The 260,935-nt window shown below is 42.4% G+C and overlaps 4 protein-coding genes across 13 annotated transcripts; 2 read left to right on the top strand and 2 right to left on the bottom strand.

Moving 5' to 3' along the window:
- Nucleotides 1–27,647: 27,647 nt before the first annotated feature.
- On the bottom strand, nt 27,648–36,844 carry KCNK18 (potassium two pore domain channel subfamily K member 18; the record flags this gene model as incomplete). The annotated part of the gene is made up of 3 exons (XM_081912528.1): nt 27,648–28,459; nt 35,425–35,568; nt 36,625–36,844. The coding sequence occupies 3 exons, from the start codon at nt 36,842–36,844 to the stop codon at nt 27,648–27,650; spliced, it is 1,176 nt and encodes a 391-aa protein (XP_081768654.1).
- A 46,230-nt stretch (nt 36,845–83,074) lies between these two features.
- VAX1 (ventral anterior homeobox 1) lies at nt 83,075–92,177 on the top strand. Its single transcript, XM_081912015.1, has 3 exons — nt 83,075–83,360; nt 85,357–85,544; nt 89,791–92,177. The coding sequence occupies exons 1-3, from the start codon at nt 83,120–83,122 to the stop codon at nt 90,307–90,309; spliced, it is 948 nt and encodes a 315-aa protein (XP_081768141.1). The 5' UTR covers nt 83,075–83,119; the 3' UTR covers nt 90,310–92,177.
- A 47,537-nt stretch (nt 92,178–139,714) lies between these two features.
- Nucleotides 139,715–207,011, top strand: SHTN1 (shootin 1). 4 transcript variants are annotated; one of them, XM_081912731.1, is made up of 17 exons: nt 139,715–139,820; nt 145,746–145,798; nt 152,026–152,086; nt 160,681–160,775; nt 168,959–169,127; nt 170,100–170,197; nt 172,776–172,857; nt 174,352–174,446; nt 178,290–178,436; nt 182,029–182,182; nt 185,055–185,163; nt 190,043–190,125; nt 191,350–191,456; nt 192,317–192,370; nt 194,519–194,639; nt 195,313–195,484; nt 204,412–207,011. In XM_081912731.1, the coding sequence occupies exons 1-17, from the start codon at nt 139,763–139,765 to the stop codon at nt 204,614–204,616; spliced, it is 1,863 nt and encodes a 620-aa protein (XP_081768857.1). In that variant the 5' UTR covers nt 139,715–139,762; the 3' UTR covers nt 204,617–207,011. The 4 variants fall into 4 exon arrangements, with proteins under 4 accessions (XP_081768857.1, XP_081768860.1, XP_081768858.1 ...); XM_081912734.1 differs by lacking the exon at nt 139,715–139,820 and adding an exon at nt 140,098–140,189; XM_081912732.1 differs by lacking the exon at nt 139,715–139,820 and adding an exon at nt 140,251–140,382.
- Nucleotides 207,012–208,406: 1,395 nt separating this feature from the next.
- On the bottom strand, nt 208,407–237,281 carry ENO4 (enolase 4). Of its 7 annotated transcripts, none has more exons than XM_081912736.1 (14): nt 236,715–237,274; nt 234,856–234,984; nt 230,716–230,906; nt 229,657–229,799; nt 225,866–226,035; nt 225,106–225,237; nt 221,504–221,569; nt 220,661–220,717; nt 217,824–217,991; nt 217,420–217,545; nt 214,448–214,637; nt 213,606–213,673; nt 212,479–212,596; nt 208,407–210,827 (listed from the first exon to the last, which is right to left on the bottom strand). In XM_081912736.1, exons 1-14 carry the CDS (start codon nt 236,895–236,897, stop codon nt 210,715–210,717), a joined length of 1,854 nt encoding a protein of 617 aa, XP_081768862.1. In that variant the 5' UTR covers nt 236,898–237,274; the 3' UTR covers nt 208,407–210,714. The 7 variants fall into 7 exon arrangements, 6 of the variants coding, with proteins under 6 accessions (XP_081768862.1, XP_081768863.1, XP_081768864.1 ...); XM_081912737.1 differs by lacking the exon at nt 236,715–237,274 and adding an exon at nt 236,397–236,597; XM_081912738.1 differs by lacking the exon at nt 236,715–237,274 and adding an exon at nt 236,458–236,597.
- Nucleotides 237,282–260,935: the final 23,654 nt, after the last annotated feature.

Genomic DNA, 260,935 nt, shown 5'->3' with positions numbered 1-260,935 from the left:
GCGAGGCGAGGGATAAATACTAGGGGCGCGATGTGTAAAGAACTCACTCAGCCAGCTGGGTTTTTCTGGCGTCTCCAGCTGGGACTCATTGAACAAGATACTGACACTCCTCGCCTCCTCCACGCTGCTGCTAATAGCAGATGCACCTTCCTTTGTTATAGACAAATGTGTAAATATTTAGAAACGGCATGGGTCCTTTGGCAGCTTTGTTAAACCACAGGGACCTTTAAAATAGCATAAGTTTTTAAACAACAACAACAGCAACAACAACAAATTAAACTCCTATGTTTCCCTGATGGCATTCTTTGTGGCTGGGGATGGGCGGGGTATAAATAATAAAATATAATAAAATATTATTATTATTATTATTATGCCTTTATAAGGGATCAACCAGAATTATAATGAATATATATGCAGTCATTGAATCATAGAGCTAGAAGGGAATCCAAGGGTCATCTAGTCCAACTCCCGAATCTCAACACACAGTCTCCAATCCAAACTGAAACCATACCAGACCCTGCTTAGCTTTGCAAATGTGCTAGCCAGTTTATTTCTGCACCATTATATATATTCACTTACCCAAGGACTCTTGCAGGGTACTGGTGGCAGCCAAATCCTACATATAATTCCTTGGAAGTAAAATAATAATGAAAAAACACTGATTTTACTCCCAACAAAATATATTTAGGAACAGTTTTCAGATGGCAGTGAGGAAAGGAGAATCTCATGGTTATGCTTCCCCCTCCAAACAAATAATTGAATTCTAATTTCTAAAAGAAGTCAACATTTGACTAATCTCTTTCAGCAGGTTCTACAGCTGATTTGATAATTTGTCCACCACATAAGTAAGGTAGCACAAGGAAGGGGGCAGGTCCGGCAAGACTCAAAGCCGATGCTCTCAGGCCATTGGTAGACATTGTTCACTATTCTTTGCTTGAACATAATCACTATCATTGGCATACCTATGATAATAATTATGATCAGAGCTTTTCTGATCAAGCTGGAACTTGCTGGAACTCAATTTCAGCACCTCTCAGGTGGGCACCGTTGCCATGATGATAAGAGAACAAGGGAGGAGTTCTGGCACCTCTTTTTACAGAAAAATAGCATGGATTATGATCACTGTGTTGGAACCAGACTAAGGCCTGGGCCCACTTTTCTGAGTGTAAATCCCATTGATGTCAGTAAATTAGCTGAATTTAGGTCCCATTGGAATCCAGGCAAGTTAGCCATGGAGTCTTACTGATTTCAGTAGGAACTTCACCTAACTTAGCCGGGATTCCACCTAATGTGTTTCTATGACCATACTAGTGAACATACAACTTGCATTTGTAAGCAGAGTTACATTCTTGGCTGCTACTAAAAATCTCTCATCCAGAATCTGAAAATGCTTTAAATTCATGAAGTCAGATTTTCCACTGCCAAACATTTTTGTCCCAACTACGCCTTGGTTTGCTCTGTGATGCAGAGATGTCCATTAGAAGGCAGGCCTCATACAATGAGTTTCAAGAAAAGAGTACTCGAGCAGACTTTTCAAGCCATCAGAATGTAGTGGACTATAAGTGTCCTTATTTTAGTGTTCTATATGTTTCACAGGTAGCGCTGTGGTCTAAACCACAGAGCCTAGGGCTTGCCGATCAGAAGGTCAGCAGTTCGAATCCCTGCAACGGGGTGAGCTCCCGTTGTTCGGTCCCAGCTCCTGCCAACCTAGCAGTTCAAAAGCACGTCAAAGTGCAAGTAGATAAATAGGTACTGCTCCAGCGGGGAGGTAAATGGCGTTCCCATGCACTGCTCTGGTTCACCAGAAGCAGCTTAGTCATGCCAACCACATGACCCAGAAGCTGTACGCCGGCTCCCTTGGCCAGTAAAGAAAGATGAGCACCACAACCCCAGAGTCATCCACGACTAGACCTAATGGTCAGGGGTCCCTTTACCTTTACATTTCTATCTAACCATTTTGGTCACTTCTTTTTAATTTATTCTTCCAAGAAGCTCAAGGTAACATGCATGGTTGTTCTATCTTCTCGTTTTATTCTCAAAACAATCCTGTGAATTAGGTTAGGCTGAGATGTGATGAATGCCCCAAGGTCCAGATCCTTGCCCACCACTCTAACCCAAATCCCACAATGGCTCTTGAGAGAATGAAAGAGACTGAAAGGCATTGCTGAACTATCATGGCATCTTTGGGTCAGACTCATGAAGCTTAGGTCTGTAAAGCATTAGGCATAAAGAAGGCATTTTAAAAATACGTAAGAAGTCATATCAAAGTATGTATTAATACATTTTCCTGGGATAGAAAATAATTCTCCTCATGATATGTAAATGCCTTCTGAAACTTCCATATGTACAAAAACTGACCAGAGTGAGAGGGACAGACATGCATTTCAGGTTGAAGGTTTAGCTGTAAACATATGTGTAACCATATTTGTGTTTGAAGTCCTAGTCCATCAAAAAATGAATAGTTGTGTAGATAATGCTTCGGTGATAGGGAATCACATTTTTAATGCATTTTAATGAAACATCAATAGAAATATTGCATCAGAAGAAAAAGGAATTGGGCTTTCATAGAACATCAAAGCAGAATTAGCCTTCAGTTGTATTTCTACATGTTTTGTAGATAGAATGGAGAGGAACAAATTTGCTTGTGACAGAATATACTGTACTGCGAACATCGTGACATGAAAGGCCTTCTGATCTGTAGACTGTTATTCTTTGCCCCATCTCACTGCAGTCCATGTTGACAATGGCTATTTAGTATTGCTCAAGTTTAAATCGTCGGCTTTCTTAGTCTCTCAAGCCCTCCTTGCCTCCAAGGAGCTGACATTCTCACTGCCAGATACAAAAAGCCAATATATATTAAAAGGGATCTTGTCAGTACCTTAGGCACAAATGGTTGAAATTGTTTCTGAGAGTACTTATTTGTGCACAGATATATTATTAATACTTGCATTGTGGTAACATCCAAAGGTCAATTTGGACAGGTTTCCATTGCCCACAGCAGAACATGCATGGACATTTGGACAAACTGTTTATTCACAAGTATCCATGTGAATTAAGGGCCCCTCCAGGTGTCCTTTTTATTGTGCATTCATGGTTATCTGTGCTCACGAGGCATACTATCAGGACAGTCATATACAATCCCCTTTCAATATTATTTCATTTCATTGTACACAGGTTGTACAATGACAATAAATGTATTATTATTATTATTATTATTATTATTATTATTATTATTATTATTTGTCCCTGCAAAGGTTTTGGGGGCAGTCATACAACTTTATTTCCAATCAGGGCATATACTTTAACTTTCTGCTGAAATTCTGATCTTTTCACATTGATCTCTCTCCTCTACCTTTTCCCTCCACTCTCCTTCCATAGTGTGCATTCATTTTGTTTGTAAGCCTGAGGGAAAATAGCTCTTCCCCCCTCTCCTGCCCACATGATAATAATTATCTGAAAAGGTTCACTGAAATCTATGGATATGATGAATGTAGGTACGTTAATTTCAATGGTCTACTCTAAGTAGAACTTAGTTGGATACTGCCCTTGTTTTAATCTAATGCTTTAGGAAGTGTGTATGTGTGCTAGGACCAGTGATATACACTGTTAATTTCATTATAGTCTGGTCTGGATCTTATCAGTGAGTGAAGATGTATTTGAAGCGTAACTGCATGCTGCCCTGGGCACTTTGCACTGCAGTTAGCCCATTAAGTGGGCAGAAGTGCCATTTTGTTCTTATTTGATGTGGTTCATTTAACATTTGATGCTAAAACAAAAGAAATATAGATGAAGTATTTTAAAGCACTTCTGTTAACAGCCTCCTCTGATGGCCACAGTTCAGCCAAGATCTCCAATATCATTAGGCTTTGAGTCACAGTGATGCTCCTACTAGTCAAAGTTATGACTAGAATCTTTAAATGAGAAGGAATAAAATAGATGTCTGCTCACAGAAAAGACAAAGGTCTGCCAATCAGCTCCTGGATGCTACTCACATCTCACTCTCTTTTTCTTGTAAGGGACCTATAGAAACCATTCCAAAGTTATCATTTCATTATCCAGAGGTCAATATCTGTGGAACAATATGGCAACATTTTGTTATTCTCTCTGCACAATATTTATATTATAATTGTAAACTAAATTTCAAATAATACGACTATAGCCAAAATCCATCAACAGTAAAATCATACTCAAATACTATGGCTACATCAGTATGCTGGTCTGGAAAGTCATGTAGCCTTACTGAAATCCATAGTTTTTTGAGGAAACTCTGTATGTTTATTCTGGAAGTTTTTGGTAATTTAGGATTTTCAGTTTAAGAGCTACCAGCAGGCCATATTTATTGCAATATTTTCAGTCCTTTGCCTTGAGTCCATCCCAAGAACACCACATTTTTTGCACTTAAGATACACTTAAAATATTGAATGTTTACTCCCAAGTGACCTCTGCTCCATTCAGAGTAAAAGGAAAAGGAAGTTCAAAACTACAAAAAGCACGATGCAGTGTGGCTTCAGATGAAATTATATTACAAAGTGAAGCAATTTTAGGAATATATATATAATACTCTGCAGCCCCGAGAATGTGCAACAAAATTTAGGGTCTAACCTGAATGGAATTTTGAGAAATTATAGTAATTTATGTGTGTCATGACCCCTGGCTCTGGGTTCTTACAATGAATGGAGGATGTTGCAGACAAGCAGAAGGTTTGGGGTGTTGTCTCAAAGTGGGATCCTTTGGGACCCTCTTTTGCACTGCCCCAGCCAAAATACATAACCACATTGTCAGAGGATGAGCTACCAAGCGCACAACCCCTCTCCTCACCTTCACAAAAGCTTAAGAATACAAAACCAGGCAAGGGGCCTTTAGTCTTTCCACAAGCAGAAAGTGGCCTTTGGGGAAACCATCTTATAGCAGCACAGTGTTTGCTTGCAATTATAAGCCCTCATATATCACCAGCTCCTTGTTGTAGGATTTATGAACAATTAGAATAGAGGAGTAATAATGTTATAGCCTGGAAATACCATTAAAATCCAAGGACTTGCTGTGTTAACATCTTCCCATGTTATCCAATGAGGGAAGAAACTTCTTCAGGTTTGGCTCACTGGGAGCTCTCTCAGGTGCTGATCTGGTTACTCAAACTTGGAAGCACGGTGACTGTACCAACTGTGATTACATGTGATCCTAACTGCTAAATTTCCCTTGAATAATGTCTTGGGCCCTTGCAGAACAGGTTATGATCGACACGAGTGAACTTAGAATAATCATCAGATTATTTTGCTTGGGTCCAGCAGAGTTCTTCCTGTGTGTTTCATTCATCCTTAACATATCACACTTTCTAGCACCCCCCGAAATTAAGTCAAAATCAATCATAACAGTTCAAGCACTGAATTACTACTGTTTTCAAAGTAGTCAATTTTAAGCCTCATCTTATTTAGGTGAACATTTTGTAAACATTTAATATTAATTTACAAATGCAGATTTGCTTCTATCTACATTAGAACGTAGTTTTAATCTCCTGGAACTATGACTGTAAAGCTTTTTTGAGGAAAGGCTAATGCAAAGCAATTATTATGAAAATGTTTGTTGATTTGTGAAATACAATGGTACCTTGGGTTAAGTACTTAACTCATTCCGGAGGTCCGTTCTTAACCTGAAACTGTTCTTAACCTGAAGCACCACTTTAGCTAATGGGGCCTCCTGCTGCCGCCGCGCCGCCGGAGCATGATTTCTGTTCTCATCCTGAAACAAAGTTCTTAACCCGAGGTACTATTTCTGGGTTAGCAGAGTCTGTAACCTGAAGCGTATGTAACCTGAAGCATATGTAGCCCAAGGTACCACTGTATTTTGGTTTTGTGTGTCTGATTAACCCTTTGAAAAGTTAAAAACACAGTAGGGATAAACTTATTTTCCCTTAATAACTCTACAAATGTTCTCAAATACCACACACTTTATTGTGGATGTGCAATTCATTCCATGGTTCCATTAAAATGGCATAAAGATGCCACCATTAGGTTTGGGGGAGGTTTGCATTTTTAATGCTCCCACCTTTCAAAATCTAGAAAACTAGTTTCTCCTTCCATGAAGCAAAATAGTTTAGGTACCACGGTTCACTGCATTCAGCAAGCTTTTTACACAGGGAAGGGTTCAAAATACAGGGTCCACCTGCAGCATGACATACTACCACCCACAATTCTACCACTTCAGTCTCCTGTTATTTTAAAACAACTTTCAAAACTGACCTTGCAAAACCACTGAGTCAGGATGAGGAGTCAGCAATCCCACTCCACATCCCAACTGTATCGCAACAGATGTTGTATTGAACTAGTGGGATCTGCAACAGAATGTTTGTGGCATGGAATGTTTAAGTTCCATTATCTCTTCCTCGCACCTCTCTGTTTTCCCTTAGAAAAAGTCAGCATCACTTGCCCGCTGGGCTGTTTTTAGATAGATATAGTTTCCCCCTTGTTGGGAGAAAATGTTTTTATTTCAGGATTGTAATAAGAATATTTTTTAAAAGAATATAACACAACACTATACAGAGCTGTCATACAAGTTCATGTCAAGATTAACACACCTTTAACCAGTCCAATAATATAATATAATGAAGTGCCAAATGTAAGATAGTATCATTTAAAAGGTCTACAAACCATGGAGATGCTCCAACCCTATCAAAACGTCCCCTCTTGTGATTTTCATTGTGGCTAGCTAAGGACCAGCACTCAGAGAACTGATTTCTTGTATGTTATATTTAATTCCTAAGATACTGCCTTAATTCCATGGACTCTTGACCTGTGCAGTGCTTTTCCAAATCATTTCCCCTGTTCTCTACTCCTTGTCTGGATTCCTGTGTCAATCTTTTCTCCTGTTAAATTCTGCTTTGGCCAAGTATAGTCCCATTCTTGTTATTTCCATTGCATCCTTTTGACGCCATAAAAAGTTTTCTTCCGAGGAATCATATCAAGCACTAACAATACAGCCTCAATGGAATTTAAAAACACAACATTTAAACTTTGTCAGGCAGTCCATTCAATGGGGAAATATTAATGGCCAATGGTTTCAGGAGCAGCTGGCTATATCATTATACACACACAGACACACACTGCGCCCTGAAAGGAAGGCCTCTATTGCCATGTCTCGTTACTCTAACAAGAAGAGAGGCTCTGTCAAGCAAAATAAAAGCCGGCTAACAACCAGGCTAAATCTCACATTGTTTTATCTGTCTTTTCAAACCTAGTATTCCGTTAACACTTGACACAGCCTTGAGGGCAACTTTGCTTTAGCTTCATAATCAATAAGAAGCCACACTGACTGCAGTGTTACAAACCTAATTATTTGTTTCTGGAAATTTGTCTCTCACAAAAAGGCATCTGACAAATAATCTTCCCATCGCTTGAGGTTAGAGGAATCCAGTCATTACATGCAAATTGTGTTTATATTGACTGTTTACACTGCTCTTGAAACCTTTTGGCATTTAGTTTTCTAAGCACCGAGCAGTAAATACCACCTTCTAGGCATGGTGGAAGTACAAATGGATGTAACTCTAGATCTATGTTTCAAATGTGATTATGTTTGCATGTTGACCTGTGTGCAACGGTCCACATTTTAAAAAAATAAAATAAAAATAAAATAGCAATATGCTTCCTCAGTTAAATATTGGCTACATCAGGGTGCATCCCTCTGTGTTCATTTGACAAGCACATGTAGCTTAACTGTGCATTGGGCAAGCTAAGAAAGGGAAACAGTCATCTGTGCTCCTCTGGGCCCTGAACTTTGAAAAGAAAATGTCACATCTTGCCTTCAGCCCATAAACAGGTTTCGTCAGGAGCACAGAGGTAGAAACAAAGGTACAAAGCAAACTTTCCATGAGCATCGAAAAAGGCAGAAAGTGCAGTGGCAACTTGGAGATGAATTGATTTGCTGTGGCATGAGCTTTCATGGGGAAGAGACTACTTAACCGGATGCACGAAGTAGACTGAGAAATCAGTGCATGTACAGACACGTGTGTGTGTGTGTCCACACACATACACACAGAGATTTAGGATCAGGGATAAATAAGCCAAGGCAACAAGGTTAAAGCAAAAGAATATAGGAATGCCAAAACACCACCATCGTGGCAGCTACGATGCTAAATGTGAATTACATGCTGGATTATAATTATGTCTCACACATCAGCGTTTTGTGTTTTCTATATACATGAGTATCTCAAATGAGATCCATGGGGAAAATTGTGGCTTGCTTGAATCAGATACTGAATTTCCCCCTTTAAAACTGATGAGTTTCCCAAATTCATTCAAATTTATAGACTTAAGGACTAAATAAGACATAACATGGGAGATCTGCTATTGGATCTCCCTACATGTTATTTTCTTACATAAGGAGTTGGATATGGAGGCTCTGGTGGGTGGGGGGGGAGGGTTCAAATCACCTCTTCTGTGCCATGTTTCTGATGCAAATCCAGCCCAAGGTTTGCTTTTAGGAAAAGAAAACAATGTGGAAATATATAATATCAGTTCTCCCATATAAGATCTAGCTGGGCTTTCATAGTGACTGGTTTGTTTATTCCTTTGAAGTTCATATACTGTTTTTTAATATAAAAGTTCTCTAGGTGGCATCAGTAGGTCCACAGAGGCTTGCAAACATGCTTCATCAAGACATTGACTAAAGTGCAGAGTGTCAGATAATGTGGGCTTTCACATGTAGATGTTCAGGACTCAAGAACAACCCTTCCCCCAAAGCATCCCAGACCTGACCCAGAAGTTGAGCAGGTATCAATGTCTAGGTCAGGGCTGGTTCTTTCTTTCACACAGCTCTTCCCACAGACAACTGGCTTGATGGCAGTTGGTTTAACCATTATTATCTCTCCAATGAATCCTTTATGGGGGTGGAAAGAGTATCTCTAAGAGGAAATTGTCTGTGCCTTCTTCAGACTATAAGCCAGGGTAGTTATATCAGTTAAACTGGTATAATGACAATGACCTGAATCCTAAGGTATGTTAACCCAGCAATCTCCAACCTTCAGAGGTTTGGAGACTTGTTTGGAAATCTAAGGAACTGTTAAGGCACCACAAAATACCTATCTCACAAAATAACAACTGGTGATGCTCAGAACCACCAAAAAAGAGGGAAAACATAACCACCCAAAACAAATAAAGCCCAGACAAAAAAGCAGGCGACCCGCTCCCCCATGCAAAGGCAGCCCCTTCAAATAAAGAAAAAGCAAGCAAACCCCATAAATTTTAAAATAAAAAATTAGGAGGAACAGGAGACAGTACAAAGGGAAGATGTCTGAGGGTCGTGTTGGGGGGGGGGCAGAGTTAATTTAAGAAAGCTTACAGAATGAAGCTAAAATTAAGTCACAGAAGGACCATTTCCCATTCCTTCTGCACTTCAGCGGCCCTTCCTGACACCTCCTGCCACGTTCTTCAGGCCTCTGAAAAGCCTTGCAGCTGCCTGCAGCTGGGAGGGAGGAATGGGAAACTTCACCTCCCTGAATGTCCTGAGGTTAACTTTTCTTAGGCTCCAAGCCAATATGTTTGGATGTACACATTGCTTGCATTCACACACAGATACTCTTCCGTCCACAGGCCAGTGGTTGATGTTAGGAGGTGCAAATAATCTTGCAGCAAGTCCTACCTGAAACTTGCAGTGCAGACCCTATTGAACTCATGTAAGTGTAGGATTGCAGTCTTATTCATACAGAATGTTTATATTGCTTTTTAAACAAGTTCTCAAAGCTTTTTACATAGAATTGAAAACTGTTCCTTAGCTTAGTTGAATGTAATTAAAATATCGCTGGAAAACGCATGCATTTTATAAGCACTAACACCAAGGGTAATGTCATGTGCCTGCTTTGTGGCAATTACGGCAATTAATTTTGTCGAAGGATTAATCCCACCACCCTCCCTTCCCTCAATTGGTCCTATGGATTTAGGACAGATTTTAAGAAATAGAAGGATTGGTCTAGGAATAAAACGAGCAATATAGTGCTGATTCACAAATGGGCAAATGCAATGTGATACTACAACAGATTGTGAATGTCTGTGTTCTGTTGTGTTAATAAATGCTCCTGTGAGGCTCTTAAGGATAATAAATTGCTGCTAATGGAACATTGTCCCCAGCACGTACAAGTAATTTCCACCTTCCAGACATTTTCAGATGATGTACACATTGCTATTAGAAAATCCTAAGTAAGTTGCCTGGGAAAGGATGGGCAGCTTTTTCTAAGGCAAACATCTGCTCTTTAGGATAGGTAGTCTAGCAGTATCTGTTTAGGACAGAGGTTTAATATTCCTGTCCCTTATACATTTACTGCAAAGAGAAGGAACAGTCAGTGAAATATCCTATGATGGAGGATTTAAAGACATGGTGAAAATATACCAGTGGGTTCTGAAGCTGAAAGTCATAATTAGGGCTGCAACAATTAATATGTTTTATCAGTGGAATGCAGCAAGATCCAAAACCCACAGCATTTACTTTTTGCTAAGTGTTCATAGGAATGGCAGTCTCAGTTACCTACACTGAATAAATTATTGAGTCGGGGCAATTTTCAACCTGGGAAAGTTTTAATTGCTGGAGCTGTGAGTTTAAGCACTTTCAACGTCTTCCTTTGGGGGGGGATGGTGAGGCTATTTTGCTTCTGCTGTAAAAAGGAGTAAAGAACATAAAACAGCGGCCTTTCTACTAACAATGGATGGCAGTTTTTGTTCAACAAATTGTATATCCGCTTATACTCCCTTCAGTATCTCCAAAAGGCACAAATAATCAGTGTTTGGTAATATGCAAATTCATTTAATTGTAACTGATTACTCAGTTCATTTATTAAAATGACAGATTTGTGAACTAAACACCCTTTCATTGGGTCACTGTCCTTGTGTTAATTACAAATGTTCATTAGATTTCCTGATATATATCCATTGTTGTGGAATGTACCTGACCTGTATATTTTCAGGACCCACCTTGTTCTTTGTTATTGTATTTTTAAAATACTTTATTTTAAGACTGCTTTTAATGTTGTATTTTAAATAGTTTTAACCCACCTGGGACTTTAGGGTGAAGGGCAGGTAATCACCACCACCCAGATGGAAAACATCCAAAACACCATTTATTTGAAACACCATTAGAACAGTTTCATAGATCTGCCTTTAAAGCCTCTTCCTGCAGCAGAGATTGAAAATAAAGATGAGTTGAGGGAAGCGGATGGCATGTTTAGGCTCGATAGATAAATCAAGATCTTTAGCAAACTGAACCACAATGCTAGTGCTGAGTCAACTGTAGCTTCCGTTTTCTTATCTCTCTCTCTCTCACTGCAAAGGCCATTTTGCTTCTGGCTACTTGCCATGCAATGTGAACCAAGAGAGGAATAGAAAGAAGAAAAGAACTGGGATGTAATTTGGATCAGGGCTTATCCAGAGAACTTGTCTTCAGCCTGCAAAATGCAATGAAGAAGAAAGTGCTTCTGAACTAGTGCAGAATGTATTGCTCTCATCACAGAGAGAAATACAGTACTTCCCACACATCTGGGATCAGGAGACTGGGCTTCTGGGTCAGAAGATATGGCTTCTAAACAAGATTGAGCCAAAGCTTAGTAGAATAATATCAATAGGATTCAGGCTGCAATCGTATACACATTTACTGAGGAGTAAACCCCACTGAACCCACTGGGACTTATTTCCAAGGGACGTGGGTGGCACTGTGGGTTAAACCACAGAGCCTAGGGCTTGCTGATTGGAAGGTCGGCAGTTCGAATCCCTGCGATGGGGTGAGCTCCCGTTGCTTGGTCCCTGCTCCTGCCAACCTAGCAGTTCGAAAGCACGTTAAAGTGCAAGTAGATAAATAGGTACTGCTCCGGTGGGAAGGTAAATGGTGTTTCCGTGCGCTGCTCTGGTTCACCAGAAGCAGCTTAGTCATGCTGGCCACATGACCGGGAAGCTGTACGCCGGCTCCCTTGGCCAATAAAGTGAGATGAGTGCCGCAACCCCAGAGTTGGTCATGACTGGAGCTAATGGTCAGGGGTCCCTTTACCTTTAAACATGGATAGGGTGGCACAGCTATAACCAGTCAAGCCTTTGGGGGGGAGGACCACAGAGACCACAGAGATAAACCTCAGATGGAGGCTTCCAAATTTCCTGGAATTTGGATGGAATTTAGGACATTGCATAGGTTAATTCTCACCCAGATGTTCATAGCATGTCCACCAGGTAGCAATTTATGACCATGTAACATGACTTTCAGAATGTTACAAATGCAACTGTTTCTGAAGTCTCTTTTATGATCAGGCACTGTTGTTTTCAATTTCCTGTTAAGCTGGAACTATTATAATTTGTATGTGAAAACTGAAATACGCCATGAGCATGTACTGAGTACCTTTTCCTCACCACTAAGTCATTCCTACAAACTTCTGCACATGTGGGAAGGGCTTCGAAGCAAGCGTAAACCATGCCACCTCTTCTTTAAATAATAAAGCACACATTTTTATTTAATAATAATACTTGCACAGTGTATGTGTGAAGTATGTGTAACCAGAGTATTTGGATCATATATTTTATAAATACATTGATGTTTTGAATCTTGGCAGATAAGACCCTTTCAAATATGCCAGTTTTAGTCTCCTAGAACCAGACAGACCTGCTAGGGCTAAAAAAACAACCCTCAAAAGACTGCCTTTGTTGCTTCCATCCTTAAATTTGCAATATTAGTATGAATTCCCTCCTTGTAAAAAAAAAGGACAAAGACAAAGTAATAAAGGGGCAAATTAGAGATAAAAGAAGTAATTTACAATCATTGGATGCTCATTACATCCTGCTGCCGCTTTGTTCTTCTGAGAAAGTCAGCTTTAAAGTTTGAATCTAAGCAGAGGATCGTTTCAACATCCATAGCAAATGTTCTGCACATCCCTGAACTACTGCAATGCAAAACATTTTGTACAGGAGTCCATAACTAAGCGAGAGACAGAGGCCCAGATCTATCTCCTGCTGACACTAACAACAGGAGTTCTGATATGACTAAGCTCTACAGAAATCCAAGTTGAATTAAAATGGTTGACCCATGTTTTCAGAATTTTACAGCCCTGAGCGTGCTCCAGGTTGCTCCAGACAGGTCAGAATGACCAGGAGAATGTGAACTCTGTTATTCCTTTTATATAAATATTTTATTGCTTTTATTTAAAATACTTATTAACTGCTAGCTGGGGCTGATGGGAATTGTAGTGCAAAACCTCTGAAGGGCACCCAGTTGGCGAAGGCTGATTCCCAAAGACACAGGAATGGATATATGGAGCTGTTCAGTACAGATCTCCGTCTCTCATTCCCCCTGGTTCTGGCTAAGTTGTCAGCTGTTTTATCAGATCTGTATAAGAGAGACCGTATTTCTTTTCTTAATGAAAGTATGTTATGCAAAAATCTCCAGCGTTTCATTTTTCAGGAAATCAAGACCATAATAGGCAGCATATGTGTCTCACAGGTGCAAAATCACTGGTGTTTTGGCCTTCCTGTGTTTTCTTAAGTATTTGGGGCAGGAAGGGTTCAGTGGTGGTCACAGTAGTACTTAAAGGGGAGGGGAGGCTATTGTCATTCTGCAATTAGACCTTTGTTCAACAGCTGACATTTTACAAGCCTGCTGCACTGCTAACACTTGCAATCAGCTGTACCATCAAGACTGTGAATCATATGCTGCCGTCTGAGACAAAGGGTGGACTAATCAAAACCTGCACAGGGCTTAAAATTCCAGGAAACGGGCAACCAGTAAAGGAGGAGATTCACCGCTGAATGAAAAGCTTAAGCAGAAGATGAACATTTAATTATGTGACTCACTTGCTACCTTGTCGATGTTGACGAGGTGTTTGACGAAAGATCTGAAAGGCATCCCAGGGCACTGCAGGCAGGAGCAATGGAACAGGGCAGGGATGACAGCTTTGATCTTGAAGGCCTTTTTTCACAAAAAGGCACGCCCTTCTAGGTCATTGCCATCTGCTAATATTGTCCCAAATCATCAGACGCCCCCCTCAAGCATCCCCAAGCATGACACCACTTACCATAGTCCTTTGCACAACTTGGAGGCATGCACAGAGATACTGCTTCTGGCTGCCCTACCCAAAATAAGTTCAAGAAACAAGAGAAGCTTTGGCTAGCAGGCTGAGGGACCAATGACTTGCAAACAGGCTCTCCACACTAGTTGCGAAGGAAAGGGAGCTATTCCCAGACCCCCTTTACTAGTTGTAAAAACCCTAGCTGCTGAAACCCTGCCCTTTTTCTGGCTACCCACATAGTCACAGAGCAAAACCAAAAAGGCGGTAGTGAAAATATGTTTCTCAGTCCATCATTTGAACACCTGGCATTAGTCGGGTATGCTTTTATCATAAGCATCTTATTAAATGCATCAGAGTTTATCATCCCTTGTAGAGCAAGCACTGAGCCAATATTTAAGTCACTTGTTAAAACTGTTTTAAGACATGACATGTGTTATATATAGTCAGTGTTTAATCTCTACTGGCATGATCCAACCAAAGCATTTCATTTCAGTGGAAGAGAGTTATAGCTTAAATACCTCCCATTAAAATCAATGAGACCATAGGCCTGCTTTATTCTGACTGACTGCTGTGCCTTAAATATCTAACATACCTGTGCATGACTGGAAGTCCAACCTCTGACCAGAATCTCCTGTCTCTCCTCTCAGATCTTGATGTTGTAGGCAGTCAGCATTCAGTGGCAAGGGAGGTATTCCTTGCACATGCTCAGAAATGCTCTTGCTGGCTCTGTATTTTGAAACATGCCATATAACAATATTTGAATAAATAATGTTTAGATACATTATATCAAATACAAACAATATTAAATTCCCTAAAAGAAATATGAACACAACAATATATGTGCTTATTTGGAAATAAGTTCCATTGGGTTGAATTACTTCTAAGCAGGGTGGCCAGGTGAAAAAAGGAGAAAGGGCTCTTGTATCTTTAATAGTTGGTGAAGTTCTCTCTTTTATACAGCTATTAAAGGTGCAGGTTCCCCATGTTCTTTTTTACCTGATCAGCCTGCTTTCACCTTGCACACAGTTGCAGCCTAACAGCACAGTCCTATACATGCCAATGCAAAAGCAAATTTCTAACTTTGATGAGACTCTGAGGTAAGTGTAAGGAGTGCAGCCTAAGACCAGTATATTGATGCCCCAATATCAGTATACAAAAGTTTAATGAAGATTAAATTCTAATTCTCCTAAAATGCATTTTTACTTTTTTTATTCCTCACATTGTCTTCTAATTTTAATTAAGACCTAGACTATAAGTGCGCACTTTTGAGTTGACAGAATATACTGGGTACTTCTACATTGTTTCTCAGTAACAATTCTGAATGAAAATGTGCTAATATTAAGAACAGTATACTAAAGTACTAGCCAAATTGTTTTGAAAATTGAGGGCTTTGCTGCCACAGAGCTGCACTGTGGCTCTGGGTCTATTATTGTTGTTGTTGTTGTTATTATTATTATTATTATTATTATTATTATTATTATTATTATTATTATTACTACTACTACTACTACTACTATTGCCTCATTTCCCCCAAGTAATGGTTTTGTAAATCACTGCACCATGGAATTTACCTACAAAAATAAAATCAGTTAAGGTCTTTGCATGACATTTTATGTTTACAAAAATAATGATGGAATGAGAATACTGAAGCAAGGATCCAAAAATAACAGTTTGTGTCAGAGGATTCCATTTGGTGTCTTTTGATTTTTTATGTCCACAAGCAATTTGTGTTTCAAAACTATTTATATGTTTCAGTGATGCCATCTGGTGGCCACTGCTAAGTCTGTCTGATGAGTCAACTTGTGTTGCATGTAGAACAGAGGCCAGCCTTCCAAACAAAAGGATAGGCATTTGGAAGCACGCAATAAAAGTCCTTGGGAGGATGTATAAGAAAGCAAGTTATTGCTAGGGTGGTCCCTCCCCACCTCCACTCCAGAGCTCCTGTGCCTTAACAGCTGCTTTGTCCAAACCATCTTAGGGCTGCCATATGTCTGGAATTTCCTGGACATAGCCAGAATATTGCAAAAAGTGTCCGGGCAGAAATTGACTAAATGTCTGGGAAGATTTTGCCAGCAAAAAATGGTGCTTCGCCCATGTGCTGCATATTTACTGTACAGTGAAGATGGAGTATTCTGCTATCGCTGTGCATTCACTATATTGATATGAGGTTCCTTAACGCACCATATAGCAAATTATGCCTACAATGATGCACTGTACAGATTTTTTTTTAAAAAAATGGACAATAGACCTTCCTGCAGGCATATAGTCTAATATGTAAGACTTAGCACTTCTTCATGTGGACTTTTAAGTTCACACTTTATGAGTCATCTTTCGGCACCTCAAGAATAGCCAATGAGATTACATCAGGGATGCAGTTACTATAGATGTGAAAAGAGATAATGGTTTGATGTGGCCTGAAAGCACTCTTACAAAAGCCATAGCTTCGGAATTACAGTGCAGTTTGTTGTTGCTGTTTGGGTGAGAAAACAACTTCTCTTGAAATTAGAAAATATTGAGATAGTGAGGCTGCTGTTCCTGCAGAAATCGCTCACGACTCTTCATCTTCCCTCAACTATTTGGCCATGGACCAAGAACAAGAGAAAGAATTTTATATGCCTTCTGTAGCAGGATTGGAGAAGGAGGAGACTAGGTCACTTCACTACTTTCAAACTATGAAAATAGCGGGGGGGGGGGAATGTGTTTGCCTTCCAGACCATGCCACCAATTCATCCTTTAAATCAGCAGGTTCTGAATCATGTTTGTAGCAAGCCCTCTACTGAAACAGAAAAGAAGAGGCAAGTCTGATGTCCAATGAATGTTGGGAGATTCAGGACAGATTACAGAAAGTGCTCCTTCATGCTGGGTGCAGTTAAACTATGGAACTTACCGTACTCCCTGGGGGGCGGGCAGTGGTGGGTACCAACCTTGGATGGCTTTAAAAGAGGGTTAGACAAACTCCTGGAGGAGAGAGGGCTATCGAAGTCTACTAGCCATGATAGCTATGTTCTGCCTCCATGGCCAGAGAGGTAGTCATGCTTCTGAAACCAGTTGCAGGAAGAGAGAGGGGTCCTGTGCTTGAATCCTGCTTCCAAGTTTCCCACAGGCATCTGGTTGGCTACTGCTGTGAGAGCAGGACGCTGGACCTGATGGGCCATGGGCTTGATCCAGCAGGCCCATTTTATGTTCTTAAGGCACATACAGTGGTACCTTGGGTTACAGACGCTTCAGGTTACAGATTCCACTAACCCAGAAATAGTACCTCGGGTTAAGAACTTTGCCTCGGGATGAAAACAGCGGCAGCGGGAGGCCCTATTAGCTAAAGTGGTACCTCAGGTTAAGAACAGTTTCAGGTTAAGAACAGACCTCCAGAACGAATTAAGTTCTTAACTTGAGGTACCACTGTATATAGTTTTTCCTAATGAAAATCCCAAGTTGTTGTTGGTGGTGTGTTGTTTTTTAATGGAACCGAGTGAGCACAGGCCTGAAAAGTCCTTCAAAAGTGTGAGCATTGCAACAGCAACAACAACAAAACAACTACAACTTTTGTCCATATACCAGAAGTTGCATATTTGTTCACAAATAGGCTCACTATATTTATTTCCCCCCTTGCTAGTGGGGGAAAAATCCTGCTTTGTTGCTCCTTTCAAATAGCCCACTTCTGCCCTCCTGCAGGGATCAAGATAGCTGGTTCATAATGGAAAGTGCTATAATTTGAAACCTTTGCATTCTTCTCCCTGGTGCTTGCTGGAAGGCTCCAGTGTGTTTGCACAATGATCATAATGTGTATTTATTAATGGAAGCACACAAAAAATGAATGCTCTGATAAGACATTGGCCTTTTTATAAATGCTGGTCAAATGGCTATGCTCCAAGATGTAATTTGAAAAAATAAAGGCAGTACAGCTGGAACACTTTCCATTTGGACAATTGCATGCTGCACATGCTTTATTTGCAATGCTTTTTAATTGCGTCATTTGGACATGGACAGACAACAGTGCTGATGTCACCAGACTCTTTTATGTTAGTAAATTGGCCAAATTTATGACACGGACATACTTTAATAAGCTATACTGCAATATATTTGCTACCAAGCCATAAATACGTTTTCATTACATATGATGTAGATGTGATAGATATTGTAGTGGCAGCCCTAGAAGAATTATTAGGGCAAGCTGATTTTTTAAAAAAATGAATACATCCACATTTTGAAATTTGATGTAAGTTCTTTAATTTAAAATTTAAATTCATTATGTGGCTTAGAGTACAATTAACTGGGGGGGGGGGGAGAGATTTGGCCAATGAAAACAAAGCACTTAAAAGCATATGCTGCAGGAATTTTGAGCTAAGTAGCAGTAGATTTGGAATTGAACAGGATACTAATTTTAAATACCGGTATTTCTTCAAGGACCTACCTGGAATAATTTTCAAATTATAATTTAGAATCTGTTGTACCATAATAATGTGAAATGAAAACACAAAATATAATTCAGCAGCTTGGACCCAAAGAGAGGACTTGCCTTCCTTTCATGAGAAGGCATTTCAGGATTCAAATGCCAACTTGGCTGTGAAGCTCACTGGGTGACTTCAGGCCAGTCACTTTTCACTTTTTAAACATATTACATACACAGCCACTACTGAAGGAAATGGTTTAATTTCTTGCAGACAGGATGCACCTTTTAAAGACAGCTCCCAGTTTATCAAATGTTGGAACCATACCCAAAGCGGAAGCACAGTTTCCACCAGTTGAAGTTGAAACGGGGCATATAGAGCAAATCAGAAACTCCTAGTTATCAGTTACATCTTGCAGTATTGAAGTATGTTTCTGCAGGACAAAACCACCTAAAATGTGAAAGCCTTCACCTGAATTAACACTGCTGGTCTTGTTTGCATTTTAGTCTCTCAGTACTTGACCCATTGTTTGAAATGAATAGCAAGGCAAGCTTATGGAAGAGTAGTATGTGTCGTCTGGAAGCACAATTCTCTAAACATGTGATTGTTTCTTTAGACCTTGTATCACATACGGCAATAGGCAGCAGTGTCAACAATCACTTATTCTTTCCGCAAGTCAATGAGTTGCTCCTTCAGAGCACTCAGCATGGAGCCAGCCAACAGCCAACATAGCATGAAAGCCAAGTAATTCTGCTGAAGCGGAGAATCAAGTATCACCAGCTTTTAGAAGAAGGTCTGTGCTAGAGCTTTTCTTGATTATCTTGTTTCCATGGAATTATGGATACATTCAGATGATCTCCCCCCACCCCCAAGAAACAATCACTTTTACAAGAGCATTTTGCTCGCACTACATGAAGACGTTCGCAGCATACTTTTATTTGTTCATTTGCGGCAGCCCCTTATTCTTCACACAATCTCAGGCCAAGGAACAACATTACAATACAACAACAAAAATATTTCATTTAAATACAACTTAATGTAAAAAAACAAAAAGCAAACACCAAGCAATGTGCTAGCAATGTACAGTAACTCCATGAGCCAAGAGAGGGCACTAGTCTAGCCAAATGGCTGTGTGAATAGTCACATTTTTATGTGGAGCTGACACTTTATTATCATGGGAGGGGAGGGCATTCCAAACTGGGATGCCACTATTCAGGGTGTTTTTTTTCTTAAAAAAATGTTTAGGGGTGCTCTCATTTTCCTACTCTCATTGAAATACTCCCCCTCAAGGAGGCCAAACTTAGATTCACAAAATGTTTAGAAGAATGCGTACCCCTGCGTGCCCCCAGAAAAAAAGCACTGTCACTATTGAGAATGTTCCTTTCCAAACCAATATCAGGCTTTGACACAGCTCTGTTATGTCAAAGAATATATTCTATTTTACGCTGTTGGTGTCTTCCTGGGAGAAACTATCCTCAGAATTGTGGTGATATTAGATCAAGTTCCATTCTCTTTCATTTCCACATTATTGTGAGAGACACTTCAAACAGCTGGGCATGCTTGTTTGACATTTCTGACATTAGAGCTCAGTGGAAGAGCACAGATTTATGTACAGAAGGACCCAGGTTCAATCATGCCTGAAACCTTGAAAAGCTGTGGCCCGTCAATTTAGATAATATTGAGTTAAATGGAACAATTGTCTGGCTCAGAATAGGTGTCATGGACTCTGTGGTTCCATCAGGATGTGTCATAGTTTGGCTACCCCAGATGGACAAGGAGGAAGAGCCGATGGAGGGCTGGAAGGCTGGCACAAAGGCATGGAGAAGGGAAGTCCTCTGCTTTTGCCTCTGGATGTCAAAGAGAGAGAAGCAGATGGGCCAGCTCTCTCCCCTGCCCCTTCAGGGAATACTGAGCCTTGTCAGGGAGCAGGCAGGACTTCAACCAGTCAAAGAGAGGGGCAAAACAGGAGGAGATGGCAGTGGTGCTGGAGGCAGAGGGACAGGACACAGCCTTGTCACTGAAAACAAGGTGCCACCTTCTTTGGTGGGTTCAAATGCACCCAGAGAGAGCACATGTCTGCAAAGCAGGCCCACAGAACAAGAGTGTGTAATGAGGAAGCTCAGCCTGCCTCGTCTTTAAAAGTTTGGCAGAAGGGACATGTTACCTTTCAGGACGTCTTCGAAGCATCCATTAGGTTATGAATCTCTTAGAATCTAGACTTCTGGACCTTAGGTTTGCTGCTGAGCCTATACTGCTATTAGTCTTTCTTACACTTAACAACAACAACAACAACAATAACAACAACAACAACAATTTTATTATTTATATGCCCCAGCCGCTCTGGGTGGCTCTCAACAAAATATTAAAAACACCTCTTAAGTGTTCCACACTTCTGTTTGTGCTGTGCCTTTCCCCCTTGCCCTGCTCCTTTCCCGGAGAAAACCTGCTCTTTTATGCTAAATTGGAGCAAACGTCAATCTGGAAAGAACCCCAATTGCTGAATGAGTGCTGGACATTCAGCGGTGGTGTTTGGGGTATGTGAATCTGACAATAAGGCAGCTTCTGGTGCTCCTATGGCATTCCATCTCCCACCCATGCCTATTTTCAATTTTCCCTTTCCACTATGTTTAGTTTGCTTTAGGGTTTCCATGCCTAAGGTTTTTTCTAAAGGTTTCCTTTTGTTTATCTGCAAGCCTTGGGGTTGCACCAGGTCTGTTGATATCTCCCTCTTCTGTGTGTATGGTGCTGTTTTGGGGACTTAAGAGTCCATACTCAGTGCCACTTCAGAGGGGCCACCCAAATTTACATCTCCAGAGTAATTTCAAGACAGCTTCATATTTACCTATGTATTCCTGGAAGCACTAGTTGAGCTTTGGGTGAAATTGTGTGCGTTACTTTTCAGTTATATCAGGGCAAGCTTAGAGGCATTGTAGAGCAGTGTTTCCCAACCTTTTTTGGGCAAAGGCACACTTGTTTCATGAAAAAAATCTCGAGGCACACCACCATTAGAAAATGTTTAAAAAATTAACTCTGTGCCTATATTGACTATATATAAAGTAACTCTCTTTAATAGGAATCAAATAAACACAAAGAAAGTATTTATAATTACTTTATTATGAAATAGTAAGTAAACAGAAATATGAAAAATTATAAAATACTTTATTCAGTGCGCAACCTGGGCCTGTTTGGCTGAACACAAAGCTGATATTCTGGCTGGAATCGAAGAAAGACACACACGTAGCTCTTCGTCAACAGCTCTCAGTCTCTCTCTGTATTTAGTTTTTATAGCAAATGAAGGAAGAGTAAGCAGGCTGGGGTGGGTTAAGTAAGGGCTGAAAGTGCCTAGATGAAGTGGGGGAAGCTAGAGAGGAGGTACATTCTGACGTTTGAGGATAGACTAGGTTCTTTATGTGAATGATAGGTGAGTTATTTGACAGATCGAACTGAGAGCAAGGTGTGGCTTGTGTAGCTGGGGTGGACATGAATGTTTGGGGTGCAAACCCCAGGCCGGCCAGGTCTGAGGGGGGGCAGGGAGAGACGGGCCTGCCTGCCTCTGCCTGCGCTGTGGTGTGTTTTGCCCCGACCGACGGACGGACCGACCTGCCAGCTGTCTCCGCAGTAGCAGCGCGGACTGGAGCTCCGTCATTCTCCCCGCCGGTGCCCGGGGAGGGGAGTGTGGGGCGGCCGCTGTGGAAGCGACGGCGTGCTCCTCCTCCTCCTCCTCTTGCCGGGCTAGAGCCAGCCGGCTAGCGCTCGCCCCTCCTTGCTCGAGCCGACCCCGCCGCCGGGGGCCTTCCCGTCCTCTCAGCAGCGCCGCCTCGCGTCCCTCGTCCGGGGGTTGGGAGGGGGCTGGGGGGGAGAAAGGGGGCGAGGGGGAGCAGCCGCCACCGCTCCTGAGGAGATTCTGAGGCGGTGGCGGGCGACGCGTGGCGGAAGAGGAGGGGTCCCGCCAGCCCCGCGTTTCTCTCTCTCTCTCTCCCTCACGGAAACCTTCCCCTCAGCTTCTGCCGCTTTTTCTCTTCTTTCCCTCTTCCTTTTTTTTTTTTAAAAAAAAGAAAAATCTTTCCTTTCTCTCTTTTCCAGCCCCCCTCCCCTCTTCACGGAATTTCACTGCACTCGGGCGCCGCGGCGCGCAGGCGCACTGCTCGCTCCTCTTTCCACGCAGGCGCCTTCTCTCGCTCTTTCGCCTCCTTTTCTTTCTCTCTCGATGGTCCGCCTACAAAGGAGCGAGGGAGGCGCCCGCCATGTTTGGATTTGCATCCAGCAGGAGATGCCGCCACCGCCCCGCCTCTCGCCGCCCGCCTCGCCCGCCTCCCTCCCACGGCACACCAGGCAACGTCTCGCGGCACACTAGTGTGCCGCGGAACACCGGTTGGGAAACACTGTTGTAGAGCATAAGTAAATATCAGGCAACCTGAAAGAAATTTGTAAGTCATTCCAAACAGTGCTGTTATTTTGGAACAATAGCTGCCAAATGAAACTAAAGATTAAATACCTAGAATGGTGTGATGCAGGCATAACCTTTATTTGTATTGTTTTGCATACATTAAAGCACATGATAAATTATTCATTAATTCCTAGCAATCAATCATGATTATTGAGGTTACTGAAAGCCTCTTTATTTAAATACTCTTTGCTTAAACCATAGGAAACAAACATAAAACAACTGCTTTTATTGGACAAACGTCATTAACAGTTTGCAAAAAGATCAGGAACTCAGAACGTGGATTTTTATTTTCTCACTTCTTACCAGCGGTGTGCTTAGTGGGTGGTTTAGCAGGCCCCCTCCAAGACCCACATCTTTTATGCTGGGCCCTGGATCTCTGGACTCCTTTACCATTAAAAGCAAACTTTTAAAAAATCTGGCTTGCATTGAATGTAGTGCTCAGGAACTGTCCCATGAGCACAAGGATTTCTGCTTGTGCAGTGGGACTTTCTTCCCTCACAGGCCCCCTAAATCTGTTCTGGGGGTATCCCCAAGCCTCTGGGGCAGATTTGGAGAGGGGCACACATGGGGGAGGGGGCAAGTTCCATTGTGCAAGCAGAAATCCTTGCACTGGCAGGGAAATAAATTAGTGCAATGTTGGGGGGGGAGCCTTTGCTGGGGACACTATGAAGCACAGTGGCAGAGAGACCCCAGCCACACCATCTTAATTCACTCAGGCACCTAAACTTAAGTACCTAGCAGTGCTCCTGCTTCTTATACGGGAAAGACAATCAGCTCAGATCAAAATGTCAACTGTAAAAGGAGTCCAGCATAATCAAATGATACATATTGAAGAACTGCCCACTTGTATTGAAGCAGGGTTTTAAAAGTCAGAGCAGTGACCCTACCAGGAATACTTCACTGATACGAGAGCCTATATACCTAGTTCTGCACTATTGAACTTTCTGACAATCAAAATGTACTTGTATATAGCATTTGTGTGACAAAGAGAATCAAACCCACTTTCAAGACCAAGTGTAAGCACCATTTGGAAAATATTCATGCATTAGGATGACAACGCTTTTCTGTGATCAATGTATACATTAAGTTTCATTGATTTAATCTTTGTAACAGCACTGCTATGAGATGGTGGTATTTCACTGTGAAAATGAAAGAGGTTAGTGAGAAGGCACCAGTCTGTTCAGCCAAGTTATCATTGGCAAAATTTGGTATAAGAATTTAAAGTGCTTTTCAGACTGCAGTTTTACAGAAACACTGACAGTGCATGCCCAACTCTGCCTCTCTGAAAATATTATAGTAGCTGCAGCTAGAACATTAAATCAGATTAGTTGTGCACACAATGACTGCTAACTCAAAGCAAGTGCATGCCTGGGGGGAGGAAGCTTTGCTGTTTGCAAGGTGAGTTTTCATTATGTGCTTTAATAACAGGAGTACATTGTTGTGAAATAAAGTTTCTAGTGATAGTACTGTAGGAAATAGAAGAAATACATTCACTATGCTTAATAAGAAAAATTACGGTATTTATGATTTTGAGAAATTATTGGGTTGTTTTGGGTTGTTGTTTTTTTGCTCTCAGCCATGTTTCATTTCTCCAGCTCTGGAAGCATGAGAATCAGTTGGCCCCTCACCTCCACATTCCACAAAAGCTATTAGTAACACACACACACAATTCTGAACACCATCCATTATCAGCAGCGCATAATACATAGTTGAGCCATAAAAAAGAAGAAGATCAGGATGTGTGATGAGTGCTTAAACTCTATCCAAGTGTTCTCTGCAAAGTAACAAACAAAGATTGGACATATGCAGGAAAATTTGACATATCTCTCTCACCCACATATATTTTCCAAGGAACACATTGTGAAAAGCTTCATGGGGCGGGGGGTATGAGACCTTGTTATTCATTCAGTGCCTGGCAAACCAATTCAATCTTCTCTCTTGCACCAGGCCCAGGGGTGGGAGTGTTCAGTCACTTCCACCCAGCTCTCCTGGCTAAGCTAGCCTCCAGTCTTCTGCCACTGATGAAATGTTGCCGGTTTCATTCCATTGATGTTATTATCCTTCTGCCTACGAAATGTTCAGGTGTGCAGCAGTGCTTCCTACGGGATCTCCTCTACCCTGAAATGGAGTATTTTTGTAGAGGAGGGAAGCTGCCCTAGGATCTGTTCACCCTGAGCCACTGCTGTTGTGTGATGACATTGGGCCCGGTTGAAGCATCAGCTCCAGCACTTTTGCTGCCTCCCTCCACCTTCCATGTCGGCTGCTGCGTGTGTCGGGGCTGGAGATGTGACAGAGTGCCTGTTGCTTGATAAAGCCTTGCCGCTTGGCAGCCAGGTTTAGGGTTGCACCCTAAATGCCACACTACTCAGTATTAGGAGCAAGTTGTGCCAATTAAAGGGCTTTTTAGCAGAGGCAGCCGGAGAAAAATAAAGACATCCACTTGGTGACAGTGGTGAAGTGGCCAAGAAGGGATTGGTTGGACTGGTTTAGTTGCCTTCCTTCTCTCTCTCTCATGGGGCAAGCTACAGCCTAGGCTGTCATAGGGCTTTTCATTAGCTTTGCCTGGTTTAGTATCTGTGGCTTCTCTTGCACAAGGCTAGTCTGGCCACAGTTGCCCATGCCTTGATAACCTCCCAATTGGATTCCTATAATGTGTTCCATCTGGGGCTGCCTTTGAAGGCAGCAGTTTGGAAGCTTGAGCTGCTACAGCTGCCAGGATTTTAACTGGCACAGCCTATTCAGGTCCTCTATCATTAAAAGAGCTCAACTGGCTGGCTGCCCACTTCTATGCCCACTTAAAGTGCTAGCATTGACTTTTAAAGCCTAAACAGCTTGGGATCCCAGTACTTGCAGGAGTGCCTTCCTGCTTGCATTCTCAGATCATTAGCTAAGGTTCTTTCCTGTGATTCTTTATTTTCTTTAGCAAATTTGTACACCATTCAGTCAAAAGGAAAGTCCCACCTCAGTGCTGAATGATACAAAACATTACTTGAAACAATATAAAATTCAAACCGGAATACTGTACTGTTAGTCAAGTAACTAATAATACAAAAATGGTCACATTTCAGGAAAGCTTGATTAAACGAAGATCTTTGCTTCTAAGTTAATACAGATGGAACTTGCTTGATCTTCTTTGGCAGGTAGTTCCATAACATCAGTGCTGCTACTGGTAGAGGCTGATCTGTTAGGGTAAATGGACAACTGGCCCACCAACCTCAGATTGCCCTCAGCCATCTCTCACCTGTCCACTTTCTTGCAGCCGACCATTCAGGGGGTGGCTTTGCCTGGCAGCGGCCCCCAATTGTTTACGGCTTTATATACATACTAACAGCAGCACCTTAAATTTGATCTGTGGGTCCAGAATTGGTTTCCACAGTCACCTACGGACACACTATTAAGACTATATTTGGCTATGAGTGATTCCCAAAGAAAGAAGAAGAAGAAGAGATTGGATCCAGTAGCATATTGGCTTGTTGGCAGATTTTTCAAGCTTAGGAAGATACCTGAGTTTCCAGTGACAGACACCTGTAGGAGCATCCCCCAGACTGCATGCCTACACTTTCAAAGGTCATGCAACCCTGCCCAGAACAGACAGCTGGCCTATCTTCTGACCACAGAAATCACTTGCCCACAGAAGCTCTGTCGTGCCAGGATTCACTCAGTTTCCTAGCCTTCATCCAGCCCACCACAGCATCCAGTCCAGAGCTTATACAGCCACTTCTGGTTCAGATGTGACAAAAAAAAATAGACCTGGGTGACATCAGTGAAGTGAGTGATAACTGGAGAGGGGGCTTTCTCAGCCATGGTGCCTCATTCATGGAATGGCATCCCCCAGGAAGTTCACATGGTAGTAATGTTGCCATCTGAAACTGCCTTTTTTGCCCTGGTTGATAACCATCTCTAGGAGAGACAGAGGGAATGTAACATGGTGGGTTCTTATGGATTTCTTCTCAGTGGTTTTCAAAGCCATTTGCCATGCTTAGATCAGGGACAGCTGAGAGAAAACCAGCTTCCACACCAGTGTCCATCAAGGAGTTCTTGCTGTTATGGATGACCCCTTAATTGCAGATTCAATTGTCTATATTTTGATGAAATTGTTTTATTGCACATTTTAATTTTGGATGCCTGTATTTCAATGATTCTGTATTTTTTAAAATATACCTGTAAACCATATTGAAGTCCTTTTTTTGCATCAAGTGTTATTTAGATTGATTGATTGATCAATCACCATCATATTTTAGGTGCCAAACAACCCCCCTTTTATTATCCCAGGCTTTTAAATTTTAAGCATTTTGAAATCTTACCAACTGCCTGTTTTATTTTGTTATTTCAATTGTGTAAACTTATATGGAACCAATTTCAGTAAGATGTGGTATATTAATATTGTAAATATTTCATTGTTATTATCAATTATTCTAGCTCACCGCTGTCAATGCCAATAGAGTGGGGGGAGCCAAATGGTGGATATGTCCGCACAATTGTAAATATTCATATTTAACAGAGAGGCACCTTCTATATTACCTAGTGTCCCAAAGAATAGTTTTATTCCATCAGTTTTACTCCTTAAAGGGGAGGAATGCCCTCACTATCATTTGTGTTCAGCTGCTACATAATCATTCCACTAGTTTACAGCAGATCCCACTGTCAATGAAAATAATCACCCATCTTGATTTTGCATTACTGAATCAAAGGTGGAAAAACAAAAACATTTGCAATAGCCTGCAGCAGTTGACCATCAACATGAGTTTGGAACTGATGTTGCTGCCTCTCCTTTTATTTAGATGGACATTTTTCATACCATTTTTGGTGGGGTATTTTTCCGTCCGATGCAGCAGATCAACTTTTTGTAGAGAGAAATGAGCCTGTCTTGTCCCAGCTTGAAAGCGATGATGACGATTTCCATGCCGACCACAATATAAAATGACAAAAACAAAAAGAAGTTGGGGTGTTCCAGGGCAACGTCACCAAAGCCAATTGTTGTTAAGGTGATGAAGCAGAAATAGAAAGCACCCTCGAAATTCAAACGGCTTTCCCAGCGCGGAAGGATGGCGGCAGCACAGGAAATGTATACAAAGACAATGAACATCATCAACCAAAATGGCACATCCAGCTTTTCTACTCTTTTCCCTATATTGTCAATATTGTCAATCATGTGGTTCATCATTGCCCCTGAATCCAGTTCAGGGCATGAACTCCATCGTTCAAACTTGCCAGGTCTCGGTGGTGCAAGGAACTGATTCTCCCTGGCAATAAGATGTTCAAATATTTCGACATTTCGACTTTGGCAAGGCTTTATTTTCAGTGAAGAATGATGTCTTAGCACTTCTTTGATGTTTAAAGGTTCATGAAGGACTACTTTGGTTTGCCTGAGGGCTAAGGATCCAGATTTTGAGTCTCTCTTCTTCCTCCAGCAGGATGCAAGAGAAAGCCTGGCTAATATTTTTGACTGTAGTTGTCTCCCTTTATTGTAAGATGTGGATAATATAGATGAGAGGATGTCTCCCATATCAGTGAGAACTAAGAACATTAGAGGGATGCCAAATAATGCATACAGCATACACAAGTATTTTCCAGGTCTTGTCACAGGGTAGGTATGACCATAACCTGAAACCAAACAGAATCAGAGAAGCACAATTTAAATTCCATTTGATTTGTTTTTTCACTGGTATGTCAATTAAATCCAAGCTGATGAAATATGCAAAGAATTTCCTCCCTTTATCCAATATTGCTTCCCTGCCACCCAGAACTTGAAGTCTAAAAACAGACAGCTCTACTACATTCATGTATTTCCATTGCATGTGACAAATACTATGCAGAACTTAATTTTCCTACCTACAATGCAAGATGAAATGGTTTCTTTAAGTCCGCTTTTGTGCATTTTAAAAATTCTTTTGGAAAGGTTGCCTCCTTCTGTAGAGTTTATCCTTAGTTTCTTCATGCTTATCTGCAAATAACAACATTCTTCCAGTACAGTGGTACCTTGGGTTAAGAACTTAATTTGTTCTGGAGGTCCATTCTTAACCTGAAACTGTTCTTAATCTGAAGCACCACTTTAGCTAATGGGGCCTCCCTCTGCCGCCGTGCCACCACCGCGTGATTTCTCATCCTGAAGCAAAGTTCTTAACCCAAAGTACAATTTCTGTGTTAGCGGAGTCTGTAACCTGAAGCGTCTGTAACCTGAAGCGCCTGTAACCCGAGGTACCACTGTATCTAACTTGGGTATCCTTTGCTCAACTAAAGACTGACTTTTGGTAATCCTTGGTTGATTTTTTTTTTAAGTGCTGGTAGGTGATTTAGCAAGATGTTAGCATACTTCAACTTCATCTCTTTGTAATACACCGGTTGACTACAACACAAGGCCAGCCCAAGACATTTTGCTGCCTGAGGCAAAGGGAAAGATGGCACTTCTCCCATTCCATGCACGGAAGTTGATCAAACTTGTACTTGACTCTTACATTTGTCAATGGGAAAAAATGATCTGCCCCATCTGAGGACAGCAAGCTACCTTAGGGCTTTCAGGGCAGTCTGTATGGGTTACACAGTTCTGCCTACTCCCTTCCCTTTAGTATCTGATGCCTGAGGCCTCACTCTCCCTTAAAGATCTATCAGCAAAGGGCAAATTTTCAACAAATCAAATCACATAATGTCAACTTGCATTAATAACATTCCTATATGTTATGATCAGAGTCCTTTCCTCCTAAGAACTAATAGAAAATTGGGTTGGGGGGGTACAGTGATTCTACACTGCATACAAAGTACAATATGAAGATAGTAGTTTATGAGGAGATCTGTCACTACGTATGCTACTTAGTTCATCAAGAGATGTTAGCAAACCAAAGGTTTAACAGCATATCTTATTTGTGTCCACTCAAAAGCATGTCGCACTGAGTTCAATAGGACTTACTCCCAGAAAAGTTGTTATAGAAGTACGTCCCAAATACTGCATGAATTCTTGCTACTAAGCGTTCCTACAGTCTTTAGATTCCATTCTCAACTTTACAGCCAACTTGATGTGTGGCCTTGAAGCTTGGAATGCCTTTACCTCCTTACTTTCACACCTGGAAGCAACTAATAATGTAGACTTCAGGGATTGGCTAGAGGAGGAAGTTAATTGCTATAATTTAAATGTATGGAATAGGGGGTTTTTTTGTTTCCTTTTTATCTCTTAATGATAGTAATCGAAAAGGCTTAAGCCCAGACTCTGGGATTTTTGGGGGATGGGGGGGTTGTTATTTGTAAAATACTTTAACAATACAGTCCACCCAAATACTAACAAATTCTGCCTGAGGTTACAGGCAACAGAGAGTGTGTCCTCCTTTCCTATCTCAAATTAACAAAAGAACCCTCAGCAAATAGATTGGCATTGCTTCCATGATTTTGCTGGCTTGGCTTGATTTCCTGAGTCCAGGGGTATTTGCCTTACAGGCACCTTCGAGTTCATGATCCACAACTGTCTGGATTGCGTATATGGATTGGACCAGGAAGGGGAAGAGAACTGGTGGAGGGATGAGCCTTCTTTTGGAGCAGGGAACTATATTATTATTATTATTATTATTATTAATTTCCAGCTTTATGATAGTTTGAAATCTCCAGTGCAAGTCTACAGCTGGACAAATATTCTTTTATATGTTTGCTGCTTTAAGATAACGTTGAAAACCTGCTGTACTAAAATATCTTCAAATTTCTTGGAGGTTTTATTTCCCTGCAAGATAGATTCTTATTTTTCTGCCTCATTCACAACACCTGTATGTTTCCAGTAGCTCTAATAGTCAATGCTATCTATTCTGTTCAACATAAAAGGTGGCAAATACCCAACATATGACATTTTTATAATGATTTTATTCTAGGTTAATACAAATGGACTTTGCTGCAGCTGCTAAGAATGTCATATTCAAACTGGATTCCTTTATTTGTTCATTTATCATTTGCCCCCTAACAGGATTTGAAAACTAGTACTTCACTGGAAATATTTTTTACAATCAACTTTTTGATACTTAAGTTATAGAAACATTTCTACGGCTTTTCTAACTGTGAGGCTACAACATGGGAAAGTCAGGATGAGTAAGGTCACTCTGCATGAACTACTTGCATCACTGCAAACTCCCCTTGCATGCTTACAGAAGCAAATCTCACTAAGTTTAATGAGGCTTACTCCTTAGTACAAGGATGGTCAACCTTTCATCTGTCTTTGAGAGTAAGCTATGGTGGGCTGAATGCCAGCAGTTGGCATAACCAGAGCTGAAAGTGGACCTAACCCCCACACCCATCCTCGTCTTTATTCTCTCTCTTCCACTCTTCTGCCTGCACAAGGGGATGGGGACAGATGGCTCTTGACAGACATCTGACCCAATAGCTTTCTGCAACCTAAAGGCCATAAGACCCAAACACACCTGCCATGCTCTACCCTCGCAAGTGGGTTGTGGGTTGCAGCCTCACTGACTTCAGTGGGCCAGCTGTTAAACTGATTCAGCACATCTCACTTGGAATGCTGTTGCTGGATTGCAATGTATGGTGTCAAAAACGAAATGTCTTATGGTCCATTTTAATCCTCACAGCAGTCTAGGCTAGGCATATAACTTCTGTCCCAAGTTCAGAGGGCAGGTGTCTGAACGTGGAACTCCCTGGCCCTCTAAATACTATACCACACTGGATCTCAGTTAGATAGTAGGAATTTGCCACATATTAGGTCCATCTAGCTAAGTAGTCTCTACTCTTCTGTCCCTTTATATTCCTTTTCTTCTAATATACACATTTTTGTACAGAGTTTTACCTAATATACACGTTTTTGGAAAGCAGTTTTCTTGAGTATAATGTGTATATATATATATATATTTCAACAATAAGTTGATTCTCATACACATTTTACCCCGAGGGAGTGATTTGAAAAATTCAAAGATGTGCAAATTTCAGAGGATGGCTGTGCCAGTTGGTACCTCCTCTGATGCTCATGAAAGGTCTCAGTGAACATCCCCTCTTTCCCAAACTGTTGTCTAAACAGTTTGGGAAATTTTTTTAAACAGAAATCAATGACAGACTATAATTGGCCATTAACTCCCAAATCCTTATTGCCTGGATTCATAAGTGACTACAAATCAGACATGCACTGTCTTGTAATCCCAGAATTGTTGACGACAGCAAAAATGATAATTGCAAAAAGTTGGTGTAGTTCCAAAGTGCTCACAATCAAGAAATAGGTTGCCAATGTATGGCAAGCAGCCACAAGTGAGGAGGGGGGAAGAGAATGCAGAACAGTGTCAATCACATCTTAACTTTTGAAAATCATCAAATGACGTCAATACTAATATTTATATTTTATTTTTGTTAAAACCTGTCATGTATTAATATTTCTGTTATGAGATACCTTTTGGATCTACCCTGTTGCTTATTTTACTATAAATTCAATTGCTAAAAATAGCAATATGGCATTTGTCAGCCACAAACGAATTAGGTCCCTATTACTGTGAATCTTTTGGTATGCAGATGTTGCTTAGATGATTCTTTCTTGAAACAGTCATCTTAAATGACTTAGCTAGCAGAAGAAGACTAGATTCACCAAAGCCCACCTTTCCCCATATGATGTACTACACTGGAAGGAAAATGCAAATGTTAAAAACTAACATTGCTTCTTGCTAATACTGTATATCTTTAAGAGAACTCCAAGTGAGATTTTACTTGCTCCTTGAATATCATTGGTTACCCACATAATATGTTCATTGAAGTGGTCCCTATAAGTTATTGTCTTTACCTCAATCTCAGGAAATAAATTGGGGTATACCAACTGATGACCTGAAGATTCATTCATTTATTTATTACATTTATATTCCACCTTTCCTCCAGGAAGCTCAAGGTGGCATACATGTTTCATCTTCCTTCCCATTTATCCTCACAACAACCCTGTGAAGTAGGTTAGGTGGAGAGGTAGTGACCCCAGTGAGCTTCATGGCTGAGTGCGGATTTGAACTCCAGTCTGCCAGGTACTCCAAGCACTATACCATACAGGCTATCTGTGCATACAGAGGTAGAGAATCTATCTCTGGTGCAAGCATCACAAGAATATACCGTATTTTTCGCTCTATAAGACACACCAGACTACAAGACGCACCTAGTTTTTGGAGGAGGAAAACAAGAAAAAAAATACTCTGAATCTCAGAAGCCAGAACAGCAAGAGGGATCACTGCGCAGCGAAAGCAGCAATCCCTCTTGCTGTTCTGGCTTCTGGGATAGCTGCGCAGCCTGCATTCACCGCATAAGACGCACACACATTTCCCCTTACTTTTTAGGAGGGGAAAAGTGAGTCTTATAGAGCAAAAAATACGGTACATAGTGCACATAGCCTAAGCACTAAGAGAGGCATCAATGCTCTGACACTGAAACCAAATCATCATTTATACATTATGCACTATGGCGGTTTGAGACTAGTGTCCTCCTGACCTGGTTTCTTCTTCCTGGTTTGAGGTAGTGGCAATCATATTTCACTGAGAAAAAAATGGGTTTATTTTCTGGAGGGGGAGCTCCCAATTTAATTTGATTATATACCAGTATATTCTGACAGGAGATGAAATAATATTATTAGCAGCTGAATTAAATAGGAGGGGTGAATGGGGCGTTAAGAGAGGGGTAGTATCTCTGGTGGGGGACATGTGGTTCTCCTTCTAGTGTAGTTTGTCCACTTTGGTCCCCACCCTGCACTCAGCTCTCACCTGTGGCTCTTAGAAGCTGTCAGCACGCGACAGCAGCCATATCCCAGGAATGACTTCACTGGCTGGCTAAACCAGGTGAGGGTAGCCGATGGGTCTCAAACCCTTGGTGAGTTGGGGGCTTCTCCTGCACGTGAAAACAGGCGCTGCCGGATTGAGTAGACAAGACCAGTAGTGGGTCCAACGATGAAGAAGGGGGTTTCTGCACATGCTGTAGAGCAGCGGTTCTCAACCTGTGGGTCCCCAGATGTTGTTGGACTACAACTCCCATTATCCTTGAGCTTTGGCCTTGCTAGCTAGGGGTGATGGGAGTTGTAGTTCAACAATATCTGGGGACCCACAGGTTGAGAAAGGCTGCTGTAGAGGGAAGTGAGGGGCAGATGAGGCTCATCAATCTGGGAAGGCAGCCCATCTAGAAGAAGGAAAACTCTGATCCTAAAACTCTGCTGCCTTGCGGAATATCTTTGGGAGAAGAAAATGCTAAGGACTAAACCCTACACAAATCCTGAGTGGAGTCCCTAAGACAGTTGGATGGCATCTTGTATACCTCCTTCCGGCAACTCCTGCAGCAATGCTGGTGCCAAGCATATTGCTTGGCTTTCCTTTGAACCACAACAGAGAGGCTGAGAGGGGGATCTTGTCTTGTCATCTTGGCAGCCCTGGACCTCCATACACACTGCCCTGGTTTGTGCCCCAGGGGAGTCACTTCAGTGCTGCTAGCACAGCAGTTTGATTTGCGCCTGCCCCCCAGGCACACTCCATTGTCTCTCAAGATCTCCACCTCCACCTCCATTGTTCTGCCTGGATGCTGAGGTGCAGCTCCAAGGGCCTTCTGGCAGTTCCCTCACTGCGAGAAGTTACAGGGAACCAGGCCGAGGGCCTTCTCGGTAGTGGCACCCTCCCATTGGATGTCAAGGAAATAAACAACTATCTGACTTTTAGAAGACATCTAAAGGCAGCCCTGTTTAGGGGAGTTTTTAATGTTTGATATTTATCACTTTATTATTATTAATACTGTATTAATATTCTGTTGGAATATAATTAAATATGAAGTGAATGTGTTTTACCTGTTCTCTAAATGTTGTTCATCGACAAGATTAGTAAAGATTTGATGTGATGTAATTTGATTGGGGATTAAAACATGAAGCATAAATCTTCAGAATGTATATAAATTAGAGACACGTCTTTACACATAATACTAACTGACATATTAAAGTTATATTCGAATATTGCAAATATTATTTTTTAAACATCAATAAACCTTTTGCAAACAGAAATGTAAGAAGATTTCTAGATTTGGTGTGCCTGGGGACCCCCATGAGCCCCACATCCTGTACTCCTTTATATGGCTGCCCCAATGAATAATCCTGGAAGCTTTACTCCAGCTTTCTATGGGAAGTTTCTGCAGCTAATGATGACTTAACTTACTTGTTTGTTTCAGCTATTTTTATAACACTGAAGAAGTGTCTTCACGTTGTATGTAAAAACTTTATGAGAGGTCCTTGATGTAACTTGCATTACAATCACATGTTTTCTCGGAAGTAAATCCCACTGTATCCAGTGTGACTTACTGTCTGATAAATGAGCACAGGATTGTAGCTTTGCAACCATAAACCCTATGCGTATATATATTTGGAAGTAATCTCTCTGAGTTCAATGAGAGTGACTCCTATGTACATGGACACCGACATTCACCCTCAAATGACTATATTCATGGTGTAATGTAGGTAACTTTGAGATTCTGGTGGCATATGCTGTTGCTGAAGAAGGTACAGGTTCCCACTGGGGTTTATATATTTCTTGCAGACATGCTGATGAGCTCAATTATCTTAACAAGTCAAGTGCAAAATACTTTCAAAAAGTCATACTTACCCACTGTTGTGAACACAGTGCAGCAGAAAAAGAGAGAGCCCAGAAAGGACCATTTCTTTTTAGGGTCGCCAAACCATTCCCATTCAATTGTTTCAATCAGCTTGCGTGCTTCTTCCTTGAACTCATCAAAGGAGATCTCATTTCCTGTTCATAAGAAAGTGGGATTTAGTATTAAACAAACTGAAAATTATGGTCCTGGATGATGGACAATAAGTAAGGGTTATGGACCATTGAGTTATTCAGCACAGACTGGCTGGCTGGCTTTTATTGAGGTTTAGCTTTTTTAAAAACAAGTCCACACACGCCTCTCTTCCAGTGCATCATTCCATGGAGAGGAAAGTAATGATTGGACGGGGGTGAGCTTATGATCTGACAGCTGTTCTCCCCTAATTCCTGGGTGGGAGTGGGGGTTTCCACTCTAGCTGGTGTTGAAATAAATGCAAACAGCACCTGCTTGGTAACACAATCATGTGCTTTTACATGTTTTCCATAGCACTGAGTGAAGGCATGGAGAAAATACTGAGGAGTGATAGAAGAAAGAAAACATCATAAAACTAAACCTGAGATTGAATTTAAAACATAATTTTAACAAAATGTTCCTGACAAATTTGGATCTTAAATATTTTTTCAATAAATTATCACCGTTGTTCCAAACCCATTCTTTCTTAAAATGATGCATCCTGGAACAATCACATTCCTCGAAAAGGACTTACTGCTTCTTAGGATATGTACAAAACTTGACTTTAGGATTGTAGCATTATAGGGCAGGGATGCTACAGTGATTGGTGTGAAAGAAAGCCTCGAAATGATGAACTGCTTTACTGGAACCAAGGCAACTGTTTCACACCAAGATGTCCATTCATGGGCAGTGCCCCACAACCCATGACCAAGATTGTGGGGTGAGAAAGATCTACACAACGGTAAAGTCATAAGATGGGGAAGAAGACCTAAGCAGCAGCTGTTTTCATAAACCAGAGATAAGTATGATATTCAGAAACTGGGAGCAGAGATTCCTCCGAGGATGAGAAATCCTTTCACATTAAAACAAGCAAAAAACCAACCAACCACCCAACACAGTATATTGCAGAGTCACAGGTGTCCAAATATATTCAGACATTCAAAAGGACAAGAGAATTGACATCCACTCTGTGAAATAAACTTGGGTTAATACATCTCTGCCAATGCTACTTGTGCACATACCTGATGAATTATTTGACAGATTCCAAAGCTGTCGCATGAAAGTCTGATATGCTTCTGTTTCATTGCTTTCTCTGTTGCCTTCAACATGAGAAAACATGAGAGCACCCAGCAATGCGTAGATCACTAAGGAACAAATGAAGCAGACATGAGGGAAGACTGTCCAAAACACTTGGTTGCAGGACTTTTTCTCTGTCTGGGAAGGCGATGGTTCTGTCTTCATCTTCTCAAAACTTTGTCTCGGCAAAAGCAGACTCAAGAAGGCTCCAGCACTCCTGCGAAACCTCTTCCGCTTAAGAGGAATAGAATACACTATTTCTGTTCCATGCTTAAAGCGCTCTTGATATTATAACTGGAGTTATCCTCACAATACCCAAAGGAGCCTGGAGAGAGCTTGCAACCAATCATGTCTGAGAAATATCCGTCTGTCAGATGTTAATACTTTGTGCAGAATGGCTATTGATTTCCACCGGAGCTATAATGCATGCAGATGACAGGCTACAGTACAGCCTCTCCGACAGTTACGTGATATTTGAAAGGAGGGGATAGTTTGGGTACTGTGCAGTATAACTTCCTGCGATCTGCCCTCTGGCAACAACTGAAACGAAATTTCCAGTAAGAGAAAGCAAACTGCAGAGTATAGATAATGGATACAGATAATGGATCGGAATATGATCAGGGGTGTCCCCAAGGAGTGAAGATGTAGTATCTATTGTGCTTCTGCCATTGTATGGATTAATGTCTATTTCCCAGGGAATTCAAAATATCACTCTGTTTTGCTATTCCTCCCACCCTTTCATCCTGGCTTTCTGGGTGTTTGCTGCACTAAGACTGCAGTCCTAACAACAACAACAACAACAACCCCACTAACCTGGAAATAAGCCCCATTGAATTCAAGTAGTAGACAGGATTAGGACTGTGTTGTAGGTCAGTATCCTGTGCATATATACAGATTAGAATGCCTTAAGTGCCTTCTTTATACACCTTTAGGTGCCAGGCAAAAACATTCCTCTTTAACCTGGCCTTTGGCTGATGGCCCTTTTAAAATGTGTTCTGGAAGGGTAGATTATTGAGTAGAGATGAGTTGGGGGGCTCTGCTGTGGTGGAGCCCAACCTATACCCAAGTGGACAAGAGGATTCCTCCAGACAGTCTCCCAACAGCAGTAGGCAACATTAACCCCCCCCAATGGAGTGTTTGCAGCAAGGTACTGGACAGTTTGGATACACTCCATCCAGTGGGAGGGGCTGAGCAGGAAGAGGTGGAGGAGAAGCAGGAGTCAGAGTTAGCAGGACACAGTCTTGTTGCCAGTAACCAAGTGCTGCCTCTGTGGACTGGATCAGATGCACTAGCCCAGACAGAGCATGACTTTGAATGGTCACGTAAGTGAGAGAGTCTTGCAAGTTAACTCACCCTGACTCATATTTAAAAGCTTGGTGGGAGGGGAGGGGAAATTGTTGGGACATCTGCATTGCTTCTGTTCAGTTCTGTATGTGTTACCTTGGGATCCTGATTTCTGGGCCCTATGCTTGCTGCTGAGCCTGTAACATTTTTAGCCAAAATAAAGATCCCTTTCTTATTCTCAACTAAGAGCCACTGCTGTTGTGTTTGGGGATGAGGGTGTGACACATGGGAAGAGGCCTGAAGGACCACATTCAATTCCTAGGCCTGGCAATTCTACTCATTTCTCTCAAACCAGGCTGCCAGTCACTATTTGCTAGGTGCTGTTGTATCTCTGAGAAGTATTTTCATGAAATTGCTGGGACATTGTTTAATCTGCTCCTGAAAGCATCCTGATGTTGGGATAAGAAGATGTTGAGTAGCCTTCTGACTGGGCACAGACTACCTGACCCATTCCTGAGCATGATCCAGTCTACATGGATCAAGAAACTGGGTATCTGTGCACTCCCTCCCCATGTTCAGGTCTGTACTAATAAAAGGTAAAGCCCAACACATTTTCAAAAGTCTATTTCATTTGCTAACACAGAGATGTTGTGCTATGAAAATATTCTGTGGAAATAGGGGGAGGGGGATTACTGCAGACAAGCCTAATTCAATTATTCCTTCAGATAAGTGCAAATTAGAATGCAGGCAGTTCTTCTAATTTTCTTGGATCACAGTAGTTCAAATTAGAAAGCTCTTTCTTTGGATACTGAAAGGCTTTTAGATAATCAATAACAACTCTCCCTGCATTATTTTATCAATGAGCTGTTGTTTAGGTGTTCCATTATAGTCAACTGCTGTACTTCCAAGCATTAAATGCTCAGATTTCAAGTCCATATAATTTATACATATACTATACGTCTTCCCTTCCTGCTCATCACTAAGTGATTCATTGGGGGGAGGAGTAAAAGGAAAGGGGCAATGTTTGCTACATGCCACACTGTACTCGAGGCATTCCATTGGACAAGAACAGCTGCAGGAATCCCCCATCCTCAAGATCACTGAACTGAGTGGGCAGGTTGGCAAGCCTTGGAGATCAAGAGCAGAAGCAGTGGCAGATAGCATGGTAGTGTGGCACCATGTGCCTGTCCTTCTGTCAGTCATGCTGCTGCTGCTGCTTGCCAGGACATATAAAGAGGGGGGAGATATGTGGTGGTGAAGCAAATGCATTCATAATAAACACATTCCAATAGTTTGTTGGGAGGAAAATGAGAAACTGGGCAGGGCAAAGGGAATGAACTGGAGTGGGTAGAATTGTTATGAGGACCACTCTGCACATCACTGTTTTGTTGCAGGTGCAACTTGTATACAGTCTACATGGACAATCTCTGATCGGCTATTGCTTTGATGCAACTCACTATCTCCATGTTTTGGGGTCCCTGTGGTCACAATGACCAGATATTAATGCTAAGACAAATCTCGGTACGTAAATCAAGATTGTCATGTTATTTGTTCCATTTCATCTTTTGAGCCATTATTCCAGGCTCACATCTTACAATATAAGACTACTATGGTGAAGATTATGTATTACCACCAGCGCAGATGGTACTACCTGAAACCATATGGTTAGATGTGACAGAGCCATAGCCAATAACCAAACAACCGCATTTCATTTATATGGGCATTGATTTTCATCTCTTATTTTGCCTGCTCTTGCCTGCTGCTCTCTTGAAATATTAATAGGTGGGTTATAGTATCTTCCATTAGGCATTGCTGGGCCAGGATAGTAGCTTTTCAAGGCATTCCAAATGATCAAAAGCCAACACACACACATTAACGTTACACTAAAATCAATGGTCTTGAGCTCACATAACCCAATGCTGGTTTATGACCATGAAATTATATTTCTTTTTTACCTCTTTGGTGGCCTCTCTTCAATTATATTAGTTTTTTAAATAGCACAGATATAAATAGGACTTGACCCAGAAGTACAATCTTTTTATATATCTCACAGTACCTTTAAATTACAATTCATGCTTTCCCGAACAGTTTTTATATGTGATGAATTATGCTTTACATCCTGAATATAAATTAACTAGACTTCTCATAGAGCTGGAAAAATAATGAACAGGGTGGAAACAGCCAAAGGTGTCTTTCAGTTACCTTTAATAAATATTCATCTAAATAGATCTCTGAACCAAGTCATCTGTAAATGCTTAAATGGAGGAGCTGAATGTTGTTAAACTAACAATAGATGTGCATTTTATGGAGTAAAGAAGCTCAATGTGTTTGTGTTATCATAAAGGAAAACCTTTTACATTTAGATATAATATAATTCTGTTGGGAGCTGCCCAAAGTGGCTGGGGAAACCCAGCCAGATGGGCGGGGTATAAATAATAAATTATTATTATTATTATTATTATTATTATTATTATTATTATTATTATTATTATTATTTGGTGATCTCATCAAGATAAGCTACAATCCTAAGTCTGGCTGACTGTAATATTGTTGTTATCAGTGTGGTTTTATGCTCTTAAATACTATACTTGCTTACTTTGGAATATGTTCCACAGGGATATATGTGTGTTTAGGACTGAAATAAACCATTCTCAAGATCTAGGCAGCACCAGAAAATAAAAGGAAAATATTTTTTATGTGTCTGTGCTGGTTGCATTTGAACAATTTAGATTCTTTTCTTTTCTTAAAAAACCCTTATTCTATTGATACAGTTACAGATAGGTAGCCGTGTTGGTCTGCCATAGTCAAAACAAAAAAAATTCCTTCCAGTAGCACCTTAAAGACCAACTAAGTTAGTTCTTGGTATGAGCTTTCGTGTGCATGCACACTTCTTCAGATACACTGAAACAGAAGTTTCCAGACCCTTCTATATAGTGAGAAGGTGGGGAGGGGTATTACTCAGAAGGGTGGTGGGAATGGGTGATTGGCAGATAGCTGTGATGAGCCTGTTGACGACTCTTAACGACTGCAATAGGTCTTACAGGAAAAGCAAGGGGTGAAAAGGTGAAAAATGGCTTTGTCATGTATAATGAGATAAGAATCCAAGGTCTTTGTTCAGACCAGGTTTCTCAATGGTTTTAAGTTTGGTGATAAGTTGCAATTCAGCAGCTTCTCTTTCCAGTCTATTTCTGAAATTCCTTTGTAGTAAAACAGCTACTTTGAGATCTTGTATAGAATGTCCTGGGAGATTGAAGTGTTCTCCTACTGGTTTCTCTGTCTTGTGATTCCTGATGTCCGATTTATGTCCGATTTATGTACGGACATTCTATACAAGATCTTTTCTATACAAGAATTTTTTCTATTGATACAGTGATTTTTATACGAAAAGTATTCAACAATAAACAATGAGCTGTATTGAAGAGTTGACTGGGTTAAGAATCTGTTTTTGATTGCTCTAAGCACATCACAATGAAGGCAGAAGGAATCTCACACACAACTCGTAATAGCATGAATCTGCTTTTTCTATCTCATTTGGATAAATTAGTAGATAAATTACACTTGCTCCACAGCATGGCACCAAAAAATCTATGTCTTTTGGTCCTGCGCTCTGGCACAGCCCAAACGGGACATCCGGTGTTGGGATCAGAAGCCAGGGTAGTTTCTGCAAATCTGGGATGTCTTGAAATGGGACAATTGTGCGGTATGGGGTAGAGTTAATGTTAGCCACTGAGATACTGGCTTAATCAGGGGAATCTTTCTTTCAAGAGGAATGGGACATCCGTTTACTGCTTTCTTCTTCTTCCGATTTAAACTGGCGGAAGAGGATCTTTAAATTCCCCGTGGCACCTTTGTTTAATTTAATGCTTCTACAAATATTGCTCTTAGATAAATTATTGATGGGCCTTATTGAGGAATGCCATTTAGAGTATCAAGGGCATATCCCACTATGCCAAGTTTTGTAGTAGCATTTAAAAGAGCCAAATGGGAATGGTGGTTTTGTGCCACTATTATACTTAACAGGGAGATGCCATTACTTCATCCTTAAATTGCACCACAATCCTATCTTCATACTCAGGTCACATTTCTGCTCTATAGCACCTGGCAAGCATTGGTGGTGCTTAGAGAACAAGTTTGTGCTTGTGGATTTAAATAACAGCAGGAACACTCCCAACTCTTGATGCGTGATTCATTCCCAATGCAGAAGGTTAACAATCTTAAGAGAGAAATACACTTGCTTTTGACATAAAGGCTTAAAACTAATGACCTTTAAGACCAACCCATATTATTATTATTTATTAAATTTGTATACTGCCTTATACCCGTAGATCTCAGGGCTGTTTATAACACAAAATTACAATATAAAAAACACAAATAAAAACAAAAACAGAGACAACCCAATAATCCCCCCCCTTCCACAAAACATTTAAAAGGGCATCGGATGTCAATTAGCCAAAGGCCTGATTAAAGAGCAATGTTTCACCTGGTGCCTAAAGGTGTAAAATGAAGGCACCAGCCGAACCTCCTGGGGGAGAGCATTCCACAAATGGATAGCCAGAAAGGGTCCGTTCTCGCGTTGCCAAACTTGGGACCTCCCATGGAGGAAGCACACAAAGAAGGGCCTCAGAGGATGATCTCAGCTTCCAGGTAAGTTCATATGGAAAGAGACGGTCTTTGAAGTATTGTGTGATCATGACCTATATGTCCGCTGACACCATACCGAGGGACAGGGAATGTGATATCTACAATGGCCGCCTAAGAGATAGTGACTTGCCCAAGAGTTTCTAGTTCAAAGTTTCCCACCAACCCAAAGTTTCCCCTGCCCTTGTCGCCACCTACCCTGACCCACCTTAGTCCTGATGAGCAGTAGTGCCGTCACAGCCAAGAGGGTAGTACAGTGACAATACCCCAGCTCATGTGCCACAACTCCACGGGGAAGAAGAATCCCCAAGCAGGACCTTCTGAAACATACCCTGACAAGAGCCACCATACACTATGCCTCTGAGACCTGTTTCTATGTATCCTGATACATAGCATATGGTAATGGAAGCTGCGGAGGGGTCTATCAGAACCAGCAGCCTGGGGACATCATTTGTGAAGATAAACTAGCAGGACAACTGGAGCCAACTCTGCCCCAATGCCCAAGCTAGAAACCAGATTTTCCAGGCCTCAGAAAACTGGCCTCACTCATTAAACCCTGGACAATGTCCAGCCCTACCATTAGGCAGATTGAGGTAGCCTCCAAAGGAAGCTGATTTGCACGGCTAATGAGAGTGAAGCAATCACTTCAGGAAGTTGGTAGAAGGGCAATAAATTGTTGGTCATCTAATTTGTTTGCATTGGAGGTTTAAATTATTATTATTATTACTACTACTACTACTACTATTATTATTATTATTAATTTCAGAGTGGGGGTCAAGAGACATTGTGGGATTTTCTGCTTCATGGACATCAACATTACTTGACTAACCTTGAGTACTATGCATGCTGATTTAACATCCCTCTCAAGGCAAAATGAAAAGAATCACATTGTCAATATATAAATCCCTGAACAACTCAGGACCAGGTTACCTGAAAGTCCCCCTGGCCCTGCATAGAACTGTAAGATCACTTCAATCATATGGGGTAATTCTTCTCCGCTCACTGCAGAGGGCATTTTCTTCTGCTGCCCCTGTACTGTGAAATGCCCTTCCCTCTGCCGTATGTGAAGCAACTACCATCAGTTGCTTTAGACAGCTTCGTACAGTAAATGCTTACACTTTGTAAATGTTGTACAAAGTTGTACCCCAGAAGGAAAATAGGTTTTGTTGATGGTTACTCCAAAGTATTTCTTTGCTGCATTAGACAAAGATGATATCCTTCTATATCATCAAATGTTTATACGAGCAAAAGTGATTAGCTCAGCAGGCCCATTCCATTAGAGAGCCATTTCATCTACCTGTCTGCTTCACGGTTATTTTGTATTTAATCATTTGGGACTGAGAGTTCTTCTGAAGCATACCACAAATAGTAGGAAGCCAATGGACCATTTAAAGTTAAGTAACAACAATAAATTGCCTGGCACTGGCCAGTCTGTGGTGGATTGTGGCCAGATTCTGACCTCATTTACACTGAAGCTACCCAGTGTTTGGTGGTGTAACAGAAACAACGGGAAATTTGCAGGACTATTGATGAGCTATTACCAGAGTATTTTTCAAGGTTGTTTCTTCACTTTGGCTTATTGATTATTCCCTCTTGCTTGTTATGCATAGAATCGATGGTGACCAAAGAATAATACGTGGATTTTGACCTGTGCTGGATTATCCATTATTCTAAGCATTCTTCAGTATAGGACACCAAGTTATATAATGTGTAAATGCATCGTTTTTGCTGCCTCCATGGGATCCTTTTATAATTTTTTGCTGTTAAGATTCATAATGCCCATCACACTTCATAAATCAAAGCACAGCAGCCACCTGGAAGTCAACTTACCTGTCAGGAATGCTCCGCAATTCCTACATGCACCATTCAGCTATTTACAGCCTTTTTTTGACTTAAGTAAAAAGAGCCACAAGAGGGCACTCAAGGAACACATGATTTGTTAAACCAGGCTTTTAGGGAAAGGTGGGGAAAGCCTCATTTAAGATGTTTCACTTCAACAGTTCAAAGGTGTTCCAAAATGTCAGGCAAGTATCTGTAGGAAAGTCCTTGGCTACAATCAATAATTGGGCAAGCTCGACTCATACCATTATTATTATGAAGCTGGACTAGTTCATGAGCCAAACCACCCCTGATCCATCTTAGTATTGACTCTGGCAGATATGTTTGCAAATTTAGATTATTCAGATAGCCCGCACTGCATTTTTCTTACCTTTACTTTGCTTTAAATTAGATCAGGTAATAAGGTATCAAAATACCAGAGAGACACAGATTAGACCACAGGAAATCTGCAAGTGCACCTTTTGCTCTCCATTTAGACAACTATGATACACCCTCTCGAAAATGATTTGGCAGGTGCAGAATGCAGACGCCATTGTGATTGTTGCTTCTAGTTATAGGAAATGTACAACTGCATGAGCATCACTGGCTGCCAGTTTGTTTGTGGGACCAATTAAAAGTGCTGGTACACTTTGGAGCCGTTCATGGCTTGAGTTCAGGACATTTGCAGGAATACCCTCTGCTGTATACAGTGGTACCTCAGCTTAAGTACTTAATTTGTTCCAGAGGTCCGTTCTTAACCTGAAACTGTTCTTAACCTGAAGCACCACTTTAGCTAATGGGGCCTTCTGCTGCTGCCACGCCACCGGAGCCCGATTTCTGTTCTTATCCTGAAGCAAAGTTCTTAACCTGAAGCACTATTTCTGGGTTAGCGGAGTCTGTAACCTGAAGTGTATGTAACCTGAGGTACCACTGTATAAGCTACCACAGCTTGGTGCCCTCCTTTTATTTTGGACTCCAACTCCCATCAGCCCTAAGGCCAATGGTCAGGGGTGATGGGATTTGTAGTCCATCAGCATCTGTTGTGCATCACAGATCCCTAGGGCAAGCTCTGTGGGAGACTGTTTTGCTTAAAGACACAATATAGGGAAACCATCTCCCACAATAAAGCAACCAGATTGTGTTTAAGCAGACAGACTATGGAATATGTCAATTAGACTTGTAATTGCTGCTTTTCCCTGCAGTTGAAACTTATTTGTTTTTATGGCTTATTGGATGGCTTTTTTAATTGGATTATGGCTCTTTGATATTGCAGTTCCCTGCATTGGGAACACTTTGCTTTTACTGAAAGGCAAGCTAAAAAGTTTCTAAATAGACAAATAGTGCATGCTTGACTGAAAATTACTATCAACAAGTCTATATTTTCTTTTACAATATACTCAAATGTCCGCTAACCATCTTCTTCAAGTTTGGCCCTGCAAGTTAGAAGAGTGGCCCTGTTAATTGTGTCATTACCAGTTTAACCAGAGATGACACATTAGAGAGTGAAGCTCACATTCCAGAAACTATCACAATTAACATCACTTGGAATTAACAGCATTCATTGCTTTCTCTGATCAGTCTAAGATTCCCTAGCTTTAATTTGGTTTTACATGGCTTGTGTGTTAAAGGCCACAATAGCACATAAGGATGTTTGTGTGTAGATTCATCTTACTCTCTGGAGGGGTGTGGGCTTTATTAAAAAAAAGAATGGGCCCCTTTTCTTGTGCCATATGCGTAACAAATCAATTCAATTGCCCTGTAATATTTCCAGTAATAATCCCATCACCCCTGACCATTGGCCTTAGGGCTGATGGGAGTTGGAGTCCAAAATAAAAGGAGGGCACTAAGCTGTGGTAGCTTATACAGTGGTACCTCATGTTACATACGCTTCAGGCAATAATGGATGTATTATTCAAAGGCCTATTCCATCTCATTGCTGCATTAATCTGCAAAATAAATAAGTAAATCCATATGCAAATTCATATTTAAATGCATATTTGTCTCATGGATATATGCATTTCTGAATATATTTGATCCTAAAATGCACATGCTTAAGATGTTTTGGCATGTTTCTCGAGCTGAAAAGCAAATTGCAAAATCCAAGGAAGTACAAAATCTTATGGGCTGTATTCAAAGCCATGTATTAGTCCAGGAGGTATGAATTCAATTACAGTGGTACCTCGGGTTACATACGCTTCAGGTTATATACGCTTCAGGTTACAGACTCTGCTAACCCAGAAATATTACCTCGGGTTAAGAACTTTGCTTCAGGATGAGAACAGAAATTGTGTGGCAGCGGCGCAGCAGCAGCAGGAGGCTAAAGTGGTGCTTCAGGTTAAGAACAGTTTCAGGTTAAGAACGGACCTCCAGAACGAATTAAGTACGTAACCAGAGGTACCACTGTAGTTTGCTTCTGGGTAGACAAATATAGGATTTCACTGTAACTGTGTTTAGGATTGCAGAATAACAGAGTTATCAGATACAAAAGAAGACACTTTTAGAAAAGGGAATTTCAGCCATTATAGTGCACCATGCAATCTACAGTTGTATGTCCATTCAGAAGTAAACACCACAGTATTCAATTGGGCTTACTCTCAAGAAAGGGTGCACAGAATTGTTGCTCCCCACATCACCACCATTGTCCATTAGGGCAAATGGGGCACTGCCCTCAACCATTCCCTGCCTTCTTAAAGGTAAAGGGTAAAGGTAAAGGGACCCCTGGCCGTTAAGTCTAATCGTAAACGACTCTGGGGTTGCGGCGCTCCTCTCACTCTACTGGCCGAGGGAGCCGACATTTGTCTGCAGACAGTTTTTCCGTGTCATGTGGGCAGCATGACAAAGCCGCTTCTGGCAAACCAGAGCAGCGCACAAAAATGCCATTTACCTTCCCACTGGTACCTATTTACTTACTTGCACTTTGACGTGCTTTTGAACTGCTAGGTTGACAGGAGCAGGGACTGAGCAATGGGAGCTCACCCCGTCGCGAGGATTCGAACCACCAACCTTCTGATCGGCAAGCCCTAGGCTCTTTGGTTTAGACCACAGCGCCACCCGCATCCCAACCTACCTTCTTACAACCAGCCCAAAGGGAGGCACTGCCTGTCAGTTTCCTCCTCCTCATTCTCAATGTTGTCCCTTGTAGAACTCAGCAGGGGATGGAGACACATGAGTTGGCTCCGCCTGTTGTTCACTCTGGCCCCGCCCATCATTGACTGTGGCCCCACCCACTGGCAGCCACCCTGCCTTGCTCTCTACCAGCTCAAATGGGCACCATCAACCACTGCTGCTATGCATTGCTTACAGAATATCACTGCCACCCTTTGCTTAAGTGAATACGTTATAAATAAATAAATAAATGACTAGACTGAATCTAATGTTTATGATCATGGGCAAGGCCTATAAGGAAAGGATCCCTCTGAAGTCTGGGGATCCAGTTTGCTTTTCTGCCTCCCCAAGCTAACCAGTTGTGCAGATTCCATCAGGACTAGCTAGGGGTGTTTCAATTAGTCCCTTTGTTTATGGTGTTTAAAGCTAGAGTGTTGCTGATCTCATTGTTCTTATTTGTATCACGTTTGTCTCAGCTGGAGGGATATTGTGCAAGGCAAGTTGGAGTCCAATCTAGGAAGGAAAATGTTCAGAAGTGTTGAGAAAAAGCTCCAATTTTTCAAACAGCATGCAGATCACTCCTCCACTCATATTATTAAATTCTAATTATAGCCTGTTGATCCCCAAGACGGTGCTTGTTGGTAAATCCATATATACTGTTTCTCAAAGCTTGCATGTTCCATTTCTTAACCTGTTGACGCTTAGTTAAAAGAAAAAGAAAAAAGCAAGCATTGCATATATATGTGAAGACAGGCTCAGGTTAGATATATGATTTTATTGTAATGTGTACTGAGTTAGTGAGAAATTCTGGTACTAGAATATATAGATCATTGCAGGCAGTGCCAGTTCCAGGCTTTGGGAAGCCTCTTGGACAAGATGCTCTTAGTGGAGCACCTGTCTGGCTGCTTCCACTATCCACTGAGTTGCCCTCTCCCTTTGGGCTCCATTCACACAACTGCCTAGAGAAGAAAAGGCAAGGCAAGTGGAGGGTGCTTGGGGAAGGGCCATAGCTCAGTAGTAAAGCATCTGCTCCCCCAGGTTCAATCTCCATCATCTCCAGATAGGGCTGGGAATGTCCCCAGTCTGAAACCCTGGAGAACTGCACATTGTGGACAACCTTGGTGGCATAGGGCAGCTTCCTGTGTTCCTGTGCTGCCCTGTCCCCTCATTCTTGTCCCTGCTTGGTTGCCCACACAGAGACGGCAGGTCAAAAGCCAATGACAACGAGGAGGAGAACAGAGTCAGGAGGTCCCAGGGCTTGGCAGTGGGCCCCCTGTGGGGCTGTGGACCTCATCAGAAGCCCAGGGATGCCACTGTCAGGAGCTCCTCCTACACTCGAGTAGGACCCTGGTAGAGACACATGCCCGACTGGCATGTTCTCTCCCTCCTGATCATTCTTTCGGGAGCTTCAAAAGCTTTCTTCAACCCAAACATCACAACGACTGATGCCAACAGCCAACAGCACACTTAGGGATCCACAGAGTCTTTGCAGCTTGTATAACAGACCTCAGCAACTCAGCATTTTGGCTAATCTGCTTTATTTACATATAAACACACACGGAGCACTGCAACATGGCTCCCTCTCTAGCATCAGACAGCAAAGAGAAAAAGAACAAAGGACAATAGTCCCACTTCACGGAACAGAGTAACACAAACATCCTGTCTCAGTCACTTTCCGCTCAGTGGAGTCAAAACATAGACCGTCATGTGATAGACAACAATCCCATGACTGCAATCATGGAGCAGGAATTCTAACAGCCACCATTCCTCATAGGCTTATGGAAACGATGTTTTAATCACCTGTGAGGGTGGAAGTGTCTCCTCATTACTTTCCTCTCTCCTCCAAAGCTGGTGATGCAAGGGTAGTAGAGGAAATCAAGGCACTTCTGCTCCTATTGCAGCTGGTTAAAGGAGATAGCCAAGACATCTCTGCTTTCACAACCTCCTTCCTTGTACCCTGAGTCCACAGTCAAGCTGCAGCAGCCAGACAAAATCATCTTGTGCTGCCCATCAGGATGGTGCGTTGCATAATAACTGAAGAGATGGTAATGGTTGTAAATTTAAGACCTGGTGCTTGAGCTCACTTTTATTCTCCCCCACCCCCCAATTCCTTATTCCTTGTGTGTCATGTCCTTTCTTGTGTGAACACTCTACAACCAGGACATCAAAAACAAGACAGCAACAACATAGTCATGCAAGCCACACCTTCTGAAAATCCCACCTTGACACAGCTGCTAAAAGTGCAGAGGAGCCCTGTCCTCTTTTCCTACCTGGGCAGCCTCCACCCCAGTTAAGAACTTTACTCTGCATCTCAAACAAGAACGGGACAGTAACAGGAAACTCCTGACTCCATCCAGAAACAATTAGGCGCAGTGCCAACCTTAGAACACTCTCCACTCAATTGCTGAACTCTGTTTTATCTGAAAGAAAGGCATTGGTGGTGGGTAGGTGGATTCTCCAAGCAAAATCCCACATCTGTAAGAAAGCAGCTCTTTTGAGCCTCATGGACCTAGCTCAGTCAGTAGAGCATGAGACACTTAATCTCAGGGTTCTGGGTTCTAGCCCCACATTGGATGAATGATTCCTGCATTGTAGGGGGTTGGATTAGATGACCCTGGTGGTCCTTTGCAACTCTATAATTATATGATTCTATGATGAAGGCCATGAAAATTTATGCCACAGTAAATCTTGTAAGATTTTAAGGTCCACAGGCTTCTTTGGTGTTGACCCTGGTATAAATTAGCTCTTAGCCATACAGTTCAATGAGTAGTTTTGACGAAGTCCTTATCTCTTCTTTAGCAAATCTGTAGTGGATCTTTGTTGTGATTAATTATAGAAACTTTGTGCCCTTTGAAAGTACATACTGCATCGCAGAAATAATTTATTGTGTCACAAGAGGGCGCCTGATCACTTTGAAGATTGTCAAGATGGAAAGAACTTGGTCCTCCTAGTTGACCATGTCAAGCGGGATGCGTAGAAAGTGCAATCAATACAGCAGTTACGATTTCATTTAGGCCATGTTAATTATATAATCTAAATTGTTAATTAGATAGTTAACATCTAAGAGATAGACTAGTTGCATTTAATGAACCATATTTCTATCTTAGTCCTGTACCTGAAAAAAGGAGGACAAGAAGCAGAAGATTGCAGCATATCTCCACTCTGTAAGAAAGGGTCAGGGATCCTGGTGCCCTGCCGATGCTGCTGCCCCAGGCTACAGCTCCCATCATCCTAACCATTGATCATACTGGCTTGGCCTGATAGGAGTTGGAACTCCTCAACATCTGGAAGGCCACAGCCTCCTCATCACTGTCTTAACAGGAATACTCCTGTTCAGGGTTCAAGTCATTGACATTCATGTCTTCCTCCAGAATATAAACTGCAGAGGACTCCATTCACTTTCCTTCCTCTCATATTCCTGCATTGCAAGGTTGGATCCCTGCATATTCCTGCATTGCAAGGGGTTGGACTAGGTGACCCTAAGGGTCCCGTTCCAGCTCTGCCATTCTATGATTCTATGAAATGGTTACTCCACATACACCAAGGATGTCAATTCTCTTGTTTAGCACTGACTCTGTTTTGGCTCTATTTCTTTCAGCACCAGAGCACTAGGAAACTGAGCGATGTGATTTGCCCACCTTCTAGGGTTGTTGTAAAGATCCCTGAGATAAGATATGTGGAGGGTTATGAACATTTTAAATGTGTGGTATAAAATGTTGTTGTTGTTATATGAAATGGCTAACTATTGTTAAGTTAAAGAGGTCTGCTACCCTAAGCGTTCTTACTTGAGTGTTAGTCCCATTGAAATCAGGATTGGACTTAGTGTAAAGCCACAATCCAATAAAGAGTTAAGTGCACTTAAGCCCATTGATGTCGATGGACATAAGTGCACTTGGCTATCAGTTGGATTATGACCTAAATGTATTTTGCCAGAGAGAGAAACAGTGGAAAGACTCTGTATGAAACACTGAGCTTTTGGCTATTTCATATTCATGAACCAAGTCAAGCATTCACGCATTTCAATAAAGCCAGATTCCAAATGAACACCCTTTTGCAGAGCTTATTAAATTTGTTTCTTTCATCAATTCATACCTTGAAAGTCTGAACTGAATGCATCATCAATTTATACTTTGAAAGTAGGTTAAAGCAACAGACATTTTAGAAGCAATAGCCAGTAACGGTCTTTTAAAAATTGTGTGGCTGAATACTGAACGAGTCCAGGTTATCTGTGTTTAAAAGGAAAGCTTAAAGAAATGATCATCCACATTGAACTTGAAATTTTGAATGGAGCTGATGGATGCATCACATTCTTGAACTGAAACCCTCAAATATGCTGTAGTTGCTCTCTTTCCATTGCAGTTCATTAAGAAATTTCAATAAAGGGTGGCACAAACTATGACAAAAGTTATTACCTCGTACTTCATTTGGTGCAAAAACATGTACAATTTCAGAACTCATAAGGGATTTCCAAGTCCCTATTTACAGAAGAGTGAACTCAGCCCCACCTTCATGGCAATCCCTGTTCTCAAGGAGGTCATAAAATTATGTGGTGCCAAAAGGGAATTTTGCAAAAGACACCAAGAATAGCTCGAGGTCCAGCCAATGTGTCAGTTCGGAGACAGTTTTCATTTGTGAACCCTATCAGCCTCTGATATATTATGTGTTCTTTGTATCATTTTTAAAACCGTAGAATAGAAAGCAATCCTAAAACAGATTGTACAGTGTGCTCTAGCAACCGTAGATTTTACATTTGCAGTATTAGATAGGGTGAAATGTTTAGTCAAGGGCTGGGGAAACTGTGGCCCTTCAGATGCCGGACTCCAGCTTCCATCAGGACCATCTGACATAGCCAATGTTCATGGATGGTGGGAGCTGCAGTTTCACAGCTGGAAGATAGCACGTCTCACTTCCCTGGTTTACCTAAGACTGCAATCCTATACCCATTGAACTCAGTGAAACCCTCTTCTGAGGATTGCACTGCCAGCAACACTATATAAACAATGGGTGGGACTACATGCGGCTCCTTATTCACTGCCCATTTATGTAAAATGCCCGGAAAATTCGCCCCATAACAATTCTTCAACACCAGCATGTTTGCAGCCAGGAGGACTGTTCTTTTCCCTGACCCGAAAGACAGGCCTCTGCTGCAACTGCCGATGACCCTCGAGGCAGCTTCTTTCTCGAGCTTCTGCTCTCCCTCAGCCGGTGCAGACGCTCGAGCGTTGCTGCGGGGAGATGCGGGGACGGAGCGGGCGCCGGTGTGTCCTGTGGGTTGAAGAAGCGGCGCCCTGGACTATCTTTCCGTGGGGGGGGGGGAGAGACTTCGCAGAGGCCCACCACGTGCGTGGCGATGCTGGTTTCGGCGCTCGCTTCAAAAGGGCAGAGAGCGAATTTCATTTTTGCAACTGTTCTTTTTCGAGCTCGTGTTTCGCTCCTAGACGAGAAGGGTGGGCGCCAGGGGGAGAGTATAACCAGCAGAAATGGGGTTCGGTGTTTATTTCCCCCATGGCGATTATTAAGATCCTGCTAGGGTTTCGGAACTGAAGACAGCAGTGACCCGGGCGTGATGCCCCCACAACTTTTTAAAAATACCACCTTAGTCACTAGTTCTGACAGCTACCGGGGCGGGGGCACGTTTGGACTAAAATTGGTGGGCGACAGCGGGTAGGGCTGAATTCAGTCAACGCCCCCCACCCCACCCCCCACTCCAGCTAGTTCTGGGAAGTGCGGGGGAGCAGAACTGGTTAATGCAGAATCGCGCAGGTATCTGCGTGTGAGACTTGGTTTGTCGGTACAGTATATTATATCAGAATCGTAGAGTTGGTAGGGGTCCCAGGGACATCTAGTCCAACCCCTACAATGTAGGAATCTTTGCCCAACGTGGGTCTCGAACCCACAACCCTAAGATTAAGAGTCTCATGCCGACTAAGTATGATACCTGATTCGGAGGCTTTGAGATGGATGGCTTTATCCCGCCAGCCAATTAAACTTTACCAGGAAGGCTTACATTTATTTATAGTGCATTGGCGAACCCATTCTGCATGAGGCGATCGGAAAGCTGCTTCCGGGCTGTTTTAGCATCTGATCGTTCATTTACACGTGCAAATTCCTGCGTTTGTCATGAATTGTCCGTATGCGAAACCTGCGTGCACGCACCGAGGCCAACGCGGTCGACTAGATTTCTAGCCAAAGATGAGCTTTTCTCCATGCTGGCCCCATACAATGTTTCTTAATTTTCGTCCACCGGCGACAGACGAAAGTGGAGCCAGCCTTGATGAGTTTACACCAGAAGAGAGGTCGAGAAAACAATACAAAATTCACAGAGCAGGAAGTTTTATATCTTGGGGGCGGGGGCGGGTTAGGCGCTCTGTCTCCAAGTTCCTTACAAAGTTCCTTGTTTCCTGTGCTAACTTGCAAGTGGAAGGGGAGTTTCTTAGTTACTCAAGTGAGACAAAGATCGTCTGCACATGCTCAGTGGCTCACCTCATCTGTAGATGGGTGTCGGTGTTGAGACCTGGCTCTGGGCGCTGAGTCCCGTGGAACCGAGCCAAGTTTAGGAATTCCGTCTGGGCTGGAGGAGGAATCCCCACTTAGGGCAAAAGGAACTGGGGCCCGGAAGAGTGTCTGCTGAGCAGAAGAGCTGCTAAGCCGGGTGACTCCTGGGCACCTAAGCAGCGGCGCCCTCGCCCAAATTCGACGGAGGCGTTTCTCTCTCTCAGCGCAGATAAGGAGATGCTACGCCTCTTCAGCGGGGGATACGGGGGTGGAATAAGGGCTAGCAATAATAATACTTTGCTATGTGTATGCCGCCCATCTGACTGGGTTCTCCAAGCCACTCTGGGCGGCTTCCAAGAAATTATAAAAAAAACCACAGTAAAAACAAAGATAAATTTATTTGACTTTGCCAAAGCGGGCACTTTTGGCTGCTTTGCAGTTCCTTATTTCGTCAAATATTCATGGTGGAGCAGGTCTGCTAGCCAAGGCAGCTAACCAAAGCCTCCATGGGCAGAGGTAGTGTATCTCTGCTTGGCGGTGGCGCTGCATTGCAGGAGAAGGCCCATCATCATGCTTGGGAGCCCTGCCTGGTCGCTGCTGAGTGCTGAGCCAGGCAGACCTGCTCAGCCTGAGGGAGTAGATGGAGAGAGTCTTCTTGTTGGGTTTGCGGGTTGCGATGGGATTCTGAAAAAAGACACAAGCAACAGTCTCGTAAGGCTTTTGGAAAGGTGTGTGTGAAAGAGAAGGGGGGAGGGATTCCCGGGATTGTGTTTCCTAACCAATATTTTATTAAAGGTCATAGTTTCTTCAACGGCGAGTCCCCTGCGCCCATAGTTCCAGAAATAACGTAGCTGCGCGGGGGAAAGGCGAGATGCGAATGGAAACGAGTGGATCATTTCAAGGACAACTTGCTCAAAAGAGAAAGCGTGTACAGAAGTCAGCATCGCCCTTAGCATCATGGCACACGGTACGAAGGTAGGACATTCATTTGCTAAGGCTGCAGTCCTAACCCAATTCACCTGCGAGGAAGCTCCCTTGAATTCAATAGGACTCTCTTCTGAGTAGAGCTAGTTAGGATACAGTGGCTCCGTTTTATTCTACGCTGTTACCAGATGTTTATATAATGATCATTCAAAATAATCCACCCGAGATTAGCGCCTATATTATAGTAGATATTGAATGCTGCAACAGATATGAAATTCAGAAACGGTGTGTACCAGAAAGGTGTGGAAGGAACACTCAAAACGTTTAGCACGGATTTATTTTTTATTTTTTTTAAAAACAAACTTTTCATAACTTTCCTTGTGTCCACACAGAGATACAGAAATCCTAAATGGGGATGTTATTCTTCTCCCAAAATAGACCCCCCAAAAAAGTGGGGCGTAGATACTAATAAGGAATGATCCTGCAATTTTTTCATTCCTCGATTCAAAGACATACAGGACAATAGACGAACAAAAAAATACCACTTGCGGTTAAAAATAAATATAGAGGCTATCTTAATTTTTTAAAAAAACAAAACCTGAGGGCGTGTGTAAAAAATATGAAGAAGCTGTCAAGGGAAGTGGGTGCAAAGGCGGAGGACAAGTGTTGCAACAGACGCTTCCGACCAAGTCCCATTAAAATAAAAATCAATACCTCCTACTTCCGAGTAAACATGGTTAGGACTGCGCTGTGGGAAATGGAAGGAAACACTGCCTAGACGCAATGTACGGGGAAAGTAAGGAGCTAAAACAGTAGAAAACCAGGATAATGCGACACTGATAGAAATAAAAACCTGAAAATGGGTCTATAGCTCTGAAGATGGGTGGAGACAGCACGAAAGAGCGGTGGGCGACTACCAGAGCGCCGCGCGTGAGCCACAGTTATGCGTGAACTCGGAGGGTGCGAAAGCAGACGGGGCGGCGTGGGGTGGAAGGAAGAGAGCGCGTTTGCTGCCTTTCTCCGACGTGGGTGGTGCCGCCGCCCCCTTCCACCTGGGGGAAAGTGTGGCTTGGGGGCATCCAGTACTCCGGAGCAGGTCTCTATGTGGCTGACTCTATGTACCTGCCCATGATCCCTTGCCTCGCACCCGCGCGCAATCCGGTTCGCTCCAGTTCGCGCAACGCGTCGCCTTTCCGTCGAACAGTCCTCTCGGGCGGGAGGGCTCCGTCTAGCGCTCAGTCCCGCGGCCCAGCAAAGCTGCCTGCGGCGAGGAAACGGCGCTCGGACCTCTAAACCAGGATATTGATGATTGCAGAAGAGGAAGGTGATTCGCGCCGGGGTGGGCTGAGACCGATCGAGCCCCCCTTCCCCCAATAGTTACACGCACCCCGCTCTCCTGGGAGAAACTGACCGAAGGCGTGCAATCGTCTCCGCTTACCTGGGAGTAAGCCCCACTGAATTCAGTAGGGTTTACTTCTGAGTAGAGATGTATAAGATTGCCTTGGAAGAAACAGACGCCCGACCTCGTCAAGTTCCACAGCCACTCCCACCAGGCGATTAAAGAAAAATGCCACACTTTGGGACAGGAGCCTAGGCGACTGGTGCCTGCCTGCCTGCCCCCCTCCCCAGACACGAGGCGTGGAGAAACACCCGGGAGGAACAATCCGGAGAAGGCCAGGGGTCAGTGGACAATGGACAGCATGCCGAAGATCCCAGGCACTTCCAGACTTGAACCCTAGAGAGCGGGTCTCAGTGTAGACAAGACTGCGCTGGATGGAACAGTGTCTCTACTCAGCAGAAGGCTATGTAGCTCTGTGGTCTGTCTCTGGATTCGTTGAAGTCTGTAGTATCTTGGGTTTCCAAGCATCCGAGGACTCGCCACGGGGGAGGAAGAAGAGAGGTGGCGGGAGGAGGAGCGGGATGGGGGAAGTTTGATTTCTTATTAAAGTGAGATTTCATTTCAAAGGCTTGTTCTTTTTTTTCCACTACTCTGTGTGTGTGTGTGTTTTAAACTTTTCTTGCCGACGCAACGTGCTGTCGAAAGAGAAGGGAAGAGACGCTGCTTTTGACAACTCCAGCTCTGTGCCCTTTACGCCCTAAAGTTTATGGTATCTCCCAGTGGTTTTTTTATTATTATTAAAAATGTTTAGGGGTACTCTCATTTTGACTCAAGAAAATCACCATTTTATAGTTCAAATCGGGAAAAATAAACACAGTAAATGGACAAAAGTACAAAGAGTCACAAAATGTTTAGGGGTATGTGTACCCCTGCGTACCCCCAGAAAAAGCACTGGTATCGCCTATAGTTAATGCAAATAGGCGTGGGAGACTGAAGGAATTCTTCTTCTTTGGCGATCACTCGTAGCCGAGTAAGGTTGTCTTCCATGAACACAGACTTAACAGTGAGTCCATTATATTAATCTCCTGAGCCATACAAATCTGTTGGGAATTTTATTTTATTTTTTTAAGAGGACTATGTAAGGGAATAACACAACACACACTTAACTCCCAAGTCCCATTGAACTTGATATGGCTTACTTCTGAAAAGACACGTAAAGGCTCACGCTGTGAACCCAACATTTTATTTAAAAATCAAGGTAGAGTGAGGTTTAGGACTGTACTAGGTGGGATCACGGGCTCCCATATAAGCCGGCCCGAGATCGACCCTCAAAGCCTGTGGTTTGACTCGCAGTTCAGAACCATCCGATTGGCGCTGAGACCAGAGATAGGATCTTATCGGTGTTGGCCCCTTATCTTCGGAATTGCCAGCGGTGAAGACTCCTAGGATCTCCTCAGTGCTGGCTTTCAAGCAGATTACAAAATTTATTATTATTCCACTCAACATTTTATAGATGGCTGTATTCGGTTTCGTGCATTAGTTGCAAATTGGTGGGTTTTGTTTGCTTGATCTGTGCTAGTCATTTATTAAGCGCTGCAAGCTTCCTTGTGAGAATTTTACTGTAAAAGGAGGGATATAAACGGACAAACAAATAAAGATGGATGTAGGCTTCTAGAAAGGCCGTTTTCCAGCCCAAGCCCGCCCGGATTTTCCCATAAGTCGCACTGATTTCAATGGGACTTACTTCTCGGTAATAGAATGCTAGCTAAATAGAACACAGCCGGATCCTGATCCAGATTTGTACACCCATGAAGTGTGGCTTGAGATTGCGGAGACTGAAGCGCAGTCCTGATTTGATTCACAAGTGAATTTGATTTTCCAGAATTTCTTCCCATCGGTTTGTATCCTGCCTGTGACTCAGGTCACCTTGGCCGTTCTGAAACCTTGGGCAGAAGTCCCAGACCCCAGTAGAATATAGATACATATACTTCTAGGGTCTGACTCTGCTGCACTTGTTATGGGAGCTAAAACTATTTTTTATGTGACGAAAGTTGTGCTTCAAGACCCGCGGTCCTATTCCCCGCCCCCAACAATTCTGTCTTCTTGTTAATATTCTGTAAACATTTAGGAGATCAGAACAGCAAGAAAGCAACGACGCCAGGCGCGGAGGTGTCTTTACAAAGCCTTGTGGAGGGTAAGAGATTTGAACGAACAAGGCAGAGAGCTAGCAGAAGCGCGCGCCTCACTTGACGGCAGTTCGCAGTCGCCGTGGCAATAGTGGCCGCTTACAGCCTACTTCTGAAAGTTCAGATAACGGTTCAAACACGTAAGTTTACATACACACACACACACACAGAGAGAGAGAGAGAGAGAGAGAGAGAGAGAGAGAGAGAGAGAGAGGGGGGGGCAGCTTGTTCTCTTTCACAGAGAAATAGAAAAGCATCTGGGGTGTTTTTCTCAATATCATATGTTGTTCGCTAAAAACAGCGAATAGTTCCGCTGAAACCTTTAAAGATTAACACATTTATGATGGCCAAGAGTGCCAGCTTGAATAAAATATTGGGGGGGTTAAGCTCTGTCCCGCATAATTGATCATATGATGTGGTGTGCACACACCATTTGAATAACAATGCTCATCAACTGGGGGGGGGGGCAGCCCCTTCACATGTTTTATTGGGGGAGCAAAGACCCCTCTGTCCATAGGAGTGGGCTCCTATGATGATGGGAGAAGTTCTTCTGAGAACTTCGTCAATGGTCCACTTTATTGTTTGCAAGAACAGCGTTAGCATTTGATTCCAGCTGCTTACATCAGCATCGCCCTTCCATCTCCCCCCCCTCTCTCTCCCCCTCTTTTTATGTCTGGGCTCAGCCTTACCCTGTATGTTTGGGTCAGTTTCAGTTTGTAGTATTATCTAATGGGACCTCAGATTTTGGGAAGCCCACCTTCCCTGGATAAAGGCAGCTGGAAGAAGCTGAGTCTAGTGGGGGGGTGGGGAAGCTGTGGCCATCCAGAAGTTGTCAGACTTTAAGGCTACATACACATTATTACTTAAAATCCAGTGAGGTCATTTCTCCTGCTGCATTTCAAGTTGCTTTCTTAAGTTGCTGTACACACCAGGGGGGCAGGGATCTCTTCACCCATGCACAGTACCTGTTTTGTTTCCCTTTGCCAAACTCCAGTTCACTGAAACGATCATTTGGGCATGCACTGTCTTCTGGGCATGTGCAGCAGCTGTCTTCAGTGTACACACCTCAGCTTAACTGTAGCTTCTGCTTTGGATGGAAGCTGAGGGACAGAGCATCCAGCAGAGCATTTCTCAAGATGCTACAGGACACAGGTGGATTGTGGTTGATATCATGCGTACATGATTTCAAATACCATTGGTGTGAGCGCACTGGAGTCAGAGTGTGACAGCCAGAAAGTGCCATGTGCGGCCTGCTTCCACTTGGTTGTGGCTGCTTTACACATTATAGAATCCAGAGAGTCTTTACCTCAAATAACTTGGTCACCATTAAATCAATTTAACAAATGTTTGGACACTTAGAGGGAGAAGTAAACTGAAAAGCAAAAAGTAGTAAAAACATATTTTGTTTGTTCATGCTACTCAAGCATTTGCATGCATGCATATAATGATTTGTATGGTAGATATATTTTGTTTGTTCTTGAGTAGCCATACCTGAATACCTGAATGTCTTATAAGCCAATGTAAGACATGGTCCCAAGGGTGGCTTTCTATTTATCACTGGAGAACTGTGATACAGTCAGCAATGACTCACAGACAAAGAGAGAGAAAAGGCATTCCAAATATAACATTATTTCCAGAGCTTATGTTTCACCCAACATCCCTTTTAGCATAACCATTAAATGGAGGCAGTTCATGTAATTGGTCAGCTGCAAGCCACTGAGTAATGGAACACAAAGCCATAAATTGTCCAGTGATGTACATGCATGAATCATCACAAGGTCTGCTCAGCGTTATAACTGAGATAAGCTGCCTTCCTAGGGATGTCAGGCCAATCATCCAATCAGTCATGTAACTGATGTGCATGTGTAGCAGAAACATCTACATTATTTTAGGTGCTCAGGGGCTTAGTACCTTATGGCAAGGGTATCACTGTTGCAGCTTCTCATTGTCCCAGTGTCTGTAGTGTAACAAATAAAGTGAAGTCAGCAACTGAATACTGCTGGTGTGGAAGGAGTAAAGTGGGGATCTGTGATTCCAGCCATTTCTTCCTGTCAGAACTGGAACGGCTGGCTGAGCTCAGTCCAGGAGGAGACTAAGAGTGAGTGATCTTGACTGCTTTGAAAGAAGCAGTTGTGAGGCCCCTTGCAAAGAAAACCTTCTACTGCTTAAGATTCAGCATCTCCCATTTTAACCTGCCTGAGTACTGAGATATATTCAGAGAGGTCCTTCTCCAAATGCCTTTGCCTTCTGAGGTATTATGGTGATGGCCAAGGAAAGTGCCTGTTCAGAAGTGATGCTGGTTTTGTGCAACTCTCTCTCCCCAGAGAGGCACACCTGGCATGGAGCCTTTTCTCCTTCCAGCATCAGGAAAAGATCTTTTTGCTTACCCAGACCTTTTTGTCTACTTTTGTATATGAATACTGGTGATCCCCTTTCTGAATCTGCTGCTGTACAAGTTATTGTACTGTCATTTGGTGGCTCATTACTATGTTAGGCTATCTTATATACTGTAAGTGTAAGTCACCCTAGGAAATCTATTCCATCAGGAGGGTAGGACATCCAGTTTTAATTAAAGCACAGATCATGTATATTATAATCCAAAACCTTACATTAAAAACAACGGTCTAAAACTCTCCTGAATGAGCTACTTCCATTTGTGTGGTTTTAGTTGCTGCAGGGAGGGGAGGAGGAGGGACATAGGACTGGCTAGTTTAAAATAGTGTTTTAAACTCATCACCCAGATGGAACAACTTCATCAAACGGCACCTAGAAATCACAATGGTAGTAGCAGAAAAGCAATGACTTTGTCATATTGTTTCTGAAAGCTATTCCTTACCCCCCATATCTATGATATGGATAAAAACTTCATCCATGACTCCAAGGCAGTAATGTCAGACTAGAAGTCCACCTTCTCCTGTCTGGTTGGCAGGCAGAAGAAATATTTAATTTGCTGCTGCTGCTGTTATTGTTTCTGTTTTTAATTTACCAAATTGAAGAGTACACATACCACATGGTGACCATTTTTATGGGCTCAGTCGCTGAACAGCTTTGCATGCCATGCCTGATTGCACACTGGGGTATTTAGAGTGGTGTGAGAATGAATGTTAAAGCCAATGGGGCCATGCAACCCGCTTGCTGTTAGCTGAGCCCCCAGAGCTGGTGCTTGTTGTCTCACAGGTGAAGATGCAGAAGCAAGTGGATGTTGTGTGGAATGGCCCATGGATTTCAAAGGCATTCTTCTAGGCAAGGAAGCAGGAAGGCCCAAAGGTGCAGAGGAGCAAACAGGAAAGAGCAACAAAGGATGCAAGACAGCATCATGCTAGTTAAAAGTGTGAGGCCGAGTGGTGCAGTTGGCAGCATATTGAGTTTCCAATCCTTGTTCATACAGGAAGCATAATAGTCAGCCTTGGGTAAGTATCTCTCAGGACTGTTGAGAAAATATGATGGGAAACCTATGTAGACTGAATAGTGCTATTTAAAATGGTGTTAAATAATAGCCTACGTCAAGGTGGACGACTTACCTTTCATTACCTTTGGACTTGGTGACAAAGTAGCTGCTAGTGACTGTGTTGCACATTATTGTCCTACACTTTCTTTCATTTTGTTCAATACAGTTCACTTTGTATGCAAAGTGTGGTGGTAAATAATACCCTACATTAGAGGAACTGATTGTATATACAATTTATGTATACAAATAACTTTCATTTAAACTCTCCGTCAGAGGAGTTTTTTTATATTGCTTTTCAATATATATCTAGAGAGAGATGCTTCATCTTTGACCTTATATTTTTTAATGCATTGACTTCACATTTATTTTATACAGCAGCTGGGGGCCATTATGAAGGTGACAGTATACCACCACTCTTGCTTGCTGGCTTCTATTGGATGAAGTGCTTCTATTATATATGATACTGTGTACAACAGCACATGGTAAAGGGCTTATTTGGCAAAATAACAGCATCTTAGTAATTTTAAGGGCCATGTTGATATCTCCCTTTTCTTCTATGTAATGGAGTGTGTTTAGGATTGCTGATTTTGTCCCTCTAGTTCTACAGTAAGTTAAAGCACTAGTCACAAGTGGAAAGAGTTTGAGTATGCCATCTTGGTCAGATTTCTTAGAGAGCTCTTTGACTGAGTGGCTTATAATCTTTCTAAGTAAGTAAATAAAATTAAAAATTAAAAAAATCCCAAATAGTATGTTCAAGTTACTGGGGTTTTTTTTGCTTGTTTTGTTTGTTTTTTTGCTAATGTGTACATACTAGGTTTTCAAACAATTATGACCTCCAGCTATGGAATGATCTCGCCTTAGAGGTGTGCCTGCCTCTCACATTATTGAGTTTCAGGCACCAATTAGAAACGACGAGTATCCCACAGTAATCCAGTATTGTACCACATCAACTCATCTGTATCCTATACTATTTAAATCTTAAATTTCTATCCAGCTCTTCCAAGGGAGCCCAGGGCAGCAAACAACAAGGCAGCAGAACAGAACAATTGGATCTGGGAGAAAGGAAACACCCTCCATTAAGGATGGAAAAACAAAGGATAGAAATGACAAATGATGCCTCCTCTCACTCTCTAACCTAACTCCACCTCTTAATTAGCATTGCCATAATAAAAGAAGAGTGTATCTGCAATAGCTGCGAGTACAGATTCAGCCTTGATCTCTATGAGAACAAATGGTTTCATTATTTTTAAACCAACACAGTCAACTCCACTCATTTGTTTGCCATTGTACAAATGTTAGATAATCCTTTTATGGATGTTAACAACTGCCTCTCATTTAGAGCACAGCCAATCTAATAGTTCAGGTGCGTTACATGGCCACATTTGACGAGCCTTCCTTTTAATTTGCTCAACAAGATTACTTTGTTACGGCATCAAGGCCTTCGTGCTCTTCTAATTCATCTCCCTTTTTTAAAATAATTGAATCATTATTTTCGCTGAGGACTAAATTCCTTTGGTAAGTAATTTATAGATACATGTCAGGTATACTGCACCGAAAACAAGCTGCATGTCATGCAGTGGTTAAATGTCTGCTGTCTGCTTTCTCAAGGAGAGCGACCTTCACCAGTCTGGTGCTGTCCAGATATTTTGGACTACAAGGCAGGTATGCTGGCTGGGGCTGATGGGAGACACCAGGTCAGGGAAGACTGAAGTAGAGCAATGCCTCTCTCTGGAAGCCCATCATCAGGAGGTCCCAGTCAATGAGGATGCTAAGATATACGCTTAAATTAAGTGACTATTTAAGGACACCCTATGATTTCTCACTCTGACTGCCTCATATTCCGTTCCTCTTTTTTAGATGTTGCAGTAGTAACCAACTGCTATGAGAGAAAAAGAGCATAGATTTTTTTTCTTGTGGTGAGAAGGTTCACACGCTGAATAACCTGGCAAATAGAAGTATATATATATATATTACCTGCTTTACTGATTTGAGTAAGCTCTTCTATTCTAGCCTGATCATGTAGTTCAACCCTAGCTAGGTCACAAGAAACAGATACCCTGGGAGTTGGTGGCAAAGCATAGACTATACTGGGACGGAAAGCCCCTTAAGGCTATGGGGTATGGCTGTGCTGCCAGATTTTCTTTGGCACAGCTCAAGGTGTGTGGGCACAGGAGAGGTTGTACATGCCATTGTTCTGAGGATTTGAGCCAGGTTAATGTTGCCTGAAGAAGGGAAGGCAATGTCTTACATAAATATCTGATACTATGTGTGCCCCCTCAAGTAATTACATAAAAAATAGATTTGCATGAAAGAAAGATGTGACACCATCATCCGGGAAGTTTTTAAAGGTTTAGGGAATATCATACAATCCATTCCTGCCATCTTCCTGCTGTTGTGGCAGATTAAGCCCTGTCTGAGAGTTTCCTAATTTACACTCACTTGTTTAGAGTCATAAATGCGTAGATCTCATTTTACTTAAATGCATTAGTTCCCCAATCCAGCAACCTTATTTAGCTAAGTGTATCTCCTATCTAAGGCACGCAGGGATATTTATAAAGCTGAAATTCTATGGAAAAGCTGGTGGAAGATTATTTTATTTCACAGAACAGGGATTCATTTGAAGTACAAAATACAAGATGAAATAAGTAGGTGCAATAAGGTACAGTATATTTTCTGATCATTATAGCATCTCTTTCATGTTCTAGCTCGATTACAATTTATGCAGTAAATAAGCTCTACATTTTAATCATCTACTGGAAATAGATCAAATACAAACAAATGCTGTTTTAAATACTGTATCAGAATAGACATCACCTAGGCATGTCATTAAAATCTTGGGGCAGCACGAGGGGACCAGGATTAGATTTTTGTGCAACAAGACTGTGAACTGAGCTCTGATACTAAAACAAATTAGGAATAATTTGTTCCAGTCAGCTGTACAACACAGGTTCTGTTATTTACACTTTCCTGGGCTGAGTATATGCAGAGAAGCATGCTGTTCCTTAATTTTATAATACCTCCACCCAGTCACTATTTTGCACAAAGCTCTGGTTGCTGGACTTTGAGGTTCTAGTAAAAAGATGATGAAGATCCGCCAATCCTGACATCTGCTCACCTCTGAAATAGATCACCTTAGAGCTATGATTCTGTATTTATTGAAGAAGGCCCCTTCGGACAAATTCACCAATAATGCACTATTATTGAGTCAAGAACATGTTGCAAAATACACTTGCAATGAAGCAACAGTCTGGAAGGGCCTGATATTTTATTTTGAGATGTGCAGGGGCTGAACATTACCACGCCTATTCAGTTTGGCACATTTTCGCTATGACCTTTTCAGCCAGCTACACTAAAGCAACATATTTATTTTTTAATATTTTAAACAATATTTTGCACACTTCAATAAATTATTAAAACTTGCAAAAGCCTGTAAACAGCAGATTCCCCCATCCAGCAACTGTTTCCGTCATTTTGCAAAGAAATTAAGCAAGCCTATAATCAATTATAATGAAGTGCTATTGCATGGAAACGTTAATATAAGCAAAAATAGCATGTTACCATACTATTTGTTTTTAAGATAAGCATGTTGCTGAAATGACTTGCTCAAGTGAATTTTCTCTCTCCCGTCTATGTGGCACTTATGCCCAATAGCACTGATGAAACACAGCAAAGTATACACCTACACACAGAAAACGCTAGATTCACTGAAGTTCTAAAGTCTTTTACAGTTTTACATAGAGGTTACAGCAATGACTGGTTCATGCTAAAAGTCCCTAGTCTGGAAGAGAAACTTCAATGAGTATGCTCTCAAACCATCTTCAGCTATCTAAAATGGGTAACCAACACGATGCCCTCCAGACGTTTGAGGACTACAGCTGCCATAACTCCAGATCACTGGTGGTGCTAGCTGGGGCTGATGAGAGCCATAGACCAAAACATCTGGAAAGCACTACCTCAGCTACCCCTGCTCTAAAACAAGGATGGATAATTTGTACTTCTCCATATGTTGTTGGACTGCTATTCACCTCATCCCTAAGCATTAGCTACACTGGCTGGGGCTGGTGGGTGCTGGGGTCTGTGAAGATCTTGGAAGGCCACAAGTTAGCCACCCTAGCCAAGAAAAAACCAACAGCATATAGTCTGTCTCCATCTTAAATTTATTAAGGTATCCATCTGCTAAGTCTTTAACATTAACATTTATGTGTTGTGCCAGTTGTACGCCTCCAGGAATGTAGTTCCTACTTATGAAGAAATTAGGTTTTCCTCTTCAGAATTCAAGAACAAACAAAACAAAAAACAAAGGCAGCACCTGACCTAACTAAGCAATTGTGAGAGAAAAAAGGCATTTGGGAGCTGACAGTTAAAAAGACAAAGAATGCATTCCACACAAGAAAGCCTTCTATTAAGCACACTGGTGGTCATCTGATAGACGGGAAAAATAATCCAGAAATTATAAGAATAAACAGGTAAAATAAGCTAGGATGGTGTTGTGAAAAAAGCAGTGGCTCTGAACGTTAAAGTTATTATCATTATTTGTTAAATTTGTTAGTCGCTTAGTCTTTCCCTAGGCAATTCAAAGTGATTTACAAACAAACCCACAAAGATACATTAAATTCCAGTTCCTTTTGTTTGAAAGAACAAACCAAACCCCTTGCATAATGTCTAGTACCAAATACAACCTATAAATAACATGGACAAACAATTGAACAGCAATCTGTCACAATAGGTGCGGGTGTGGAGGAAAGTATGAGGTTGTGGCTGAAGGATGCAGCAAGTTGCTCCTCACCTGCCTGTTACTCTGAGTAGGCAGGGGTTAATGCTGTAAATAGCCTGCGATGGCTTCTGAGGTTCCAGCTGGCTCAGTAACTTTGGAGTGAGGGGAAGGGGGGAGAACATTCTGCAACAGGTAACAGGCTCCACTTCCAACTTCTCCTCCTTCTGCAAATTTCATCCCTTGCCTTTAAAGGATTATACCTTTGACTCCTGATAGGATAAGCTAATGAAATGAAGACTTTTGCCCTTGTTCCTGAGAAGGCTGGGCTCTCAGCTGGGACTCATGAGGGCTCAAAACACAGGAATTAACCAATGACAGGGCAGGCCCAGGATGTTTTTCTGCCTAAAGGGAAAGACAAGGTGGTGCCTCCTCCTATTCCATGCCCATAAGCTGATTAGATTGGCATTTGAATCATATACAGCAGAAATAGCCTGGGGACCACCATCACCGCCCTGCTGAATCTACTGCATAAGATGGTCACCTTACTTTACCTAATGATAGGGCCAGCACTCAACACAGAAAGTATGTAAGGCTGATAGATGTAGACCCCTTCTAAACCATATATACAAATAGTAACCTTTCTGAGGCATGAAGATAGTATTTACCAAAAACAGTGAAAAAAGACAGTTAAGCAATGCCATGCCACATCATCTAATAAGCAGCAAATTCTTAACAAACTAGTACTTGATCAAAAAGGAAAAAGAGAAAAAAGCAAAAAAAAAAAAAGGACAGAAGGAAGGAGATGGATGGGATCCAGTGATGAACAAGTGGGCTTCCACTCATGCAATGGAACTTCACTTTCCTCTTCTCCCTGCACCTCCTAAGCATGTCCACAAAATCTAGTCCAGGGCATAGCTGTCAACCTTCCCTTTTTTGTGGGAAATTCCCTTATTCCAGCGCCATTTCCCGCTGCTTCCTGCTGCTATCCCAGATTGTTAGATATCCCGTAGACTGTCCCTGGGACAGGTGAGGCTGCTGATCCCTTATTTTCAAATCTGAAAGTTGACAGCTATGGTCCAGGGGTGTCTCCCTAAACCTCTGGAGCAGATTTTGAGGATTCTTGTAGGGTTGGGGAGAAAGATGATGTCCCACTGCAAGAGTGGAAGGTCATTCTGCTGGCGCGCAGGCAGCATTTGATTCACCCCCATATACACAACATTCAACTCTATATGCAAAACTTTGCATCCTAAAAATAGAAGACAAATGCCAATAGCATCATTACTAGCAATTTAAGTGGTAAGCAAGCACTAAACCTATCACATAGTGTTCGCGCACTTTAAAAATTGAGTCAGGATCATAAAACTTTTTGATAAGAGTTAGAATTAGTTTCAAAATACTGTAAGTTATTTGAGTTGAAACAGAACCATTGCCCATATCCTCTGTTCCACACTCCTTCACGGCTCCTCCTCAGGAACGGCTAAGGGAGCTGGGCATGTTTAGCCTGGAGAAGAGGAGGTTAAGGGGTGATATGATAGCCATGTTCAAATATATAAAAGGATGTCACATAGAGGAGGGAGAAAGGTTGTTTTCTGCTGCTCCAGAGAAGCGGAAACGGAGCAATGGATCCAAACTACAAGAAAGAAGATTCCAACTAAACATTAGGAAGAACTTCCTGACAGTAAGAGCTGTTCGACAGTGGAATTTGCTGCCAAGGAGTGTGGTGGAGTCTCCTTCTTTGGAGGTCTTTAAGCAGAAGCTTGACAACCATATGTCAGGAGTGCTCTGATGGTGTTTCCTGCTTGGCAGGGGGCTGGACTCGATGGCCCTTGTGGTCTCTTCCAACTCTATGATTCTATGATTCTATGATTCACATTCCAATTTTTAAGCAGCCCCTTCACATTGGCTGTGGGGAGGACTGCAGGGCCTGCTCCCTTCCAGGGCCTTTTCCAACTGGCCCAGGGGGCATGGCCCAGGCCCTCTCTCCCAGCTATAAAGGGACTCCTGCTGCGGTGAGGCCTCGGACCATCGGCTAGGTGAGGACTGCAGGGCCTGCTCCCTTCCAAGGCCTTTTCCAACTGGCCCCGGGGGGCGTGGCCCAGGCCCTTATTTGGAACAAACTTTTGGGGAAATGTGGGAAGTGTTCTGCCATTGCTTCCCTGTTCCAGGTGGTTAATGTGCTTTAAAATGTCCTCAAGCAGTCAGTGGCAATTTAAATTTTTATTTCTTTTTTTCCTTTTTTCCTTTGTTGGGGGTGGGTGGGATGGATATTTGGTTGGGGATTAATTTTAGTATAATTGTTCTGTTCTTTTGTTGTTGTTGTTGTTTTATTGGTTCTATATAGTTTGTGTTTTGTTTTAAGGGGCGGGATCAGGTCTGCCTGGGAGTGGGGCCCCAGCCAACATGATGGCTGGGACAAGTTCCACAGGGGGGGGAAGCACTGGGACATCCGATCTCGCTGATCATGGGCAGGAGGCGGAGTTACGCTAAGACCAGACCATGTCATTAGTCGTTATTTGAAGACTATCCCTGCCTCCTGGTCTGGCCTTGACCGGATGGATACTGGAATCAACAGGGGAAACCTACATGACCTGAAGGTGTTGCTGTGTAATGCCAGGTCAATGATGAATAAAACCACTGCCATCCACGACTTGATTGTGGATGGAGGATTTGACCTGGCATGTGTGACAGAGACCTGGTTGGAGGAAGCAGATGGGCCTGTCCTTGCAGCTGTTTGCCCACCAGGTTTCTCTTACGCACAGCAACCCAGGTCATGTGGGCGGGGAGGGGGGGTTGCAGTGATTTTTAGGAAGTCACTAGCTTGCACCGGGCGTCCTACTGGGAAGATCCAGTTTTCTAAGTGCATGTTCTGGAAGTTGGGCAATAGGGGCAGTACAGGATTCCTTTTGGTGTACCGACCTCCCCGCTGCACCAAGGATTCCCTGTCCGAGCTGCTTCAGGTCGTGGCGGATTTTCTCCTGGAGACACCTAGTTTGGTTGTCCTAGGGGATTTTAACATCCATGCCGACACGACCTTACAAGGGGCTGCTCGGGACTTCGTGGAAAGCATGGCCTCCATGGGGCTGTCCCTGAATAAGTTTGGCCCAACTCATAGCCATGGACATGCCTTAGACCTGGTGTTCACCTCTAGTGACGTGGGTGATCTGACACTAAGTAAAAGTGAAACAAAAGAAGTGCTATGGTCAGATAACTTCCTGGTGCAACTGGACTTCTCCGCGACCCTTCCCCTCTGCAGGGAGGTGGGACCAATTCGGATGGTCCGGCCCCACCACTTAATGGATCCAAATGGTTTCCAGAGAGTGATAGGGGATGCTTTATCCCATGTTGATGGCCTTTCAGCTGATTCCCTGGTGGCCCGCTGGAATGCGGAGTTAACCAGGGCTATTGACTGTCTGGCTCCGAAGCGCCCTCTCCGATTGCATGGAGCCCGGACAGCCCCGTGGTTTTCTGCGGAGCTGAGGGCGATGAAACAATCACTGAGACGGCTAGAGCATCAGTGGCAGAAAACTCACTCCGAATCTGACCGGACACAGGTTAGAGCTCAACGTCGAGCCTACCAAGTGGCGATAGCGATGGCGAAGAAGAATTTCTTCACCGCCTCTATTGCATCTGCAGAAAATAGTGGCAGGAGACTCTTTCAGGTGGTTGGTAATTTAACGGAACCACCTTTACCACCGGGGCCTTGTAAAGACCCCAAGATCTCCTGCAACGATTTTGCAAAGTTTTTTGCAGATAAAATCACTCATATTCGGAAGGAGCTAGACACCACCGTGGGAGCAGGGCTGGGGCGGGAGAGTGCTGGAGCTCTGTCTGGTCAAGTTGCATGGAATCAATTTCAATCCATTACCCCCCGAGGATGTGGACAGGCTGCTTGGATGCGTGAAACCAACCACCTGTCTCCTTGATCCTTGCCCATCCTGGCTAATAAAAACAAGCCGGGAAGGGCTGGGTGATGGGCTCTGCGGGGTGGTGAATGCTTCCCTCTGTGAGGGAACATTCCCAGATCCACTGAAAGAGGTGGTCATTAAACCGCTTCTTAAAAAACCATCTTTGGACCTGGCCAGTATGGCTAACTACTGCCCAGTCTCAAATCTTCCATCCTTGGGCAAGGTGATTGAGCCTGTGGTTGCTGAACAACTCCAGGCACCCCTGGAGGATGCGGACCATTTGGAACCCGTCCAATCGGGATTCAGGCCTCATCATGGGACTGAAACTGCCTTGGTCATGCTGGTTGATGATCTCCGGCGAGCTAGGGACAAAGGTGAGAGTTGTTTCCTAGTTCTGCTGGATCTCTCAGCGGCCTTTGATACAATCGACCATAACATCCTTCTAGACCATCTAGAGGGGCTGGGAGCTGGGGGCAGTTATACAGTGGTTTCGCTCCTTCCTCCTGGGCCGTGTTCAGAAAGTGGTGGTGGGGGATGAGTGTTCAGACCCCTGGGCCCTCACTTGTGGGGTGCCTCAGGGTTCCGTCCTCTCCCCCATGCTTTTTAACATCTATATGAAGCCGCTGGGAGAGATCATCAGGGGGTTTGGACTAGGTGATACCCAGCTCTACCTCTCTTTCAAATCAGAACCAGTGAAGGCGGTGAAGGTCCTGTATGAGTGCCTGGAGGCGGTTGGAGGATGGATGGTGGCTAATGGATTGAAGTTGAATCCTGACAAGACGGAAGTACTGTTTTGGGGGGACAGGGGGTGGGCTGGTGTGGAGGACTCCCTGGTCCTGAATAGGGTAACAGTGCCCCTGAAGGACCAGGTGCTCAGCCTGGGAGTCATTTTGGGTTAGGGAGGCGCAGGTCAATTCTGTATCCAGGGCAGCTGTCTACCAACTACACCTGGTACGCAGGCTGAGACCCTACCTGTCCGCGGACTGTCTCGCCAGAATGGTGCATGCTCTAGTTATCTCCCGCTTGGACTACTGCAATGCGCTCTACGTGGGGCTACCTTTGAAGGTGACTCGGAAACTACAACTAATCCAGAATGCAGCAGCTAGACTGGTGACTGGGGTCGGCTGCCGAGACCACATAACACCGGTCTTGAAAGACCTACATTGGCTCCCAGTACGTTTCCGAGCACAATTCAAAGTGCTGGTGTTGACCTTTAAAGCCCTAAACGGCCTCGGCCCAGTATACCTGAAGGAGCGTCTCCACCCCCAGCGTTCTGCCCGGATGCTGAGGTCCAGCGCCGAGGGCCTTCTGGCGGTTCCCTCATTGCGAGAAGCAAAGCTACAGGGAACCAGGCATAGGGCCTTCTTGGTAGTGGCACCCGCCCTGTGTAATGCCCTCCCACCAGATGTCAAAGCGATAAATAACTACCTGACATTCAGAAGACATCTTAAGGCAGCCCTGTTCAGGGAAGTTTTTAATCTGTGATATTTTAGTGTATTTTTGGTTTCTATGGAAGCTGCTCAGAGTGGCTGGGGAAACCCAGCCAGATGGGCGGGGTACAAATAATAAATTATTATTATTATTATTATTATTATTATTATTATTATTATTATTATTTCATGCTTCTTTTCAGAGACAGTTAATGCAGCGGAAAACTAGAAATTAGCATCCAAAAGGAGATATTCCCATACTTCCTGTAGTGCCATTACTATATATATTTCAGTGTTTTCTTAGCCTCAGGCAGGTTTCTACACTGTGTTATGGTGGGAAATCTTTTGGTTGTCTGGAGTGAGTGAGGAATGCATATTTCTTTCCCATTAAGGGATCAGTGAAGATGGGGTATATGGTTCAAAGGTTGGCTGCCGGGCTCCGTAAGTTCCATAGCTGCAGGATCCGCAGGATCCGCAAGGGGTCAGTTCTTGGAGAGGCCATTCCATGGCTGCACAAAGTAGGCATGGGAAAATGGGGGTTGGGGAAGAAGAGTTAGAGAATGACTCAAAGTCACTTTGGGTCACTGGCTCAAAGACTGCAGATAATACGTAGATAAAATGTCCAGCAGTGGAACTGACTTGACCACGGATTATATAACTTCCCCTAAGAAATGCCAAAGCTAGGCCAGAGATGAGTCAGGGCCTAGAAGATCATGCAATGGACTAAGGCAGGCCTTTCACGGTGGATGAATTTGTTGAAGTTTCTTGATTTTCCTGGTTCTGCGGCAGTCAGCACCTGACAATAGGTGGCCTCTAAGTTATGGGGTGGAGCTGATGGGACTGTCTCACATTTTCCAAAAACAAACCATCTGATGTTGAAAAATTGTGCGTGTACTTTGAACAGAAGATGCCTTGTGCTGCATAATGTGTGGCGTTATGAATAGTTTCCAACCTACGGCAGTGTCTTGCCTGATTAAACAGCCATTCCATTATGCAACTCATTTTAAAAATTGCAACAGTTGCGGTGGAATCGCATCACAGCAAATCCTATAATATATTATGGAAGAGTACACCTCTCTTTCCAACGTATAGTTTACTCCCTTTTAATTCAGCCTGGAATTTATTCACATATTATGTTGAGGAGATGTGGTGGGGGGCGGGGCAGGGGGAGGGAGAGAAGTGTTCGCTGTCCAATATACATTTTACAAGCCTGATTGCCACCATCAGGCCTTCTCTCATTCACTCATACCAAGCAAAATAATTCTAGACTTCACAGTCTTTCTTTGTACATATATCCTACCACACCTATAATCAGTCATTTCTATTCCTGCTTCCAGGAGCTTTTCAGACTGCCAATAAATATAACTTATGAGGCAAGTGACCCAAATGGAATGTGGCATTAATGGGGGGTCACGAGGGGGGGGTCCCTGCCATAATTATATTTCAGGGATATGCTTTACATTTCTTTAGACCCCCTTTTAAAATAAAGTATCCAAATGATTCCTTTTCTGGCTGTTCTAAAACTGCAGCCACAAATTCAGAAGAAAGTGATGCTGATGATACATGCAGCGGTTTTCTGGTCCTCTGAGAGTTCTGAATGTTCAGAGGCCATCAGATTATTTCACAAATGTAGCATGTTGCAAGTGCTGTGTGTTGCCTTGCATTTATCCCTGATCAGTGTCGCTTCTTGACGTGCTGCCCAGTTTCCCAGTGTGCTTATGTCCCCCTGTCATACAGCAGGATAACCCCAAACTGCCCTGAAAATCCTCCACAGATTTTAATAAATAGTGCCATGGGCAATTCCCTTCCTAACCCTGCTTTCACGCTCTCTTACAAGTCATTAGGAAGTATATTGAACTATATGAAGTGCCCATTTGAAGGATGAGTCAATTAAAGATAATGAAATTCTCACAGCTCCAGAGCCAGAGGTCAAAGCCAAGAATTTATCGTAAATGTAGACTTCTCTCCTCCTCTGCCGCAACAACAAATAAAGTTTCCTTGCCTTGTCTCCCATTATGAAGCGAAATGAAGAGATGGTGTGATAAAATGACTTTGTTGCAGATGTCCAGATACTGAGTCTCCTATTTCTGAATTCTTACACAGAATACCTCTGAGTTCCTAAGGTGGCACATACTGTATGTTCTTCAGAGAGCTTGCTCAATGGATTCACTAGAAGAGTAATTGTATGGAACACAAGGTGATGACTCCCACTCATAAGAATTATACTTGTCAAGAGCAGCCCAGGCCCAGGAACGGCTGAGACTTGATGAGAGAAAAATTAGGAGCCCAGTGTGGCCCAGCACTTACTGGGGCCCTGGTGAATCAACATAGTTGAAGCCTAATTTATCAACATGTTGAACTTGAAATATAAGTGGGGCTCAAGACAGTTCATTCCCAGATGAAGTGGGTGAATGAATGTAAGGTTTTCAACTAATGAATCAGATTGGATGGTCTCCTTACCAACAGTTCAGATATACAAAAATTGTCTGCAGATGATACATTCATGTGGAGAACTTAGTGAAAAGATGTAACCCATCCACACTATCCATAGATAGAGCCATAGGTGCATTATTGGATATGATGCTATGTATTCTTTTCCACTTGTGACACTATTCTGCCACTAGTATATGGGGCATGTGTGTGCGCGTACACAATGTGACACTTATTGTGGAGTATGGTTAATGTAATAAATAAACCCATTTCCCGAAATACTTCTTTAAAGCATTTGTTCCAGTTTTCATTGGCGTTCTTAACAGCTTGTTCTGCAGTTTGGGGCTAGTAAAGAACACTGAGCTAATATTTTCAACTATCTACACTGATATGGCACTCTCTCTTTTATGTTGTAAATAGTTATGAGCTGGAGAGAGGCCAGCCTTATTTGTCTTCATTAAAATTGAAGATGTTTAGCACATGCCGGCTAAACAGAATCTAGAGGTTTGGGCTCAGAATAAATCTCATTAGATTGTTTACCTTACAAGAGCTTCACCTTTTATACTGGGCTAAATATATGTAGCTCCGAGTCTGCAAGCAGATAAACACCTGTTCAAACACTGTTGTAAAAATGCTGAAATCTACTGGATTTTTCATGAAAAACTGGTCATTAGGGAAATGGAACATTTCTGATAGGGTGCATTCAGATGTGGGGAATAATGCGTTCGTTAACCTGATTATAATGCTAGGCCTTCCGTCCCATTCAACAATGTTCCTTTCACATTGCAGTACCTGTTGTGTTAGGGAACTTTGGCTTTTGACTGATATAGAGGCATGCTGCGCTAAATTTAATTCACACCACTGGGCATGGTGTGATACAGCCACGGACTTCACTGGACAACATGGCTACTCCTCTACTCTTTCCACACATGCCTGCTTCTGTTCCCCCATGAAAACTGAAGGAAAGAATGGTATAATGCCCCAAAGTTTGTCACTTTACTCCCATGCTTTTCTGGTGTTGTTGTTGGCATCTGTCTGTCTCAAGAGACAATGGAGTACTCCTCCAGGGGTGAAGTCAAACCACTGTATTAGCAGCACCAAAGTGTCCTCATCTGGGCTCAAGCCTGAGCAGTGTGTCAGGAGATCTTGGGTTGCCCAGATGACAAGGCCCTCCTCTTGGTCTCGCTGATGTGATCCAAAGGAAAGCAGAGCAATATGTCTGGCACCAGCTTGGCTGCAGGAGTTTCCTGAAGGAGACGTACAAGGCGCCATCCAACCGCCTTAGGAACTCCACTCTGAATTTGTGTAGAGCTTTACACCTTTGCCTTTTCTTCTCCCAAAGATATCCCACAAGGCAGCAGAGCTTAAGGGGGCTGTAAAGGAAAGTAAATTAACCATCAGTAACGGGTGCTTTTGTTGAGATTCCTGCTTTGCAGGAGGTTGGACTAGATGACCCTTGAGATCCCTTCCACCTCTATGATTCTATTATTTCTGGAACCAAACAATAGGGAAATGAGTGTTAAACATGAACTACTATCCATTAGTTTTATTGGAAGTGGTTTATTACATTGTTCATAAACTCAAATACGATGCAGACTTTGAAAGTGAGGGAAATGTTGGGGAAATGGAATCAACTGCTGTGTGAATGTAGCCATAGCCATAGTTAATTTATTTATATACCATTTTTTTAAAAAATATTTGTGCTCAAAACAGTCCTCAAAAAATAAATAGGCTACAATAGAAATACATAATACATAGCAGAAGCTATAATATCACTACAACGTAACACCAACAATTCCACCGGTAACAATTCTCATTTACAAAACATTATAAAGTGAGCATGAGCTTACTATTGTCAATTAACAATAGTCAGTATTTAGCACATGGTCACTGATAAAGCGAGGACAAATATTTGGAGGTGATTATTATGTAAAAGAGTATATTTTTGTGATTTTCCTAAAACAAACACTGCATGATTTATAAGGTTGGTGTGTTTTTAGGTATGCAACTCAAGTCAAAGAGACAAATTGAGTGCCACCCAGTGACTTGACTGGGTTTTGTGTTAAGCCCATAGTACTAGAGCATAATGATCAAATTCAAAATATTTTGATTTAAACTGCATAATTGAGCCAAACAACTCCATCTTTTTATTATGCCATACATGTGGATAGGAGCATAACTGAAAGCATGGGGGAAATGTCATAAAGACACCCACACACTATTTTACAAATATAATTATAATTTCTCCTTCAGGTTTATAATAGAACAGGTTGCCAGGTTTTCTTTTAAAACGCTTGTGGCATTTTTTACAAGTATAAAATGCAATTTTCTCCTATTTGCCATTATAAAAACATATTGCTTCCCCGCAGACCACTAATACAGGGATAGTCTCCAATCTTACCTATTGGAGGTAAGATTTTTCAAAGACTAGAAGCACCAAGAACAAGACCGTGAAATGCAAGGGCCACATTCATGGAAGGCACACAACTTGCCTATACAAAATGCAGTGCTCAAATTATGGGGGAGGGGATCAGCCTCTTACCTCTTGTCACAGCTGCCTGAGCTGCTGTTTTTAGAACAGCATGGGAGAGTCATAGGTAAAGGTAAAGGGACCCATGACTGTTTGGTCCAGTTGCGGACGACACTGGGGTTGCGGCGCTCATCTCGCTTTACTGGCCAAGGGAGCCAGTGTACAGCTTTCAGGTCATGTGGCTAGCATGACTAAGCTGCTTCTGGTGAACCAGAGCAGCGCACAGAAATGCCGTTTACCTTCCTGCCAGAGCGGTACCTACTTATCTACTTGACCTTCGTGCTTTCGAACTGCTAGGTTGGCAGGAGCAGGGACCGAGCAACGGGAGCTCACCCCATTGCGGGGATTCGAACCGCCAACCTTCTGATCGGCAAGTCCTAGGCTCTGTGGTTTAATCCACAGTGCCACCTCATGGGAGAGTCATACTTTGGCTAAAACTGGGGAAGTCATGGGGTGGGGCTTATGGGTTTTATTAAGGGCCCCCTTCCTTGTCCCTATAATTCAAACATGAATAAAAAGTTTCATGGAACCATAGAATTGTAGAGTTTGAAGGGACCCCAAGGGCCATCTAGTCCAACCCCCTGCAATACAGGAATCTCAGCTAAAGCAGCCATGACAGGTGGCCATCCAACCTCTGCTTCATATGGTCATCTTTTCTCTTAGCTTATACCAAGTCAGATAAATGGTCCATCTAGCTCAGGGTTGACTAAACTGGCTAGCAGTGGCTCTTCCATATTTCAGTCAGAGTTCTCTCTCAGCCCTGCCTGAATATGGTGGAGATTTAACCCTGAGGTCCTTCTGCGTACAAAGCAGATGCCGCTTAGCTCCAGCCCTTCCCCTTCCTGCTCTCACTTTATTTGACAACAACTATCGGACTTTTAGAAGACATCTGAAGGAAGCCCTGTATAAGGAAGCTTTTAACGTTTGATGTTTCATTGTGGTTTTATCGTTGTTGTGCTGGGACAACCTAGTCAGATGGGCAGCATGTTTGTTTGTTTGTGAATGACATCTTTGGCCATTCTGCTTCCTTGTTCACAGGTTGAAGACTTTGCCCCACCACAGCCAAAGGTCAGAGTGGTCCATCACAATTGTTTGCAGGAAAGCATATATAGGGATGCTGCCTGCTGTAGTGAAGGGATACATGTTGATGTACAGAAGTTCATCATGATAGCTTCTATAGCAGTGTTTCCCAACCTTTTTTGGGCAAAGGCACACTTGTTTCATGAAAAAAATCTCGAGGCACACCACCATTACAGCCCCGTGACGTCAGCGCGCAGCGTCACGCCGGGAGGGACATGAATTGCTAGCAAATTACATAATCACCTCCTTGAGGGCTGGCTCATCTTCTCCGAAGGCAGAACCCCATTAATTAACAGCACAGACTCACACCATAGCCAAGACGAGGGGGGAAAACCTCAGTCATGCACAGTCATGCACATGTGGGGGCTAAATGAGGACGAAGACCGGGCAGAGAGCAGGGTTCAAATCACCCCACCTGGCCAGGACAATCCCTGGGTGCTCCCTTGGGCCACTCGCCTGACCCACCTCGCAGGGCTGTTGCGAGGATAACACGGGGAGAACCACGCGCGCCCCCGGGAGCTCCTTGGAGGAGAAAGCAGGCGATGAATGCAATGCACGAAATATATGAGAGGTGACCAGGTTTTGCAGGTGAGGGGCCCCCGCCAGCCTCCGCTTCCAACACCCGGCGCAACGACGCCGAAGTTTCCCCCCAGGCTCGGCTCGGGGAGCACCGGTGCTCCCCCCGCGGCTCCCCTTCGCCCTCCCGGCTCTCTCTGCCGCCCACTGGGCACCCCCCTCACCTGCCAAGTCCGGAGTGCCGGTGGAAGTTGCATGCATGCATGCGGGGCGCCGCGTTGCCATTGCATTGCACTGCACTCCATGCAACGCCTGCACGCATGCATTGCCTTGCACGCCCGCCCGCCAAGGGGTCTCCCTGCGGTCCGATGCGTCCCCTCCGGCGCGGATGCAGCATTGCAAAAATAAAAAACCCCCGACGCAACCCTACCTGGGGTTGGGAAACACTGTTCTATAGCTACACTGCCAAGGAGAGTAGAAAAATGCAAGGAGCTTCATTTATGCATTTGACATAAGGACCAGCTGACAGTCATAAAATGTTAAGTTGATCTCATTCGCTCACTTCCTTTGTGCAAATATGTCAATAATGATGATGATATATTATTTGTACCTCGCCCATCTGACTGGGTTGCCTCAGCTACTCTGGGCGGCTTCCAGCATATATAAAAACATAGTAAAATATTATACCTTAAAAAGCTTCCCTATACAGGGCTGCCTTCGGATGTTTCCTAAAAGATATATCTCCTTGACATCTCCTTGACATCTGATGGGAGGGCATTCCACAGGGTGGGTGCCACTACTGAGAAGGCCCTCTGCCTGGTTCCCCATAGTAGAACTTGAAAGCCTTGTTATCACCACATTTACTTGCCAGAGCAAGAAGAATCCGTAATCAATTACTCTGGCACTCCAGCAGATGACACCACCGCTGCTGCTGTGGTGGCCGCCAGCACCACTGCTCTAAAAAGCATTATGGAGCAGAACTACCCAGAATTCCTCTTCCAGTGCACCCCTGGCTATTGGGCATGTGGGCCAGAGGAGCAATGCATGCAGTCCTGGTCATATGAATTGGCTTTTCCATATGGGGCCTATGTATGCAACTGCTGCACTTTGTGTGAGTGCAACTCAAATGAGGCCACGGGAATTCTAAATATCATAAGCACACACATGCACATGTCCAATTAATCAGAGGCAAATTTTTACTCAGCTAAAATGTTTAATTTATTGATCTAACAACTGATCAGTCCATTGAAAATGCATCTCCCCTTTCCCGCATAAAACTGCAGTGCCTATAGAACATTTTGTATTGCCCTCCATTAGGGACTCAATATGGCATTTTTGAATTTTGATTTCTTTATGCCAGTTATGAACTCACCTCATCCTGAGGGATCAAGATGCACATTTAAAATAACAACTGAATAAAAATAATATTAAATGTATTAACATATAAAATACTGCATATCATAAGAAACTGGATGTATGTCTAATGTCAGTTACAGTCTCAAGAAAATATTGCAATGTTTGCAGGATTACTGGAAATGCATCAGGCCCTTTCACATGGCCATTTGCAAGTGGTTGCTTGCATGGACTCAAACTCCTATCAGCACCACCCAGCATGGCCAATGGGAGTTGTAGTCCAACTGTATCTGGAAGGGCACAGGCTCCAACCCCTGCCCAAGGCAGATGGCTCTCCTCATATACAGGTAATCACATCTCACCTACATATACATGCTGAAATCCAATTTCTTCTTGTGTTGACTCCCCAAAAAGTCTGGGGCTGGTATGTAGTCATGTGAAAAGGTGACATGTCCAGCTCAACCTTGAATTAGTTTCCAGGAGAAGTAAACCTTAGTGCTGTTCAAACCTTAGTGTCAATGGAGCTTAGGGAGCTCTCCCATATATATATATATATATTATTGAGTTTCCATTTTATAGTATTTAAATACATCTTTATTTGTTATCTTAACTTTTAGTTCCCTCCCGCCTGCCTCATGGTTTTTGTAATTCATTTCCATTTGTACCTCTTCCAATTTAAATTTCGCTTATTCCAATTATCACAAATTTTAAATAAGTATAAAAAGGTATTAATCATTAACATTACAAGTCTTTTTATATCAACCCTGCTAGTGTTGTTAATTGTTTACAGTATAAATTTACTGCAGTCTTTTTGGAGAGCTGTCTCATCCTGAGCCAGGCGATTGGTCCAACTAGCTCTTGACTGACTGACTGACTGACTGACTGACTGACTGACTGACTGACTGACTACAACTCTCCAGGGTCCCAGCCAGGGTTTCTCTCAGCCCTGCCTGGATATCCTATCAGGGACTGAACCTGGGACCTTCCTCATGCAGCGCAGATGCTCCACCACTGAGTTTTGGTCCTTCCTTCTACAAGGATTAGAGAAATTAATGGAATATATCAATGGCTACTAGCAACAATGGCTATACTCGTGCCATCATGGTTGAGGCAGTGTGCTTCCAGTTGCTGCAAACCGCAGGAGCGGAGATTGCTGATGTGCCTGGGTTTTGTTTTTGGGTTTCCCATGGATATCTGGCTGCCCACTATGAGACAGGATGCTGGACTAACTGGACCACTGACCTGATCCAGCAAGTCTCTTATTATGCTCTTTGCTTTTGCTGCTCAAACCTGGCACACAAAAAGCCCAGCTGAGAGGATCTATGCCTTTTTTTCAGGTTCATTTTCCTTCAAGAGTATGTCCATATGTTTCCTGCTTTGACCTGCAAAGCTCAAATATACAACTTGGGTGTAGCTGGGTTCTCTCCCCCCCCCCCAAGTACTGCTGCCCCCTCTGTACTGTTTCTTGTTTTGCCGTTGTAGTGTCATTTTTAGCTAGAGAAAGTTAAAAGCCTTCCTTCTCCAGTCCCCCCTTAGAAGACACAAGCAAGGAGCCTAAGAGGGTGGGGAAGGATGTCTAACTAAAATGCCTGGATTTGTGTGAAAAGTTCCCTCGCTTTCTTTCTCTAGCCTGGCCCCTGGAACTCTTTTGTGAATGGGGCCAGTGCAACATGTGGCCTTTCACCCCGCCCAAGAACCAATGCCAGACAGCCACACTCAGAGGATTGTTTGTTAATAGTCCAATTAGATAATTGCCATCTTTCACTCCTTTCGCTCTACATTTCCCATAAAGGCATGAATAAGGAGAGCAGCATGAAGAGGGCTTCTGCCCTGCAAGGTGACAAGAAAGGCTGAAGCATGCTCTCTGCACAAAGCCATGCGCTTGAATTGAATCATTGTAGCCTAATCAATGGTCTTATTGGATTACTGGCTGTTGCGGTTCTCAAAGATATTGTAGCAGAGACAATGAAATAGCTGGTGGGGGGGACTTCTCCCCTCCCTTTAGTAGATCACGCAGTTGAGATCTCCCCTGCTCTCTCTCTCTGCTCTCTTTCTTTCTCCCTCTCTCCCTCTCTTTCCTGGATCTCTCTAAATACAAAGGAGGCTTTTTGAACACACACACACCAGTCTAGGAGTATGCTCTGCAAATGTTGTTCACTGTGAAGGTGCAGAGAATTAGAAGGGAGGAAGGGAGGGAGTGGACCCAAGCCAAGTCTCTGAATTAAGGAGAGGTAGGAGTTTTAAGATGGCTGGCTGTGGAGATAAGTGTTAAGTAGGATTTCTGCTATTTGGCTGGCGATGGGTGGGGGTGGGGGCTGAAGGGGCACGAAGGCACATCTGCCTTTCTTGGATCACTATAATCCCCCACCAAGGAAAATGGCTACTTTTTAGTTGTTGGTGGTGTTCCTTTAGTGGGGTGACTTGGCGGTGGCTGTTTGTTGAGGACCCGAGGCTCCTTTCCCACAGCTTCCAGGGACTCCGCATCTATATTTGTTTCCTTGGCCGTTTAATTCAGACGTATTAGGCGTGCCTCCTCGGATAAAACCACTCTGTAATCTGGAAGGGTCAAAGGCAAACTGAAGAAAGTTAATAATGGCCGCTAATGGCTCCTAACAATTCAGGCTGAATCTTGTCAAAAGTTTTTTTTTTTTTTCTTTCCTCCCCTCTCCTCTCCCCCCTCTTCTTCTGGAAAGTCTCAGTCGTTTGATTGTGTGTTTCCTGAAAGCAAGGCCAATCATTTCAGTTTATTCACTGGCTAAACTCGACTTGATTGGGGACAAGCATACAAACCACCCATTACGATGTGATATATTATCCAAACAATTTAGTGTATTCATGAGGTAACCTAAATGTGGAGGCTGCAAAATTACCCGTAATCAATTGAAACAGCGAGTGCGCGTCCCTCTGGGTGTCTAACAACCACATCCCCTTCTCTGTAATAAGGGAGGCATTAAATCATTTTAGAGTTGCACTGTTGAGTACCTGATCATTGGGGCGCAGGGAAGCTGGACACTCGCACTAGGACGCTGGGACGGAGGAAGCTGCTGATTGCCTGCCTCTCGATCAGAAGAACCGACCTCTCGCCTTCGAGGGACTTGGCTGTTTACTCGCCGGTCTGACCACGAACCGTGCAATACCCAACGCAGACTTTTCTTCCCTTGCTTCCGACCCCCCCACCCCTTCCAACCTACCCTCCCTCCCTCCTCTTTTTTTTTTTTACTTTTTAAAAAACCATATTGCACTACATGTTTGGGAAACAAGACAAAATGGACGTTAGATGCAATTCTGAGATCGAAGCCAACCGGGTCTCCAAGAACGGGCACAATAAAGAGGGCAAGGAAAGCAAAGGATGCGAAGGAAATATTTCGACTTCTTTTTTGAAGGATCCACAAGGGACTTTCTCGTCTTCTGGCGGCTCAGAAGACTGCAGCAAAAACAAATCGAGTTCCGCTGACCCGGATTATTGCAGAAGAATACTAGTCCGAGGTAGGGGGGAGTTTGCTTGTATTTTATTTTATTTTTCCTTTATATGTTGTGTCTGCGCCTGGAAAATCCCTGCTAGCGGATTCTTGCTTTTGTTTTGTTTTTGTTTCAAGCCAAGATTTTGCAATGTTTCCTTATTATCTATTTATTCTGTAAAGCTATTTCTTTCTCCACAATTCCAGGGGCATTTGGGGGCATCTAGTTTTGAGGGGATCTGGGAGACTTCCTATTTCCCCATAGCTCAGCATCCCAAGCCTTGCAGCTCAGCTGGGGGGGGGGTTCGTGGCTTTCCTCCCCATGTACTTCTCGCGGTCGCTTCGCTTAATTGTTTGGCTGCAGCTTCTCTGCCCTGGCTTCAACCCTGCAGGCATTTCTTTCTTAGTTTATTTTTGCGTTACGATGCTGAACAGACAGACAGATAGAGAGATACCTGGGAGTAAGCTCTACCCGACCTAATGGGACTTGCATCTATACTCAGAAGTATAGGATCGCGCTGCCCGCTGCCTTTGGGGAAGGCTGCTAGTTTGACGTGTCAAAAAAGGAAAAAGCGGGGCGGGGGAAGCGCCCTTGTTCCGACAGGGGCTAAAAGGTAGACGGGTGGTAAAGCTCCGTATCAACAAGGGTGCTTCGGTTTTTGCAAGCCTTATGGTCTCCCCACTCTTGTTAAATTTTGGCGAGGGACTGGGAAATTTTGCTTTGGAGCCCGCTATACGTAGCCACACCGGGAAGTGGTGTTTATTTAGGTTGGATCCGTTCCGAAGGGGCTGGGTCGAGTATTTTGGAGGGTCTTTTTTAAAAAAAAAACAACAACCACGGTGTAAAGTTTCCTTTCCAACTGTGATCATTTTCATAGAGTTTACATTAACTAAAAAACAAGCAAACCCATATAAACTCCTTCCTTTGATTCAATATTTAAACCTTCCCCTTAACTCTACTGTTTTGGGGGTTGTTTGTTGTTTGTTATTTTATTCCTTTGTGGAATATTCTCCTCCCGTCCCTCTAAGTCCGCCAATGCAATAATTTCACAACATTCTTTTTAAGTGTCTGATTTAAATTCCCAAAGTTTGTTTGCGTGTGATAAACGTAAAGAGAAACTTCTCCTAGAACAAAGGGCCCGGTAAACAATAATTAATCCTGGCGCGATCGGTGGACCCCCTGGAAAGCGATCAGTTTAAAACAAAACGAGTTCCTTAGGCTTCGAGACTAAAGATGGGAAGGTAAAATTGTGGGAAAGCAAGGCTGGATGAGCCGGAAGGCAATTGAAATTGAGGAGGTGCTCATAAGATGTGGAGAGCTTTTGCGGGCAGGGGAAACGGGACCAGGCTTTTTACATGGAAAAAGAGTTCTTGGGTCCTTCAGAGAGGCGGCGGGGGGGGGGGAGCCTGCCAGTTTCCAAACAGGAAGGGGGAGCCGGAAGCCGGCCTTCAAGGCGGCCTTATATGGTTAACATGTGTCCTCGCCTTGTGGTTAAAAAGCCAGGCCAAGCAAATATGATCATATCACTGCAAAGACAAAAAATGCTAAGAAGGAGTTGCTGTTAGGCCTCTGCTGATTGGACGAAGCTGGTTCTTACACTAAACCAGCCCATGTTGTTGTCGTCGTCGTCGTCGTCGTTGTTGTATCTTTCAATCCCAGTTCCCTGTCTTGTGATGAAAGTTGGTATTTATTTATAGGCGACGCGCTGCTGTTTTAAGGGCCTCCGGATAGAAATAGGGTTGTGGAGCCTGTGGCCTCCCAGGTGTGATTGTATTTTCACCTCCCATCGGCCCCCCGCCAGTCCAGGCCAATGGTCAGGGGCGATGGGGGTTGTAGTCGTGCAATATCGGGCGGGCCACAGGGTCCCCCATCTCTGGTTTTAAAGGAGAGTCGCCTCAGCAGATGAGGCTTCGCTCTGTCGCTATGCATTTGCCTCTCGGTGCAGGTCCTGAAAATGGGTTCTTGTTCTCCTCCTCCTCCTCCTCTTCCTCGGTCTAAAAGTGCCTCTGTCTCTCTTTGCCAGATGCCAAAGGTTCAATAAGAGAGATTATCCTCCCGAAGGGGCTTGATCTGGACCGACCCAAAAGGACCCGCACGTCTTTCACGGCGGAGCAACTTTACCGGCTGGAGATGGAGTTCCAGAGGTGCCAATACGTGGTTGGACGGGAAAGGACCGAGCTGGCCAGGCAGCTCAACCTCTCAGAAACTCAGGTACAAAATGGGCCAGAGAAACCAAGGGAGAGAGCGGCACCTCCCCTCCCCCCGCCGCGTCCCAAACATCCCGGGTGTGTTGCGCTCAGAGGTAGGTGACGCAGTGACTCCAACGCCGTTGCCCTGGAACGGAGGGAGCCAGGATCGAGATCCCCTCCACCTCCCACCCTAGGTTATGAAGCTGCAGGGGGGAATCTACTGACTTGCTACAACATAATAAAGCCTAACGTTGGGGTGGCTCCCTGCATGGCTGTGACCAATCAATAGAACCAGCCCGAGTTCAGGCAGGTAGACGCCTTTCCCAGAGCTTCCCAGATCCGGACTCCAAATGACTTTTCCGGACACTTTCACTTCCCTGCTAGGCTCCTGAATCTTAATTTGGTACCATTCGGGACCAGCACAGTTGAGACCCCTCGCTTTCCGCTCTCGCACCCACAAATATAAAAAGGGGGGCGTAGGTAGATTAAAAAGGTCGGAGGCATTTCAGTTTGGTCGAGGCCTGAGCTGCCTGGAGGATGTGGACGCTGCAATTCTAAGCAAGCCTAAATGCTTAGATGGAAAGACAGATACGCAAAAATAAGAGAGTTGCGTGGAATGAAGGGCGATTTATGGGAGTTGCTTTCGAGTGAAGATGGCGAGAGGCGCGTGCTGTAAATCGTTGGCAGGCCCCTGCAAGTGAGTTAAAGGTTGCTGTGCGCGTGTTTTTAAAGAAATACTTCTAAAAATTTCTAGACGTAGCTGCACTCCTAAGGTGCTGACGTCCAGTTTACCTGCACACCGGTTGCCCTGAACTCATTTGCAGTGGGTAGGAAAATGGGAATTGATTTCAGCCTCCCGTGGTGCAAAGTTCGGGTTCTGAAGAACAGGCGAAAATTGTGTGGAGTGGCAAAAGTACAAAAAAAAATCGGGACTAGGATCGGAATAAGTCACAAAAGTAACTTTTCCAAAACAGAAAAGGGATGCAAAATAGATAGGAGAAGGCACAGCGCTTAAGGAGATACCTTTATCCTTCAGGACTGCTTTGACAGCACAGCAATTGTGCATGTTTACTCTGGAGTAAGTCCCGCTGTGTTCATTGGGACTTATTCTTTTGGGTGCCTTAGAATTGGAAGGAAAAGTCTTTCCAACCAGAGAAGGGAGAGGGAAGGGGTTGTTTTAATCTGACCACATTTAATGTCAGTGGTCAGTAGTGATATGAGCAATAGAGCTCCATTGATTCAACCAGGGTCAGGATCCAATCTTGTTTCTTTTACGAGAATTGTAGGGAAAGATACAAGCGGAGTTTTCAGCAGGCCACCGCCTTTGTTATTCCAAAGAGCTTTCTCTCGGGAGAGGTCGCGGTGACTGAACCTGCGCCGGTTTACTTAGAAGTAAGTCCCACACTGACTTCGATGAGACTTGCTCCCAAGGAAATGCGTTAACGCTGAAGGAGGGCGTAGGGTTACCCAAGTGCCACCGATCGTCCCTGGATTTGAGTGTGTGCGTTGCTAAAATAAAATCTTCCTGAAGGTACCTTTATGCGGAGTTAAGCCTCTCGGTGACCATTTACTTCCCAGTAGATTCAAATCGGAGGCTCCGCAGGACGATTCGCTTGCAAAAAGTGCGCAGGCCACACAGGCCCCTTTGTAAGAGACACCACTGCAATGCTTCTTCGCTGTACTTACTCCCCTGCCCTTTCCTCCATGTTCTTCTATTATGGCGGGGTTCATTCATTCATTCATTCATTCATTTGGGCAGGCTGCATTTGGTCGCAAGAAGCTTCCACGTGGGCTTCTGCAGCGCCATCCTCTCGCGCATGTTTACTTGGAAGTAAAGCTCCATTCGGTTTCCACGGGGCTTGTTCTCAGGCAAGCACGGGGAAGATTGCAGAGCGCAATCCTACCCAGAAGAAGTTCAACGGCATGTGTGCAGAAAGATCTGGTTGTGGGTCATTTAGCTTGCAATGAGCTTTAACCAGACTCCTGCAAACAGGCAGTGAAGGAAACTGACTATCGGAAGCATTTGTTGTAATTTATAAAACAAAACAAAAAAACAAACAAAATGGTGGGGGTAGAGCTGGAGATTTGAGCGTGTATTTTTTTTTAATTTCACGTCAAACATTGCTTCTTTCAAATTAATTAACGTACACTATGAATCTGACAAGCATGAGGTCCGCTTTAACGGGCCTGTTACAACTTTTAAACCCAAATCCCCCCTCCCTTTCCTTCAGCCTTAGAACCACTTGCTACAAAATGGGTATAAGTGGGGGAGTTCTAAGGGCGGGTCCCATTCGCCTTGCGGTTGTATAGAGAGTCCCTGTGTATAGCGCAGGAGGCGAGAAGGCGTTTCTGCACAGGAAGGAAATACTGTATGGAAGACTTACTGAATAAAAGAAGAGCCCGAGGAAAAAAGAATAGGATGAGGCCGGGGGGTGGTGGGGGGAGGGAATAATTATATGCTTATAGGGAAATGCTTGCGGGGGAACCTTCAGATTTCCCAGCGCCTCAAAAACCATTCCAAGCCGGAAAAAGGGGTGTCCAGGCCATGCTTATTTCTGCGTCCACCTTGAAAATGTGCTTAAGTCTTGTTGCTACTTGATTAGCTAGTGCAAAAGATGTGATGGAAGATGTGCAGGTCCCTTTATGGGTCCCAGGGCAGGAAGAAAGAGGAGAAAGTGCGAAAATGTGGAGAAAGGGAGGCGTGATTTTATGCTTCCTAACTGAAGCGTCTGATACAAGTATTATGGAGGGAGGAAAGGAAGGAAGGAAGGAAGGAAGGAAGGAAGGAAGGAAGGAAGGAAGGAAGGAAGGAAGGAAGGAAGAAAGAAAGAAAGAAAGAAAGAAAGAAAGAAAGAAAGAAAGAAAGAAAGAAAGAAAGAAAGAAAGAAAGAAAGAAAGAAAGAAAGAAAGAAAGAAAGAAAGAGTGCCAAAAAAATCCCCCCAAAACCCAAATGTCGTAGGGAGTGGTTTCTTAATTCGTGAAAAGATCCTGCAACTGTAATGAATCCTTCTGACAAGCTAATTAGCATTTCTTTGGCTGTCAGATTTGGCCATGTTGGTATGACAAACGAAACAACCTCCGAGGCTAGAGCGTGGCATGTGATATTAATTTGAGTGAAATAATATTTGAAATGGTGGAAAGCAGACCTAAAGTCGTTGGGGGGGGTGGGCGGGCGGGGAAGAGATTGCAGGTGTCTCTTTATAAGACTGGGGGCGAAAAATGGGGAATAGAGCTGGCAGTCGCTTCCCCAGAACATTTTCCCAGCTCCCTTCGGCACGCAAAAGCGATTGACGGGAAAATCCAATGCCAACTGTGTACGTCTGTCTATCCATACATACAGCCTGCATGCGCTTCCACAGGCGCTAGGAAAACCTCATGCTCCCAGAGATAAAGAAAGTGGTAGGGAAGTTGCAAATTCAGATGACGTCCCACAAAAATCTTGTGTTCACGGCCTAAGAGGGAGGCTTAGAAAGGATAAAACCTTAAATCTGTACTACACTCATTGGGGATTTTCTTCTTCTCTAAGCAAAGCTTCCTTTCTGGAAAAGATCCCGGTGGATTCCCGGCTCTGGAAGGTTTATTATTGACAGCCAGGTGCTCTTTCTTCTCCATGGAAGTTTCGCTACCGGGGCCTGTTTCTACTTAATTCTTTTTTTAAAAAAAAAACCTCGCGTTGTCAAAGCGATTGCTTCCCATTCCGCCCCACGCCCACGCCGCATCTTTCTGTGTATAAGTTTCCAATGCCTTTCCTGTCCACTTCACGCACCTGATGAAATGGTAGGCGCTCTCGCCTTATGGAAAGGCGACTCCACAATAATAAATGTGTTAGTCTTTTAAGGTGCTCGAGAGTTCTTTGTTATTTCAGCAATTCTCCGCCACTTCAGCAACACTTTTAAGTGCCCAAGATTGCTTGGCGATTCTTATCACGTTTCAGATGGCCACACACGGTCGCTATCTTGTGCGCGCGCGCTCACACACGCACACACACACAGAGAGAGGCGCGCGCTCTTCTCCCATGTACACGCGCGCCCAAGCCCCCCCCCCCGAAATCTCCAACCCCCCCGATTTTTGCCCAAGTGCCAAGCAAGCAAGATGAGCTCAGGGCCCAGTCAAGAAAGAGGTGAAGGGAGCTGGAGAGCTTTTCCATGGTGGTCTTGGGGGGGGGGTTAGCTTTCTCAACCCCGATCCTAAAGTTGCCCGTGGTTTTCCCTCGCTAACCTTGTCTCTCTCCCTCCCTCGCCCCACCCCCAATTGCTTCTCTTTGCAGGTCAAAGTCTGGTTCCAGAACCGACGCACCAAGCAGAAGAAGGACCAAGGCAAAGACTCGGAGCTGAAATCCGTGGTGTCGGAGACGGCGGCGACGTGCAGCGTGCTGCGGCTGCTGGAGCAAGGGCGGCTCCTCTCGCCTCCGGGCCTGCCGGGCCTCTTGCCGCCGTGCGCCACCAGCGCCTTGGGCTCAGCCTTGCGCGCGCCCAGCCTCGCCAGCGGCACCGGCGGCTCGGGATCCGCGACGGCGGGCGGCTCCCCGCACCAGCCGGCCGTCAGCAGCAGCGCCGCCGCCGGCCCGGCGCACCCGTCCCCTCCCGGGGGCCACAACCTCTTCAGCCTGCCCGTGCCCACCCTGCTGGGCTCGGTGGCCAGCCGGCTTTCCAACCCTTTAGCGATGGCCGGCTCCCTGGCCGGGAACTTGCAAGAACTGTCCGCTAGGTACCTGAGCTCTTCGGCCTTCGAGCCCTACTCCAGGACGGCCAATAAAGAAGGCGTCGAGAAAAAGGCCCTGGACTGACGCGCGGGGACGCGCGCTGTATTTATATTTATAGTATCTATTTGTGACGGTTATTTATGGAAGACCCTCCACACCCTAGGGGCCCCTTCCCCACCTTCCTCTTCCCATCGCACCCCACAGACTCTTCTTCCTCTCTCTGCCGTCTTCCCCAGCCACCAATCCCAGCCACAACTTTGCCTCCTGGGGGAACCCCGACTTTTACCTTGCCAGCCCATCAGTTCCCAACCGGAGGGCCTCACAGATTTGACTGGAGGCCTCCAATCGGTGGAACAAATCGATCGGCGGCAACGAGGGTGGAACCCTCCCCGAGCCAGACATTTGTCGCATCGGTGGCGCACGTTAATGTTAGAAATGGGTTTGGGGAGTTAGGGGGGGGTCTATGGCAGAGAGGCAAATAGTGGAAGGAGACACTGTTGACTTCAGTCTGGCCGCCCCTATGATAAGCACCAACTTTTTACATTTTAAAGGGAGTCTATAGGAAAAAGAGGCGCCTTTTTTTTTAAGGCGGAAGGCTTGATAGGAGCTTAAAAGTGCGTGTGTCCTACACATGCAGAGAAGCTCATACATCCAACTGGGAGGCCATGTTTTTGGCTGCTCCACATTGTGTTGGTTCTTCAAACACACCTCTTCTTTCAAAGGAGTCTCCCTTTTGCGAGTCCGAGACGAAAACAAGTCCAGGGGTTGCTCTCATGCATCGTCCTGAAGGTGCATGCCTCCCTCGCCTCCTCCTCTTCCAGTTCCCTATTCTAAACAGAAAAAATATTGAAAATTTAAGCTCACCGGAACAAGGGGGTTGAGGTGCGCAATGCGATCCTAAGCATGCTTACTTAAGAAGTCCCTCTTCACTGGGACTCCCGGTAAGTGCGTAAAGGATTGCACTTTAATTTTAAATTGTACATGTCTGTGTTGGGGAATTACCCTTATTTCAGGTACCACAGCGATGAAGTGACATACTCTTGGAATATTACCCCAGCGATGTTTATGACAGATGAATTTAAGAGAGCACAAAAACTGTGCAATCTGGTGGATTTCAAAGCGGATGCGTTGCCAAGGGTTGTGGTCTTCCAAACAATTATGTCTGGCTCCTAGCCTTTATTTCGTCATGAAGCCCAGAGGCAGGATAATATAAAACACTTTGATTTGGTTAAATCCTGAATGTTTGTACTATAATATATACGCATTAACTATGATTGGCTACAGAAAACTGAGGGGGTGTTTTTTAAGGGGGGGGCGATCTTGTGAAAATCCTCACAATACCCTTTCCTCCAGAATCTAACTCCAATCTCTAAAATAAAATAAAGAAGATTATGAAGTGCAGGTAAAAGAGAGAGAGAGTCTTAGATGCGAAGGCGTCTAAGACCAACGATATTATTTGCCTGTTCCCCATATAAACTGGACCTAAACTGGACGTCTCGAGTTTTCCCCACCTTCCAATTTATTTTCTTACAAAATGCTTACCTTTAAATTCTAATCAACGCGTCTTCTCCGGTTTGGTTTTGTACTGGAAAGAAACCAAAACTATTCTGTAACAATCGTTATTTTACTGTTATTTGCTTCCCCTGCCCCATCCTTCACACAATGTATGTATTCCTGGATTATTATTATTATTTTACATTAAATCCCAGGACTTGAAATTCGTCAGGAAAAACAAAACAGAACTACATAGCTAGTTTTTTTTTAATTTTTAAACAATCATTTGATACGTTGCGTTTACAGACTGTATAAAATATGTGCCACCAAACTTTTTAACCAAAAACTTTTAAAAAAGGAAAGCGGGGGGCAAAAAAAGTGGAATGGTTGATGTAGTGCATAGAATTAATTCTAGGACAGAAAGAGTAAGGAGAGAGCGGGAGAGAACGCGCGCGGGGGCAAGACGGGAAACCCTCCTATTAATATTATTGTAAATTATTTACGTCTGAAGTTTCTAGGCAACTAGTGATGAAAATAATGAATGAATCCGCGGGTGAAGATGAGCTCCCCCTGCTACTAATAGCCCTTGTTCTGAATGTTTTGGGTATTTGGCTGTTTTGTATTTATGTGGTGAGAGTGAAATATATTATATCTATGCTATGACAGAGTTAGCTGTTATTTTCGTCTTCTGTTTAGAAAGCCCCTCCACCCACCCAGCATCAACTCCTGAGCAAAAGGCAAAAGAGATATAGCCTTGCCTAGAGGGGGTCCTGCAGTCAACTCTCATTTTGAAACTATTTCTGCCCAGTGTGTACATCGAAATGTGTACTGGAGATGTGAAGGGAGGGGTTCTATTTTGCATTTTTCTCTTCCTGTTTTCTTTCTCTTTCTGACTAAAAAAGATATTTCGACTCCATAATAACCACAGGAATGGCTCATCACCCAATACGTTGTATTTACTGGTCAATATGAAATTGTGATCAATTTCCCCATGTTTGCTGGCGAGGGGATTCCACCAAGGAACGATTCCAGCGTCTGTTATCTACTATAAATAACAAAGAAAGGCATCTAGTGGATTGGGGGCTGCGGGAACCGGGAGGGGCGGGCGGGATGCGGAGATTATTTACATGGAAATCGCCAACAAGGGTATGATCCTAACCTCATTTTGTCTGAGGAAATCGTGTCGACCGGGTTCCTTCTGAGATCGCTGGTGGCCATGTGCGTAGCTAAGTGGGGTGGCAGGGAGGAGCAGCTGCCCCCCCCATCAATAAAAATACATAGTTAACCGAGGTTATTCGCCCCCCCCCCACAAAAGACCTGCCTCCCCTAACAAAAGGCCCACCCCCTCTAATAACAAAAATCCTGGTTACGCCCATGGCTGGTGCCACAGAGCCCTAGAAACCATAATGATAAGGTGTGCGTAGAGATATATAAACAGTGTACAATTTCAGTTTGGATTTCCTTAAGGACTCCGAGGAAATTGACTGGTCCTTATGTCGCGGCTCTCCACAGTCCTTAGAAACTCCATTAGACCAAACTGCGCAATCCGCACCTGATCAGTGAAAAGAGGATCGGTTCGATTTTCAGTTCCTAAAGAGGAGTAACTTCCCAGCTGAACCACAAAACAGGGTGGGACCTTAAAAAAAGAAGAAGTATATTTAATACATTGTTTATTTCTTTTCTTTCTGGCCAGGAGAAAAACATTGTTTTCTTCCCAGCAGGAACTGGCTGCATGACTCGAGCTACTTGTAGGAATGCAGTTTATGAATATGTTTCTGGATAAGATGGTGTTTAAGAGAAATCAATGGGTCCGAAGGATATGTAAGCTAAGGGCCAGTTTCTTGTGGAAAGGTCAATCGCTCCTGTTTTAGCCCCATGTTTTTTTCCAAAAAGAAAGAAAAAACCCAGCCCAATATACACACAGGGGTCAGTACCGCCTAACCATAGCATGGAAGGATCAGAACCTCAGGCTGCAATCCTGTTCACAGCCTTTGCTTCAGAACAAAGTCCATTGAACTCAGTGGGACTTCTGAGAAAACATGTGGCTCAGTCTGCATGGTTATTTGTGGATTAGTATTTACAGTAAGCACCTGTGCCGCTGTAGAGCAGAAAAATTCCTTGTCTTAAGGGAAAGGTATGTGTGGCAAAGCAATGAGATTGTGCTTTAAGTTAGACTTTTGCCAGCAGGAATCAGACTAAAACTGCTTCTAGTTAAGAAGTAAATTTCTTGAAAATAAATGGGTTGTTTGCAAGCCCATAGTCTTCTTGAGATGAGAGGTGAGGCTTGAGATACTTTAAGGGGATGTTAACAATTAAGGAAAACCCTACTGCCACCAGAATTCGCAGTTTCCAATGCTTACACCACTCTCTACTTCCTTATTCTGAAATTATAAAATTGCATGGAATTACTGGTGCCGTAGTTTAAAGGAGCATTTTGTTCTGGTTTTTTTGCCATCTTAGTTTAGAAAAATTAAGACAGACAGGCACACCCACCCACAACTTCTACAGTAACACAGGTCTAAATTACAAATTTACATGTGCAAAAAACAAACAAACCCTTCACTCTTCTGTAACCAGGCTTCTACATCGCAACATTGTTAATGTGTAAAAGTGCCAATCACACTGACTGCCTAGATGACATGCTTCCATCTAAGTGTCGGTGAGCAACTATTTCCCCTAGATCATGTAGACAAGGATTGGGGAGTAGGAAAAGCTCTTGCACCATGCTACATTAATTAACATATACTTTCAACATAAAAATAATCACCATGTAAAAAAATGAACCGGGTCACCCTCAAGGTAGTATTAACTGAATGACTGACAGCACAACCCCATATATGCCTGCTCAAAAGAAAGTCACACTGAGTTTTGTGGCACTTACTTCTTCCCACACAAAATGATTGCAGCCTCAGTATATTTTGGACATGGCCTTTCTTTTAACTGACCTTTTCAGGGCAATGTTTTATTAGAAGCAGAAAACTCATTTATAGCAAAAAGAGAGCTAGTTGTGAGGTCAGGGGAAAAGCATGTTTTCAGAAGTTTGGCAAATTTCTAGTGTAAAGGTAAAGGTAAAGGGACCCCTGACCATGTGGTCCAGTCGTGACCGACTCTGGGGTTGCAGTGCTCATCTCGCTTTATTGGCCGAGGGAGCCAGCGTACAGCTTCCGGTCATGTGCTCAGCATGACGAAGCCACTTCTGGCGAACCAGAGCAGCACACGGGAACGCCCTTTACCTTCCCGCCGGAGCAGCACCTATTTATCTACTCACACTTTGACGTGCTTTCGAATTGCTAGGTTGGCAGGAGCAGGGACCGAGCAACGGGAGCTCAACCCGTCGCGGGGATTCGAACTGCCGACCTTCCGATCGGCAAGTCCTGGGATCTGTGGTTTAACCCACAGCACCACCCGCATCCCAAAGTTCCAGTGTATTCAGGAGCTATTCAGGTATAGACAGCTGAGCATCAGTGGACTATCTGAGTTCCAAGTAGGCATAGGAGCTTTGTTGCTGCTGTGGTTTAAATGTCAGAAATACTGAAACAATTGTGTCCAACACTCTCAAACGGCACATATGGAGACAGCGCATATCACAGTATCACCCCATCATTCAAATTAAAGATTAGAGAGAAGTAGGATTGATTGATTGATTGATTGATTGATTGATTGGTTGGTTGGTTGGTTGGTTGATTGATGATATTTATATACTGTCATTCAATGGGAAATGTTCAGGGTGGTTAACAATGCCATTAAATGCAATAAAAAATAAGGCAACATACAACAAAACAATAATTAATGGCAGCATCAAACATGGAAAACAGCCGAAAACTGTAAGTCAACACCAGAGATCTATAACAAACCAAGGAAACAAAACAAAAGTCCTCTTCTGATACTGTAAAGGTAGCAACAAAGGTGCCAGGTGAGCATCGCTGGGGATAGAATTTCATATATAGGATGCTAAAGCAAAAGCCCTCTGTCCAGTCGCAATCTACCGTCACCTGCAGTGGGTGTCCATAGGTGAGCTTGACATTGATCTTATTGCCCAGGCAGGCTGATATGGGAGTCTTCTCCTCCAGGTCCCAGTATGTGTATAGCTTTAAAGCACAAGTGGGAAAACCTTCACAGCCGAAGGGCCACATTTCCTTTCAGACAACCTTCCAAGGGCCACATGCCAGTGGTGGGTGCGGCCAGAGGCAAAAGTGGGTGGATCAATGAAGGTAAATTTTACCTCTGTCCAATAGGCTAGTTTCTACACTCTCTCACATGCCCCTCACTGTCCTGTGTGGAGCATTACTAGAGTCCTAGAACACATTCCAGTCAGGCAAAACTCTCAAGGATAGCAGAAACAGAGGCAGTGAGGTATGTGGCTTGGCGAGAGTTCCAGGGGCCAGATAGAGAAGCCTAGAGGGCCACATACAGCTCCCAGGCCTGCGTTTCCTTGTCCCTGCTTTAAAGGTAAAGGAGAACAGCCAACAGTCAGTAGCCCAGACCTGTAACAGCACCCGTTTTTCTTGGATTTGCTGTGAATAATCAGTTGATCCAACATTTGAACAATACTTGGTTCATTCCAAGTTATTACCCAACCTGGTCTTCCTTTATTCACAGGTGGGCCATGCAACAAAATGGTGTGGTGTTTCCTCATCCTCTGCTAGATGTGCTCTTGTTCAGGATTCCAGCCAGGCTGAGGCATTGCCTCCTCCAGAAGACCATTCCATCACCCTTCCCAGTTTTCTGTCTTTCTTCTCCAGCTGCTACCTTAAAGTCACAAAATATTAAGGCATAATATTTCCTAGACCAGAGCCCACTTTACCAGATACATGAAGTTTAATTCTAAATTGGCAGGCACATATATGCACAATGGGGCATGGGGAATGGAGAGCAGTCAAGTCAGAGGGAAACAAAACACAAAAATAATAGTGATAAATGTGCAAAAAGCAACATAGTCACAATGAGAATTGACGAGGCACTGTTGGTGATAGTGCCAGCATCCTGGCATTTCACCAGCTTGTCAATTTGATACATGAAATCTTATATCCGATAATATAAATTTGTTAGTCTTCGGAGTGCCACAAGACTGCTTGCTTTTGTTTCAACAAACTATAATGGCGACCCCTCTAGACGTTCTCAATGTTCTATGACTGCTAAGCATGCTCAGTCTCAAAGAGCTGTTCTGTTTTTGTTTTTTGCCCCCTTAGTTTTTAAAATATATATTTATATTGTAGAGTTTCCTCAAACATGCTGATACATGCCTCATTTTTAAATGACTACAGTCACTTGTTGGCACTCACTACCTGAGTTCACAATTATATGAAGTGCTATTATTCATAGGATCATAGAATTGAAGAGTTGGAAGGGTATCAAAGGCCATTAGTCCAACCCCCTGCAATGCAGGAATCTCAACTAAAGCAGCCATGACAGTTGGCCATATTCTTTTTCAGTAATTCCAGGCTTCTTGCCTATGTTGATAATCTGCTGGTACTTTCAAGAATATATTACAGATTCAGGAATCACATAATTACAAGAGCTTATACAAGAGATTGCTACTATGTTTTTTCATAGTTTTAATCTTCCTCGGGGATAGAGATCAGTACCTAGGACAGCGCCTTCACCCCTGACTATTGATGGTGTGTTGTTAGTCTTCCCATGGAGTAGTGGGTGATGCTTTCTCTCCCAAATCATCTTGTTTGAAGTGCCTGATTCTTGTTTTTGTTTTCAAAAGTGATAACCAAGGACTTCACGTTTCTTGAAGTCCTTAGATCCATTTGGATCCCTTCCAGTCAGGATTCAGGCCTCATCATGGGACTGAAACTGCCTTGGTCGCACTGGTCAATGATCTCCGGCGGGCTAGGGACAAAGGTGAGAACTGTTTCCTAGTTCTGCTGGATCTCTCAGCGGCTTTTGACACCACCGACCACAACATCCTTCTAGAGGGGCCGGGAGGCGGGCAGGTGTGGAGGACTCCCTGGTCCTGAATGGGGTAACTGTGCCCCTGGGAGTCATTTTGGACTCGCAGCTGTCCATGGAGGCACAGGCCAATTCTGTGTCCAGGGCAGCTGTTTACCAGCTCCATATGGTATGCGGGCTGAGACCCTATCTGCCCGCGAACTGTCTCACCAGAGTGGTGCATGCTCTGGTTATCTCCCGCTTGGACTACTGCAATGCGCTCTATGTGGGGCTACCTTTGAAGGTGACCCAGAAACTACAACTAATCCAGAATGAAGCAGCTAGACTGGTGACTGGCAGCGGCCACTGAGACCACATAACACCACTCTTGAAAGACCTACATTGGCTCCCAGTACGTTTCCGAGCACAATTCAAAGTGTTGATGCTGACCTTTAAAGCCCTAAATGGCCTCGGTGCAGTATACCTGAAGGAGCGTCTGCACACTCATCATTCTACCCGGACACTGAGGTCCAGTGCCGAGGGCCTTCTGGTAGTTCCCTCACTACAAGAAGCCAAGTTACAGGGAACCAGGCAGAGGGCCTTCTCGGTGGTGGCATCCACCCTGTGGAATGCCCTCCCACCAGATGTCAAAGAGAAAAACAACTACCAGACTTTTAGAAGACATCTTAAGGCAGCCCTGTTTAGGGAAACTTTTAATGTTTGATGGGTTACTGTATTTTAATATTTTGTTGGAAGCTGCCAAGAGTGGCTGGGGAAGTCCAGCCAGATGGGTGGGGTATAAATAATAAATTATTATTATTATCATTGGCTTCAGTCATTTGGCTGGGATCTGCAGCACATATAACTTCAATTCAAGCTGTTCATACTTGAAGCTAACTTAACATCATGTTGAAATAGAATACCAAATTGTAAGAGTCCACATTAAACCACCAGGTACTGTGTGGTGTAGTGGTTAAGAGCGGTAGATTCGTAATCTGGGGAACCGGGTTTGCATCTCCGCTCCTCCACATGCAGCTGCTAGGTGACCTTGGGCCAGTCACACTTCTTTGAAGTCTCTCAGCCTCACTCACCCCACAGAGTGTTTGTTGTGGGGGAGGAAGGGAAAGGAGATTGTTAGCTGCTTTGAGACTCCTTAGGGTAGTGATAAAGCGGGATATCAAATCCAAACTCTTCTTCTTTTCTTCCTTGTGAAAAAAGTGCGGGATAAGAATGTTTCCTACTTAGGATGGGCAAAAGGTAACATTTGGTTTCCAAATACATAAGGCAATAACCAACATTAGTCATACTCAGTGGAAATCCATTTAAATCAGTAGACTTTATTTGCTTAAGTCTATTGGTTTCAATGGGCTGATTCTGAGTGAGACCAATGACAGTGACAAATATTCCCTACCTGTGTTTTGCACAGCAGAAATATAGTGAATGGAATTCAAGGAGTATACTGTAGCTTTGTCTAGCTCCAGGTTATTGTTTAAAAAGCCAAACTCTAAATAAAAGGCATGGGTACATGTTTATAGGAATAAAGGACTGTGACAGGCTGTCACACACAACAGTATCCAGAAATGTAGAATGTTAGCCCAGGACAAGTTCAGGCCTGTTCTAGCTGGGCAAAACACATCTGGGATGTTTTGCTACTATTTGGGAAAGGTAGCAAATAGTATGTCTCTCCAGAGGGTTGCAGAACCTTCAGAAAAGTTATTTTATCCATGACACACCTTCTTTTCACCAGTTTCTCCTCTCTCTGCAATCCTTGTCTGCAAGGGTAACATTGACACCCAGGAGAAGGAAGCTGATAGGTAGTGCCACAAACCTAGACTCAGTGGCGTAGCGTGGGTTGTCAGCACCCGGGGCAAGGCAAGTAATTTGTGCCCCCTAACCCGTGAATTTGCGCCCCCTAACCCATGGATTTGCGCCCCCTAACCCGTGGATTTGCGCCCCCTAACCCTAACCCCCAGATGTTGCGCCCGGTGCACCCCCCACACTACGCCACTGCCTAGACTGTAAGGAGGATGGCAGGCAGGTGGGGGCTGGCTGGGGGCAAAACGACATTGGTGGGGCAGCGCTCTGTTTGCTCTAGGGGACCAACCTCCATTTCCTGAGCCATATCCCAGATAGTTCCATGACACTCATTGGAGCATTTTGGGGCTGCACTGGGCAAGAGAAAGGGAAGGAAATTCCCACTGACTCAGAAGAGGTGGGGGTTGCATAAACTGATCTTTGTTACAATATTTGTTAAAAGGCAGATAAAGGTAAAGGTAAAGGTAAAGGGACCCCTGACCATTAGGTCTAGTCACAAACGGCTCTGGAGTTGCGGCGCTCATCTCGCTTTATTGGCCGAGGGAGCCAGCGTACAGCTTCTAGGTCAAGTGGCCAGCATGACTAAGCCACTTCTGGCGAACCAGAGCAGCGCACAGAAATGCCGTTTACCTTCCCACCAGAGCGGTACCTATTTATCTACTTGCACTTTGTGCTTTCGAACTGCTAGGTTGGCAGGAGCAGAAACCGAGCAACGGGAGCTCACCCCGTTGCGCGGATTCGAACCGCGACCTTATGATCAGCAAGCCCTAGGCTCTGTGGTTTAACCCACAGCACCACCCATGTCCCAAAAGGCAGATATAAAGCCTTAAATAAGAAATAAAATATTTGGGAACCACACACACACACACACACACACACACCACACCCGAAGAAATAGGAGCATGATAATGAGCAAAGCATTTTCAAAGCTGGGACTATCTCATTTCAGCCTTTCCAAACCATGATGATAAATGTAATAAATTATGTGAATGAGGATTCGGGTGTGGGGAAGGGAGGCTTGTTGGTTTGGGGGGCGTTGCTCTTGTATTCTGTATTTTGTGTTTTTATTTAGATTGCATTTTTATGTTGTGAACTGCTCTGAGATCTATGGATGAAGGGAACTATACAAATTTTAACAACAACACATAGTCCTTATGGAATAAGCATACAGTGCTTCCACAAACAGGTGTGGGTTGAAACATAACATGCTTCAGAATCACTTAACACTTCCCAGTTTACAAAAGTAAGGGCAAAACAGTTCACCCATGTATGCAATTACGTCAGGGTGTGATATCCCTTCAAGTGATGACTTAAAGTTGCAAATAAGCCTAAAAGCACAAATTAATCAAATCCATTAGAAATGTAGAATTATTGTGATCACCTCCAAAACATGTTATTCTTCAACATAATCAGTTCACATCTGTGAGTCATTGGGGCTTGAGTAATCAGTTGGTTGAGTAACCATCAAGCTATGCAAGTTGCAAGTGTGAAAAAGTCCCAGGTTTGCCTGGACCCATGTTATTCAGGGCACAACAGCTGTCATACGCCACCCCCTCACCTCCACAGCAATCAGATATTTGTGTTTTGTCTTCCTGATGTTGTTGTTGTTTAGTTGTTTAGTCGTGTCCGACTCTTTGTGACTCCATGGACCAGAACACGCCAGGCACTCCTGTCTTCCACTGCCTCCCACAGTTTGGTCAAACTCATGCTGCTAGCTTCAAGAACACTGTCCTCTGTCGTCCCCTTCTTCTTGCACCCTCCATCTTTCCCAACATCAGGGCCTTTTCCAGGGAGTCTTCTCTTCTCTTGAGGTGGCCAAAGTATTGAAGCCTCAGCTTCACGATCTGTCCTTCCAGTGAGCACTCAGGGCTGATTTCCTTCAGAATGGATAGGTTTTTGCAGTCCATGGGACTCTCAAGAGTCTCCTCCAGCACCATAATTCAAAAGCACCAATTCTCGGCAATCAGCCTTCTTTATGGTCCACCTCTCACTTCCATACATCACTACTGGGAAAACCATAGCTTTAGCTATATGAACCTTTGTCGGCAAGGTGATGTCTCTGGTTTTTAAGATGCTGTCTAGGTTTGTCCTGATGTAACAAGTTTCAAAGCATGACATGTAGGTAACATTCCTGCTGGTGCAAGCTAATCTTTTTTTCTTTCTTTTTAATCAATGCAGAAGTAAGCCAGCTTTCAAATGAACTGGAAATATTGCATGGAGACAGGTTCAGTGAGTGACTAGGTCTCCAGCAGTGCAGAAATATTTCATAAAGCAGTCTCCTTTTAGCATGAAACTGGCCTAATTCATGTGCTTTTATTCTGCTGAACCTTGACAACATTGTACATTTTTGTTAGAAAAACAAACCAGACTGGCTTTATTTTGCAGAGCAATGGAATGCTTAATGTGTACTTGTATACATGTAATAAAACTCTCAGCCTTTTCCACCTGCATAGTAGTGGTAAGATTTATTATAAAATGTTTTTGTTAATCAAGGTCACTACTTTGCTAAGGAGTAACAGCAATGGAATTACTTAGAAGGAGTTAAAGGTTGTGGCTGTTAATGTTATTTGGTGCATGTTATTTTTACTGACTGCCATAGTCATGAACAGTGTGAAACCCTTGGCCCCAGCCAAAGTGAGAAAGCAATATTATGCCAAGGACTTGGTTTAAATGGCATGCTGGAAGGAAGATTATAAGGGAGAGGGTGGCACCCCTACTACAGAATGCCCAGTCAAGGCACCAATATTTCTGTTTTTTAGGCATCAGGTAAACAATTGTTTTCTTTTTTCCTTTATTTTTAATCTCTCTTCAGAGGTTTAATCTGAAATCAAGCTAGATTTAAGCTGTTGGTGTCTCTAGTATCTTCTCTCCCTTACATTATGGATGTTGGCTTATATCATAGATGCATGTTCTGTATTATTTAACCACTACTATTGCTACAAGTTTGTTATGGCCTTTGGCTAGAACAATAAACTTATGAACTAGAAAACTGGATTTAAACCTTTTAATCAAAGCAAGGAAAGCAAACCCAGTTGTTTGCATCAACCGCTGCCCCAAAAGAATTTGTGCAACCAACTTCTATCAGCACAGCAGAACACTGAAGACCAGACACACACTGGTCACTGGCCAACAGTGCTTTCTCTCTGCCGCAGTATTATTTATTTTAACAAAGCTACTCATGAGTAAATGTGGTGTTGCTTGCGCCACCTGCTCTGCATTTTCTGAAAGAAAAACTGCACGTCTTCAAGAAACAGCACCATCTGGTGACTTGCTAGCACAGTGTTAAGTCCAGGCAGATGTGTCCTGAACCGAGGGCTCTTCAGGCAGTTATATGCAGGTTAGTGGAAAGGTTTACAGATGGTACATTGTTGAAGCTTCTGGGACAAATTTCAAAGGAGAAGGAAAAGCAGTATCTAGCTTTTGATAATACGTCAATAGGAGTTAGGCTTCTTTGTACCATTTGCACCTTTGGAAACCCAGCTCCCCTGTGTCGCTTCATCCAATTGTACAGGATCTGGCAGAGCTGTGCAAATCAACAGCATAGAACACAGACACGCACCCACCACTGTCAAGGCAAGGAGTAGTGGCTGACTCACCAGGAGCAACTCGTAACAAGCAAGTCTGTAGTTTACCTCTTCCACCAAATTTGATCCTGGGGAAAGAAGATCGGGGAAGCAGACATGCCCATCAAAGGCATAAAATGGAATGAAGAAGGTTTATGAAGTCAAATAATTTCATTTCGACATTGAGATAAGATTTTCTCCCTGAAGCCTGAATACTGGTTTTGGAATTAGTGCTTGAACCCCAAACCCAAGAGTGGTCTGTACTAGGTAACACAGGTACACTAGCCCAATTCAAATATAACTGAGATGCCTGAAGTGTCATGGAAGCTGCTGAAACACTGCTTTCCTGTTATCACCTCCATCCATATACAGTGGTACCTCGTTCTGGAGGTCCGTTCTTAACCCGAAACTGTTCTTAACCTGAAGCACCACTTTAGCTAATGGGGCCTCCCGCTGCTGCTACGCCGCCGCCGTGTGATTTCTGTTCTCATCCTGAAGTAATGTTCTTAACCCGAGGTACTATTTCTGGGTTAGCGGTGTCTGTAACCTGAAGCGTATGTAACCTGAAGCGTATGTAACTCAAGGTACTACTGTACTAGAATTTTTTATTTCAAAAAAGTTAGGAACCATACCAACTGGAGGTAAGCAAAGATAAGGTTGTAGACCAATGTATTTCATTGATGGTGTGGCTATGGTGGTGATAGACGCTACCTTACTGTATAAGGCTGGCCTAGCTGATCACTGGTCTTCCATTTAGTTCTATAATTCTGCACTTTTTATATCCTTGACTTAAACAACCTACTCTGTAGAGTAAAAAAGCAAAGACAGCAATGAGTGTTACAGCACTTTAAAGAATAATACAATATGAGATAAGTTTTCATCCCACAATACCTCATTGTTTGACTTCGCTATTTCAAGTTGTAAAAGGTGAGTTCCTGCAAGAGCAACAAAAAGTTGTGGTGCGTAGTGCTTGAAGTGTATATTATATTCAGCTCCACACTTTTTCATTTTGATACTCTATAGAACAAAAGCAAAGACGACAAAAAGTCTTAGGACACAAAGAGTAACAGCCTGCGATAATCTTTCATTCCACAACATATTCTTTGATATTTGAAATGTATATTACATCTCATATCGTAAGAAGTTGGGTCCTGCAACAAAAAAGTTGCAGTATGTAGTTCAGGGTCCTGGGTATTCCATTCCTTTCCTCTCCCCCCACCCAGGCTTTTCTTTTCTCTTTCTTTTTCTCCTACAGCCAGTCAGTCCACTTCCCATGCCCAGTGAGCACACTTAGACTTTTGGGGGGGCAGATTTCATTTGCGTTCTTTTTTGGGGGTGGGGGAGACTTGTACCCAATCTAAATTACATTGAAATATTTGATTTCTCCATTTTTATCTGTTGATAGCTTTCACTGGTAACATTTTAAATTAGATTTGCAGTGTAAATTGGGGAATCAATCACATGACATAACGCATGCGCACCATTTGAATGGCAAGTTCTATCAACTTTATGGGGGCCCCCACACCTTCAAATATTTTATTAGGGGATTCAAAGGGACCTTGGTCCCTAGAAGTTGACCTCTGTGAAATTCCAGCAGCTAAATATTTTCCCCTATGGATATTTTGAGCACTACAAACCTTGGGCTTACCCCAAGTCTGATCATCCCTCTCTTTCTTGTGTGCTGGTGCCGTTTTTGTTCCATATGCAAAAGTATGGGTATGAGAAGGGAATGTATCCCATACTGTGGTCTCTTTACTTTGTCCTATATATTTAATGAGAAAAATACAAAATAAGCTTGCACTCCACAACTGAGGAACATTTTCCTTTGGTCACCCACTATACTAGACCCTCCAAGTGTTCCTATTTCCCAGGGGCGCCCCTGATTTAGAGAAGCTGTCCTGGTTTCTGATTTGATCCCAGAATGTCCCACTTTTCCTTAGGATATCCCTATTTTCATTGGAGAAATGTTGGAGGGTATGGGGTTTTCTGACCCACAAGCCATCTGAAGGCAATCCAGTATAGGGATTTTGTTTTTTAAAAAACCATTTAATATTTTATTATGTTTTTATATATGCTGGAAGCTGCCCAGAGTGGCTGGGACAACCCAGTAGGATGTGTGTAGTGTATAAATAGTAAAATCATCATTTTGGAATGAGACATCCCTATTTTAATTGGAGAAATGTTGGAGAGTTTGCTATATATCACTCGGCAGAGGCATTCAATAAAGTCCTCCTCTAGTGATGATGATAATGATGATGAAATATGTAACTAAGCACCAAGATCAGATCACCATTATGTTCAGTGTGGCTTACTCCTGGGTAAGTGGGATTGTGCACTAAATGGGTGAATCCATGTGGGTTGAGTTGCATGTTGTGCGCATGGCAGAGTAACCACATGATTCCTTTGCCATAAGAAAGATGCACAGATGCTTGTTCTCTGCATGCCAATTTGATCCTGGGCATTGGGGGTTTATTCTGGCAGTTCTGCTTTTTGAGGTCATTTCTTGTTTCTCTGTCCTTTCTTCCTTCTCCTAGAGTTAAGAGCTGAGATATGAAAAGACAATCTCCCTCTCTCCCTCCCTCAAAAAAGCCTTTAATATCAGGTCCATGTAATTTCTTTAGAAACATAAAGGTCTATTCTCTCATTGATGAAACAGGAGAATTACACACATAACTTCCATTAACATTAATGGGTCTCACCTACATAAAACCAAAGGCACATCAAAGGGAGAATGGACTTTGTGTAACTATTGGTATGGAACCATTCTTTGTTTATTTAAAGGCACTATATGTCTTGGTATAGACTCTAAATTAGGACTGAGTGAGTGAGGGAAAGCTCTTCCTTACTCACTTCATTGTCATTTGCCTCTTTAAAAGCAATTTTCAAGAAATTATCAGGTAGTGGCATCTTAATATCATGCTCTCCTGCCGTCTACTTATTTTCTGACAAAGACAGAAGCTGATACGATGTGAAATATTTTTATGTTGGATTTTAAAAATATATATTATGGTGCTACTATTTCTTTGTAGCCAATAGCATCTCAGACTCACAGAGAGAAATATATTTACAATGCTTGCAGTGCTAGCATCAATTACCTGCCAATAAGTCTGCAATTCTACACCTACTTTCCTGGGAGTAAGCCCCATTGAAATCAGTGGGGTTTTCCTCTGAATAGACATGCCTAGGATTGCCCTGTAAGACAGGTGCATAACTAAATCACAGTGCTGATACTATATTCTCTCAGACAATGCTGTCCTGTACATGTCTACTCAGAAGTAAGTCCCCTTGCAATTCCATGAGGCTAACTTACAAGGAAGTTGACATAAAATGATAGGCACTTTTTGTTATTTCCAATTTGTTCTTTGAAATAGAATTGTATGATAAAATGCAAAGAATAGTGATATCTCAGGGTGCTCTGTAGTTTTCAGGAGCTGGTTGCACTGAACAAAACCGAGCTCTGACAAAGACTCAGGCAGCAGGTTCTATCTAAAGTGTTTTGCTTCCTGAAGTAGGACGGCAAATGATCCCCATTTGTCCCAGTCACACACACCTAGTCAAAATGCATAATACCCAGAACCAGTTATTTTGGCACCTGGGACAGAAACCTTACAAGCACCTATTCTTCCTCCCTGCAGCAACAATGCTAATAAATTAAATTACAATTTGTTGCCACCCAAAATTAGCTGCCTGAGGCAGCCACCTCACTCTATCTAATGGTAGGGTCAGACCTGTGGGGCAACTTTGTTCCAAGTGTCTGGGGGTGAAATGAGCAGGTGTCCAAACATAGGGGTGGGGAAATGCAATTTTTTCCTTCCATTTGCAGCAACATTTGTTTCAATTTACAAAACAACAACAACAACAACTGACGGGATATGAATTTATGAATTTATCTCCCTAGTGGATTTCTCTACAGATATTTTTTTTGGGGGGATGGCATAACTTTTTCCCTACCTTGTGCCCATCTCCACGTTCCACTACCGTATCAATATTTTTTGGAATGAAAAATCTGCCCAGATTTTTTATGCTTGAAACTCGCATAGACAAGGTAAAAACTGCCTTAACCAACACCTCTCAGTCAACCGAGTCTGTGCTGCCCGTTGCTAGTCTTAAATATAATTAGAGTACCATTTTCCCCCTTTTGAAGCACACAATTGCCTAATTCATTATAGACATGCTATATGTACTAACCTAATTTTAGCAGGATAATCTCATAATGGACATCAATGAATAGAGAATTAGTGGAAAAGCTATTAATAAAGCGATATAACAAAACCTCAGATCTTTTCATTTGCAGGGCACACAGTCAGCTTCATATTTTATTTCTGGTGCCCAGCCTGAGCAGCTGGAGATGAGTCTTAGGCATCTCCACAGGAGACAGAAAGAATTAGCTACCATCAAACTTTTCATTAGAAGAAAATGCACTTTGCCATTACGACTCTCACTTCATGGCAGCATTAGCTTAACAGCGAAGAAAAGGACATTCCAAGACATGAAAAGCAGGTAAATTCTAGGCTGAGAAATTGAGTTTCATTCAGCGCTGGTTATCCTTATAGCTTGTATTTTGTCTAGCACTTACATTGTACAACATGCTTTGAATTCTTATCCAATCCTTAGCAGTGGTATATGCAGGGATTTGGCCAAACGCTGCTGTTAAAGCTGCATCTAACCATTGGACCAGGTGCTGCTGCTCTGTTTGCCATTATAATACTAGATCACCCCATCATACAGGAATGGAGGACCTGTGAGCATGCAGAAGCCGCTGGAATAAACCTCCCATCATCCCAGACCATTGACCGCTCTGGCTGATGCTGATGGCATCGGAGTCCAATAACATCTGGAAGGGGATGCACAGGTTCCCACCCCTGCTTACCTCCCTCTTCTCCTCTCTGCCCCGTTCCTCTAGGATGATCTAAATAGTATGCTTGTATGTCTCACATATGCCACAAAGCAAGGCAAAATGGAAATTAAGCTTTGCACGTGTTTTAAATTAGACAAATATCCAGTGCTGAATTTTTAGAACTTTCAAATTTTGCTTCAAAATTAATTTTTGAAGAATTTTGTTCCCATTAAATTTTAAATCTTGCTATCAAAATGGGTGGTATAAATAGATATGCAACATAACAAATACTAAGTAGATGGGTGGATGGGGAAGTATGGAGAAATAAGATGAATGAAGAGAATTTAAAGATGTATGTATTAAATTTTGGAAAATAATATTTTTTTTTTTAAAGTCTTGGTGATGAATTTTATCAACAACACCAGCTTTCCAGATCTGATACTTTTGCATACCTTCTCAGCAGAACTGGTGCCAGAATGGGGGTGCAGACACATGGCCGAGTGGCAAGGGTGGGGAGAAGGCGCCTCCTACTCTGTGCTGCTGGCCAGTTGAAGGCTGCCTTCCCTCCTTCACACAGGGAAGCTTCAAGCAACTTCCAGGCAGCAGCCCTGAGTGAGAGAAGACCAATGTGTTTCACAGCGACCCATGTAAACATGGTTGCGTGCAAATGGGATGCGTGTAAGGGTGTGTGTGCCCTAATGCTATTTTTTTAAAAAAGTTGGACTATCTGCTGTCCAAGAAAAGATGGCAGAACAATGAACATATAGGAGGACAATTACTGGATGACAGTGTCATGTGGATGCATCATAAAAAGTGAGCGAATGAAGCATGGCAATTCCACACTAAACGCTAGTGAGGAATCTCTCTTAGCCCAGTGGGGGGACTGCTTCATGTACAAATGCCCAACAAGCAACAACTAACTTTTGTCAGTGCCATCCTATACACGTCTACTCAGAGCTAAACTTCAGAGTAATCCTACCCTTCGAGCAAAGCAACAAAGGTCCCAATGTATCTTGAAGCCCTACTGGGAGCTGGGCCAGGGCAGGATCTAGCCACTATGCCCCTGGCCCTGAAACGCTTCAACTCAGGACGCCATGTTAGCTACCCCTGTCAGGAGGACCACTTGTGGTAGCCTCCCACATGTTCAGGCAGAGGTCCGTTCTCTGCTGTGGTGATGCCTGCCTCCTTTCAGCAGTGGAGAATGGTCCACACTTCACCATAGCTTTCTCCAGGGTAGGACCGTGGCCATACTCCTAGATAAGTAGATAGGACCGCAGGCTAAGATGGTGGTTGCATTGTACTTCATGGGAACAATTAGGCTGCCAAAGCTTGTCACCAAAGGTTGCACTGAGACAAGCAGTTGATACGGTCAAGTTATTGTACTACCACCAGCCATATAGCAAGGAAAGGGAGATGGAAAATGAGGGATAGACATACCTCCTCCCCCCCCCCCCCGCAATAACCACTTTCTGGGAACAGAATAAGACCGTGTGTATGTGTGTGTTATTTCTTTTCAGTTATGATTCGCTGCTTGGATGTGCTCAGAACTAAGGAAAAGAATGTACAAACAAAATTAATGTACAAAGATTTCCTGCAATCACAGGCAAAACATCAGCAGAGAATAAAACTCCTTCGTTTTCCAATTGAAGATGCTTCGTAACCGCTATTACTGTCCAAACAATTTAATGTGCAATAGATAGAATAATTTACTGTTTGCACACCTCAAAATGAGCATTCACCTTTGAGCAAGACAGTTCTACCTTCAATATTAAAAGTGAAGTGGGGATTGATTTATTTTTAATGTCCGAGTTTTCAAATGAATAGCTACTCTTTTCTTATTTATCTGGTGTGTAAAAAGTGGTGCAGTATCTGCTGCTCCAGGACAGATGTGCTCTGGATATTCCACAAAGTCAATTTCTATATGCTGACTGCAGGGAAAGGGTTTGTGCCACCACATTAAAGGTTCAATTCCTTTATTAGAATCACACCAGCCACCCCTACGTACCAGGTACAGTTACTGTTCTCTGGTTTCTGTCCTTGGAAAATCCACTGGGTGGTATTCAACCCAGCCCTACTCAGAGTAGACGCACTGCTGTTGGACATGGCTAACTTAGGCTCATTGATTTCAGTGGATCTTCTCTGAGTAGGATTTAATTGAATACAGCCCAGTGTCTCTCATTTGCCCTGATTTTTGTGCTTCGGGGATACATTAATATTTTGCTATGGCGAGTTACTAGCGTTTACCTTCTTTGGGGCGCAATGTCCTACCCCAGGTATCTTGAGTGGGGAAAGGATGAGACTTGTCTCTAAGGCATATGTAGGTAAATATATATGCACTTGGTCTAGACCTTGGTTTATGGTGCCATCTGGTCTCAGGAGTGCTGGATTAGCTCCCCTGCTACTCACTGCCTATACCAAGCTCCATGCCTTCCCCCTCTTTGTAAGTAGTAGCGACCCATGGTGTTGGGAAACTGGGAAAGCAATGAAGCCCCACGTGCCCCATCCCACCAACTGCTTCCTTGTAAAACACACTGAGCTTTAACAAAAGATCTTCAGGCAGCTGAGATTCAACCTTTGGTTTTAAATTAGAAACGCAAACCATCTTGCAAAGAAATGTTACCAGTTACCATTTAAATTGCTAGCATGAAGTAGGGACTCCCAATGGAGGAAAGAAGTATTGAGATTCAAACACACCCACCCCCGATTATTTTATTCCTTCTCTGACTTACTCTAGGCCAATTGGCCTCCAACAAACTTGAAAGCCTCATTATCAGCAGCAGAAAAGTTCCAGCAGATGACATCATCACCCTGCTCCAAAAAGGACAAAGGAAAAAAGGAGCTGAAGTGCTGCACTTGCCCACGTTCTACCTCCAGTACAGTGGTACCTCGGGTTACAGACACTTCAGGTTACAGACGCTTCAGGTTACAGATGCTTCAGGTTACAGACTCCGCTAACCCAGAAATTTTACCTCAGGTTAAGAACTTTGCTTCAGGATGAGAACAGAAATCGTGCTCTGGTGGCGCGGTGGCAGCGGGAGGCCCCATTAGCTGAAGTAGCCCCATTAGCTAAAGTGGTGCTTCAGGTTAAGAACAGTTTCAGGTTAAGAACAGACCTCCGGAACGAATTAAGTATGTAACCACTGTACCTGATCAGAGTCGGATGTGTGTGTGTCACCAGAGCCAAGGGTCAGTATTTTCACAGCTTAGTGGCTTGAGCAGTGGGTCTGGGGAAAGATTTCTAGTCATCAAAACTATACAGTTGTTTTAAATGGTTGGGAGTAGGGGAGAAAGGAAGGCTGTTTATTTCTGATTGGTTGGCAGCCCTACCTGCAAATAAACCACAGGTAGAAGTCTGCCAGCCTACAGTAAATCCCAGTGGGAGTGCACTATAAATTTCAAAACATACCCAACAGTGCATTAGCAAGGAGATCATTATTAATAGTCATAAATATCAAAAGCTTTGGTAAGCCAACCTTCTTTGCGGAGGAAAGAGAAGACTAGAGTTCTGGAGAATATTCTTTCCTAGTTGAAATACAACAATCATGGGATCCATAAAATAGTAGCATGCGCTACGCACCATCCTCCTGAGATGAAACAATTTCACTCCAGCAACAGACTACAGTGTTCAAATATGTAGACAGACATCTCTCTCTATATATATATATTTAAAAGAATAATGTGTAAAGATTCAGTAAGTTCTAAATTTCTGCAGATTATTACCCACTGCATTAAGTACATGACTAAGTGCAGTGATGTAAAGGAAAATATGCAGAAAGCATAGTTCATGACTCTGGAGGACAAAAAGGATTGATGAATTAAATCCGCAGCTCATCAGGAAGGCCTCTTAAGCAACCCCTATTGGAATGAATGTGGGCTGCAAAGGAACACAAGAGTGGTTTTCTGCAGCTTCCTATTTCTTTTAACATGACTTGAGCAAGACAACTTCTATGTGGATTGGGCCTCTAAGGCATGTTCACTTGTGTTGCTGTAGACACAACGTAACCATCTTTCCCATCACTTTCAATATGTAGCTGATAATCCAGTCCTAAACCTTCTTCTTTGTGTACCTGCTTGGATGGATGTCACAGTGGTGCACCTCTGTCGACACATTCGTTTTCAGAACATGTGTAATGGCACAAGACACAGGACTGAGCTGGAAGTCATTGCTAATGGAGAGGGGGGGAAGGGGGGGGGATCCCACTGATGGGATTGCAAACTTTCATTTTCAAAAATCCCAAACTGAAATAGTTGGTGTTTGGTGTGTGCAATGGTTTAGCAACATACCCAATTTATCTTGATTTGCTGCCATAGCATCTAAATGTTATTTTTTATGTTCAGCATGTTCAATCACTGTTTACATCCATGAAAGTCTGCTCCAAAGTGTTTTTCTCCTGGCTATGCTAGTGCTTAATGAAAAATACAGTTTTTGCTATGATTAACTGCAGATATGAAAATATGCAAGAAACCCTCCTGCTGAGCACTTGAGTACAGTGATAACACACATACCTGTATCTTTTTGTTTACACCATGGGAGGCAAACTTCTTTGACCTATGAAGCTGATCTGTGAACTTGGTCAAAAAAATTCAGAACCACACAGCTAAGGTTTGTGCATCCTATTAGCATAATTTGCCACCCAAGATGTAAATGCATGCTGCACAATGACACACCAAGAGAAAAAAATGCACATTGGAACTTGTTAGAAGAGAGTACTTATATTAGATTGTCCTTGCTGGTTTTGATTATAAATTGCCCAAAGTTTATATTATACTAGCTGCTCTGAGATAATCTAGGGACGACATTTATGCTGAACTTTGAGGAGCGGAGGAGGGAGGGGCAGCAGAAAAGGCACATCAAATAAACATCAAATCGTTTGCTGGTTTTGCAGAACAGAAGGATTATGTATGAGATGCTTTTCTTTTTTGTGCCTCTCAGCAAACCTCTATGTTGCGGTAAGGGGAATGGTTTAATTGGATATGCACGTTTGAAGATATTTGAGAATCAGATTCTAAAACTGCTATAACAGGAATACAATGCAGATCACACACATACACACAACCCCGTGTGTGTTTTTTCTGTCCAGAGAATGTGTGTAGGACCTCACTGTTACTGGAGCTTGCTTTTTCTGAAATACAGTTTATTTAGAGAAACGGAACGGTGATGTTTCGCTCTCTTTTTCCTACCCTAGCCCTCCCCTTTTTAATTCTTGAAATTAAAATGTGTTGGAATGCTCAGTGCAGCTTTTCACTCTCTCCTGAATGGGCCCTTTAGTTTTTCACACCAAGGTGTCCTTCGGGGTGCCAGGTCAGGCTACCAAAACAGCTTCTTGGAGGGGATTAGGACCAATTAACATCTCTGTACACAAAAGCCACTGGCAGCTGAACAGGCGGCCTGGTGGCCTGTTCGGGAGCTGCATTTTAAATAAGGGCCTTCTGTACTTGAGCTCAAGTGGGAAGAGGCGGAGAAAGTTTTTATTTATAATTGAAAACGCTGCTCTTGGATAATGTGCAGTGAAAGGCAAAGTGGTGTTCAAAAGTATCAAAGAAATATCATTTGAATATTGTCCTTTATTATTTCAGTGCTCATCAAGGATACTGTAACAGTATAGTGACTCCACACTACACATTGAGAATTATTATTTCCCCATCCTATTGGAGGAAAAACAAATTAATCCACAGATTACGCCATACTCTCTGCATTTTGTTTTAAAGTGATGGGGTTCTGCATTTGTGTTAGTGATGGGAAACTGCTATAGCAACGTGATTAAAAACAGGCACCTCCTTTTTAAAATAAAAAGTATCCATTATATATTGCTGTCACAGGGATTACTGTTTTGTAGAATGTCTTTTAGTTTGTTTATGGCAAAGACATATTTTTAGGAGACAGCAATAGTATTGTTTAATAGATTGAATTTATCCATATTTTTACCCTTTGAGTGGAAAAAGCACGAGGTGGGGGCAGGGAGTGGAAAGACTGGTCGGGTGGTAAGGAAGCAGCACTTATTTTCTTCCATTCCTCCACTCAAACTTGCAGCTTCATATGGATGCTTTTAATTGAAAAAGGGGGTGGGGTGGAATTCTTACATGGATCTTTGGTGTAAGGTCTAGTCTAACCCTTCACATCCCTGGAGTGAATTTTAAAAATTATCTTATTGATTGGAATGTTTATTTCAGTGGTGGGGGGAACTCAGACAGAATAAACTACCACTGATTGCTTTTTCATGGAAATATGCTGATTTATACTCCAGGAATGAAATCTTTACAGCATTAATGGACTTTCTAAACTATGGCCCTCCAATATAACCCCTCTTCATAATATGACAGGATGTTGAAACAAATGGTAAAGGTAACAGATATATCTGTGTGTTATTGCTTTAAAAGAACCCTGCTGATTTGCTGAGGTTTACAATTTGTACCATGTTATGCAGGCTATGATGAAAACTATATCTGCATATTTGCAGCGAGCATCCTTCCAATCTAGCAGCTTTAAAGCATTTTCTTCCAGTTAGCAATAATGCTGAAGATAACTAGAACAGCAGCATCAACAATAACAACAACTGCAATGCTGTTTCATACATGCTGAAAAATTATTTCTATCCCACTATTAAACCAGGCTTTAAAAGAAGATATGAATGTGAATATAATATTATCATCAGAGGAACCAGATCCTATTGCCTATGTCTCTTATTTAAAAAGAAAGAAAAAAAGAAAGAAAGGTAATGAAAAATGGTGCTAAGAGAAAGTTTTAAAGACACCAGGAATCAATGGAAGGGAAAAGGCATAAAAGAATGAAAATAGGCTGTGATTTCAATGGGTGACAATTAGCTTGGCTCCATTGATGCCATGGAACTTAGCCAGTTTATATCAGCTGAGGAGCTGGCCCAGTATAAGTGCGTGAGCCTGGATCAAAACATTCTTAGTGGTATTTAGTCATTTGTTTTAAGGATGTGAGAATTTCTAACTGCCGAGGCAAACGGGAAACCCCGTAATTATGATCGTTTCCAACCTCGGGATTTTTATAAATAACTACAAACTCCACTCCAGTGAGATATTTTAGAGCAAACACGAAATGTTCTCATTGCATGGCTTCCCACCACCACCAGCACCACACACAACTCCCTCGCTCGGTTGCCCCCCTCCCGTCCCTCACTTTAGTTTCAGATACTGTATTGTGTTCCTTCCGACATGTTGATTCTACCTCATGTTTAACGGTAATTGGCAGTGGTCTAGGTGGGGATAGAAACATTGTTATGTTTTGTTCATTTTTCACACTTCAGCGGTTCTCCCTTTCTTTCCATCAATGTATGCTTATTAGTGTATGAAATGCAGGTGTGTGGGAAATAGCAAGCACGCATTGACAGGTTACTTTGTTGGCCACTGCCTAATTAGTAGCATAGTGGATGCACCCTGCTAAGCTTTAGTGTGATGCTGGTCTGTTCTAATTTCCTCACAGCTTTGATATTCGCCAAGAGATTGACGGTTAGCACAAAAAGCCAAAGCGCGACAGCGGCCTGCAGAAACAATGGCCGCTCTTGCTTGTAGACACCACAGATGTGAGAGAAAGCTGACTAAAAACAATTGGCTGACACTGTCTAATTGTCTCCAATGTCAGCATCATTAATGTTTTCCCATGTAAAAAGTAAAAGGCCAAGGTTGTATCCTCCTTTTCTTCTGAGTCACATGATTATGTAACTTACTGAGTTCAGATTAAGTGTTAATTGTATTTGTGTATTTTTATTGTATCTGCAATAAAAGAAACTGAAGCTACCTTGAATATAATGAATATGTACTTAATTAATTTGACAGCCTTTATCCTTATTACCTATTCAGATAATCACAATCAGAATTAATAACATTTATAGGCAATTAAAATTACAGCCTATTGAATGATAATATATGTTTACATTTCTTTCCCTCTTTTTATTGCTGATATGCAAATTATGAATACTTAGTAGCTGAGATGTTGTTTGCCTGCCAGGATGGTTCTTGCCTGGGTGTTAACAGCAACAAACAACAGCAATCACTTCAATGTGTAATAGTGCCTTTCACAATCAGACAATTTCCTAAAGCGCAACACAGGAGCGGGTCAAGACAGTGTTTGAGGAACGTATAGATAATTGCTAAATTGCAAGAATAACAGTTTACCTGGAAAAACAAAACACCCCATAAATCTTTCAAATCACATGTAACAAGAAACTAAAACAAACCACTCTAGGGTTTGGGGGGGAGTGGGGGGGGGGAGTTATAGCAGTTTTGCTATTTCCAAGCATTATTTCCATAGGATAAAAAACAAATACCTATGCCATTCCCTGACTGAACTCTCTCTGAATTTCACACTGGACCCCTGAGAGGTGTGTCATTCTGTTAGGTCCCCTAACAGAATCAGCTGAGGAGAGCAGACATTGACTACAGAGCATACTTCTCAGATGTATGAAGGCACCGAGTTATTGTTACACTTAGCACTTAGGTCGTTGAATAGTAAAACTGCTTACATCCAGGATTTACTCCTGGGTGGGGATACCGATCTGGCCTGAGTTACATCCAATCTAGGCTGGCCTAGGAGGATGGGGTGGCCTCTCTCAGCTTTGCCTGCTGGGTTTCCAGGTGCAGGATCAGTTCCAGCTTGCTTAAAATGGTTTCTTGACATCCCATCTCACTGACCAGGTGCCACCTCCGGAACGAATTAAGTACTTAACCCGAGGTACCCCTGTACTAGTTTGGATGTTCTACTCAGGTCAGAATGATGTTAATTGGTGGGACCAGAAGCAGTGTTAGGGGGTGGTCCAGAGAGTCCATGCCCCAGGTATTTGTCCTTTCCCCACATTTTTAAAACTTAGATTATTATCTCTCTATTAGCATATGCAAACTTTATGTAGATTGTGTCATGGGCCCCTCCCCTGACTTAATTGGCTAGTTAGTTGTCTCCAATGATCATGAACAGATTATTATCTGTTCTGATTTGAGTTCTTGGTGACATCCGATATCGTCCATGCAGGTTGGGGACCCATTAATTCCGTCTGCCCCTGAAAGCTTATGAATCCAAATACAGTGGTACCTCGGGTTATGTACTTAATTTGTTCTGGAGGTCTGTTCTTAACCTGAAACTGTTCTTAACCTGAAGCACCACTTTAGCTAATGGGGCCTCCTGCTGCTACCGTGCCGCCAGAGCACGATTTCTGTTCTCATCCTGAAGCAAAGTTTTTAACCCGAGGTACTATTTCTGGGTTAGCGGCGTCTGTAACCTGAAGCGTATGTAACCTGAAACTTATGTAACCCGAGGTACCACTGTATTTCCACTGTCTCAAATATTTCTGATGTCACACAGTGTGATGGGGCCCCATCGGACCCTCCTGCAGCTGCGATGAGCCCTGCCAGGCCTCAGTGTGCCATGTGATGTCACACCTGTGACGCATTGGGCCGCTCCCCCAGGCACCCACAGTGAAAAATTTGAGGGTGCTTTGGCAACCAGCCCCCTCCCCCAGAGATGGCGCCTATGCATCAGATATAATCCATGTGGGTGGTGGATCCATTAATTCAATCTGTCCCTGAAAGCTTATGAATCCAAATATTTCTGCTGTCTCTTGATTTTCCTACTAATAAGTCTGGCAGCTCTGTCAGAGCCCTAGTTGACTTCTAGAGTAGGTAAATGGCCTGGGCTAGTGACATAGTCTCTCATAAATATTCTTGCCCTATCCACAGACATCAGCTGCCTCCTTGGTTTTATAAGGAGCTAGAGAGAATGAAATGAAAGGGAAGATTCCTAGAGCAGCAACAGCTGAAGACTTGTGATAAATCTGACCAAACACAGACTAGAAACCATGTGAGGGCCTACTATGTGGTGGCAATGATGGCCAAAAAGTTTATTCTTTTTCACCATTGCAACTGCTCAGTGTCATCTAGCAGAGGCTTTCCAGGCTTTCCCTGTACAATCTGCCTAAGGCAACTGGTGGCCTGCTGTGACCATTTAGTATATCTTGCAGAAAACCAACTGCGCCCATTCTTATTGGAACAGAATCTCATCAGAGATGGATAACTTTCATATAGTCCCTCAAGGATGTGGGCAGATTTCTTGGAGAGTAACACCATCTACATGTATGCTTGATTTTTGCTAATCTTGGCTGCTCTCTAATTGGATCTCAGAGATAGTCAATGGCTCATTTAGAGAAGCAGTGATTCTGTCACAGGAGCCCTCTAAATGAGCCTGTTCTGAGGGAAAAACTCTTCTTGAACCTGGTAACAATCATTTTACTCTGGTGGCTCATAGAGCCTCTTGAGATGGCACCCAACTGATTCTGACCCAGCTGAAGTATGCTGCTACATTAGACTTCTCAGCATAGATTTTGGTAGGCCACACATTTTGGTAGGTCACACATTTTCACTGGCTTCTTTTTATCATACCTTCTACATTTTCCTTTAACCTTCTATGTAGAGCTGAGAGCAAATGTAGCCTCACAATGCTGGAGAAGGTGGGTGCATGGGTAACAAAACTTTTATGTCAGTCATCTGCAACTCCAGTGTCCAGGTATTTCATAATGGTGTGTTAGGGCCTCACCTCCTAAATCTAGTGAAGATTTGATGTTTTATGTACATATTTTTGGAATCAATTCTAGCACCATTGCAGTGGGGGCTATTATTATAATATGATCATATCCTGCCTTTTCCCTGACACCTTAGGTGTATGGTTTTTCAGTTTTTCAGTAACCCTACAAAATGCCATACCTACAGCTACTTATCCAAAATGTTGTTCTTTCAATTTCCTGCTACAAACTGAGCACCAAAGATGAAAAAACAGTATTTTGTCAGTTTCTTAACATCGCTACAAATGTAATAGTACTGAAAAATACCCCACAGGTTTATAAAGCACTTTATGAACCTTAAAAAAATAATGTATTTTTTTGTTAGAACCTTTCTTGTGACACATCAAAACTATTTTGTTTTTTCTGATGCCTATTTGCAAGGTTCATGTTAAGCAATACTTACAGATGCTGCTTTTGTGGTTATTTTGGCTTCAATTACAAAAAAAAAAAATGCAAGCAACCTGCAGCTTCACCTCAGCAGATGGTCAGTTGTGACAGCAACTATCAACTGATGACATTTAGATAATGACTGCTCCCCACACAAAACAGGGGGCACCCTTTGCGTGGACATGCACAGCCCCTGGCTCTGGAGCAGCTCCATCAACACAGGCTTGGCTTCGCCTTCCCCCAGGTGGGATACCTGGAGGTCTCCGCCTACCTCAGTCAGTTGTCCAATCCCACCTGGGGAAGCATTGCCAAGGAGACCAGGCCAGGTAAGGGAGGGACTACCACCCACACAATAGAGGGAGGACATTTAGATAATACTTTCCTATGTTTATAGGAAGACCTTTGCAAATTGTGTTGTTGAGAATTGCCTCTGGCATCTTGAGCCTATGTTGGACTGTGACTGAACAACTTAACAATACATTTACAGCATTCTGGATGAAACAGAAGAATTGTTCCACCAGTGTGCCCACTAGTCAGGGGATTAGGTAAGAAAAATCTGAGATTGATTTGCACATCGGGGGGGGGGGGGGAGACACACACCCAGAAATTTCCCCAGAGTCCCTTGCACAGAAATCTAGAAGTGCAAAGAGCAGTATTATTATTATTATTTAGAAAATTCTTTATTATAACAAAGTTGAAGGTGGCATGGACACCATGTTCACTTTCAAATCCATTATCAAATTGCAGCTTTTTAAAATGTAGTAGACTTTTCTTTCTGAAGTGCATAGTTTGTTTGGAAACTGAATGAGCCACAACAGAGTGAGCATCACAAAAGCAGCTCTCCCTGGCAGACATGGGTCTAAGGTTGATACCTGAGATGTCAAGAGAGGAAGCCTTAGTACAGGGGCAGGCAACCTAAGGCCCGGGGGATCAGATGGTCCGGGAATCAGCATGTTTTTACATGAGTAGAATGTATCCTTTTATTTAAAATGCATCTCTGGATTACGTATTTGTGGGTCATAGAAATTTGTTCATTTTTTTCTTCAAAATATAGTCCGGCCCACCACATGGTCTGAGGGACGGTGGACCGGCCCACGGCTGAAAAAGGTTGCTGACCCCTGCCTTAGTACTTTCACCACTTTGGAACCAAAATAGGTTTTACTGTCTATGCAACTTTGCTGACTAATGTATGGAAAAGCACATAAACATGACATTTGGAGAGTTTGTAAGTAAACCATTTTATCTTCCAATGCTGGAGGAAGAAGGGACTATTTTGGAGCTCATTTGAAAGGATATGTTTTAAAGATCTAACAGCCTATATTTCCATGCTTCACTTTACTACATATATTGTGATTTTAAATTTTTGTTGGGTTCTCTCACCAAAGAGTACTTGCCCCAAACTTGATATTGGCACCCAATAATTATCCTTTTTATATACCTATTTTTCCTTTAATCAACACTAATCAGCCTCTTAGTGGCCCTTGGCCAGGGCTTCCTGCCTTGCCTTGTAATCATCACAAACTTATTTACATCTGCTGCGTGTTCTTTCAAGAGTTCTTTTCCTGCTTCCTGCTGCTCCTAAATTTATCTGCAGGCCATTCGAACCTGTGGATCAAACTAGATGTATGACCTTGTGCAAACCCTTTTCCAGGATTTCACCTGCTGCCCAAGGGGTAAATTCTGCAGTATTATCCAAGCCAGGCAACTCAGGTTGCCAACCACTGGTATAAAAGCCATCTTGGCAATGAAACAGGTAACAGCAGCAGCAGCAGCACTCATCCTCAGCCACTTTCTGATTGGATGTTCTGCAGCTGAATCAGCATTGACCCTTGTAGCTGCTGATCAAAAAGAATTCTCATTCAGTTGGCCTCAAGTCTTTCCTTCAAGATTGCTTTAAGGACACTTCTAAGCTGTATTTGAGAAGTCTCAATGCTTGCTTTAACATTTTCTGTTTGCAGCTGGTATTATCAGCAGGTTTCTAGGAGATCTGCTATGTGCTCCATTCTCGTTCAGTCATTCCCACACATTTCTCCACAAGGGGAAAATGCCCTATCTCTGCCTTTAGGTGGAAGAGACTATATTGCTCAGTTGTAGAGCACATGTTTGAGTAAAGAAGGCCCAAGGCTCCATCTCCATTATCTTCTGTTAGAGTAAAGATAAAGGTACCCCTGACCGTTAGGTCTAGTCGCAGACGACTCTGGGGTTGCGGCACTCATCTCGCTCTATAAGCCGAGGGAGCTGGCCAGCATGACTGAGCCGCTTCTGGTGAACCAGAGCAGCACACGGAAACACTGTTTACCTTCCCGCTGGAGCGGTTCTTATTTATCTACTTGCACTTTGACGTGCTTTCGAACTACTAGGTTGGCAGGAGCTGGGACTGAGCAACGGGAGCTCACCCCGTCATGGGGATTCGAACCACTGACCTTCTGATTGGCAAGCCCTAGGCTCTGTGGTTTAGACCACAGCGCCACTATCAGGTGGCAAAGACATTAAAGACCTCTGCCTGAGACCCTGGAGAGCCTTTGAAGGTCAAAGTAGATAATACTGGACGTGATGGACAAAACAGCTTTCCTTCAGCTTCAGCAACAGCCAAATATTGTTCAGGGTGTTTGATTCAATTTCTCCAACTGACCACATAGTGGATCACCAGTCAACTATATGTTTTGGCAAATTTATCCCTTTGCTATGCATTTGGGCACCGCTTAATGACAGTGTATCCAGATTTTGCATGATAGTTTCTGACTGGGTTTTCATCTGTTTTGATGACACCACTTTGAATCAAGATGGTAGCCTAAATCTTTCAAAACTGCATAACCAATAATTTAAAAACTGCAATGATTCTATGGTTTCTTTGAATCCCTGAGCAACACTAGGTATAAGGCTGCTAGTATCCCATGTTTCATTACAACTCCAGTTTCTTTCTAATTTGTTGTTTTTGGCACAATATATTTGCAAACTGGTATGCACCAAAATAAACCTACGCCCCTCTTAAGTTCCATTCAGACCAACAGAATTGAAATGCATTCAAACAAAATTGAGAGGATTGTGCCCAAATCTTATTTCTCCTCCTATGCAAAAGGCAAATAAATCCAGTGGCACTGCTGTTTATCCTTTTGTTACATAGAGCTAGCACAGACAAATAAATTAAATAATGGAGCAAGCCTGGTTGAAAAAGAGCATGCTAGAAAGTAAATGAGCTGAAGGCATAGAGTACCGTGGACTCTGATAATGGTAGTCTGCAGTAATGTAACTAAGAACAACAGTATTGACTTGCAGTCCATTATGAATCAAGGTGTTAGCCTTATTTCAAGATTTTACAGTAGCTTTTAGTCTTTTTAAAAAATCTTCATTAAGGATTTTGAACGCAAAGGTCTTTGCTTACATTTAAAATACTTTCCCTGAGCTCTGAAGCATCATAGCCCCTTGCTAATGGATTTCTGAATGCCATTTTCATCATTCTGTTTTTATAGGTCTTTTCACTTACTTCATTACTACTACTAATATTATTATTACTGTTATTAGTATACATTTTGCTTTTGTGCACACTGTAAATCCTTTAATATTTACCCCTTTTTTGTTTCCATTAATGGAGGGTGGAAGTGATTTACCTATATAAAAACAAATAAAAGCCTAACCCAGCTTATTAGACAACCAACTATATTGTACTGTGACTACACAGACTCTGTAAGCTGAATTGATAGCACAGAAGAGTGGTGCATTTATTACATTTGAGAACTACTATGAAAGGAATGATGCTTTGCTAGATCAATATTATATTGAAGCAAAACTAGATGATACATTAAATGTGTGTGCATTTAATGTATTTTTTCTCATTATCACTGTAGCAGCACCAGCTCTCTCTCTGTGTAGGGGGAAGGTCAGAATCAGGACCGTGGCGTGAGCCATTTTCCTTGTGCTCAGTGAAAATCACTGTAAATGCATTAAAATGCACTGAAGTGGTGTTCAAGAACAGTATCCCATCAGTGCAAAGATTTCCACTTGCACTTTTCCCTTCCTTCCCCTGCAGGTGCCCCACACATTCCCTAAATCAGCTCCAGAGGGCTAGAACAGATTTAGAGAGTGCAAGGGAGCGGGCAAAAAGAGGGGAAGAACATTCCATTGTTTATTCAGAAATCCTAGCAGTGAAGGAATGTTTATGTCACACTACAACCTCATGTCTTCTGGTTGGCTTAGCAGGGGTGGACTTGAGTAATATGGCACCCTAATTATTTATTTGGCACCCTTGCCCCTCTCACCTTCCTTTCTACGCATGCTCTCAAGTGTACTACATCATAGTTGTGGCAACTCCATCGCCCATCTTACCTAACTGCACAGGGAACTCAAACTCGCTCTGTTCCTTTCAGCTGTTCTGGACACACTAGTTTTAGCTCCTCCTCTTTTCCCAGCAGGAAAATGTCGCCAGCATTTATTTCAGGAACATCAACTGACCATCAATGACCATTAAGTAAGTATGTTGATCAAGCTGCACACAAATTTTTGTGTGTGTTCGTTCCCTTAGCACAATAGAACAGCTGGTCCCATAGCTATAGTTTGAACTCTCTTTGTTTCATGTGCTATAGGCAAGTCATGATGACTATACTGTTATGTTCAACCTTGGAATATGAATCACAAGGACACAGGGAGTGAAAGCTACTGACCTCACTTAACCCTGACCCTGAAGAAGATTGATCTCTATTTGGTCATTGCCTCTCTAATGAGCCTGTCATCAGGGTGCCATTCAGTGCCTAACGGAATGTAGACATTCCACCAAACACAACGGACTGTCATTACTAATATGGCATTTATTTAATAAATACTACTGTTGTTGTCTAGTCTCAATCCATCCCAATGTACTAATTTAAACCATATGCTAATTACATTCCACTGCCACTCCTATCCATCGATAATTCATGCTTTGTAATTGTTATATTTCAGTAAATATTGGCATAACAACCTTGCTCTTTATAGATACTGTACTGCAACTTTGCCTGTCGGAAGCTGAAATGTGCCAATGTACAAGCGTAAGCTATCACTTAACAATCCTTTTCTGATTGGTTTTTGCAATTCATTTGGTTATGGAAAGTTATGAAAATTGCTCATGTGGCACCTGCATCCCTGCGCTGTCAACCACTTCTTTATTTAAATATTTGGAAAGGTGGTGTGCAGCCGAAAACCATAACACCACTGGTTAAAAAAAAACAACACAACACCAGTAACATGTCAATAAACCTGGTTGGTAAAAAAATTCAAATTCTAAAGGTGTGCCTGAACAATACAGTTTCAAAAATATGTCAAAAAGAAAGCTGGGATGATTCCTGCTGAACTTTTGTTGGCGAGCAGTTCCACAGGGTAGCCTACCACACTAAAAGTGTGGTCCTTGCTAAAGGCCTGAACTGAATCTCAGAGGCATGGAAACAACCCAAAGAGTTTCATCAAGTACTGAAATTACCAATGCATGGATCACTGTATTCAGGCTATCCTAGTGCTGGAACAGCCAAAGATGAAACTGGAAGAGGAACTCCTAGCCACAGGAGTCACTTGTGCCTCTAGTCAAAATCAAAAATCAAATTTTATTAAACGGTCACAGACCAGATTGACTCGTACAGCTAGTCAGCGAAACATAACACCGGAAAAAACAAAGGACAATTTCAATACAAATTAGGCCATAACAACAATTTAAAATTGGACAACATGAATAAAATTAAGTATTTGCCTTCGCCGGCATGTTGACATTGGAAAGCTCTTGTTTTCTGCGCCTGATAGCGGCTGCACAGAATTTAGCAACATTGATCGTGATTACAGGAACCTTATCTTCTACCAAGGCTCTCATACATTGAAGTTCTGATTCATTTTTAAGCTTTCGTAGAACTGGGGCAATAAAGGTCAGGCGTAAATCCTCGTAATAACTACAGTGCAGCAATACATGCAAACTTGTTTCCACTTCCGATGAGTCACATGGGCAAACACGTGACTCATATGGTTTGCCCTCATATCTGCCTAGCAGCAGGGCAGAGGGCAGAACGTTGAATCTGGCCAGGGTAAAGGAATGTCTGTACTTAGGTATTTGTAAATCAGCCAGATAGTTTGCGGGTGAGAACCCTCTCCCAAAGTCTCTAATTGTGGCGTGTTTATCCATTTTGCCCATATGACATTGCAGCTCTATGTCCCTGATGCGCTGGAGCACTTGACTTCTGGCTCTCTCATATCCTGCCGCTATCAAGATCTGCGGGGAGAATCCCAAGCTTCTTATCTTTTCAAACAGGGAAGCTTTCCAGGTAGAATGAAAGGTGTCTAAGAGTGTTAAGGGAGCCAAACCGGCCGGGAAAAAAATAAGTTTTAACCAGTAGTGTATCTTTAGAATCCACAAACGCGCGTTAACAGGTAGTTGTCCAACTTCTAAGCGGACAGCTATATTAGATACACAGGGAGGGATCCCCAATAAACATCGGTAGAATTTTGCTTGAAATGCCTCCATAAGCGCAAAATTTTTAAAACTGCAAACCTGGGATCCATAAGTGAGTTGTGGGAGTATTTTTGCAGCAAAAACCTGGGAGGCTGCCGGAACGTATTTTCCCCCTTTCCCGTGAAAGAATCTTGTAAGGGCTTTGTTGGCCCTTCCTGCGTTGGCAATGGCGTTTTTCATCTGTTGGTGCCACGAGACCCTTTCCTGAAAAGTTATTCCCAGGTATTTGAAAGTTGCTACCTGGTCAATAGGTTGACCAGTAGGAGAACACTTCAATCTCCCAGGACATTCTATACAAGATCTCAAAGTAGCTGTTTTACTACAAAGGAATTTCAGAAATAGACTGGAAAGAGAAGCTGCTGAATTGCAACTTATCACCAAACTTAAAACCATGGAGAAACCTGGCCTGAACAAAGACATTGGATTCTTATCTCATTATACATGACAAAGCCACTTTTCACCTTCTCACCCCTTGCTTTTTCTTGTAAGACCTATTGCAGTCGTTAAGAGTCGTCAACAGGCTCATCACAGCTATCTGCCAATCACCCATTCCCGCCACCCTTCTGAGTAATACCCCTCCCCACCTTCTCACTATATAGAAGGGTCTGGAAACTTCTGTTTCAGTGTATCTGAAGAAGTGTGCATGCACACGAAAGCTCATACCAAGAACTAACTTAGTTGGTCTTTAAGGTGCTACTGGAAGGAATTTTTTTTGTTTTGACTATGGCAGACCAACACGGCTACCTATCTGTAACTGGAACATTTAATTTAATTGAAGATACCATTTGGGGGGACATGCTCATTTCAAATGCCTACACAAGTCTAGGACCTCCTCCATACACAACAAATTAATCAAAATAGGCAGTAGTTCTGTCTCCACATATAGAGTTGTCCTGATTTGCAATTCTTGTCAACATTGCAGAGCAAATACCATTTCCCCCACAAAAGTACTTCTCCTTCTGGCACTTTGAGCCATCTCTGATTAAAATCATCAGAAAGTATATACAATCATCAGAAAGTATATACAATATTACAATAAAACGCTGTATCATCATATCCTTTTCAACAAACCACTGAGCAGACTGTGGACTTGTCCACACTTTCTATGCCTAGAAAACACGAGTCTGAATGGTTTTCCATTTGCCCTGCTACTTTCCCCATGGAAAAACTGATGGGTGTTTGCTCCGATTCAGAGTTAAAGAGTGAGTTTTCCAGGAGGAAGGTGACAGAACAAGCAGAAATGTGGATGAGCCCTAAAACGGATGACTAAGTGAGAGTGGAAGCATGATCTGCCTCCTTTATCAGAGACAATAACAAACTGTTATTAAGGTCTATCTAAAAACAAGGAAGAACCAATTGTTTTTTTCTGGGGAAGAAATTACACAATTTTGGGACCATCACCTAAAAGGACCTGCCTTTCATGGCCACCAATCTAACCTTCCTTCCTGGAGGGCACATGAACACCAACTCTGTAGTTGCCCATACTAGCCTGACAGCTTTTTATGGGTGCCGGCACAAGGAGTCTGGACCCTTAAAAACCTGCCAAGGCTTTAAATTGCCAGCACTTTGAATTGGGCCTGGAAGTGAATAGGTGGGTGATATGGTATGGATGTTTAGACCCTTTAAACACTGAGACTACTGAGACTTCAGCCCCAGCTGAAGTTTCCAAACCATTTTCAAAGGCAGCACCACACAGAATGTGTTGCAGTAGTTTGATCTGGATGAATGGACTCCTATTAACTACTACCACTTGTATTACCACAAATAGCAAAGGATCCAGGAAGACACCCCCCCCCAAGCTGTGAACTCAGTCTTTCAGAGGGAGTACAGCTGTATCTAGAAGCATTCTGGTGAAAGTATTGTTATGAGTTTTGGGGAGAGGAAGTAGGCTATATGTGAAATCCTTCTAACCTGTGGATCCAACAAGTGTTAAAATAAGCCAAGCTTCCTGTGTTGAGGTGATAGTCTGATGGGCAATTAAGGGAAACAAAGGAAAGGATGTCTGGTGAGATGGCAAATGGGTGTGGCCTTCACAGTTAGTTGAAAGGATGAAGCCAGGGTTTAGAGTTGAGCTGCAATGATGTGCGTCAGAAGCAAAGCAGCAAGCTGGAGAGAGAGTCTGAGCAATATTTGATTTCTGTTTGAATCCAAGGCTGCCGCTATGGAGAAACATGACCTTTTTCAGGTGTTAATGCTACAAACACCTCCATTGTAGGCTCAGGTTGTATATATGTGTAAATAAACCATAAAACATAAAGACACCGTAGTCTCCTCTGTGCCTCATTCCTAAATTAAACACGAACCCTGGGTAAGCATATGGAACCCCTGGAATCTTGCTCGGAGATTGGGGTGGCATTCAACGGTATGCTAACTGAGCTAGTCAGACTCTGAAACTAGAGACACCTTGGAAGCTTTCAAGTTATTGTCATAGACTGGCTGGATGCAAAGGAGTGTTGGGAGGCACCACCAGCTTGGAGAACCTCCATGGGAAGAAGACTCAGAGCCATGGGATTGGTGGTGGTTTAGTGAGTGGTCATGGGGAGAAGAGGGACCAGACTGGGTAGAAGAGGTGTTGGAAGCTGAAGAGGTAACAGGATTTAGTGAGCAGGAAGAAGCTGTAACTGACAGCAGTCTAGAATCAGAGGCAGAAGCAGAGGCTGGAAAGGAGGCAAGAGACAAAGATGAGGTAAGCAACTGAAGAAGCCCTCCTGATGTGACCAGCTTCTCTCCCCTCTGGTCTCCCAGAACCCACAGAGCTATGAAGAGGGTGAAGCAGAAACAGATGTGTCGATAGAGTCTCAGATTGCTTGGGAAGGACCCAGGGACGGAGGACACTTAGAGAGTTGTGGGAAGGCAGGGACCTTCAGTCCTCACAACTGCCTCATTGGAGAAAGATCTACCAAGAAGAGTTGCTGTGCTCACTAGGCCTGTCCTCCTAAGCTGTTTGTTTCTTTGAATATAGAGTTAACTTCACTGACACTGTGTGAGTTATTACTGACCTGCTTCCGGCAACTGCCCCTGACATTTATTTATTTTATTGTGTGTGAAGTTATGATGTTATATTTAGCAATTTTACAGGGTGAAGGTTGTGCAGCAGAAGTCATGCATTTTCAATATTATTACAAAATCTGTAATTCGAAAGAGTGGTGTTTCGAACTTGCGTGTTTCATTCCTGGTGGCCTAATTCTATATTAAAAGCAGCCACACAAATAAATTTCCCATTGTCTCTGACACAAAGGGAGTAAGAGTAGTAAGCACTGCAAGGCAATGTGCAAAGGTCATCAAAGTCATAAATATTCAAAAGAAAGCTGCCATTGTAGAGTATTTATTTTGAAGGCAGGCCAGTGGCTTTGCTTAGAATTTCTTTTAAAAAAACAACAACAGCAAATTAATATAGTGGGATAATCTAGCATTCTTATGGAAACTACATAATGAGCAGGAACAAATGTTAACAAGCTGCATCATAAAGATCAAGACGAAGTGCTGGCATAATGGATGGTATATGGCAAAACAGTAAAGAATACCAAACAGACCTTGACCAATGTGCAAATCTGTATCTGCCTCTGTGAAGTTGAATTGACTATATAGTTTTATATAACTACAAAGACCCTGATGTTGGGAAAGATGGAGGGCACAAGGAGAAGGGGATGACAGAGGATGAGATGGTTGGACAGTGTTCTCGAAGCTACCAACATGAGTTTGACCAAACTGCGGGAGGCAGTGGAATACAGAAGTGCCTGGTGTGCTCTGGTCCATGGGGTCACAAAGAGCCGGACACAACTAAAAGACTAAACAACAACAGCAGCAGCTCATCACAATATAATAAGTGAATCCTTATTCTATCCATGTATGCTTTGAAGTAGGGATGCATTAGGCATTCAGTTTTCTTTGAATTCCAGTGGAAGTGGACATTATTCACACTTCATCCTAATGTACAGATCAGTACATAATTAGTCTTCAGATTTCGCACGCCTCTTAATTTTGTACTACCATTCTCAGCTCAAAAAATGCACCAGAAAAGGTTAGAAATGTCCATTTTGGGACAAAATGCATTTAAAAATACATACAATGAGATACAATATGTAAGAAAACATATATTTTATGATAAAATATATCATTAAATAGATCTTTAATAGTGCAAATTTTCATACAGTTAAAAAAATATATTAAGCAGATAAATGCAGAAATGGAACAGAACAAACTTACAGATGAACAATTGTGAAACTGACATGAGCCAGAAATGTACAGTACTGAGTCATCCTATGATTCGCTCATTGAATTCCAGAAGACCTGCTGTGCAGCTGAATTCAATTAGGCCTACAACACAATCCCAGGTGGGGCCAGGGAGTATGAAAAGTGGTGGATCTACCCCACTTCCAATATCCTACCAGCTTTCCCCAGGCCAGGCAAGAAGTGGGGCAGACTTACTCAGACTTACTTTTCTTTCCTGCATCATTTCTCACTCCCAGATTTCCTAGGGAGCAATTATTCACACCAAGTCTGGGATTACGCCCTTAAAATTGTATTTATTTATTTGTTTGTTTGTTTGTGAACTTTTTATACCGTACCATCAGCAAAATAAAAGTACAATCCAATGAGAAGATATATATATTAAACAATATACATACAATCAGCTAGAAATCATAAGATATACTGTATCTTATAGGATGACTTCCATAGCTCCTTATGATATATAAATGACATGCACACATACCTTGTATATATCTGATTCAGACACACAGGAGCCACACTCTAGCTCAGCTTTTCTCAACGTTAGTTCCCCATATTTTGTTGGACTACAAGTTCCACCATCCCTAGCTAGCATGACCAGTGGTTGGGGGATGATGGGAGTTCTAGTCCAACAACGTCTGGGGACCTAAGGTTGAGAAAGGCTGCTCTAATTGCTTTAATGCTTATCACGTGCCATAAGAAGACAGTCACCTATATTTTCTGGCTGTGTGTTTAGTACCATCCCTTTGTCTTCCCCTATATCCAAGACTGTAATCCAAGACACACTTGATGGGGAATAAGACTCAACTTAACTCTGTGTCATTCACAGGCCTATGCTCTAAGAGGAGGAGTGATGATGCTGGACGTAATCACCTGGATACCTTCTCAAGCAGTTACAGGTGCCACCACATAGTATGCTTTTAAAGTTCCTGCATACAACCCCTAATTGCTGAACAGTGTAATCCAATGAATGTTTACTCAAAATCCCAACTGTCTTCAACTGGGCTTATTTCCTGGCAAAAGGGCACAAACTGAAAACACTAAATCTATCTGGCATAACTGTAAAAAGGGGCAAATTTAGAATATGTTACATGCCCTACCTTTTCAACAATGAATTTCCCAGGAATGGAGAATTTGTCACCATTTAGCATCATTATTTCTCAGGGATGAAGGCTTTTGCTCAGACTTATAGTCTGCATCTTTGTATTTCTATGAATGACTATGACATCATCATAATCATCATCACCATCATCATCATCATCATCATTTTGCCAGTATAGCTTTAAGACTTCTATCACCATTCAACAATGTTCAACAGAGAGCATGAACACAAAGGAGTTCACACATGAAATTATGACACAGCTCAGCAGCTCAGTTAAGAAATGTAGTTGCCAGGATGGATACAAAAGAGAAACTGTAAGGAAGGCACCCACCAAGTCACCATATTTAATAGGCTGGACAGCTTCCGAAGCACAAGAGAATTCCTGTTTTAGATCAAGATTCAAAGTGCATGTTCTTATGTCTTATGTTCTTAAACGGCTCAGGACCGCAATACCTCAAGGAATGAACCTACCCGGACCCTGAGATCATCTTCTGAGGCTCTCCTTCGTGTGCCTTCTCCTCAAGAGCTCCAGAGGGTGGCAGCATGAGAACAGGACTTCTCTGCAGTGGCTCCCTGTCTGTGGAATGCTCTCCCCAGGGACGTTCGCCTGGCGCCTTCATCATACACCTTTAGGCAAAAACGTTCCTTTTCAACCAGGTCTTTGGTTGACCTGATCAACATTCCATACCCTTTTAAAATGTGGCTCTTTTGGGGGGGTGTATTATTGGGTTATTTCTTTTATTTTTATTTTATATACTGTAGGGCGGTATATAAATAAATAAATAATAATAATAATAATAATAATAATGTCATATAGTTGGCTCAAAATTGCCTGGCAGAAGACTGCCAATTCCAAAAGAAGAGGTCCTCTTAAGGTAGGGCTGTCATATGTCCATGTCTTCCCAGACATATCCAGGATTCATTGTAGGATGTCTTGATTGTTTTTGCAAATTTCCCTAAAAATAGTTCAAAAACTTCATAAACTTCATTTTTTGGGAGATGTTGCAAAAAAATGAAAGAAATGAATATATATTCATTGAATGAAGGATACATTGACTCTTCCTTTACTGTATAACAATTATTACCCCCCCCCCCCGCCTGAATGTTTCCTGGGGGAAATTCAGTTTACAGGCTGCAATTTTTTTTAGCAAGATGGTGTTTAAATTTTTGTGCCTGCAAAAAGCATCCTTGTTTAGGCAAGCCTACCCAGATGCCTAGAAGTGCTGACATGAATTTTAATGTTTTAGTGTTACAAATTTCTGTATGTTTTAAAGCAGGGGTCAGCAAACTTTTTCAGCAGGGGGCCGGTCCACTGTCCCTCAGACCTATGCCCCACAAATAACCCAGAGATGCATTTTAAATAAAAGGGCACATTCTACCCATGTAAAACACGCTGATTCCCAGACCGTCTGCGGGTCGGATTGAGAAGGCGATTGGGCCAAATCTGGCCCCCGGGCCTTAGTTTGCCTACCCATGTTTTAAAGTATTCTAATTTTTTCTTGATTTTATTGGTTTATCTGTTTGTAAACCATTTTGAGGTGTTGTGGATTTTTTTACAACCAAGTGGTGTATAAATTTTATGAAATAAATAAATAATTTAGGAAGATGGTCTTCTTTCCAGATTTTGAGGCAGAATTTTTTTCCCAAGGGGCACATATGACCAGTGAGGTTTCTGAGAAGGATAGCCATGATAGCCATGCTTGGCCTCCACAATAGCTGGACCATAAAGAAGGCTGATTGCCAAAGAATTGATGCTTTTGAATTATGGTGCTGGGGGAGACTCCTAAGAGTCCCATGGACTGCAAGAAGATCAAACCTATCCATTCTGAAGGAAATCAGCCCTAAGTGCTCACTGGAAGGACAGATCGTGAAGCTGAGGCTCCAATACTTTGGCCACCTCATGAGAAGAGAAGACTCCCTGGAAGAGACCCTGATGTTGGGGAAGATTGAGGGCACAATGAGAAGGGGATGACAGAGGACGAGATGGTTGGACAGTGTTCTCGAAGCTACCAGCATGAGTTTGACCAAACTGTGGGAGGCAGTGGAAGACAGGAGTGCCTGGCGTGCTCTGGTCCATGGGGTCACGAAGAGTTGGACACGACTAAACGACTAAACAACAACAATGCTTTGGAATACCAGTTGCTGGAAACCACAGGAGGGGAGACTGCTCTTGTGCTCAGATCCTGCTTGTGAGTATCCCACAGGTATCTGGCTGGCCATTGTTAAAGCAGGTTGTTGAACTTGATGGGCTTTTGTCTGATCTAGCAAGATTTTCTTACATTCTCATGATATCAGTATATCAGAACTAGCCTCATACTTCCTATGTGATGCTAATGTGAAGAAGAAGATACTATTTAGGTGAGAATTAGCAGGCAGCCTGTGTATGCTCCAACACTAAAGCGGAAGGGGATAGAGAATGTGCAACCCCCAAGTTCTCTGCAATATACTCTGGTTACAATAGTTTGTCATAATATCTGAGATGCTATAATGTCGGATTTAGCTCTCAGTACTTGAGGATAAAGAATTCAGTCTTGCTGGCAGCATATGGACATGTTTATTGTGTTTTATTGGTTTTGGCTTTGAAAAGGACTATATGTTACTGTATTTTTGTACCATTCTAGGAAAGAAAATCTGTAAAACCACCGCAGCGCTTGAAAATGTGGAGTCCAACTTGCTAGCCTTTATCTTGGTACAAAGGCTGAACATGGACACTGGCTCTTCTGTTGCAGAGATGTAGTGTTTAAAATGCTGTCATTCAGAAATAGATCAGCTTTGCCAAGGTTATTGTAATAAAAGGCTTCTTGTGCTGTTCTGTTATTTCCTTGGCACGTCCATCACCTTGTATTATAGAAATGCTGGTGACACACATAGATGAATTTATATTGCTGCCTGCTCATGGTCCCACAAATCCTTAGAGGAAAGGTTGGGTACAAATCAATAAGCAAACCACCACCTTCAAATTTCTTATGCAACTTCTAGGAGAAGCAGCTATTCTAGAAGCCTCTTGTGACACCCGCCATTCATAGCTGTACACAGACGGTATCGTTAATTGCATTGGAACAATGTGTTTTAAAACATTACATTATGTGTTTATTCTGGGCTTTCCCCCCTAATTTATCTTCTCATCAAGGTTGTAATTTCTTTGCCTAGACAGGCAAAATCCGCCAGAGTGGGAGTGGCCGGCTTGCGAAAAATCATGTTAATGCTGCTAATCAAATAGTAAAGTTTAAAAGGGATTCATCGTCATTAGATTCTGCTACTTTAATCATACAAGGTATTTGGTTATGAATGTGTTTTGATTAGTTAGTTTTCAATGTGGATAGATATACAGCTGACACTTATTCTCATATATTATGCTAGAGCTATTATTTGGTCCTGGCTGATTTGATAGGAAATTTGCATCCGTTAGCAACTCTGTAATAATATATGAGAGCAAATATGGGCTGCATTTTAAACTTATTCATGATGTTAATTATAGACTCAAGGATTTATTGGCATTAATTCTTTATGGCATTTTGTATGAAGGTTTGTTTGTTTCTGCAATTATATTTCCTTACACCTACATAGATGCCTATGGGATTGACCTGCTATACAAATGATAAATGCTCTGCACTCATCCAACTTGTTGTGCAATGTCTCAAGTCCTGCACTTAGACCACCCCATGGACTGAATTAATAAATGATACAGTTTGATGTCTGTTGGACCATTGGCCTCCATTAAGGTTTAAGTCAGATGATCTTTGGCGATAGGAGTTGTAGTCAAACATCTGGAAGGCACCACATACTGCTGAAACTTTGTGCAAAAGATTTTAACTGTTACATACAAAACTGTCACATTTTCAGATGCTTTATTTGGGTGTCTTGGGTGACAGGCTGAGGAGTGTAGATGATGTAGAAAAAGAGAAAGAGAGTCTCATGACTTCTCTAGTAATCAGGGTATTTCAGTTTATGTGTATTAAACTTTGGTTCTCTAGCTAGTATGCTGGAATAACACTACTACATGACAGTTCTTTCTTGGCTTATTAAATGATCTATGGCCCTTTAAATGTGTCTGAGGGTGGCGTTATTGGGTTGCTGTTATAGAATCATAGAATTGTAGAGTTGGGAGGGATCTGCAGGATCACCTAGTCCAACCCCTTGCAATCCAGGAATCTCAGCTAAAGCATCCAAGACAGTTGATCATCCAACCTCTGCTTAAAAACCTCAGACGAAGGAGAGTCCACCATCTCTCATGGGAGTCCAATCCCTTGTCAAACAACTCTTACTGTCAGAAAATCCTTCCTGCTGTTTAGTCACAATCTCCTTTCTTGAGCTTGAAGCCATTGGTTCAGGTCCCACCCTTCAAAGCAGGAGAAAACAAGCTTGCTCCCAGGGGCGGAGAAAGGGGGGTGCGGTGGGTGCAGGCTGCCCCGGGTGTCACCACTGGGGGGGGTGTGACAAAATGCCGGTTGGCACTCACTGCGGGGCCTGCAGCGCACCTGAGCCACACGTCTCTCCTGGGAGAGATGCAGTGGCTTGGGCATGCGCAGACTCTGTGCTGCCCAAACGGTCCGCCTGCTGCCTCCCCCCCCCCCAGCTGTAGGGCAGCTGAATGGGAGGAGGCAGGCAGACTCCGGAGGCTCTGCCGTATGCCCCACCCCTATGGGCAGATTGTCCTACCCTCGCCCCGCCCCTATGGGCGGCTTGCCCTGCCCCTGGGCACTCCGCCCCAGGCACCTGAGCGGCTTCCTCCACTGCCGCTTGCTCAATTTTCCATGTTTCAGTCCTTTAGATATTTAAAGATGACTATTCCATCTCCTCTCAGTCTCCTCTTTACCAGACTAAACATAACCAATTCTCTCAACTGTTCTTCATAAGGCTTGGTTTCCAAATCCTTGATCATCTTGTTCTTGTGTTATATATTTTGTGTTTTTATACTGGAAACGGCCCTGTGTTCTTCAGATGAAGGGCAGTATATAAAATTTAATAACAATAATAACAATAATAATTCAAACTACTCACATGTCCCTCCAGGGCATTATTGGGAAATAATGTGAGTCCAGGGCATTATTGGGAAATAAAAACAGGCGGACCCAGCTGCTCAGAGTGCTGCCCACCACTGCTACCACCAGAGGGGCTCCACCTCAAAGCTGGAGCTGATCTTGGAGAAAACTGGCTTAAGAGTGACAGAATACCAAAACGCAGAATGATACACATGTGGAAAGAAAAGACAGCCTGAACCTTGCTTGTTGTCTCTCTCTTTAGTAATTTGGCTATGAAAACAAGTCCACTCAGGAAATCTAATGATTCTTGTACAAGGATGTGTATGTGTGTGTAAGGGATACACAAATACCCATTTACATATAAATATATATTATGCTTCCTTCAACGGCCCGGAAGATACGTACATATTATACTAATTCTGACATGGTAGAAACACAAGATCTGTGCTTATGCTGTGTAGAAGTATACATGAGCATTGCAAGTTGTGATTCATTTCAGAAATAATCTAGTTTTTGAACAAACAGGCAAGCGGGTGGCCTCTCTTCCACATTTCTGAACCACATTCCTCTCCACCACAGTAGTAAAATGAATATGTTAAAATGCAGATTATGCATTACTGTTCAAAAATTACTAATCATAGAATAAATATGTTTTTGGATAAGAACATATTTTAAAGCTGCAATCCTATATGCAGTTATGTGGGAATAAGCTTCATTGGATTCAGTAGAACTTACTTCTGAGTAGACATGCATAAGCTTGTGCTCTGAAACACCTCATAGATTGAATCACAGCCCTGTAATGCCTCTGAATGAAAAGAGATAGATACCATGCTGCTACATATTGATTCTTCAACAGACAGTGTTGTTTAAACATCATCAATTCAGTTTGTCTCCAGTGCTGAAGATCAATACAACAGATAACTCAGTAAAATGTGCTGCAAATTACTTTAACTCCTGTATATGAAGCTTGCCTTTTATTGCTGTTTGTTCTTCAATGTTTATTTTTTAAATGATTTTCTCCCTTAACTAGCGCAGTTTAGTATTCACACCTGCGGAATTACAGGCCTGAGAGGATTGTTTGTGCAATCTTTTCCAGTCCCTATTTGTTCTATATATGTGATCCATAGTGCAATGAGCACATTTACTCAGATGCAAGTCCCACTCTTTTTAATAGGGCTTATTTCCCATGTAAGTGTGAAATATTGCAGCATGATAGTGTAATCCTATGCATGATTACCAAGAAGTAATCCTACTATGTTCAGTGGGCCTTACTCCCAGGTCTGAAAGTAAGCCTAAGTGCCTTTATGGACACCTACCTGGGAATAAGCCTCACTGAACATGATGGGACTTACAGATGTGAAAAGCAGTGTATGCCCTATTAGGAAGAGAGCTGGATCCCTGAATCCTAGGCATATGACCCTTCATTTCCTTCTAAACCCTCTCCCGCTCTGTTAAATGGGGGTATTTCCCTAAATCAGAGGTTTGCAATGAATACAAGAAAGATAGTAAATCATTTTGCAAACTTGAAAAGATTGCTACACAAATGTGCAGCAGTGACAGCCTCTTCCCCAAGATGTTCTGCTCAATTAGTTACTGCTAAAATAATACTTAAATGGACAGACCTGGAAAAGTTCAGATGCCTTTGTGCCAGAACACGTAACAATTTGATGCTGTTGCCTAGTAGATTTTTTAAAAAATAAATCTTTATTGGAATTTGTAATGCTAGCTCTGTGGGTTGCTTTCATATGTTGACTAATTGGTAGTCTGCCGTTTCATCCTGAAGTTGTAAGATGTCATGCCACAAGCTGAATAGGTCATGACAAGTCATGATTTGACCTTCTGATGAGTCAGCCACTCAGTAATCTCGAATGCCTTTGCCTCTTATACGTGCCATATAGTATTTAACTTACTACCACCCCCTTCTTTTTAAAAAAGGCTGCATCTCACTAGTACATCTTAGAGTCTATCAGTAAACATCACCCCACCTTTACATCCCCCACCTATGATCCCCCTGAAGCAAGCACACACTGTTTGTCCCATTAAGGCTACTTAAATCCCACTGAAGTCCTGAACAGCCCCAGTCAACCCTGCCCACCCCCATTTTTATGTTTGAGTAAAAATGCTTTGGATCAGACTTGGGCCTAAAAAGTCCTGTATTAAATTCCCCCACAACCGGGAACATGGTGGCAGCTTCTTTTCCTGTGATAACGGGTGAGGAGGTAAAGATTTCTCTGAGCTTATTGTCTGCATAGAGGAGGGCTGGTTAATATATATAGCCTTTAATGTATGTTTGGTAGACCTGTAGGTGGTGTTTAGTGCAAAAGGTTTGCAATTAAATGTGTCAGTTCATTTGTGTAAATTTACCATTTAAAATTCTTTTTTGCATTCCATACCTACAATATACATTACCATGATCTTATTTATGTCCTGTAATCAGTGCTTTTTTTCTTTAAAAATGTTTAGGGGTACTCTCATTTTTACTCAAGAAAATCACCATTTTATGGTTCAAATCAAGAAAAATAAATACAGTAAATGGAGAAAGTACAGTGGTACCTCGGGTTACATACGCTTCAGGTTACATACGCTTCAGGTTACAGACTCCGCTGACCCAGAAATAGTACCTTGGGTTAAGAACTTTGCTTCAGGATGAGAACAGAAATCGTTCTCTGGCGGCGCGGCGGCAGCGGGAGGGCCCATTAGCTAAAGTGGTGCTTCAGGTTAAGAACAGTTTCAGGTTAAGAACGGACCTCCGGAACGAATTAAGTACGTAACCAGAGGTACCACTGTACAAAGATTCACAAAATGCTTAAGGGTATGCGACCGTACCCGTGTCCCCCGAGAAAAAAGCACTGCCTATAATACACTACAAATTTTCATGTACAGCCAAGATGTTTGCAGGTTTATTTCGGGGTTATTGTTTAGTATTAAGTGATGGATATAAAAACCGGCCCAATACATGCTCTTTTGTCCCTCGCCCACCATGGCTTATTTGTGCCAGCTGGGAGTGGGGAGTTGACTACATGTGTGTCCAGGGAGTGGTAGTGCAACCATTTTCTGCTTGTTTGATATCTCAATGGCTTTTGATACTGTTGACCATGTTATCCTCCCTTTTATTTGTTTTCCAGTGGTTCCATTCCTATGTATGGGGCCAGGTTCAACACATTGAGTGGGGCTATGTGCATATCTCCTGTATGCTGGCCTTCATTTGTGGGGAGGTGGAATGAGGTATCATGTTGATGACAACCAGGTCTGCTTCTCTGTTATATCTAAATGGGTAGAGGCCATAGCTCATTTGAACTGATGCTTGGATGCAGTGGTGTGCTGGATGGAGCCCACAGGTGAGATGGATTCCTGATAAGATGAAGACTTTGTAGGTAAGTGGTTCCCAGGTTTGAGGGGTGCCTGTTATCAACTTAGATTGATATTCCAACTATATGCTTTCCTGATCAGGGATAGGTTGGCTACTGTGACCCGTGCTGATAACAATCTCATGAAAAACTTATGCACTTAATGTGGGGCTTCCCTTGAGGTTGCCTGGAAGCTGTACCTAGTGCAGAACACAGCTGCTGCTAGTTAGTTGAGTAGAGTACCTGGGCATGCACATACAGTCATACCTCTTCTTGCGAACGCTTCATGTTGCGTTTTTTCAGGTTAAAAACGCGGCAAATGCGTCGCTCTGATTACGGACTTTTCGGGATGCGAACAGCACCCTGGAACGTGTCTTTTCCTTTGAAATGATAGTAAGATTTCACCACACACTGTGTCCATGAACTCCCTGCCCTTCCTTTGTTTAACTGGGCTCATTCAATTTCATTCCACTGGGACCTTGCAACCACCACTGGGAACAGTGCGTGGCATATAAGGATGTAAAAGATGAAAGCTCATTCATTCCCAAAACAGGAGTAATGGCGAGGATAGAGCCATAACAGAAATGGTCTGGGCATGATCACTACATGTCCATGACTTGTTTGTTGTTTTGGGGGAAGCAAACTTTCTCTCTCGCTTCCTTAGACGAACGGGGCGAAAGCGGCCGCCAGAAGGCCGGGCATGTGCAAAAGCGGCAGCAGCGGCAGCCGCTCGAGGGCTCTGCCCGAGCGCACGCGGCCAGCCTCTCCGCCCCTCTCGGCGCTCGCAGGTGAAAGCGGCGCCTGCCTGACGCGCTCGGGCGGCGTTTCCGGGTGCCGAGCCAGACGCTCTCGGGCGGCCCGGCAGCATGAGCGGCTCCGAGGCGGCGAGGCAGCTGGAGCTGCTCGGCGGCCTCAAAGACCAAGGTAAGCCGCGCAGGACGAGGGCGAGGACCGGGGGGCCCATTGCACCGGCCGGCCGCTCCTCCTGCAGCGCCTGGGCGCGAAGCCGCAAGAGGCTCGGGGAGCGGCTGGCGCGCCGCTGCCGAAACAAAAAGCACCCGGGCGACCTGAGCGGCGCTTTGGCCGCCCGCCTAGCGAGGACCCCCTCTGGGGGCGGAAGGTCGCGCCGCGCTGTGCTGCCTTGGACCAGGGACGCCCCGCCGCCCAGTGTCAAAGGCAGCAGCCAGACGGCGAGACGCAGGGTGGCGGGGGCGAGGGGAGGGGACGCCGCACGGGCGCGCGCGCTCCTCGCTCGTGAGCTCCGGCAACCGAATCCGCCCCGCACTGGAGCTGGTAGGGAAATGGGTCCCCCTCCGCGGGGAAGCGCTTGCTAATAGGGCTGGCGTCTCTGAACCCCGAGGCCTGGAGGCAGCTCTTCCACCCGCTCCACACACACACACCCCAACCGGATCCGGAAGATTTCCCGTTTGCCTCCTTGTTTCTCCCTGCAGGAAAATGTGGGCAATCGCCTCTCCTCGGTTGCCGGGTAAATCGGGCGGGTTTGATTATTTAATCGGCTTGCACCACCTCCTCCCATCGGCTGCAAAGGCTTATTGTTTTCTTTTCCACCTGGCGCTGCAAGAGGAAAAGACGATTTGTGGGTTTGGGCGCAAGGGGTGATGAAATCCGTGGCACGTGCCTGGCTTTGTACGTCCCCTCCCCCTTACGAAAGAGCCTTATTCCCCAAAGTGAAACAATCCCTTTTTCCCAATTGGAAGGGTTCCAAGAAAACAACGTTCTCCTGGTGTTTTTACGTTCCCCGCAGCAAAGCGCAAAATGATTCAGACTAGGGAGTCTCCCCAGTAATTGAGCAGAGAGCTGATGCTCATATAGGAAGGCAACTTTTAAATACATGCCTGCTGCTGGTTAAAATTTAACTAAAGGAAGCATGGAGTAGTGGTTAGGATTAGGCTAGGATTAGGGAATCCCAGATTTCTAAATCCCCATTCAGTGATGAGACTCATGGGGTGGCTAACTGCCAGCTAATGCTCTTGCTGCATGAGCTACCTCACAGGGTTGTTGTGAGAATAAAAGAAGGGAACTGCACATGGGCGTAGCCAGGATTTTTGTTGTGGGGGGCAGGCCTTTTGTTAGCGGGGCTAGAACCCCAGTTTGCTATGTATTTTTATTGATTTAGGGGAGGAGCTGCCCCTTCCTACCCCCTTGGTTATGTGCATGGAACTATATGAGGTCCTTGGAGAAAGGGGAAGGTTTAAAATATATATCATCTAGTAGAATTGGGTGGTGGTCAGCATGCATCCCTGCTTCTTCCATCTATTCTTCCATTGCCTATTCAGGCAGTGTCAGCTCTAGTTTTCAGCTTGTTTTAAACTTCAAGCCATGTTACCAGCCTCCTGTCAGTTCTGTGCATGCTGAGCAGCATGGGCAGCTTGTGGCATCTGAAGGTTTTCGGTGTTGGCATTTGACCTCATAGGGAGTCAGACTGTTGGCCCATCTAGTTCAGTATTGACTACTGTGGTTGACAGCAGCTCTCCAAGGTTGCAGACATTCACAATCACACAATTTTATATTTTGTGGAGAGCAGGATCTTACCTACGGTCACATTTCCTACTGCCCTCCCCCTTCTGCTATCCATGCATTTGGGGAAAGTTTGAAAAGGGAAGCCATGCATGTCTACAGAATGGGCATTCAGAACATGGTTGCAAATCATGAGGTGAAAGAGCAGGCTTGCCTTTTCAGGCATTCCCCCAGTGTACGGATATCACAAGGTAGGGCTCGCAGGGGATATTTGGGTGCCTGCTCTCCCACTCAATGCAGTGATCATAGAATGTCTGAACAGAGTTACTGTTCTAGGCCAAATTGACGTCATAGGTTTGAAATACAGTGGTACCTCTGGTTACGAACTTAATTCGTTCCGGAGGTCCGTTCTTAACCTGAAACCGTTCTTAACCTGAGGTACCACTTTAGCGAATGGGGCTTCCTGCTGCTGCTGTGCGGCCGTGCAATTTCTGTTCTCATCCTGAGGTAAAGTTCTTAACCCGAGGTACTACTTCCGGGTTAGCGGAGTCTGTAACCCAAAGTGTTTGTAACCTGAGGTACCACTGTACTATGATGCCACTTTGAACAGTCATGATTTCCCGCAACAAGTTATGGGAGCTACAGTTTGTTAAGGAGAGCCCTCTTCCCCTCATGGAACAACCATTCTCAGAATTCCATGGGAAGAAGGATTGTTAAACTACTCTGGAAGGTTCTGGGAGGGCAAGTAGGAGCCTGCTAACAGCAGCTCTCAGAATTCTTTGAGGGAAGCCATGAATGTTTAAGGTGGTATAATAATGTGTCAAATGAATAGTGTGAATGTGGCCCTAAGGTACGGTGGTACCTCTGGTTATGAACTTAATTCGTTCTGGAGGGCTATTCTTAAACTGAAACCATTCTTAATCTGAGGTACCACTTTAGCTAATGGGGCCTCCTGCCACCGCCGTGCTGCCACTGCGTGATTTCTGTTCTTATCCTGGGGCAAAGTTCTTAACCCGAGGTACTACTTCCAGGTTAGCAGAGTCTGTAACCCGAAGTGTATGTAACCCGAGGTACCACTGTATAGGGAGTGGCAGGAAAACATTATCAAACACTTGCTGTATTACAGTATTTTACACTTACCAGAGAATCTCAGTGGAGGAAATCATAACCAGGATAGAATGTGAAAAACCTACCCTCCCTTTAAACTTTGGAGTCATCCAATGTCCTCTCAGCTCCAGTCATTATCACATATTTCTACATGTTCACACATCAGCTGCCCACATTTACTGCTGACATGCATCCCCTGAATGTTGGTTTTCCCATTTTTATTTTTTTTAAAGACAGTTGTGAATATAGAAGTAGCCAAGTATCTAGCCTTCTTTTGTGTGCTGGATGCTTCTGACTGTTGACTGGATACTTCTGACTATTAGAGTTTAGTTCCCAGGTCCTTTTGATTTCAGGGAGATGAAGGATGCGAGTCATAAATTCACGGAGAATAAATTAATGGTTGATAGAAGATAAACCACAGGCTATTTGTCTCAATGACTATTTGGAACGTTCATGTTCAGAGACAGTATGTCACTGGCATACCATGAATGAGCAGCACACTGGTGGTAAATCAATCAGGAAACCTTGACTTTATATTGCGTATGAACCATGGTTTATTGCTTCCTATCTATACCCTAAACTGTGGTTTGCTGCAGGCTTATGGAAGTTTGTGTTTTAGGGAGCAACAAACCACAATCTGTGATTTTGACATAATTATGAACACAAAGCTTCCTGATTTGTGCACACTGCTTTTACTAGGAGGAGCAAAGTGAGAGCACTTGAGCAGTTAGTGTCAGCATGATGCCTGTTCAGGCAAATCAAAACCTGACTGCTGATTTGGGAATACCTAAATGGCATGGACACTTGTAGCTGCCTTTGCTAGCCTTATAGGACGGTGTAGGCCAAGCCTACCTAGATGCTTAGAAAGTTGATGCTGTTTTAGTATTATAACTTTTGTATGCTTTTAAGTGTGGTTATATTTTTGTTTTGCTTTATCTTTTTGTAAACCATTTGACTTTTTGTTTTGTTTTTTACAATAAAGCAGTGTATACATGTATGTAAGTAAGTAAATAAATAAATAAGATTAGCCCTTGTTTCCCCCCGTAAAGAAATGTCTTGTTTCTGGTGGGCCTCCTAGTACTTATTTGGTTGCTGGGATTCTTACAAAGAATGTTGGACTAGTTAAACCTGAATCTAACTGTGCGTGGCAACTTATTGTGTAAATAGCAGTATATTCTTTGGATCAGTTAACCCAGATTACTTTGTGTGTGCCCCAGCAGATCCTGTATAGGCACTTAATGCTTTATAAATTTAAAACACAGATGAATGAGACCTCGTGGCTTCTAGGCCTCACAAGGCTGAAGCTACCTCACTCCTTTTTTAAAAAAAAACAAAGACCTAAGAGGCTATTTGTACTCTAGCCACAGACTCCTAGGCACGTCTTCTCAGAAGTCAACCCCATTGAATTCAAGAGGATTTAACGCGGGTGGCGCTGTGGTCTAAACCACAGAGCCTTTTGTTGTTGTTTAGTCATTTAGTCGTGTCCGACTCAGGCTTGCCAATCAGAAAGTCGGCGGTTCAAATCCCTGTGATGGGGTGATCTCCCGTTGCTTGGTCCCTGCTCCTGCCGACCTAGCAGTTTGAAAGCATGTCAAAGTGCAAGTAGATAAATAGGTACCACTCCGGCGGGAAGGTAAATGGCGTTTCTGTGTGCTGCTCTGGTTCGCCAGAAGCGGCTTAGTCATGCTGGCCACATGACCCGGAAGCTGTACGCCGGCTCCTTCGGCCAATAAAGCGAGATGAGCGTCGCATCCCCGGAGTCGTCTGTGACTGGACCTAATGGTCAGGGGTCCCTGTACCTTTTTAATTCTAAGAATCTGCATAGGCTTGCAGCCTGAGTCCGTGAAGTCTAGCACTTCTGTTAGCCTTTTATACTTCCAGAACTTCTGAATTTTCGCCTCACACTAAGGTTACCTTTATAAATACTTTAGAAAGTGCATCAATAATTAATAGATGTTCTGAATGTGTTGTAGACGAGACATTGTCAGAAGGAACAGTTTAAAGCTGGGCAGAAGACATGGTACAGGAATCATCTTGGGCTCCGTGACAACTGGTTAATCTTTCATGGAAAATGTCTCCACATAATTTGCTAAGCAGCAGGTTAAAGTCTGACTCACTTTTTTATATAAAAGCAGATCACAGAGTGATACCCAGTTGTGTGTCGTGATCAGAGTAGACCCACAGAAATCAATTGACAAGTCCAAGTCAGGCATCACTCATTGGGTTCATAGTGCCTCTATAGTGCTAGAATTACACATGCCTGGCAAAGACTTTTCTATTCTTTAAACATCTTTTAAAAACGTAATCTCAATATTATTTAATTTAGGCTCTTCTAAACTGATAGGGATTACCTGGTTTTAGGTTGTGTCTGGGTGCTTTTGCTCCTTTTGTATGATTAAATTGTTTGATATTTTCCCCTTGACTTGAATATTGGCTGAATTGTTTGTATTTTTATGGTTTTACTTCTGGTTTTAGATATTAGTGTTGTATGTTGCCCAGAGACCTCTTGTATGAGATAACAAATAAATATAATAACTAAATAAATAGATACCTGCAATTTCTATGCAAGATTGCTTTTAAATGCTGCTTTTATTTGTTATTAGTTTTAGTGTTTCTGTAATTTTTTTGTTGATGTAAAGCTCTCCTGGGAACATTTTAAAGGGCAGCTTATAAATGTTATAATAAATAAGCACATGGCTTGCAGCTGGACGTGTGAACTGAACCTGCTAAAAAGCATTTTGTTTGTGGTAACAATATCAAAGTTATATGTATACTGTCATAACTGTGACTGTGTGTGTGATGTTGTGTGAACCATCCTACAGTTATGCACCGCTATGCACACCTTGTGGGGAAAATTAGAAATCAGTAATTAAAATTAAGTTGAGGCTATAAAGTCAAAACACCATAGGTGTTGCAGTTACTGAAGATCTAACTTCACTCATGATGTGATTATACCAGCTAGTTTGATTGTGAGAGAACATGAGTTCAGTAATGCAGAATTTCTAAATAAAGGGTATATTCTGCACGAGTAACAAAATGACTGGATATATATCATCCTAAATGTCTTTTAATTGCTCAGATAATGTCTGTGATGATTCTGTGATATTACCTGAACACTCATTTAAAGTCCTGTATAAATGCTATGTGTTATTCCAGTAAGCAAAGTGATGTTTGCAGCTGTAAAGTTTATGGATGTGTGAAAGTTAATGAGATGTCTATGAAGAGCACCACCAAGATAACTTTTTATGTATCTTGTTTTTGTAGCTATTGGTGAATATGAAGATCTAAGAGCAGAAAATAAGAAAACAAAAGAAGAGGTTTGTACTTGTTTTCATGTGATATGAAATATTATTGTAACTATTGATTTTGATGGACCTTGGCACAATCAGCATTTCTCCTTACAAATATTTTATCCATATGAGGGAGTATTTGCAGCAACTTCCATAACCGTAGTAGTACTTTGGTACCACTGTGATGGTGGAAATTACTGGTATGTATATCTGTGTATCACCAATTTGCTTAGGAATTTTGTCCTTTATTTACTTATTTGATTTATACAATGGACGCTCGGGGTTGCGAACGTGATCTGTGCACGAGTTGCAATTTGGCGCTTTTACATGCGTAAAGCGCGATTTAGCGCTTCTGCGCATGCGTGAGTGTCAAAACCTGGAAGTAACCCGAAAGCACGCAACCTGAAGCTTCTGTAACCCAAGGTATGTACCTGCCTTCCACAAAAGGAGCCCAGAGCAGCAGCACTAAAACAATATTATTTAAAAAGTTCTAAAAACAGTTTAAAAATATTATTTTAAAGCATTCACATTCTCTCAGTCAATGATTTCCTTTTGCCAGATTCAGTGTTGTTCAGTCATCAAATACCTGGCTAAACAGGAATGCTTTTAAATTCCTCTTAAAAGTCAGTAATGAGGAAGACAGATGTACCTCTTCAGGGAGCCACCACTTAGAAGGCCCTGTCATGAGCCAATGCCAACCAGCAGCTCCCAGTAGTGGCACAGTGTATAGTCATACTGTATATGTATGTCCCAGTGGATAACAAGGCCATAAACGTCTACTTAGAAGTAAGCCTCATTAAGTTCAGTGGGACTTTCTCCCAGGTAAGTGTATCTTGGATTGCAGCCATAGAATGAGAACTGCCAAACTTGATATGTTGATATAAGAGAATTCTTGTAGTTAGCTATAGTTGACATTGCCCGTCTTTAGTTCAGATAAGAAAATTTCTCGTGCAAGTTTTCAGCAGAAACCAGTAACAAAACTACTTCCTTATTTACACAGTAATTTCAGACTGTCACCACCACCACAATGTGCCTCTTAGATCATGATTCCTATCCTAATCCTGGCCTGGATGCAGTTTGCAAGCCAGAGCACACACTGCAATCATTTTCTTCTCCTGCCTGTTAGAGGTGCAAAGCAAATATCAGGTTTCTTGCAAACCCCTCCCACACAAAGAAATGGATAGAAACCTAGTGCTCATGGTGGTTACTACAGCAAGTGAAACAGTGAATTATGTGGAATGACTCCCATCACCATTCCTCCCCTCCATCTGAACCCAGTGCCCTGGTCTAATTTAGTGGGAAGGTCTTTACCACATTGGGAGAACATCTCCTTTGTATGCAGAAGATCCCCAGCATCTATAGGTAGGCTGGGAAAGACTCCAGTCTTGAAATGTTGCAGAGCAACCTTCAGTCAATGTAGACAGTACTGAACTGGATGGGCCATTAATCTGAATGAGTATAAGGCAGCCTCCAACATTCCATTCCTAAAAGATGGTCTAAAGTTGCCTGTGGATTGGATGACTGTGAATAAATAGAAGCTTAATTTGGACAGGATGAAGAAATAGCTCATGGTGAGTGGTCCCAACGCCTGGGGAGTGATGGAAATGCCCGTCCTACATAGGATCACACTCACCCAGAAGGGGCAGCTTGGGAGTGCTCCTGGTAGATGTCCATGCCAAGACAATGTCCACAATCATGTTTTATCATATTCTCTTGATTCGTCAGCCACATCCCTTCTTAGACGAGAGGGATTTGGCCATTGGTTGAGCATCCCTAGTTTGTAGTCTAAATGTGAAGTGCAATTTCTTTTAAGCTGTGATCCTATACCCACTTTACTGGTAATGAGCTTTGTTGAGCTTAATGGAACTTAAGTGAGTAGACATGTCAAGAATGGCACTGGTTTAGGTCTGGCACCCTTGAGGAAGCATCTTCTCCCATACGTACTCTATTGCCTTTCGAGATCCAGTACTTGATGGGCCATTAGAATATTAACACCCATAAAGCAAGTTTCCCCTGTAGTCTCCCAAAGTTGTGACAGCTGAGGACAGATTTTGAGAGCTCGTCTTTTTTAGATCAGTTTAAATATTTTTCTTTCTTTTTAAACAGGCTTTAAGTTAATGTGACTTGATACTATTGAGGCTTTTATTGCTTTTATTGCTGCTGTTGGGTTTTTCCATTAACTGTTTTTGTGATTGCCTTTATTGTGTTGTGAAACTTGTACTGAAAGGTGGGCAATTAATCTTCTAAATGAAGAATTGTTTGACCAACAATGCCAGTAGGTGGACCTTGCTGTGCTCCCCCTTGCCTTTACTGATGCTTCGTGGTTGGTGCTTTCCAGGGTTGTGGGTTTTGTCATCGCAGCTTCCTAATTCATAATCTGTACTCTGTTTACATGCCATGATAAGCCATAAACCTTGGCTTACCACCAATAAGCACTTTGCTCAAGCACACTGTTGAATTGTTCCTGTGTCACTCCACCCTTCATGGAGCTGGGAGCAACAAACGACAAGCCTTGGTTTACTGCAGGGTTTGAAGGGCTGTCAGGAGACATTCTTCTCTTTGCAGGAGGCCATCATCTGAAGGGTCATCCAGTCCTGGTCCAGTTTAAGATAAGCTCTACAAGAAGGGAGAGGGCCTTGAAGTTGTCCATTATCAGTTGGCACCTGGACAGAATGCACTATATTTCTGTTTGAATTACAAATTTGCACCTGTAAATATAAATTAGCACATTCAAAGGCCTTTTGTGTGATGAATTTTTTTGACAGTAAGGAGCTACCCTAGACTAGTGTACTAATTCCATCGGTAATGTCGCAGATAAAACTATGAGAGGAGGCTACAGTGTTGTGTAGTCCTCTCCCCACTTTCCAGCTCAAAACAACTTCTTGTAGACTGCAGTACACCCCTACATCATCAAGAGTAACGATCATCAACACTAACCAGAATTGCTATCTGAATCAGATTTTGAAATTGATGCAGATTTGCACTCCCTAGCTGAGACGGAACCTGACAAGGGAACGTTGGAGGAAATTCATGTTGCAGGGCTTGGGAAGTGAATGGACATGATTGTGACTAGCTCCTGATCTTTTATAAATGAAACAGTGGCATTAACAAGAAAACAGTGGCATTAACATCTGCACTGAGACAAATTTTAAGAGAATCAGAATAATAAGTCATTGGTTATCTCTAATCCATATTTCTGACCTTTTTTTTTTTGCACATTGCATGTTTTTGTTCATGGAAACAACCAGTTTCTGTTGCTATAAAGTTATACATTTGCACTGGTTCCTTTTCTTTATTTCCACTCACAGTCTTCTTCCCATAAAGTAAATACAACATACTATTGATTTACAGCAAGCCTCTGAGTCTGATCAATGTGAACCACTGACATGAATATTTCGTCTTCTCTTCCATACCCTAAGAGGGTTTATCTTTTTGTGGATGTTTTCGTGTGTTAAGATTAGAGAAAAGAATACTACTTTGGAGGCAGGGGCAGCTGGCACCTCCAGAACTGCTGTCCTTGACCATTCATTAGCATTCTAAGACATAAAGGGCTTCTTTTTTAATATATTAAAAAACATGGTAGGCAACCCCATTGTTGTGGCAGGCATATCTGGTTTTTCAATGAGACATTTTAATTCTACAGTTGCTTATCCTTTTGCTTTATTTCAATGAATGGATATGCAGGCTGCAGTCCTGAAATTTCAGTAGAATTTGGATTTTGCTAGGTTGAAATAACAGCTAATGTTTTCCAAACTCAAGTCTTTCTATGACAGTTACCTTTCTATAACAATGCATTGAAAAGCTGCAGAGCACAAATTAGATGTGATATGGGAGATCTGTGATTTTCCAGGTTGTCTTTCACTGGCCTGCCAGTAAGAACTACGAGGCTTGTGGGTGCTAGGGGCAGGGCCTTTTCAGTAGTGGCCCCACACTTTTGGAACTCCCCACCCAAGGATATTTGTATGGCTTCATCATTGCTTGTTGTTATTCCCTTAAATGTGCATAGTTGATGGGATGTGTCAAAAGAATGGCTACTGATGTCTATTAATTGATTTTTAGTTTAATTAGTGTGTGATCTGTTTAACGGAGAAGGGGAGGAACTTCAGAAAGTTGTTTGCCAAACTGCTCTCTGAAGTACCTGCCCCTTCCATTAAACACAGCTGCAGTGAGGTTTAATGGAAGGGGAGGAGGTGCTTCAAATAACTGTTTGACAAACTTCTCTGTGAAGCCCCTCCCTTTCCTTTCCTTTGGAAGGGATAGGGAGGTTTGTGAGAGCTGTGAGGGGGTGAATGTTGTGTAAAGGGAGGAGGGGTTGGCCAGGTGATGGGAAAGGGCACTGGCAAAGGAGATGGTGAGTTGGCAGAGTTGGTGAGCAGAGCAAGCAGGGTCAGGAATCCTTTGTTAATAAACAAACAAATAAAGGTAAAAGGAGATATGAGCATGGTTCAATCAAACTTGGAAGTTGCATTGTGGAGAGAGGATAGACATTTCTCCACACTAGTATTCCAATCAGCTTCTCCCCCTGCGCACACACCAAACAAAAGCTGTTGTTTTTCTGGTGCATTTCCCCCCTGTAAGGCAAATACCGTATTTTTCGCTCTATTTTGGAGGAGGAAAACAAGAAAAAAAATATTCTGAATCTCAGAAGCCAGAACAGCAAGAGGGATCGCTGTGTAGTGAAAGCAGAGATCCCTCTTGCTGTTCTGGCTTCTGGGATAGCTGCGCAGCCTGCATTCGCTCCCTAAGACGCAACACATTTCACCTTGCTTTTTAGGAGGAAAAAGTGAGTCTTATAGAGCAAAAAATACGGTAAGTAGTTTGATGTACGTGGCAACGTGTTTTACCTGCAGAATGGCCTTGATCCAGTTCAGCCCCCTCCCCCTATAGCTGCTTATAACTTAAAAGAAACAAGAGAGCCTGATCACAGATCTCCTGCATCACATCTTACTTGACTTTTAACCCTTAGCACCTCTTCCGTATGTGCACATACCATATATGTGTAGGGGAAGCAGATCATGTTGCTGGTCCTGCCCTGTCCTCTGTGCATTTGTCAGAAGGTGAGCATGGGACTTCTGACACATGTAGAAGTCAGGAGTAGGGCCAGTAGGCTGGTCCCCTTCCTCTTTCACTTGATCAGTATATATGCACATAGAAGGTGAGGATAGGTCTCTACTGCCTGATTTGTTTACCCATTCAAGGGATTAGTTGAACTTTGAAAGAAAAGGTGAGATACCCTAGGACAATTAGTCATTCTTGAATAGCTTATAACTGACTGAATAGATGTCATTCAAATGAAAGCAGGGCCATGGCACGCTAAGGTGGGTGTAATACTTTGTGATTACAAGTAACCAGAGATGTAGAGGGAGGAGGACTGAATCACCCAAGAATTTGTCTCTGTGGGCAAGGAAGGCTTGTAACAGCAATTCTTAACCATCCAAGTTTGATGAGTCTGAGCATCTGTGATTGTATAAACAAGCCCTAGAGCAGTGGAAGAATATGCTTTTTAAGGGCTGTACAAGAATCCCCTTGGCATGCTTTGTGGCCCTGAATCAGGGCTACACATCCCACCCTGGATTCTTCTGCACAACAGTTGAGCGGGTGTGCATTAAAAACTTTTTGAAAAGGTTTGGATGCACATCACCATGCAGGATCAGGTCCTCTTGCCTAACTAAGCAGGAGCACCTGCATGGTGCTGGCTGATCCTCCTTCATGAGTGATTTCCCTGCACATAAAGGAAGCTGCTCAAGAAAAAGTGACCAGCACCATGCAGGATCAGATCCTTCCACTTGACATTTGTTAGGAGGGAGGATCCAACCGGCTTAGTGCTTCTTCATAAGTGGCTTTCCTTACTCCACTTACACTAGCTGTGGGAAAGGAATTTCCTCTGAGATAAGAGCTGTTGAAGCTGTAATATTAAGGTGGAACGTTAAGTTGGGAAATATCAAGGTAGTCTGAACTGCTAATAACATCTTTAGTGGAAAGCTGTCCATTTTAACTTGCATGTCCTCTCCGCAATTGATGGTGCAGCTTATGAATCTTGTCATTTGAACCTTGACGCTTTTTGTACTGGAGTTTAAAAACCAAAAGCAGGAATTGGCTCCAAATTACCATTTGCCTTTCTTTAAAATTTAGTTTTAAGTTAAATCTGCTCTTTTAGCTTTACCCTAATTCCTGATCGTTGTTTTGCTTTCTGTTGATTGTGGAAGATGATTTAATTATTTTAATTCTGAAAATGCCATTGTATCTTCCGGCAGTGTGACAAAATCAAGCAGCAGAGAGATGAAGCAGTCAAGCAGTTGGAAGAGATTCAGAAAAGTAAGTCGTGTTTTCCAAAGGAATAAGGGTTCTTTGCTAACAGATTTATGTTGTGTTGTGACTCAGATCTAACTTTTGGAAATCTGTACAGTAATTCAGTTACTCTGGGGTTTTATCCTCACAGGTTTTTAAAAATTATTTTTTCATTTTCAGATTTAGTAAGGAAAGAAAAAAAGATAAAAAGATAAAAGATAAATTTAAATTTAAAAAGAGAGTGAAGATTAGTAATAATAATGTACAAAAATACTACTACTAACAGTAGTCCAATTAAACAGAGTAAAATACATTACACAGAATGATTATTAAAATCAAACATTCTGTCAGATAAGAGTTTGCTCCCCTGAGGAATTCAGCTTACCCAGGCGATCTCTCAACTAGGAGATTTAAATCTTTGAACAAGGCTGCTCATAAGTCCTTGTGGATTGGGCAAACCAGTAAGTAGGTGTAATATGCTTGGCCCAGGAGTGCCAACGTAAAATACATTTTGGGAGGGGGGGAGGTGGTAAGCCCTGCTGCACATAATTGATCACATGACACAGTGCACACACACCATTTGAATGGCAATGCCCATCAAATGGAAGGGGGGGCAGCCCCTCAAATATTTTACTGAGCGGGCCGAAGTGACCTTGGCCCCTAGGAGTTGGCTCCTATGGCTATGCTCCACAAAGGAATGGGTAACTTGGAGGAGGTGAGCTTTGTTTTTGGTTTGCATTACCATCTCTGCTTCTTTAAGGTCATGCTCAGGAATGGGCAATGCTAATATTCTCATTGCCTTGGGCTGGGTTTTAGTGAGGGGTAGCAGCAGTGGGGTAGACTTGCCTACTTCTGCCTTCTCTGAAGCCTATTGTAAGACCCCTTTGTGTCCCACAATTCCTTTGGCACATACAGAGACCTCGAGAAAGGGGGTCACTTTCTCCCCACTTTGCATCATATTCTTTCCCTCCTCAAAATACTACATTAAATAGTCTTAATAGTCCTCTTGTGGGATTTCCATTTCCCTATTGTAGCTGGTAAAATTTTCCAGATGTTGAACCGCAACGAAAATGTGTAGGAATGAAAGCAAAAGCTGAGACAGGTTGAGAGGCAGTTTTATGGCAGTTCCTTGAAATTATCCTTTCTCTCTACCCACAAAAAATGCGGAAGATAAAGCTTGACAAGGATGACCTTTTCTGGCACATCAGGCACAAAGTTTTTCCTAGCAGGGATTCTGCCAACCCTCCCCTGCTTAAATGCCTCATGAGAAGCATAAGTTGATGGAACTGCAGTTATGAGAAAGATTTTATTGTATAAGTTTTAAAGGTAATTGTAGAGCTTTGAAAGCATCATTTACTTCGTTCTAAATAAATAGGAAGCAAGCTGCATATTGTTTTTTTAAAAAAGTTATCGTAGGGCACAAATGCTGTTAAAAGTAGGCAGACATTCAAGTGGTATAGTTCTCCCTGTCGCAATGATGCAGCGATGAGGAATTTCTGCCTGTTTTGCAGACTTTTGAAAACAATAAACACTGTTTTTGTGATGTAATGCCAAAAGCATATGTCAATATGCTTTCTAGGCACTTGCAACCTCATAGAAAACCTACATTTCAGTTCTGACATGGTGAAAGCATCACCAGTTCCATTTACATTTTCTGGTCAAAGAATCACTTCTGTTTACTGTCTTATTGCAATCTATCTTCCTTCCTTCCTCTTTCTTTTCTTTTCTTTCTTATCTGTTCAGGGGAATGAAATATTCCTTTAAATACTTCCATTTGGATAGCATTACTTGGGTTGAAAAGTGGCAGGAGTATTTGTTCTCCAAAAGACTTGAAACGAATACACTAAATGCCAGCTTTTGCCTCCTTACTTTCAACATTTGTCAACTGCTGAAGTATTATTATTTTTTAATTTTTGGAATACTCAGAATGCTAGCCAGGGGCTGATAGACAGAGAACATCTTCCTTAGTTCAAAGAATTGCAAGGAAAAGAAATCTCTGCCCTTGCCTTCTTTTATTTACATTTTACGTTTATTCATGTGTGCTTTTGCTATTCTTGCCCACATATGGAGGATTCTAATTGGAACTGGCTGTGACGGCTGTGTGGAACTCTTCCTTTGAATATCTCTGTGGTGGGAAATGGGGTGGGGACCCAAATTCAATATAGTGGAGAAGGCTTGTTTGCTTTACTGTCTAAGGCTCAGGCTGCTGACTTCTTTATGAAGGATCAAGCACATCTACATAACCAAATTTAAAGTGGGTATGATGATGTCTCCCACTGGCGCAAGGAATAAATATGCTAACAACTCTCCACCCCCCCCCACCCCCTCCACCAAATATCCAGTTTTCCCTCTTGTGTGATAATGGTTCTATTGATGCCATGTGGTGTCTGGAGGTAACAAAGCACAGCTAATGGGAGTGGAAAGCCCTCCCGTGAATAGCTTCTCAAGAGAGGAGATGACAACAGTATTGCAGCCTGTTATGTTAGGTCTCTTTCACCATAGTATGTTTTGTTGCAGTATTAGGCATTAGCAATAGAGGGTTAAAAGAAAGAACCTGCACCTCATACATAGATGACAAAGAAATTTACACGGCTGGGGTTTGCATCGGTTCATAAATGCAGTAGAAAAACCTCCAGTGAAATAGTCCTAAACTTTAAGCTGTTTTGAAATAATCTGGTGGAGTGGCTATATGTTGGGGGGGGGGGAGGCCTAAGAAGTCAAATTCCTGTGAAAAGAAGTGGAAGGAATAGGGCAGGCACACACAGACACCTTGTGACTTGTTAATATGTGCTAGTGATACTGGGAATTCAAGAGCCTGGCAGAAAATGTCAAGGAGTGGAGTCTTAAAATTTGAAAGTAATATTTGCTCTTGTAAAATGCCGTGGGTTTTCCTTTATCTTCCTTTTCATGTGCTTCACCCCCTCCCTTTTTTAAAAAAAAGAAAGGGGGGGAAAAGACATACCTTGTAAACATAGCGATAAAATGCCAGGAATATTAGGATTTTACAGCAATAATGGAGCCCATTATTTAAACGACAATATAAAAGGCAATTATATTGATGAAGAGCTACACGGGCTTTGTGTCTGTGAATAAACTTGGCCTGCGCTCAGCTTCTATTTGTTCTCCCGGCATAAACACATATTGTGCGTGATTCCTGTTTAATGGGGCCCAGTCTGTATGCCAAGCAGCTGCATTTTAGGCCCTATAGCGTGATTTCATAGCTCTCTGAAAATTGGTTCTATTCAGCAGAAGAGATAGGAGGTGGTGGTAGGGGGGGAAGCTTCAACACACAATCATTTCTTTTCAATTGGAGCCAGAAAGGTTGATGACAACATGACCATTGTGTGATAATGATAAGACCACTAAGGATCTGTACTTCTCATCAAGGCTTTCACACAACAGCAGATACAATTTAATTCACTGCTCTGTCAGCAGTGCTGATACCATTATGCCGTCTGTCTCCACAGTTATAATCACTGTCCTCCGAGAAATGCAGTTGAAATGATCTTGAGCAGTCAAAGAAACTCTCAATTAAGGCTGCCACTTCCAATGTGTCAGATTGTGTCTTATGCACTTGGTACAATTTTCACTTCCAATCCTGTTTATTTACAATGTCGGCCAGTAATTACGCTTAACGTGTCATTTAGTGAGGGTGCCCCTGCCAAGGAGATTGTTGGGTGCTGCAGTGCCATTGAGGGGGAGTTTCTTGCAGTCAATGCCATCAGCGGCTTTTAGTCCCTGATGGGATGCGGTAGTAATGTTGATAATGCAAGTATCACGCTCATCAAGTCATAATTAGATGCCACTCAAATGTGCCACTTGTAATAACAGTGTTGATTCATGTTTTCTCGGCGACTGCAACTACTAATTAGTTAAGTGGTTTTTGGTTGGCCTGCATTTGCTGCATATTATTATTACCCCTGAAAAAATGTTGAGGTTGGAGAGGTTTTTGGCCACTTAGTGTTGCTTTATGAATTTTAATATCAGCATAATAAGAACTTTGGACAGTCTTAGGAAGGGGGGGTGTATGTATGGGTGTGTATATATGTGTGTGTGTGTGTGTTCAGATACATTTTACCTTTGGAATTTAATCATAATTGCAGGTTAACTAATCTTTAAATGAACCATGAGATCTTAAAAAAAAACCCTTTATATTTTACATGAAAAATCTAGTTAATTTTCACCTCCTACCATTAATGTAAAGTGACTCTTTTTTTTTTAATGCACTACTCCTACCATTTAATGTAAAAGGAATCAGAACTTTCTTGGCTAACTTTATGAAACAACAAAGCAGCTTTTTGGACAAATGCCATGTAATCACTCTTTCTTTTCTTTTGACAGTGGATTAGACAGATGTCACAACTTGGTGACACATTAGCAATAGCTTATTTTTTCTGTTTGTTGTGATTCTTCAGGTTGGAATGCATTCCACGCTACCATACAGCTGGGTACCAAACCTGAACTACCTGGTCTGTGTATCTGCATAATACACGCTGGGTGAAATTCAGTGGCGTCTATGTATGGACAAAACGAACATCTGCTTGCACAATGGGACTTCCCTTTCCTCTTCTCCCTAGTGCAGCTCCCAGAAACTGGGGGTGCAGAAGTCAGCTCACACAATGTTGGATTTTTCCCACATTTCCAAATGTACATTTTACACATTGAATTGTACATGTAAAACCTGTTTTGTGTACACTTAGAAAATTTGTAACGTCCCAGGTTGATGTGGTAGAAGACTACAAAATACCTTCTTTAGCAGGATCCAGCCTATGAGCTTTGCTTTCTTGGCTCAACATCTTTAGATTTCTAGGACATTGAAGTTGGTTTTCCATGCAGCCTGATCCTATATGTGTTTATTCAGAAGTGATTTGCACTGAGCTCAGAGGAGCTTCCTCCCAAGTAAGTGGGCGTAGGATTGTGGCCTAAGAGAGGTTGGCTGATGACCATTTGTTTTATTATTCTTGCCTTCCACTGCAGCATGTGGCAGAGATTATTTGCGGCATTTCCCCACGCTTTGCTCAACTCATTCCATTTTCTGACAGTATGTCTGCAGCGCATGCAGTGCTTACTCCTGTTCTTGGCTTATGACACGCTGCCAAATAGGTAGCCTGGGTTGACCTAATAGAAGATAAACCTCTTAAAGTACAGGGCTTCTGTGTTCTTTTGATTATTGGATCCCAGGGCTGAGTATTTCCCTTGGTGTCTCTGTGTTTCTACCTCATCTACATGGGAAACTACTGCCATGTGTTGGTTTTCTAGGCCCAGCTATAACAACACATCTAGGCTCTTGCGGTGTGTCTATGTATATCTCCTTCGGTTAAGGCTGTTTTCTTTCATCTCTCTGGTGGTACAGTGCCAGATGCTGACAGAATACGAAACATAAATAACAATTATAGCAAACAAGAGGGAGAAAGCCATTGGCTTCTTATTCATTTTCGAGCCATCGCTCACAGCACTGTTTCCCCACCACCACCAATAAAGCCCCAAAAGGCTTGGATTCATGTGTGAAAGAATCATAAAACTGTGCTTCTTAAATTGTGGTGCCCAGAATTGGACACACTACTCCAGGTATGGTCTGACCATGGCAGAATAGAGTGGGAAGAAAACACATCAACTCTAGTATCCCATAATGATAGACAGTACACATAAGAAGAGCACTGCAGGATCAGGCTGGTGACCCTGTGGGAAGCAAGACATGAAAGCAGGACTTGTGATTCCCAGCAACAGATATTCACAACTTCATAACAATATCATTTATATGCAGTTGGGTAACTGTCCTACAACTGGAGGCTGCTTTTATTCTGAAGTTTTCTCATTTGGTTTGGAAGATGAGACAGTGAGACTTCTGTATTCAAGGTGGAGATGTCAAGGTTATAGCTCTGCCCTTGGGCAATCTAATGCCCAAGGGCAATCTAATGCATTCCTACTTGGGAATAGGTCCTACTAAATGCAGTGAGTTGCATTCAACCTAGTGCATGCCCCCTGAATCCGTTCTGAGGGGTTTCCACAACCTTCCCAAGCGGATTTGGGGATGCCGCAGGACAAGGAGAGGGTGAAAGCTCTAGTACATAAGATGCACCCGTGTATAAGACAACCTCTATTTTTTAAACCCAAAATTAAGAAATTAACTTGTTTAGCTTTTTGGGGGGTTGAGGGAGGTCACTATCACCAATCGCTCACCCGCCTTCCCGCCACTGCCAATCGCTTGCCACAGCCACTGCCTATCGCACACCTCACCACAGCCACCAATTGTCCGCTGTTGCCCACCCACCCATCCACTTTCCGCAACCGCCAATCGCCTGCCCAATCTCCTGCTTGTTGCTGCCATTAATGGCACATCCCCCCCCTCTGCATTCATTATCTGTGTATAAGCCGAGAGCCAATTTTTGTCAATTTTTTTTTTAAGCAAAAAGCATCGTCTTATACACGGAAAAATATGGTACCACCCGGTGGAACTCCTTATTGCGATGTAAATTGGATGGCGGTGACGGCAGTTGTTTGTTTAAATATTTATACCCAACTCTCCATTTATAAAATGCTCATGGCAGCTTGCAATAAATTTGGAAACAAAATTTCACCGAAGAGTTAAAGAATTCTTAAAGGCACTTAGAAAGGTTATATTTAATGCCTCAAAATAACTCAAGCAATTTTATCAAATATGTGTAAAATATCATAGATAGTAATGGGAATTCAGGTTACAGATTCAGCAGTCTGGCCAGAAATATGGGTGCTTCTGAAGAATAGTCATGTGTGACCTTCTATGCCAAAGCTTCAATCTCCAAAGTAAGGCTGGAAGAGAACCAGTAGCAGCTCTCTTTCCATTGCTTTCCTGGCATCCCAACACTGTCGCTGCCACTTATGGACGGGGTGAGGGGTGGGGGGAGCTCAGTGTGGTGCAGTGCTTAGTGGCAGGAGTTTTGGTTGGCTGCATAGCAGCCACACCTCACCCCCCCCCATCTCTCTTGGTAAGCAGCAGTGTTGAGATGCTGAGAGGGCAACACAGCCCACCCGCTCTGTGCCACTGGCCACTCCTAGAGAGAACCCTGCCTGAAACCTCAGCAGGCTCAATGTAAACATTACTGAGGTAGATGGGCCAATGGTCTGACTCAGTGTCAGGCAGCCTCCTATGTTATGTTCTTATGAAGGAAGAGAGTCCACTCTCACCAGTGTCACCCCTGAATCTTTGCATCTTGAAAATTCTGTTGCACCTTTCAGCCAGCTTTGGGGACTGGAATTAAGCTGTTTGGGAGTTTAGGCTTTAGGAAATATTAAGCTTTGAAAAAATATATAGAAAGCAAAAAATGTATTTAAAAACCTTTATTTATCTTGTATACCTGAAGGAGCGTCTCCACCCCCATTGTTCAGCCTGGACACTGAGATCCAGCGCTGATCTCAGTGCTGGTTCCCTCATTGCGAGAAGTGAGGCTACAGGGAACCAGACAGAGGGCCTTCTCGGTAGTGGCGCCCGCCCTGTGGAACGCCCTCCCATCAGATGTCAAAGAGATAAAAAAACTACCTGACATTCAGAAGACATGTTAAGGCAGCCCTGTTCAGGGAAGTTTTTAATATATTAAGGCTGTACTGCTTGGACAAATGAAACCGACTTGATTTTTAACACTTGATTGGGAGCCGCCCAGAGTGGCTGGGGAAACTCAGCCAGATGGGCAGGGTATAAATAATAAATTATTATTATAAATTATTAGTATTATTTATAGAAAATAATTGTTTTCCCCGCCCTTCCAATTCCTACTGCGGTGTAGTGGTTCGACAGGGACCCGGGAGACACGGGTTCAAATCCCAACTCGGCCATGTAGCTTGGGCCTCGTCACTGTCTCTCCGCCTAATCAATCTCACAGGGTTGTTGTGATGATAAAATTGGGGTGGGGGAGAACCATGTGTGCCAGATTTGAGTGCTTGGAGGAAAGTTGGGATATAAATGTAATCATAACAACAACAACAATTAGGATGATAAAAATTAGTTTGAAATTATTTTTGTGTTTGCTGTAATATAAGCTATAGGAAGTGGGAAGAGGTAAGTAAGAAAATGTGATTGTTATAAGAATGGAAGGCATGAGTTTTGAAGGGGTGGTGATTTTGGGCAGGGAGGATGAAGGCAAGCATGCAGAAGTAGAGGTAAAGTGGAAGGACTAGAAATAATACAGGATGCACTTTGGGGAGAGGTGAAGCACTGGGAAAGAAGAGTTAATGTTTAGTAGGTTCTGTTAGGAATTTCAGACTGCAATCCAGTGCTCTCTCTCTCTTGGTAATAAGTCCCATTAAAACAGTGGGCCTTCCTTCTGAGCCAGTCTGATCAAACAGCCATAGGATCAGATGGGAATCCTGTTTATCCTTGTATTCAAAACTTTGGAAATATTATGTATTATTTTTGACCTTAATGTTTAGTTCTTTTTTTAAAGCATTCGTAAACATCTGCTCCTTTTATATATATGTTTTGCTTAATATGGATAAAGTGTTAGCTTTAAAGAAGTAGTTGATGCGGAAGTTGAATTAGATTTTCATAATCATAGGATGAATGATCTGAGTAAAATAAAAATCAGAGTGAGGGAAGGCTTGACTCATTAAACACTGTGTGAATCAAATATTTTCCCCTTATGCTTTAGTTTCTCACATGGTCATTGAGGAAGTGAGCTGCATACAGAGCCACCTTGAAATTGAGAAGACATGCCGTGAAAGTGCAGAAGCTCTGGCTACTAAGGTAAGAATATATATTTTATTTTTCCTCTGTGTGGAACACCTAATCTGAGGGTTTATGAAACAATGATTCATCTTTGGCTGGTAAGCTTAGGTTGCATAACAATGATGCTGATCCTTTGTAGTCCACTTGGAAGGCCCGAGAAGCTGTAAGGTCAGCAGAGGAGACTGAAACCACAATCCTTTACACACTTATTTAGGAACAGAATGATTCCTGACCCCCCCCCCAGTAGATACGCAAAGGATTGCTCTCTAATGTTGAGATCCTGTGTACTGCTACTTGGCACTGAGGCTCATGAAGAGTGAGGTTTAATATCTGAGTTAATATGCATTGTGGGCACATTCAAATGTGTAAGTTATTGTGTTAGATCCCCTGACTAAAGTGCTACTGCTTCTGTCCATTTCCTTTCCCTTCCTTTTAAAAATATACTGTTAAAAATTATTATTTTTTGCATAGTACTTAGGAGAGGATGCAGCTATGAAAACAACCTAACAGTGTACATCAATTGCCCAAAGAGGTGTAAGAAGCCATGTCCAGACAAGCACATTCAGACATATGTTTTCCTTTCACACTGCAGTACCTATAGCATTATGGAACTGTGGCTTTTCAACCAAGACACCAGGATGTTGTGCTAAATTTCATTCTGTGTCACTACTCCCCCACCCTTTCTGCGCTTGTATGTGTCTGTTCCTGCACAATTCCCCCATGAGACCAACAGGAAAGAACTGTATACCACCCCAAATTATGTCACCTGACTCCCTCAATTTTCTAGGTTTCTGGCTGCAAATGATTTGTGTTTTCCCCCCTGGAACCAAGTAACACAGAATGAAGCACTAAATAGGTGCCATTAGTTTTCCAGTAGTGGCTTTTACATTGTGTGAAGGCTCAGTTGTAATATGGAAATTAACAGTTAGGGAAATGTCAGGGAAATGGAATAAACAGGTGTGTGGATGCAGCCAGTATGTCATGCACCCAGGAAGGGTGTGCCCAGCCCCTCCCAACCTGACACCCCAGTATATATGTGCAATCAGTTCCATACTTGTCAGTGCTGAAGGATGTGCACTCAGACAGATTCAGTGCATGACAAAAATCCTACATGGAAAGCACTCCAATGTACAGTGGTGCCTCGCAAGACGAAATTAATCCGTTCCGTGAGGCTCTTCGTATAGCGGTTTTTTCGTCTTGCGAAGCAAGCCCATTGACAGCTTAGCGGATTAGCGCTACAGCTGTCAAGCGGCTTCCAGCGATCAGCTGTTAAGCGGCTTATCAGCGGAACAGCTGATAAGCGGCTTAGCGGCTTAAGAAAAGGGCGAAAAAAGCGGGAAAAAACCCGCGGGGGGATGCAAGATTTTTTTCGTCTTGCGAAGCAACCCCATAGGGGAATTCGTTTTACGAAGCGCCTCCAAAACGGAAAACCCTTTCGTCTAGCGGGTTTTTCGTCTTGCGAGGCGTTCGTCTTGCGGGGCACCACTGTAGAATGTGGCCCGCAACTTAATGAAAAATAGTCATATTATGATTATAGATGCTTCTGTTTTGTCGCATATACATATGCAAGGGAGTTGTCAGGGTCCAAATACGTGTGTGCAGTCATGATATGTGACAATCTTGAGTTTTATGTTATTTCTGATAAAAAAGAGCTTTATGAAACAGCCCTGAATTTGTTTGCTTGAGCCAGGAAGCGGGGAGAGGATGGGAAGTTGACTGTTTATACTTTTGGACGTAATAAAGGATTTTTTGCTTGCTTTCTTTCAAGCAATGCAATATGTGTCTTAGTATTTTATTTGCTCAATATGTGCAGTCCGCTAAAGATAGATTTGCTTGACTGGGTTTTCAAGCTTTTAAAAAAACAAAGCAAAAAAAGGATAATTCATTGAATGTTTACTTTTTTATTCTGCCTCCCTTCACCACTACTTCCCACATACCATTTTATGCATCTGGGTTAACTGATAAACAAGTTTAGAAATGTCCTGAGTGTCTGCGACATGAAAGAATAATGAGCATTTCAGTGTGTGAATCAAATGGAAAAGTCAGCCAGAGTATTACATTTCAGGTGATTGTTTATGAAAGCAAACCGTGGAGCAAGCAAAAGGTGACCTGTACTGCTCTGTTGATTGCATCTAGGTTGATGAATTTACCAAGTATATAATTTTCTATATTCCATCTCATCAGAAGTGCATTATTATTATTACAGAATGTTTTTATCTCTTCATGGATACACACACACACACACACACACACACACGTTGTGAATAACACATCTGAGCCACTTCATAATCAGAAAATGGATTGTGGCAATTTTGAGCCAAATTTCATTAGCAATGCTGGCTAGTCTGTGTGCATTTGTGCACGCCCCCCCCCCCCCGCAAAATCTCAAAGTACTTCTTCAGATGTAGCAGAAATCCCACCAGTAGGAAATCTTTTTTAATTCAGATTCATTAGCAATGTACTTTCTGGATATATTAACTTAATTGTTTGCATAATGATACTACATTAGGATTCATAATATAGTCAATCAACATATAACTAAGAAAATGAATTTATGACTGTAACTATCCTTTCTTTCCATTCTTTGCATGGAGTGACACACTCTGACAGCTAAGAGACTAGCACCTTCCTCTTTGGTTTGCTATGTCAAAGCTGACTCACTCTTTGACCAACCCTGGAAGGGTTTCTCACATTTTCTGTCTAGATCTTTAGGAGTGAAACACACTTAGAGGAACTAGCAGTGCAGGGTGACTGGGAAGATCTCCCTCTTTCAAACATCTATATATATATATATATATATATATATATGCTTTCGTAGATTTTCACGGGTACAGGAATGCAGGTTTTGGTGTCCTCGGGTGTCTTCCCGTGTAAAAGTTGGGGTGTCTAGGCGACGTTTCGACGAGGTCTCACTCGTCATCTTCAGGCTGGTGCTTTCGGCTTCTTGTTACTGGAACAGAGCAGGATCTCAGTGTTTGAGTTCCTATAAATACTGTTGAGGGGGTGTGGTGTATAGCCTCCAATGTTCTGGGCAGAGAGGAACATCACCACAAGAGAATAATCATGGAAGCCATCGAGATAGAGAAACACCCTCACAACATGAACAAGCGTGACGACACATCCCGCTTGCCAGACATCTGGAAATTAGCCCTCCCCACAAAAACTGACACCAGATCCAGAGGCACACAGAACGCCATCACCAATCAACCACACCAGACCCAAACCCAGACCCTCTCCACAGATAAATTACAGACACCATCCAGTAGCCAAACCATGGTGGCACCTCCGGATGCTGCACCCCCCTGCAATCCCTACACAGATCTGGCTGACACAGGCCACAAAACCACAGCTCGCCCCTATACACGAAGCCAAGCCAGAGCACAACTAAGTGCAGTACAGCCATCTTCTCAGAAAAACTCTTCACAAAGTTCAAGAGGTCAAGACACAAAGACTTTAGCAACTAATCCACACCTAATGACCCACCTAAGTGGTACTCAGGATATCACCCAAGAAATCACTCAAGATATCCCTCAAGTAATTAAGGAACAAAAGAAGAAAAGGCACACTAGCCTGGGAACTTCCTCTCTGCCCAGAACATTGGAGGCTATACACCACACCCCCTCAACAGTATTTATAGGAACTCAAACACTGAGATCCTGCTCTGTTCCAGTAACAAGAAGCCGAAAGCACCAGCCTGAAGATGACGAGTGAGACCTCGTCGAAACGTCGCCTAGACACCCCAACTTTTACACGGGAAGACACCCGAGGACACCAAAACCTGCATTCCTGTACCCGTGAAAATCTACGAAAGCATATATATATATATATATATTTATTGGAGTTTTTAATAAAAGAAATACAGAAATAATAAACAGCATTACTTTGTTTTTACAAGATTTCATAACATCTTTAGGCTTCCTCACATCTCCCGCTTCCACTTACATCATTAATGAATTTTTATCAAGCAAATTATCATCTTATTTTCAATTTTATAACCACTTATTTAAATACAATATAATAGTTCTCCTACAAATTTTGTTTCTCTTAATCTCTCTTATCATCAAATTCTAATCCAATTTAGTGATGGCCAATTATTTATAACCAAGCATCCTTCTTAATATTCCACTAAATCACAATATTTCTGTAGATAAATCTTGAATTTCTTCCAATCTTCTTCGATCCTTTCTTCTCCCAGGTCTCGGATTCTGCCAGTCATCTCCGCCAGTTGCATATAGTCCATCAGTTGCATCTGCCATTCTTCCAGTGTGGGTAGATCTTGAGTTTTCCAGTTCTTAGCGAGTAGTATCCTTGCTGCTGTTGTTGCATACATGAAGAATGTTCTATCCTTCTTTAACACCTTCTGGTCGACAATACCCAGAAGAAAGGCCTCTGGTTTCTTAGTGAAGGTATACTTAAATACCTTTTTCAACTCATTATATATCATTTCCCAGAAGACCTTCACTTTAGGGCAGGTCCACCAGAGGTGAAAGAATGTTCCTTCATTTTCTTTACATTTCCAACATTTGTTATCAGACAAATGGTATATTTTGGCAAGTTTAACTGGGGTCATGTACCATCTGTATATCATTTTCATTACATTTTCCTTCAAAGCATTACATGCAGTAAAGTTCAGCCCAGTGGTCCACAACCTTTCCCAGTCTTCAAACATAATGTTATGCCCAATATCCTGTGCCCATTTTATCATAGCCGACTTAACCATTTCGTCTTGTGTATTCCATTTCAACAGCAAGTTATACATTCTTGAAAGTACCTTAGTCTTAGGTTCTAACAATTCTGTTTCCAACTTCGATTTCTCCACCTGGAACCCTAACTTTTTATCACTTTTTAAAATTTCTTTAATCTGAGCGTAGTGTAACCAGTCTCGCACTTTATCCTTCATTTTCTCCATACTCTGCAATTTCCAATTATCTCCGTCTTTTTCTAGCAGTTCCCAATATTTTGGCCAATAGGCTTCCATATTGGGTCTTTCTCGGGCCTTAGCTTCCAAAGGTGAGAGCCACCTTGGAGTTTTATTTTCCAATAAGTCTTTATATTTTGTCCAGACATTAAACACTGCTTTTCTGACAATATGGTTCTTAAAGGCCTTATTGATCTTAACCTTATCATACCACATCTAGGTTGAGGATTTGTGTTTGAGGACAAGAGTGGTGATCTCTTCTTACTATGTGGTGTCCCTTACCAGGAAAAGAAGATGTTGTGTCTTAGGGCTCATTCATGCTTCCACTATCCCCCGTGCCTAGAAAGAATGGGTCCAAGTGGTTTTCTGCTTGTCCTGTGCTTTCCTCTGCTCTTTAGTGCTGAATCAGAGCAAATGTCAATCTGCAGAAAACCAGATTGACATTTCAGCGGTAAAGGCTGAGCTTCCTGAGGGGAAAGCAGCAGGACAAGTGGAGTCTGGATGACTTTTTGCTATTATAAATGTTGGACAGGGGAGGTTATGAGAAAGCACAAGTACCTTGTGTCCCCTTGGTGATTCTTGATGTAATTCAGAATAAAAGTTGGACATCTCCCATGGTCAGATCTGCAAGCTGTCCTTGTGTTGTGACCTTGTGCATCTCCCAATGGGGGTGGTTCCATTTTTTATCATACAGACAGAACAAACACAAAAGGAATGGAGAATGCCACCTGTTATGGATCATGTGGTCCATAACTTTGTAAGATAGATTCATTTTCTTTTAGTTGATTGCCTGTATAGCTTTACATTGCTTGGCTGCCTTGCTTTGATGGGTTTAAAAGAGATTTAAACAAATCCATGGAGGTCACGACTGGACCTAATGGTCAGGGGTCCCTTTACCTTTACACTATACTACAGAGACAGGCAAGCTTTTTTTCCTGCCAAGGGCTGCATTCCCTTGTGGAACAGCAGTAAGGGACCACATATAGCAATGAGCAAAAAATGGGTAGGGACTGAGCAAAAGGTGGGCTAGGTCACTCATGTATTATTTATTTTTATTTATTTACATTATTATTATTGTTATTGTTATTGTTATTGTTATTATTATTATGCCATCTGACTAGGTTGCCCCAGCCACTCCAGGCAGTTTCCAGCAAAATATAAAAACTCAATAAAACATCAAACATTACATGTCAAACTGAGAAGGCCCTCTGCCTGGTTCCCTGTAACTTCACTACTCACAATGAGGGAACCACCACAAGGCTCTCAGAGCTGGACCTCAGTGTCTGGGCTTAACGATGGGGGGTGGAGGCACTTCTTCAGGTATACAAGACTGAGGCTGTTTAGGGATTTAAAGGTCAGCACCAACATTTTTGTTTTCTGTCACCTCTTTTTCTCTCTTTCTGCAGCCCCTTTCTCTTTTTGCAGCCACTCTTTCCCTTGTCTCCCCATCATCTTCCAACCTGCATGAAACTGATTCACCCATCCCTAGCTACAAAACCAGATCCAGCTATATACTGTGTTTCAAGAAACCGGAGGCTGCCAGTCTCTCCCCCACCCTAAGCAATCAATCACTATTATGTGAGGACCTGTCCAAGAAATCAAAACTAATGTAACCCCTGCCTGCTACAGACAGAGATCATGCCAATCAATTTGGGCAAGGCCATGCTTGCTGCTATAACACTGTCCATGTGTGTGGCAGAAATTGTGCCTACATTTCACAATTCAAGGGTTTCCAGTGTCACATGGGGTACAGCTAGGAGCAGGGTAGTTGTTATGTCTTCAGGAATGCTTTGAAACTTTTCAGATTTTTCAGAAGTGGATGGGGAGGGACCTGTCCATCAGCCTATTCTCTGCACCTGCACTGATTTTTATTATGCATGCTTTCTGCATTATTAGGTCTATGGCAGCCTCTTACACATCTTGTAATACAGAATAATTTAGGGGGGAAAGCTATGCAAGCCACTGAGCCTCCTCCACACCAAGTTGCAGGATTATGATACTTGTCTCTATCTTGCATAGATCATGGAGACTGCCTGCTATGATTTTAGCAGGTTTTTTCAGGGTTGCCCTAAGTGAACAATGTCCTCATTTGTAAGGCTTGGCCATGCTAGTATGTAGTGTTTTAGTGCAGTGCATATTTCAGAATATGACAAAAGCATGGCATATTATAAGGGCTCCCATTGTGCAAATGAGCAGGATAACCTTGTCAATTTCTGCTCTTTTGGTTTTATTAGACTTTGGAACTTGACTCCATATTTATAAAACCTCTTCCATTGCTGATCTAGAATAATCATGGCTGCTGTGAACACTTTCCTTCTGTTAATGAAAATGTACATTCAGGGGCAAAAACAGTAGAAATGAAAGGAATGGAGAGTGCTAAAATAAGCATAGTGATTGTCTAGCATAGTCTTTCTGTTCTCTCTCTCTTGTTCTGCTGACCTCCTTTCAAAATTGATTTTTCAGACTCTTTATGAAAACGCTCTCTTTTTCTCCTAACCCCCACCCCACCTCCATTTCTGCAAAACTTTTCTTTGAAATTCAGAGAGTCAGTGCAGCTTTCTGTGGTTTAAGTCAGGTAAGCCATTTAATCTTGAATCAAGATGCTTACTAGACAACCACACTTAAAAACAATGCAGAGGCAGGGCAGCCCTACCATTAGATATGATGGGGCAGTTGCCTCTGGTGGCAGGTGCTGTGAGGTGGGGAGAGCAGCATTATGCATGTAGAGGATAGAGAGGTGTGTTCCATGTGGCCTGCCTCTGCCCCTCTGATCTTACCTGTTGGGTGGAGGACATTGTCCATTCCCCAAAATGGCCCACTCCAGAGTTTAAGAAAAGCTAGGTAGCATCTAGAGCAGGGCTGGGCAACCTTTGGCCTGCCACACATTGCTGAACTACAGATTCCTGACCATGGCCATGATAGGTGGGATTGATGGGAGTTGGAGTGCAACAACATCTGGTGGGCACCATGTTCCCCAGCTCTGACCTAGAGGTTCACTTCCTCTGGAGTAACTTTCTGTTGGACAAAGGGAACTGCTGGATACAACCCATTGCTCTGCTTCTGAAGTCTGAACATCCCACTCTACTCCAGCCACCAGAAGCTGATTTTTCTTTCTTTCTGAAACGCTTGCTTGACACAGTCCCATCTCAGCGAGTGTTTCAGATTCATATCATTTATGCTTGGTGGCCTTCGGATGACTGACATGTTCTATTTCACTTAAGAAAGGAAAGAGAAAGGGCTTTTTTTGTTTTAAGCAACAGAGTATGTGCTTGGAATTTTGTAGCTGAACAAAGAAAACAAGACTCTGAAAAGAATCAGCATGTTGTACATGGCAAAACTGGGGCCGGATATAATCACTGAAGAAATAAACATTGATGATGAAGAATCGTCCACAGATACGGAAGGTAGTCCAGGGGCATGTGACTCGGTGCTTTGCCAGCAGATGATAAAAGGTGGGTGCTTCTGAATTAGGGTGGGGTGCCTTTTCAAAAAGCGAGCATGAATCAAGTTGAGTTGTACTGTAATGAGTAAATGTTTGTCTAGTTGTATAAGAGATTTTAGATGCAGCTAATGGGCATCCAGTAGGATTTGAAACCAACCAATAGGGCCCGGACAGAGATGAAATTTTCATCATTCATGGGCTCTTATTTTGGACTGGGTCCAAAGCTGGCTTTTACTGAGTCAGCCCCTGATCCATTATTATTATTATTATTATTATTATTATTATTATTATTATTATTTCAAGTATTTTATGTTTTTATACTGCAAACCACCCTGTGATCTTCGGATGAAGGGCTGTATAATAATATATAATAATACTCTGGCAGCAGCTTTTTGGGATTTCAGACAGGAATCTTTTGCAGCCATACCTGAACACGCCAGGGATTGAACCTATGACCTTTTGCCTTCAAAGCATGGGCTTTACCACTGAGAACTGCAGCCCTTTCTAAGGGATGCCTGGTCTGTAAGGCAGACTGAGAGATGCTTTGAGCACTGCAGAACTGAACTCAAAACAGTTGAGAGCCTGCTGCATCAGGCCAATGGCCAATTAGTTTAGCATCATCTTCTCTCAGAAGCCAGCCAGATGCCTGTGGGAACCCTGCAAGCAGGATCCGGGCACAAGAGCGCTCTCCCCTCCTGTGGTTCCCAGCAACTGGTATTCAGAAGCATTACAGCCTCTGACTTTCTGGCTTTTCAGACTATGATATCTCTGCAATGAAAATCAAACTAAGACAAAGGACCAGACAAGGCAAACTTGTAATGGTATCTGCATGTAAGGCACCTGCCTTCTTAATAATTTAAGAACCTATTGATGACCGATTCTTCAGCTTTTCCTGCCGGTGTCTGTCTTTGTGTGCTTATTGTTTGTGTTTTTGTCTCAAATGAAAAACGAACTCTTCCCACCACTGCTCTTGAAAATGTAGATCTGCGGGATCAAATTATATCTCTTCAGGAGGAAAAGAAGGCCTTAGCCATTGAGCTGGAAAACCTGAGGAGCAAATTAGCAGAAGAAATTGTGGATGTAAGTATTGTGTCAGGAAAGCAGAGAGTTGGTGAATGTGACTTTGACTTTTTGTGTCTAGTTTTTGGTTTATGACTGTCCACTGTGAAGTTAATTGGATAATACCTAATCCCACAGGTTCATCAGGATTGTTAACTGCTTCTTTTTTTTAAGGGTGGGAGATTTTCCGTTGTCTGCTTCCCCTCTCAAATCTATCTATTTTCCTTTCGACGAATCATTGTCTATTGGATCCTAGAAAAAGGAATGTGGTAAACAATAATTTGTATCAGCATCTGAGTGTTTGTGCACTCAGATGGATTGCCCTGATATTACAAACTAACCAGACTCCAGTGCAGTCCCACACTAGGGCGGAACACTGGGGCTTTTATGGTAGTTTGGGAGGGGTAACCTCTCCCAACCAGCTTTTTCTCGGGTCCAGTGTCAGGATTTTGGAGCTTTGTATCGCAACCATCAGCTGGCCTCCAAAATCCATAAGAGGAGATGAAGGCAGAAAGTATGACTCAAAAGCACTCTTAACTTCACCAAAGTGGAGATCAGCAACCCCCTCATTACTGTTTGATGCTATTGTATTACCCTGTACAAATCTGCAGCCAGAGAGAGACTTAGCTGTGTGTCTATTAGACTCCTGCCCCCTCCATCTCCCACAAGCGATCTTTCTAGCTAAGATTCTACATCCTTGTATACAAGGGCTTTAAAATCTCCTTGCTGTGTATGAAGTACTTATTGCTACTTCTCAGCTCTTGGTTATTATTCAGTAAAGCACTTTAAGGTATTCTAGCTGTTTCTTTGCAGCTTTGGTCGGTATGCTGAGCAAACATATTAAAAAGTAAATTCCTTTGAAACCAAGGCATGTGTCAGAGTAACTTAAGATTTCTCGGTTAGCTAGAAAAATTATGAGCAAAAACTTCTTACAGGCACATCAGCAAGAGCAGAAAAGAACACGGAAGAACTCTGTACAGGCCAATACCTAAATGAAATACCAGTGTTAGCATATTGGTTGAGTTACAGCCAAGTCTCATACCATGTAAATCATTAAGTGTTTTTGTTTTCCTGATGATCTCTGTTATGTTTTATGCTCAGTCAGTAGAGCATGAGACTCTTAATCTCTTTTTTCCCCCTCAATAAATTTTATTAATTTTCATCCAGTTATACATTTTATCCCGAATACAACAAATTATGACTGTTTTGGACTTCCTTCAGCATCTCTGACAATCATCCATGTTTATACCTTTAATACACATTCCCTTCTTTCGTATTGCCATTGTTCCTCCTTACTCCCATTATTTCTAGTAAACAATACTTATTTATTTTTTACAGTGCCTCTTGAAATCCCACTAACGTTGTATTTACACCACATATGTTTTTCAGATAATCCACAAATTTTCCCCAGTCCTCGATGAACTTTTGGTCTTTAGTATATCTAATTTTCCCAGTTAATTTATCCAATTCCGCATAGTCTATCAATTTTGATCTCCATTCTTCTATCGTCGGTATCTCCTCTTGTTTCCACTTCTGGGCCAACAGGATTCTGGCTGCCGTTACAGCATATTGGAAAAGCTTACAGTCCTTTCTTCTTATGTCCTTTCCTACAATACCTAAAAGAAAAGCTTTGGGTTTTTTCACAAAAGTATATCTTAACATTTTTTTCATCTCATTATATATCGTTTCCCAAAAGCTTTTCACTTTCTTACATTCCCACCACTGATGAATGAACATCCCTTCTTTATCTTTGCATTTCCAACATTTGTTATCAACCTTATACATCTTTGCTAGTTTTACAGGTGTCATATACCATCTATAAAACATTTTCATCACATTCTCTTTCAGTGACGTACATGCCGTAAATTTTATATTCTCTTTCCACAATTTTTCCCATTCCTCAAATTGAATATTGTACCCAAAATCCTTTGCCCACTGTATCATTGCCGATTTAACCTCTTCATCTTTTGTATACCATTCCAACAATATCTTACACATTTTTGGCAGAGTTTTGTACTCGTTATTTATTATGTCTTTTTGGAAAATTGATTCTTTTTCCACATAACCTTTTTCCTTCAGATCTTTTTTAAATATTTCATTTACTTGGATGTAATGCAGCCAATCATATATATACTCTTTAACTTGTTCATATGGCTTCAATTTCCATTTCCCTCCTTCATTAGTTACCAGTTCACCATATGTACCCCATTTTTCTCTCATATTAGTCTTCTTAACACTCATTACCTCTAGCGGGGACAACCAGTGTGGGACTTTTGGTTCCAATATATTTTTATATCTTTCCCAAACCTCTATTAAAGAACCCCTGAAGATGTGGTTTCCAAATCCTTTATGAGCCCTCTTTTTATCACACCATAGGTACGTGTGCCACCCAAATCTGTTATCAAAGCCTTCAAGGTCTAGTAATTCATTGTTTTCTAACTTTATCCATTCTTTAAGAGACTTTTAATCTCAGGGTTGTGGGTTCAAGCTCCATGTAGGGCAAAATATTTCCTGTATTGTAGGGGGTTGAGCTAGATGACCCCTGTGGTGCCTCCCAACATTTCAGTTCTATGATTCTATGTCTCCCCCTACTATGCAGGTAAATAAAGTCAAGGAAGAAAATGCAGTCTTGACAGCTGAAGTTCAGAAGCAGCAGAAGGTGTTGGAAAAATGTAACCGAAGTACGTATGTTTGCTTCATAGTCATCTTCTCCTCCAGTTTGCTTTCTCAGCACTGCCATTTGGAGACTTGTTACTGCAGTTCCTGTTATAGTTCCTGTTATAGATGCAGCAAGGCCCAAATCAGAAAATCATCTAGTTTTGTGTACTCTTTTTAAAAAAGTTTTCCTGGTTTTATTTGAATATTATTTATAATTGTTGTATATTCTTTTTATGTAAACTGCTTAGGATTTTTTAAAAAAGTAATTAGTTTATAAATTATTGTAAGTAAATAAAATAAAAGCCAGAATCAGGGGAGCAAGGCTGATCCAACAGACTCTTCTTACGTTCTTACCTATAGAACAGGTTTCTCCATTACTAAACATTATCAATACATAGCTCCCAGCCCCACAAGTTGATTGCAAAACACAGGTTCATGAAATTGGGGCCAAGCCTGCTGGCTAAAATTACCCAGAATGTGCACAGATATTGTGCAGGCTCTTTCGTATTGTTCTGCCCACACAGCTCAACCGGGACTTGAAAGTAGTAACAATCAGCTCTTCAAAATCTCTTAATGACTGCTCACAAGCCCTGATTTCGCAACATACTTCAGCTCTAAGAGTCAGTTTTCAGAATAATGGCATAGAATTTCAAAATTTATATACTCAGTAAATCCACTGTGTGCTTGGAAGCCCTCCCTCGCCAGAGCCAAAAGAGTCAAAGCACCATGAAAAGGCCCTTTGCAATATGAATTAGAAACTGCCAAGAGGCAACCCATTTTCAACTTGCATTTCATAAGGAAAGCTGTGACAGTGAGGAAGATTTAAAAGAGATTTGCTGGCCACGGCCAGAATTATGTACCTGATCTGCACTGCCAGAATATTGCAAACCAAGAATCAGGCCTAGCTGCAAAACTCAGTCCTAATGACCTGCAGTGGGCCAAAGCTGGAACTGGTTAGGACGCCCTCTCCTTATTGTCTCAATGCCTTTTTGCCCCTCCCCATCTACCTTCCAATAAGCAGCAGTGATGCTACCAATCAGGTGAGCGAGGCCAGCCCACAACGCTGTTTTGTTTAGATTGGGCTTAGATTGTGTTTATCTGGCTTGGGTGAAAGGCAGATTATAAATACTTCTAATAAATAACAACAACAAATCATTGTTTTGGGAAAAAAGGCAAGACATGTTTCCTTCCCCCCAGCGAAGCTATTTGCACAGAAGCCAGTCTTCCACCCCACTGCACTACAGTTCTGGAATTATTTATCCACCAATGCAGTATTGCAGCTAAAGCTTTTATGGTGGCATGCAACCATAAATCTTGTGTAATCTTGTTTCATGGCATGATACAACATGTCATTTTGAAGTTTATATACTGTATTTGATGCACTTTGTATGTGCATTGCAATGGCTTGCAGCTGATGTTCATTTTTATTTTGCTTCCTAATTTGTTGTTCATCTTTGTGTGTTGTTATGTGTTGTGGTGTGTTTGGATTTGTTTTGTCTTTTTTGTGCTTTAAATAGTGTCTGTACTGGCAGTAGAAGAATATGAAGAGCTGCAAGTAAACTTTGAATTGGAGAAAGATCTGCGGCAGAGAGCGGAATCCTTTGCACAGGAGGTATGTAAGCCAACAGAATCCACAGATCAAATCAGGTTTTGAAACATGGATTTTTAAAAATGACCTAAGTAAGGAATGAAGGTTATATATGCCACAGACATTAAATATGTGCAGCACACAAACAGTCTAGAATAAGGTGGGAGAGGGATGTATTCATAAGTAAACAAAAGCCAAGACACAATGGTCATCAGTTGGGGGAATTTTTGTTATTATCATTTGTCCTTTGCAATAATGGTCAATATTTTACAGAATATTTTTTTTTAATGTAAGAATACAACATTAAAATCAGTTAAGACCATTTGTATGTATGTGTCCAGTCAATCTGTCAAGGTTCATATATATGCCACAACTGTAGTATTTGTAGATTGTATGTCTACCCAATTGTATATTTTAGATTGATACAGGTTTTCTGAAGTAAAAGGCCATTTACTCCATAGCAGCTTCTGTTTATTTATTTATAAATAAATAAATAAATACTGTCTTCTTTCCACTCTGCAGAAGGGTGTACATTTATCATGCTCATTTTAAGAGTGTCTAGTCCCAGAGTTGGACTAGAGTGCATCTGTGGCCTTGACCATATTTCTGTGACACTTTGGTGTCCTTTTGTGTAGTGCATGCTTTTAGGTATGCACAAGGGCTTGCAGGAAACAAATTATTGTGTTAAATTGGAGGCCAGTTATGAAGTTTGCCATGTGGCTTATCTATCAGCATTGAATGTGGCTTATCTGTAAAGATGGTGCTTCATGTGGTATATACTATATGCTCTCTGGGTTGTGGGTTGGGGTCCTAATCTGTAAAATGCACTCAGCTTTTGCTTCAGGGAGGGGCCATAACTCTGTTATGGCTTACATGCAGCAGGTCTCAGATTTGATTCTGCATGTGGGGTTGGCAAAAACCCCGGGGAGGTTCTTAAACGAGCAATGCAAAGAAATAGAGGAAAACAACAGAATGGGGGAAAATATCCGATATCTGGTGCAGCCTGACACTGAGGGTGTATGTGGGTTGGGAGCTAGGAAAGTTCCATTGACCTGCCTATCATTTTGCTCAATTTGACTGCCTATGTGTAAGTAATAAAGGTTCCATACACAATTTAATATGTGCATAATACAGTTATTTTTAAAGTGCAATGCCTTTACTTATCTTGGTTACTTAGGATGCCCTTGTCATTGTGCAACACTTGGCAGACATTGTATTTAAAATCCAGTATTGAACATTTGCATACAAAAGGTCAAATGCTGTTATCTGCTTCCTCCACTCCCCTCAACAGTAGAGGAAAACGCTTATAATTTCCGACAGCCATGACCTCCTTGTATAAGAATGTTGCTCCTCTCATGAGATTGCATGCTATTGATTCAGAGATATCAATGGGCTTTTTTAGTGACGAGCTCCACAATAACTCTCATTTAGATGCATTAATGGCCTTTGGGTTATTTTGTAATAACTCTTCCATTAATATGTGACGTGTCTCTAAATGGATTGAAAAACCTGCACTTATGAAAAGATTCTTATGTATAGCCTAGTTCACAAAGGGTGGGAGCAAGGGGACTTGCTATATGACTATAATTAATGTAACACCCCATAGCTTCAGTTGTCATATACAGGAATTGGGTGAGGTCAGGGGACAAATACATTAGCCTTAGAATCTGAAACCTGTCACCTGCAGAGTATGATGGAAGATTCAGCTTATTGGAGGGAGAGTGCCAAGGAATTCCATTGTAAAGGAATCTAATATTTGTCATACTATGGGGCCAATCATACGGCAAGATCTGCTGGGTTGAGCAGCTTAGAATGCAGTTGATCTCCTGCTCAATCAGCTGATTTTAGTCTCAGCTGTCATTAAGTCCCCAATCGTGACTCAGCCGAAAATACATCGTTGTAACTTGCTCATTCTGGCTTAGCCAGGTAAGCCACAGCTGCCTGTCTTGAGGCCAGTGTAAGTTCCAAAAAAGGGGTGTTCTTGGGGGCGGGACCAGAAGAGAGGAATTTAGGCTGCATCCTAAGCCCGTTCAGCTTGGTCACATGACCTGGTGACCTGGCATACAACACTGTTCTTTCTGTGTTTATTTCTTTCACTACATTTTTCACGTGAACTAGTTCCAGTGTAGGTCCTTGTCTATGGAACTGTGATCAGCACTATCCATCATGACAGTGTTGAAACACCTGTTAGGTTGAAGGGTGTAAGCCAATAAATGCCAAAATCTACCACTCAGCCATATTTTACCTCATTTGCAGACAGGTGATTGACAAAGGGCAGAGAGCACTGGTCATATTTCAGTAGATTTGGAATATAGTCAGTTCAAGTGGTGCATGGGCTGTTTGTAAAAACAAGCAAGTGTCTAGATATCTTATTTCGTTTCCGTTTTTGTTTAATGATGTGTTAATAAGTTATATAATGGATAGTAAGAATCTTGTCAGCCACCATGCTGTGGTTATTTACTGTGCTGGTAAACAAACAGCATGGAATTTGGACAAGAAATAATGTGGCATTCTGTTTCTAATACAGCAATCCTAAAACAAATTTCTGCTTTTGCTGCACTACAAATGAATTTCTTAGTCATTTTTAAATAATTACTTTATGGAAAGAAAAAGTAAACAGAAGATCCTACCTTGTGCAGAAATAGGCAATATTGTCTTTCATATAGATTTTTTAAAAAATCCCTCACCTTCTGATACCAGGCTTAGTCTTACATCTGTTGTTCATTAAGAAGGAGTCTTAATGAAGTAGGAAAGCAACTTCAGCATAAGGAACGAAAGGAAAGTGTTATGGATTTTGTTAGTGCTCAAATAGACACCATTTTTAAAATATAAAAGATTAATTTGAAATAATATTTCAGTACAGCACATGTCCCAACTACCGTAGATTCCGATGTATTAGGCGACTGGGCTTATAAGATGACCCCCCAACTTTCGCTGTTAAATTGTAGAGTTTGGCTGCCCGCCAAGCACCGCCAGGGACAGAGAGCGCACCCCTCCGTTGCCTCTGCCGTCACAGCAGCAGCTCGTGGTGAGGCGTTTGATGGGCGGAATTCCCTCCCTCCCGGCTCCCTCCCTCCCTACGGGAATCCAACGGTCCCATGGTGGCAGGGCCGGCAAGTCCCGGCCAATGCTGCGCACCACCTTGCCGCGGGAAGGGGAGGCTGCCGCAGTTGCTGCTGCTTCGGGAGGCGGCCAGGGATGGAGGGGGGGCGGCTCTTACCATCCTTCTGCCCGTCACCATTCCAAGCCAGCCGCCACCACCTGCCACAACCATACCCAGCGTATAAGACGACCCCTGACTTTGGAGAAGATTTTCCGGGGTTCAAATGTCGTCTAATACACCGGAATCTACGGTAATCTGAACTTCATTTATCTATGCCTGATCACCCAAACGTCCTTCACATATTCCTGTGCAGACCAGTGGGCGGCTCGCCCTGCCGCTCTGGGTGCCAGAGCAGCTAGCTACGCCCCTGACTTCTCTGTGCCCAGAAACAAGCCATTCGAAACTATATTAAAAAAAATAATGGGGCAGTGTTTGGGGGTGGGTGGGGGACAGATCTGAAATTAGACAGTTCCATAAAGATTCCTAAGAGGAATAGGAAGCTTCTGTTCCAGCTTTTCCACCATTGTAAAATAATGCCTTTTTCCTTTGGAGTGAATCTAATAGAAGACTAGGCAGGCTTTAGGGAACAGTCTAGTCATTTGCTCTTAGCATTGACCTGCTGAGATCCTGAACGTTTCCTAGATAGAGGAGGTGACAAGATTCTAGACAAGATTCTGGATGTTAGATAACCAATTTCCCATATATCTGGGTTTGAATAAATGCTGGGCAAATGATCTAATTTGCAATTTGGTCATGTTTTGTAGATGTTTATTGAACAAAAAACACTGAAGCGACAAAGTCAGCTTCTCCTGCAAAATGCTGGCCCTGATGAACAGCTTTTGAAAGCTCTGGATGAAAATGCCAAGCTGAATCAAATACTGGAGGAAGAGAGGCTGCAACACCAGCAAAAGGTAAGCACTGTACTTTTCAGTGACTGTGGTGTGGCTTTGTTTCTGACACCTGTCTTCCCAAACTGAAGAATATATAGTAAGCAGAAGTAGCTCACTGAGTGGGACAGAGCTTTGGGCCACTGTTGCTTAATGGGAGGGAGAAGGGGAGAGCTGAGGCAGTGGGGAGGTCAGTGCAGTGCAAACACACCAACTAAGCCAGGCATCCCCAAACTCGGCCCTCCAGATGTTTTAGGACTATAACTCCCATCAGCCCTAGCTAACAGGACCAGTGGTCAGGGATGATGGGAACTGTAGTCCCAAATCATCTGGAGGGCCGAGTTTGGGAATGCCTGAACTAAGGCAATCCAGCACCCCTGCTAGTGTGTTCGCAGCATGGTTCCCTTTCCCCAACTCCTCAGTTTCTTCCTCCCAGTAAGCAACAGTGACCCACCTGTCAGGAAGCTAGGGTAGTGGCTCCGACCCACCTTGCCAGCCACTTCTGATTGTAAGTTATCAAGTTGGTTTAATTTAGTTTAGGTTATCCCATTGACATACCACTTCACACATCCAGAGGGGTCCTGAAGCAATTTACAATAATAAAATTTCAAATGCATTAAAAAGCCAATAAAACATTACAAATATGAAATACTAAAAGTGGTCGTCCAACTAAAAAGTTGTCTAAATCAGCGTGAAATATCTATCCCCTTCTGCACCAAGACATTGTTAGTGAGATTATGGACTGCACAGTGAAGCTTTAACAGTGTAACAGCATCACAAATAATTGGGGGAAGGTTCTGTCCATCCTTCCAAAGTGGGTGCTGAAGGGGCTAAGCCAGCCGTTCTGGGGCTGGAAGACCGGGACTGTCTGGAGGTTGGACTAGACGTTTGGGTCCCTTCCAAATCTACAATTCTGTGATTCTTTGGCTTAATGAGAATGTCTGGGTCTCCAGAGAGGAGCTTGTAATTGTTTTGTAAACTCCCTGGTCCCCCCCTTTTTTTGCTGCTGCTGCAGCAAGCTAAGGACCCATCCACACTGCCATTTGTACTGTAATTTCAAGCCATGGGTCCAAGTGCTTTTATTTGTCCCATTGCTTTCCCCAGGGAAATCCATTTTTTCCTGCTGACTCAGAACAATCCACAAAAAGCTCAACTGACATTTGTTCCGATTTAGCAGTAAACAGCGGGTTCTCCCAAGGAAAGTGGCTGCTAAAAAGAAGAATGTCTTGGACCTGTGACTTGAAATCATGGGACAAGTATGGATGGACCATAAGTCAGAGGTTTTCCTTAGTATGTACTCAAAACCCAGAGTCATAGTTAAGCTCTCTCCAGACTAATCAGGTGCTGTAACTAAGAGCAATTTTTGATGCAGGTTGGCACGGTGCAGTAGTAAAAAGAACTGGGCCATGAGCTCTTCTCCAGAAGCCCCACATGCTCAGACAGTTGTCTAAGGCAGAGATTGGCCTAGCATAACAAGTAAAGCAGACCACTGAGACACCACACTGTGGCCTTTAAAAGGAGGAGGGAGCTTTTGAGTATCTCTTCAAATAAACAGGAAGTGTGTTTCCTTGTCTTTTAAGTCCTGATGAAAGAAAGCAGGCTAACAAGCTACATATGCAAAGTAGGTGATACACACATGAACAAATGGCACCGGAAGTATTTGGAATATTCTGGAGATGAATTATTTGGATTTCTATTGGTTTGAATTTGGTGGATATTTTAGCAATCCACAGTGCTGGAAGCAATTACTAAGTTGTTTGGATAATAGTTAAAATTGAAGCCATGTTATTTTCCCCAATTTTTAGGAATAGTAAAAAGAAAGCAGCGATTGCTTCAAAAACATAATGCACACATGTTTGTGTATTTATACATTGGGAGTAATTCCCAGATTCTGGGAAAGGATTGTTTTCCAAATTTGTTCAAATTGTGTACAGGGGCAGAGAGGTCTTTATTTTACCGTGTCTCAGCCCTTCAGCTTGACTATTCTATAATTCACCCATTGCAAACAGCAGGGGTTAAAGAAAGCGTGTGCAAATAATAACATTTAACAAAGGCAACCGTTTAATAACTTACATTAGTGTTTTATTGCTTGAGATAAAAAAAAAAACATGTAAGAAGGTGTACGCTCCCCTCTTTTAAATCCTCTTTAAAACATTTAGGCACTCCAGAATTGAAGTGTTTTGTAAAATAATAATTGACAAAACAACATTCTAGTTGAATACAAACCAAATTATGAGATCTTCATGGCTCTCCAAGGGGAAGATTTTTGTCCTGTTCTTCATATATTTTGATTAACTGCTTGTGCCAACATTGGGCTAGATGAATGGATTTTCTGATTTTAAGCAACTGTCAGGCATCTCAGGAAATTAACCATGCTGCAGGTATAAAATCTGGCTTGTGACATGGTTTTCAGTAGTAGTTATGCCCAATGCTGTAGCCACAAGAGTGGAGTATACAGTGGTACCTCGGGTTACATACACTTCAGGTTACAGACTCCGCTAATCCAGAAATAGTGCTTCAGGTTAAGAACTTTGCTTCAGGATGAGAACAGAAATCGTGCTCCGGCGGCACGGCAGCAGCAGGAGACCCCATTAGCTAAAGTGGTGCTTCAGGTTAACAACAGATTCAGGTTAAGTACGGACCTCCGGAACGAATTAAGTACTTAACCCGAGATACCACTGTACAATAGTTCAGACTGTAGCTTCAAAAAAGAGTAATATCCAACTAAGTCATACTAAGAGCAGACCTGCTAAAATCAATGAACTTGAGTTTCTCAAGTCCAGGTACCCCCAAACTCAGCCCTCCAGATGTTTTGGGACTATGGTTGATGGGAGTTGTAGTTCCAAAACATCTGGAGGGCTGAGTTTGGGGGTGCCTGCTCAAGTCTATCGAGTTCCATGTGTCTACTCTATGATTAATGATTACTCTAAGCCTGGAGTTGGTGTGAAATGGAAGAAAAAAATGTCAGTTCTCTTCCTCCGTTTATCTGCCCTTGGAAGACTTAGGATGCAGTCATGGATTCCACTCTCCCCTGACCACTCTTAGGATTGCATTATAAAACTTGGAAATTCTGGAGTAGAACAGATTTATCAAACAAACAAACAACCCAGTACATCCATAAATGCTACAAATGCTTCCACATTTCGAGCATGTTTTTTAAACCTTGAACCATTAAGCGCTGGGTTTGAATAACAACTTTTAGAGTATGGCTGTACCTCAGAAGTCAAACAGAATCCGTTCCAGGAGTCCATTCAACTTCCAGAACGTTTGGAAACCAAAGCACAGCTTCTGATTGGCTGCAGGAAGCTCCTGCAGCCAATCGGAAGCCCCGTTAGACATTCGTGTTCCAAAGCACATTAGCAAAACGGAACACTCACTTCCGGGTTTGTGGCATTCAGGAGCCAAAACGTCCGAATACCAAGGCGTTTGGGATCCAAGGTTCGGCTGTATTCCTATTACATATTGTCAGGATCCCAGTTTTTCTACTGCCAGATAATTTTTTGGGTTCTGGGGAATCATTAGCTTGACTTGGTTGGGTGTGCTTCTTTGTTAAGTTGGTGGGTGGGACAAAACAAGGTGTTGATTTTCATTGCAATTTTGTATTTGTCCATAACAGGTTGAAGAACTGGAGGAACAATTAGCTAACGAAGTCTTGAATAAGGAAATCAAATCCCTTAAACAGCAGCTAGAACTTTTAGAAGAAGATAAAAAGGAATTAGAGGAAAAATACCAGAGTGCTGAAGAAAAAGTTAAAAACCTAAAGCATTCAGGTAAAATATTGAATAAATTTGATACCATATTCAATCTTAGTACGATGGATGTAAAACAGATAGAATTAAATGTTAAAACATAACCATGTTGTTTCATGATAATCAGTGCTCGGAGTTTTCAAGCTTTATGTGTGACTAGAACTTCATAAATATGTGTTTTGTAATGTATGTTTACAAAAGAAAGCAATCCAACTGCCCCATACACCAGGCTCTCTCTCTGTGTGTGTTTTGGATTGAGTGGAAGCATCCCACTGCTCATTTCACCTGGCTGAGGGGTAGAGAGGCCTGTTGGTGATATTCCCACCATTGGAAAGTCCCTGAACAGGGTGTTCTAAGGGCAGTGAGGAACTTGGCCAGCACTGGACTTGATCTGCACCCTATCAGTGCATCAGCCTGGAGCTTGTGCAGGGCTTGGTTGTTCTCCCACCGCTTTCTCTATGGCCACCGTGAGTGGCTGGGTTGTGGATGTAGTTGCTCCACAGGCAGGGGTGAGTGAGTTTGGATTGCAGCCTTAGCTAGGTGCACTTATTCCCCATTCAAACCAGCAGGACTTAAGTTGCATCACGTCACCTTGTCTAACCCTTTTGTATTCACTCAGTTGGTATTCTTTCTTCCAAATGCAGAAGTCACATAGGGATTAGAAAAAATATCCTCACGACATTCTAGTTGCAGAAGTTATTAGTATATTCGAAGAAATGATTTAGCGCTTTGCAGTGAGAGTTGGGAAGCAACAACACGTTATGTGCCCTTGTGCGACTGACATTTTAAAAAGTAAATGCTGTGTCGAAGGCTATGCAGAAGGAATTAGCTTTGCAACTCCCATGGGTGTTAATGGCTAAAATCCATGGGAGCTGCGTGTCTAATTCCCTGCACATCAGGCAAAACACTTACCCCTCACTATCTGACTGTAGAAACTGTCTGACTTGCTGGCTATTATTTGTCCAGTTTATAGGCTAAAGCAAGACATCAGGAGCACTGACAAAACCACTTAGAATGCATACAGTATGGATAAACTACTGTAATTTAGTTGTTACCAAAGACTTATTTGCCAGGATGGTGCCTGACCAGCTTACAGCATCGTACCTATTAAATGCTAAAAACTGTAATTTACTACTCTTTATCTAAGATTGCCATTTCTTAATAAATTCAAAATACAGTTACCAGCAGGGGAAGTACTGTTTAACTATCCTAAAGCAGCTGGATTACGTGGATGGAAAATGTCAAAAGAAAAACATACTAATGCCTTTGTGCAAGGTCCTAAAACTGTTTTACAGTGTTGTGTGTTAAATTAATCACAGCCTTGTAAAGTGACTGGAAAACCTATGGAAATTACCAAGGGAACCCACTCAGGGACCACTATAGGACACGAAATAAATTACCTGAGTATATGTATTGACTACATTTCAACTTGATGGCGTCCTTTAATGGCTGCCACATTCAGCTATTATCTGAACGATAAAAATAATGGTTGTTTACTGTATCAAAAAGTGAGAAGGAAGAAGCCACTAATGATTCTTCAGGGATTTCAAAGTGGTAGCATGCCCACCAGAGCTACGTATTATGAAATACGAGTAAAGAAAACCAGTTATCAGTACAAAAACATTTAGTTTTAAGAGCCAAAGCTGGTTGCTTTTCCCAGCATGCAATTGTGTGTCCTAGATTTATCGTCCAAGTTTAGCAACAGAGACCAGCCGAAAAGGACACTATTAAGTTGGACCCACAAACTCAGAAAAAAGAGAGAAGTGGAAAAAGAGAGAAATGTATGGATTCTATGGAATCCATACATTTTCATTTGACTTCAGTGATCCTTTATTTGCAAAGAACCTGTATCTAGATCTTTTCATCCCCACTAAGCAGACAGCTTCTTTACCTTCAGGAGCAAAAGTCTGGCACATGATGGTGACAGCCATCACATTTCCTCTCATACTTCAATAAAAAAATTCTTGCTTCCTCATTAGGATAGCACTAGGAACTGCTGTCCCTGCTTGTGTTGTAATCATTCATCTTGTTTTTATTATTGCTTGTAAGCCGCTCTGAGCCCGGCCTTGGCTGGGGAGGGCGGGGGTATAAATAAAAAATTATTATTATTATTATTGTGTTGCTCACCAAGCCCACCTATAGGAGGAAGTGGGTGGCAGTGCAGAGCAAAGAAGGGAAAGACTTCATCCTCCTCATTCCCCTCTCCAGTGGGCTCTTGGATTTGAGGGCAAGCTGTGGGGGGGGGGAGTTTTGGGTGAACTGTGGTGTGTGTGTGTGTGTGTGTGTGTGACAATGACAGGGAGCGTGTGAAAGCCTGCCTGGACCCAGCCACTTGGCTGCCTGGACACTTGAGCAAACAGGCAGGTGGCAGTGGTAAAATAGGGAACGTGGGAAGACTTGCCTGGGCCACCTCGCTGCCTGCTCACTCATCAACTTGCTCTGCCATCCTGCTCAATCGAGTTGTCTGCTTGCTTTTCTTGCTATTGGTCCACTTGCTATCATGCTATATACAGTTTGCATGGTCACCTGTTGACAGCCACACAAATGGCAGCGTGATGACATTTTCTCCTCACAAAAATACTAAGATAATAAGAAAACAGACAGTGATAGAAGAGAGAGGCATCCTAGATATTTTAATAAAATCTCCAAAATGCAGGGTTGTTGTTTTTTACAATGTGAAATTATTTCTGTATAGGATACTTACTTACTGACTCTCAGTACCTAATTGATTCTGACAAGCTGTATCTGGGGTTTCAGATAGTCCATTGGACTGTTAATCCATTTGCATTTTATAGGACTTGCTTTTTATTTTGCCAACCCCCTGCATGCATCATTTAAATACACACGGATAGATGAGCATTTTAGCTGAGGACTCGATTTTGTTTCTGTGCAGTTGAAGAGCTTCAAAAAAGAATACACCAATCAGAAAATGTTATACCACCACCACCACCACCTCCTCCTCCTCCTCCTCCTCTTCCTCCTCCACCTCCAAATCCAATAAGGTAAGTAAAATTATATACTTACCGATTCTTAACACTGTTTGCTTAGATAGAAGCATGAGTGGCCAGGATGAAGGGGTTGCATTACAGCCCTGGCCTCCTGATAGTGACATTGCAACCACTTACCCAGGTGGCAGGGAGGTCAGAGCTGTGCAGGTGAGTGGCGGGGGAACTGGATTGTCTCCATAGGTGTGCCCTCACAGTGCCATGCTCCTCACCACCTCTCTCCTCTCCCTTTCCCTTCTGGTAAGCGGCAGCAGTGCTACTGCTGCATTGCTGTGATCCTCTCTGCCCACTGCTCCTGGTCAGAAGTATATGATTTTGGGACAGGGGTCGGCAAGGTGTGGCCCATGGGCCAGAAGCAGCCCATGGAGGCTGTTTAACCAGCCAACGAACCGCCCCAGAACTGAGCCGAGTCCTGGCGCGCTGCGGTAACCCGGCACAGGTCTCTTCCACGGCTTCAGAAATTGCTTTTGTGCATGCGCAGATGCCCCAAATCGCTTCTGCACAGGTGTGATTTTCGGCGTCTGGGCATCCGCAGAAGCGATTTCTGGCATCGCAGACATGCACAGACACGATTTCCGGCGCTGCGCCAGTCCGACCCACAATCTCCGCGGGAGTGATCCGGCCCAGGTAAGGTAAACCTTGCCGACCCCTGTTTTAGGAGTTAATTATAAGCATATTGAGGATAAACATGCACTTTTGCCTCCTAGGAAGAAAAACAGGTTGGGTGACTGGATGAAACCAAATTCAAATACATATAATCAGTTCATATGTAATTTCTACAATTTTAACCTGTTGCATAACCCATTCTCCAGGACAATCAGGCTGTTAATACCTGTCTGCTTTGGGAGTTGGTGAGCTCTTTGCTGGAGGTGTTTGGTCAGAGGCTGGGCAACCATCTTTCAAAGATCCTGCATTATAACAGGAAGCTGGATTAAATGACCTCCAAGGTCCCTTCTAACTCTAAAATTCTATAATTATATTAATCATCCAATCTACTAGCAGTATATCCCGCTGCCCATATGCAGTTGATCTCAGGAATCAGCCATGCACTGTCATTAAGAAGTTGGGAGTTATTCTCTTTGTCTCAAAGCAAAATTATGGCAGATGGTTTACAGGGGTCCTGGGACATTGCATGAATCCAAACCCATTAAAACATAGTAATTGTTAGCTGCGTGTGCTTAGCATTCAGCAAGAACAGACATTATAACATAGGGGGGGAAATGTAAGGATGAATGCTTCCTTGCAATTTATTATTCCAAACTTTATGAACAAGAGTGGTTTTCAATGCATGTATCAATGTGTAACTTAAATATGTGCAGTTTTAATGGAAACCTAGCCTGCCATAAAGCATCCAATTCAGTCACATGAACTCCCAAATAGCCCTGTTTTGTAAGCCTCCTGTTTCCACCTTCCTTTTGCCTCATGTGATTTGCTTAATCTTTTTACTCAGCCCAACTGCTTTATTTACTTCCAGTGCAATTTAGGTCTATTTGAAGAGAACTGCTACTCCGTTGATTCTTTGCATGCCATGCTCCCAGTGTGCTCAGTACTGTATCTCTTAAAAGCCTTTCTGTGGTATTCCAAAACCAGGCAGGAGTATAATCCATTTTAAATCTATGAAGTGCTTAATGCAGAATAATATTCACACATGATCTAAAGCCTGGATGAAGGCACACTGTAGGTTCGCGTTTTCAACAACTGAATGAATGATATCTTAAATCATTATAAAGCTATTTATTGTCTCTTTAAGATATTCTGTTTTTTCATGTTTGATGTTTTATTGTGGTTTTATATATGCTGTAAGGAAACCAAGCCAGAAGGTGGGATATAAATAATGAAATTGTTGTTGTTCTTTATATGCTGCCCATCTGACTGGGTTGCCCCAGCCTCTCTGGGCGGCTTCCAGAAAAATATAAAACACAATAAAACATCAAACATTAAAATGTCCCCCCACCTTCAGATGTCTTCTAAAAGTCATATAGTTGTTTATCTGTTGGACATCTGATGGCAGGGTTTTCCACAGGGTGGACGCCACTACCGAGAAGGCCCTCTGCCTGGTTCCCTGTAACTTCACTTCTCACAATGAGGGAACCACCAGAAGGTGCTTGGTGCTGGACCTCAGTGTCCAGGCAGAATGATGGGGGTTATTATTAGTTATTTTTATTATTTTTTATGTAACCTAAAACATACCAGATCTAAAATTGATAACAGATTATGGAAGATTTTTTGCATGCTTTCTTACATTTGATGAGCACAGTTACTAATATCTCAGAATAGTAGCTATATTTCCATCAGATAGTCTGCTAGACACACTGATTAAACTATTAACGTAAAACTTAATTAACCCTTAACTTTTGTCTGGTTCCTGGTAGTGAGATTGAAGTTGGTAAGGGCTTTGATTCTAGCTTTATATACTTTGATTCTAGTATATATACTTTGATTTTAGTATTACATACTAATAAAGAAGATATTAAGTGCTTAATGGGAAAAATATTTTCTCTTTTACTCCCTTCCCACACCCTAGACTTAGTCTTGTGTTCCTCCAACCATCTACCTTATTTAGCAATTCTTTTATATGCATCTTCATGCTGGTCTTTTAAATCATTCTGAACTTTCATGTAGTTGATATACAAGCCATCTCATTTCTACACAAAACAATGTCCTTTAATTCTTTTGAGGTTAACACTGGCATTTGTGTTTTCATTTTTAGTCTCTAATAAGTCTCTATTCACAGGTCAAGTGGCTGTCTTTATGGGGGTGGGGGTAAGCTGAAAGGAATTCTGTTTATTCTTTCTCCTTCCATAAAGTATTGGGTCAGCTAAGTCTTATTAATAAGTCCAGTATATACAAAAAAAAAATCACACCAATTACACCATTTCAAGGTGTTAAATTAACAAATTGTAAATTTGTTTTTGTAAAGGTGTTAAATTAGGAGATTGTAAAATTGTTTACTCACAATAAAGGAATTTTTTTAAAGTGATCCATTAAACAAATTGAGTAATGTCCTGCTGTCAATGCAACACCCCATCAATTGCTCTCACTTGCTATGATAACATGATTGGCCAAAGAAACAGGAGTTATCCAGTTAATTGCAGTTGTTTCTTTACATGATAGAAAGTTTTAGGTGGCAAAGCCCTCCTGCAGACCAAACAGCCTTTTGCTCATGTACCTCTCCTCTTCTGTTGCCTTGTCAATGTGTTAAAGTTTTGGTTATGTTGCTTTTGTTTTTGTTTCTGTGGGATCAATGGTGGAGCTTCATGCTCCGGCACCAGGGGGCGGAGAGCAGGCAGAGGCGGGGCTTGCGTGCATCCTGGGGTGTGCCACCCGTAGAGGCAGGGCACCGAGCGCGGAAGGGAGCAGCCGCGATGACACCCCACCAGGATCGCGCTGCCAGGGACGAGGCGCTCCCCCTGCACACCTCTTCCTCCACCAGTGTGTGGGATGGGCTTTCTTAAAAAGAATAAAAAGAGGCCATATGCAGGTACATATATGTTTGGAACCACGGTACTTGAAGAACCAACTTGTTTTGTACAATCCTGCCCAAGAATTCAGATCTTCCAGCTGCCTCTTCAGTGATTCATACGCTGATAGTGTGTGAAAGGGCTTTTTCTGTGGCGGCCCCACCACTTCATGTCCTCACTCTTTTCTCAATTTGTTCATATTTTATAGTGTGTGTGTGTTTGTTGTTATACCATCAACTTCTCTGATCTCATGGAGGGAGAATGGAAAATAAATAAATTAAAATAGATAAATAAATGCATCTAGATTCCTTTTAAGAGAGACGGGGATAGGCATCCTTTCTGTCCATTATACTTGTAATAGACATTGCACTATTGTCACTGGCATACTTCACAAAGGATAAAATATGGTTGGGGCACACTTTGATCCTTTTTAACACAGAGAATGAAAATTGGTCAATTTCAATTTAATCAGCATGCAACCTGTCATGCAGGTTAGCCTTTATGCTTTGGAAGTGTTCTTGCCGTTCTCAAATGTGCTTATCCTCCAAACATTGCAGGCAATTGTGGTGGCTGTTTCAAAGATCACTGGATTGATTTATTCATTTGCCTGCCATTTAGCATTTTAAAAGGTGCTCAAGACATCCAGGTACAGACACATAATAATAACAACAGCTCCCCCTATTCCCCCCTTTAAGGCACGTTGAAAGCTTTTGGTATTAAAGTAAAAGGAAAGGAGGAAGGAATGACAGCAAACCTCTCATATTTGGTCAAATATTGACTTGGCAGCGCCTGTTTAAGATTAATATCATGCCTTGCAGATTGAACCAAAAGCATAGATAATGTGAGGGTTTTTATTTTCTGTTCTCATTTTGTTTGTTTACCAGTAGCCCTATTCCAGCAAATACATACTGTCGAAACGAGGGGACAATATAGAGGCTCCCTGCTGGGTGGCATTGTTCTCTGGAGTGTAATGCGTTATGTTAACGTTCCTAACCCTTCAATTTTTTATTGTGTGAGAAGGCTTTATTTTGTCACACATGTCACGGTGCCATGTTACCTTTTAATATTCAGATCTTGAGTGTTTTGCACTATGCCTTGTCAACAGCAATCGTATAACAAATAATACGTTCGGTGTATTTTTTTAAAAAAAATTTAAGGAGGTGTGACATTTCTGCCTCTGCCTGGAAGTGTTTGAACACTCATGTCAATTAGAAAGCTTAGCTGTTTGTCGGTTAATGCCAACTCTTTCCACAATGCATGTCATAGGAACAGGCCACGATCCTACATGTGTTTGTTATACCTTTTCATCAGACGAGACTACGGGCAACTAAGCGTGCTAAGTTGGTTCTGAAAGTGCAGGTGTCAGGTTCAAGAGAAAGCTTGAGTGACTGTCTTCCATCTTTACTTTGTGAAAGGTCGCTGATGTCAATGATTCGTAAGAAGTCTCATGCAAATAGCAGCATGGCGAAGAAAGAAAAGGCATCTCAGCAAGGCTCAGGTACAGCACATATTCTTCCCAGCAAAATGAACCTTGTTCCTAGTGCAATAAGGTGATATCTGAGCTTTTCATTTCACTTCACACAGTTCATCATCGGAACTATGGAACCTTTTTGCGTTAGAGGTAGTGATGGCCACCATCTTGGATGGGTTTAAAACAGGACTCAGCAAATTCATGGAGGATAAGGTTATCAATGGCTGCTAGCCATGATGACTATGCTCTGTCTACATGAACCAAGGTAGTAATGCTTCTGCATACCAGTTGCTACAAACCATAGGAGAGAAGAGTGCTCCCGTGCTCGGGTCATGCTGAAATCTGATTGGCCACTATGAGAATGGGATGATGGGCTAGATCAGGCATCCCCAAACGTGGCCCTCCAGATGTTGTGGGACTACAATTTCCATCATCCCTGACCATTGGTCCTGTTAGCTAGGGATGATGGGAGTTGTTGTCCCAAAACATCTGGAAGGCTGAGTTTGGGGTGCCTGGGCTAGATGGACCACTGGCGTGATCCAGCAGGGCTATTATGCTCCTATGTTCTTGAATTGTAAGAACCATCTTTAGCCCTTTTCAGTCATTCAAGCAATGAGGAGGAGATCAGGATTGTGTACACTAGCTCCATCCATATCCCAGTGCCCATCTCCCGTGGCCTTCCGCGTGTTGGAGGGCAAATGTGTGCAGCAGGGAGCCAATTTAGGGCAGTAGCTGTGTGTCTTCAGGTTTTGAACCACCATCTCCACAGTCTTCACTGTGGCAGCCCCTAATCAGTAGAACTCCCTCCCCACAGAGGTGTATCTGACACCTTCATTATACAGCTTTCAGTAAATGCTGAAGATGGCATCTGTTCACCTTGGCATTTGACACTTGAGATGTATATTTTTTGGACCCACCTTATTTTTGTAAATCAAAAACTGCTAGTAGAATTCCAGGTTAACTTGGTAGCAAGTCAAAGCATTGAGTGAGTAGTAGCATGAGCACCTAATATGAGCTGGCAAAGTGGCAAAGTAATATGAAATATATTAAAATAATAAAATAACCATTTCCCTTCCAAATCCCATCCTTAATTCTAGCCTTATAACTTCTTTAGTACGGTTTGGAAATCAATATTCTTAAGCAGTGTGAGTCAGGAAGGCTCTTTCTGGCTCTTTGTTTTCCTCAATTTACAATGAAAGGAAGGAACCTCCTGAAAGAAAGTAATTTGACTTTTTTGTTGTTTTGCAACAGGAGAAGTATCAGACCTGAAGAGACAAGCTGTTGAAGAAATGATGGATAGAATTAAAAAGGGGGTTCACCTTAGACCTGTTAATCAGACCAACCGTTCTAAGACAAAGGTTTGTTAACAACTTGCGTGTAAAACATGCCGGGGGAGAACTGTGTTATTATAAAATACATGCTCTGTTCCAGGAGAGTAGAAGTGTCCTGAAGCTCCTCTAGTGCAATGTGCTTCAACCTTAAGTCCCAAAATATTGTTGGACTACAACTCTCATCATCCCTGCCTATTGATAGATAAACTGTAGGTTGCTAAAAAGTAATCAGAGGGGCAGGCTCACTCTCCCAACTATTTCTTCAAACTGACCCCTAGCTAACGCCTGTGAAAGCAGGAGCTTGCCATAATCTGTCAGAAGGAATGGGGTTGATTATGTTGGGCAGGAGGAAAGGAGGGTAACAGCCACTGAGACACTCCAACCTGGATTGCAGAGTTAATGCAGCTAAGTTATGATTCCCCTTTCAAGGGGAGATGACCCAGGCAGATAGCAAAATAATAACTTTTTTGAAAGTTTCCCAAACCATTTTCTACTATTAAGGTTCATCTGATTTCTATTACTTCATTCAGAAGCAGTCACTGGGTGAGATCAAATTTCTGCGCTAGCTTCCTGCAAGGTAGGTCACTGCTGCTTACTGAGGTGGGGGGAGGTCAGTGTTGTGTAAACGCACCAGCAGAGCCAATTCAGTGCTCCTGGTCAGCATGTTTGCACCACAGCAACCTCCCTTCCACCCCACCCCACTCCCTCCTAGTAGGCAACAGGAACCCACCTACTGGGAAGCTAGCATAGTCTAGTGTATTTCTTTGTGGTGAAAACACTCTTCCAATAGCCTTGCCGCCAGTTTTCCTCTTTTGCACGCCTTAAGTGCTTTAGTCAACGTCTGCAAAATCACATTACCTAGATGGGTGTTTTGTTTTCATTTACAGCCAGAAGTACCCAAACCCTCTGAGAGTGCAATGAAAGAGTTAAAGGGAATTCTGGTAAGAAAAAGAGAGAGAAAAAACCTTTGCATTATACTTTGTGTCCTTGTGTCATTGCTGAAAAGTGCCCCAAGGGAAAGAAGATGGGCGGATGTAGACAGATGTTCAGAATTATGTTTTCTTTTTCTTACTTAATTATGCAAGCTCATATGACATTTCAAAGATTTCACCTAATGATGGGGAATTCACATCAGATCACATTTAATGGTGAACCTACCTAATTCTCACTTTCTGAAACATGCCCATCATTCAAATTTTGTGTTTCTCCAAATTTTACAGTGCCGTTATCCAGCAAGCAATGGGTATAAAAATTAATATACTAGGGTAAAGTGTGTATATAATGCATACATGTGTGAAAATAACATTAAAAATGCACTATATCAGGGGAAATTGTATTCAAAAATGTGTACATTAGGAGAAATTGGCACTTACATGCTGAGGAGACCTTTTTTAGAAATCACAAAGTAATATGGAAATGTGGAGAACCTAATTTAAGATTGGGAAAATGAGAAACTGAAATTGACAGATTTACGCCTGCCTAATTCCAGCTGAATCTTAGTACCTGCTCTAATAGATCTAACTGGTTCCATGCAAATCGCTTCACTATGAAAAGTAAAAGGAACACTCGATAAAACCAACTTCTAGTGCATTCGCCAGGCTAGTCATTAGCACAGTGAGACAGGAAAAATAAGGTTGGGAGGTGTAAAGCTAAATCCTTATATGCATATTGTTACTGTGCTAATTATGCATTTTGTGTAGGTCTCCGTATAATTGTTGTAAACAAAGTGATATTAATTTGTTCCATTTCAAGCTTGATGTAAAACACCTTACTTTATTTCCTTTGCTACTAGATCTGTAGCATGAGCACAATACCAAGGAGTTACGTGTTAATAATATGCCTCCTCTGTTAAATTCAGAATACTAACAAAATGCAGGATTTAAGTTAATTGAAGGAAACATTGGGAATTAAGTGCTGTTTTGCTGAAAACTTGAAAGATGTGCCAATTTTAAGAATTAATGTGTTGCATTTTCCATTTTCTTCCCAATAGTCAAGAGAAGCATGAGCACAATTGAGGTTTTACATGTGCAGGCTAGGAAATGCAGTTTAGTATTGGCCCCGCACCAGTTCCATGGGGAAGGAGACTAACTCTTCCCTTTGAAGAATTTGCAGTTGTGTGGCTTAATACATGCTCTCAACATATGCCCATTGGCTGGTTGGTGCCTGCCATGGAAGGTTAACTGGGTAGATCACACTTCATTGTGTGATAGGGTGGTTCCTACTTCCTTAAAGGAAGCAGTGATATGGCCATTCTTGAAAAAACCCAACCCTGGACTCAGAGGTTTATTCCAGCTGCTGCCCAGTTATCAATAGACCTTTGTTAGGCAAGGTGATTGAGATGGTGGTAGGGATTCAGTTACAGATGCTTGTGGATGAAGCTGATTATCTTGACCCATTCCAGCTCTGAGCTCAGACCAGAATTAGCCTTTGTATTCCTGATAGAGGACCTCCTTCAAGAGAGGAACAAGGGTGTGTAACCCTGATGATTCTGCTGAATCTGTTGGTGGCTTCTGATGCCATTGATCATTGTAACATCTTGGACTGTCTCTATGAGTCAGCAGCTGAGGGCACTGTTTTATGGTGCTTTCACTTCTGCTTACAGGGTCGGTTCCAAAAAGTAGCATTAGGTGAGTGTGCCTTAACACTCTGTTAGTTGATCTCTGGGGGACACTGCACAATTTTGTCTCCAGTGTTATTTGATGTCTATATGAAGCTGCTGGCAGTGGTCATTGGGAGAACTGGGGCAAAGTGTCACCAGTATGCAACAGTATATCCTGGTGCCAAGCCATTCGTAGGTTGAAAGCATCAGCTTGAATTGTACATAGAAACAAACAAGGAGTGAATTTATTATTATTATCATTAATGCTGTTGAGATAAGTTCCAAGTGACCCGTTCCAGTCAATAATCAGGCTACTATATTCTGAGCCAACTGGACTTTTTATGTAGTCTTCAAGGGCAGCCCCATGTATGAATAATTTTTGGTAACCAAGTCAGGATTACATGCTTTCCAGCAAATTTTGATGTATGGTTATGGCATCTTCTGTTGACTGCCACATGGCCGAACATTTTACTGATATATTTTATTTTAGGAAACAATGAATACATCTGCAAGTTCAAGAAGCCTAAAATCCCTTGAGGCAGATAGTAATGAAACAGAATTAGAAAGAATTTTGCGGCTCAGGAAGGTGACAACCGATCAAGATAATAGCAGTAAGTTACCAAGATATTTTCTGATCCTGCAACTGAATTATGTTATCTCTTCAATGCTGTTCCAAAGGTCTAATTGCCTTCCTTTTGAAACCTTTAACATTTCAGTCCTCATTAATTGAGTGAGCTCTGATTGCTTTCCTGGCTGATCTATGGTCTCATAACAGCTGCACTCTAACATCCCCAGCATTGTTCAGTAAAGCCATTCTAGGCAACCTTCTGCTCTGAAGTTCAGACACTGACACTAAAGCCATTGTGATCCTTTCCACCGATACGCTTTCTTTCCAATAGGTTCGTAAATTAACTCCTGTGAATCATAGGAACAATAACTGATAGTTATCATATAAGCTTGTACATCAGGAATATGATTTCAGACTCATAGGAAATAAGAAAACCTTATTCATTGTTCCAAAAGCAGATGTACATACAAATAAAATGCTAATTATTTCCCAAAGTGAGCACATCCAGATGATACATCAGGGAAGAAAACCTTGAAAAGGGGTGTGTGTGTGTGTGTGTGTGTGTGTGTGTCTTAAGTGGCACAATCTTCAATAGAAAGTGGTGCATATAGTGATCAAAATTGATCTGGACTAATTAATGCTTTGGCACAATGCCACTCTATAAGTGTATAATAATGTAATTTAATAATGCAGATGCTGTATTCTTTGGGTTTTAGATCCAATTGGAATATTGGCTTCTTCTGAATCCAAATCTATGCCAGTGTTGGGTTCCATTGAAACACAGTCTGGATTGAACAAGAAAACTCTGGCAGCAGAACTTGGTCCCAGTTCTTTGGGGTCAGATGAAAAGTGTCACAAAATGGTTGAAAGCACAAGTTCCGACATTCAGTAAGTAGTTTATGTTTGTTGATGATTCCCCTTGCAATGAGATCAAAAGTCATTAGGTATTTCAAAACCCCTCCATTCAAAAATAGGGGTTGACATTGCAAGAAGATCTAGACGTGTATGACACAGCAGGTATAAAACTATGACTTCCAAGCACAATGCAGAAAATAACATTTGCATTTTAAAAAAAGATTGTGATTACTGCTCATATTCACTTGCATGATTTCTGTACCAAAGTAGACTGAAGCACAGTGGTGCCCCGCAAGACGAATGCCTCGCAAGACGAAAAACTCGCTAGACGAAAGAGCTTTCCGTTTTTGAGATGCTTCGCAAGATGAATTTCCCTATGGGCTTGCTTCGCAAGACGAAAACATCTTGCGAGTTCTTGCGAGTTTTCCCCCTCCCCCCCTTTTTCTAAGCCGCTAATAGCGCTAATCCGCTAAGCCGCTAATGGCCGTGCTTCGCAAGACGAAAAAACCGCTAGACGAAGAGACTCGCGGAACGAATTATTTTCGTCTTGCGAGGCACCACTGCACTTGCATATCTCAACTGTGGAAACTGGGAGCATGAAAAATTATTCCAGTGCTGGATCTTAGAGCCTTCTAGTTAATGCCCTAAGTTTAATCTAGTTGAGATAACAAAGGCTTTGGGCATTACTCTCTGTGAAGATGGAAAACTGAAACATCGCTCTTTATATCATTAAATGTCATAATATGCTGTCTCTTATTTGTATTTCATTTTTCAGTGTTTGGGATGTATACATGTTCCCATTTAAATGTCAGCTGCAGTTCTTGGGTTGCCACAGTCCTGAATAACTGAATTATACTACTGCAAATTAGCCATTAACTAATTAGACAATATATCTCAGCAGCAGCAATGCATATTCAATTTTGCCAGGAATATGTGTATTTTCTTTGCCTAAGATGCAGCTGGCAATGCAACTTTTAATCAGCGGTAAACAGAATTCTGAGCTACCTGGAGGTGTTGTGATCAAGAGCTTTGAAGCTTCCATCTGTTTGGCTGAATAAATCCGCAGTTTGGTTTGCCCAAGGTATTACCTGACTGTACATTTTCTTTCAAAGTGCTGTTTAATCATCAAAGAGTTAATCCTGCTTCAGAAATGCACACTTCAGACAGATCCGGCCGAGGGTCAGTTTGTTTTATAACAATCCCCAGCTTTCTATAAACTTCTCTGATGCTTTCCGTTTGGTCCTCTTTCCAGGATGTTAGGCAGTTTATTACTTAAAGAGGAAAAAAGGAAATAGGTGAGACAAATCAGATCAGCAAAATGTTATAATCATGGTTAATTAAACCTCTGATTTCCTGTTCTATCAGTTGAAAAAGGAACACCTATTCTCAAACAACTGCATCTCATAGTTCAAAGGGGTAAATCTCAGCAAATGAAGTGGAAATTCAATTCACGCCTATTTTTGTGTGCTTCCTTTATCATTCGTAAAAACAGGCTAAAAACCTTATTTCTTATTTCTCTTGCTTTTATGGTTTTCATTTCATTCTGTCTTAAATGTGTGTTTTTTAAAGTATGTTTTGAAAGGAAATAGCTCTCTCCAGTTGTATTTTGTTTCTTCTCATTCACACATCCCTGATAAAAGATTACTGAGTTTCTATCTTTCCGATTAAATGTGTTTAATTTGACATCATTATTGTTGCATTTGTGAGCCACTAGTGAAACACAAAGGCAATTTAGTTCAGGGATGAGTTGTTGTTTTTCTGTGAACTACGGCTTTGTTCATCTGTGGATTTCCACTGCTTTGGATGGATAATGTTAATCAGAAGATTCTACTTACTCTTGCTACCTTTTTTGTCTACCTTTTATTCTAGTAAACTAAGTGGAAATTGCATTTGCAAGGAAGGAAATGAAATAATTGTGGGGCCCAAGGTCTCCCAGAATGCGTGATGAATTGACCATGAAAAGGATCTTGTATCGACTGTCATAGTTGTTAGGAGCTGTAAAAGCATACGTGAAACTCTGTTGATTATGCAGCTTGCCTATTCAGCAACAACCAAAAAGGACACCTTCTTATTTAAAATTATATGCTTAAAAAATAAAACAAGTGTCACTGGCTTTGTAGAGGCAATGTAGTCTTCGTGTGACCTAATCATGCAGCCAGTAGACAATGGCCAATTTATGAAACTGCTGAATTGTGGGTCCATTTGGCAATGCTTACCTGGGGCAATCTGAGTAGCCTTTCAGAATCTACTGCTAACTAGGGGAGTACACTTCTGTGGGGGCTACAAAGAGCAACTGCTACAAGGGCCACTTAGGTGTTGCCAGAACAAGAGGACACTGATCAGTATTTTAAAGAATTGCAGTCTAATTTATATTTATAGATACACATTAGAAACAGTCTGTTGCAGAGGTGCAACAGGTTTCAAGACCTGATTTGCTTTCAGCTGAATGTCCTTAGATGGCCCCTTTAGGCTAAAGTAGCTGCCATACATGGGAATTTTGGGGTTAGGGCTTGCTTTCTTGTGGAACCTTTGCCAATTTAAACCCTCTTGGGTTTGCTCAAATGCCTTATAGTCACATTATCTTGTTTTGTACTTGGCTGCCCTGTTTATATGAGCATTCCCTGCATCTATGTTTGCATGAGTCACTGTTTAAATATTGTAGGCGTGTATAATTGTACAAAACTCTGTGGCACTTTTTAAAGAGTGGCAAAGAGAAATTGTTGACATCCATCTACCTTGCAAGACGATGGATTATGCCACTGGCGTCACCCCCTCAATCTGTAGAGCTTGTCATTGCAAGCAGGAGAAGTCCCTAACCCACCAAGGGTTTGAGACCCATCAGCTACTCTCACCTGGTTTAGCTGGCCAGTCGAAGCTGTTCCCAGGGTGTGGCCACTTTCAAATGCTGACAGCTTCTAGGAGCCACAGGTGAGAGCTGTGTGCAGGGTGGGGACCAAAGGTGGAAAGACTTCCCCAAAAGGAGCACAACATGTCCCCCACCAGAGGTACTACTGCTCCCCTAAGACCCCATACATCCCAGGGAGAGAGAGAGAGAGCACACACAATGATATATAGCAAATAAGCACTGTAGTAGGATGACAGAACCATTCTGACAAAACATGAGTCAAGCTTTGTGACATGAGGACAAGGGACAGATTCCGCATTACACTGAACACATAGTTTGGTGTTCCATGATTCTTCAAATAGCAGTGGTGTGGGGGCAGTGGCGTAGCAACAGACCATTGTTGTTCAGTTGTTGTTTTTTTAGAGCAGCTGCTGATTTCAGGGATGGGAAGTGGCTCCGCTGCCCTCAAGCTCTCTTGCTGCCCAGAATCCCAACCCCCAACGCACAGTAGCCACCGTGCCGCACTACAGACCCCCGTGGCACCCAGTGGACTCCCCCCCTGGCTAGCTCACTACAGATCAGACTGTAGTGAGATGGGAGAGATTTTATTTTCACCCTTCCTCCTTGGACTGTGATCCTGATAAAAATTAGAACCAGTGGCAGTGTGTCCCTGTCTCCACAGTCCTGATTGTTATCAGATTGCACTGCAGCTGCTTTTTAAAAATAATTTTAAAAACTGTTTATTTATTTTTTAAAACTATGGGCTGGTTTGAGATAATCATTTCCTTGGTTTATGAAGCTGACCAGTTTAAACAGGCCAGTGTGTTTAAAATAGCATATAGTTTGGCTGTTAGATATAAACTTCAGAAGGCTTATTTCTAATTCATTGTGACTAAAATATACAAAGGAGAGGCAAAGGCTAAAGGAACTACCATGTTTAATGGCAAATTTGTGCCCACTTATGTATACTTAAGCCAAAGAAGAGCAGTTGGATTAATATGTTACAGCATGGGATTGCAGCATGGAGTTGATTAAAGAGCAGCATGCTATAATTTCAGAAAGGCTGTGGTGAAGTCAAACAACTTTTATTACTACTACTTCTGTGAGAAGGACAGTGGGTTAAAGTTGCACCAGAACAGATTTAGCGTTCATTGTAACAAATATTGTAAGAGTACTTGGTCTGTTGTCCCAACAGCTTGTACGATCTTCTCCTGGGTGTTTTTCCAAGAAAGACCAGATTAGTGTTGTTGCATGTTGCTGTTATAATATTACTTCAAAGCCTTGGGGGGGGGGGAGGCATTTCAGAAATTGTCAACTGTTTTGTAAGCAACAACAGGAATGAACAAATCATGTGCCGTGTCATTGTATTCCTCCAACAGCCCATTTATTTAGTGTTCTTGCAATTTGCTCTATTTTTCAGTGCCTAAAAAAACTTGTAATGCTTTTGCACTGATTTTGACGGCCTGGAAGAAACTGGTGGTTATCCTGGTTGTTGTTAAATTATAAAAAGAAGGCTAAAAGATACAGTTTGCAGTTGAAAAGAAGAGTTAAGACATTTCCCAGTTGATTTATGCATCCCAAAGCATGAGCACTGCAAGTTTAGGTGCCTTAACTTTCACGCCTCATAAGCAGCCAAACAGTCTTGTCCAATTCTGCTTGCTTACAGCTTAACCGCTGCAAATCCATGGTTTCTCTTTTGGTCTTTTGGCCACAATGTGTTTCCACCTACATGCTGAGAACACTGAATGAAGCCCTCCTTTTGTACTGACCACCCTACCTTTCCATTATGCTTTCATTTAGGTTAGAGAGAAAGCTTACGTAAGTAAATTGCATATTTTGAGGGGAGAACAAAGTTGGTTGATGGAGGATGCAAAAGAAGGAGGCAAGACTTGAGGGAGATGGGCACTGGAACATGTATCTGTTTCATAACAAGGTGACATGCAAGTCAATAAAGGAAGAGATCTGTTAAACCACACATACTCTTTTGCAACAGGTTGGCACTATTTCAAAATAAATGAATATTTCAAAATAAATAAATTCAATTTTTAGAATTTAAAAGTAAAGTAAGTCTGCTAGTCTTATATGTTCAGATATCCAATATCATTTATTTACAGTCCACTGTCCACTAACTCAAAGTCACAGAAAGTGAAATACTTTTAAAAAGAAAGAAAGAAATCAGAAAACAGTCACAGAACATCTTAGGGAGAATTGTATTGGCTTGAATAGTTACATAGCTATTTTTTCATTCATACACAAGATTGAATTTTGCAGCTTAAGATAAGGTTTGCTGTCAGTATTAAGAATTTATCATTAAAGTCCGCTGTACATTCGAACCCAGCTCCCATGCTCAACTCAAGTTGCAGCGGAAGTGGTTTAGGGATGAAAGACCAAGAGAAAATACCAGTGGATAGAGGCTAGGTTGTGTATAATACGTGAGACCTAATCCAATTGTTCTCTGCAAAATTAAACACAGCAGGAGTTTCATTTAGGCAGTTTCTTCAGAGAAACTAGGTGCTAATTTTGTTCAGTGTGGAACAGTTCCTGACGTTCCTGTGGTGTATGTACATGGACGGGAAAGTTGCTGTATCTTGCTCTTCCAACCTTCCCCCTACCCCCTTCCTTTTACTTAGTATGTTCTCTGCACTTAGTAAACATTTCCATGTAGTAGAGGACTCGGTTAACAGAAGAAGCCACATATTGGGTAAGGTTTAATCTGATGATTTTATACAATTAAAGGATTTTCTCTTTCCCTCAGCTGTAATCTTAGCACCACTGAATTGTCTACTGGCACTGCAGGAAACAGCTCAGCCTTAGAGAGAATCAACTACAAAGGTTTTCTGTGTGCAGTTTGTGCATGGGCAATTAAGCTTTAACAACAAATTGGAAAGAACAACAGGATGTGCTGGAAGTTGAGAATCTTCTTCCTTAAAAGATTGATGCCTTGTGGATGGCGAAAGAAGGGTGCATAGATACATCAGAAACATGCTTGAAAACTGAGCAGTTTCAGCATCTTCTAACTGCTTTTTATTGCATGCTGTATAATGGCTAGAAGAAATCCTAAGAATATTTCTTAAAAATGAGATCTAGCACAAGGTCTCCAATGTTGTGTCCCCATTCATATCCACCTTTCTATGCTGCAGGAGCCCTTAGCATTTCTGCTTAGTATTTTGTTTATGCATCTAATGTGTTGTATAAGTACTGCTCAATGAGATTACTCCCAGGTAACCCAGGAGCCTGTTACTTCAAACAGTAATACCCTGATGGTTTGTAATTAGTACTAAGGATAGAACTCTATGGGTCTGACCCAGGGGGTCTAGCTGGTGCAAAATGTTGTGCCTAGACTGCTGGTGGGGACAGACTATGACCAGCACATAGTTCCAGTACTCAAAAGTCTGCACTGGTTACCAGTATGCCACCAGACCAGGTTACAAGGCCATTAACAGTTTGGGTCCAGGGTGCCTCAAGGACTTCCTGATCCCCAATGCCCCTGTCCAATCATGGAGGTCTTTTAGGGAGGAGGTCTTTGAGGGAGTCACTGATAGTGGTCTTCCATGGCTCGGATGCAGGATTCATATTCACCAGGAGCAATGTGTTTTAATAATTCCAAGATGACAAATTAGTTTCTAGTTCCCTTTGTAGGATTGGAATTAATGCAGTCTGGAGGCTTTACATTCAATGGAGATATCCCATAAACTTCAGATAGAGAACGTTGCTCTAGACTCTACAGCAAGATATGACAGTGTTTCCGTTACTTCTACAAATTATAAAGGCCATTTGTCAGACTGGTATGTATTTTGGAGAATCGTTTCATTTTTTTAAGGTTTCAGTTTCAGATTGTAGTAAAGCAAATGCTGCATCAAAACCAAGAAGATTTGAGTATGATGGGATGCCACATGAAAGGCTGTATAAAAATACCTAAATAAATCAAGTTTCAATGGGAGATCAAAAAATCTAAGGCACACATATTCCTTAGCTTATGCTGTTGTGTTTGCTGTTTGGATTAATACTTTTTGTTTGCATGAAAATGGTGAACAGGTGACCTATAACCCTGACGCTCATGCGGAGTACTGTTCTATCACTTTTCCTTTTCACGTTTAATGATTTGTGTTATCTTTTGTGATGTATAAGTCCTTGCACTGAGAGTGGCAGCAGGTGTTTGAAATTCTTGACTGATAGCAGTTATTATTAAATGTTTGTGTGGGCTTACACAATAAAACCCCAAGCTGTTACTGTTTATCTTTTTAATTATGTCTTTAGTTCTTAATTCAAAGGTTAATAGCATTTAGCTGATGTTTAAAATCTGGACTGAGTGCTGCTGCCATTACATAAACAGGAGACTATATCCAACCTTTCTTCAAAAAAAAGTTTGCTTTCTTCCTGCACAATATTAGTTTGCATATTGACTTTCAGAACCGTGTTATCAATAGAGTTTGCACAGAGCTAGAAGTTAAGACTCTCCGTCACTTCATATCTGCCTTTACAAGTACTAGTTAAACACTATGCCATACAAACTGGTTTATAGGTAAAAAAATGCCTGAGTGATCCTTCATGGCAGTACAGCGCAGACTTATTTTTTCTCCTCCCAACTGCCCTCCCCACAAAAATAGTCTGCACAGATAGCATTTTTAAAAATCAGTTTCATTTCAACTGAAACTTATTCCAGAGCAGAAGAGCAAAGTTTCACCAATGCCGTTGAGATTTTTCTGGTCTGAAGTAAGGGCTGAGTGCAATCCCACTATGATCTGCTCCTGTATAAATTGTGTTCAGAACAATAAAGTACCACTGACAGTTACAATACAGCTGAGCGGATTGTACTCTTTTATACAGAATTCAAAAATCTGTTTTGCACTGTGTCGTTAAGCTGTGCCAAATTTCAGCTCAGGATACAGTGTGGTAAGTCAGCAGTAAACACTTGAGAGAGATTTTATGGTTTTTAACAATAATATTGCACCGTAAATAACAGCAGTTGTGTAAAAAGGGGACTTGGGGGCGGAGATGCACCAAAGGAACCCTGAGCGGCAATTTCTTATTTTGTGCTAGTACATAATCACTGGGTTTTGCCATTAAACTGTGTTATAGTGACAGACTTTAATCTCCCATTTTTCTGTCCTCAAAGGTGATAAATATGATTGCTCTGTTATCCTTTTTTATTATTGTAAATGACACAGGCTTCACACTCTTTGGCAGTGCATCAGCTGTTGGATTGCTGCCATCCACTAATGCAGGCCCCCTGTGGAGATCCCAATGAAAAATTATACTCTGATTCACCAGATTGTGTTAAATAGTCCAGCTGTTGAGATTTTGAAAGATGGTTACCTCTAAAGTGATTTATTTTTTTAAAGACCTTGGCATTTATGGCTTTGACCATTTTGATAGTGTTGGGGCAATCAGCTTTTCAGAGGTAGCATTTTCTAAAATAACTCTTCTTGTTTGTCACTTCCAAAGTTTCATTCACGGTGATGTTAAGGGGGGGGGGGGACCTGTTCCACTTTCAGCAAAAAACCAAAATAAGCACCAGTCAGAATCTGCATAAAAATAAGACTTTGGGATTTGAATAATGACCAAATGGACTTGCCAAATGGATCAGCTAGAGCCAGGTTCTGAATTAGTTAGTCTCAAGTTCCAGTGTTTGGTGTGATTGTGGTGTATATAATTTGAAGTATGAAGATCACAGAGGAAGAACAAGGTTTTGCTGTTCTAAAGTAGCAATTTATTGCTGAAGAAATCTGGCACCTGAACATAACATTCTGCAAGGATGACAATTTGTTATTTCTGTGATCTGGCTTTCTTTCTTTAAAACTGTAAGGCTTTACAGCTCTCAGTCAAAACAGTCGAAATGGCAGCATTTCTATTTCACCTTGCCCTTGCTGAGTTACCTTCCTTCCTGAACAATTGCCCAAACTGCTCCAATAATAATTGGGCCAATCACATCAATTTCGTTCTCCCCAAAGGATTCTTCTTGTTCTTTCCAATACTTATAGCTTCTTGGCAGCTACCATATTCTGCCCTCAAAATAGCCAAATAATCTGTACTTAGTGCTTTTGAAGTTGGGATGCAAGCCAGTTAGTATGTTAATGATTTGTTCCTATATTTACATGTTGCTTTGTGCTTCCAGGTCATCAACCAACATGGGGCTTAAAAATAAGGCTGCTGGTACAGAAAAGGAAGCAGAATCCATGGTACTACTGAATCCTGAGAAAACCAAAGAGCACACGCCTGGACATCTGAATCAAGACAAGGGGACTGAAGGAAAAGGTCAACAGCTTCATAAAGATGCTAGCGTTGGGAAAACAAAAGAGACAGACAGCTCTCATTGCTAATAGATGTGCTAAAAGGCATTAACTTCTGGAAGTTCCTTTCAGTGAGCATCAGTTGTTTCATTTGTGTGTACTGGAAAGGGCTTAATTCTGTAGGGTTGTATCCAATTTAGTTGTACTCAGAGTAGATCCTTTGGGTTGGATTCAGCTAAGCTGTTGCAGTAGCAAAAACCAATGCAATAAGTCTCGCTAGCACAACAAGGACTTCTCCCGCTGTGTGCTCCCTGCTACCTCCCCAAATCTGCTCAGGTCAGGAAACCCCAAGACCAGCACAAAGGGAGATCATTCCATCTGGCAAGCAAAAATGCTTGCACTGGAACAATTTCCATGGTGCAGCCTGGAATTCTACACATTGAAATTAATAGGTATAAGTAACTTACGTCTATTAATTTCAATGGGACTACTTGGAGTAGTGCTTAACTGAATGCAACTCCTCCTAGTTTCTAATCATGTAACCATAATTGTTTATTGAAATGACCTTAAGTTATATACAATTTGACTTTCTCCTGTAGCAGCAGGGAAGTTTTTACTGAATTATCGTATTGGTTTTTTTCCTTAAATTATGCAGTACATCAAAATTTATTTTGATATTATTTTATATTGATGCCTTGTTTAGGACTGAAAGCTCACCAAAACTGATAGATTGAGCTTTATTTAGGTAATCACAGAAATGCACTTCTACTGATAGATGCAGCCACAAATCAGTTTTAGAAAAGGAAAGATGAACATAACTCACCTTAATAAGAAAAGATATAAGTGAGCCTTTTGGCCATCTATGTAGTCTCTTCACACAAGCAATCCAACCAACCAGGAAGTCTTTCCTTAATTAACAGATCTGGTTAACAGATTTGGAACAAGCCAGGGTGTTGAGCCGCATTTTGATGTTGTTCATTGAGGATGTATGTGCAGCCAAAAGGCTTGTCCCAAATGTACTGGGGACTTCTCTGCAAGACTTATGAAATTTTGAGCTACCACCTGATTAAAAGGGTCTTCAGCTACAGTCTTGTGCATTCACTAGGCTGTAAGTCCCATTAAAAATGGTAGAACTGAGCACAAATGTTTAGAACTGCACTGTTAATTAATTGTATTGCTTTTAATAGATCACTGTTTGCATATATCTGCATATGCCGAAGAGGCACAATTTTTAAAAGAAAAGGTAGATTCTCTTGGTTATTAGGTTATATACAAATAGGTTGTAGGAGATATCATCATAAAAGACACATTCCTCCTTCTGTTTCATGGGGAATGCCAATGGTGCTTTTTAAAAGTTCTGTACTAAAATTAGTTATTTTTTAAGCTGTTCCCTAATTAGGGCACCATTTTCAGTCATTCAACAATGCAATTCTGTGCATGTCTACTCATAAGTTTTTCCACTGACTCATTGGGCTTTACTCCTAGGTAGGTGGCTACAGAATAACAGCCTTAAAAAAAATGCACAAGAGTTTATGCAATTTCCATTCGTTTCAAAGAGGCTTCTACAGAAAAAGTCCCCAATGGATTCATACCCACATAGCTATACCTCAGTAGCCCAAACAAATTTTATATAAGGACTATTTTATCCATCTTACCCATAACAGCTGTACTTAGATACTTTTGAAAAGCAAAAACTCAGTAGTTCTGCCTTATAACAGGATCTTGTCAGCAGTGTCCCCTTGAGTATTGTTTTGCTGTTGGCAGGATCAGTCAGAGAAGTTGGCAATAGCAAGCTGATGCTTCCAAGGCATGGCTTTCAATGCCACTGAATTCCTTATGGAAAAAAAGTAAATGAGGCCTGTTTCCTTTAAAATAATCTACCTGTTCAGACATCATACAATCCAGCTAGGTTTTGCACTGCTATCTATATAAATGGCTTAATTTCTCACCTAATTTCCTTTCAACTGATATTTAATAAATAATAATAATAATTTTATTATTTATACCCTGCCCACCTGGCTGGGTTTCCCCAGCCACTCTTTCTTCATGCTTCTGCAAGCTTCATACTTAGCACCAAACCAGTCATTAATCCTGGTTCCATTTTCACTGCAGAGGGAACCTGGAATTCATTTTTATGCCTTAACATAAAATGGTCTGATTTTGCTTGGAAGCTGCTCCACGCAGAGGGCTCTTAATGTGTGGTGGTTCAACATGTAGACCGTAATTTCTGCAAGAACCATCTGCCAGGGATGTTTTGTGCCATTTTAAGACAGGCAGCATAGTGAGCTGGCTCATGCAAAGAACTGACCATACTGATGCTGTTTCATATGGATGCAGTTTCATGCAACTGCTGCTTGGTTGCCATTTTGTTGCTTAATTCTGTCCCCACCTGGCTTCATCTGTCTTCCTGGATGAAATAAAATAAATACTTGCTCAGGGAGGCAGACTAAAGCAGCACCCCAGTTCTAAGACAAGGAAGGCAACTTTGCACATTTTGGGTTTCTACAGCGATCAGAAATTAGTATATTTGACCATTTTGAGGCATCTCTTGAGGAAAGAAACCTTTCCCCAACTGTTTTTTCAACTAAACATTCAGTCTACCAGTATGTCATTTCTTAATTGTTCTGCCAGGCTGTGCAAACCCTGTGCGCATGTTACTCACGTGTAGAGAATGCATGCATATGGACCAGAGCATTTTTTTAAAAGCCAGCTTTATTTTTAACAACCACACATAAAGTGTGGTTGTTGGTAAAAGAAGGCCAACGCCCAAGCACCTCCTCATGTGTAGGGCCTCCATGCAGTTAGGACGCCCAAACAGCCAAGTGTCCAAAATACACAAAGCCTTACAGACAAGGGGGCGTGTTGCTCTTCCTGTGCAGACTGTGGCTGGGGTGCTGTTTTGGGGGTTTTGTTGGGGGGAGTTGTTGCTGTGGTCCTATTTTAGATCCTGTGATTTATGTGAAAATTGTTTGTCCTGCTTGTACATTTTAATATTTTCTTTATTGTTTATTACTCCTTTTGTTACATTTTTTCATGTTGTAAGGTGCCTTGAGTATGGTCAGAACTGTGGAAAGGCAGCATACAAATAAAATTATGTATGTTTGTACTGACAACCACACTCAATGCACAGTTCTTAAAAATGCTCTGGTCTGTACTAGAATATGCCTTACGCATGAGTAACATGTACATGGAGCTGCAGGCAGCTGAATCATTTCACAAGACCAAGTCTATAGAAATCTTGTATTGAGCTGACCTTCTCTTGTGGCTCCATATTTAATAAATGTAGGTATAGTATCTAGGATCAAGTATAGGTAGCAGCTTCTGTCTGTTTTAAAAGGCTTAAGAGCAGAGTAATAGAATCTCATATGGAGACCACCAAAATTCCTTTCTCCATTAATTCCATTAATTCTCCATTAATAAACATTTGCATGTGCTGTTCTGCTTAAAGAATATTTACTTGTAAACCAACATGTACATGGCCACAAAGCACCAGTCTATATATCAGGCATGTCCAACCAGTAGATCATGATCTACTGGTAGATCCCTGGCTGATCCTGGTAGATTGCGAGATCATCCCCAAAAGCTCAACAGCTCTGCAATCCTCCCCCCCCCCAAAAAAGCTCAACAACTTTGGGCAACCCACCCACCCCCTACCACCCACCCACCCCACGCACACTCCTCCTGCCTCCAATGACAATGGGTAGATCACTGTCAGTTTTTTTTTTATACTAGGAGTATATCACAGTCTCTTGGGAGTTGGACGTGCCTGCTATATATGTTGCAGTTTTTCAGTGAATCAGCATCAGGCTTCTTTTATTCTACTGCAAAATGACACCTGACAACAATAACCTGTCAAAACATCATGGGGTTGTTGTTGTTGGGGTTTTTTTTAACTAGGTGAACTAGCTTACATAGCACAATTATGGCATCACTCATTTCCCAGTGAAGACAGTGACAAATGCGTTTTTTACACAGTTTTCACGTTTTCAAAATCAACATACGTTTTACACTACAGTGAACGGGTGCGGTCGGGACTTTCTCCTTTAAAAAACAAAAAACACTTGAGCAATTTAATGTTAGTTTGAAATTGGGTAGTAATGTTCTTGAATGCACTGTGAGATTTTAACGATAGGAGACAATGATCAGTAATTAGGATTAAATGATGAATGTGTTTGGTTTGTTAGCTTGGCTTTATAGTAGTTGTTCAATGCTTATCTCCTGAAAAGCAAAATCATTAAAAGCTATAATCCTTACACACTTCCCTGGGAGAAAGCCCCACTGTCCGAGTCAGGGCCAGCCCTGCCATTAGGCATAGTGAAGCAGCAGTCTCTGGCAGATTTTGGATGCCATGAGAGGACAGCAAATAATTATTTAATTTATTAATGTGTTTTTACTCCCAGGAAGAGGTGGTTGTGGGATTTTCTCAGATGTCAAAGTAACTTGACCAGCCTAAGGTACATATGCACCATGACCAAAGGTGCACAATTTGCTTGCACTGCCTCAGGCAGCAAAATGTATTGGTCGAGACCTGCCCTAAGTAGATACATTTAGGATTGCATTGTTAGTGTGGTAACAGTGTGCGTAATTTTTATTTTTATTTTGCATGTTTGTTAAGCAAATAATGGGATTGATCTAATCAGTTAACTGTTTGATAAATATGGGGAAACATGTCCATTTGCTTTCCATGAACTTGCCCTTCAGTAGGTTTTGTTTCCTACTAATTGCTTTTGCACTTAGATATCAGTTTGATTACAATGAATTTCATATGACAATTTCTAAATGTATTTTTCCTTGAATTCTTACAGGAGAATATGCAAAAAATTGAAAAATGTATTTCTTTCTAGTTAAATTATTTGTTATACTATGATATAAATTATTTATCTTTTTAATGCTGCTTATTAAAAAAGGTTTTTGACTTTTTCCCAGATATTGTGGCATTTTGTTGTTCTTTCCAGCTTTAAGACAGGGGTGGCCTGTTACATCAGTTTTTAGTCTGTCATGTAGCAAAACTGGTGACTGGCCGTAAGATACAGGAACCAAAAACGGGTCATTATGACAGACAGAGCCCCAGAAAAAGCACGGGGCTTGCAGACAGTAATGAAAGCCAGCCCAGTCAAGGTCATATGTAAGTATGAATGAAACTCTTTTGTATACAGGTTATATCATACCAATTAATATCCATGGAAGGAGTCAAATCAAAATATGCATTCTTTGTGTGCAAAGTTAGAGGTCTTCTGTTGAATGGGAAGCATTTGCTGAGAAGGTTACTCATTGCATTTGGTTGCACAGCTGCATTTGAAAATGACCACTGTAGACTCCAGGGCTGGGACATGTTTTTCAGACAATGGGCAGTGGTGGTGGGTGGGGTTAGAGTCAAAAATGAGCAGAGTAATGGATGTGACTTTTGCCTTGTACAACAGGGTATATTCCTGCCACATCAGGCATGCAAAAGGCATTATAGTTCAAGCATATATAGTCAAGCCAGGCAAAAGCACTTGAGGGAGAGTACAGAGCAGGACTGGTGAGGAATGTGGCCTGGAAAGAGTCTCAAAGGCCAAATAAAGAGGCTTGGGTGGCCACATTCAGCTCTGAGTTAGTTTCCTCACCCCTGATCTATTCAAACTTTCAGAGAATTTTAGTTCAGAGATATATAAACCTGAATTGTACTTTGACTGCTGACACTGTTAATGGAAAGGAAAATCAGCTTGGCAAAGTGATTTTTAAAATTGTGTGTGAAAATTAATGTCCTAAAACAGAATTATGGCAAACATTTTAATTTTAATTATTATTATTATTATTATTATGCTTTGGAAATAAGGACTCAAAAGTGAACACTGCATTAAAAAAACACATTCATAAATGGAGTAACAGACTAGTAAAGCATGCATTACTCATGGATTCTGTGGTCCTTCTGTCCTACACTGTTTCCCCGATTCAAACAGAGTGCTGTCGTATCTTTATAGAACAAACAACTGTTATTCCATATGGTAAATTCCCATTAAGCTGTGTTAAAGGATGCATAGCAGAAATATAAACATTTTAAAGGAAAATAAAACCAAAGGACTGACTGTGTCATGCCAACTGTTGCCCCATTGTGGTAGTCCTGTGGGAACATGTTGTTGGCCTCAAAATGAAGAATTCAGGGGGCAGTTCTGGGCCAAAAAATGCCAAGTCTGAAACATCACTTTCTATGTAGCAGAGCGCTCTGTCCTTGCAGTAATATCAGTAGACTCAAGTTCTTCCTCCTCCTCTTCTTCTTCCTCTTCAGTATAATCAACAAATTCATGATCCTCTCTGTCACCTGAAATGGAATATTTGTATCCTGAGTATTTTATTTTTTTTAAAAAAAGCATATATTTACAAAAGTATTTCAGCAAAAGCAATGTGATTTAAATGTGCTTAACTTTAGCAGGCATGTACCTATGGAGATTATACTAGTATGGCTGGGATCCTGGACATACTTAACTAGGAGTACAGATGTAGAATTGCGCTGTTAAGTCACGTGCAGTGTAATGCCAGGCCTTCTTGCCTCACAGCTCACACTCGTAGCAAATACACTACACCGACTCTGTAGAAGCATGGACTGTTATTCCATTCGTAAACAATTCTATTCTACTACATCTGTGAATCTGTGAATACAGCATAGTTCTTTGCATACGTGCATTTAAACAGGCGACATCCAAGTTGTTTCAGGTCAATCTAGGATATGAGAAGCATATGTACTCCTTGTTTATTCATCCAGCCCTCCTCACTCTGCTGAAGGAATGTGAACTTCAAACTCATGTTCCTTAGCTTATAAGAGAGGCTATGGAGTTATGCGCACATACACTCATTCCCTGTAATGGCTTGGCACAGTGCCTGTATCTGTGTGTATGCACGAAGAAAGAAAGCGGGAAAACCAGGCCTCGGCTATGCCATTTGGGGATTCCTGCATAGGGATTGTGCCCAGCCTAGGGAACAGCTGACAAGTATAAAATTTCAATGACATGCCATGGGAAATATACAAGGAAATACTGTTTTCATTTGGGTTGATGCCACTGGCAGAATGAACTGGAACATAGGAAGCTGTCGTACACCGTGCCCAATCATTTGTCCATGCAACTGCTCTTTCCAGGGTCTGAGGAAAAGACCTTTCCCATTAGAGTGGTACCTCGGGATGCGAATGGGATCTGTTCTGGAGCCCCGTTCGCATCCTGAATGGAACGTAAGACATGATGGCGCATCTGCGAGTCGCGTTTTGCCGCTTCTGCGCATGTGTGTGACGTCATTTTGAGCGTCTGCCAATGCACAAGAGGCAAAACCCGGAAGTAACGTGCCCCGTTACTTCCGGGTTGCCGTGGAGCGCAACCCGAAAGCGCTCAACCTGAAGTACGTTCAACCCGAGATATGACTGTACGTGCTATCTCCTTTTAGTCAGACATGCCACAGATTGAACCTGGAACCTCTGGGTGCAAAGCCTTTGACCAATCTCCAAGCAGGTCCCTTACCAGGCCTGCTACCACATCTGATATTCAGTATGAAGTTGCCTTGTAGCTTTTTCACACAGCTATATTTCTGCATCTTTATATGGAATGCTACAGAACAATTTTCAAAGCATCATCTGCAACATGCCTGCCTCCAGCTAAAATTCTGTGTGAACAAAAAAAATCCCAATAACATTAAAAATGTTCTCCATTGGCCTTGAAGATTCCAACCAATTAATTCTGCTCATGAAAAGCTTGTTGTAGGCTGTGCCTAAAGGATGTCTTATTTTAACATTCAGGTAAACAGACAACTCATTATACGGACAATGTACTTTGTGGCAAATGTCATCCTGTTTTCTGCAAGTGCTTATTTATAGTCTTTTGATTCTCCTTCCCTCCTGCAGAGTGTTTTCAATCACTCCTTTTCCAATCTTTGTATTCTTATTCATTAAACACCGAAAACAATGTAAGAAAGGGTTTTTTTTTTACCAAGTCTTCCATTCTTGCCGAGTTCTTCCTCTATTGCAAGAAGACGGTTGTATTTGGCGACCCTCTCGCCACGTGAAAGACCTCCCAACTTGATGAACCTAGTTCTCAGTCCAACAGCCTTAAACAAAAAAATTACCATTTTAAACCTCCGGTGTTGAGGGGAAAAATGAATCCCCTTTCCTGCTATTTACATAACTTGGGTGCCTTAGAAGCAGACTTTGATTATGTAACATTCATATTTCCCATCTCTATGTGGAGGCCTACAATTCAGCATTTATGCTTGTGTTTGTAACACTGCCATATGCATGGCCGGAGCATTTATTCCACAGGACAGTGAGTGTGTACTGAAAATGTCCTTTGTTTTGTAATGCTGTGCTAAAATTTGGCTTCTGGTTAATTTTCTGCTTCCTACATGTAAACCCCATGACCTTCATGTAAACAGGTCATTGACTGGACTGCTGTAAGGTCGTAGAGTAAGAGTCAGGCATGGCATTTTAACAAATACCTTGGCTACAATGAGTCAAAGGAAAAACTCTGCTAGGAGAGAATTTCATGCAAGCTCTAGCATTGGTGGGATAGGTAGGGAGAAAGAGCTATCTAAGCCAGAGAAGAGGAAAGGGAAACCACATTGAGCTGAGAGTCAAGAAAACAGTATAGTGCTGAAAGGAAGGGAATTGGAAGCTCAGGAGACAGCAGGAGGCAGGGTAGGGTGACTGGGAGGGGGGTGGACTAAAATTCACACATTAATTTTAAATAAGTGGCCAATTTTTAGTGACATCCTCTATGCAATTATGCTTTAGCACAAAGAGACTAGCCTGAGTCCATTAAGACCTGTTATTCAAGAAATACTGTCAGTGCTCTATGTTTTGAATAATTTGCTTAACTTTTCCTTAAAATGTCAGCAAGAGACAATACATATTTTCACTGTGCTACCATTGCCCACTGTTGTGCATCTCCCCCCCCCCATAGTTCAAAGATTAACTCTCTTTAAAAGGCGACTCTCTCAAAAAAGCCAATTTTCTAAAAGGTTACCTGTGTTTCAACTACAGACAACATTTCTACTGTGGGCCACGTCAAGATAAAAAGCAGTATTTGAGCAATTGAACAGCTTTCGCTACTTTACTTGCCAGGTCTACAAGACTGTCATCAGAAGTCTCTCCATCTGGACTGCCTAAAATGGAAATGCGCTTTCGACCTGTATAGGATGGAAATGAAAAGTGCTTTTTGTTTCTTCATTTCTCTATCCAGCCAAAAGACTATCTGTTTTCCATTGTTTGCCTTTGGCTATTACAATAGTTTTTTTCTTGTTTTTTTCTATGTCTTCTCTTGTTCTGTTAAATCCATGGTTCATAATCCATTTGAGTTTTGAGAATTTAAGCTCACTTATTTAAAAGGGCTTGAATTCATTTAACTCAGTGTTGGATTGTGGGCATTCTGTATAACAGCTGAAATACTTGCTCTGTCACTTTCTACAACTACTAATGACTGAACATATCATTTTGGTAGCATATTCAAGACAAAAGTGAGGCACTGAGGCATTTAATTTAATCTAAACTTATATAAAATATAGCTGCAGATTAAAGAAGAAAGGGGGAAACCACTTCTCTAGCTACAATAAATTAAATTCTGAAGCTTAGAGTTCATTTATTTCAGCAGCTTTGTTACATTTTGAAAACTTGTAAAATGTCCATAGAAATATACAACAGAAACGATTCGTGTGAGAGATACGCCCTGTTACCCTGGCTCTATACAGCACTTTGAGCTGAACTGTATTCTAAGAATTCATTTAATATATTTTGAACATGAGCCCACAACTCTATTGTTGTGCCATGATGAGAGCCAATTATGTCTAATAAGCATTTCTAACACTGTCAATTACTGTATTTAAGTATAACATGTTACATCCTTTTACAGATCGTATGGGCAAACCTATAGTGTGTACTTCATTTTAATTCCGTTCTTTCCTCACCATCTAAAAGCTGAGTTATTTTACAGAGGTCAGAAATTTTAGCTTCATTGGTATATTTTAGGACGAGACCACTGCATTTTGGTGTGTTGTGGTTCTCCATAAGTTTAGATACACTCTTGCACAATTCTTCTGCAAAAATATAGCATTTAGATCCCAACGTGTTGCGTAGTGTGATCCACTGCTGGCAGTCCTATACAAATAGCAAAATAACGGATTAAGAATTTCAGAAGTTAATGCCAGAAACCAGATGGATACTCTGTATTTTCAGTATAAACTTCAGTATGTGCTGTTTTAGAGAAGACAAATGGGCCCCCACAACTAATACCTGCAACCCTACAGAAGTGCTTCTGTCCAAGGCTCTAACCTGCTTGGAATAGGAACCCAAAATATGCATTTTTGGGTTCCCATTCTTCCCTCGCTACTTCATATAGCTGGGACAGCCAACAAGGGACCCTCCAGATGTTGCTGGAGTTCAATTCCCATCAGCACCAGCCAATTGGTGAACGGTCAACCCTTCTAATCAGATATTTATCCCAGTTGGTAGTGGGTTTGAATTGAGTATGTGCCGTTTTTGTTTTAAACTATAAATATATATACTCGGTGTGTGTGTATCTTAAACATGATTTTACACATGTAACTGTTTTCTCTCTGTTTTTATTATATTGCAAATCACTTCGTGAATGAAATAATTATAACAACCGCCATATATTTGATTGCTATACAGGAAAGTGGGATGTGAGGGTTCTCCAAAAGTCACTCACCCTCTTTACAGGCCAGACCCTGCCCCCCACTGGCCCTGCTCTGTGCCCTTGAGGGATCTTGTTTTGCTGAAATGTATTCTTTAACTTTGATGTTTCTTGCAGGTCTGAGGATGGAAAGTGTGTATATGTGTGCTGTGCATATAAACCGCTGAATTTTGTCAGACTGATACGGACCCAACCATACAAATGTTAAGTCATTCCTTCCCCCACTTTTGGCCCTGTTTACCCTTGGCACACAGTCCCTGGAAGGTTGCCCACGGGGACATGCAGCTCACGGGCTGAAAAGCGGTCCCCATTTCTGCATTGGACCTTTTCTTTTCCTTTCCCACTTGGCTGGAAGGTGTATGGGAAGCTGCCTACAGACTTTAGCATAGCTATTTCTGAGCAACAGCGTGTTCCCATCCAACAAAGGTAGCAGCAAAGGCAGTCTCTGGCATTCAATGTAAACTCTGAATTCCCTCTTCAGACAATAAGAAAGGTAGTTTATCTCTAAGCCATCAACATTCTTTGTGGTACTGGAAGCTCACAGGACTATATTGTGCTATTTATTTAGCCATTTATTTTCCTTTCCTTTTCAGTACCCAGAGAGGCATCAAGTAAACATATGAATGTGGTAAAGCCATAGTCATATTTGTTCCTAATAGAAAAAAACCCCTGCCATCTTCCCTATATTTAAATTTGTTCTTCTTACATTTTTTTATACACAAAAGAGAACAACTTATTTTAAAACAATGCATTTTTATATGACAGTAAAGCAGAATTAATAGTTATATATTTAACCACATGTAATGTTTCCTGTTTCACATTTCCCCCCAATGTACTTCACAACACTTTATCCTTTTTTTTTAAAAAAGTAAATGTGTTTATATTTATGTGTAACAATTTTATTCCTATTGCAGTTTGCAACAGAAGGCTGATTTTTAAAAAGAAATCAATAGAGTGAATTTTCCCGTCTCATTTAGGTCTAAAGAAAATCAATGTTATCCATTATGCTTTGTCTGCCAACATTTCCTTATCCATACCTCTACAACGGAAACTAGTATATTTTACCAATATTTTGCTAGTAATTCTACTAAAGCAGCAAGATATGTATTTCCATCCTCTCTCGTATGTCTCCACTATGATTTCTGAGAAAGACTGACAAAACATTTTCTCAGTATACAATCTGTATGCCATGGGCATGTACCGCTTCTTAATGGCTGCTCCACAATTACAGAATTCTCTCCTTTTGGAGACTTGCCAAAATCACAGCCTGATTGTCTTCCCAGAACTATTGTAAGACCTCTTAGTTTTGTCTGGATTTTAATGGCCTGCATTAAGAGGGGACTGGAGGCAGTTATATTGGGGAGTTCAGTCTTGCTCAGATATGAAAGCATTTATCCTATTTTATAGCAGTTAGCTGGCAACTAGACTGTCTGACAGTCCAATCGAGGATCAATATCACAAATTTAAAACTTTGAGGCTCTAAACTACTTGCCTATTCTTTGGCCATTTGGGCTCTGATGGCAATCTATGTTGTCATGTGACCTGGGATAGCTCAGCTGGTAGAGAACGAGACTTGTATCTATAAGCATATATCTATTAAATGTCTTAAGTCTACTGAGGTAGACTTAATTCAAGGTAATGGCATTGCCACTGATTTTTACTTTAATGTATTTATTTATTATAGTCACTTATAGCCCTCTTTTCAGGATACAAATCCTTCTAAGGTAGTTTACAACAAAACACAAGTCAAGTTGAACACAGAAATGTGGCAAATATTCTCGTCCTAGTTAATTGTGCTGCTGTATTTTGCAATCCTTCTCTGAAAATGAGACTAATATGATGCATGCATCTCATACATTTCATACAAACAGGCCCTCAGCCATCTAAAGTTTGATATCAATGGGAATTAAGCATTATAATGGAGCTTAAGTTACAACAAAATCCTATTCTTGTCTACTCAGACATATCCCGATACAGGATTGTCATCTTAGTCAAATTTCTGTCACATTGATTTCAGTAGGACTGAAGTGTGTCTAATTAATTGGATTGGGGCCACAATGCTGAGGAATGAAGCTCAGTGAAATTTTCTTTCCTCTATGACTTCCTCTTTTCTAGAAAATGTACCCCTCCCAAAGTTTAAGCACGTTTTATGTGTTTCTTTTATTGTTGGGTTCTCCTCAAGGACAGTGATAAAAATACCAAAACAAAGAGAGAAAAAGCTCCTACCTCTTTCCTCAGTGGATCTATTAATGTCATAATAGATGGGAATTTACGAATTAGGTCCACATACACATCCACCATTTCATCAGGGCTCTTGAACGTTCCAAGTATCACTTCATATTTTCCCTTAGACTAAAATTAAAAATACTGAAAGGTAAAAATCACTATCAGAGTTGAAGGTGCTCACTTTTCTTTTTTAATAGATAATGATAGGAATAAAGTACGATAATTAGAAACATTGAGGTGCCGCAAAGGAGCCACTGGTCTTTTGCATGAATGAAATCTGTTGATAGACTTCCTTCCCTTTACAGAGCCCACCCCCTTGATAGATCCCTTTTGGGGAGAGAGGAAGAGGTACTGAAAAAGACAAAAGAATGTTGAAAATAAAGATACAAAAAATTAATGCTTACACAGTCAATTAGTTCATGAGCAGCACAATTTATTCCCAAGTATACATCTATTCCTAGTTCCAAGGAAAGGTGTGTACAAGCAGACTGGATCAAAGCCAGAGGTTGTTCAAGACTTTCAAACCCTGTTACCAGGCAGCCTAAGTGAGACATCTTTTTAAGAACAGGAGACTGTAAATGAATTTAAAAACACTGGTATTAATTTCATATAGCCATGTACAAGAAGTGTTCTGCCAATCTCCGAATAAGACCCCCAAGCCCATCCCCTGCTGCATTATATAGGTACCATACTGTCCTACAACCTAACAAAATAGGATATTCTCTCCCTGTATAGCTATTTTATAATTCAGTTTATGACTGGATTATTATTTTGTATGTGCATCAACTGTATATAAATTATCAGCATCAACATGAAGGCAACCAGTTTCTTGCAGATGGCCTGGCTAATGTTCCCAGTTTCTATGAACAGAGGACACATAGAGATAACAATACTATTTCCAAGCATGCTGTTTCATACATTCAGATTTGACATACTTCCACAAAGTTGAAAAGGGAGAAAATAGAAATATATTGTAGTCCTTAGGCAATTAAACAAAAGAAACAGGATGAAACAACTCTGTTGCTTCCAAATGATGCAATATTCCTATGAAGTTTAATAAAATATGAAACAAAAGTAATGGACATGATTCACTTAAAATGAAGCATAATTAATCTGATTCAGTTGGAGAGATTTAACCATGTGCCGAACTCTTCCACTTAAGTCAATTTAAAAGTGGGCAATTTGTGCCAATGACAATAGAAACAGAAGCCATCTTGGCCCTAGAATGCAAACAATGTAATGCTGAAGGTGTTGGCAGAATCCTACCAACACCAGGTGTTGTAAAATCCTACGCATATCAACCCAAAAGGCTGCAATTATATGCATGCTTATTTGTCTCATCCCCCAATCCTACTAAATCAGTTCTACGCGGGGCTGCCCTTGAAGCTGACCCAGAAACTCCAGCAGGTGCAGAATGCCGCGGCAAGGCTCCTTACGGAGTCCTTGCCACAGGATCACATTCATCCAGTGGTTTACCAGCTGCATTGGCTCCCGGTGGAGTACAGGGTCAGGTTTAAGGTGCTGGTTTTTACCTTTAAAGCCCTATGCGGCCTAGGACCCTCGTACCCACGGGACCGCCTCTCCTGGTATGCCCCACAGAGAACCTTAAGGTCCACAAATAGCAACACTCTGGAGGTTCCGAGCCGCAAGGTGGTTAGATTGGTCTCAACTAGGGCCAGGGCTTTTTCAGTACTGGCCCCGACTTGATGGAATGCTGTGTCACAAGAGACCAGGGCCCTGCGGGACTTGACACCTTTCCTCAGGGCCTGATCGACAGAGCTGTTCCACCTGGCCTTTGGTTTGGACTCAGTCTGACCCTTATGTTTCCCTCCCCTTATGGTTTTGATTTATGGGCTACTACTAAAATGAGGCTGCATTTTAAATTTTATTTTAACCCGTATTTTAATTATTTTTGTTGTTGTTGTTTTCTTTCCTATTACGTTTTATTGTAACTTTATTGGTGTTAGCTGCCCTGAGCCCGGTTCTGGCCGGGGAGGGCGGGGTATAAATTAAAATTTTGTTGTTGTTGTTGTTGTTGTTGTTGTTGTTGTTGTTGTTGTTGTTGTTGTAAGAAAAGTCTATGTAATTATCAGTTATGTGCAAGTAAGTGCTACTTAGAGTAGACCCACTGGAATTAATAGTGCTAAGTGAGTCATGTTCATTCATTTCAGTGGGTCTAACTCAGAGCAGAACCAATGTTAAATATGATCCTGTATATTTTTATTTTTCACACTACATTTTTCACACAATATTTATTTAGTTTCCTCTCTTACCTTATAAAAATGGTTTTTAGCAACAGTTTAAATAAAAATACATCCATTTAATGTAATCATTTATTAAACATTAAATCTAAGAGTATTACAGAGAAAACATTTTTAAAATGCAATTGTACACGTAAAAATTTCCACTTAAATTTCCCTGCTCTTCTCTCCCTATCCTGGAGAGCATCCGCTCCTCACCATCCAACCTACATAACCCATATTTGTTCATACATACATCCTCACAGGGGCATTGCTAACTCCCAGTCTAATTAACAAAATACAATAAACATGTTCTACATTTTATGCTTTTTAAAATTTTATGATGTTTTAATTATTGTAGTGTGCATCACTATGATATTTTTATTGAATTGGTTGTTTTAGGAATGCTCTTATGAGAAATAATTTTAAAAAAATCATTCCTATCCAAATTGGGCTTCCAATTTGGCTATCAATAATAAGTAACTCTGGTTGGTTTCATATTCTGCTTTTGAACACATGACTGAACCTAGTTCATAGGCAGTGGATGCACCACATTTTGAGTCACTAGAATACCTAGGAAATCGCAACCTGTGGACTGATACAGATCCAAGTAACAGGATCTAGAGACAAAACCAGCATGACTTATTTGAGCACTATGCTGCCATCATCACAGGAGTAACATTGGTTCCAGGTTTAAGAGACAGTGTGTGCCTCCATTTCCTTCTTCAATCAGTGTGAAGTGCAGTAGGAATTCCTACAAACCTGAGCTTCTAATGGTTGATATAATTATGTCAGAAAGGCTGATTGATGGAAAGCAATCTTCTGTTCTATTCACAATATAGTATAATATAAATCCCTCCCAACAAATAATGGTACACAAGTCTCAATACATCAAGGGCCATCACACTTGCTAATAAACCTATCACCTTATGATTCTAACAACTGTTTTCTGCAATAATCCACTCTTCAAGTTGAAAACTGTATTGTTATTTTTTTCTTACCGGAGCTTTTTTTGCAGCATCCCGTGAAGTCTTTTTACCTTCTCCCACAGAACTAGGCTGTTACAAAGGTTTTAAAAAATTGTTTAGAAACACCAACATTATATATTCAGGAAAAATAGTAACCAAAAAATTAGCCATCTTTTAAATACTGTAATAGGTTCAAAGATACTATCCAAGATAAAGGTTGGGTATAGTACAGAACACAGAGTTTGAAACAGAATGTATTTATTGCAAACTGACAACAGATGTCCAAAACATCACTATGAATAAACCTCCCTGATTTTGAACAGATTTGCAGCAAACAAAATGAAGCACATTAATGACTTTTTTTCAGAATTTAGGCACATGAAATATAAATGACATATATAATAGTACACCACATCCTAAGGGCATCTGGAGAGGTTGTATTTGTCAAAGCAATAACAGATATGTGTCAATAAACAAACGTGAACCGTAAGCCAATGCAAAAGCAGCTAATCATTCATTCTATTGAAAAAAAATTAATAGACAACCTGGCACCTGCATAGAAATGTGAAAAACAGACACAATAGTAACTTGAGTCCCTAATTAAATGGGTCTCTCCATGAGTTTGAGGTGGCTTTCTTGTTTGGTCTTCCTGGTGCATAAATGAAATAAATGATTGCCATACTGTATAAAAAGATAATGGGTTTGATTTACTTCTGGTGGCTTTTACTTGAAAAGTTAACTTGTCAACCAGGGCAACAGACTGGACTTGTGTATACCTTCTGTAAAGCAAGGTATATATGCACACAAACATACACATAAACATATACATAAATACACACACACTCCTGAAAATTATTAATTTATAACTTATCTTACCATGTTAGTAGTTTGACTCAGCAACTTCATTACTTCTCTCTGAATATCCACACATCTTTCTACACCCTGCAAAATAAAAATTAAAAAAACCCACAGAACCACAATTTTTCCCCCTATTAAAAGTAATTGCCCTGGCTCCCATCCCAAACTCAGTGACAGTATGTGTGTAAGTAAGCTTTATTCAAGGCTTACAGCAATTTAGGCCACACTACAGCTGCAGATCACCAAAGGCAGTCCTAAAAGTTCATGAGTGAATGAAAGCTAAGAAGTCTTTAAAGGCGGGGGCACAGCCCTCTACCAGTTTCTAAAAGTGAGACATGGTCACTTGCGACACAAGCCTCTCTCCCAATGAGACTGGTGGAACACACTTCTCCAAATGGGGCATGGGCCTGTTCCCAGTGGTGCAGGCAGCACTGAATTCTCTGTGAGAGGTCAGAGGTCAGACCCTCTGACTCCTCCAGCTGTCCAACCGCCCCTCCTGACTGGTTGATGCCTTCCCCCATTGCTAGGTAATTCCTTCCCTGCTTGTACGGGCTTGACAGGGAGCCTGGGGCAATGGAGCTCGCGGCATCATGCCCCTTGGTCCACTCCATGCTGTTGACATGCTTGCACTCTCCTCTTCCTCTGACAGCAACTGCCACCCGTCCCAAAGTAGCCAGGCTCACAACAATTACATTCTGAAAACAAGTGACCTTTCCCAAAAGTTACTAGGTAAAGGTAAAGGGATCCCTGACTGTTAGGTCCAGTCGTGACCAACTCTGGGGTTGCGGCGCTCATCTCGCTTTACTGGCCAAGGGAGCTGGCGTACTGCTTCCGGGCCATGTGGCCAGCATGACTAAGCCGCTTCTGGTGTACCAGAGCAGCGCATGGAAACGCTGTTTACCTTCCCGCCGGAGTGGTACCTATTTATCTACTTGCACTTTGACGTGCTTTCGAACTGCTAGGTTGGCAGGAACAGGGACCGAGCAACGGGAGCTACTCCATTGCAGGGATTCGAACCACCACCCTTCTGATCATTAAACTGGTATGCTCATTAAACTGCAGATATTCCCTTTAATAGACATGTTCCAAGTTGAATGAGAAGTTTTGGAGAAACCGCAACACCAGTGGCAATGTTCTGAGTGGATTAAGAGTATCTTAAATCCTGCCAAGTAGGTAAATGCAGGTATTAGCAGGAGGGAAAGCAAGTATGAGCATAAAGACACCTTGCATGGTAGGCAGGGTATCAGGACTACAACCAGCAAAAAGTACTAGCCAGGCATCTACTAACTTCTGAAATAATACTGCTTTATTCAGGTATTATCATTCAAGCTCCATGTCCTTGAAAAAATGGTCTTGTCTTTCACATTATTATTATTATTATTATTATTATTATTATTATTATTATTATTATTATTATTGATTAGATTTGTATACCACCCTTCATCAAAAGATCTCAGTGTGGTTCACAAGACCTTGAGTTGTGCCTTGATTTTGAAGAGGATACAAGATTATCATCAGCTGTGCCAACATGCAATTATACCTGAGTTAATTTTGTTCACACACATGATGTGAAATGGAATGAAACATTTGCTTTAACCATTTTTTCCCCATTTAAAGGTAAAGGTAAAGGTACCCCTGCCCGTACGGGCCAGTCTTGACAGACTCTGGGGTTGTGCACCCATCTCACTTAAGAGGCCAGGGGCCAGCGCTGTCCGGAGACACTTCCGGGTCACATGGCCAGTGTGACATCGCTGCTCTGGCGAGCCAGAGCTGCACACGGAAACGCCGTTTACCTTCCCGCTGGTAAGCGGTCCCTATTTATCTACTTGCACCCGGAGGTGCTTTCGAACTGCTAGGTTGGCAGGCGCTGGGACCGAGCAGCGGGAGCGCACCCCGCAGCAGGGATTCGAACCGCCGACCTTTCGATCAGCAAGTCCTAGGCGCTGAGGCTTTAACCCACAGCGCCACCTGTTTAGGAACTGGTAGTTGGGGATCTCTGCCAATTCCCACCTGATTCAAAAGAAGATTACCATATTTAATTAAATCTCTTTCCCATCTCACCCACTTCAGTGCTCTCAGTTGTTCTATCCATGAGTGTACCATTATACATCCTTAATCTGAGAGGAGTGAGATGTGATTGAACAAAAGTTGCCTGGGAAGGTGATTTGACAAAAACATTAATCTATGAAAGTGAAATTTTAAAACTTATCTTCAAGGTATTTGGAGTCATCATAATAATGACCTTTCAGGAGAATAACTCATTCGTTCTATATGAATGTGATGTCTCATTTTGTGAAAATGAAATGCCTACTATAACACAGAACGCTGCTATATCTTTCCATTGTCAATATTACTCACAAGAGACACATCCACAGGCAACTTCTCAGATGTAAATGAATGGGTCTTGTGCATTAAAAGCACAGCCATTTATTACACACTTCCATATGCATGTTTCCTCCATATACTTATAACCAACTCAGAAATGTTTTAGATTCAGTGAGGTAGCCGTGTTGGTCTGATGCAGTCGAAATAAATAAAAAAGTATCTGTCCAGTAGCACCTTAGAGACCAACTACCGTATTTTTCGCCCTATAGGACGCACTTTTTCCCCTCCAAAAATGAAGGGGAAATGTGTGTGTGTCCTATGGGGCGAATGCAGGCTATGAAGTGCGCACCGACCCCTCTCGCTCTCCAGGCTTCAGGAAGCTATCCGCAAGCCTTGCAAGCCTGGCGGGAGTTCCCGTGGGCTCACAAAGCTTGCAGGCGGAGGACGCCCGGTGCTTCAGGCAGGTGTCCGCAAGCCTTGCGCGCCCGGGGGGAGTTGCCGCCGGGCTCGCAAGGCTTGCGGATAACAGCCTGTTCTGGTGGCTGGGGTCGGGGGAAGCTCAGGCTTCCCCTGCCTCAGCCCCGCGGCTGGGGGGGGTTAAAATTCATTCCCCCCCAAAAAAACAACCCCGAGGTGCGTCCTATGGGCCAGTGCGCCCTATAGGGCAAAAAATACGGTAAGTTTATTCTTTTGTGTACATGCACATGAGGTATCTGAAGAAGTGTGCACGCACACGAAAGCTTATACCCAGAACAAACTTAGTCTCTAAGGTGCTACTGCACAATTTTTATTTATTTATTCAGAAATGTTTTGTTATGTTTAAGGGCCTAATAACATGTTGCATTAATGATGTGTTTAGCAATCATATAATAATAATAATAATAATACCACCAAGCACAGAGACACCAATGAGGCTTTTTCCTTGTGCTAATTGGCACATGGAGTGGATGATTTTCACCTTTATTACAACTGGAGAGAGTAGACTGAAACCACATACTTTATTCCTGAGGACAATGCCCTCTTCCCACCTAATGCCTGGTATTTAATATGTGTAACCCCACATCATCAGAAATTATGCCACGATTGTAACAAGTAGTGAGGCAGTAAGGCTTCAATCCTACACCCTGTTCACTCTTTCTCCAATTGAAGACAGCAGGTATAAGCGTAGAGAACGGGAAGTTGGATTATGCCATAAAAAAGCAATTAACTTCTTACAGGTTGATTAGAATATGGCCAAGTGCTTTTTAACATTGTGTTTTATCATAAACAAAAGGGAAAACAGTTGCACATGGTACCTGTTTAACTGGTAACCAGTGTGGAGGTATAACCATCACTTCTTTCAATAGATTCAGTTTTCCAGGTGATGATTTTCCACAACTCAAAACTGTTGCCATTGGAAGTGGCAAAGCCAGTTCTTTAGGCGATTCCTAAAGTGGAAAAAGTCATGTGGGAACTATTTTAGGCTTCACTTTGAAAATTGAAAACAGAAAAATGATTACATATGCCCCCAAATACTATGGACTGCTGGAACTGTAGATGCAGCTTGATTGCTCCATATTATTTATTTACTTAATTTCGGCATTTACATGCCATCCCATCCCATGCAGTTCCCTGGGGGGCTTACTTGCTGGTCAACAGCACCCCCCCCCATTAAATTAAGTAAGAGCACACTAGGCATGGGGCAGCATCGACTACCTGGACGCCTTTAGAATTAAAACAAAAGGAATTAATTGCTATGTCACAAAACATGACACTTGCATGTTAGTGACCAAGGGCACAAATTTGCACAGCAATACACCAGGTGATGACTAAGCCCTGGCTCTAGCACAGAGATATCTGCCAGATTCATTATGGCCATTACTATGGATTCTGGTGGAAGAAAGAGCACAGAGCTAAGCCATACTTGTATAATAAATGTACTAGAATATGGTTGCGATACAAACCACATCAACATTGAGCAAAAGGTTCCGCAGAACTTAGGCTGTACGTATGTCTAGATTACTTCTTATTCCTATCTTGAGTGAGAATTCTGGATACTAAAATCCAGACAAGTACCTGATCGTGTTTCAGCAAAGCGATATGTAAGTACAAAGGCATGTCACGAAGAGTCGCAGCAGTCTTTGCAAAAGCAAGAGATGTACACCCAATAGCCATGCTACCCATAACTACAGGTTCCGTGGGTTCTGCAGGAGGGATTGGCTTCTCCAGCACAGACAACTTCTTTGCTGAGAAAACAAAAACATGTTTATAGTTTTCTATTGACAATATCAACATCATAAAGTAAAATATGGCTATGAAGTCAATTAAAACAAAGAATCTGGACTTCTTATTCTATATCAATTCTATTGGCGTCAAAGACACTGCTCCAGAGATAGGTGTTTTGAGGACTGCCATTGTGATGGAACAGGACTTTGAAGCATTTTGTTTGTAACTAGGCTGTAAAATGGTTGCCCTTTATGTTGAAAACTTGTGTATATAGGGTTCAAAAAATTGCAGGAAGGTGAAACATGCAAGGGATACTAGTTCGGGAAGTTTTGCACGGGAACCTGGTAATTAAGGAGAAACAGAAACCTAACCAAGACTCTTGTCCTCAATGGGAGGGGGTAGTTAAAATATTCCATATAAAAGTTGAAGAGTTGCAAGAAAGAAAGGGGGCTTGAATTAAACTGTAAAATTAACTTTTTTTCTAAAATAATTTCCCCCAAAAGTGTTTAACTTGATACCTTTAATAAAAGCATAGCTTATTCAGGAGCAGGGAATTTGGTCTGAGACCTTGTTATTCAACTCACCCCGCCAATTTGCTACCAAGCTAGATTCACGACTTTGCTACTGGTATAAGAATCCCTATACAGGTGGCGACCATTTATGCATGTCCAATTAGCACTCAACTGCCGACGCACAGGTCTTTTGCACCCAGAAGAGGGAGGAATGGGGGCAGAACAGGGCAGGCTTATGTGTGCTCCGCAGACGCGTGCTTTGACCCAGAATACAACAGCTGTGGAAACGGTAATTGCCAGTACAGTTCTGCATCTAAGAAACCACCTCTCCCCCCTACATCCCATGCTGGTCACTTAGATCTGGGAATAGAGATCTGTTGGTGTTTATAGCAAAGCAGAGCATGTGACTTAGGCACATGCTCTGAGAACTGTGGCACCAGTTGTCTGGAATTCATCTTCCACAGATGGGAAACAAGCCTCCATGTTGTCATGTCAAAAACTTTTCGCCCAGCCTGTCCCAAATTAGTATATGTCTGCAGTTTTCAATAAATAAAATTTATGTTTTTTTATCTGCTTTAGATTTATTTCTCTACACCATTTCCACACTACTGAATATAGGAGCAGTTTATAAACCAATTAATTAAATACCACTCCTCCCTATATAGACAGGAGCTGGACTGCTTAAAGTGGTCCAACAGAAAGTTGAAGCTGTTGTTTAGTCAGGGAGTCAGAGGAGTCAGAGAAGAATAAACGTCATCCACAGTGGCAATGGTGAGAGGAAGGTGGTGTTGGTTTGGCTGGTTGGCTTGCCTTCTTTCCCTCTCATGATGCAGGCTATAACCCATGCTGTCACACCTAACCTTTAGGCTTAAATCACATCTGTTCTTAGACATAATAATCTGATATTTTGACCTCTGCAATGAAGGCTTGTTTCAGTCTCGGATAGAACCCTTCTCTTTTATTTCCTTTTCTCTTCCATTGCTTATTATTATGCCCTTCATCTACCAGCACCCTTAGATCCAGACTTTCCAAAGAGCATTTTATATGCACAAAACTTAAGAATCCAGAGTAGATTTTGAAAATTACTTGGCTCTCACTTGGACACCTTAATAATGGCTGGATTTTTGAAGTACAGGGCTTAGCAACCATAAACTCCCACTGTGACATTTATGTCCTCAAGTCCTCAAATTCTTATCATCCAATGGCTAGCTTTGACTCCAAAATAGGAGCTGGCATCTTTTGAAAATCCAGCACTAGTTGTGGGTGCTGAGTGCCTTTGAAAACCTGACCTTTTAATCCAAGCACTTAACAGAACTTTCGAACAGCAGAACATGAAAGCTGTCAAGTGCAGCTATGGAACTCTATGCAGACACCCAACTTAAGTGTTTGAAGCACATCATATATTTGAAGCACATCATATATTTGATCTTCCTTAGGTCTGGAATGCACAGCAATGAGTGCATTATGAGTGAGGTGTCAGGCTTGAAGCAACAGGCTGTTCTCCCAAGTTTCTCAAAAATCACCTTTATTCTCCATAAAATGACAAAGTCTACTCTTCAGAAGTTCAACTTCTCTATAACGGCTTCTATTGAGACTACTGAAATTCCAGTAATTAAATATTTTCTCCCAGAATAGTAAAAATGATTTTGTTATATTTTCTAAGAAATCAAGAATGGCAATTAAAATTATCAGTGAGGCAAATGCAGCAATACAAACCTCTGCTACAGTACTACTTTTAAGCAAATTTAACTCTGAGCAGTGTTTTTGGTACAAAATGGGGTGCCAGTACTCATAATCTTCATAAAAAAGCCATGGATGCTGGCATAAAATGGCTGTCATGAGCTGCTACAAAAGGGGTGATGGTACTCCATACTGGTGAGTACTGTCAGACAAAAAAGCACTGTGAGAATCATGAAAGATACGAAATGTTAAAGAGTATACGAATAAGAACACTTTCTTCTTATCATGAACAGGTCACTACAATTATGCAAAAAGCCAATAAGAGGAGAAACATTCGACACATTTCCCTCGAGTTAAACAGTCAATGGGTGTTGCATCCTTAAGACTCTTGCTCTCAAGGGTCAGTATGATCTGGATGTTGTTTCCATTAGTGGAACGTTACTGAACGTTACAGATAACAAGTGGCATGGCCCTGGCTGGCAACCAGATCAGCTAGCAGTTCAATTTAAAGCCAAAGGGTGTGGCTAGGAGACACCCTAGCCCCCTTCCACTGTGCTGTTTTCCTGCCCTGCCAGATCCCATTAAACAAACATAAACTTCACAGCAGGTGTGCTGTTCCATGTCCCCCTATTAAACTGATTCCTAATAAAATGAACAAATCAACATGAGACAATGGAGTGCATATTCACATGTCAAGACAAATAATGCAGTCTGATACTCAGATAAGGCATTGCCCAAGAAAAGAGAGCTAGGTATCCAGATCAAGTGTTTCCCAATCTTTTTCTTTTGTTTTGCCTGTGTGATTCCCATTTTGAAGCATCACATAGCAACAAAGGCAAGCAAGCCACCCACCCACACCTCAGTCTACAACTGCCATGACTTTACTTGGGATCATTAAGTCCAGTATGCAGAGTGATATGGGGATATGTTGAAGGGTGGAGAATCCAGGAAAGCGTAACGGGTTATGTGCAAAAGTTTTATTTATTTATAACATTTTATACCCCTTCCTATAATAATAAGTGGCTTACTCAAAAACAATAAAAATGCAACATTGATAACATTTCAATAACATTTCATGAAAATGTGATAGCAGAAGCATGCTTTGAACTACCCTTCCCTTCCACAAGCTTAGGTAAGAAAGTAAATGTGGGTCTTTATCCCAGAAAGGACTCCTACTTGCAGAATAGAACTTCACCATGCTCTCCTCCCCAGGTGGCCTCCCAAATCTGTTCTGGGAGTTCCGCCAACCCTCCAGAGAAAGATTTGGGTGGGTGGGTGGGTGTGCAAGGGGCATGTAGGAAGAGAAGACGGAGGGGAAGTTCCATTACACAACCAGAAGTTGTAAGAACGGGACAACTTCATTGGATACAAGCCTGAGAGCCATGATACCCATTTGCTAAATGGAACGGGATGCTATCTACTTTATAGATACAAGGTCTATTCTATAACCTGCTTTGTTTGGCTTTTTTTTCCCAGAAGGAGCTGGAGCAGCTGAAGCACCAGAAGCCTCTGCTTCCTGGATTTCTTTCTCTTTCTCCTTTTCAGCTTCCCTTCTTTCTTCATCTGCTTCTGCTTTCTTTGCAAAATATTCACTGTAATAAAAGGAAGCGCAGTAACCGCTGGTTGCTTTAGTACTTCAAGAAACTTCTTGACACACGCAAGTCAGGGTACACTGAAATTTGTTACCTTCACTTCTATAAATAGTAATACATTTCTGATAAAACACATAACACAAAATTAGAGAGGTATTTTGTATTTGCCGGGGGGGGGTCTTTAACCTCCCCACTCACACTTACTGTGTAGTTATATTTGCAGAAAATAACTTCTAGGGAATACATGAACTCAGAGAAACCCACCACGGGGAAGATGTTTCCTGGTTGCTAGGTAAAAAGGAAGGGCAAACTATGGAGATTCTAAGGACTACTAGAAAATAAGGCAGAAGCAGATAAAAGTACATGAAAGGGAAACAGCAACTCTTTCGGACCCAAGGTATTCCCATTGCCTGGTGTCCAAGCAACTCATCTATCACAGCTCTAATTTTACTCCTACCTATCAGTGGTTTTAGCCCATGAGTGATCATTTCACTAGAATTGCTTAGAAGGGTACCTGCACATTTTGCTTAACTTTCTAGGAGGGCTTAGAGACTTACTTTTTTATTTAAAATAAAATGGCAGCAGGCTCTGGCACAGGTTCCAGGCTGGTATCCTCCAAGGTAGATGACAATTTTATTTACAGACTAAGCTTAAACTCAATCATAATCTGCCTCCAGACCACCAGACTGTTATGGTTGAAGCACAGCCATTTCAAATCCTCAAGTATGCCACATGCTGGTAAGCACAAGTACAATCCAATACAAGTCTGCTCAAAAGTAAGTTCCACTGAGTCCAAAAGGGCTTACTCTCAAGGATAGAATTGCAGCCTGAATTACAGTCTTGTAAGTGCAACATAATGGATTTTCAAAAGAAAAGAATTGCTATATAACATGCAGAATAAATATGTGAAACTTACCCTAGAAGTTCATCAGCTTTATGCTGGTCAGTAGGTTGAAGGCCTATGAACATTTCATTCAGTGATTCATTTATCCATTCAATTGCTATCTTTATAGATTCCTCTCTTTCCCTTTCATCAGCATCAATTGCTTCTGGTGAAGCATTTTCAAGAATTTCAGCATGAGAAGAGATCATGCTGGAACAAATCCTCTGCAGAACAGCATTTAAAAATAGATTCGCCATTGAAATTTCACATAATAAACACTACATTGAAATCATTTTGTGCTAAAGGTTTATTTAAGCTTTATTTTTGATGTATGGAGAGGGTTATCACTTTCACTGTCAAATGTTATAAACTCCACATATCAAATCTTTTGACAAGGTATTTAAAAGAATTTTATTGCTAGAGTAGAATTCTTCACAGCTCCTTTCATTTCAATTTTGTTTAGTCCACATGCTTCTTTGACGATGTAAACTACACAGTTTATATGAACTTCTGAATAATGCAAATGCCTCTAGGTTATATTACAGTATTAGTCCAACCCCGCTGCAATACAGGAATCTCAACTAAAGCATCCATAGACATCCAACCTCTGCTTAGAAACCTCCAATGAAGGAGAGTTCACAACCTCCCAAGGGAGACCGCTCCACTGTCAAACAGCTCCTACTGTCAAAAAGCTCTTCCTGATGTTAAGTCGGAATCTCCTTTATTGTAATTTGAAGCCATTGGTTCAAGTCCTACAATCCAGAGCATCAGAAAACAAGCTTGTTTCCTCTTCCATGTGACAGCTCTTTAGATATTTGAAGATGGCTATCATATCTCCTCTCACTCTCCTCTTTTTCAGGCTAAACATACCCAGCTCCTTCAACCATTCCTCATAAGGCTTGGTTTCCAGACGCTTGATCATATTAGTTACCCTCCTCTGCACATGTTCCAGCTTGTCAATATCCCTTGTGGTGCCCAGAATTCTAGGTGTGGTGTGACCGAGGCAGAAGAGAATAGTACTATTACTTCCCTTGATCTGGATACTATACTTCTATTGCTGCATCACACTATTGGTGGTGGTCCACACTAAGACCCCAAGATCCTTTTCACATGTACTACTAGTAAGCCAAGTGTCCCCCATCTTATATTTGTGCATCTGGTTATTTCTGGCTAAGTGCAGAACCTTACATTTGTCCCTACTGAAATTCATTTTGTTAGTTTAGACCAAGTTCTCCAATCTGTTAAAGTCACTTTGAATCCTGATTCTATCTTCTGTGGCATTAGCTACCCCTCCCAGTTTGGTGTCATCTGCAGATTTGATTAGCACCCCCCTCATGGGCATAGCCACATTTTTTGTTATAGGGGTCCCAAAAAGTTATTGAGCTTTTTTGGTGAGATCATGGCTAAAATTCCCCCTAAAAGAGGGCATTACAGGGGGCAAGCTTTAGTTAAAAGGTAAAGGTACCCCTGCCCGTACGGGCCAGTCTTGACAGAGTCTAGGGTTGTGCGCTCATCTCACTCTAGAGGCTGGGAGCCAGCGCTGTCCGCAGACACTTCCGGGTCACATGGCCAGCGTGACGAAGCTGCTCCGGCGAACCAGCACCAGAGCAGCACACGGAAACACCATTTACCTTCCCGCTATACAGCGGTACGTATTTATCTACTAGCACTTAAGGGTGCTTTCGAACTGCTAGGTGGGCAGGAGCTGGGACCGAACGACGGGAGCTCACCCCGCCGCGGGGATTCGAACCGCTGACCATGCAATCGGCAAGTCCTAGGCGCTGAGGTTTTACCCACAGCGCCACCCGCGTCCCCCAAGCTTTAGATAGGGGGCAGTTAACTGAGTATATTTTATGCTTTTCAATAATTTTTGAGGATTATAGGGGGGCAGCTGCCCCCCCCGGCTATGCCTATGATTCTTCCCTCCACCCAATTTCTTCATCAGTTGTTTATAAAGATGCTGAACAACAACGGGCCCAAGACAGAACCCTGCGGCACCCCACTTGTCACTTTTTCCCAGGGTGACGAGAAACCATTAATGAGTGCTCTTTGGGTTCGGTCAATCCACCAGCTACAAATCCATCTAACAGTTATTTATCCTTTGATTCTCTATTGAATATACCTTAATATTGAATACACCTTAATATACATTTTTCAAGAGCAAAAACATAGAAATACTGGGTGGTTTCATTCTTCCATTCAATCCATTTCTGTTACCCAATGTGAGGGGTATGTACTCATGGAAGTGTAAACTTGGGGCTACCCCTCCCATGATCTCAAGTGGCACTCTGTGAGGGGTGGCAAATTTGCATCTAGGTACAGTCCACACCTCCCAGCTTCCTCCATGGAGCAATTTCTTCAGGAATGCAGAAAAGTCTCCCACCCCACACTTTCATTCTCCAGATCATACTTGTTTTCTGGCTTCCCTGCTTTCCCTCTCCTTCCCTGCTCTTTCCTTCCCTAGTTCACCCTCCCTTGTTTCTGGCATTCCCGTTTCCCTCTCCTCCCACCCCTGTTATCCATCTGCATTTAGTCCCCCTTGCTTCACCACAGCACTTCTCTTCCCCATTTCACTATCAGTATATGGAAACATCACAGCTGCAAACAGCCAAATTGTTGACATCACATGATGCGCCTATCTGTGGGAAAGAAGAATTTCCCAGGACGTTCACAGGCTGGATAAGTCTTTGTGAAGAGTGTAACTTGAAACCTTCTGACTGCGCATGCTCAGGAAGTTTGTCAGACTTGCTAGAAGAACTGAACTGAAAGGACGTGTTTTTCTCTAGTGCTGTAATGTCAGAAATAAACATCATGTAAATAGAATTCTGACTTATTTTCTTTCCCCTGCGGAAGCAGGAGGGAGGGGTTGTGCATTTTACCCACACTTGGGAAAATGTCGCCTATCAAAATCTCCCTGGCCTGTCTGGATATCAGCCAGAGGAGGTTACCGGTAAGCAAGCTCCGAGGACAGTGAGAGGGGCCAGCCTCTATGGAGGGGGCTTGCAGACAAATAAGTGGTAGCAGAGGATGGTTGCAACAACAAGAGGGCTGAGCACCAGGTGGGAGACGTGTGGTTTTTTTACGTCTTCTTTTCCGTAAATCTATCAAGCCACTAACCCACAGAGTCCTGCTCAAGTGCCACGCTGCATGCGCACCTGCCTCCTGATGGACAAGCTCCCAGCTTTGCAAGAGCTAGTAAGGCATGGTTCAAAGGCAAGGCAGAGGTCAGCCAGCAGAATGGAAAGAGGCAGTGGGTTTTGAGGGGGTAAGAAAGGGGGGTGAGGTGAACCTATCCCACAACCACAGCACCTTCTCTCCATCCAAAAACACATTTCAGTTAACCAAAACAAACAAACACACACACAAAAACACCTCAAAGAGGATGCAAAGCAGGACTGAAGAGGACTGGTCTGGATCTCAACAGAAAGGCCTAGAGGGCTGCATTTGGTCTCTGAGCCTAATATTCCCTGCCCATGCCCTAATCCAGCACTCTTAACAAACCACAATTCCCAGGGGCATGCCATTTTCTGCTTCACCTAAGACAGCAAAATGCCTTGGGCCAGCCCTGTGTATACTTCACTGTTGGGTGTCTCATCCTTATCCTTATCCTTATCCCTCAACCCTAGTGAAGACATTTTATAAAAAGTCACAGCAGACAAGACCCTTCCAAATTTCAAAAGGGTGATAGTATGATGTCTAATTTGCCCCTAAACTTTTTTTACACTCAGGATCATGGTGCACAGGGAAAGGAAACATTACCACTTTCTACCATGCAGTGGTCCTGAAGAAACGTTCCACGAGAATTGCTACCAGCCCTAGGACACATTAGTTAGATTCTGTTCACATTAATAGCATGAGGGGGGATTTTCATCAAGGAAAAAAAGAAGTATTGGAAACCCTTCTCCAAGCACCATGGTTCCAATCCTGACACACACATAACACACAGCAGCTAGTTAAGGGGGAAAACACTTAGATATGTTAAATGCCTTGACACATTTTAACATCAAACCTACTTTGGGCCTTTTGGTTTCATCATATTGAGGCAAAAATTGGCAGGAGTTGACCAGTGTCCATATAAGCTCACAGACAATGTTATTTGCAGGTTGCAGCCCTCAGTCTGGCAGTCAGATATCTCTGGATCAAATAGAGAATTAAGCACGTAACAGTTCATACCTTGACACAGTTCCTAACTCGGCATGACACTTCCACTTCTAACGTTGGCCGACCGATCCCATCAAGCACCTTTTTCCCAACTAATTTGGTTATCACTGGAGGCTTTGATAATTCAGAGAAGTAGTTTGCCTGGAAGATAACAATTATAGCAATTATTTCCCATATATTTAAAATGAGATTTCTATTCTAGTACACAGTCGTCTGCAGTGACATTTATCAGACTGCTCATTTAGTAGTTCCTGCACCCATGGCCTGGGATCATACCTATTACCAACAATATTAGCTCCTTTCTTTTTAAAATCCTAATGGTACCCTCTTGGCTTTCACTAAATCTTCTGGAGTATGGTAAACTGTAATGAAAGCTGTTCATCTGTGATGAAATCAAGGATGGATCACAATAAATTCTTGGATTGTGCCACTGACATTGATTTTACAGGATCCTAACCTGCCCTTTGCAAGAAGTAATACAGGGACCAGCATTTTCCCTGACACATGCTAGTATAGGGCATACTGCCTGGCAATCAGGAGAAATGATCTATCAGGAAGTACTCCAAAAGGCACTATGGTGTTTTGTACTGGTGGTTGAATTTCAGAGGTCTTGGTAGCCTGCCCAAATGTGAGCTTGCTATGACATATAATACTATTTCTGCTTCCAATGACATATGGTATCATAAAAAGATATGTTCACATTTTCTAGTTCCCTCTTTTATTACCAATCATTTAAATCACATTTTCTAGTGGGCTTAGTGCATTATAATCCTTGATTTATTAACATCCGAATCAACACTGAGATTATGTCATCAGATTACCATTTTACCAATGGGAAACTAAGGCAGATCATGACATTTACTGTACATGCTACAGTATGTTGTTCAGAGGAAATTCATAAGATTATACACCATGTAAGTATACTCTGCCAACCTATACAGTTATGTGGCATGAATCTCATGAACATCCTCTTTACAATAGTCTTGCATATTGTACAGGATGAGAACCCTTCTACCTCCTAAGTGTGCCTTGCTCATCATAATGCAGGTGACAGTACAAATTATACTGATATGTAGCAATGTAAGTTTATTGGAGGGCTGTAGGAGCAGAAAAAATAGAAGACAAAATACAGGTCAGTTCCTATTTTAAGAGTTATTTATTAAATCATTTTAATAATCTTACAGTTAAATCTGATGTACCAAGTGCGAGTCATCCACACTGAGAGGCCAGAATAAGAAAAGCTAGAACCAGGTTCTCAGTGTTGCTAGTTGAGAGAAAATTATGTACATTAGTAAGAATCAAAGCCTTTTACATGCCGAGAATTCAGGGTTATGCTAATCATTCCCTGCCCAATTTACTTAAATGTTGACCTGCATAGGATTGCTCTGCTAACAAATTTATTATGGCACGGGTTATCATGTACCAGAGTGCACTCTTCACATCTGGTGATGCAGATTTCAATCCATGAAATAAATATGTTTAAGGTGCTGTCAAGACTCTCGGTTGCCGTTTACTTAAACAGTAAATTTCCAGCCTCTACATACAGTACCCACTTTCCTAGGAGTAACTCTCGTTGGATTGAATGGGGACACACAGCAGCTCAGTGGGGCTTGCCTCGGAAATATCATGGAGAAGCTCTCCCTGTAAAGGGCCAAAATACGACCATGCAGCAACACAGCAGCAACACACGACATGCATTAAGGTCATTGGGAGTTCTGCACTCCCACCCAGCCGGTCCCACACCTAAGGCGTCTCCCCCCCCTCTACACTCCCGGTGCGCGTGCGCACCAGGCACACATCGCACCACCCTCCGGTTGGGGCCAAAGGCGCATGCGCAAGCGGGGGTGCCGTTACACGGGGGTCCGGCTTACCAGGTGCCCGTAGAAGTCTTCTGGGCGCTGGTAGAACATGGCGTTGAGCACCTCCTCCAGGCGCTGCGGCACTTCGTTGCTGCGGTAATACTCCGCAGCCTGGTGTTTGAGATCAGTAATGGTGAACCGCCGCTGCTGCTGCTGCTGCTGCTCGCCCGCAGCCCGGTTCCCGCAATACTCCATGTCTCCCCGGGGAAGCGTCGGGGCTCCGTTGCTAGGAGACGGGGCACGCGCGCCTCCCGCCCCGAGATTACCGTGTTCTCGCGGGATCGCTTTCCTCCCGTTTCTCCTCTCCTCAAGTTCTTTCCTTCGGGCTTCGGTCCTGTGCCGAACAGTTTAGCAGAGCCCATTCGGAATCCGTCAGCCCCGACTTCTGAGGGAGGGCGACGACGAGGAGGTTCCTGCTGAGCGCTGTTAACGTCTCGGGCGCAGCGCCGGCTGATTAGGTTCCGCTGGAGATTGAATAAACTTGGGACACGGCGGGTTGTAGCGCCACCTGGTGCTCAAAGGCGGGAGGCGCAGTCGAGTCTTTGTCAGCTCAGCCGGTTCCCTGTCTTCACCTGGGACAGACGCCTCTGTGCGCATGTGTGTTTGTGTGAGAGAGAGAAACACCCTCCTGTCATTCTGCTCAGGCTTGTGATTGCATTTTGGTCCGTCCCCCCAACCAATTCTGTGGCCTTTTGACCAATTTTTCAACTGCTGATTTCGCCTCTGATTCTGTTTTCGTATGTGTGTCGCTTTTCCTTTTGCTTGCTCCCTGTGTTGTTTTTCCTAACTTAAAAAAACCCAAAAACACTTGTTTCCCTTATTTAGCCCTATTTTCCCTCCCTTGCCTTGGTGCTGATTTGTCTGGGACTCATGCCTTCTTTCATTAGTGCTTGCAGCCCATGCCTTCCTCCTTTCATTCCAGGCACTGCCAGGCATCGCTGTACCAATGGAGCCCCACTTGGACTTTGGGGTGATAGGGGAGCGGCAGACAAAATGGCAGTTAAGAGCTCTGCACCCAGCTCTGGACATTCTTTGGCTGTTTCTGCTATCACCGCAGCACACAAGTGTGTCTTTGCCTGTTGAAATCTTTTCCAGCATTGCAGAGGGCACATTATATGGGAGAGCTTCCTGATGTCCTTTCAAGGGGCCTCCTACATGGACACGTGTGCTACAGAGCTCCTTTCAGAGGAGGATACTACATCCCAAGTGCAAGGGGCCTTGTAGACATGACATCATCTTCCACCCATGAATTTTCTGGTTTTACAGCATCTCCTCTAGCTATTACCTTGCTTGCTTCTGCTGCTGGCCAGCCTAACATACCTGGTATTGGGCAGCCTTGTTTATTACCAGCAGCTCAGCCATTGCAGTTTTCAACCTGAATAAGGTAATCCTTAATGGGGGGAATTTCCCAGTACCTGCATGTGCTACCCATGCCAGCTGCTCAGCCAGTGATACAGCCACCTGCAGCTGCTGTCACACAAGCTGTTCTGTCATTCCTCACCATTAGCCATGCAGCCTGAGGCTCATGGGAATTGGACTCCCCACTGATATCTGCAAGACCACAGGCTCCCTGTCACTCATTTAGAGACACTGAGCAAGCCAGACAGGTGCCGGCTGGTCCCGCAAGGCTTCTTACCTGCTCTCTTCCTTTGGGTGACACAGCCACCCAGAGGAGGCTCAGTGAGCCCCATGGTCCTTGCTGCTGTTTCCACAAGGAAAGGTGGTCCAAGACAGGAGCAGCCTCACCATGACCTCTCTTTGTCTCCTGTGCTTTCCCTTTGGGTGGTGAAACAGCCTTGATTAGGCTCAGTGGACTTAATTCTCCATGCTGCTGAGATTAAAATAGAAACCAGCATAGGCAACAGCTTTTACTGCCATTAACTCAGCAGTGCCATCGTATCCAGCCTCGTCACCCGGAGAGATGTCAAAAAAGCTGGCAGAGGCCTTGCTCTTGTTTGTTCCTCTTGTCTTTGCACAGCACCACAAGCCACATGTTTCCCCACTAGGCCATCCAGAGGGTGAGAGAGAAGCAGAAGCAAACCCCTCCTGTTCTGGTTGAGTCACTCACATGTGCTGAGCAGCAGCCAACCATGAAACTCCATTCCATTTCACTTCTGCTGGTTTTCCATTCCTCCGCCCCCCCGGTCAGCATCCCATAGCTACTGAATGTTTTGGGGTTTTTTTTTGGTATTTTGGAGGTTTTTCACCTTTGGCTTTTTCCTAAATATTTTTTGTCCTTCTGCAAAACCTTTGGGTTTCGTCATACCTCCTAATATGCCCTTTTATGCAAGGATGGTGTTTTGTCTTTAAAAAAAGTTTGAAAACAGAAGACGTGGTTCACCTGTATCATGAAAGCCCTCCTGCAGCTCAGCTTCCAAAAATGATAAGTGGTCCGCTCCAATTTTCCAAAGAAAGAATCAGATTAATATTATTATTATTAATAATAATACATTTTTATTTATACCCCGCCCTCCCCAGACAGGGCCGGGCTCAGGGTGGCTAACACCAAATATAAATTACAATAAAACGTAATAGAAAAAAACAAGGGGGGGGGGGGAAACAGCTAATTAAAATACGACTTAAAATACAGCTTAAAATGCAGCCTTATTTTTGTAGTAGCCCATAAATCAAGACCATAAAGGGAGGAAACACCAGATATTCACCCGAGCCAGCTATCCATGCTGGTCCTACATGGGCCAGCAAAAAAGCCAAGGGAAAATTTATATACCAAATCCCATATACGGTGTCAGAGTGAGTCTAAGGCGAAGGCCATGTGGAACAGCACCATCTTGCAGGCCCTGCGGAAAGATGTCAAATCCTGCAGGGCCCTGGTCTCTTGTGACAGAGTGTTCCACCAAGTCGGGGCCAGTGCTGAAAAGGCCCTGGCGCTAGTTGAGACCAATCTAACCTCCTTGAGGCTCAGGACCTCCAAAGTGTTGTTATTTATGGACCTTAAGGTCCTCTGCGGGGCATCCCAGGAGAGGTGGTCCCGTAGATATGAGGGTCCTAGGCTGCATAGGGCTTTAAAGGTCAAAACCAGTACCTTAAACCTGACCCTGTACTCTACCGGGAGCCAGTGCAGCTGGTAAAGCACTGGATGAATGTGATCCTGTGGCAAGTACCCCGTAAGGAGCCTTGCTGCGGCATTCTGCCACCCTGGAGTTTCTGGGTCAGCTTCAAGGGCAGCCCCGTGTGGAGTGAGATACAATAATCAAGCCTGGAGGTGACTGTCGCATGGATCACTGTGGCCAGATCAGGGCGAGAAAGTTAAGGGACCAACTGCTTAATACAGCAGAGATGGGAAAATGCCATCTTTGCTGTGGCTGCAACCTGCTCTCCATAGAAAGGGAGGCATCAAAGGTTACACCCAAACTCTTGACAGAAGGCGCAGGCACTAACTGAGCCCCTGCAAGAGATGGGAGTTGGATTAGTTGGACAGATGCCTATTAAGAAAGAAAATTTCCCACAATAGAATCTGGCTTCATTAACACATCACACATATACAAACTGCTGTGCGTCTTGGACTCATTTGCTTCTCGCTCTCCTCTAGCAGAGCTACAAAAAGATCAGAAGCTTTCACTTCCAGTTTTGATAAGCTCACTTCATAAATCATGGTTTGAATTTGGCCTATTTTAAACAAACCATAGTTAATAAGGGATGTTGGGGGAGGTGGGTAGCCAGTGGGTCTCAAACCTTCAATGAGCTAAGGACTTCCCTTGAATGTGAAGTGGCAGATTGAGTAGATGAGATCAATAGTGGGTCCAACAGTCAAGAAGGCAGTTTCTGCAAGTGCTGTAAGGGCTTGTCAACCTGAGAAAGCAGCACATCTAGGGAGAAGGAAAACTGTGATCCTAAACCTCCACTGCCTTGCAGTCTCTTTGGGAGAAGAAAAGGCTAAGAAGTACCGTATTTTTCGCCCTATAGGACGCACTTTTTCCCCTCCAAAAATGAAGGGGAAATGTGTGTGCGTCCTATGGGGCGAATGCAGGCTTTTGCTGAAGCCTGGAGAGCGAGAGGGGTCGGTGCACACCGACCCCTCTCGCTCTCCAGACCTCAGGAGAGCCCCACCACAAGCCCCACAAGCTCGGGGGACAGCGGGGAGGCGCAGTGCGCCTTTCCCGCTGTCCCCCGACTTGGTTAGAAGGCTGGCGGGGGGGGGGGGGAGAAGCCTGCTCCTCCCCGTCGCCAGCCCCGCAAACTTGGGGGACAGCAGGAGGCGCAGCACGCCTTTCCCGCTGTCCCCCGACTTGGTTAGAAGGCTGGCAGAGGGCTTCCCCCTCCTCCAGCCCCACAAGCTCCCAGAGCGATGCCAAAGCTGCACGCAGCTTCGGCATGGCTCTGGGTCCCATTCTGGGGGCTGGCGTCGGGGGAAGCTCGGGCTTCCCCCACCCCAGCCCCGTGCCTGGGCGGGGGGAATAATTTTTTTCCCTTTATTCCCCCCCCAATCTAGGTGCGTCCTATAGGGCGAAAAATATGGTAAACCCTACACAAATCTGAAGAGAAGTCCCTCAAAGGGTTGGATGGTGCCTTGTACGTCTCCTTCTGGCAATTCCTGCAGCCAAGGTGGTGCCAAACACACTGCTCTGCTTTCCTTTGAGCCACATCAATGAGGCCAAGGTTTTTGTCATCTGGCAGCCCAGGACCTCCATCACACTGCCCAGGCTTGTACCCCGGGGAGGTCACTTCAGTGCTGCAAGTTAAGAATAAACAGATTTATTTGTTTGTCAGGTTGAGATGAAATGATGAACTGCAGTTAATCAAAAACAGAACTATTTGCAGATACCCACAGAGGAATAAGGAGGAAGGAGGGGAATATACTTAAACCCAAGGCTTTCTGTGGTTCATTCTCATCATGATAAGTCATGGTTTACTACAATGTTCAAACACAGCCATAATATGTAATTTGTTTTACTATGTCCCTTTCTACATTTGCTCTTTGGTTCAACTGTGCAAAGAGGTATGCTATATCTGTATTTGAACATTTGCAGCTGTTTATACACATCACAATAAATTAGGCACTCTAATGTTTTCATATGAAAATGGTTAGTTCTTTCTTCTGTGTTGTCATTGAACCTTGATGCATTGCCTTCCTTAGACCATTTACTTGAACTTCTGCTATCTTAAACATTTCCATCTATAAAATGGGAATAACTTCGTAAGGACTATTTATTGTTGCATACAAGAAGGGCTACAGAAAAATCCAGGGTTATACTTATTTATGAAGCTTGACAATATTCATAAGCAAGCTTTAAACTGTTCTTTTTTGTATAAACTGCTTATTGCAGAAAGCTTTAGGCATAGTTTGGTTAGAGATGTGTACGGCCTTTTTTATTTTTGAACACAGAGTGTACTGTTTCTCAAGACTTCTCAAAGGTTGGTTATGATCTTTATTGCTATAAATTTTCTAGCAAGTACCTCTTAGGATCAAAAAAAGACTCTTTGAGCAACAAAATTGCTGAAGATTACCATCCTGAAAGGGACACAGATTACAGCTTGCAAAATGTCTAGGAAGGATAAAGCAAGCAAAAGGCCCACCTGACTTTACTTCTGTATTTAAAAACCCTTTACTTTTCATGAAAAGAAACATTTCACAATCTAAATGATCACTTTTAGCCTGCAATTTCCCATAAAAACTTTCACTTTGTTTCTTTTTTCATTCGTAATGTTGTTGAACTAACTGAAAATTGATACACTTAAAATGCTGTTAGCTGTATACTTCCTCAGATCTAAAATCAATGTTTGTGAACCTCCCTCATTGTGTGCTCACTTTGGTGGGCTGGGAAGTAATGAAGAAAAATCTTCACTGAATCATTTTCTTTTCCTTTCACATCCTTTCTGAAATATCACAGTATCTCTCCAGGGAGTTAATCCCTCCTCGTGTCTCTGTATTCACCAAAGAAGTTTCTAAATTGAAAAGACATTCCTTAAAGGAGGTGTGATTGTGATTGCAGTGTATTTCTACATCCCATGAGATCTGGCTAAATTGTGGAAAAGTCTCCTGCGACATCACTTTCAGTTCCAGTGACTGTCTCAAGCTTTGGTTACTTTCATTTCCTCTAAATTGGGTTATCCTTAAATTCTTGCTAGATCCTCCCCAATTCCAATTATATGGAATTCACATTGAATTGCAGTTTGGAAGGAACTGTTATGCTTCCCATTGGAAATTTCATTTCAAAGTTACATTTCTGATAATGGGGCAGCCAAGCAATGTGAGACTGCACATGTGTGACAATAATTTCTTCTCTGCCCTCTTCATGTCTCTCCTGGTTCTGGGAGACATGGGTGGCTTGTCACTGCAGGAGGGGAAACCATATGTGCCTCTTCACTCATTTCTGCCTCTTGACTTTCCTCATCCCACTCTCCTGCTTCTTCTTCTAGACTTCTCTCTGCCACAGACTCTCCCCGCTCACTAAGCCCTGTTACCTCTTCAGCTTCCGACACCTTCTATTTCCAGTCTTCTCCCTCTGACCACTCACTGTCATCCCACCACCCCGGTCTCTGAGCCTTCTTCCCTTTAGTATTCCCCAGCTGGTCCCATTCCCCCCATCATTCCTCTGTGTCCAACCAGTCCCTGACACCATTTGATGTTCTCTAGTCAGTTCAGTTTCTCCCCTTCCAGCCAAACTGGTCTGGAAAATCCAATAATCTGCAGGCTGGGGGACTGCACTACTGCTCTCTTCCCCTTTGATGCCTGTATGTGTTTGAGGAAAAGGTGTAACGTCTTACTGTATGACTAGTACCTAGACAGCAGCATTTTGATTCGTTTTCTTAAGAAAATGAAGTTGCACTTAAAGTGCACAGAAACAGCTCAAGGCTCACCAGCTACAGAGTAGTCATACCTGTGCTGTTGCATTTAGTGTTCTTTTTAAAAATGATGACTACATAAAATTTATAACATGGGGATGGTTTTAACTTTGATTCTTCATAGCATTTCTCCATAAAATGTTATCAGGAGTAAGGGGTATTTAAAGAATATGAGATGGCCTTCTAGCTGGATTAATATTCTGGGATACAAAAAAACTCAAACATAATAGCTTAGTGTTAAGTACAACTCCCATCACTAACTTCTTAGCTTATGGGAAACCAGTAGCAATTTCCCCCTAATCCATTTGGAAACTGTAGTGTGTACATTCGTATGTGCTGTACAATATAGGTTATTTACATAGTAAGAGACTGATCTCAGGTCTCACTAGGATTCTATTGTACTGACATTATGAAGGAGCTGTTGTAAGCTATCATGTCAAGGCTTACTTAAAGACTTATTAGTTCAAGGATCATTGACACAATAGACTATAATGACTCTCTTGGCAATGTTGTCATTTGTTGCGTTAATGGGCTTGCAGACTATAAGCACAAAATCTACATTTTGTGCACGTGTGTATGTTTCTATATCAGCTATTGCTATGCCTATGCAAAACTCATAATTTAATCACAATTTCAAAATGGAAAATCAAGTTTAGCTTAATAGAATGACAAAACTTTTTGACAATGCTATGATGAAATATTAAGATACAAGCAGTAACGAATGTGGATGTGTGGCAAAATCCACGCTGTTTTTTTCAAGTGAACTCATGCTACATTAAGGTAAAGACAATAAAATATTTTGCATCCTGAATTATTCGTACTGTGGTTTTTGAACCAGATGGTGTTAATATATATTCTAAAGGTTTGAATAGCCATTTAAAATAATTGTAGGCTGCAATTCATCATTCACTTACCTGGGACGAAGCCCCACAGAACTCAGCAGAGCCTGCTTCTGAGAAGACACATCTAGGATTTGTGCTTATTGTAACCCAACTATGATAATATTGAAATTGGTGACTGGCATGGGACTTGATACAAGTCCTAAGATCTCCAATAGACTATTACTTCTGCTGGGAAATGTTGGTTTTCTGGAACATTTTGAATCTAAAGATATTCTGATATCCTAACTCAGTTGAGATAAGATTTAGCATAATTGACTCAGTGAACAAAACTTTTTAAAAAAGCATATGGTGTTAATTTTGCATGGTGTTAATGTCTCAGTGTTTTTCCTATTCCCCAAATAACTGAAGTTTTTAATAAGGGGGGGGGGAATAAATGTTTCATTTAAACAAATAGAGAGGTTTACTGGGAAGTTATCTGTATTGGCATCCTCACAGTAAATATTTTAAAATATGACAGTTAAATAATAATAATAATATGGTAATAATAGTAATTTATTTATACCCCGCCCACCTGGGGTATAATATTCCCTTATTTTCTTTAACTTTTAAGGAAAATAAAGACTGTATTGCCTGTTGCCTTTGTCCATGGAGTTGGTGACAGCAGTCACGAAATTAAAAGACACCTGCTCCTTGGGAGAAAGACAAACTTAGACAGCATCTTAAAAAGCAGAGATTTGACCTTGCCAACAAAGGTCCATATAGTTAAAGCCATGGTTTTCCCAGTAGTAATGTATGGAAGTGACAGCTGGACCATAAAGAAGGCTGATCGCTGAAAAATTGATGCTTTTGAATTATGGTGCTGGAGGAGACTCTTGGGAGTCCCATGGACTGCAAGAAGATCAAACGCATCCATTCTTAAGGAAATTAGCCCTGGGTGCTCACTGGAAGGACAGATCGTGAAGCTGAGGCTCCAATACTTTGGCCACCTCATGAGAAGAGAAGACTCCCTGGAAAAGACCCTGAGGTTGGGAAAGATGGAGGGCACAAGAAGGGGACGACAGAGGATGAGATGGTTGGACAGTGTTCTTGAAGCGACAAACATGAGTCTGACCAAGCTGCGGGAGGCAGTGGAAGACAGGGGTGCCTGGCGTGCTCTGGTCCATGGGGTCACGAAGAGTCGGACACGACTAAACAACAAAGACTGTATTTTTATATATATATAAAAGCTGAGATAGATATTGTGTTCTTCGATGACTACAACTATGACGTGTTGTTTAATTCAATATTTATAGTGACTATAACAATTGTATTAGTATCTAGCTTCACTCTCTATAGCTGCAATCAAATTTGTTTTGAATTTGTTGTCCATTAGTAGTTTTGGTGTTGCAACTATCACTAACTGAAGAGGTAATCCACTTAAAAAAGCACCTTGTTTCTTCTGTAGTTGAAAATTCCACACTGGGGAAAAAACAGATGCACTGCTGATTTATTATATTGTGTAATAATTGTATACTTTATATAGAGGAAATTTGGCAAAGAAACAATAACTTCACTATTGCAGGTCATTAGGTAACATGGGACAAAAAAATAGGTATCTACTTCAATTTTAGCAGTGTGATAGGAGTGGAAACGACTAGGGCTCTGGAGAGACATTTTACATGAAAGGTAAAAATAACAAAAACAACCCCCAATCCTAACACATCTGAAGAGAAGGAGCTGGTGTCAATAAGCTGCCACTGCTGTCTATTTTTGGAACAAACTGGCCTTTGCTTGAACTCCCAATACACAGAGAGTTCATGTGAAAAGTTTAAGTAACATTTTATGCAATTCTAGGAAATGGTTACATACAAGAAGGGAAGAAAAGAACATGACAAGTGAATATATTGCGATAGTAAAAAAAAACTAAAAAACAAACAAAAAACTCCCAACACTAAATATCAAAGGAATTTAACTTGTCTTTGCCCTTTATTCCCCCTCTTGGCATATGCCAAAATTGACAGACAACAAAGAATGATGGAAAATGAGCAACTATCAGGAGATGCTATCCATTGTTAGTCATACTCAGAGTAGACCCACTTAAGTCCTTAAACTAACAGGGCAACTTCATTGGATATAGCCTTTAGTATAGTTCTTTCCTCATGTCAGATTCTTACCTGATTTGGTTTGAAATTACCAGTGTCTGCTGAGATAGTGGTCCCATTAAGATGGTCCATTCCAGAAGATTGATGAATCCAGATGGTTTCATGATGAATCTTGGGGTTTTTTTCTGTCACTCAATTTACAACCCTGTTGAAGCCCTGGTTGACCTCTGGAATAAGGAAACAACTCAGGCAGTTAATAGGATCACTCCTGAACATCCTTTTCCTGTTCATGCTATGCTAGCTCCTTGGTGGTCCAAGGGTGTGGCAGCAACAATTTGGCAAGGGTGACAACTAGACTGTGGCAGAAAGTCTAGTGACGAATTCAATCAAACACAGGCTGCTGAACATCTTAAAACATTGTTCTGTGGTAACAGTGATGATGTTTTATTTTCTACCACCATTGTACCTGCTCTGAGTTGTCCAACAGAGTTGCTCCAAGTGGTCAGAGAGGTTTTGTATCTTAGTCAGAGAGGTTTTGTATCTTAGTCAAGAGGTGAACAGCAGTGAAGTGTCTTTATTGCGGGGGGGGGGGGAGTCTCTTTGTTGTAACAATGGCTTTGTATCTTTTTGCATTCTGCTGCTTTTTAGTGCTTTTGTTTTTGTTTTAATGTATTATTAGCCACTTTGAGCTTTTTAAAGGAAAGGATCAAGGAAACACAAATTCAAAATTCTCAGTCAACCAAACTGCTTACCTAAGGCCACTTTCTCTCGGCCTAACCTACATCACAGATAACATGAAGTGGGGACAAGCAAGTACACTGCCGTACATGAAATAATTGGCTTAGCCAATTCCATGGAGGCAACACGAACATTGCAATGAGGATGTTTATGCAACTTTTCTTTTCTAGAGCAGGCCATGCATCTCTGAGGTGAAGACTTCAAGAGCAGGAAGGAAGACTTACTATTATTTATACACTGAATTTTAAAAAAATAAATAATCCCAAGATATCCAAAAGTAAAAACCATAAAACCAAAATCCACACGCACAAACTGGAGTTCATAATGCAAACTGTGGTGAAGGAGACTCCTCGCTCCCAGTTGCAATCTACATTCCCTCAGGAGGAATTGTTTGGGGTTGTATCTCTGTGGTGGGCAGAGCAAAAAGACACAGACAGAGCCAAAGATGAGTATAATTTTCTGCATTATGCGATTTCATAGTGCTGGCATCTCTCTCTCTCCCTCCCCCTTTCTCTTCCCGACTCCACACCTCTTTAAACATTTTAGCTCTCCCCTTTTTTGCCCCCTTCATTAACACAGATTGGAACAGATCGCTTGCAGTGAGTTCCCCTCCCCCTGCCACAATTTTCCTTATGTTTTGGTTCTGCCCGTTTCTGATTTTCCCCCTCCCACCACTCTATTTCTTCCTTGAACCCCTTCTCCTTTTTAGGGGACATTGGCAGCCGCATCTCTAACCATCTTTGAAACACAGTGCAGAAAAGGAAGCTATTCTCAGGGGGAAAGAGTGGGTGTCTGGACGTCTGGATGGGATTGGTCTGCATAGGACTTCTGGGCCGCTGATTCTCCACCCGTGATCTAAACCCATTAGCAAGCCAGCTGCACACACAAAAATCAAGCTAATCCCAATGCCATTCATGTTTCCTCTGTTGCAAAGCTCTTGTGCCCTCCGAACCCAGCTGTCAAAAGTAAGAAGTCAGAGCTAAATATATGAAATATTAAAAATCCCAGCAGGGAATCAACCAATATTCTGAATGCTCAGACATTTCTGCAGATATTCTAGCATTTCCCCTCTGTTAAAAGAACAACCCCTCTTTGTAGAGTAAATGTTACTGCTATTATATAATGTTTTTCCTTTTTAAATAAACAAATATTGAGCTGGGAATCCTGTTTAAAATTGCAACAGCTAAATTGGTGTTTTGTTTCAGTTTTTGGGTTGTTGTTTTTTTTGCAAAATCTCTTCAGTCCGAAGAAAGGTTAGGCATGAAATGGTAGCTCTCGCCAATTCTGTTCTTTTTCACACCTGTGGTGTAATAATTAGCTATTAACAAGATGAAATTTGATTTGAATAACTTGTTGGCTCACATAATATTCCTCAGGAAATTGTGGTTGCCTATAGCTACTGAGCAAATCTCTGTAAAGCTGGAGGTTTGCTGTGGGATTTTGGCGTCTTGTGTGTCAGTGCTGCCACCAAGTGACAGGCAGGGAGGACTTCATAGGATCTTGATAGTGCAGAGCAGCAAGCAGTATCTGAAATTTATGTTTGCTCTTTTCCAAGTTTTTCTCTGTTGTATCCCAGGGCTGGCTCAAGCTTTAAGGTGACCCTGAGCAAAGTGCCCTCTTATGCCTCTGCTCACACTAATGAGCACTATGTGGATAATGCCATCATACAGCTTAGTCACTAGGTGGTGCTGTGCGTAGGTGTATCTGAGTGAGATCAAGAGTTTCCTGTTGCTGTTCTGTCTTGCTTAAGAGAGTGATGTCCTTGTCCAGGTTACCCACTGGCGTGGCCTCTTAACCTACCATTAAAGGTCACTTCATTTTTACCTGACACTGGCAGAAGGGCGCCCAGGATGGCTGGGAGTGGCTATTTTCATTTCCCACAATGCTGCAGCACTGCACTTTTCAGAGAAGTGCTCATTTTGAAGGACAGCTGTGTTTCGGTTCGCTTAATGTTTTGGAATGTGCAAATCAGGGAGCTTTGCCTTTAAATGTGAACTGAACCATCCCTAGGACAGAGTTCTATAAGCGGGCACCAATACCAAAAATCTCCTTGACTGTGTATGCATGTTAAATCTTGAAATTGAAGGGAATAGCTAATTCAGTGGCTAGGATTGCAGCCTAAATCATACAATCCTGGTTAGGATGCTTTGTTTATTTATATATATATATTGCATTTGTATCTCACTTTTTCTCCAAGGAGCTCAAGGCAGCATACATGCTTCTTCTCCCCCTCCTCATTAATCCCCACAACAACCCTGTAAGGTAGGTTAGGCTGAGAGTGAATGACTGGCCCAAGGCCACCCAACAAGCTTCATATCTGAATGGGGATTTGAACCCTGGTCTCCTGGTTCCTAGTTCCTGTTCCACTACACCGGTTGCTTCCATTCCTGAATCTGGCAATGTAACTTCAATCCTACGTGTGTATACTCCAAAGTCCCACTGAGTGCAATGAGACTTACTCCCCAGTAAATATGCACAAGATTGCAGCCATGATGATTTCCTCTTCCTTAAATTCTTTCCTTAAAATTCTTGTCTTTATATCCTATGGAAATTCCTGATTTGCGGAGGGAATGCTCAGGGAAAGCTGAAAACAACTTCACTGTTATTCCCGGCAAATGCACAAAGGAGACATATCATCCATATGCAGAAACATCTTTTTTTAGCAACCTTGCTCTTGAACTGCCCTAAGAGCTTCCCAATCACTGCGACATTTCCAGGAACAGTTGTTGCAAAGCCATGTTTCCCAGGGAATTGCTTTATCTGGTCATTGGAGCAGCCCTGTCTCCCTTCTCCTTTATCTGCAGCAGTGAAAGGAAGGAAAGCCGATCAGGCTAAATCATTACACTAAGACAAGATATGCCCACCATGTGGGGAAGATGAGGGAGCCTCATCTTGTTAGCAGGTGCCTGAGCCACAGTGCTTAGGGTTGCGTTTAACAAGGCTGGCCCTTTAAGACAATGCTGCAGGCTTACCTCCTGCAGCTGTTGACAGGTTTGATTCATCTCTCCCAGAGCCCATTGTGGCCACAGTGGGAGGCTCTTGCGCAAATGTGCTAAAGCAAGGCAGGGAGCCAGAGCTTTTCAATGAGCTTCCCAGCTGGAGCGCTGCCCCCTAAATGGCTGGGTTGGGACGGGTCTGTGATGGGAAAGGGGTTAGGCACCTGAGCACCATTGACTTCCCAAGTACTCTGTGCTTAAGGTTACTGGCTTCCCTTCACTGTTTTTTCTTCTTTGCTTTAAATGCTTGAGGTATTTAGCTTTAAAGCACTAAATGCTCCTTTATGATGGGCTTCTTATATTCTCCATGGTTACCCCACCCCCCAATCATCACCCTTAAGTGTATCTTGCAGAATTTCTGTTGACAATTCCGCCCTGGGAAGGCCAATGGGAATGTTATCTCTGTCAGCCTGTCATTTGCATGCAGAGTCAAAATAAGGCATCCCTTTTATTTACCCAGTTTGCAAAGCACAGACACAACAAGGGTCCTTTGGATTATCTTGAAAGCAGGGATTTGCAGGCATTATCTTTTTAAGACCCATCTATATATGCACGTGCTACTGAATACTTTGGTTAATGGCTGGAAAAATGAAGATTCTGGTGTAAGTGACATGCCAAGACATTTTTAAAAGTATTTTCCTTAGGACTGAAATATTTAGCAAGTTCATCAATTATATCAAAAAACATCCAATTTCTGTAAAAGAATGGCAGATGAAGATGATGGACTTTTTGGAGCTAGCCGCCTTGACCGGAAGAGTCTGCGATCAAAATGAGGAGGAGTAGCAGGAAGAATGGAAGAAATTTAATGACTATTTATCTAAATACATAAAGTTAAAATAATTGAAAAAAGCTTGCAATTACCAACTAGGCCTAGGATTTAAATAAGCAATGTGAGGAATTATTATGTTTAATGCTGAAATGGGAAGATTGACTGATGTTAAGGGATTAAGTTAAGATTTTAAGAACTTTGATTTGGAAAACCGTTACAATGATTTGCATTGAAACGAAACTAGGGGGACACGAGGAAGTCAGTTAACAATGTTAAGAAGATTAGTTTTAATAAGGATATGATTTATGTTTGTTTGTTTGTTTATTTGTTTGTGTGTTTCTTAATTTTGTGAAAACCCAATAAAAAAATTTGAAAAACAAAAAACACCCAATTTCCTAAGTGGTGGATATTATTATTTTTAGGACAAGTACTTACCAACTGTATTAAAAGCAGCTCCTCCCCTGAACTGATGAAGACATGGCTCTTATATGACAAAGTTTGCTGTAACACAACATCATTTGAAAACAAAGAAACCACATTTTTCTTTAGAAGTGTTGAATTTATAGTCTTATTATGCAAACTTATGCAGATTTGATCAATTGGCTAATGAATTAATCAACTAATAGGTTGTGGACTCTCCTCCTTTGGGGGGTTTTAAGCAGAGGTTGGACGGCCATCTGTCATGGATGCTTTAGCTGAAGACTTCTGCATTGCAGGGGGTTGGACTAGATGACACTTAGGGTCCCTTCAAACTCTACGATTCTATGATTAATCAACTAAAATTTCTTCAATCAGCCAGTAACCCTATTTTTAGATCATTGCCCCATTAGGTTACAATTTTGTGTGGCACATTACTGATAATCCCATGGGATGGGGACACAATCAACACTACATTCTGAATTTGCATGAGGAGAGGACACAGTTCCCCCTTAGGCTAGTTGGGGGCTCTCTCACCCTCCATTACCTCAGCTCTGCTCCCAAGGCACAGCGAGGAAGACACTTCAGTTGTCTTTTGGTTCCTAGAAAACAAGTTGCACCTCTTCCCCTTCTTTACAAATTAGCATTGCCTGCAATGACAGTCGTTTTTGCCAGATCATCCCCGGGAATGTTCAGTGTCACACCTCCAATCACACAGAGGATTCTAGCCCCCCACAGCCCCACTTCTTCCATCCTGGAAGGCTATAGCCCATTGTCATGGAGGGACCTTCTCATAAGTGGTCCAAAGGCTGTGGGAGATGTTCTGGTCCGTCTCTGTTGGACACTTATGGAACTGCTGTTGTTTCCCAAAACACTTTCTGAGACACTTCAATTTCTGGGTGATAGACCAGGTTTGTTAGGTTTCATTGTTCAGTTAGTTATGATGGTGATGTTTTGTTTGAGAGTATTGTTTGGAAATTTCTTTTTAATACAACTGTTTCCCATATGTTAGTTGCACTGGGGTTTTTTTGGTAGTTGCACCAGGGATTTTTAATTGAAGATTAAATGCCAGTTTGAATGAATGAATGGCACTCTTAATGTTCCCTTGAAAATCTGTCCAAAGGGATCTGGAGAGAAAATGAATATATTGGGTGCTCACTTTTTTGAAGGGAAGTGAATAGGGATGATCAAGAGCCAAAGGCCTATCCAGTCTATCATCCTGTTCTCACAGTGACCAACTAGGTGCCCATGGAAAACCTGCAAGTGGGACCAGAGTACATGTGGTAATCTCCCTGCATGTGCTTCCCAGCAGCTGATATTCAGAGGTTACTACCTCCAAAAATGAAGACAGAATATAGCCATCATGACTAGCAGAATGCAGACTGTGCCAGCTGTTACTGGGATATATCATAGGCATAGCAAGCATGAGCGTAGTTGTTAGATGTGTAAGGACTAAAAATGGTGCAGGATAATTTTCTGGTTGTACCTTGCAGGCTCATTTCTACACATTTCCACACTGCAAATATGTACACATCCTGACATGTCTTCTGCATGACTCATCAAAATACCTGCAGGGGAAAAGTAGAATTATAAGAATCTCCCCTTTGGACCCAAATGATACAAGTTAAGAAACAGATACTGACATGAACCTGTGCATGAACTACATAAACAGTAGTTCAAGTGCTGCCTTGGCCATCTATTTTGGAGGCACATGTGCAGTGCTTTCTTCTGGGGGTACGCAGGGGTACACATACCCCTAAAAAAATTGTGAATCTTTGTACTTTTGTCCATTTACTGTATTTATTTTCCCTGATTTGAACTATAAAATGGTGATTTTCTTGAGTTAAAATGAGAGTAGCACAAAACATTTTTTTTAGAAAAAAAAGCACTGCATATGTATAACATGTTTACACAGGTGCAGAGTTCAATATGTTTACTTCATGGTCATCCTTCAAGTATTTACACATGCTACAGCAGATACTGACGTAAAAACTGCACTAACTCCTATTCTCCCTCCCTGTCCCTCCACATGTAATTCCGTGTGTGATGAACAGACTTAACTCTTGGGAAAACACTGGTTTTGACTTCGCAGAAGGAGTGGTGCTATCTTTTAAGTTACTGTTGATTCCCACCCCTCTCCTTTCATCTCCAAAGGGCAGGAAGGTTATCATGTCTGGCCTTGCTTTTGCTCTGCATGTGTCTGGATCGGCTGGTGGATCCCTCTCTGCTGCACACACATCCCGCTGTCCCTGCTCCCCCAACTTTTGTGAGTACAAGCAAACTATTCATGAAAAAATTATGCCTGTGTGAGGTGGTGTGGGGGCGATGCCACTGACATTCCCTATTGAAATACTCTGGCTGTTCATTTACATTCACACTTTTAAAAAAAGAAAAAAGAAAAAGAAAAAATGTTAACTAATGATGTTAAATGCTTTGCCAAAGGTCTTAGCAGGTCAGTTGCAGAAGGACTATTTCGGCCTAATTAGAGCTCTTGGGGTAGCCTGGGGGCCTCCAGATACAGCGGGTGACAAGCTGGGAGATGACAGCTTCAATTGGCTGCAAGGGGAAGGTTGGACCGGTCATGTTTTCTAACTGAGCCAGGTGTTAGCTGAATGGGGGGTGAGGGGATGTGGCCAGCCTCAAGCTCTTGTTTGATCTCCCTTTCTTTTATTTGCTCTATTTTGAGTCCTTCCCCTTGCCTGTCCCATCTTGTGTCAAGGTCAAGAATGGCCTTCGCTAAATCAGGAGTTTCCCTCCCCCCCCCCGGGGAGGTCATTAGCAGCAATCCTCTTCCTTTGCTAATAAACCCAGAGGCGTTGGGGCAGAAACAATGCAGAGCCACCCACTTCACATTGTGAATCTGGAGCCAGATGAGATGAATGAACATGGAAGGTGGCAGAGCCCAGCCACCCCATGAGCTGTGTTTAAGCCACATTAGAAACCAAAGCTAATATTGTTAGTCATGCCTGCACTTATCAAATACCCTCTACCAGACCAGCCCTCCATCGTTCAAAAGGAAACTGCATCCAAAAATAAAGGTCCGGTTTGTCCTATAACTTTGCATTTCACAAGCACCTGGACAGAGTGACAGTACTGATTGCCACACCAACTTTTAGGCCCCCATCCAGCAATGCCATCTGAGCAGCAAAAGTCCGTGGAGTGTTCAGAGTTTCCTTGGCTGCAAAGCCTGCCCCAGCCATGCTCACTAGTTGGCATATTCGGTGTGGAAGATTCTCACTGAGGCTCAGAGCAGCTATGCTGAAGAATAGCAGAGTCTAATCAAGTGTAACAGATGGCTCAATATAACTATAATGTTCAAATGGTTAATTTTGTCATGAGCCAGGTTCCGACACTGGAGGGGGGAGGGAGAATTATGGGAAGGAACAGGGATCACCATTTTCCAACCTGACATCAGCAGCTTTGGAAGGGGGAGCAGGGGTGCTGCCTCCCTCCCTCCCTTCTTGCAGAGCAGAGAGCCTCAGTGGAGGGCCATGGAGGTGGGAGCAGGAGGCAGTAGTGACTGAACAGGAGCCTGAACAGGAGGGTGCAATCTTGTTGCCTTGAATCAAGCAATGCCTTCACAGGTGAGCAATGACCCACCCATCCTGACTGAGCATGTATCAGCAATCCTGACATTCCCACAAACCTCATGAGTCAGCAGGTCACTTCTCGCCTTTAACAGTTTGGTGAGTGGGCATGGAAACCTGTTGGGATATCTTCATTGCTTCCATCTGGTTCTGAACTTCTTGCCCTGCTCTTGAACTCTTGAACTAAAGCTCCTGAGCCCTGTGTTTTCTGCTGGGCCCATACTGTTACCTATCTGAAGAAGGATCTCTTTCTTACTTACAAGTAAGAGCCTCTGCTAGCTCATTTTGGGACGGGGGCCAGGACAGATTTCAATGAAACATTTTTTACCTGACATGTACATTTTGCAAGATGATCCTATGAGAATTCAGCATACCTGTATTTGTTGTATACACACGGTGTTCACTTACAAAAACATACGAACAAGTGTAAGAAGAGTGGAAATACGTTGGGTCACAGCACAGCATTAACTAGACCATGTTCACCTCCCCCATCTCCATAGATTTTTATCCTCAGAAAGATTTACAGCATTCTGCAGGAATGCATTTCTTTTCTATTCTATTATTCCCAGCTAAAGATGCACAATATTTCCAAACAGTTTCGAAAGATTGCAGAGAAAATAAAATGATTCAGCGCAAGGGGGGAAATCACTGAATGCTTTTAAAAAAACAACCTCACAACCACCACATACAGTATGTATGTGAGAACTAAAGCTGCCTTTAAACTCCCTGCTGGTTTAATGAGAGCACCCATTAAATGTTCCGGGTTTAGAAGGATAATTTGCCAAGCAGAATCCTCACTGCAATGCATTGGCTGCTTTGTAGGGTCTCCCCCTCCCCTCTTTCTACAAAATCCAGCTTCAGTTTAAATGAACAATTGATCTGTATGGTCACGGGAAGGTAGGAAATTGTCTTATCTGTCACTTGTTCAACATTGGCTTCTTTAAAGGGAAAACAACAATCACAGTCAAAGATGCTTCACTGCCAGGAAGAAAATAGAGGCTGTAAGTGGGCAGATGAATTATGCTTTTCCAGTGCGTTTTTTCTCTCTCCAAAAGGAAGCATTTACTGAGGGTGAAAATTGTGGTGGTTTTTTTTTTATTATCTTATAACAACTGAAGAGTAGAGCTTGTAAAAACAAGGAACACCTACACAGACACTTAATTTTTGTTGCATAGGAACACACATTAAATAGCTTTCAGCAAAACTAGGTGGGCAATGGGCTTTTCTCATTGTTTACCTCTTACGTCAAGATCCTTAACAAATCCCTGTCAATCATCTGTGAGACCTAAATGCACCAGAGTTTAAGCCATTACAGTCATAAGAAAAGAAAAGAAAAGTAAAGAAAAAAGCACAGTACTTGTAGAATACCCCGTAAAATAGGAATAACAAATCTAAACGGCAGGTGGATGGAGTTTAAATTTTGCTTCACTGCTCTTGAAAATGGTAGCCTAAAATCAGATTTCCGAGGCAACTGCCATTTACAATTCAATCAGGAGTGCTTTAGCTTTGTATACACAGCAGACTTCCCTTTGGGGGGCCAGAGATAGCTAGGAAACATAACCACATTTGTTGCCACTTATAGCTTCTGGCTGAAACCACTCCAATGTATTTTCCATGATCTACCACCCATGGGCGTAGCCAGGGGGGCAGCTGCCCCCCCCCCCGATCAAGTAAAGCAATAGAAATACTTAACTAACTGACCAATCACGTTGCTTCTGCTCCCCCAACCAAGTCCTCCCCCCCCCACTAACAAAAATACTGGCTACACACATGCTACCACCCATCTTGGTCATGGACAATGCGCCCTTCCCTCTCACAGGCCTTGGATGGTAGGCCTGTACTGGATGAAAGCATCTGTGGTGGTGGTGCCTCTTCAATTAGATGCCACAAAAGCATTAAAAAAAAATCATCCCACACTTTAAAATATAGATATACTGTATACCACATGTGCCACATTCAAGGCCCTTGAGCAGAGGCAGAGAACCTGTAGCCTTCCAGAAGTTGCTGCACTACTGTTCCCATCATCTCTTACCATTGTCCAAGCTGACTGGAACTCATGGGAGCTGGAGTCAAATAATGGCTGGGGGGCCACAGGCTCAAATCACTGCTCTAGAGGATTGTATTTGTGGCATATCCACCCCGTCCCTTCATCCTCAGTGTGGCACACTTTCTCACACTATTACTCCCTCCCTCCCTCTTAAATAGTTATGCAGTTTTAAATGGCTAAGAACAATTCAGTTCCCTCCTCCATCAATATGTGATAGGCTCATAAGGCTGACCCACCTACGTGCAAAAGAAAATGCAGAAGTGGAGAAATGAACATGCAGTTTCACCGAGGAGACACAATGAAAGAAAGATCAGCAGGCTAACAGAGGGAAAGTATGAAGTGATTAACAATGTTGTACTATGTGAAATGTGTCCCTTTCATCATAAAGCCATTTCATTTTTTATTTTATTTTATTTTATTATTTTCTCTTCTCCTTTTCCTGTTTTCTAAACCGCAATCCTTTATTAGTTAAATTTTTCAGTACTTGGTGCAGATATAAATATGGAATAAAAGCCATTTTCTAAATGAATTTAGATCTACAAAGATTGAGCTGAAAGGGCAATCACAAGTAGGGAAAAAACACACTGGTATCACAATATTCAGGACATTAAAGTCTAGGCTGAGCTACAGCTTGCAGGTGAGTCAGAATCCAGACCTTTGAATGCTATGCCTTGAGTGGAATGCCCCACAACTATCTAAATCCCACTGAAAAATGATGTTCTTGCACATAACATAATGCACATATCTCTGGCCATTTACTTTGGATTAGTGCAAGGCACAAAGAGCAACATATGCAAATTCAGTTACTACATCAGCCTAGGTAGGAAACAGCCTACAACTCATTTATTCTGCTTGAAGGAGGGTTGTTAAGTGCTCCGAGTTTGAGTCAATATAGAATATTCTCAAAAGCTTCATGTTTTGACAGCCCATCACCTCTGTGTGTGTATATAGAAATGTTCTTCGTGTGCCTGTAAAGCAGAGGTGCAAATTACACAGAGAAAATTATGGATCAGGAAGTGCTCTTCTTAAACGATACGACTGTGCACAGTCCACTGCAGGACAGCCTGAGCTGACACATGCACATTTCCATACAAATTACAGTATACTGCTGCCAAAAGATCAATTAGAATGTCTGAGACCACAGCCTGCCACTCAAGCAAAGGGTGGTGGGATGCATGCATTGGGGATAAAGAACCAAAATTTTCCCAGGCTCAGGGTAGAAACAGATGGGTGGTAGTGTTCCCTGCAGGGTGAGGCTTGCAGAATCACTGAGAGCAGCGGAGCAGAGGGCTTTTTTTGGAGGGTGGGGTCCAAGCAGTTAACACTTGGTTTCCAGCTGAGAGAAGAAATTACATCCTTTTAGCGGGGTCTTGTGCTGAGAGCCCAATTCCACCCCCACTCTGAGTCCAGGCACTAACCTTGATGAACACAAAGCTGCCTTCTGCTTCGGAATACACAGTAGCTTGGGCTGCAAGATCATTTTGTTTTATCTCACCTTTACTTTTTTATATAGCATTGGCTTTTATAGCAGTGGCTTAGGAGAAATGGCCATGTTAAAACAATGTTACTGTGAGTAGGTGTAGAAAATATTTCTCTACGCCTCCCATTAGTTAGCATAAAAGAAAGGCTGTAGGAGCCAGACATTTTGTTTTGGTTTGATAAAACCAGTCCTTGTAATGAAGAGCCTGTGCCGTATTTTTCCGTGTATAAGACCAAAAATAATGTCCAAAATTTGGGGGCGTCTTATACACGGGGGCCATATCCCCCCATTTTCTTAAATCAGAGTCCCCCAAAATAGGGGGTGTCTTATACATGGGGGCGTCTTATAGACGAAAAAAATACGGTAATTAAAAACACAGCACTGATGTAAAGAGAAGATTCCTTTTTCCTAATTAATTATTCATAAAAAGATCCAACTAAAGGTGAGCTTAGAAAAATCTGTTTCATAATTTCTTCTTGAAACTTTTGGGAGGATGTGAACATTGAAGCGTTGGAGTTCTAAATGTTTCACCCTTTCCTGGATGCTAGCTGAAGAACTGGTCTTAATTAAAGTATTGAGGCTGGAAGATATCTCTTCACCTGTTCTGGTGAAGACAAGCTAATGGTTTTATCATTTCATCTGTCCCTTAAGCAGCGCTTTTTTTCCCAGCCAGAACTTGCCAGAAGTCAATTCCAGCATCTTTCAAGTGGGTACCATTGCCATTATAAGAGAGCAAGGAAGGCATTCATGGTGAGTTCCAGCACCTCAGTTTCAAGAAAAATAGCACTGCCCTTAAGGCGGAGTCATTGCTCATGAACTGTGCTAAAATATTCATAACTCAGTCGTGATATGAAGTACAGTCCTAACAGTGCAATCCTGTACACTTTTACACAGAAGTTAGTTCCAGTGAGTTCAATAAAGCTGACACTTATGTTAGGTGGGTATTGGATTGCAGCCTATAACAACTGAAGGATATCTGTGGATTTATTTGAATTGGAGATGCAATTCATCTAAAAAGGTAAAGGACCCCTGGACGGTTAAGTCCAGTCAAACTTGACTATGGGGTGTGGCGCTCATCTCGCTTTTCAAGCTGAGGGAGCTGGTGTTTGTCCACAGACAGCTTTCTGGGTCATGTGGCCAGCATGACTAAACCACTTCTGGAGCATGGAACACTGTGATGAGTGCCAGAGCGCACGGAAACACTTTTTATCTTCCTGCCACAGCAGTACCTATTTATCTACTTGCACTGCTATGCTTTCAAACTGCTAGGTTGGCAGGAGCTGAGACAAAGCAACTGGAGCTCACCCCATTTTGGCTTTCAACCCACCGACCTTCTGATTGGCAAGCCCAAGAGGCTCAGACAACAGCGCCACCTGCTCCCTAATTCATCTAGGTGTATATGAGGGTGCTATGCACATAGTTCCTTTCTAAATTCAGACGCTAGGGATGTGCCTCCCCCCCCCCAAAAAAAAAAAATAGATCAGCTGTTCAGGATGCAAAAGATGTGCAGGAATGTAGTGGCATGGCCCCTATTGTGCTCTGTGAGTGCAGTCATTCCTAAATTCAACCGCAAGATGGCAGTGCATTGTAGAATATATAACAGCTGGCTGCTTTCGTTATGTGTAAGAGGTTGAGACATCTCCATGTCTAATTTTAGGAAAGGGTGACTTTAATAATTACTGGGATGAATGGAAGCCTGGATTTTTGGATTTTGGCATTTGTGTAAGGTTACAGAGAAAGAAAATTAATAGGCTAGCCAAGTAAGTCAGCACATAAAACCTCTTCAGAGGGATGTTTAGCTACTGGATGTTCAAGACTCCATTAGAAATATTTCTCAGGGGAGTTTTAGAAGATCTCTGACATAAAACTGAATGTCTGATTCTGTGCTTCCTGTTTCCTAGCCAATTCTCACCCTACACTTCGTTTTTGGATACTCAAATGCAAACTCTATGAACCTCTCAAGTGTGAAGACCACACACATCAAATCCCTTTAACATACTTGGAACAGATGCTTGATCATTCCGGTACATTGCCTTTCAAGAAGAGTTGGGAATACACGACAAATTTCTCTCATATGGACAACTGGCCTATTTTGCTTTGTTTTCCTTGGGTAACTATAGTTGCATACAACAAGCAGAGTGAGCATTATGTCCTCTAGCATTTATGTACTTTTGATACATTGATTTATTAGGCTCTAATAAATTCACTTATTTTCGGGAAGTGTCCCTGAGATAATAAAGTAGCCTCTGTTTCTGAAAAAGAGGGAAATTGTGCAGTGCAAACTCATGTATGTTTATTCAAAAGTATATGAAAAAAAACCCACTGTCTTCAACAGAGCTTACTCCTATGTAAGCCTTAGGATTGTAGCTGTACAAAGATGAGAATCCTTTCAAGGAAGTCTTTGGGTACCATTGATCATTAGATGTGCTTTAACCTGTCTGGAGATGGGATTTCCAAATACAAATATTATGC

Source organism: Podarcis melisellensis (assembly GCF_964234715.1).
Source record: "Podarcis melisellensis genome assembly, chromosome: 5".
NCBI classification, from domain to species: domain Eukaryota; kingdom Metazoa; phylum Chordata; class Lepidosauria; order Squamata; family Lacertidae; genus Podarcis; species Podarcis melisellensis.
The sequence above is the reverse complement of the archived record's forward strand: the minus strand, read 5'-3'. Positions and strand labels throughout refer to the sequence as shown.

Bases quoted from the DNA above. Each gene is read 5' to 3' on its own strand.
- VAX1 (XM_081912015.1), top strand. From the start codon at position 83,120: ATGTTTGGGAAACAAGACAAAATGGACGTTAGATGCAATTCTGAGATC. The intron at 83,361-85,356 runs GTAGGGGGGAGT...TCTCTTTGCCAG, and splicing joins CAGAAGAATACTAGTCCGAG to ATGCCAAAGGTTCAATAAGA. The intron at 85,545-89,790 runs GTACAAAATGGG...TTCTCTTTGCAG, and splicing joins TCAACCTCTCAGAAACTCAG to GTCAAAGTCTGGTTCCAGAA.
- SHTN1 (XM_081912731.1), top strand. From the start codon at position 139,763: ATGAGCGGCTCCGAGGCGGCGAGGCAGCTGGAGCTGCTCGGCGGCCTC. The intron at 145,799-152,025 runs GTTTGTACTTGT...ATCTTCCGGCAG, and splicing joins ATAAGAAAACAAAAGAAGAG to TGTGACAAAATCAAGCAGCA. The intron at 152,087-160,680 runs GTAAGTCGTGTT...CTTATGCTTTAG, and splicing joins GTTGGAAGAGATTCAGAAAA to TTTCTCACATGGTCATTGAG.
- ENO4 (XM_081912736.1), bottom strand. From the start codon at position 236,897: ATGGAGTATTGCGGGAACCGGGCTGCGGGCGAGCAGCAGCAGCAGCAG. The intron at 230,907-234,855 runs GTATGAACTGTT...GCTGTTCTGCAG, and splicing joins GAGTTAGGAACTGTGTCAAG to AGGATTTGTTCCAGCATGAT. The intron at 212,597-213,605 runs GCAAGTAAAGTA...TTTTTGTTTAAG, and splicing joins ATGACAGTCTTGTAGACCTG to GCTGTTGGACTGAGAACTAG.